The 260,476-nt window shown below is 44.2% G+C and overlaps 13 protein-coding genes and 1 long non-coding RNA gene across 23 annotated transcripts in view; 5 read left to right on the forward strand and 9 right to left on the reverse strand.

Annotated features, from left to right (window-relative positions):
- Positions 1-22,167, forward strand: part of apbb1ip (amyloid beta (A4) precursor protein-binding, family B, member 1 interacting protein) — a 22,713-nt gene extending 546 nt beyond the window's left edge. Inside the window, exons 2-14 of the mRNA XM_079755085.1 lie at positions 7,199-7,258; positions 8,575-8,662; positions 9,407-9,699; positions 10,879-10,956; positions 12,165-12,324; positions 14,474-14,595; positions 15,174-15,248; positions 15,619-15,762; positions 16,702-16,812; positions 18,845-18,943; positions 19,503-19,632; positions 19,779-19,840; positions 20,187-22,167. Of these exons, the coding sequence (XP_079611211.1) occupies positions 7,199-7,258; positions 8,575-8,662; positions 9,407-9,699; positions 10,879-10,956; positions 12,165-12,324; positions 14,474-14,595; positions 15,174-15,248; positions 15,619-15,762; positions 16,702-16,812; positions 18,845-18,943; positions 19,503-19,632; positions 19,779-19,840; positions 20,187-21,143 (2,379 nt within the window). The 3' untranslated portion in view covers positions 21,144-22,167. The remainder of the gene's footprint in view (positions 1-7,198; positions 7,259-8,574; positions 8,663-9,406; positions 9,700-10,878; positions 10,957-12,164; positions 12,325-14,473; positions 14,596-15,173; positions 15,249-15,618; positions 15,763-16,701; positions 16,813-18,844; positions 18,944-19,502; positions 19,633-19,778; positions 19,841-20,186) is intronic.
- A 6,543-nt stretch (positions 22,168-28,710) lies between these two features.
- Positions 28,711-38,412, reverse strand: LOC307088446 (cell adhesion molecule CEACAM5-like). Its single transcript, XM_079754341.1, has 14 exons — positions 38,331-38,412; positions 38,076-38,178; positions 35,250-35,630; positions 34,858-35,076; positions 33,770-34,036; positions 33,206-33,472; positions 32,799-33,065; positions 32,392-32,658; positions 31,947-32,207; positions 31,503-31,757; positions 31,299-31,389; positions 31,164-31,221; positions 29,581-29,816; positions 28,711-29,471 (listed from the first exon to the last, which is right to left on the reverse strand). Exons 2-14 carry the CDS (start codon positions 38,128-38,130, stop codon positions 29,411-29,413), a joined length of 2,685 nt encoding a protein of 894 aa, XP_079610467.1. The 5' UTR covers positions 38,131-38,178; positions 38,331-38,412; the 3' UTR covers positions 28,711-29,410.
- Positions 35,929-60,962, reverse strand: LOC307088447 (cell adhesion molecule CEACAM5-like). Its single transcript, XM_079754342.1, has 11 exons — positions 60,901-60,962; positions 59,410-59,808; positions 59,017-59,235; positions 58,613-58,879; positions 58,215-58,469; positions 58,003-58,096; positions 57,866-57,926; positions 46,948-47,180; positions 46,076-46,840; positions 44,305-45,968; positions 35,929-35,989 (listed from the first exon to the last, which is right to left on the reverse strand). Exons 2-9 carry the CDS (start codon positions 59,738-59,740, stop codon positions 46,792-46,794), a joined length of 1,509 nt encoding a protein of 502 aa, XP_079610468.1. The 5' UTR covers positions 59,741-59,808; positions 60,901-60,962; the 3' UTR covers positions 35,929-35,989; positions 44,305-45,968; positions 46,076-46,791.
- An 18,142-nt stretch (positions 60,963-79,104) lies between these two features.
- On the reverse strand, positions 79,105-85,722 carry LOC307088456 (B-cell receptor CD22-like). 2 transcript variants are annotated; one of them, XM_079754352.1, is made up of 12 exons: positions 85,594-85,722; positions 85,020-85,286; positions 84,613-84,879; positions 84,206-84,472; positions 83,799-84,065; positions 83,348-83,614; positions 82,932-83,192; positions 82,488-82,742; positions 82,276-82,366; positions 82,138-82,198; positions 80,444-80,679; positions 79,105-80,335 (listed from the first exon to the last, which is right to left on the reverse strand). In XM_079754352.1, the coding sequence occupies exons 1-12, from the start codon at positions 85,712-85,714 to the stop codon at positions 80,263-80,265; spliced, it is 2,433 nt and encodes an 810-aa protein (XP_079610478.1). In that variant the 5' UTR covers positions 85,715-85,722; the 3' UTR covers positions 79,105-80,262. The 2 variants fall into 2 exon arrangements, 1 of the variants encoding a protein (XP_079610478.1); XR_013812562.1 differs by lacking the exons at positions 79,105-80,335; positions 80,444-80,679 and adding an exon at positions 81,956-82,009 and having other exon boundaries at positions 82,138-82,366.
- Positions 85,723-90,094: 4,372 nt separating this feature from the next.
- Positions 90,095-92,838, reverse strand: LOC307088457. Its single transcript, XR_013812563.1, has 3 exons — positions 92,455-92,838; positions 92,258-92,359; positions 90,095-90,274 (listed from the first exon to the last, which is right to left on the reverse strand). It is a non-coding gene; the product is annotated as an uncharacterized lncRNA (long non-coding RNA).
- A 197-nt stretch (positions 92,839-93,035) lies between these two features.
- Positions 93,036-108,866, reverse strand: LOC307088840 (protein adenylyltransferase SelO-like). Of its 3 annotated transcripts, XM_079754850.1 has the most exons (20): positions 108,478-108,866; positions 108,259-108,377; positions 107,843-107,971; positions 107,600-107,664; positions 107,450-107,506; positions 107,093-107,191; positions 106,807-106,874; positions 106,585-106,672; positions 106,423-106,492; positions 106,028-106,100; positions 105,863-105,946; positions 105,295-105,424; positions 104,831-104,875; positions 104,648-104,729; positions 103,914-104,006; positions 103,661-103,740; positions 103,504-103,547; positions 102,138-102,217; positions 101,807-101,911; positions 93,036-95,131 (listed from the first exon to the last, which is right to left on the reverse strand). In XM_079754850.1, exons 1-20 carry the CDS (start codon positions 108,695-108,697, stop codon positions 94,889-94,891), a joined length of 1,974 nt encoding a protein of 657 aa, XP_079610976.1. In that variant the 5' UTR covers positions 108,698-108,866; the 3' UTR covers positions 93,036-94,888. The 3 variants fall into 3 exon arrangements, with proteins under 3 accessions (XP_079610976.1, XP_079610977.1, XP_079610978.1); XM_079754851.1 differs by lacking the exon at positions 103,914-104,006; XM_079754852.1 differs by lacking the exons at positions 107,843-107,971; positions 108,259-108,377; positions 108,478-108,866 and having other exon boundaries at positions 107,093-107,261; positions 107,600-107,663.
- Positions 108,867-120,261: 11,395 nt separating this feature from the next.
- pdss1 (prenyl (decaprenyl) diphosphate synthase, subunit 1) lies at positions 120,262-129,551 on the forward strand. The gene is made up of 11 exons (XM_079754917.1): positions 120,262-120,414; positions 121,129-121,175; positions 121,294-121,426; positions 121,831-121,961; positions 122,817-122,961; positions 123,688-123,799; positions 124,744-124,853; positions 124,961-125,041; positions 125,866-125,979; positions 126,579-126,659; positions 128,452-129,551. The coding sequence occupies exons 1-11, from the start codon at positions 120,280-120,282 to the stop codon at positions 128,590-128,592; spliced, it is 1,230 nt and encodes a 409-aa protein (XP_079611043.1). The 5' UTR covers positions 120,262-120,279; the 3' UTR covers positions 128,593-129,551.
- A 1,633-nt stretch (positions 129,552-131,184) lies between these two features.
- Positions 131,185-171,756, reverse strand: abi1a (abl-interactor 1a). 5 transcript variants are annotated; one of them, XM_079754912.1, is made up of 11 exons: positions 171,510-171,756; positions 161,877-162,044; positions 148,979-149,155; positions 143,725-143,831; positions 142,806-142,946; positions 140,206-140,297; positions 138,997-139,125; positions 136,403-136,762; positions 134,660-134,746; positions 133,559-133,744; positions 131,185-131,809 (listed from the first exon to the last, which is right to left on the reverse strand). In XM_079754912.1, the coding sequence occupies exons 1-11, from the start codon at positions 171,624-171,626 to the stop codon at positions 131,634-131,636; spliced, it is 1,740 nt and encodes a 579-aa protein (XP_079611038.1). In that variant the 5' UTR covers positions 171,627-171,756; the 3' UTR covers positions 131,185-131,633. The 5 variants fall into 5 exon arrangements, with proteins under 5 accessions (XP_079611038.1, XP_079611040.1, XP_079611039.1 ...); XM_079754914.1 differs by lacking the exon at positions 138,997-139,125; XM_079754913.1 differs by lacking the exon at positions 134,660-134,746.
- Positions 171,757-172,159: 403 nt separating this feature from the next.
- Positions 172,160-181,444, forward strand: acbd5a (acyl-CoA binding domain containing 5a). 2 transcript variants are annotated; one of them, XM_079754941.1, is made up of 13 exons: positions 172,160-172,265; positions 172,579-172,699; positions 173,147-173,267; positions 173,813-173,885; positions 174,214-174,331; positions 175,335-175,565; positions 175,806-175,976; positions 177,570-177,661; positions 177,982-178,210; positions 178,896-179,104; positions 179,502-179,561; positions 179,748-179,892; positions 180,019-181,444. In XM_079754941.1, the coding sequence occupies exons 2-13, from the start codon at positions 172,609-172,611 to the stop codon at positions 180,159-180,161; spliced, it is 1,683 nt and encodes a 560-aa protein (XP_079611067.1). In that variant the 5' UTR covers positions 172,160-172,265; positions 172,579-172,608; the 3' UTR covers positions 180,162-181,444. The 2 variants fall into 2 exon arrangements, with proteins under 2 accessions (XP_079611067.1, XP_079611068.1); XM_079754942.1 differs by having other exon boundaries at positions 179,783-179,892; positions 180,019-180,170.
- Positions 181,445-182,181: 737 nt separating this feature from the next.
- On the reverse strand, positions 182,182-192,480 carry mastl (microtubule associated serine/threonine kinase-like). Of its 2 annotated transcripts, XM_079754703.1 has the most exons (13): positions 192,260-192,480; positions 189,721-189,858; positions 189,483-189,622; positions 189,283-189,371; positions 189,082-189,188; positions 188,637-188,799; positions 187,879-188,027; positions 186,426-187,379; positions 185,964-186,105; positions 185,607-185,627; positions 184,780-184,893; positions 184,355-184,456; positions 182,182-183,199 (listed from the first exon to the last, which is right to left on the reverse strand). In XM_079754703.1, exons 1-13 carry the CDS (start codon positions 192,440-192,442, stop codon positions 183,042-183,044), a joined length of 2,460 nt encoding a protein of 819 aa, XP_079610829.1. In that variant the 5' UTR covers positions 192,443-192,480; the 3' UTR covers positions 182,182-183,041. The 2 variants fall into 2 exon arrangements, with proteins under 2 accessions (XP_079610829.1, XP_079610830.1); XM_079754704.1 differs by lacking the exon at positions 185,607-185,627.
- Positions 192,481-192,935: 455 nt separating this feature from the next.
- On the forward strand, positions 192,936-205,955 carry LOC307088392 (ATP-dependent zinc metalloprotease YME1L1-like). Its single transcript, XM_079754257.1, has 18 exons — positions 192,936-193,111; positions 193,943-194,074; positions 194,463-194,631; positions 195,312-195,404; positions 195,824-195,933; positions 196,616-196,766; positions 197,744-197,827; positions 198,193-198,366; positions 200,758-200,910; positions 201,393-201,525; positions 201,821-201,883; positions 202,033-202,145; positions 203,107-203,262; positions 203,653-203,804; positions 204,143-204,269; positions 204,630-204,703; positions 204,796-204,882; positions 204,996-205,955. Exons 1-18 carry the CDS (start codon positions 193,088-193,090, stop codon positions 205,134-205,136), a joined length of 2,136 nt encoding a protein of 711 aa, XP_079610383.1. The 5' UTR covers positions 192,936-193,087; the 3' UTR covers positions 205,137-205,955.
- Positions 205,956-206,736: 781 nt separating this feature from the next.
- pks1 (polyketide synthase 1) lies at positions 206,737-214,045 on the forward strand (the record flags this gene model as incomplete). Its single annotated transcript, XM_079754602.1, has 7 exons — positions 206,737-206,785; positions 206,872-207,025; positions 207,235-207,395; positions 207,504-207,707; positions 208,079-208,260; positions 208,556-212,515; positions 212,750-214,045. 7 exons carry the CDS (start codon positions 206,737-206,739, stop codon positions 214,043-214,045), a joined length of 6,006 nt encoding a protein of 2,001 aa, XP_079610728.1.
- Positions 214,046-217,181: 3,136 nt separating this feature from the next.
- Positions 217,182-226,603, reverse strand: LOC307088652 (phthioceranic/hydroxyphthioceranic acid synthase-like; the record flags this gene model as incomplete). Its single annotated transcript, XM_079754603.1, has 6 exons — positions 217,182-222,740; positions 223,426-223,607; positions 224,436-224,642; positions 225,102-225,262; positions 225,897-226,050; positions 226,552-226,603. 6 exons carry the CDS (start codon positions 226,601-226,603, stop codon positions 217,182-217,184), a joined length of 6,315 nt encoding a protein of 2,104 aa, XP_079610729.1.
- Positions 226,604-227,585: 982 nt separating this feature from the next.
- On the reverse strand, positions 227,586-234,758 carry rdh12l (retinol dehydrogenase 12, like). The gene is made up of 7 exons (XM_079754693.1): positions 234,608-234,758; positions 234,235-234,347; positions 233,025-233,180; positions 232,511-232,615; positions 232,095-232,304; positions 230,753-230,945; positions 227,586-230,480 (listed from the first exon to the last, which is right to left on the reverse strand). The coding sequence occupies exons 1-7, from the start codon at positions 234,619-234,621 to the stop codon at positions 230,378-230,380; spliced, it is 894 nt and encodes a 297-aa protein (XP_079610819.1). The 5' UTR covers positions 234,622-234,758; the 3' UTR covers positions 227,586-230,377.
- Positions 234,759-260,476: the final 25,718 nt, after the last annotated feature.

Here is a 260,476-nt window from a genome sequence, read left to right on the forward strand (position 1 = left end):
TGAAATTTAAGTGAAAGGATAAGTTGACACCAATTTTTGACAGCTTACAAAATGTAAATATATGTATTCTGATGTAATTGAATAGTGTTTCCAGTGTGTGTGTGTGTGTGTGTGTGTGTGTGTGAGTGTGTGTGTGTGTGTGTGTGTGTGTGTGTGTGTGTGTGTGTGTGTGTGTGTGTGTGTGTGTGGATTTACATGTGTGTGTGGATTTACATGTGTGAGGCAAACATATTTCTTTACGGAAATGTTCAAGAGCGAGGTGCACATGTCTTTTGGTGTAGCCTTCTTCTAATACTAAGCAATCCGCCAAAAGATTTGACTTTTTGAATGTTCAGTGACATGGAGAGTTAGCTAGTTTCAGCTTTCTTGGCAAGCATTGCAGAGTTGCAATAATCTTTTGATATACATTCTTTTTTTTTGGCTTTTGTTGGTCCTCAACTGTGCAGAAAGCCACAGAGTTTAAGTTTTAACCTAAGGAATGAGTTCAATGGAATTGTTGTGGTCTCTCTTAGATTACCAGGAAACACACCACAGTTTCATTATGTCAACCAGTATATTTTGGAAAATCCTCAATTCCCTGAAATGAGGGTCTGGTACATCCGCAGCTTGTAGTAAAGGTTGGGTGGGGGGACGGCATGGGAGGTGGTTAACTGCAGAGAAAGAGTATGTTGTGTCAGTTGCTTCCTTTACCGTTAGCCCATCTGATTGTGTGGTGGGGCCACAGTGGGACACGCCAATTCCAACCAATACATCCTGTTCCGCCTCAGTCAAGTCTTGATATTTATGAAATATAAACTCATAAGCTAACAGATCCAAAATGGAAGCATTGTTGATTCTATATGAACTGGAATGTACTGAAGAAGATAACATCCGGATATAAAAGTGTTCTACATGATACTCACTGGTTTCTGATTGAGAGTGTTCTAAGAAACAGAGCTGGACATGTTTTCCAATATTTTTCCTGGTTCTCCTTTTTTTTGAGTTGCCTGAGAATAACATGCATCACAGCATTAAAAAAACTATTTAAATATATACTTCCTCTTTTAAATACATTTGTGTTGTGTGCTCTATTTACCATTTTCGTCTCGCCATCCCTCCAAGTGGATTTCTGTGGCTGTGATGCCATATTACAGAAGTTTTAAGGGGTTTAGCCAAACGAACTCCATGATATATTTTCAAGTCACAATAACACTATCATGATTAAAACCATCTATTATTGGTCACACTGATGGAGTCGTTTTTCTGTGGTAATGAACCAAGCAATTTTTTGGTCCAACCATTACATTTTTACTTTTGGAAAACAATAAACAACTTTTAATTTCACATTTTTTCCTTTGAGAATAATCAATAACATAATGTTTAATCCAGATTTGTTCTGCCTTTTCTGCAGGAAACTAAGTTGATCCTGCTGATCTTCCTGTGCGTCTCACCTTTACACAGGCCATCCTAACGTAATTGATTTGGTCGCTTCTCGTGGCAAGCATATCCAATGATCAGAGAGAGGGACGATCAGGGGGCAGCACAGGAGTTATGGCTGCTCTTTGATACATTATTAGTCATGGTGGTCCGCCTGCACACCACACGAGAACCCCAGAGAAAGGGTAGTGGCCTACTTGTGTTCATCTTCATCATCCTCTTTTAAAATGTCCAACAAAAATATGTAATAGCATTGGGTAGGATAGGGTGTTCATCTCCCAGATGCAAGGGTCTGGATTTGATCCCCAATGTCCAAAACAACTTTACTGTCCTTATTAAAAGTAAGCATAGTGGGTGCCTTCTGTAAAATCCCAACATATACCATGGTGTTTGGGAACCCGTGGCTTCTTGTTCCAATGAAGAGATTGTTTTTCATGTATGTCTTTCTGTTTACCAAATAGAAAGAGCAAGAGAGAGAGAGAGAGAGAGAGAGAGAGAGAGAGAGAGAGAGAGAGAGAGAGAGAGAGAGAGAGAGAGAGAGAGAGAGAGAGAGAGAGAGATCTAATTTAAAAAATGTTCCATTACAATATGACTAATCACATTAATAAGTTTCGTCTCTTCTCCTTTTGGCAAGCAACATAGAAGAAAAAGGCTGTTTGCTCTGAAGGTTGCACATTTCATAATTCCCCTTTCTTGATTTCAACACAGCACAGGACAGGAAGCTTCCTGTGACCACTTCCTCCTTTTGCCGAACAACACCAGTTGTGGTTGGGGGAGGGGTTTCAACCAAATTCAAAGCATCGTAAAGTTCAATTTGGAACTTTGTTCACATGTAAAGAGTGACATTGTATGACAGTACAAGACAATAAATAAGAGCATGTTAAAGCAGTCTGAATTATCCAAGTCAGATCTAAAACGTAGGGCTGAGCCCGTATATTAAAATATTCAGATATTTTTAAATAAAAAATGTAACAAGGCTTTGTTACATTTTCTCTGAAAATCCTAGTGATAAGGATAATAATAATATATATGTTAGGGCGCTAGACATCAGAGAACACTCCCCATGAACGCTTCAGTTGAGGTAATGTTGGCCATCATCAGAATGGCCAAATAGGGGATGATCGACCTACCATAGTTTGTTTTGTCGTTGGATATTCAAACATTATTTGAATATTCTGGTAGCACTTTGACAGCTACAATCGAGAAAACAAAAGCAAGTTCTATAAGGGTTTTAATAATGACCGTATTTAGCAGGAGGTGGATGGAGCTCATCGAACCATCCAGGCAGGACTGATAATGGACTCAATCATCAGTGTTGTCCACCATTGTCTGTGGTCAATGGTGGTCCCCAGATATTGATATGCCTCCACCTGCCCAGTGTTCTGGTCATTCAATTCCAGTGGTGGGAGGGCGGGCTGAACGTGCCGGATGGCAATTAACACCTTGGTCTTAACGGTGTTGAAGTCTGGGTAATTACCCCTGGACTGATCTGAGAGTCTTTCGATCATGGCTTTGAGTCGCCCCGCTGAGTTGATGGGGTCCTGAATCAAATTACAGTGTTGTCTGAGGATCAGATGTTTGTCATCCCCATATTTGGTGTGTTAGATGTCTATGAGAGTTTTCATTTGATCACCTTTATCGGAAAATGAAATTCCTTAGCCACAACGGCATCATATCATATTACAAAATAAAGCACAAAAATTGTGGTCTGCTGGTGGTCATATCAAAGTAAGGGAGCTGTTCCGTCTCTGGTGAACGCGGGCTACTTCAATCACCAATGGCAATATTCTTAGCCAATCAGAGCCAATCACTGGTATAGGAACTAACCCTAGTTGACTTCTGATCAGCACTTTGATTTTAGCTGTTTTCGTTGCTTTAGCTGTAATGAGGTAAACTATTTGGTCAAAAAACAGAGCTTGGTCAACCAATATGAAAAGTCTTTCACCATAGAAGCGAACTTAAAACTAGTGCAACAATTTCGCAAGCGTTTTGTGACAGAGCCATTAATAGCTTGTGCTGCTCCAATGGTATCCTGACTCGTAAACTCCTGCTCACTCAGAATGCAACTCAGTGGGAGCTGTTCCGTCAGATATTATTTAAACAAACACACCCACACACACATCACTCACACACACACGGTCATAATGCAAACAAACATAACCCAAAACATACATCCAACACATCACCACAGGCTATGTTGCTAGATGTTAAATAGTGTTCTACCATACACCTTAACAGTATAAAACTATCCCTGGAACAGAATTAGTCAGAATCATATTCATAAAAAGTTAATTAGACGTGATTGGTGATCAAGACCACAACCAATCAGAGACATTTATAGATTTTAACAAAGTGTGAATGAACTCTCCTTCCATCCACAGTCAGGGTTATTAAAGGAGACATATTATGGTGTTTTCCCAACAAGTAAACATCGTTTTTGAGTTCCAGAAAACATGTTTTTGAAGCTGTTTGCTGGAAATAGCTTTTAGAAAAAAAAATCTTGCCTACCGCTATTCCCCTCTGTTTCAGTCTCTTCAGAATGTGGTTTCTGGTGTCTGTAGCTTTAATGCAAATGAGCTGCTGCCCATTGACCAATGAGCTGTCAGACTGAACCACAGCATGGAAGAGAAGCGATTGCTGCCACTTGCGGACTCCTGGAGCTCTATATCTATATAATATAATATAGTATAATATAATATAATATAATATAATATAATATAATATAATATAATATAATATAATAATATTATTATACATGGGTATTTATATAATATTATATCTTATTTCACGGCCAAAAGCTATATACGCCTCGGATGATATTATGAATCATAAAGACTGCGTCGGACGTCTCTGGTACTTCCATAACAAGTATAGACTCGTAGTGGGGGATATCTCGGCCATGGTTGAGAAGAATTTGGGGAAAGGAACTTTCGCTTTGCTTCTCTGGAGTCCATAAACCGCGACATGGAGGAGAAAGGGATTGTACTCCGGGAGCTGAGCTGCCGGACTGCCGCCGAGCTCCCTGCGCCGGACGTGCCAGCTTCGGCGGCAGCTCAGCTCCCGGAGTACACACGCCAGAGCAGCCGGAAAGCTTCGGCGGCAGTTCAGCTTCTGCTGGACTGCCGTACTGCCCTTCGGCGGCGGCCGGATGGCTTTGACGGCAGTCCGGTGGGGAGGGCTCGGCGGCAGTCCGGCAGTTCAGATCCGGGATTACAATCCCTTTCTCCTCCATGTCTCCTCCTCCGGCAGCTCCGGCGGGGGGAGCTTGGCGGCAGTCCGGCTGAGAGAGGGATTGTACTCCCGGAGCTGAGCTGCCGGGCTGCCGCCGAGTTCCCCCCGCCTGAGCTGCTCGTCCGCTGGTCAACAAAATCTTAGCTATGCTCTGATTGGAGGGAAGTGGGGAAGTGGGAGGTAATATTCAAGTGTGCTCCCTTTCTACGTAGCAGGGGGCGCCAAAACTGACTCGCTCGTTTGGTAACTGTAGGCGGGATACTTTCAGAAATGCGTATCTCACTCAACAAATCATGTACAGACTTTTTTCAAAATTTGTATGCGTGTGGCAGCACCAGAGACCCATAACAACACCCCAAATCCCAGGAAAAGTGTTGTTTTCATAATATTTCCCCACAGTGGCTTTTTGGTGCATGATGTTCCAGTCTGACAATAACAGATGAACACAGTAGAATGCAGAGATGGTTAATAAACACAACATTTGGAAGAAGACCCAAAGCCAAACAAAGTTGGCAGAGGTGTAGACATGGCTTATGTTTCTGGTTTCGGATATCGGTAGATTTTTCTTTTTAAACTATTCATAACGTGGTTGTCCTGAATAGATTTTAAATATTTATGGTAATTTAGGGTAAATCAATATCATATATGGTTAGGTTTCTGATTGGATTGTTATATTTTGTCATTTGTCAGACATTCTCTGTGTGACTTGCAGAAAAGAAGCATGATATTGAATACCGTGGAAACTGTCTCAGCCAAGTCTTCATACGAGTTCTGACTTGTTTCTCATCATATTGGTGGCCACAAAGTTCTTCGATAAAGCCTGGTTGCTGCTGAATGTGAATTAGTTTAAGCTAATCTATCAGCGTATTGCTAGCTTGAACTGGATGTACTTCGGGGGGAAAACACAAATAGCCAATCACAATAAACCTTCCTTGCTGATCGTGTGTCTGCGCAGGGAGTTTAACCGTATCCACTGAATGCATTGAACAATGTTGAGTAGTCGTGATGCTTGGATATTTCTGGGCCTTAGAGGAACTGCGAGACTGAACACGCCAGGAAGAAGCCTCTAGTACAGCATGTTGCACCATTCCCTCCCTCAATCTGTAGAGTTGGAGCAGCAGCATGTAGCCGCGGGCTAGCCTTTACTTCTGCAAACATCTGATCCTCAGATAATACCTCACGGCCGAAAGAACATAATTACTTGCTGTTATCTGTTTTGTTGAGTGGTCCAGCTTGTGTTTTGATTAATAAAAAAACACATTGGTAACACTTCACCGTTAATTTAAATAAGTTAAAGCAGGATTAAGCATTAGCTTACAATAAACTTAACAGTTCATTAACAGTAAACTAATGACTAAACCTAACCCATTAATGTGTATTTCTGTATTAATTAACGTTAATTCATGGTTTATTATTTAAACCTGAATGCAAAGTGTTACACAAACATTTTGAACGAGAAAGCCTATTGTCTTTTATATTTTCTAGTATAGGCCTATTAAAGTATATCATTTACCAGAATATTAAAGTATTGAATCTTATTGCTTAGCTTATTCAATATACATAATTATTCTCATACTACACATGCTACATAAGCCCATGCTACACAAGTGGATGTGGTGGTGGTTTTATGTGTTTATGCTAAGTATGTAGTTGTGGTTGTATGGGTATGCAGTGGTTGTATGGGTATATACTAAGTGTGTGTGTGTGTGTGTGTGTGTGTGTGTGTGTGTGTGTGTGTGTGTGTGTGTGTGTTGTTGTAGTATGTGTCTAAACTAAGTGCCTGTGTTGTTGTTGTATGTATCCATACCAAGTGTGTGTGGTGTTGTTGTATGTGTCTATAATAAGTGTGGGGTGTTGTTGTTGTATGTGTCTATACTAAGTGTGTGTGAGTGGTGTTGTTGTATGTGTCTCTACTAAGTGTGTGTGTGTGGTGTTGTTGTATTTGTCTCTACTAAGTGTGTGTGAGTGGTGTTGTTGTATGTGTCTCTACTAAGTGTGTGTGTGTGGTGTTGTTGTATGTGTCTCTAATAAGTGTGTGTGTGTGGTGTTGTTGTATGTGTCTCTACTAAGTGTGTGTGTGTGTGTTGTGTTGTTGTATGTGTCTCTACTAAGTGTGTGTGTGTGGTGTTGTTGTATGTGTCTCTACTAAGTGTGTGTGCGTGTGTTGTGTTGTTGTATGTGTCTATAATAAGTGTGGGGTGTTGTTGTTGTATGTGTATATACTAACTGTGTGTGGCGTTGTTGTATGTGTCTATACTAAGTGTGTGTGGTGTTGTTGTATGTGTCTCTACTAAGTGTGTGTGTGTGGTGTTGTTGTATGTGTCTCTACTAAGTGTGTGTGTGTGGTGTTGTTGTATGTGTCTCTACTAAGTGTGTGTGTGTTGTGTTGTTGTATGTGTCTCTACTAAGTGTGTGTGTGTGGTGTTGTTGTATGTGTCTCTACTAAGTGTGTGTGAGTGGTGTTGTTGTATGTGTCTCTACTAAGTGTGTGTGTGTGGTGTTGTTGTATGTGTCTCTACTAAGTGTGTTGGTTTCTGGTTTCTGTTCTCAGATGGATGACATTGACGCCATGTTCAGCGACCTGCTGGGGGAGATGGACCTCCTCACTCAGGTGAGCCAAGTCTCGCTAACTTTATTCAAACAACACCTTAATACAATAGCGATCGAAAGGAATCAATAGACCCCTGTTTGCTAAATATAAGCCCTTCATAGGACAAGACAAAAAACAAGACCAAAACCCACTATGATGTGAAAGAAACCTTGAGAAGGAGATTTAAGCGAAAGCTAACTCCAGGGCTGGTTGGAGGGCGACAGGTGCCCTGTGAAATTAAAGAATAGCAAATAGCAATAGTTGTTAAATAATTATAAATTGGTGTGACACTGTACCGATGAGTCAGTGGGCCACTGAAGCACTGAAAAATGACCTAAAACAAAGGCAGGGAATATTTTTTAAATGTCAGGAAAATGTGTTTCATTCTGAAAGCAAGCTTGGGCCATGTGAAATCAATTGATGTATTTTACAACAAAGTTCACCGACAGCTTATAAAAATAGTTAAACATTTGTCTTTTTTTTTATGGCAGCTGTGTCTTTGACCCTCATCTGTTGTCTTTTTTGGCTGTTGTCGTGTGTATTTTTCTCACCAGAAAGCAATAGATTCAAACTCCACCTCTAATTTAAAGGCCATTTTTGGGACGTTTGTTTAAAATCGACAGACTTTTAGTCAGATATCTAATGGGACCTAATTTGCATATCAAGAGAGCCTGTCGGGGGGTCCCAGACCCACACATTTAGCTGTTTCACACATCAATTCAATTAACATCTCAAACCAACGTCCGTGCCTAATGACCGGGAAAAAACATGTTTTCTATAACATCTCCCCCTTCCCCTTCTTCGAAAATGGTATTTCTAGTGGTTAGGATGGACGACAACCACTATAAAGCCGCCCATTCATCAGAGACACGCTCTAACATGGCTGGCGTGACCGCAACATTAGGGGGAATCCTCTATGTGGTCATTCTCCAACCATAAATTCCCCTCTCTTTTAAGAAAACTGCTCAAATATATATTCACCGGAAAGACTCCCTAGTCGAAGCCTGACACTTTACCCCCACTCCTGAGAAAATAACGTCCTCTTTGAAGTTGTTCTCCCACCAGCCAGTCGTGTTAAATCGTTTCCATGTTGCCGGGCAGACATATTTATTGAACACAGTCCACTCGTGTAGCATACTGAAAGCCAGATTCCATGTAAACATCACAACACTCCATACATAATAAATGGGTACCAGTCTTTTATACTAGATTATGCTGTGGATCGTACCACCTGGGAAACCCCTGGGGCCCGTCTCTGCAAATGTTTTGATTCTTTCTTTTCTTACAGAGAAGTGGTATTCTGATGAATCATTGTTTCTCTCTCTATCTCTTTTCAGAGTCTCGGGGTGGAGAATGAACCCCCAAGTGCCATCACCAGTCCGCCCGAAGAAGTGAACCTCTCCCCAGGCTTCACAGACCTGAATGGTGACCCACTGTCTATTCTTATCAAGAAAAACTATAAACTATATCAAGAGACTTGATATAGTTTATAGTTTTTATTCACATACATATCTATGTTGGGTTTTTAGCCAAACATATCCTAAAATGCTATGGCAAGGGTAGCTACAAGGCTATGTTTATCGCATCTTAGCAGCAGCTACAAAGGCAGGGCTACGTTTCACAAATGACTGAAAAGATTACAGTAATTAGAATCACAGAAAAAACGGGCCTGACGTATAAAGGCTGAAGGGGTTCTTTTCATTTGAGTATAAACTCAGCTACTGTTGGGGCTCTGGATTAACATCAAGATTCCGATGTCTTTTGCTAATTTACCAGGCATTGCTTACGTATGTTAGGTACCAACTGGGTGGAGTCGTCTATGGTGAGACCTAGGTATCAATACTGGCTCCATCAGTGAGTTAGCAATGTTTAAGATTAAGAGGCTGATAAATACTCACACTGAAACTGTTATTCTTTGTTTAAAGGGTCACTTTTTTACCTACCAGGTTTAATGTTGATTAGCCATTAGAAACCGTTTCAGATTCTACCCATTAGTGACCTCAGCCTACAAAGGTTGATCTATCCATCAAAACTCCCACTTGCGTTGTGACCATGGCGTCCATTTTGAAATGGATCAAAATAGCTCATAAACAAAATTCCTGGTGGTAACATTTGGGCCCTTCAATTTGAATGTTCTAAACAATAAACTTTTATGCTTCATTCCGCCAGAGTCTCTCCATGAACTGGAGGACAGTGACTTGAACGTGCTCATGGCCGACTTAATGGCCGACCTAAACGCCACCGAGCTGAAGCTTGCCGTCGACATAGAGAACCTGAAGGTTCCCCCGTCGTCCTCTGCTAGCCAGCCGCCACCGTTGACCCTCCCACCTGCGCCCCAGGGCCTGAGCTCCTACGACGCCAGCAACCTCCCTTCCCCCGTCTCATTGCAAGGCGACGTCGGCACCCCTTCCCCTTCTCACCCGTCCCCACTGCCCCCACCGCAGCATGCCAAGCCCTCCATGGTGAGTGGATAACGGGACGGAGGTGACGTTGATGCTGATTTAGAATATGTTTAAGATGTAAGTTACAGAGTGTGTCACGCTGTAGTTTAAGTTTTGTCTACAGTAAGACACTGTACAGCTTGTTTTGTACAGTGATCTACTTATGACAAGGCAAGGGTCATCCTGACGTAGTAAAAAGAAAACTGGTAGTAGTATCACAAGAAGTAGTTATAAAACATGCTGTGTAACAGTGTTCGCTGACAGTGTTTTCATTTTTGACACCTAAAGAGGTGATTAATTGAGTACCATATTCTAATGAGGTAAGTTATCAATAAGAAGTAAATAACAAGCGACAGCAGCAGTAGAATTCGCAGCGGTAGCCATGGTAACATGACTCAAATACATGTCAAAGGTTGCCCGTTCAGTTTGTCACGGTTTCATTAACTATTAACCAACAGAGTCAACAGAGACGGGCCACACCTTAGGATCCAATGTCAACTTTAAAGTGTTCCTTAATTTAAAATTGAAAATTTGTGGTTCCTACCAAATAAATAACAACCAACATACAAACACAAACCAAAACAGTTAAAATGCTAAATCTCTTGCCAAAGTTTCATTACAGAGCAATACTGCTCTTCTAAGACCCCGCAAGCTCCTTTAGAATTTTGGAGCAGGATAAAGACGGGTTGTCTGCCTCGGTCTCATCGAAGGAGCGGAAGAAAAAGCCAGTCTGGTGGGGATCAAACGTGAGGCGCTTCGGGATAGGAAGCAGAAAGAGAGTCAATGGCGAGCCGGTGGTGTGATGACACGTGGACGCGTCGGGGAATCGACCCGCTAAAGAGCTTATTGCTTTAGCAGCCCTTGTGACCTCACCGTGCGAGACAAAAACACCAGCTGCTCCGGGCGAGAACTCAGTGGGCCGTTGCAAAACCGATGGTTCGATTCTCCAACTCCTATGGACACCTCCTATAGAAAAAGTGCTCCAAGCATACCAACTGTGACACACAAGCTGGTTATCGAATTTCCTCGACACTGGGCTGGAATATGATAAGCATCGGATTTTAACTTCCAATTAGGAAGGGATGTGTGTATAACTGTTAATAGAATGGTTTGTGTATCACAACTTGGGATAACTGACCAACTGATGGTTCGTAATAAATAATTACATGTAATGACATGCCTATGATTGTTTTCCTTCAGGAGGAGATCGAGGCTCAGATGAAAGCAGACAAAATCAAGATGGCCCTGGAGAAATTAAAGGAGGCCAAAGTGAAAAAGGTAAGTCGAGTCAAAACGGTCCACTGTATGGTCTACACACGAAGGCTATGAACCCAACCCATCACACCCTCTGGAAAGATCTGAGAACATCTGCCTGAGGAGAAGAACATGGCAGAGCAGCCTCTGTCTTGTTCCCATCTCAACGGCCAATAATCCAAATAAAAGATGCCTGCTTTTATGGTGGATTGCGTTTGCCCAGCCTTGTAAGGTGATCCCAGGGGAGGAAATACGAACAGCTGCTCATCTTCAAAGCAAGTGCATCAAGCTACACATGTGGTTAATAATCAATTAAAGTGTAAGTTCATACCAGCTCTAGAAGTTATTTTTAACACCTAACTTATCATAGCTCAAGGCTTAAGACACCTCAAACTGTCACGGATCATCGATATGTTCAAAATGTGATTCGATCTGTGAAGCAAACAGAGGCAGAAGGGGGTTTTAACAGGAAACTGGTATGAGTGTACGAGCACTCTCATGGCCAAATGTGTTAAAAGGTTTCATATTTTTTGCAAAGGAGAAAGGTTTCTACTTCAACAGAGCTGTGAGCCTTGAAATGTGAGATAGTAATGTGGGGTTGCAGACATATTTACAACCGAAATCCACACATCTCGAATACCTAATCCCCCCCTATGAGGAGCTGAAGGCATATGACTAGATGATTGATATGGAAAAAGCTTTAAACCAGATGCCAACTGTCTCACAGAAAAAAGTCAAGACATGCTAACATATTATTTGAAACATCCAAATCCCTGACTGCGATACCCATCTCAAAAAAAGGCATTTTTATCACATGATGTGAGAGTGGAACTGATCTTGTGGATTAACAGTGGATATGTTTCCAGACGACGGGAAGTGCACGTAAGCCAATGTGGAAGACGTTATTCATGGCGGAAAATGACCTCAGCCATAGCTTGGACAAAATAGATTAAATGAGGACAGAAGTTTGACTAGAATAGAAATTCAAAGTTGGATGAAATGGACCAAAATGTGTGGCATTTGTGGCTTTCTTCGTAGCTAGGTAGCTAACAGTAAGGATTGTATTGGTAGTATGACCTATTTGTTTATCTTAGGAAATTATAAATCATAGTTGGAAAACGACAATCGGGAAGTGCAAAAACGATAAACCAATAAAACATCTGAATTAAACTACACTAACATAAAATCCAAGCTAGGCTAAGCTTAAACGGAAACAAACTTTGTCTTGGCAGTTGGTGGTGAAAGTGCTGATCAATGATGGAAGTTCTAAAACTCTGATGGTGGATGAGAGGCAGAACGTGCGCGATGTTCTGGACAACCTGTTCGAGAAGACACACTGTGACTGCAACGTTGACTGGAGCCTGTACGAGACCAACCCGGACCTGAACCTGGGTGAGTTACTGGGACATATCGCTACAAGATGATTGAAAATGTTTTTTCTATGATTTAGTGTGTGGTCAAAAGCACCAACCCTTGCTGTATTTAACTTGATTAATTCAGGGATATCTAATAGTTGGAATTTTTCTTTTTCATTCTTGCATATACATAAACAATCAGTACATCCAATACACAATTGGTGTGATTTTGGGGTGATGTGTTATGTATATACGTTTTTTGTATCTGGAATTTGTCAACACACTCATGCATACTCTTTCTCTGCTTCCCCTCCATGCGCACATGCACACACACACACACACACACACATACACACACACACACACACACACGCACACACACACACACACACACACACAAACACACACACACACGCACACATACACACACACACACACACACACGCACATGCACACGCACACAAGATGATGGACTATGTTTTTATCGGCCCGATGACAGGCCTGCTACAGCACGCTCACAATGAACCATTGATCGAACCTCTCTCTCTCTCTCTCTCTCTCTCTTTCTCTCTTTCCCTCTTTCTCGCTCATTTTCCTGCTCCATCGCTCCCATTCTCCATCGCTCATTTTCTCATTCTGTCTTTCCCAAACACACACACACACACACACACACACACACACGCACACACACACACACACACACACGCAGCGGGCAGGTGGCTTTCATTGTCTGTATGGGATCCTGGGAGGGAGGGAGGGATTCAATGTAATAAGGCATTTATGGACCCAACGAGGCAATGGCAGAGGAAATGGTTGTTGTCATCATTTGCTCTGTGCTATTTTTAAACCAAATGACACCCTGAAGAGAGCTTCTGGCTCGTGGTCTTAGGGACTAATTCCCTGTTGTAGTCACACTGGTACAACCACCTAACTCTCCGCTATCTCAGACACAACGCCTGTGGGAAGCAGAAGTACAACTCGAATGACCAACTCACCAGCTGGCCCAGTTTCTTCTTACTGATGTTAAAACGTAGAATTAGACTGACTATCTGTTCCAAACTTGAACTCATGCTAACCCTTTGCTTTTCGTTAAAATGCATGTAAATATGCCAATGCATGTCTTCAGTGGTATATTTACCTTTAACCATATACTTTCATTATACATTTCTCTTTAGATTGTCTATCAACTGGCCATTGTGTATGATAGACGCTTTGCCTTAACTATAGCCTTGCCTTGCCTGACATCGCCACACACACGACAAACCAGGGCTGGGTTCCAGTACTTAGCTGTTGCCACGTTAGAGAGAGAGAGAGAGAGAGAGAGAGAGAGAGAGAGAGAGAGAGCGTAAGCGAGAGAGAGCGTAAGCGAGAGAGAGAGAGAGAGGCATATACGGCGTCCATGTGTGAAACATCCCCAGAGCCTGCACCATATGGTCCGTGTAGTTCAAAAGGCTCACAGGGCTAATAACTCGCGGCAGGGGCGAAGTCACACCAGCGTTTTAACGACATTTATAGTCGCGCTATTATATGGATCCCTGGGAACACTTTTGTTGATACCTGGTCTTTGGGGCGGTCTGTAAACTGTAATTGTGAACCACGTAGCCAAAGGCTTAAATAGGCGGCTGCGTTCAAGAGCCACCTAGCACAATAGTCCTCTCAATGTTGCATTTGATACTATTTATAGTTGTTTTTTTTACGTTGTATGACATTGAGTTTACAACTCTTTATGGTCAATATAGTTAGGTTGTCAAGGATGAGTACATAGGCATCAGTTTTATTGGCCAAATTTGGTCTACACGTGCAAGTAATAAACGCAATATGAAAGAAGAAGTGTTTGTGATTTGAATAAGTGCAGATGCTGGTGAGGGGAAGATGTAGAATCCCTGCCAACATCGCAGCAGAAATGTGATCTTGCCGTTGATAATAAATAGAATCCTTGATTTTTGTTACAGGTTGTGCTCTGTTGACTTGGCGAGATAATAAAGCCCAGGTTCTAAAATTATGCTACTTTGAATAAATACAATGTTGATTTTTCAAGTATTTTTTACTTTTCCATTGCCAAAGGTCTCGGAAACTTCCGCAGGGTTCCAAAGTTATTTTGGCAGCCGGTTTATCTCTGTGATAAGGAAGTAGATGAAAAAGATCTGTTTTCCGATTCCTTATTATATATTTTTTCCATTTGTCAGAACGTGGATTTGAGGACCATGAAAACCTGGTGGAGCCTCTGTCGGGTTGGACCAGGGACAGCGAGAATAAGCTCCACTTTGATGAGAGGGAGGACAAATACGAAGTCTTCAAAAACCCTCAGGTGAGCGTGCTGCAAGTGGCTTCATCATTAAATGAAAAAAATGTAAATGTCTCACTGCACCGCCTCACACAAAGGCCAGGCTCTTTGTATATGAATGTTGAACTTTACAATACGGGATACTGACACATTGTTCTGCGATTCCAAAATTAAAATTGGAGGGGTAAATACAGAGAACAATAAGTCTCACGCAGGGTTAAGGGGATTTAACTTAAAATTGCGTGTTCAATAGTTTGAAAAAAGTACTAGAGGGTTTTGTTTAAAAGTTCAAGGCGCGATGTTCATGTGAAGTCAACACATCTATAACACATTTATTTAAACCCCCTGCCACATCTGACTGTTGCATTGCTCATGTCTGTATTATTGGATGTCCCGGGCTGTGCGATGTATAACCCCTTGTATCATCACTGTTACATATCAAAGAAAATGGCCGCCGCTGAGGGACGGTGTCTTGTTTGTAAATAGAGCAGTCTGCTCTATAACCGCTGTATTCTTGGCAGGCACAAAGGGGGAGTCTCAAAGCGTGTATGGAAATCACCATTTTAAAACTTCTTTTTAATTCCTCTGTGTTTTTACTCCAGAACTATTATCTGTGGAAGAAGGACAAGCAGACACTGAAGGACATGAGAGACAAAGACAAAGAGTTGCTGATAGAGGTAATTAACACACACACACACACACACACACACACACACACACACACACACACACACACACACACACACACAGAAACACAGATACACACATATTAATGACAGACAGATACAAAACATGCACAAAATTAACAACAGGCACATATCCTCTCTCTAACACACAAATATACACAACAACACACACAACAGTCATTCCCAAACATAAACACACACACAGACACACACACACACGAACACACACACACACACACACACACACACACACACACACACACACACACACACACACACACAACACATACACACACACACACACACACACACACACACACATAACGTGTGACATCTGACCTCTCCATCTCTCCTGCCCCAGGAGAACTTCTGTGGGACATCCATAAAGGTGCCCGACCTGGAGGGGGCGCTGTACCTGCGTGAGGATGGCAAGAAGTCCTGGAAGCAAAAACTCTTCCTCCTCAGAGCGTCCGGGATTTACTACGCCCCCAAGGGAAAGAGCAAGGTCAGAGGTCACCAGAGGTCACCAGAGGTCAATTCTGACCCAAGACCATACAATAAAAATGACCTAGTTCATCATTGTATCAAACTTTGTCACTCGCGAACTCTCGCCAACATCCTCATATGCCGTTGCACTATTACCTTTTAAATTGGCATTGCTCGCAATGTTTTGATGTGTTTGAAACGTTGAATTACTTAAAACTTAATACATACACAATATATACTTATTATACATTCATGGCATTAATTATTATATTACTATTACCATTACTATAATTATTATTATTATTATAATTATTATTTGTCAAGTTCAGACATACATTCAGACATTTACTAACAAGTAATTTAGCAGAACCTGCAAGCTAGGCTGAGAAAAACCAAAGCATACAATCACAATTGGAGTAGCAACAAAAAAAGGTTCAAGCCGCACAACCGAGATTGAACACCACAACTCGACCGAGTGAAGTGAAGCGTAATGAATCAGAAAAATGTCATACCTTAAAGAAAGGACCAGGGGGCTTTTATTTTGTCATACGACCACGAAGGCCCTGGTCTGTAGTTTCTCTTTAATAAACTCCTCCACTGTTTCCCCAACCCTGTTGAACATGAGCTGTGCTGTCTCATAGCTGCCAGCTGGCTGTATACGGTCGGTTCACTTAACTCCCTATCTAAAATCTCCCCTCACGCTTTTACTCTGAAACCAGCCATTCATAAAGGTACAACACACCAGGTTCAGGTACCACCACCACCACACACTCTGTCTCTTCAGACGTCAGATCGGATGACTGCCGGTCAAGGACTGGCTGTAAAGTGGAGGCTGGCTGCATCTTTCAAAGGCGTGTTGTAACTTTAAAGGGGTGGTCGATACTCATGGAGTCTGACCCAATGTCGCAAACGTCTTAAGATGTGTGTGTAACGTGACTCTCTCCCCCCCCACTGCCAGACCTCCCGTGACCTGGTGTGTTTTGTGCAGTTTGACAACGTCAACGTGTACTACGCTAAGGACCTGAAGAGCAAATACAAGGCCCCCACAGACTACTGCTTTGTTCTTAAGGTGAGGAGAGTATTCCTGGATGTGTACGAGAGGCTTGTGTGTTCCATTCCCAGAACAGGTACCTGGGATCCAACCCTCAATGTCCCCAGCCCAGACCAGGGTGCCCTTTCCCCTGAGAGCTTCCCCGGAGAGATTAAACAATGTCTCCTATACCTTATCTGGCTGGACAGGATAGTGCAGTAGCTCAGGTGTTCAATCCCAAGCCGAAAAGGTACTGGGTTCAATCCCCAAAGTCTGTAGTCTACATGGAGCCATCCAGGTCCAGCTCCTGACAATTACCTCTGTGGTAATGATTGAAAAGTGTAGTTTTCTTTATTATTAAACATTAACAAATGTCAAATATATCTGAAAGTATCCTAATCTTAGAACTGTAGGCTAACATCTGAAGAGTCACATGACACTGTCCACACAGAGTGAATCTCAGAGACAGTAAAACACAACAGTAGCTTCCTCATGGCCGTGACGTATGCAACATTTACCATAACATTTTCTTAAGCAACAAAGTAGTCTATTTTCGTTCGTTCAATCAATTTCTTACATGGTTTAGTTATGGAAAACAATGTCGCACCATTTTAGTTCTGTGTCTGCGGCCGGGGACACAGCAGCTGTCTAACGAGCATGATATTTGAGGAAGTGAGAAAAGTTTAGTCCTTGTTTTTATTTATATCTTTGTAGGCCTCTGATCGCTCACCGTTTTTTGGTGTCGACTGCTGAAAGCTCAGCAAACGCAATTTGACGAGGTGCTAGAGAAAATTAAAGGCAGAGAGAGAGAGAGAGAGAGAGAGAGAGAGAGAGAGAGAGAGAGAGAGAGAGAGAGAGAGAGAGAGAGCTAGCCCACATCAAGGTAAAGATTGGGAGAGAGAAAGACACTGAGAGTCAGAAAGAGAGACAGAGAGAGGTAGAGGATGGCTTCCTGACAGTTGAAAAGGGCCCAGGGTCCCAGTGATCTGGTTCCTGGCCCCTGAGAGTCTAAGCAGTGTCTCCAATACAATACAGTGACTGTATAGGGGGTTCGACTCCCAGTGGAAACGTTCTGGGTTCAATAGCCTTCCTGTAGGAATCCTTGATGAAGATGCCAAACCCAGACCTGCACCTTAATGACCTGTGCCTGAATTCACTGGAAGCCTCTTTGGATTAAATCAAATGCTAAAAAACAGTCAGTGACAAGTTGTAGCTACCACTCCACTATACAAGCACTTTGTAACGTTGTGTTCGATAAGGTAATATATGAATAAAGCCTTCCTTCGTATACGAAGACAAGAGTGTTTCACCAGGCTTCCCCAAAATGCATAGATTTGTTAAAATCACCTACCAAGCATTATGTGGACTGGGTTTGAAAAGAGCAGGGATGAAGGACAAATAAGTACAAAAGCTAAATCCCTTTAATTACTACATTAACTATTTAAAATAAATGACTCCATTATAACTACATGAACCTCTTTTATTTTGGGGAGTCTTTATGAGTTAGTCATTACTGGCTTCTCGATCTGCAAAGAAGAATGTCTGAATTGCACCACATCAAGTCCACTACAGATGTAGCATAAAACACACATCTTGAACTGATTCAGGGGCCCCTTCCCAAACTTTCAAACTATAGGACTTTAGACCTCTCCTGCCGCCTGGAGGTAGGAGAGGGTAGGTGATTCCTGACACCTACCTGCTCATCAATGCCATCATGCATCTGAACCATTCTCACTATGAAATCAGGTGCATTTTATTTGTACCGGATATCCCATTATCCCAGGTACAGTCTCAAAGGCTTTACAAGCCTTCAATATATGATAAGCCCCTAAGCCCTAAGGACAAGGTAATTCATTTCCAAGGAAGAAACCTTGTGGAGGAACACAGGAAGACGGAGCCCTCCTTCAAGGGAAGAGACAGACAAAATGGTGGCACAAAAAGATAAAATGAGTGGGGTGGAGTAAAGTAAAAATGAAATTGAGTTGTTAGAAAATAAACAATTTGTAATGTCCATGTAGGTCATCTTAGATAAAGCTCAATATGAAATAATACTGTTTGTTTGTGTTTGTAGCATCCTCAAATCCAGAAGGACTCTCAGTACATCAAGTACCTGTGCTGTGATGACCCCTGGACCATGAATTTGTGGGTGACCGGGATCCGGATAGCTAAGGTAAGCTCAGCCACAGAACGCTGATGAGTTATTTAGCTAAATCTGCCCTTCCGGTACAGGCACTGGATGCTAAGAAGCTACAGCTAGCCTAGCTGTGCCCATCAAAGCACACAAGAACCACAAATGGAGCAGGTAATGAAGCAAAGCAGACATCTCATACTGGATCTTATTTTTCATCCACAATGCATAGATCTTTGCTTTTGAAGAATCTTGGTTGAATTGACTCCATTATTGCAAACCGTTTGCACATGGGTCGCCATGATCGGAAGTTTGATTGTCAGAAAGTGCATCTGTTCATAGAGTATAAAGGTGGACTGTTCCTTCAAATCATTACAGTCATTACAAAAACAATATCTAACCCTGTGGTCCTCTAATGGGAATATAATTTAATCCCAATGAACACCAATGTCTCAGTGAACGCATGCACATCTCACTACACTCTGATAATTAGTGCTTAGCACGTCTATGCAGAATCCATATAGCTTGGACCATTATGAGGCCTTTCATCCCTTTTGATTCACATTTAATCAAATATTGTCCCTGTCTCCTGGCTTCCTAGTACGGTGCCGCTTTCTATGACAACTACAAGACCGCCGTGAAGAAGACGTCTTCGGGCTCCACTTGGGCCAACCGCCTCACCTCTTCCACGAGCTCCTCCTCCTTTCCCGCGCCCTCACCCTCCCTCAGTGGTAGCCCACATCCATCTCTGCCTAAGTTATTGAGCTTTTTACATCCTGTTTATTTTACTAACTTACTTTCCCCCCCCATCTCTCTTTCCATCTTCATCTCAACTCTCCTTCTCTTTTCTGTCTGACTCTCTCTTTACTATTTCAAGCTAAACATGCTAGCCAGGCTAACGGACATGCTACCAAACCACAACCAGGTCCTGTGTCTCAGGTAAGAACAGACAGGGCTAACAACTAGCAAACTCTGTTTTGCTGCTCTTTAAAGCACAATACTGTTCAATACTGTCAAACCATCGTAGCCTTGTCTCCTGGCTTCACTTAGACGTCCTTCACCAATTTATAGAATGCCATTGATAGAGCCAAACGCTCTTCAGCAGAATTGGTCCAAAGAAATAATTTTGTTAAATGATGTTGGTCGCAGATATTTTAGTTCTGATGGTTTGATCACCAAGGCCAGTATTGTGCTTTAAAGAGTAGCTATGGGCTGAAAGAGAGTGAAGCAACATTGCCCCCTCTTGTGACACAGGGGGTCAAATTAAACCACTCTCTTCTACTAGGACATGGGGATGGATGCTCCACCTCCACCCCCGCCTCCTCCTCCACCTCCACCATCTTCTGGCACCTTCCCCCCTCCTCCCCCTCTTCAGACCAGCTCCCTCCCCCCTCCTCCCCCTCTTCAGACCAGCTCCCTCCCCCCTCCTCCCCCTCTTCAGACCAGCTCCCTCCCCCCTCCTCCCCCTCTTCAGACCAGCTCCCTCCCCCCTCCTCCCCCTCTTCAGACCAGCTCCCTCCCCCCTCCTCCCCCTCTTCAGACCAGCTCCCTCCCCCCTCCTCCCCCACTGACACACAGCTCCCTCCCCCCTCCTCCCCCACTGACACACAGCTCCCTCCCCCCTCCTCCCCCACTGACACACAGCTCCCTCCCCCCTCCTCCCCCACTGACACACAGCTCCCTCCCCCCACGTCTTCCCCCCCAGACCAGATTACCCCCCAAGCCCGCGTGTCGGGGCAAGCAGCCTCCGGGCCCCCTGCCCTACCAGCTCCCCCCTCCGCCTACCGTGGACAGCCTGCCTCCCCCTCCCCCAATCCCCGACGACGCCACCGAGGCCCCGCCCGACTTCTTGCCCCCCCCTCCCCCGATGACCTCAGGCCCGGCCTCGGCCCCGGTCCGCCCGGCCGCGGTCGCCCCTCCGCCCAGGGCTAGCTTCCGGGGCGGCAGCAGAAACCAGAGTCTGCCCCCCCCACCTCCAGACCCTGAGTTCCTCCCACCCCCACCCCCAGCAATCAACATCTCTTCTGGAGGAGGAGGTGGGGTGCCACCTTCTCCTTTCCCTCCCCCACCTCCTCCTCCCTCCGACCCCTTGGTGAGGAAGACCGCCCCCCCTCCCCCCAGGAGGACTACTCCCGTGCCGGCCGGAAGAGGAGGAGGAGGAGGAGGAGGAGGAGGTGGTGAGGAAGGCAACTTCATGTCTGAACTGATGAAGGCCATGAATAAGAAGCGAGGAGAAGACTGAGGAGGAGACTCAGAACGCTCCGACTTACAGTCACTGTCTCAAGGAAACTAAATCCACCTTCTCGTCATGGCAGAGGCCGTGTTGATGAACTGTTGTTGAACATGAATACTACTGTCGTGCTACGATCAAAGCTCAATACAGTGTTTGGAATCGATCGCCAATCTGCCATTTTATTGGTGTGAACACACGATTCAATTTTTTTTTTTAAGTATATCGATATATCTTTACTGTACGGAATGATACTTTACAAACAAAAATAGAAATGTCTGATGGAAATCCTGCATTCTGTCATCCAAATCCTGCATTCTGTTGATTTAAAAAACGTTCAAGTAAATATGTTACATAAAGAAATAATCAGTGATCAGATATAAAGAGGGAGGGGAGGTCAGGAAGTCAAACTTCATGAGGGCATCCAGTGAAGCTGAATCCATCATGTGGTTCTGTGGAGGGAGACCAAGCACAGAACATTAAGTTCAACTAATCTGTCTCGTCTATTATGGGAGGAATTTTGTGGGGGAAATAAGCGGGAGGTTATATATATTTTTAAATATTTGTTGGTGTAGTATTTGTTCAATTTGGACTATTGGAATGTATCTAGATCAGAAAAGAAAGGTTTTTTTGTGCGTCTATGAAATAATGGATATTATTTTGAATCCTTCAAATTTAAATTTGATCTATTAAAACATAATACTGCCATGAAACATTATCAGTGTAAACTGTCATAATATAGGCAGAGTATTGTAAATAGCGTAAAATATCCATGTTTCTGTTATACCTTGGATCAAGTTAGATTTTAACAGAAACATGTCCATGTGTTGTTAAATAAATAAAAATATTATACTTCATGAAATTGCAGAATGCTGTGGAAATACCTTCAGGCATCCTTTATTCTGCATTTCAATTGCTTTATTAGACGTAATCATGCATTACTTCCTGTCTCCATGGAAACCATAAATGGACCGCTGATGTGCACATGATATATTAACGCATGATATGTGACAAGCTGGATTGTCACAATGCAGGAAAGTATTCAATAATATCTGCAGGCTACTTTGATGTTATCGTTCTATTTTCAATTACTAACATAAAACATATTGCATCAATTAAAGGCCCATTCACACCCCACGGTAAATACGGATAGGAATCCTTTCGTCCGGTCCCGGAGGTTGTTTCGTCAGTGGGTCCGTCGCCTCTGAGCTTACGAATCCGGAGTGCTCCGGGAGAAACGGAGCAATACCAACGGAAATCAGGGCGGCAGTATAGAGTCAGAAGTCCAACCATTCGCGAAAATAGAGAGTAGTATAATATGTCATATGTATATATATATATATATATATATATATATATATATATATATATATATATATATATATATATATTGTATTTAACGTTTTATACTTATATTATATGTAGCCCTGTACAAAAACCATAAGTTACAGAGCATAAAAAATAGTTAACAGTATAATAAAATGCTGTGTTAAATGTTCATAAATAAATAGAGTTCATAATAATAAAATGGGTTAAAATGTGTGCGGGTTAAAAGCATAAATATAATACGTTTAATAAAACTATTTACAGTTAAAAGATAAATTAATATAAAGGTCTTTAAGTTATCAAGTCTAAAATATTTGTGAATTCAGGATATAAAAGAGAGGAAGAAGCCGTGTTTATGTTTAACTTAACCTGTTGCCTGTCACACGTAAATCATTTAATTTCTGTTTTGTTTTTGGTTGTATTAAAACCTCACAAGCCAATCCGAATAAAGTCTCACAGTGTAACGGGCGGGACTAGTGCAGCAGGTTAGTGTGGGGAGTAGCACATGTAGAGAAAGAAACCTGACCTGACCTGAGAGCTAAGAGGAGGCATCGTAGTGTGGGAAGCAGTTAAGTTTTATCGTGAGGTCGACTACTCGTGGTCCTGATTTAAACTTCTTTGTGACCTGCAAAAGGTGAATACGATGTGTATGCCTCCATTGTGCTATATCTAACTGTTATAGTAACGAAGAGTACTGGATGTGTAACGCGGTTAGCGACGTGCTAGTTAGCGGTAGCATTCTGTGCTAATGTGCCCGCATATCGTAGTTTTGTAATGTAACTTAAGTTAACGCAAAGCTAATGCTAGTTCGATATGAAATAGTGTTTGATATTGTGGCTCATCGGATAATATGCTTAAAGGAGCTGGACGTTGGAGAGAGAGGGGTTTCCAGCAGATGGCCCTGCTGTTTCTGTGTTTTCTTCCTTGTGACTTCGCCACCGCCATTGCCCGCGTGTGTTTGGATTGCCACCGCCATTGCCATTATCTTCGTGAGAATATCATCCCCCAATCCCTTTCTGCCCCTACTAATTACACCCTGGATTTCGTGAGTACTGACCTACACATGCACGTGCTTTTATTTTGAGCTCAACGCTGAGTGAAGCGGCCAGTACAGTTTTTAGGCCCCACCGCACACAAGCTTCAAATAACAGGCCTGCAACGGGTTAACCTCATTTAAAGTGTGTTGTTAATTTGATTGTGTGTGGTACATTGAGTTTGCATTGTTGTAAATTGGAGAATCCCGTGCATCTGATTTTATTTGTTTCTTTTCCTAAAATACATTCAACTAGTATTTCATTTTGTGAATAAATATGTGAATGAATACTTTTACATTTAAAATACAGTTGTGGTGGTCATTTATTAAAATTATCTAACAGTAATATATGAATCAAAGTTGTAGTTTCCTACAACGAGCCCAGGCCCAGTCTTATTGTATTAACCACTCTAGATTTATTATTTAACTACATGGGACAAGGGTTACATATACTATATACCTGACCATTTTATTGTTCACCTGCTTGGGCAATGAGTTGTAACTGGTCATTTAAAAATGGCACAACATTTTGAGGAGAGAATCTGCGGGTTGGTGAGGGGTGTCACATGCCGCCGCCTCCTAGGCCTACACTTTTTGCACTTTTTTTTTTGCAGATTTCAGATGACACAAAGCAACATTATCTCCTCTACAGATGCCATGTTTGCGAATGTCGATGCTGGACAGTCACTGCCCTCTAGAGGATGTATTACGTAAGATCCATAACAACGCTGAAACCGGAGGGAGGTATGAAGGGTAGTCCCGGAGACAACGTTTGGTACAGACGGACGAATTTCGTCCTGATCTGGAGGTATGAATCGGCCTATAGTCTACAAAAGGAACCATTTCACAAATGTATTAAATGTATTAAAAAATGTGTGTCTTATGTTCTTCTTAAATCCTCATTCACCCCCGAGATATGCAATATCTCTCATTTTTCCACTCAAATATAGAAATCATCCACAACCAGCTTGCCACCTCCTCTGCCACAAGCCTTGACTCAGAACCTCCACTTCCTTCAACCCCTGACCACCGGCTTTCCATCTTCTCACCCATAACCACAGCAGTGGTTATGGGTTACAACTTCTCACTTTGCATCGATGGTCACTCTTTCACTTCTCCCCCCTGGTCAGAAACCTCGGCATCATCATGGACCCCACGCTCTCCCTTAAGTCACACATAAACAGCGTCAGAAAAACATCCTTCTTCCACCTCCGCAACATTGCACGCCTTCGACCCACTCTTTCATCCTCAGCTGTCGAAGCACTAATCCATGCCTTCGTCACTTGCAGACTCGACTATTGCAATAGCATTCTGTGTTTCCCATGGCACCGTGTATATAAGGCGGCGCATACCGCCGCTCATCCTCCACGCTATACTTTCAGCATTTGGAGGGTACAGCAGGTGGGGAAACTACACGGCTACGCCTACAGTCATAGAACTAGAGTCATAATGTCATAACTATCATTCTATTTTGTAGGCTACGCCGTCTAGGCTTCGCCTTATGAGATGGGTCTGAATCATTTACAAGTTGGTCTCAACCCTTTGAGGTGGCAGTGCAGGCTAGGAGTTCAACTAATAAGGAACTGCCTACAGTGATATCCTCCGTCCTCCCTACCCGCCTAGCAGATGTTGCATTTCTGTATTGGGACAGCTTTCCTCCTTCGACCCAGGGGGACTATGATTCAGTAAAAGAGAAACTCATGGACGTTTTTGGACTGGTATACTCCCTGCCATTCTTCCAGACACATGTGAATGCTCTACCTCGTAAACCAGGTGAAAGTTTAGATGTGTACGGTGCAGACATCACTCGTCTTGTACTAGAAGCCTTTCCCAACTATGACCACAATGCCCTAGACGGTGAAAAATTTCGCCACTTTGTTGCTGGCTTGGAACCAATTCTTCAGTCAAAAGTCCATGAGATGGGTGCTGGGGATCTTGAGGGAGCCCTGCGTATAGCCAGTCACTGTGAGAGAGCACGTGCAGCGCTCCAACTGACAACTGTAGGGTCTCCTCAATCTTCAGAGCAGGTAGCTATGCTTCGTCCTAAACCTACTGATGACAAGCTTCTGCATGCAGTTGAGCAGCTGACTCTTACTGTCAACTGCTTAAAAAGTGAGGTACACCTGTTACGAGAGAAACACAGTTACCTGGCTCTGCATGTAGACTCCAAACCTGAAAGGTTTTCATCCAACGATGCTCGATACAGTGCATGCAGTGTCTCTCCACAACCCTACCATAACAGCCAACACCGCAGAGACTATTACTTACCTGAGCAGCATCATGGTCGTGATCCAGAGTCCTGCTATGAACACAGCCCCAGAATGATTCCCCCAAGTTAACGCCTGACAAGAATGACTCACAACCTGATGATTATGTCTCTTCTACAATCTTGGCTATTGTTGAGGGCATTGAAGTGTGCACTTTAATTGACTCTGGTTCTACTGTCTCCATTGTGAGCGATGATTTTTGTAACTCTCACCCAGCATTGAGAAAAAGCCCAATGACACCCTCCTCTCTGCCAGCTCGCTCAGTCAATGGACAGTGCCTGGACATTTTAGGCAGGTTAACGATTGGGATCAAACTTGGATATCAGGTATGGCAACAGGACTTGTTGCCAGCCAGTCAGTCTTGGTTTCGATTTTCTGCGGAAATATCATGCCCTCCTTGACATCAAAAACAAAATGCTGCAACTTTGGGACATGAAAATTCCTCTCTTGCCCAAAGGACATGAATTGGCCGCCTGCTGTAATGTGTCTGTTAGTGCCCACTAAGATTCCAGCTATGAGTGAAACCCTCAGCCCAGCCTGTGTATCAGCAGCTACAGGTCATTAGCTGGAAAGTTAAAGGACAGAAACCACCATACTGGCGCATGAAAGAACACACACTTGCCGAGAAGGCACTTTGGCACGAGTTCCACAGACTTGCCTTTCACAATGGTGTACTCTGCTGTACAGTTTTCAACCCATCCACAAAATCAGTGCTCCATCAAATGATTGCCCCTCATGCTTTAAAAGAGACTATTCTGCAGATGCTGCATGGAAATCCAGTAACTGGTCATCTATCTGCTGATATTCCTGAAACATGCTCAGCAACTGTGCTACTGGCCCTTTATGTCACGTGACATCAGGATGTGGTGCAAGAAATGTACTCCATGTGACGCAAGACAGAGTCCCACACCTCATCAGAGAGCTCCAATGAAAACAATTGTTGCTACTGAGCCATTCCAAAAGGTCGCAGCTGACATACTTGAGCTCCCCATCACAAGTCGTGGGAACAGGTATGTGCTTGTTGTCCAAGATTATTTCTCCAAGTATGTCAACCTCTATGCCATGCCAAACCACTAACCATAACAGTTGCAAAATGTCTGTTTGAAAACTTCATCTGTGGACATGGCATCCCGGAAATGCTTCACGCTGATCAGGGACGTCAGTTTGAGTCTGACCTGGTGAAACATCTGTGTGAACTGCTGGGCGCGCAGAAAACACAAACCAGCCCATATCATCATTAGTGTGACGGCATGATTGAGAGGTTCAACAGGACACTTATTGATCAGTTAGCCAAGACACTTCTTCAACAACCTGGTGAATGGGATGACTGCCTCTACCACGTTGCTTTTTACAATACCAACCCTCATTCTACAACAGGTTTCACACCATTCTTCCTCACACATGGTCATGAAGCCAGGATGCCTGCCAACATGCTGTTACCTAACAACACACCATCTTCGTCTACTACAGGTTCTCCTACTGGCTATGTTGCACATTTGACGCAGAAACTTCAGTCCGCTTTCAGTTCAGCTGCATGGAACAGAGATTTTGCCCACAATCAGCAGAAACGACAGTATGACAAGAGTGTTAAACACACTCCCTATGTTCCTTGAGACCTTGTCTGATTAAATGACCCCACCACAGCAAAACAAAAACTTGCTCCTCAATGGAAAGGCCCCTTTGAAATATTAGAGTGCCTTGGATCTGATGTGGATTCTCCTGGAGTGACATACAGGATTCACTACCTCCTGGATCAGTCTGATAAGTCCCAGATTGTCCACTACAACCGTCTCAGACCCTACCAGGCTCCTGTGCCAGATCTTGGACATAAGACGCTTACATATGGCTCTTTGCAGCCTCAACTCCCTCGTTTGACTGCATTGTCAGGTGCTTTGATCTTCGAAGTTGGCAGCCACGAAGAGCTACAACTTATCTGGCTACAGCAGTACTCCCTCATTAGCCCCTCCTACTGGCCATCCACAACCCCGACCACAGCTTCAATCCCACTCTCCCCTGACTCAGTCTTGGTCTGCCCGCCCCTCTGGCCCAGTACGTCAGTCTGACACTGTCCCCTCTTCCACTCCTCAAGGTTCTGGTTATTCACTACGCCCTAGGGAACGTCTAGCTAGATCTCCCAGATTCCTTAGGGACTATGTTCTGAAGTGACACAGTTGCTTTATTGTTGTTGTTTACAGTTCCCTGTTTGCTTATTTATTTGATGTGAAACGGGGACATTTCTTTAGTAGGTGGGGGAGGAAATGTAAGGTTTATTCATATTTGAAAGTTGTAGAAGAAGTTAATATAATTTATATTTGAGTTAATTTAATGTAGTCAGTTAATCATTTACATATTTATGTTACACAATTATTATTTACATTATCTACATGTTTACACGTTTAACACAGTCAGGATATTCTGTTGAATCTGCCTCTCTGATTCCCTCACGTTTACCTCAGTCTAAGTTCTAGCTTCTGATTAGTTAGTTCAGTCACGTGAGGGGTCCGAACAAGGAAGTGGAGTTGCTGCGAGTTGTGAAGAAAAGTAAAGTACCGCTTGATAAAGTCATCCGTCTCCATCCTGCTGTTTATTCTCATAAAGAGTGATCCACCACCACATACCGAACCCTAAAGTTACACAAGCATGGATGGGCTCATTGTGGAACTGGGGAGTGGTTTCATCATGGATATATAATGTGGCTCAGCCAACTTTGTGTTTGTTTTTATGTTGGATTATGTTAGATATATTTACATTGCTTTGCAAAAAGCACCAAAATAGTACATGTATTTTATTGTAACAATGGCTGTCCTACTTCCACAACCTTTGCATTCGCCAAAAGTCACAATTTAATATAAATCAAGAACATCAATAACTTTGATTTCAAACATTAAAAGAGCAATAACTTTAGACACATGCTCTAAGCAAAAGGAATTTATTCAGATTCAGTTGAGCAATGTTCTGTTTGGGTCCCACAAAGAGTTGGTGTACATTTTTGTTTGATTAAAATGTGAAAAAAGATAATGAACAGGGGCAATCCTCTGTAAATATAATATTTTTTTAGTGCAGCCAGGAGACGACAAGGATGGTTAGCTAACTAACCCAGACAGGTATTGTCCCTTAAGATCTCTCCTCACAGGTGCAGTACATCCTGGTAAACAGCAGGTGGTACCGTTTAAGACATCCCCTCACAGAAGCAGTACATTCTGGTAACCAGCAGCTGGTATCGTTAAGACAAACCCTCTCAGGTGCAGTACATCCTGGTAACCAGCAGGTGGTAGCGATGAAGCAGAGCTATATCCAACAGAGCAAGAGGCCTTAGATAAGATGTGGCCTCGCTGGGGCCATCACAAGTAGAACATAAACAATCTAGTAAATAAGTCAAATAAAATCAAGATTCATCAGATCATGTATCAGTCCAGGTAATTAAGCACCATAGGATATGCAGATGAACAGATGAAAATGAGCTTTTTGCTTACTCTGGCACATTTACATTTTGAGTGTAAACTAAAAATGTCAATTGATGTGCATTTTCCCTTTTAAAAAAACAAATAACAAAATAAATGCAGCAAGCATATTGTCCTGTTCAACTAAATGGATGAGACACTACCTAGACCAACTATTTAAATCCTGCTGCCACAACTGGTTCAATCTCTGGGTTATATTTTGATGGTGCTGTACAACACTGAGATTTCTGCCGCCTCTGTCTGGTCACTCTCTCTGAAAAAAAGAAAGAAATTTAGTCACCTTGTAAAGCAGATCCATTGGGTTGATAAAGTTCCAAAATGTAGATTATATTTCCTCTTTAGAAATACCAAGAGAAGCTTACCCAGGGACAGCGTTGGGTCTCTTAATGTTGACCACAGAGTAAAAGACTGCATCTGCCTGGTCTGATTGGGCACGAGAGCCAACCCAACAGCGAGGCACTTCCGGGTTCTCTGAGCGAGAGGTGTGGATGCTGGCATAGTGATGTTCATCCTGCTCTTCTATTGGTTCTCTCTGTGCTGCAGGAGCCAATTGATTGGTCAGAGCTGAGACGTTTCCATACACAGGAACAGGAAGTGGCTATCGGGGAGTGAGGAAAGAAGAGATAATTTAGAAAACACTTTACACTTCCTGGAAACAGTCATCTAGAGACCCTTGGTGGTGAATAGTGGTCTCACCATGCAGGCTGCTGTAGGCCTCACTAACTTACTGCAAGCTTTCCTCTATCCGTTCAGCTCCTAAAACATTTTTTAAGTCTGTACAACATCTTGATTTGCTTCTTTAAAACAAATTTAGACATCTGTACTTAAATTCACCAATCTTCTCATTCTGTTCGCTGGCAGAAGTCTCCCAAGATCCCAGTTTTTCCTCTCACCCTTTGTGATCTCACCCTAGATCTCACCCTAGATCCCTCCCTAGATTAACAGCTTTTAGCATACATGACAAGTCGTGACTCTTAAATCCAAGTCTCAGATGGAGGACTGTTGAGGATTGTATTTATTTTTAAACTGTTAGATGCGGTTTTACCTCATGCTGTTTTTCGCCTCGCTGCCAGAGCCCTGTCTCTGACCCCACTGCTAGTTGAAGACACCTTTTCCCTGCCAGACACCAGTCTCTATCCCTCAACTACACTTGATGAGCTGATCAAACAATTTATGTGTATTCGCCTTCATCCTGTTTTCATCCTCCTCCCTACTAGACCTCTGTCTCCCACCCCAAATATCCCTTCCCCTGTCTCAAAGCACAACATCTTTATCTTCAGCTTTGGCATAGCTATGTTTTGGATAGAAATGATACTTCATCAACAGCGTTGGCTCCTCATTCAGTTGATAAATCACAGAACACTGATTGAACTTTACAACGACCAAAGAGGTTGTTGGAGTTTTCAAATTTGTAGAATCGCCCAGTAAGGTACAGTCTCTTGTGAAATCATTTTGACGGCAGCGATCAGTTTCTTAATGGTTAATTCATGAGGTTTTCTAACATTAATATGAGTTCCCATAGCCTGCCTATGGTTCCCCAGTATCTAGAAATGGCGTTAGGTGTAAAACGAACACTAGCTATCCTGCTCTGCCTTTGAAAAAACAAAGCTCAGGCGCTGATTTGCCCCACGGCGGCGCCCCGCGGTGCCGCCCTGCTGGTGGCCCCTTGCTGGTGGTGCCTCGCGGCAGTGGGCAGCAGGCAGCGGGCAGCAGGCAGCGGGCAGCGGGCAGCGGGCAGCGGGGCTCCGGCGGGAAACAATCACCGGCAACAATCACGGAAAACAATCCCTTTCTCCTCCATGTGGCGGTTCAGTCTACTACGGATTGATGTGGAAGTGGGAGAACCAGAGACGTTGGAGAACCCGACGCAGTCGTTTGAGATTCATAATCCATTGTCTGTCTTAGTAAAAGATGGGTTAGTAATAAATGGCTTCCTGTGTCTCACCTCCACGGTATCTGGCCTTCCTCCCTGTCCACATGCTTTACTGGAGGCCCTCTTTCTTCTGGAGAAGAGGACAAAGAGATGAGAAGCACCAGGAGAAGTGAAGGAATGTGAAACAAGAAAGATAGAATATCTCACCTCATCCAGAGGAAGACGAGGAGGAGTATGGTGGCCAGTAGGACAACAATGGTTCCAGCTACCATTGCTGAATGTGATGATGATGAAATCACTGGAACATAGTCAAACATTGATTTCAAACACTGATGGCAAAATGCAACATAAATAGGCAAATGTTTAACTGTGTGCCTCCGACTATTTAAAAGGTTTAAAATGAGAAATTACCTTTAATTATCAAAAAGGTGGAGTTTTGATGTCCGATTGCATTATGTGCTTGGCAGTAATAGTTTCCCCCAAGCACAGATGTGATATTAGTAATGGTGTAGTTCTGTCCTAATTCTTTCACTGAGTCTTCACGGATCTTAAACCAGGTGTAGTTAGCTGCTGGGTTGGCATCACTGCTGCAGCTCAGAGTCACTGAACTGCCCTCCTCTATTTCACCAGAGGGACTCACGGTCACTGAGGGGGTCTTTGGAGCATCTGTCATGAACACAAAATAACATTATCAATCCTTAAGTTGTGAAACCTTGTTTAGCAACAACTGCAGTGCCATTATGATAAGGGAGTCATAGTTGTTTACAGGCAATCAGTTATACATGAATACCAGCTCTACATTTTAAAGACAAGATATACCAAGTTTTGTACATATTAATCAGATTTTCAACTCACATGTAACATTTAAGAATATCGAGTTAGAGCTCAGATGTCCGTATTTGTTCTCTGCGTGACAGCGGTACGTTCCTCTGTCTTCAGGGCGGACTGAGGGCAAGGTATGAGGTTGACTTGGTCCCCAGAGCAGAGGTTGGTTGTTCTTGAACCAGGTGTAGTTAGCTGCTGGGTTGGCATCACTGCTGCAGCTCAGAGTCACTGAACTGCCCTCCTTTATTTCACCAAAGGGACTCACGGTCACTGTGGGGGTCTTTGGAGCGTCTGTCATGAACAAAAAAGCTCACGTCTTGAGACACAAAGAAACATATAAAAACAGTATAAGAGATCTTACATTTATATTCATGACAGTGTTAATGATAATGAAAATCACAAAGTGGAGAAGTTTGGGTTAATCATAAATGTTGAAATATTTGAGCTCATTTTATTGTGTATTTTGTTTACTCACATTTAACATCAATAGACTTGGTGACAGATTTTTTCCTTAGTTCATTCCGAGCGTCACAGCGATATTGTCCAGAGTCCGAAGATCGGATGGATCTAAAGTTGAGCTGGGGTCCCTGGTTCACGTACCTGGAGGAACCGTCTATATCAACCTTGTACCAGGTGTACTTAGCTGCTGGGTTGGCATCACTTCTGCAGCTCAGAGTCACTGAACTGCCCTCCTTTATTTCACCAGAAGAACTCGATAACACAGATGTGAGTTTAGGCCCATCTGGAGACACATAGAAACATGTAAAAACACCATTTATATTCGTGACAGTAATAATGAAATGAATATCACATTGTGGCAAAGTTTGGGTTATTAATTAATGGTAACACAGTTAAGGTCATTTTGTGTTATGTTTTACTCACATTTGACATCAATAGAGTTGTAGACATATTCTTTCCCCAGCTCATTCTGAGCGTCACAGCGATATTGTCCAGAGTCCGAAGATCGGATGGATCTAAAGATGAGCTGTGGTCCCTGGTTCACGTACCTGGAGGAACCATCTCTATCAACTTTGTACCAGGTGTACTTAGCTGCTGGGTTGGCATCACTGCTGCAGCTCAGAGTCACTGAACTGCCCTCCTTTATTTCACCAGAAGGACTCGATAACACAGATGTGAGTTTAGGCCCATCTGGAGACACATAGAAACATGTAAAAACACCATTTATATTCGTGACAGTAATAATGAAATGAATATCACATTGCGGCAAAGTTTGGGTTATTAATTAATGGTAACACAGTTAAGGTCATTTTGTGTTATGTTTTACTCACATTTGACGTCAATAGAGTTGTAGACATATTCTTTCCCTAGCTCATTCTGAGCGTCACAGCGATATTGTCCAGAGTCCGAAGATCGGATGGATCTAAAGATGAGCTGTGGTCCCTGGTTCACGTACCTGGAGGAACCATCTCTATCAACTTTGTACCAGGTGTAGGTAGCTGCTGGTTTGGCATCACTGCTGCAGCTCAGAGTCACTGATCTGCCCTCCTTTATTTCACCAGAGGGACTCACGGTCATTGAGGGGGTCTTTGGAGCGTCTGTTATGAATACAAAATCATCAATATTCTTCCTGAAGTTATGAAACCGTGTTTAGCATTAAGTAAAATGCCAGTATGTTACAGAATATTTTTTATACAAATAAAACACTACTACATATCTACTGCCCATCTGGAGACACATAGAAACATTTACAACAGCATGTACAATTATATTCATGACAATATTAATGATAATAAAAATGTTCATGGATTTATTACAAAATTAACTTAATGTGGACAAGATTCAAATATTTATTTTATAACATCTGTAATATGTTAAATATACGTTTTACTCACATTTCATGGTTATATAGATGAACTCAGATTTTGTCCTTAGCTCAGTCTGAGCTAGACAGTAGTATTGTCCAGAGTCTGCAGACTGGATGTAGCTAAAAATGAGCTGTGGTCCCTGGTTCATGGGTCTAGAATAACGATCTGTATCAACCTTGTACCAGGTGTAGTTAGCTGCTGGGTTGGCATCACTGCTGCAGCTCAGAGTCACTGAACTGCCCTCCTTTATTTCACCAGAGGGACTCACGGTCACTGAGGGGGTCTTTGGAGGGTCTGTTAATAGTTACATTTCATTAATTATCATCATTAATCATTAATACCAGCAGATTGAGTCCTTCTAACGATAAAGCGAGGAATGCATGTATGTTTGTATGTATGTGCGTGTGTGTGTGTGTGTGTGTGTGTGTGTGTGTGTGTGTGTGTGTGCGCGTGCGTGCGTGCGTGCGTGCGTATGTATGTATGTATGTATGTATGTATGTATGTTTGTCTGTGTCTGTGTGTGTGTGTGTGTGTGTATGTATGTATGAATGTATGCAATGTCTGTATGTGTGTGTGTTTACGAATGTATGGATGGATGTCCTCTGTATATCTCTAGGACCGTTCATCTGCTATGCTTCATGCTTGTGGTGAGTATTCCTGAGAGTTGAGGAAGTGCAGTGTTGTCTTATTTGGACACAGGACACGTTCAATATTAACACACTTTGAACTAAACTGTGCAGCAGCAGGGCGGGGCTTCAGGACTGCAGTTCAGCAGTTCACTTGGTCACGGTACTTGGATGCTGGATGCACAACCATTATATTAGTCTAACAATAACTAGAAGTGTCTCTTTATGTCTGCATGTCCTTTATCAACTTCTCACGTGGTCGGTGTGTTACTGTGAACACAGGAAGTGCCGTGTCGAGTGTGAAGTATTTTAAATGAGCAACTCTCGAGGAAGCTTCAAGCAGCAATACAGGTACAATACAATACAATACCATTCTGAACAGGTCCGTTTTGAACGGAGTCTGCACTGGTTCATGGCAACATGTAGCTCTGTACCCTAAAGGGTCCATTACATCTGGAATCATGTCTGTGTACTATTGAGGGGACTTACACACTAAAGGAGAGCGGAGAAGTTCGTATCCTTCAACAGCACATGAATAGCTCTCTTCAGACTGAATGTCGACCCTGTAGTTCACTCCCTGTCCTACATTCTGTCCATTCCTGAACCAGATGTAGGGAGGGTCACCAGCTAGACCACACATACTGTGACACTCCAGGTCTGCCCAGGTAGGACTGGTAGGGTAAGGAAAGGACACCTTCACCTGGAGGTCTGGTTCAGAGAACAAATTACACACAATTATTCTAAATAAAAAAGATAACATTTAAACCTTCTCGAACCCACACACACACACACACAAAAATAACCACACACACACACACACACAAAAATAACCACACACAAACACACACACACACACACACACTAGACTCATCATAGTTTACCTGTTACAGATAACGTCACTCCAGGGTCCCCAGTATATTCCCCACCTGGTTGGTTTGTTGTGAACCTAAACTTGTAGACAGCAGAGTCACTCTGTTCCAGGTCTTTGATTCTCAGGGAACATGTTCCATGACATCTGGACCTGGTACAGCTGACCGCTCCACAGCTGGATTCAACACGACTTGTGTAGTCTGTATCGTGTTTCAGATCAACTGGCTGATAGTTGTCTCCTTTAGTAAACCACGTTGCATTTACTGTGGTCGGGCGGTACTGTACGTTTTCAGGGTATTCATAAGTGCAGCTGATGTCAACCATTGCTCCTATTAAAGCGCAGACATTACTAGACGAGTAAGTAACTATCCAGTCATCATTACCCTGAAGCGCTGTGAAAAAACAAACACATCTCATTGAGAATGAACAAGACACAGAGGTTCACCTGATGAACAGATCAGAAGATACATGAAGAGATGGAGGCTGGTGGGTGGAGATGGAAACTACAGATACATGCTGACCACTGAGCTGTGAGAGGAACGTTCCAGAACATCATGTGACACTAACAGCTTAGCCACGGGAGGTATCAGGTTCAACCCCCCCCCCCCCGAATTTATTACACCACACTAACTGATTAAAGGTCCCCTGGCATGAAAATCTAACTTTTTGAGGTTTTCTAACATTAATGAGTTCCCCTAGCCTGCCTATCGTCCGCCAGTGGCTAAAACTTGTGTTCGGTGTAAAACGAGCACTAGGTATGCTAATCACCTTTGGAAAAAATGGAAGCTCAGGCTCGCTGATTTGGAATTTGGCCAGAGAATTTGGCCCGCCAATGAGACAATGAACGATAGTTCATTGAACGATAGTTCATAAAGTCGCTCATATTTTGGGCGAACGAGAACTGAACGAACTGTATTACTGCCTGATGAACGTTACTGTGAACTCATTCATTCTGGTGTCTGTGAACGGCACGCTCACTTGGTCTAACTTCGTTCAATATGGGGGTTATTTGTTTATCAACACGGCGGATGCGCGCGCAGATCGCCGTGTTGTTTGACCGGTTGTCTGATGTTGTTTGTCCGTGTTGTTTGATGGTAATCTCTGTGGTTAATTTGCAGTTGTGGTGTTGCCAGCTTACTGTTACATTGAACTGTAATCAGAAAACGCGGTTATATGCTATAGACCCTATAGTATCTGTCGTATAAAGGCCGGAGGAATCTCAAATTATAAATATGTACGCTTAATTTTTAAAGTATAGACCGGCGCGATTCCCATTGAAACGAATGGCGCAGTGATTATTCTTCAAAACGAGAGCTGTGAAATTGTGGAAAATGAATTAAACTGCAATCAGACAACGTGATTTTATGCTATAGACCCTAGAGTATCTGTGGTATAAAGGCTGAGACGAATTTCGAATTATAAATATGGACAATCCATAATGTTAGCTGTCTGGCTCATAGCTCAGCGGACTAGAATACCTCATAGAATCATTGCTTGTTGGCCGGAAACGGAAAGGGGGGCTGTTCACGTTTGGTTGTAGTCTTTTCGCTTGGTTCTCCGTCTCCTCAGAATGGCTAGAACCGAGAGAAAAGACAACAACCAAACGTGAACACCCCCCCCCTTTCCGTTTCTGGCCAACGAGCAATGAGTCTTCCAACAGAAATCAATGGGATTTACAAAATGCGCTAAATGTGCAATAAAACATGATAGAAACTGTATTTCGCTACGATACTTGATTCAACCACTCTATTTCATCCTAGAAAAACGACAAAGGGGGCTCAATGTTTAAAATACTGGAAAAAACGAATAGCTCACAGCAACATATTGAAAAAAAGAGACTATGAACTAGTTCATTGTTTGGAACTGTGAACTTAGTTCAAAATTTTGAATTACGAACGTTTAACTGAACTAGTTCATTTTAAAATTTGTGAACTGAACTTTGACCTAGTTCACGTAGAAAGTGAACTTTCCCAACACTGCCGACGCAGCCTTTTCTCATTCGTCTGGAGGCGCACACAGCTTTTGGCCATGATAATATGTAGTACATGATATAGATATACAGTATATGATATTATTTAGATATAGAGCTCCAGGACTGTAACGCAATTGTTGTACACTTCTTTGTTATTTAGATAACCGTTCTGCAGTTGGTGTTATGGCGCCTAACACGTCGGACTCTCGTCTGTGGTATTTCCACAACAAGACTCGTAGTGGGGGTTATCTCAGCCATGGTTGAGAAGGAATTGGGGGAAAGGAACTTTGGCTTTTACTCCCTGAAGTAACTGAACCACGACATGGAGAGAAAGGGATTGTCTCCTGCTTGAGCCCCGCTTCCCACTCCCCGCTGCCCGCTGCCGAGGGACCAACGCCTCGGCGCTGCCTGCTGCCTGCTGCCGAGGCTGTGGTTCCTCGGCAGCGAAGAGTGGGGCTCAAGCGGGAAACAATCCCTTTCTCCCCCATGTTGTGGGTCAGTCTACTTCAGATTGATGTGGACGTGGAAGAACCAGAGACGTCGGAGAACACGACGCAGTCGTCCGAGATTATATAGATTTATATGTATAATATGATATTATTTAGATATAGAGCTTCAAGACTCCCGCCGGAGCACCCGGAGTGTTCTAGAATATTACAGAACACGGCCAAAGGCTGTGTGCATCTCGATACATCCACTGTAAACAGAGTTTAACCATACGTTCTAGAGGGTGATTCTTTAATGTAATATTTACTATTCTTCTATCTTCATCATGCTGTGGTTTCACCCTCTCCTCGTTCCAGTTGCTTGGTCGTCTTGTCATTGAAACAGTTCAACTAAATGTTAACAATTTAAATGAACCAACCTGGTACTGAAAGAAGAAATGCTAGAAATCCTCTTGCTGCTGATCTTAAATCCATAGTGAGGCCTCTCCTCTCTCACTCTGTTGTTCTGGGAGGTATTTGAACCTAGAAAATAAAACTTAAAGCTAGAAAATAAAATAAAATAGCTCATACTATGAGAAATACATCTGTTTTTAACACTTTTTAAAATGATGTATTACTCTAGGAATTACATTTGTTAAGCATTGAAATTAAGTTAAGAAAATAAAAATTCTTACTGTAGAGCAGAAAGCTGGTCTGACATCTAGTCTGCTGTTCCAGTTCATCATGCAGTTAGCTGAACAGACACCACAAATATTGAAAGACTTTCTTCCTCTTCACACCATGATTTGCAGAAAAAGGAACAGAAGCCTGGGAACTACCGTGTCTGGTAACCCTTCCTTTTACAGTCCCCTAATTAGGAACTACAGCTTAAGTACTAAGAAAAACCTCCACTATTACCCATCAACTCAACTGAGGACCGTGTAGTTGTAACTGTTTTAGGATGGTAATAACTCGGTTGGTAATAAGATATAATTGTGTACTTCCCAGGAAAGTAGGCAACAAATTCGTAGAAACAACTCTTCTAGTACCCATCAATTCAAGTTACAATTGTAGTTATCCAAGGTTTATGTTGGTAACAGCCCAGGTTTAATTATGTACTATCTAGAAATTAACATAGTACTTTCCAATAAAATACTATTTCTTATTTAGTTATTGTTCATAGCTACACCCATTTATAAAAGGTTTATTCGATTTACGTCAGAAACTACTGAATTGTTTTTATTTAAGTTGAAAAATTACAGCAATACTTACCTGGTAACAACCGCTGCAGGAACAGTTTTCCTCTAGTGTCATGGTACATCTTCTTAACAACTGGTTAAGAAGCCTTATTTGTTTCAATGGTATTAACATGTCCTTACCATAACCTTATATGTTCTGCAACATTACTAAGTAAAACATGACAATTTACCCCGTAAGTAAGCTGAAACTGTACTGTAAAAGGAAGCCTTGTTTGTTTCCATGGTATTACAGACTCTTACCATATCATTTGTAATAGATTATTCTCTTTTCCATGCAATCAACACAAACTTGTACCATAACCTTTTATAAATGGGTGTAGCTATGAACAAATTTAATTTCTAGATAGTACATAATTAAACCTGGGCTGTAACCAACATAAACCTTGGTTAACTACAATTGTAACTTGAATTGATGGGTACTAGAAGAGTTGTTTCTAAGAATTGGTTGCCTTCTTTCCTGGGAAGTACACAATCCTTATGCACACACAGTGAGGCAGCTGAACACACACACACTCACACTCTCACACATTTTAAATTCTTTATTTATGTCCGCAGTTCATAATAAGTGTACATAGGAACGTAAATGTTACAGATACAAAACATTGTTCAGGCATGATCCAGCAATGTGTGTCTGATGACAACAACACCTTCACCTATGGAGGATATTGAGCAGTATTAGGCAAGTTGTTTTGCCCTTGCTTTTGTAAAGTCAAATATCCTGAGACCCCTAATGACAAGCCTATGCACGTGGCCCAGGCTGCCAAAGATAAAAACCAGGAATTGACATTTGTAGCCAAGGCCCGATATTTTTTGTACAAGAGGGTGATATTAGACCAGCTTTGTTAAAGTAAGCCACCTCTAGACTCAAATCAAAACAGCATCCTACTTCCAGAATGAACACTTTTCTAATGTTCTCATCAATGATCATAATATCAGGCCTGGTGGCATTTATATTAGAGAACACAGACGTTTCTGCCAAGCACCTGGAAAACATGCATTGACACTGTTGGTGGTAAAATACAAAAGGATGGTAAAATATCTGATATAATGTCCTCAAACCTATCATGCCTGGATACATAAAGACCTTTGTAAAAATGGCAGCAGTTTAATATGTGTGACATGGATTCGATAATGTGATGTAAACAGAATGGTGAGTAGGAACGAGGGTACCAGATTGACAGGTTTAACTTTGTTGGGAATCCCTTAAGCCTCGCTTTGACTGTGAAAATGTGTATGTCTTCATCAATGGAAAATTTGTGAAAAATGGTATGTGAAATGGAGTGGTCTGCACAAAGGATACAGGCTAGCTTTCCTTGGAGGTTGAGTCCCCTCCAATGTCTCTGACGCTGCTGATGTTTGATGGACAGCAGAGACGCGCGGCTGTTTCCAGTTGGAGCTGAGCACCGCAGATCGTCTTCCAGTGCTGTTGCGGTCACAGTGATGTTTTTATCCTTAATCATTATTTCATAAGGTGTAATGTGTGTGGTATCGACTCCAGACCGCAGCAAGTGAACACCAGTCCAGTTGCAGAGATTGTTGAGATCAGGCCAGTCAGATCTAACCCAAAACCGGCGGCATGAGTGTCCAGTTTGCCGTTTGCTTTCTTACGGAAGCCTAGAAAGCTGGGTTCCAGATAAAGGAGCTTTTGTACACGTCTTTAATTATATCTCTGTACACTTGGGGCAGGTGTATTTCCTCCAGAGCCCTTATCATGATCTTCCGCGGGAGAGTTCCGAGCGCGTCGCAGAAGCCAAAAAAACGTAATCGAATTTTGCACTCTCATGTTTGAAATCATCTATAGCCGTTTTTAACCTTGGTTAAACCTTGGTTAACTACAATTGTAACTTGAATTGATGGGTACTAGAAGAGTTGTTTCTAAGAATTGGTTGCCTTCTTTCCTGGGAAGTACACAATCCTTATGCACACACAGTGAGGCAGCTGAACACACACACACTCACACTCTCACACATTTTAAATTCTTTATTTATGTCCGCAGTTCATAATAAGTGTACATAGGAACGTAAATGTTACAGATACAAAACATTGTTCAGGCATGATCCAGCAATGTGTGTCTGATGACAACAACACCTTCACCTATGGAGGATATTGAGCAGTATTAGGCAAGTTGTTTTGCCCTTGCTTTTGTAAAGTCAAATATCCTGAGACCCCTAATGACAAGCCTATGCACGTGGCCCAGGCTGCCAAAGATAAAAACCAGGAATTGACATTTGTAGCCAAGGCCCGATATTTTTTGTACAAGAGGGTGATATTAGACCAGCTTTGTTAAAGTAAGCCACCTCTAGACTCAAATCAAAACAGCATCCTACTTCCAGAATGAACACTTTTCTAATGTTCTCATCAATGATCATAATATCAGGCCTGGTGGCATTTATATTAGAGAACACAGACGTTTCTGCCAAGCACCTGGAAAACATGCATTGACACTGTTGGTGGTAAAATACAAAAGGATGGTAAAATATCTGATATAATGTCCTCAAACCTATCATGCCTGGATACATAAAGACCTTTGTAAAAATGGCAGCAGTTTAATATGTGTGACATGGATTCGATAATGTGATGTAAACAGAATGGTGAGTAGGAACGAGGGTACCAGATTGACAGGTTCAACTTTGTTGGGAATCCCTTAAGCCTCGCTTTGACTGTGAAAATGTGTATGTCTTCATCAATGGAAAATTTGTGAAAAATGGTATGTGAAATGGAGTGGTCTGCACAAAGGATACAGGCTAGCTTTCCTTGGAGGTTGAGTCCCCTCCAATGTCTCTGACGCTGCTGATGTTTGATGGACAGCAGAGACGCGCGGCTGTTTCCAGTTGGAGCTGAGCACCGCAGATCGTCTTCCAGTGCTGTTGCGGTCACAGTGATGTTTTTATCCTTAATCATTATTTCATAAGGTATAACGTGTGTGGTATCGACTCCAGACCGCAGCAAGTGAACACCAGTCCAGTTGCAGAGATTGTTGAGATCAGGCCAGTCAGATCTAACCCAAAACCGGCGGCATGAGTGTCCAGTTTGCCGTTTGCTTTCTTACGGAAGCCTAGAAAGCTGGGTTCCAGATAAAGGAGCTTTTGTACACGTCTTTAATTATATCTCTGTACACTTGGGGCAGGTGTATTTCCTCCAGAGCCCTTATCATGATCTTCCGCGGGAGAGTTCCGAGCGCGTCGCAGAAGCCAAAAAAACGTAATCGAATTTTGCACTCTCATGTTTGAAATCATCTATAGCCGTTTTTAAACAAAACACATGTTCATTCATCCCTTGCCTCTCTATATAGGCCTTTTGCTTATTGGACAAGATGTTTGCATCCACCAGCCAGGGAAGGATACGTTCATCAATCTCTCCCTCCCTCCACATTAAAAAAAACCCCACTGAAAATACCTCCAGAAGAGCAGGAGCATGAGTGCTTTCCGAATCAGTTATGATATTGTTGGGAAGAAATCAGATACATTTTAACAAAACACCAAGTCATTTCCAGCATTGAATTTTGATCAAGTTGGTTGAGTATGAAAAATATAAACAAAAAGTTGGGCTTATTTTTATCTGATTTTTATCTTTCAATACTCATTTGTTCTATGAATCGTTATTTACTTGATTACTAAAAGTTGCATGAAAGATCCCTTATCTTACTAAACAGACATTTTTCCACAGTGATATTGGGACCTGAGTAGAACAATTTGTGTTGCTCTTAATCACAGTTACATTCTCAAAGGGCTTCACAGGCCCACATTATAGGATTCTAAATACTGGCTAAACCTTTTGAAAACTCATATCTAAACATCTACTTAATGTAGAAGTGTGTGTTATGACTAGACCTTCCTCAGGAGAACGTGACAATAGATGGAGTCAACACATTAAAAGTAGTCATTATTTAAAAACAGTTGAAATCAAAAAATATCAGAATGAGGCATGAAAAACATTTTTTTTGTTAATGTAAGCATCACGTAAGGTCAAGGTCAAAGTGATGCTCACTGAGAGGTTTAAAATGAAAGACCTGGGGAAATTAAACAGTTTTCTAGGGATGGATTTTAAACAGTCAGAGGATCAAGTCACAATGTCACAACACAGGTATGTGAACAAAATCCTCTCCAGATTTTGGATGCAGGATTGTAAGGCCAGAGAGACCCCATGCGAGTCAAAACTCGAATACACAGCAATTGCTGTCAAAATGGAAGATCCAAGGATCTATCGAGAGGCAGTGGGAAGTTTGATCTATTTGGCTACTTGCACTAGACCAGAATTAAGTTATGTGGTCAGTAAACGTTCCCAGCAATTTGCTGAACCAAGTGAAGAGCATTGGAACACTGCAAAGCACGTGTTCAGGTATCTTAAAGGTACAATAGACCGTGGGTTATGTTTTAAAAAGGATGACACAGGTGAACTTGGTCTAATAGTCCACAGTGATGCTGACTGGGCATCTGAGGTCACAGACAGACGTAGCACCACAGGGTACTGTGCCAGTTTAAGTGAGAAAAGTGCACTCATTTCATGGAAGAGTCGAAAGCAACCAACAGTTGCACTGTCTACCTGCGAGGCAGAATACATGGCCTTAGCGTCAGCCATACAGGAGTGTATGTATTTGCAACAAGGGTATTGATTACTCAAGGGTATTGATAAGTGTCAGTATGCACAAAACAAGGTTTACGATGACAACCAAGGAGCTATTGCACTAGCTAGAAATCCAGTAAACCGACAAAGGTGCAAACATATTGATATCAAATATCATTTCATACGTGAAACTGAATAGTGGGAGAATATGTTTGGATTATTGTCCTACTGACAACATGATTGCTGACTTGATGGCAAAACCAGCCACTAAGCTACAGCTGAAAAAGTTTGCTCAGTATTTGTTTGGCACTTAGAGTGCAAGAAAAGCATATAGTGTGCCAAAATGTGTTTTTGTTGTTTTATTTTCTATCAAAAATAATGTACTACAATAAGCTAAGAGCGAGTGGGGGTGTTAAGTGTAGTACTATTGTACGCCTTTACTCATCGTGTCCATTAGAGGGCAGTGTTGAACTTACCTCTGTGTTACCTGACACCTACACTACCTGTTCCGGTGTCTGAGTTTATTACATGTGACGATGTCGAGGAGAGTGGCAGCACAGCTGCGTTACTCCCGCCTGTCGATACAATAAATATGCCTACAAGGCTAAAGGTAAAATGTGTCTGATGAGAGTTCGTTTACATCTCCACCGCAACGCACTAAGCTCATCAAGCAATAAAGAGCTGTAGGTAGCTTTCGCCAGAGAGCATGACTTTCTAGTAGGTTCAACTGTCGCAAAAAACCCGTTAATAACATGCAAATTAACTGATTAACGACCGCCCACAGACTTTGAGCGACCAAGCCAGCCAGCGACCACAGTGACTGAAAGCAGCCAGACGAGCGACCAACACGGCGACTGTTGGGAAAAACGGTCTGTCTAGTTACTGGACCAGATGAAATGAGACGGAGAGGTAATAAAGTCTATCGGCACGAGGACCTTGGATTTATTAAGTAAAGTGGCAACGGTTATACAGAGTCATAAGCGTGAGAAATCGAATATGTCTAAGTCCCTAATCAGCGCTGATGGTTCGTCCGGAGCTTCGCCTCCGTGGAAGGTCTGCTTCGGAAGAAGGTGAAGAGTCTCAGAGTGATACAGTCTTATGCTGTATCTCCTCGTGATGAGGTGTGTGCGTTTGAGATGTGTGTGGTTCTGTGTGTTTTTACTTGACCTTGGTTCCCAGGCACTAGTGTATGCATGTATATCTTCTTGTGTTCCTCCTTACGGGGGAGAGCTTCAGAGCATCACCCGTTGTGGTCCTCCCGTCCTTGAGGATGACTGGTGCATTGTCTGAGTGTCTACCATCTGCCGGGAGGAGATATGGGGCCCTGGCTCTGGCCCTGACCTGACTATATTCTCATGTATGTGTTATGTGTTAAAAGTTGATTATATTATAAGGTGACTGCCATGTGATGTGCTCATTAAGCTAGGGTAGGAGTTAGCTATATTTATAATGTACATGTGATGTGCTCAGCAGGTTATTTTGCCCAACACGACCAATGCGGCCTACGTCGCAACGCATGTCGTTGGCCACTCAGAGAGCTCGTCCCTACTGCGGAAAAGGGCGACGGGCTGCCTTGTTATTCTGTGCATGTAAATGTAATCTTTCGAAATAAAATTGTTTCAAAAGTATTTGGCGTATCATCACATTGCATCACAATATGCCAGATGGGATACAGAATAGCAATCCTAAAGGAATCCCATTTTGCTGCAGTATGGTTCAATGTTGCCGCTGTCAATGCATTTCTCAAACCTGGCTAAGATCTGGCTACTTGCTTTCAGGTCATCTGGTAAATTCATCAATTATTTTAATGTGATATACCATGGAATGATATTTTTGTACCTGTACACAGGATTGATGTAACTATCCCTTGTGCCATAATCCAAAGTGAGCTTTCACATAGAGGCCTAATTCAGAAATTAGAATGATAATGCATTCCTGAAAATGAATAACAGAAATCTGTCATAAATCTACAGCAGCAAAACACAGGCAGCAACATTGCCCACTGAACGAGTGATAGAATAGAGTGCCGCAGGAATGAGTCCTAAAACCCAGATATCTGTTAGCATGTTGGCACGTCCGGTTCCCTCGTCTCGTAGTCAACAGGTTTTTTTTAATGGGTTTTTTGGTTAGATGGCTGAAATAAGGTCTGTGGTTAACACCAGTTTAAGAGATTTACACGTTTTGTTCTACGACATAAAATACATCAGTAAATACCCCACTCGTGAATTTTGAAGCTTTTACGTGTCTTAAAAAACTTCTGGTGATTGCGTTTACGCTTCAAAAATCATAAAAGTAGTGTTTATTGGTAAAGATTATCTTGCTGAATAAAACGTGAGTATCATAAACTTGTGTTTGCCACAAAGCTTATTTTCTGCAATAATCCAAAATCCAATGGAAAAACCCGTTGGCTTGTTGTCAAGGGAACCTAGGGCAAAGCTCACTTCCGGGTTCCCAGGGCGACGCTCACTTCTGCGTTGGCCAACATACGACATCCCTCCACAACTCTATATCCTGTAAAAACACATGTTCAAGTTGAATGGTAATGCATGAATTTAGTCTTTATTCTGCCATAGTATTTATTGAAAAGTTAAAAAAGGGGGGGGGGGGGGGGGACATACAAGTCTTTTTGGCCATGGATCCTGAATTGTTCCGGAGAATTTCAGCACCTCGGACAACAGCGCAGGGTTGCCAGGTCCTGCAAAAAACGTCCTGCCCACATACTGTTGAAAATCCACCCAAATGTCCTAGAAGCAGCCCAAATAAAAAGATGTTCCATTTTGGCCAATGTTTTGAAAGTAATAATATTTGAGGGAACCTTTTCTTCAATTTTTTTGTTGTTGTAGCAGCGAAATGCATTGTGTGTGTGTGTGTGTGTGTGTGTGTGTGTGTGTGTGTCTGTGTGTGTGTCCACTGCCCCACCCCACCCATCCTCTGGTGTTCAATAGTTTTGACTGAGTTTTCATAAAGATTATACAATACATATTACACCCAAACTGTTTCTGTGGTGGGTTTTGAAAGTACCAGATATACTGTAGGTATAACATGCTATTTTACATTGAAATGCGACGTAATCCAGTGTTCACGAAAACGTACACTGTCAACGTATGCTTTTGGCGACTGGGTTGGTGGAACATACACAATCAAGTCAAATAAGTCAAATCAATTCAACAGTCATCAGATCATTTATGAGCAGTGGTGGCAAGTATTCCGTCCAGGTAATTAAGCGCCATAGGATGCAGCCAGCGTATTGTGCTGTTAAACTAAATGGATGAGACTATCTACCTAGTTCCACTAATTAAATATTGCTGCAACAACTGGTTCAATATCTGAGGTATTATTTGATGGTGCTGTAGAACTCTGGGGTTTCTGCCTGGTGACTTTCTCTGAAAAGAAGACAGAACTTCAGTCACCCTGTGAAACAGATCCATTATGTCGATAAAGTCCCAAAACATAGTCTATTTCTTCTTTAGATATACCAAGAGAAGCTTACCCAGGGAAAGCGTTGACCCTTTGAATGTTGACCAGAGAGTAAAAGGAAACATCCTTGCCTGATTGGCCACCGGAGCCAGCCATCCAGCAAGACACTTCCTGTTCCTCGGACACAGAGGTGTCGATGATGGCATAGTGATGGTCATCCTGCTCTTCTGTTGGTTCTCTCTGTGCTACAGTGTCTAAGCGATTGGTCAGAGCTGAGACGTTGTCATACACAGGAACAGGAAGTAGCTAATGGGGAGTGAGAACAGAAGAGTAAATTAGGTTTACAAATACTTGACACTTCCTTAAGACAGTCCTGAAGGTCATGTGCTTCTGGTTCATTTAGAGACACTTGGTTGTGACTACTGGTCCCATCATGCAGGCTGCTGTAGGCCTCACTTCAAGACCTTCCTGCAAGGTTTCCTCCAACTGTTGAGCTCCTAAAACTGTTATGTTTTAACAACATTCATTTGCCTCTTTACAACTAAATAAGACATCAGTATTTCTAGATGTCAGCAAAGCTCTCACCCTTTTAGCAAACATTGTTTGCTAAAAGTTACGCCATTGTCAAGTGGTGATTCATAAATCCCAAACTGATAAGGAATTCAGTTGAAGTTTTGCTTCAAAGATGAACACATCAAACATAGTGTATGGTGCCATGTCAAAACAGCCACTGAGAAAGCATACAAACAAAACTGATGATCATGGACCACTGTTTGGGTTTGGTATGAATGTTTTTGGGTCAGGTTACAAAACATTGAATTCCCGGAACTGCCGCTCTACTCCAGCTGGTGTCCATTGGTCACATCAGCGTTGGCCGCACTCAGCGCGATGGGAAACACCTGCGACGGAGGGGGAGGAACAGTCACGGGACCTCAGTGTGAGTCGTTTAAAGAGTCTTTTGCAAAACGTGAGTCTATGCAGAAGAGAGGACGCAACCTATTGATTCTCGGCCACGGTGGAGAAGGAATTGGGGGAAGCACATTTGGCTTTGACTCTATAAAGTTAAGATTGAACCGCGACTTCAGATCGATGTGGTAGGGACCAGAGTCGTCTGAGAATCTGATTCAGTTGTTTATTCGTAATATCATCCGGAGGCACACATTTTTTGACGTGATATTATATAATATATGTCTATATATTACATTCAGTGTTGGGGAGTAACGGAATACATGTACCGCCGTTACGTATTCAGAATGCAAATTATAACTAACTGTATTCCGTTAGTTACAATTTAAATAGTTGGTATTTAGAATACTGTGGCGAGCAGCACGGGAAGGTTGGTTGCCCAGGTTGAACCAATTATGCAGTTCCGTGCCCCATACACCACACGACTACAGACTGCCTTTATTGAACGACCACCAACGTAACAGAAACACGGGACACCTGACCAACACACACAACACTCTCACTGATGGTCCCGATCACACTACACATCACACAACAATGGAACAACACACAATTAACACAACCAATAAATACTCCAAACCCATTAACCCCACTTAACCCTAACAACAGAATAACTTAACAAAAGCCCTTTTGTCAACTGACAACCCCAATTCCCAGAATCCCCCCGCGGCCCCGGAACATGGCGCCCACACGCGTGGGCGCCACAATACAGTTACATTGTTGAAATCAATGGATTACATGACGATACTTCTGTTTCACAAGTTTATTCGTGCTTTCACACCAACACTATTTAGTGCGCACTGAACGAGTTTGGTCCCGTTCGGTACGTTTGCGTTGGTATGAATGCAACCACCTCACTTCGATGCGCACCAAATCAGCCGACCGAGACCTCCCTGAACAGCTGGTCTCGGTTCGCTTCCAAACGAACCCTGGAGCGGTTCGCTTGAGATGTGAAAGCGAACGCACCTCGGTCCGATCCAGTTCTAAAAAGCATACGCCTCTTTGGACGTAACAGGCACCCGCTCAGCCGCGCGCATTATGGGAATTATTGATTGATTAGCGGTAACTCCAAGACTAGCAGCACATTGTCGGACCGTCGGGTGAAAATGAGTCGTGGCTCAACTTGGAGTCAAGAGAAGACGGAATGTGTATTGGATATTTGGACAGACACCCACATAAAACGCATGCTGGAAAACACACAAACATATTACGATGCATTTAACACATTCAGCACCAGGATGAGGGAGAAGGAGTTCGAACGGTCCGCAACTGTATGAAACAAATGAATATCACAACGAGTGCAGCCCACTGGATATCCATTATTTACTTTCACAGACGCTTTTCCCCCACTTTTTATCTTTACCCCGCCCCAGACCACTTTTGTCCAATGATTGAACGATCTATTTCTCTCTCTTTATATTAAGGTGATTTTTTAGGCAACACCTATGCACTTAGCTCAGTGAAAAAAAATGTAAGATGTAATAAATATCTTTATAATAAATACCTTTATAGTCTTTGTTCCTCTACAGCAAATTATAAATTATAGTGCACTTTCAGGGTGACTTGGGCCTAACACATTCAGCCAGTTTGAAAAGAACACACCAGAATAGGCCTGTTTAGTAAGCAGGATTTGATGCCGCATTCCTACACTTATAAAATGCAATTCAATGTGGAAGTAATCCAAGTATTCAGAATACAATACTCAAATTGAGGGATGTAACGGAATAGGTTACAAATTATGTTTTTTGGCATGTATTCTGCAACTGGATACATTTTAAAGGTATCCTTCCCAACACTGATTATATTATATCATTTAGATATAAAGCTCCAGGTCTCCCGCCGGAGCTCCCGGAGTGTTCTAGAATATCTTATAGAACACGGCCAAAAGCTGTGTGCGCCTCCGGATGGTATTGTAACGACCACCTCACGTGGTGCAGCGTTGAATAAACAGTCGATGTCCGGCTTACAATCCTGCTCTTTATTTGATAAATCCACAGTTTATCTCCGATCACTGTTGGCCGTGACCACTTGTACTTCTAGCCGTAACACAGGTCTCACTACCACCACCCCCCGCTTCCGGACCCTCCCTCACGTTGTCCCCCCCCATTCTTGGGAGACAATCCCTTATTAACCCCCACTAATAACATTAGTGCATAACCCAACACATGAGAACATTTGCATTGCTGCTGAACGCATAATAACCGAACCACATTAACCCAGCTCGTTACACAGCTCCCCCCCAACAAAGCCCCTCGTCCCGAGGGACTACACAAAGTCTCTGAAACGGGCCGGCCGACGTCCCTGTCTCCGCGGCCGCGTGGGGGACGCAGGCGCTTCTGCCGGGTGGTTGGGGCAACGCCCCTGTGCAGTGAAAGGTAACTGTGGTGGGAAGGGGGAAGGAGGGATGTGAACAGGGGGTTTAGTCACTGTCTCTGGGGAGGTATGTGCAGGGGAAATGGGACTTCGATAGGGCTCGTGTGCCCCTGTGTAGCCGCGTGCAGCGGCTGCGCCGTCGCCCCTCCGGGCGGACACCTGGGACTCCGAGCTTGGGGAAGGGAGAGAATCCCCTCTGTACGGGGCCAACCTGTCTCTGTGGAGCGCAACCTTCTTTCTCCTTCCTTGCAGCTGGACCCGGTACACTACTTCACCCAGCCGCTCCACCACCTGACAAGGCCCCTCCCAATGACAGTCCAACTTGGGGCACCGTCCCTTCTTCCTGTGGGGGCGATACACCCACACCAGCTCTCCAGCTTGGAAGTGTCTTCCCTTCGACCTTATGTCGTAGTTCCTTTTTTGTTTCATGCCCGCTTTCTCCAGCTGGTCTCGGGCAAAGACATGGGCGGACTCCATCCGATCCTGGAGTCTCCTGGCATACTCTCTCCCTGGAGGAACAGCAGGGGTGTCAGGGGGCTTGCCAAAGGTCATCTCCACTGGCGTTCGTATCTCCCGCCCCAACATGAGGAGGGCAGGCGTGCATGAGGTGGACTCCTGAACAGCGGACCTGTAGGCCATGAGGACGAAGGGCAAGTGCGTGTCCCAGTCCCGTTGATGTTCCGCTGTGAGGATTGCCAGCTGCTTTCCTAGGGTCCTATTGAACCTCTCGACGAGACCATCGCTCTGGGGGTGCAAGGCTGTGGTCCGGGTCTTATGCATGCCCATGCGCTCACACATGGCGGTGAAGACCCGTGACTCAAAGTTCCTCCCTTGGTCACTATGGATGGTTTCTGCCACCCCGAACCTGCTGAACATGCCCTCTACCAGAGCGTCAACCACCGTCTCTGCTTCCTGATCTGGTATTGCGTACGCCTCAGGCCATTTTGTAAAATAGTCCATGGCGACCAAAACATACCGGTTGCCTGCGTCCGTGCGGGGGAATGGGCCCATGCCGTCCACAGCTACTCTTTCCATGGGAGCCCCCACCGCCTGTTGTTGTAGTTGCGCGCGGGACTGATCTGGGGGTCCTTTGTAGGCCGCGCAAAGGTCGCAGCGGCGGCAAAAGTCCTCTACGTCCCTTCTGACCCGCCCCCAGTAAAACCCCTGACGAAGCCGGCGGAGTGTTTTTGCTACTCCGAAGTGCCCCGCTCCTCAGTCCCATGGGATGCTCTCAGCACAGCGTCTCTCAGTGAACTGGGGACTATCACCTGCCACCTTTCTTCTCCCGTAGCAGGTTCCTTCCAGGCTCTCTGCAGCACTCCATCCCTCACTCTCAGCGCCTCAAACATAATCCACATGCCTTTCGATGCAGTGGAGCTCCCAGTCACCTCCTCCCAGGGTGGTCTCTTTCCTGCCTCAACCCACTGTCGCACCGGTTGTATGTCCATGTCCTGCTCCTGTTGTGTCTGCCACTCGGCCGCGTCAACCATCTGCATTCCGCGGCAGACTGGTCCGGCCCCCTCGTGCATAGGGCATGTCTCCTCCTCGATACGGATCTCTCTCTCACGCGCTTCTCTCCGCTCACAGTACTGGCACCCTCCCAGTGCGCAGGGGCGGCGGGACAAGGCATCGGCGTTGGCGTGGCTGGCTCCGGCCCTGTGTACCACTGTGAAGACATAGGACTGCAGCGTTTCAATCCAGCGTGCAACTTGGCCTTCTGGTTCTCTGAAGGACATCAGCCACTGCAGTGCCGAATGATCTGTCCTGACAGTGAAGGGCCGGCCACCGAGGTAGTACTTGAAGTGCTTAATTGCCGCCACCATGGCGAGGAGCTCTCGGCGTGTGACGCAGTAGCGGCGCTCAGCCTTGTTGAAGGTTTTGCTGAAATACGCCACCACTCTCTCCCCCTCTGGCCCCGCCTGAGCCAGCACTGCACCCATTCCCAAGTCGCTGGCATCCGTGTCCAGAGTAAACTGCAACCCAGGGTCCGGGGGGTGAGGACAGGGGCCTCAGTCAGTGCCTTCTGGAGGGAGTTGAAGGCTTGTTGGCACTGTGGCGTCCAGGTGAAGTCCCTGTCCTTCTGCAGCAGGTGGTGCAGTGGGGCAGCTATGCAGGAGAAACCTCGCACAAACTTTCTGTAATATGAGGCCAGGCCGAGGAAGCTCTTCAGCTGTCGTTGGTCAGTTGGTGTCGGCCAGTCTCTCACTGCATGCACTTTCTCCTCCAGTGTGCTGATGCCTTCTCCCCCCAGTCTGTGACCCAAAAACTCCACCTCCTTCCTCATGAAGCTGCAATTATTCGGGTGTAATTTTAGGCCCGCCGCCGCCACTCTCTGCAGCACCAGCCTCAGCGATTCCAGGGCCGTTTGGAAGGAGCTCCCATGGGCCAGGATGTCGTCCAAATACACCAGACATCTCTGACGGGGGATGCCAGCCAGCACCCTGTCCATGAGTCTCTCGAAGGTGGCTGGGGCGTTGCACAGGCCAAAACTGAGGACCCGGAACTGCCACAACCCCCTGTCCGTACAGAAGGCAGTCTTTGGTCTTGCTTCAGGGCTGAGGGGCACCTGCCAGTATCCACTTCGCAGGTCTAGTGAAGAGAACCAGGAAGAGCCAGACACCAAGTCCAATGACTCATCGATCCTGGGTAATGGATATGAGTCCTTTTTTGTCACACTGTTCAGCGGTCTGTAGTCCACGCAGAATCTCATCTTGGTGCTCCTCTTTTTCGACACCATCACCACTCCCGAGGCCCAGGGGCTGTCCGACGGTTCAATAATGCCATCTCTTTGCATCTCTTCAACCGCTCTGTCTGCAGCCTCACGGTGAGCCATGGGGAGACGCCGGGGACGCGTCTTGATCGGCCGTGCATCCCCAGTGTCTATTTCGTGCTGAACCAGGTGTGTCAGGCCCACTTCATTGTCTGTTAGTGCAAAAATGTCCATAAAGTCCGATAACACCTTCCACAGCTCCTCCTGCTGCCATTGCCCCAATTGGCCACAGTTCTGTCTCCATATCCCTCTCACCGCCGACAACCTGTCCGTTTCCCCCACCGTAGTTGACTGGGCTGGGGAAGATGATTCGGCATGTGCAGAGGGGGGCTGACCGTTGCTGGGGGCATGGGGCACTAGTGGCAGGAAGCTGCTAACAGGGGGGGTATTTCTCTCTACTGGGGTTTTTGTGTCATGGCAGTGTGTCTCCATGGCTGTCCTGACCAGGGGGTGTGGCTTTGGGGACTGGGTGGGCGGTATCAGCTTAACACTGGGGCCCCCGGGAAATGTCAATGTGTTCTTCCCCAGGTCCAGCAGACAGCGCGCAGCCCTCAAAAAGTCCAGCCCCAGTATGCAGGGGTCCTGCACCTGCGCCACCCATACAGTGAAATCCACTGACAGACCTCCCACATTCAACGTCACCCTCCCCTTACCAAGCATAGGGGCCAACTCACCAGTCACTGTCCTCAGCTGCACTGTAGTCTGCCTCAACTGTGTCCCTGCCGGAACTACATCTGGCCTCATCAGTGTTGCTGTGGAGCCCGTGTCCACAAGGGCTGTACGTGGGGCCCCGTGTATGGTGACGGGAACATGGCAGAAATTCCCCGAATGAGTCCAACCCACCACCATCGTGGATTCTGTGTTATCGTCTGCTTCAGGGGGGAGTGGAGCCCCTCTCCCCCGTCTGTGTTGTTGGGCCCCTCTATCCTTTGTGGCAACAGCATGGGACACCATGCCCGGGGTCCGTACTGTCCCATCTATACGGGCCCCGGGCCGTTTCCCTGGTCTTTGGAATGCTTGGAGCACTGTCTGAGGAGGTGGCCAGGTTGTCCGCATCCCCAGCAGACCAGGGGGCGTTGGAGATGTTGTGTGGCACTTTGCGGCGAATGCATGGAGACAGCCCGTATTAATTCGGTAATTTCAGCCACCCGTGCAAGCTTTACTTCGGCTGCATCAGTGCATGCAGCGGTTCTCACTGTAGGACCACTCTCCTCAGGGCTGCCTCCCATGGTCCCGCCCCCCACAATCTCCCTCTCCAGAGCCAGTTCCAGAGCCTCTTGTATGGAGCGGGGATGGGCGAGCTGGGTCTGAATGCGCAGCTCCCTGGGGTTTATGGCTTGGACGAACTGGTCCCTGGCAAGCTCCGTCTGTATTTCCGGGGGCATGTGGGCATAAGCCCTCCTGGCTAGAGTTTCAATGTCATTAGCTAGCACACGGAGGGGCTCCCCAGGCTGCCGGCGCCTGATGGAAAGTTCAGAGCGTAGGAGACCGGGCTGTTCGCAACGTCCAAAACGCCTCTGCAGAGCCCCAACAAGAGCCTCATAATTATTTCGTTCCTCTGGGCTGAGCAGTAACAGGCATGCCAGTGCGTCGTCCGTAAGGCATAACGCTAGCTGTAGCGCTTTATCATCCTCCGACCAGCCTGCAGCTTGTGACAACAGTTCGAATTGGGCATGAAACGCCTGCCAGTCTGCCTTACCGGAGTACTTTGGTGTTTTACACGGGGCCCGGGAAGTATAGGCACCACCCCTCTGACACGCAGGCTGTGCACTCCCACCGCTGTCATGCTCTGGAGGAGCCGACGTGCCTGCGACCGAGCCTCCGCAATATCCTCTGCTCCGTCGGGGGTCGGTGGAGCCCATTCCCGTGTCGCATGCCATGCGCCTCGCCGTCTCCCTCAAGCGGGCCCTGGTCTCCGCAGCGCGCTCAAACTCCGCCGCCAGACCCCCCGCAAGGGCATAACCGTAGCTCCCCGCCTCCTCCTTAACTTTCGGCCGCGCTCCGCGCCCGTGTGCCATGTCCGTTGGCGGTACAAACAGCAGCACCCCGAGGTGGGTCCGCAAGACGCTAGGATAACGGCGAACACTGGAGAAGAACCAGTCCGTCGTTTTACTTCTGACACCAGTGTAACGACCACCTCACGTGGTGCAGCGTTGAATAAACAGTCGATGTCCGGCTTACAATCCTGCTATTTATTTGATAAATCCACAGTTTATCTCCGATCACTGTTGGCCGTGACCACTTGTACTTCTAGCCGTAACACAGGTCTCACTACCACCACCCCCCGCTTCCGGACCCTCCCTCACGTTGTCCCCCCCCATTCTCGCGAGACAATCCCTTATTAACCCCCACTAATAACATTAGTGCATAACCCAACACATGAGAACATTTGCATTGCTGCTGAACGCATAATAACCGAACCACATTAACCCAGCTCGTTACAGTATTATGAATAAACGACTGCGTCTCTGGTACTAAGTCATTGGTTCTTTAGCGCTCGTTTGATCTACCGGTCACATGGTAACGTCAAAATCCATACCGTAGCGCAAATTCACGCCGGTGTGCTCTCTATTCCGTTTAAACCATAAACCCCTAAGTACAACCCACTGGCACCGATCTGTAATAGGTCTGTAGGGTCAGTGGGTCCCAGCCCCTATAGGCGGGTTTGAAAATGAGGAATTAGTAGGTGAGTTTCAGGTCAAGCATGCATTGCATTAGGCGACTTTCAGATCGTCTGCAATTGCGCGCATGCATGCACGAGACTTGAGAACATCCGACGGAACTAGTCAGAAATAAGTCAAGTTCCCACAACGTCAAGTCGGACACAGGTAAACTTCTCGTTGGTTGAACAAGCATAGTTTGGGAGAGGGCACGCCTCTTTCAAAAGGAGATTCGTCATTTCTCACGTGGGAAATTCAACGTGGTAATTCCATCCAACCAGCGCAAAGTTTTGATATGTTGAGGGGAGTGTCATATGTCCGCACTTATTCGAGAGCATGCCCAGAAAAGCTGTTTTCCTGAAACTACCGCGAGTTTTGAAAGCCTGGTGACTCATCGCATCGGAAGTTATCACAGGTATTTCTGACGTATTTGATCCCAGAATGCACTCTGACGCATGGCAAACGAAGCCGCATGCCTCATCAAAAACAAGCCTATAGCCTCGCATAACATAATGCATTCTGGGATCAAAACGTCAGAAATGCTGGTAATAACTTCCCAATGCGACATGTCTGTTATGGTTCTTCATGACCGGGTGACTCGACATACATGACGGATATCCATGGGCTTGTCTTTAACTCCAAGAACGTTACTTTATTACCACACGTGTAGCCTGCATTACATGTAGTGCACCCAAGCCCCGGAGCTACACCGCATCACACCAAACGTATCACTCCGCATACACATCACTAACATCAACATGACAGTATAAGTGTGCGGCACTATATACTACAATGTCACATGACTAAACTCGCGGGAGCTCCTTCCGTCTGCATTTCTGTGCATATGGTCTCAAATATATGCGGCTATAAGACACTCCCCTCAACATATCAAAACGTTGCCCTGGTTGGTTGGAATTACCACGTGGAATTTCCCAAGTGAAAAAATGACGTAAATCCTTTCAAGGAGGCGTGCCCTCTCCCAAACTATGCTTGTTCAACCTACGAGAAGTGCACATATGTCCGACTTGACGTGATCGGAACTTGACGTGTTTCTGAATAGTTCCGGTGGATGTTCTCAAGTCTGGTGCATGCTGCGCGCAAATGCAGACGATCTGAAACAAGCCTATCGCTTGTAGTTTTTTAGAGCCCCCCCCCTTACACTTCCTGATGTAAAAATTTTAATTTTGCGTCATTTAAAGCAGGAAGTGTTAGAGGTAGATTGGGATCTCTCCCGTCTCAGGGGAAAATGTACTCCGGGAGCCGGGGCGCACATGGACACCTTGCGCACCTGGGGCGGTGGGCGGCTGCAGTGCAGTGCCCGGGGTTTCAGTTACCTTGCTCAAGGGCACCTCATCCGTGGATGAGGACGTAGGAGGGTGCTGCACAACTGCTCACCCTATCCTTTTTTTTGCCTACTGGTTGGGATGCAAACTGGCCACCCTCCGATTACAGATCCAGCTCCTTAACCAGTAGGCCACGGATAACCCCCCTAATGCTTGTTGTATCTTGTATGATCCATGAAGGTTTATAATGATTCTAATCTTGTATCTTGAAAGTTTTATATATAAATATTGAACACATTATGCAGTTCTTTCCCGGTTCCAGCTTCACTATCAGGATTTTATGGGTGGAGAAAAATTAGCAAGTGATCCCGAACGTTAACAACACAATATTTTGCCCTTAACAGAACCGTGTTGGCTCCCAGACAGGTTGATTAACGTAAACAACTGATTGAAGTACACATAAACAACTACCAGAGAGCTTATTGGAATTTTCACATGTATGAAAATCACCTGGTAAAATACCCTATTTTCCTTTGAAAACATTAGGATCGCCGAATAAGAAAGTCTCTTCATGTGAAATCATTATGACTGCGGCAATCAGTATTTTCCCACTTCTAACAGTCATTCTGTTTGGAGGTATATAGCACACTCCTACAGGTTGGGAGGTCAATAGCACATTCCTACTAAAATGGGCTTTGTTTAAGCTGCAAAATGTTGACATAAGTTATTTCCATTTCAGAATGTTCCAAATCGAGGACAAGGGTTGAAGTTCGGACTGTTCTTAATGAAAGTTAGACACAAGGATGTACAGTCTCTCCTAGCCACAGGGCTAGAGTTATAGAGAAGGAAACTTACTAAGGAAACAACTAGAAGTCTGTCATTTCCACCGGGTGTCTTAGTAAAGGATGGGTTGGTAATAAATGGCTTCCAGTGTCTCACCTCCTCCACGGTATCTGGCCTTCCTCCCTGTCCACATGCTTTACTGGAGGCCCTCTTTCTTCTGGAGAAGAGAACAGAGAGATGAAGAAGCAACAGCAGAAGTAAAGGAACTGAAAAATAGAAAGAGGATATCGCACCTCATCCAGAAGAAGACGAGGAGGAGTATGGTGGCCAGTAGGACAACAATGGTTGTTACAACAACTGTTGCTGTCTGTGATGATGAGGATGTCACTGAAACATAGTCATATGATTTTCAATACTGACAACAAACTCTAATATAAGTAGGAAAATGTTTCACTGGGTGCCTTTGACTGTCAGGGAGGTGTGTGTATTTAAAATAAATAATTACTTTGAATTAATAAAAAGGTGGAGTTATGATGTCCGATTGCATTGTGTGCTTGGCAGTAATAGTTTCCTCCATGCTCAGATGTGATATAAGTGATAGTGTAGGTTTGTCCTGTTTCCTTCACTGAGACTTCATGTTCCTTGAACCAGGTGTAGTTGGCTGCTGGGTTGGCATCACTGCTGCAGCTCAGAGTCACTGAACTGCCCTCCTCTATTTCACCAGAAGGACTTGAACTAACAGAAGTGTTTTTAGGCCCATCTGGAGACAGTATTAATAATAATGTAAATTACAAAGTGGAGAAGTTTTTGAGTACATTGCACAATGAATTTACTGATAATTTATGTTGCCAAGTCATACATTTTAATATCTTTAGTATGATGTACAATAATGGTTGCACTCACATTTCATGTGAATAGTGATCCAGATAGATGCTTGCCTTAGCTCAGTCTGAACTAGACAGTAGTATTGTCCAGAGTCTGACGTCAGGATCTGTGTAAAGACAAGCTTTGGTCCCTGGTTCAAGTTTGTGGGGGAAAGACCTTTTAAAACCTTGAACCAGGTGTAGTTAGCTGCTGGGTTGACATCACTGCTGCAGCTCAGAGTCACTGAACTGCCCTCCTCTATTTCACCAGAGGGACTCACGGTCACTGAGGGGGTCTTTGGAGCGTCTGTTAACAGTTACATTTTATTAATTATATAAAATACCAGCAGATTGGTCAATTCATAGTAAATCTACATGTAGTTCTTTACCCTAAAAGATCCATTACATTTGGTATCATGTCAGTGTAGTGTGTAGCTGACTTACAAACTAATGGAGAGCGGATATTTTCGTATCCTTTAACAGCACATGAATAGCTCTCTTCAGACTGAATGTAGGCCCTGTATTTCACCCCCTTTCTTCCCTTCCTGCCATTCCAGAACCAGATGTAGGGAGGGTCACCAGCTAGGCTACACATACTGTGACACTCCAGCTCTGTCCAGGTAGGATGAGTAGCGGAAGGAAAGGACACCTTCACCTGGAGGTCTGGGTCAGAGAACACGTTACAAAAAATAATTAAGATATAACAACACACTCCCACACGTACACATACTTGTTCTCACTCATGCACGCACGCACACACACACACACACACACACACACACACACACACACACACACACACACACACACACACACACTGGACTCATCATAGTTTACCTGTTAAAGATAACGTCACTCCAGGGTCACCAGTATATTCCCCACCTGGTTGGTTTGTTAGACAGCCTAAACAGCCTACAAGCCTAAACTTGTAGACAGCAGAGTCACTCCGTCTCAGGTCTTTGATTCTCAGGGAACATGTTCTATTACATCTGGACCCGGTACAGTTGACCGCTCCACAGCTGGATTCAACACGACCTGTATAGTCTGTATCTTCTTCCAGATCAACAGGCTGATAGTTGTCTCCTTTAGTAAACCACGTTGCATTTACTGTGGTCGGGCGGTACTGTACGTTTTCAGGGTATTCATAAGTGCAGCTGATGTCAACCATTGCTCCTATTAAAGCGCAGACATTACTAGACGAGTAAGTAACTGTCCAGTCATCATTACCCTGAAGCACTGTGAAAAAACAAACACATCTCATTGAGTATGAACAAGACACAGAGGTTCACCTGATGAACAGATCAGAAGATACATAAAGAGATGGAGGCTGGTGGGTGGAGATGGAAACTACAGATACATGCTGACCACTGAGCTGTGAGAGGAACGTTCCAGAACATCATGTGACACCAGAAGAATAACCAGGAGGGGAGTCAAGTTCAACCCCCACCCCTCTGAAATTCTGAATTTATTACACTACACTAACTGAACAACATACATTAACAGTTAATGAATTATGGTAGTGTAGGCTGTGTTTAGTCTCTGTAGTCCTGTCCCTTTTAGTCTAAGTGCTTCTGTTGGAGCAATGTGACCATAAGCTTTGTAATTACTTAGATGTGGAGACAATGAATGTAGATTAGAGGAGGTGAGGAGAGGAGCCAAGGAGAGGAAGTGGGAATAGTGGCAAGAAGAAAGGAGGAGGAGAGGAGAGGAGAAAAATAGGGAGCAGAAAAGGAGAGGAGAGAAGACAAGGGGAGGAGAGCAGGAGAGAGGCGAGGAGATGGCATGCAGTGTATAAAGTATTGTTATCTTAAAACCACTGCTTTCACTACAAGAGGCTGTATACAACCTGCAGTGAAGTGGTATTTTCAATGACTGATGAACCCTAAATTAAATATATACAGTGGACCGTTAGTGGACCGTATTCTAGGGGTCTGTTTAACCAAACACAGCGTTCTAGAGGGTGATTCTTTAATGCTATATTTACTATTCTTCTATCTTCAACATGCTGTGGTTTCACCCTCTCCTCGTTCCAGTTGCTTCGTTGATATGTTATTGAAAATATTCAACGAAATGTTCACAATGTAAATTAACCAACCTGGTACTGACAGAAGGAAAGCTAGAAATGCTCTTGCTGCTGATCTTAAATTCATAGCGAGTCCTCTCCTCTCTCTCTGTTGTTCTGGGAGATATTTAAACACGCCTGAAGGTAGAAAATAAAACAAAAAAGTTCATACTAGGAGAAATATAACACTCTTTCAAATTATATTTTACTCTATGAATTACATTTGTCAAGCATTGAATTAAAGTTAAGAAAATACAACTTCTTACCGTAGAGTCTGTGGTTCCAGTTCACACAGTTAGCTGAACAGAAGCCAAAAACATTGCAAGACTTCCTACCTCTTTACACCATGATTGGCAGAAAAAGGAACCGAAGCCTACAATACAAAGTGTCTTCTTGTTTTATCTTCTGCTTTTTTATTATTTTTCAATTAATCTTCTGGCCTGCTGATCCTTACGCACACACAAGGAGGCAACTGAACATACACACACTCACACTCTCACACATTTTAACTTCTTTATTTATGTCCGCAATTCATAATAAGTATACATAAGGACAAAAATGTTACAGATACTAAACATTGCTCAGGCATGATTCAGCAATGTGGGTCTGATGACAGTTCAAACAGCAGATCATGGATACACACAACAACCTCTCCTCCAAATGTGGCAACTTCCCAAAATGGAGGATATTGAGCAGTATTTGGCAAGTTCTTTTGCCCTTGCTTTTGTAAAGCCAACTATCCTGAAACCCCTAAAGACAAGCCTATGCACGTGGCCCAGGCTGCAAAGATAAGTACCAGAAATGTACATTTGTAGCCATGGCTAGATATTTGTTGTACAAGAGGGTGATATTTGACTAGCTTTGTTAAGTAAGCCTCCTCTAGACTTGAATCACAACAGCATCCTTCTTCCAGAAAGTCACAGACTTTTCTGCAAAGAAGTTAACTGACTAGGGGACTACTGTATTCGTTACTTAGGAATAAATGATGAACGACTGGGGCCCTAACTGGGGCCCTAAGTGACAGTTATACAGTAACTACTGAGGAGTTACTGGTAAACAGACTAGGGGACTGCTGTATTCATTACTGAGTGACAGTTATACAGTAACTACTGAGGAGTTACTGTTAAACAGACTAGGGAATACTGTATTAATTAATCATTCTGTCAATTAGCAAACTGACCGATTGATTATGACAGCAACATAAATTTCCTGGGATTTCACAATAAGTTATTAAAATAACAGGGCCAAGACGGGATGATTGTCATATTTTAATAAAGATATTCAGAATATATACACAATACATTCATTAATATTCACATTTAAAGTTTATTATGTGGCAGCAATGTTTAAAGTTGTTGCATTTGTAATGTTAAATCTTTATAGCAATTGTCCACCACTGCAGGGAACGTTTAAACCCTTGGTTTCAAGCGCTGTTGAGGGCTGGCTTGGGTCCCACACTGGATCGACTGGTAGAGCTGGATCTAACTGATGATGAGTTGCTACTGATTCGCGAACCATTCATTCACCAGTAGTGAAGCTTTTTGAATCATTCGTTCACCATTCGTTAAGCTTTATGAATCATTTTTTTTACCAGTAGTGAATCTTTTTGTGTACCATCATGTAAAGTCATGCATCATACTGAGTTGTTACTCTTTCGCAAAACATTTGTTCACTGGTGGTTACGTTTTTTGAATCATTCGTTCACCAGTAGTTAAGCTTTTTGAACCATTCGTTCACCATTCGTTTACCAGTAGTGAAGCACTTTAGTTACAAAACACCAAACCACTGTTGATGAAAGGCATATTAAAATTAAACAAAAACAAAGGCTTAACTTTCGAACAATGCATTTCTCACAAACAGGCACTGAACCCTGAATAAATTACACATACGAAAGAGCTGTCTACATCAACAAAAATAAATTTAAATGTTACTGATGGTGTTTTGATAAAACACATGACAGTTTTATGGCAAGTGACCAAAATGCAGACTGCTTCAACCTCTACAATTTTCAATAAGTGGCGAATGCATGTACCTATTAAAGAAAGGACAGCGGATTACAAAATAGCCCCAATTCATTCCTATGAAAACTGCTCAATTGCACAGGGCAAGATTTGCTTCCGCATCATGGGAGCCAGCCACGCTCTAGTGCATGACGTGCCGGATGCAGAAATATTCTCGTTGTCTAGCATTGTTAGCATTGTAGCATCATAAGCATAAGTGATAAAAAGTCAACATAGTGCCTAAAAACCATCGACGTCATTCATGTTAGGTAAAAGAAAAAACCTTGGACACGAGAAGTTAACGGAGCCCTGCACTGAGCCCTCTCGGATGCCGGGCCGAAACAACATGTGTTTCACTACGACTCCTTTCAGATGCCCATCCCTCCTTCTCCTGCAAATAATAAATAAATGAAATGGCTAATAAAACGCTTGAGGTGGTGTTTTGAAAAGAGAAAACTTACATTTTATTAGTACATGGTATAAAGATAATTATGAGCCTTTGATTGATATCCAGACATATTTTGCGGAGACACATTCCTGTTCCCCACTTGTATTGGAGTGAACAGAGATATCTACTTCTGGGCCCCTTGAATCGAGGGACCCGTCCACAGCCCGCTTAAACAGCTGCAGTACCAGGCTTGGCCGCTGAGCACTGGTGGATTGCGGAAGTATGCACTGTTCCTTGGGGCTTGGGCGAATGTCATGCAGCAATCTGCCTAGGGGAGCATCTTTGTGGTCATTGGCCAACCAATGAGGCCACCCGATCAATGAAAGATGGCTCATAAGTGTCCTCTCTGTGCAGTTTCCCCGCAGTCTCCACACCTGGGATTTGTAGGCTGACCAAGCCCTGACCAGGTATCTCCAAATCTCCCCATCCATACTGCATTGCGATGCTAAAGACCAGCTCTACCGGACTAGACTGCCTCAACAGGTCAAAGTTAGCAGCCGGTTTGATATTCGCCAGATATTTGGTTTTGATTTTCCACGCAATCTGATTCATTAACACAATTGCACTACATTACTGGTGTAGTATGTTTAGGACAATGTATCAAGAAAAATCACAATGATATGTTGTTGCTATCAATGTCTGTGAGAGAATAGCACTTTAACGTATGTAACGGATGGTATCTGTTTAACACCCACAGACTGGTGGCATAGACTTCACCATGGAAATGTTTCAGGAAAGAAATCACACAAAAAATCTATAAAAGTACATTTTGTCATTCTGATTGTTGTGATAGTTGCCAATGTGGGCTATTACTTACTACAGGTAACACTTTGCTGATATATTGCATTATAGTTAAGCAATTAATAGTTTAAAATATAGTTTAATATTGGTGATTGTTATATGTTAGTGAATATTTTCAGATTCAGATTCAGCTTTATTGGCCAGGTTTGCAACAAACAAAGAATTTGACTTTGGCTAACCCTTTGCTAAATAACGTGCAAGGCAGTTCAGTGCAATGGCAATATATTAACAACAATATTGGAATTAAAAAAATTAAATATACATGAGGTAGATGCAGAACAGTTTTGATAGCCCTTGTTCAGTGAAAGGGTGGGGGCTATTTCTGAGCATTCAACAGAGTGACTGCTTGGGGAAAGAAGCTGACTTTGTGTTGGCTGGTTTTGGCAACCAATGCCCTGTATCGCCTACCAGAGGGAAGGAGGTTGAACATTTTGTGAACAGGATGTGAGGGATCTAGGGCGATTTTTGCTGCCCTTTTCCTGACCCTGGACTGGTACAGGTCCTCGATGGTGGGAAGGTCAGCTGCAATGATTCTCTCCACAGCCCGTATTGTCCGTTGCAGTCTGGCCCTGTCCCGTTTGGTGGCTGACCCAAACCATACAGTGATCGAGGTGCAGATGACGGACTGAATGATGGCTGAGTAGAAGGTACTCAGCAGCTCTTTAGGCAGATTAATCTTCCTTAGTTGTCGCAGGAAGTATAAACTCTGCTGGGCCTTTTTCTGGACAGAGTAAATGTGGGGACACCATTTTAGGTCCTGTGAAATGGTTGTACCCAGGAACCTAAAGGAATCGACAGTGGACACTGTCGTTCTGGGGGGGGGGGGGGGGGGGGGACATCTCCGAAATTCCACTGTCATCTCCACAGTCTTCTTGTGGTTTAACACCAGGTGGTGCTGACCAGCTGTACCATAAGCAGACTAATCACCATCCTGGATCAAACCAATGATGGTGGTGTCATCTGCAAACTTCAGGAGTTTTACGGACGAGTTCTTTGAAGTGCAGTCATTAGTGTAGATGGAGAAGAGCAGCGGGGAGAGGACCCACCCCTGTGGGGCGCCAGTGCTGATGGACCGGGTTTTGGATGAGATGCTCCCCAGTCTGACATGCTGCTGCCTGTCAATCAGGAAGCTGATGATCCACTGACAGGTGGTGACAGGCACCTCAAACTGGGTGAGCTTCTGATGTAGGATTTCGGGAACGATGGTGTTGGATGCCGAGCTGAAGTCCACAAACAGGATCCTGGCATACGTCCCTGGGTAGTCGAGGAGGTGCAGTATGTATTGCAGTCCCATGTTGACAGCATCATCCGCCGACCTGTTTGCCCTGTAGGCAAACTGCGGGGGGTCCAGCAGGGGTCCTATAATGTCCTTCGGGTCGCTCAACACCAGTCTTTCAAAGGATTTCATGACCGCAGACGTCAGGGCGACAGTCCTGTAGTCATTTAGTCCTGATGGTGGAGCATTTAAAGCAGGAGGGCACTTCACACAGCTCGTAGGACCAGTTAAAGATCCGCGTGAAGATGGGCGCCAGCTGTTCAGCACAGACTTGCAGACAAGAGGGGGACACACCATCAGGTCCTGGAGCCTTACTGATCTTCTGCTTCTGCAAGACCCGGCACACATCCTTCTCGCGGATAGTTAGCGCAGGTGGGGGGAGGGGGTTGGGTGATGAGGGAAAACCTTTAGTGCATGAGGGGTGTGATAATGGGTGCTTTTCAAACCTGCAGTAAATGTCATTCAGGTCGTCTGCCGGCCTGGGATTTCCTGCAGGGTTGGGGGATGGTTCTCTTGTATTTAAACTATTAATTGCATCCTGATTAACTATAAAGCAATATATATTTTGGTGATTTCTTTCCTGAAACAATTCAATGGTAAAGTCTATGCCACAAATCTGTGGGTGTAATTTGTAGACGGTCCCTTAAACAGATGGCAGCCGGAACATAGGTCAAAGGGCTGTTCTCGCACAGACATCGATAGCAACAACATGTCGTTGGGATTTTTCTCGATACGGTGTCCTGAACATACTACAGCTTACATAGCCTGTACCTTCCCGTCCTATTAACTGTATTCATGGCTATTCCTTTCAATATGATCAAACACAACGGCCAGAGGACCAGCATCCTTTCTTAACCATGCAAACAAAATAATCTTTGAGTTTCAGCCTACAAATCTCAGGTGTGGATACTGCGGGGAAACTGCACAGAAAGGACACTAATGAGCCATCACCCATTCATCTAGTGGACTCATTGGTTGGTGAATGACCACAAAGATGCTCCCCTAGGCAGATTGCTGCATGACAATTGCCACTTATTCAAATTGTAGAGGTTGAAGCAGTCTGCATTTTGGTCACTTGCCATAAAACTGTCATGTGTTTTATCAAAACACCCTCAGTAACATTTAAATTGAGTTTGGTTGATGTAGACAGCTCTTTTGTTTGTGTAATTTTTTTCAGTGTTCAGTGCCTGTTTGTGCGAAATGCATCGTTTGAAGGTTAAGCCTCTGTTTTTGATATGTTTGATATGTATTTTAGTATGCCTTTCATCAACAGTGGTTTGGGGTTTTATAACTAAACTGTGGAAAGTGCTTCACTACTGGTAAACGACTGGTGGACGAACGGTTCAAAAAGCTTAACGACTGGTGAACGAATGGTTTACGAAAGAGTGACAACTCAGTGTGATGCATGGCTTTATATGAATGTGAACAAAAAAATCACTATTGGTAAACAAATTATTAAAAAAGCTTAGCTACTGGTGAACAATATTTGGCCCTGTAAAAAGGCCAAATATTGTGATCGCTGCTGTAGACAGTATCTGGTGACCCGTGACGTGTTAAATGGGAAGTGTGGCGACACCCCTGGCCATGCATGTGTAACGGGTACCACAGCGGCGGCACCGTGCTAACAGATAATACTCCTGAAAATCAGGAAAAAAGGATGAAACAGGGCAACGGCTTCTTCATTCGTTGGAAGTCTCTGTGGTTATCTTTATTTCACAATTCCTTTCAGGAATTGCATTTGTTTTATAAATCATCTTTAGGTTAAATGTAGAATATATATTCACATTAGAATGAGTTCCAATTACAATTGTCATACAAAACCCATAGCAATGTATTTTATACAGGATTAACACATAAATCATAGTCTAATTAATCAAATAGCAAATCTGAATACATTTTATTTTAAGACCAGGATGTGACATATGTCTTTATAATCAGCACCAGTGGTTAATTTGAGCCGGATCCTGCCAGAACAAGATCCGGCACCTCTTAATTTTGGCCTCCCTGTGTTCCGGTACTTATTTGGGCAGATCCGGTACCTCTCATGAAAAAAATAAAAAATAAAAACATGTTTAAAATGAAACAATAATATGCATATATTAATTTACAGAACGAATTCCAAGAATTTCATGTTGTCTGTTAAGATTTAACGTCATTTGAATGAGTCAGATCTGTTGACCACTGAAAACCTGGGCCAACAAACCACGCCTGACACTTGAAATTCGCCGCATCTGAGAAGCAAGCAGAGGAAAAAACGGTTACCATGCATGACCACATGCGTGTGAGCCACGCACAAGTTAATATCAATTATAAATATCACAGAGCAGGATTGTGAACGTTTACAATATTTAATGTCCATTTAAAATAGGATATTGACCCTACGCGCCTCCTCCATGCAACGGAATTTGTTTAAGATATAAAACCATTGAATTTAACATTAAAACAGATATTCTCGTTATTAAATAAATATTTGGAAACGAAAATTCATGTTTCCCGCAGTGTGCCTATCTGGTATTGAGCGGGTCTGCAGGATCGCACTCTGCACAACCCAGTCGGTAAAAAAGTCACTGTCACGCACGACTCCGTAATCAACGCTTTCCAAGCATCGGTGGTGATGGCAACTTTCTCCGCTAAGGACAGGATCTCACGGAGGGAGTCTGCTGCTTCGCTGTACATTTTCTCCAGCCGCACAGTCATAGTTTGGTGACATGGCACTGTCTAATGGCTCGAGAAATGCAATCAGATCACGGAAGACTAACACGTCACGTCTCTGGCAAAGGCTGCCGTGTTTAAAATAGCATGCATGTGCATCAGTTATATTCTCAATTGAATTTACAGAGTAATTCCTGCAAAGTATTTAGGTTAACTATATAGGAGACTATATAGGCGTGCCATCACGATGGTGGCCCTCCATCGTGATGTCAGTCTGCCATCACGACTGACGATGACATCGTCCATCGGTACAACACTAGTAGGCAGTGTATTTTTTGTTTTGTTCCATTACCGCTGTCATGTGCGGAGGCATTAACCGTGACTACCGTGTAGATTTCATTAATAGAACAAGTCCTTTATTTCCGGACACATGGATATGACGTCACAGGTATAGCAGTACGGTGGCCCATACATTCATATATCACTACATTTCCCCCTTTTAAGTCATTGAGATATCCCATGCATTACCCAAACAGAACAGGCATAATTTCCCATAACGGGGTCACATAGAACTAGGATTTTGGGGTAGACTGCCCGCCATCCACAGCAACGTAGGGATTATTCTGCCCTCAAAAGTTGCTGTCCCTATTGCTCTGAAAAAGTCCACGGGTTTCCGACTTCGGCAACAGCCATACAGTCCAAATCCATTTCGTAACTCAAAAGTGCATTTTTTTCTTTTTTTTTTTTTTTAAAACTGTATGTCGGCATGAGAACAGTCAAAATCTCAACAATAACATTTCAATAACATTTCGCCTTAACTCAACAATAACATTTCAATAACATTTCAACTTAACATAACCAATCCCTGCTTTAATTTGAAGTGTATCATAAGTGTATTAAAGCAGGCCTAAGAGTTAAGTGTCCCTATACCTGTAAGGAAGTCTGACCTCCCGACCTCTGGAAGTCACCTGTACCCCCCCAGGCGGTGTATGCGGGGATGCATGCCCCACGGCTCGGTCTGGTGACATCTGGTCTGGTGGCTTGTCGCTGAGGGCAGGACTGGCCGCAGGAGAAGACCCGCTTGGCAGTGGTGTAGGTCTCTCAGCCCGCAGCTGCTGTTCTTCAGACGAATCTGCAGACCCCGGCAAGGCCTGTAGGTGTCTCCGGTTGCGACGCAGCACTGCACCGCTGTCCATCTTCACCAGGTACGACCGGGGCTCTTTGCACCGGCCAACGACTGTAGCAGGAGTTTTCCACCCCTTATCACCATCAATCTTGACTCTGACGTCCTGGCCCTGATGAAGTGGTGGAAGTGGACATGCAGAGTGGCGGCGGTCGTAGTAGAACCGGTAGGACGACTTTGTCTGTGTGTCTTTTTCCTGAACCCGTTGTCTGTCAACAGGTGCAGGCTGTAGCTTCTCTTCCAACATAGGAAGTGTAGTCCTGATGCGTCTCCCAGTCATGAGCTGAGCTGGGCTCACACCGGTTACTGCACTAGGGGTAGCTCTGTAACACAACAGAGCCAGATGTGGATCAGGCTGCTTCAGGATGTGCTTGGCCGTCTGAACAGCCCGTTCTGCTGCACCGTTCGCCTGGGGGTAGTGAGGGCTAGTTGTAGTATGGGCAAAACCATACTTCTCACTAAAGTCTTTGAACTCCCCAGATGTGAACTGTGGGCCGTTGTCACTCACCAGTTCAAGTGGTATCCCCCATCTCACGAACATGGCTTTGAGCCTGTTGATGACTTGTATGGTGGACGTTGAAGAGAGGTGAGCTATTTCAAGGTCCCTTGAGTAATAGTCCGTCACCACGAGGTAACTCTTCTTTTCCAGTTCGCAGAGGTCTGCTGCAATACGCTGCCATGGGCCCTCTGGTAGGGCTGTGGTGAGTAGTGGCTCACGTCGCTGAGTGGGTCTGTTTTCAACGCAGAATCGGCATGCTGAGACTTTCCGTGTTATCTCACCACTGATGCGTGGCCACCACACTGACATCCTGGCTCGCGCACGGCACCTTCTCAGGCCCTGATGGCCTCCATGAATGTGCTCCAGTATGGCAGATCTCAGCGCAACAGGGATAACGATCCTATCCTGATAGAGCACCAGCCCATCTGTTTCGGAGAGATGAGCCCTAGCAGAAAAATAAGGCTGTAGAGATGGTAGCATCCGTGACTTGGGTGGCCACCCATTTCTGATAAAGGCTATGATCTGCAGCAGCTCACCGTCCTGTCGAGTAGCTGTGCGGATCTCGCTGAGACTTTGTGATGAGACTGGAGCATTGGCAATGACTGATTCCACGTAGGCCTGTACCTCGTGCTCCAGCTCTCCATCACTCACCTCAGACAAGGGCTGTCTGGAGAGCGTGTTGGCGACGACTAACTGTTTCCCTGGAATGTGCTCGGCCACCACATTAAAACGAAGAAGGCGCATGAGAAGCCTCTGACACCTAGGAGGAGCTTTGTCCAGGTCGTAGGTATTGATAAGCGGCACAAGAGGTTTGTGGTCTGTGTGCACGTGAAAACTGTCCATACCTTGTACGTAGCGTGCAAACCTCTCGCAGCCCCACACACACGCCAGGCACTCCTTTTCAATTTGTGAGTACCTTTTCTCGGCCTCCGACAGTGTACAAGAACAGAATGCCACTGGCTTCCACTCGCCGCCATGTTCCTGCATTAACGCAGCCCCTAAGCCGTAGCTGCTCGCGTCTGCACTGACGACAGTCTTCCTGTTAGCTTCGTAGTATGCCAGAGCAGGGGCTGACACAAGCATGGCTTTGACAGTCTCAAACGCTCTTTCCTGTGCCTCACTCCAGACCCAGTCGTTTTCCTTCTTCAGCAGATCAGTGATCGGATGCAGTTTGGTGGAGAGATCAGGCAGAAATCTCCCAACATAGTTGATGAGGCCCAGGACCTGACGCAGTTCCTCAACACTTGTTGGACTGGCCATTTGGGTGACTGCCTTCACCTTGCTGGGGTCCGGCCTCAGGCCATCCGCACTGATGAGGTGTCCGAAGAACTGAACTTCTGACTTGCCAAAGTTGCATTTGGCCCTGTTCAATTTCAGTCCACTGTCTTTGACAGTCTTCAAAACTGCATTCAGACTACGGTCATGCTCCTCGGTCGTAGCTCCATACACCAGAATGTCGTCCATGACTATGACTTCCCCCTCGTGGTCCTTAAGCAAAGTGGACATCTGTCTTTGAAAAATTTCTGGGGCTGACGTTATCCCGAATGGGAGTCTACGGAAACAGAACCTGCCAATGGGAGTAATGAACGTTGTCAGCTTGCGGCTATTCTCCTCCAACGGGATTTGCCAAAATCCGCATGAAGCGTCGAGAGTGGAGAATATCTTCGCTCCAGCCAGCTTTGGAGCGATGTCTTCAAGTGTTGGTAAAATGTACCTCTCACGCTTTACTGCCTTGTTCAGGCGTTTTAGGTCTACGCACACTCTTACTTCTTTGTTTTTCTTTTCGACAGGGACCATCGGGGCACACCAATCCGTGGGGTCCGTGACCTCCTCGATTATGCCCAGGGACAGCATGCGTCGTAATTCAGCCTCGACTTTTGGCAGGAGAGGAAACGGGATACGGCGCGGCGTTGTCAGGGTGTAGGGCTCTGCATCCGGCTTCAATTCAATCTTCACAGGGTCACACTTGAACAGGCCGATGTCCCCAAACACACCCTCTAGCAGATCTGATGCAACAGCATTGACTCTCATCACCAGGCCCATTCTCTTAGCGACACTGCGTCCCAGTAGATTATGTGAGTACGGCCCCCTTATAACAGTCACCCAGTACTTGTAACGCTGTCCCTTGTATGGACTTGTGGCAAGGAATCTGCCCACACATTGCACTTCACCCCCTGGGCTGGTAACGAGTGGTTTTGGCCCAGTCATGACCAATCGTGGGCGCCGCGCTAGCCTATTGAAAGCAGTCTGTGACATTACTGTGATGTCTGCACCAGTGTCTATTTTAAATTCAACAGGACTGCCATTTACACGCAATTCTACCAGCCACTCATTTTCGGAGTCAGGCTGCTCAATCACGTCTGTTGTCGCCTCCATTACAGCATCAACGAAAAATGCATCTTCACTGTACTCCTCCATACAGTCAGACGTGACATTGACTTCTTTTAGTGATTTACTTTGACAGACGGCCTCGAAGTGCCCTAATTTGTTGCATTTCCTGCATCTCTTATCTTTAGCTGGGCAGGGGCGTGCGTTCCCATGCCGACCATTGCAACGTGAGCAGGCAAACCGCCTTGACTCACCCCTGTCGTCTTTTCTCTGCCACTGCGGTCTATCCTTCGCGCCATTTCTTCCATTGGATTGCCATCTTCCTTATCTCATAGCATCCACTGCACAGTCACTGTCAGCACGCAAGCTCACGTTTTGCTGTTTTATTTGCTCACTCTGACGAGTTATTTGAATCGCTTTCTCAAGCGACAGTTCTGGCTCCAACTGTAACTTTTCTGAAACTCCCGTGTCGGAGATGCCAATCACAATCCTATCCCTGATTTGCTCGTCCTTGGTCACTCCGAACTCACAGTACTGCGCTAGCTCGTACAGGCTTCTGATAAAAGCTTCAACAGGCTCACCGGGCTTTTGGACCCGCTTATGAAAGCATGCCCGTTCGTGTATTACGTTTCTCTTCGGCACAAAATGCTCGTGAAACTTCTTTATCACAATGCCATAATCATGCTCAGGGCTTACTTCGTCATCATCGGCTTCGCTCCAGTCAAACACAAACGAATCGTATATAGCCTCCGCCTCACTTCCCATAGCATAGAGAAGCGTTTTCACCTGCACTACACCACTGTCCCGGTCTAGTTTCGTTGCCACTCGATAGCGATCAAAACGTCGGCGCCACATCGGCCACTCAGCCGGACGGGTGAAATCAAACTTTTCTGGAGGTCCCAACTTCGCCATTGTCACTTAAAAAAAATCGTAAATATCCCACTTATGACACCATGTCATGTGCGGAGGCATTAACCGTGACTAACGTGTAGATTTCATTAATAGAACAAGTCCTTTATTTCCGGACACATGGATATGACGTCACAGGTATAGCAGTACGGTGGCCCATACATTCATATATCACTACAACCGCTAACCCTCGTACTATGTCTCCGGATCCACCTCCCCTCTGCGTACCGGGACCTCCCACTGTACAAATTAAGCACCGATCAGCAATAATTTACCATATTTACTGTATCAAATGCTTATATCTACTATTGCTTATACATATGCAACATTAACCATTTACCGTCTTAACATAAACACATACGGTACAACCAGGTCCGCTGCTGGCCATTTCGGTGCCCTACGCGAGCGGGGGGGGGAGCCTCTTTTTATATATTAGGTAAAAACATATAATTGCCGGAATTTAGTGATAGGTTATGCAATTAAGAAAAAACAAAGGTGGGCCTCTTCACAACTAATTTATCTATTTTTTTAATTCAATAATGTAATAATTATTTTTATTTTTTTTACAAACCATAAATTTTGGTGCCCCCCCCCCGCAGGTACTTGGTGCCCTACGCACTCTGCGTATAGGGAGCGGCGGGCCTGGGTACAACACATCTTTACGTTAACTTAAAGGGTTTTATGAATGAACCGCGCTAACATTAACACGTCTATGCAAATATATACGAACAAAGCGTGTGAACACGTGTGCGCCACGACAGCACTTAACATTTCCATATCAGGATAAAAAACCTAGACAAAACCACATTGTCATCACCAACTAATTGGCCAGAATAGTTAGTTAACGTTCTCATGTGGTTTTATTCTATTGAGTGTTGTTTATCACATTACCAACCTGAAAATCAGGAAAAAAGGATGAAACAGGGCAACAGCTTCTTCATTCGTTGGAAGTCTCTGGGGTTAGGAGAAAGCTTTCAAATAACGCACAGGAAATCGCTACCGTAAGCCTGCCCCCTGCTGGTATGGAGCAAGTAAAACAAGTCCATATTACCAAGGAAATCAACCTTCTGAAATGCACAAACCCTACATGTAACTTCAGCAACCCTTGTTACTTACAGTGCAACACTAAAGTATAATACGATTCACAAAAACAAAGATAACATTTTTGTGGACGTCACACATGTAGCGTTGCAAACTGTTTTCACTGTGGTGAAGTGAAACGCAGTGGTATAGAGCATGAATGCTACATCCAGCCACACATGCGTGTACGGAAACGTACACGTAAGCGCCGCGGTCACCGCTGCTGATCGCTGCCACTCTAATCAATGAAACCATCCCCACCGGGCGCGCTGCGGAACGTCTCAGCAGCGTCCCAGGAGCGGCACGCCGCGCCGCAGCGCTATCATTCCGTAGCACTTCTATTTTTGACGTGAGCCGATGCTGAACCGCGTCAATTTCAACAGAGCAGATCGAGCCGGGCAGGAAGTGAAAAAGTAAAAGCCGTAGAGCATCCGGTCAATTTTCAAAATAAAACACAATACTCAGCTCATGTAGCCTATTACAACTTCACATCAAAATACGTCATGACTGGTGGCACCAGGTCAGCAGTCAATCAATCAAAGGTCTCAGAGGGTCGGCAACATGGACGACGAGAGACTGATTGTCGAAGTGGAGCAACATAAAATATTTATTAAATAAATCATCCTTTTTATAAGGACAATGTCAGAAAGGACAAAGCCTGGCATGTAATTGCATTAGTTTTGGGAGTGGAAGGTGAGTACATTAGGTTTAGGATTATCGCATGATCTCGTGATCTTGCGTGATTACAGCAGGCTCGCAAGGCAGCGCTACGCTGCCGTTACGCGCCCGGTGGAAATGGACGCAGGGCAGAGTTCACAGCAGTTCCGCGGCGCGTACGTCCCCGGTGGAAATCAGGCAGATATACTGCTGAAAATGAGCTGGATAAAGCCATTGAGTCAGTGTTTTACAGACCCGATACTGACCTGTATGAAAAAGCCACAAAGTACGGAGCTGTTTTACAGCGTTATCTAGCCCTGGTCAAGCAAGGACGCCATGAGCAAGGGGAGATAACTCTGTCACCTTCTGATGTATGTATTGTATTAAAAGGAGAAACTATTAAGGGATCACATATGTATGATTTGTTACAGAACGTTACTGCCCCCTTCCACGTTTTAGATTCTGCCAGACCACCGGGCTGGATTGCTCTTCTGAAATCTTTAGCCAGTAATAAATGTACCCTCAACATCTATTCCTAGTAAACGACTCAGACAAACTGTTGACATGTATAAGTACATGCCAACAGCGGTTAGTGATAATGCATCTGAGGCCGTATCTGTCTCATCGGTATCTGGAAAAAGGAGCAGTGTTAAAACACTGCCCGTCTGAGAAGAGGTAGATGATTGCACGGTAAGGCTCCCAGAAAAGAAGCATTGAGTGCAATTCTCTGACCCACAGCTGTGAGCTCTATAGTATTCATATTGCATTAACTTTTCAGTAATAGTCCAGTAATACCTGACGTATGTTTGATATTTCTATAACAGAATCATGAACTGCATAACATATTAAATTGACCGTTGTAGCCAAAGCTGTTCTGAATCGTGCTTCTAGCCTTACGTTCCCTGTTTTGACGAGCGATATGTGTTGTCCACAACCTTCATCTGCTTCAAGGTTGAAACAAAACAATGCATAACCATCCCCAAATTCATCGCCATTAAGGGCTATGTCTCTATCTTTTAGCTGCCAACCTGTAGCCTGAATGAGAAGAAAATATTCTCTGGTATACAGGCCGTTTCTAAAATCAGGTTGAAAGGGTTTAGCGGGGTAAGCTTTGCCATCGCAGTAAAGTGATAAAAATTCAATACTGAAATGCTGGAATCTGAATGGATTCCAAACATAACTCCCCGTGAATGCTTCGTTATTCACAAAACCTATATAACCATCTTGGGTATTTGTCCTAGAAACAGTTCACAAGTTCACCTTGTGAACTTGTGAACTGACCAACTGCCATCTGGTCTGTGACCAACTGCCATCTGGTCTGTGGTTCCAGTTCATCATACACTTTTGTTCATTTGACCAAAACAAAACAAAAAGGACTTCCTCTTAACGCAGCAGTTAACCTGAAGCCTGGTCACTGCCTGGAACATATGATCACCTTTTAGACCACAATGAATGGTACCTAGTTCCATCATATTTTATCTTTTGCTATATTATTCTTTTTTTTATTCATAATTTCTCCTTCTGCTTCTTCCTCGCACGCACACACACACGCACAAACAAGCACTCACACACACACACACACATACTATAGTTTGTCAAAGTTTCCCCTGTGGCTTACCTCTCATGCTATACTCAGGATGTGGGGCAGCACAGCTCTAGAGAGAACATCAAGCACTGTGATCTCCAGATAACTTTTCTTTGTAAACAAGTTTTCACGTACATGATTTCCATCAGTTGTCATTCATAAAGTAAAGCAACCCTTTATCAAAACCGAAAACACGGAAGATCCAACTAAAGTAAATCCGTAGGCTTTCCTCTCACCAGAAGCTGGACCTTCAATACCCACATACCAGGACTAGGTCCATACTTTACCACATCAATGCAATTACTCTTGGAGGAGGCAGATTAATAAGGGTTTCTTAACTGTGGCACACTGGAAAGATACTGAAAAGATGACCATAGATTGACCACAACTCCAGAGAGAAGAACACTAATGTGTTCACTAGGAAAATTATGATAAATCAGAACTCTAGAGAGAAGAATGTGTTCACTAGGGATTACAGATGGTGCCTTGGCGACATCATGTGGTGGTTCCTAACAAATCCCTTTAAACGTGTTGTCTCTCCAAAACAACCCATTGCAAAGTCAAATGAAAGATGAGATCTCCTTTCTATCACATTAACATGATCTATTTTGCCTTAGTCAAGGCCAAAGAGAGATTTGGTTAACTTTCTCATCCATCTCAATTGTCACTCCTGAGAAATAACCATAGTTCAGTCTCGCAAGGATCTTCGTAAGTTCTCTACATTTTATTACAGGTATTTCATGGCTAGAGTCTCTCAAATTTGTCTCAATACAATACCAATATTGCTGGATGCACTGGCTCAATTATACAAATCAAATGTAATGTACCAGATATATAGTTTATATGGTTATCAACTATGAACAACTTACAGAACCTTTAGTCAATTTCACAAAGAATTCATGTAACTTCATGTACCACATGGATCACCATTGAGTACATGCCTAAAACCTCTCAAGTGTTTTGGAAATGAGCTGCAACAAAAAGGCCAGGCATAGATGTCATGTTAAAGAAAACAGCTTTGCCCAATACATTCTCAAGGGCAACCACGATTTTGTGGACAGAGGTTTCAAATAGGGGCACAACATGAAAACATGTGTCATATGTTACAGTATTGGGAAGAAAAAATTGCACTTGCAAATACATTAAACGCCAGGTTTGCACCATATTACTCAGAGGTAAAGAAAAACTCAATCTGTTTTAGAATGAATGCGCTGACCAGCATGTTTTTCCATTGCAGAGGTGTACTGCCTCCCATTAGAGTTCACTTAATGCTCTCAATAGGTTTGTGATCGCCAAAAGCACTAGCTCCATGTATCTTTGTTTTAATTGTCATCGTTAAAAATATGCTTCAATTTATTTTTTATTTTCATTTTATAAGATGCTGTGTACATACATCTATTGATGCCTCTGGACACATCGTCAGTGATGTGCCTGGAATCATCAGACGTTTCGGGTCTTTGAACATAATATGCCCTCCTCCATGTGACCGAGCCAGGTCTGATCAGACCCCAGCTTGTGTTCAGATGGCTAGCTAGCTACCATGACTCCATGGCTCTCCTCTTTTGAGCCACAGCCATCTTGGGGGCCTCTCTGCCCCATCGGAGGTACTGTGGATGGCTCTCCTCATTCTCTCTCCCCCTTGATGCCCAAACAGCTGAAGGCTCTGGCCAGGGAACGGGCTGCAAAACCCCTGCATCCAACGTCCACTGGGAGTCACCTTGCTCTCCAACGAGCCTGCTGACAGACAGAGGGACCAGTCCCGCATTCTTGGATAGCTTCCTCTCCAAAGGCTTCTTCCAGGCGGTCTTCCCTTGGGATGATCAGCTCTAGCAGCACTACTTGCTTGCTGGACTCAGACACAAGGACAATGTCTGGTCGCAGGGTGGTGACTGCAATGTGGCTGGGGAACTTCAGCTGATGCTCAAGATCCACCAACAGCTGCCAGTCTTTTGCAGAGGTTAGGATTCATGCACATGTTCTTCCGGCAAGGGTTTACTGCTCCCCAGCTCTGACAAAGGTGATGGTTTTCTTGGAGGTTCGGAACCGTTTTGCCAACACAAGTCCTTAGCTGATGACTTCAGCGATGGTCTTAAGAACTTGATCATGCCTCCAGCGGTACCGTCCATCTCCAAGTGCCATGGTGCAGCAGCTGAGGATTTGTTCAAGGGTTCCTCGCTTGGAGCACAACGGGCATGCTGGTGTCTCGGCTAAGCCCCATGTGTGCAGGTTTGTTGGGCTTGGAAGCATATACTGCCTGAATGAGGAATTTAATGCGGTGAGGTTCGGCTTTCCACAGGTCAGCCCAGGTTACTTTCCCATCAACCGCGTTTTCTCGTCTTGTCCAAGCTCCCTGTTGCTTCATTCCGTATGTGTTTGTTATTTTCCTGTATTTTGTTCTGCTTATTTGACTTTCTGTGCGCTGTGTAATTTATGATTTTATGTAAAGATAATGTCATGATTTATGTTATACTGTGTTTGTTCATCTGCATAGTTTTCAAGGTAAAGTTGGAGGAAAAGTCTTCAATAAAACATGTTGCAAGGAAACCAATTGTGTTTGCCCAGTGCTTTAGAGAGATTTATAATTGTACTCCACTCCCGTCTCCTGGTCATCAGGAAATCTAGTAAAAGCCACCATGGTGGCCTGCACTAACAGACGTTGCTTTATACAGTAAGTTATTTAATTCTTAATTGGTTCTCATTAATCTCTCTTGTGTAGGCTTCTAATATATAGCCTCAGTTGAATATTTAAGAGTAATGACTCAGATAAGGAGGAGACATCGGACATACAATAATGAGTTCTCTTGCTGGGCTCATACCTCTCCGATTGGTCTCATGAGTCTCAGACTCGTCTCAAGTTCTTCTCTTTACTATAAGACATGAATGACATCAGAGGAAGACAATGTTGAGATCTCCTCGTTTTATACTACTTCTCAAATATTGATATAATAATTCATATCTCAATTCAACCTCCTGTGTCTTAAAAAAGTATACTTACTTGTCTCTTTTTCATCTCTTTATTGCTCCTCAGGGAATACATACTGTCTGAGACTATTGAAAACGTAAACATCTACTTAATATAATGGTGTGGTACGACTACCTCAGGCAAGTTCAGACAAATAAAAGATCCCATTTAAAGCACAGAGAAGTAGAAAACAGCATTGTAGGCCTACACAAGACTACCCAACATATCTCCTATTTACAGCCACATATACCCCAACATCAGTTTGGGTCTCACTTTGTATGGTTGAACATTTCTTTGTTATTAAAATATGGAAAGCTATAGACAGAGGCAATTCTATGTAAAATAATGTTTAAGTGCAGCCAGGAGATGGCTAAGATGGTAAGCTAACCAACCCAGGCAGGTATTGTCCCTTAAAGGGTAATTCCGGTGTAAAATGGATTTGGGATATGTTTTGTATGATAACGAATTGAAACGTTCGTTTTGGAGCACAAAAAACGTATACAGACACTTTCTTCAGTTGGCTGTTTTTAGCCGATTCTATCAAAACGCTATAAACTGGGAATGATGGGGGCACTGGTTATGGTAAAAACTAACTCGCTATTTTAAACCACTTAAAAGGCTAAAAGTAGCCCGACACTTCTTTGGTAGTATAAAAAGGGTCTTAACATATAAAACAATGCATTGAGAACTTTGTAAGTGTACAGATTGTTTATTAAAAAAGAAGTGTCATGCTACTTTTAGCCTTTTAAGTGGTTTAAAATAGCGATTTAGTTTTTACCATAACCAGTGCCCCCATCATTCCAAGTTTATAGCGTTTTGATAGAATCGGCTAAAAACAGCCAACTGAAGAAAGCGTCTACATGCGGTTTTTGTGCTCCAAAACGAACGTTTCAAATCGCTATCATACAAAACATATCCCAAATCCATTTTACACCGGAATTACCCTTTAAGACCGCCCCTCACAGGTGCGGTACATCTTGATAACCAGCAGGTGGTAGCGATGAAGCAGAGCTATTTCCTCAAGAGGCCCTGGATAACATGTGGCCTCGCTGGGGCCATCACAAGTGGAACATACACAATCAAGTAAATAAGTCAAATAAATCAGATCATGAATGAGCTGTAGTGGCAAGTATTAATTCCATGTAATTAATTTCCATAGGACATGCAGCCAGCGTATTGTCCTGTTAAACTAAATGGATGAGACCCTCTACCTAGTACCACTATTTAAATCCTGCTGCCACAACTGTTTCAATATCTGGGGTGTTTTTTGACGGTGCTGTACAACTCTAAGGTTTCTGCCGCCTCTGTCTGGTCACTCTCTCTGAAAAGGAGACAGAACTTCAGTCACACTGTGAAACAGACCAATTGGTTTGATAAAGTCTGAAAACAAGAGTCTATTTCCTCTTTAGAAATACTAAGAGAAGCTTACCCAGGGACAGCTTTTGGTCTCTTAATGTTGACCACAGAATAAAAGACAGCATCTGCTTGGTCTGATTGGACATTAGAGCCAACCCAACAGCGAGGAACTTCCTGGTTCTCTGAGCGAGAGGTGTGGATGCTGGCATAGTGAAGGTCATCCTGCTCTTCTATTGGTTCTCTCTGTGCTGCAGGAGCCAATTGATTGGTAAGAGCTGAGACGTTTTCATACAGAGGACATGGTAGTGGCTATCGGGAGTAAGGACAGAAGAATTCATTTAGAAAACAGTTTACACTTCATGAAGACAGTCCTGAAGGTCTTGCTTTTCTGGTTCATCTAGAAACCATTAGTGGTGACTAGTGGTCCCATCAAAAAGGCTGCTGTAAGCCTCACTCACTTACTGCAAGCTTTTCAACATCTGTTGAGCTCCTAAAACAATTATCTCTGAACAACATCTTAATTTGAAAGAAAAACTAGACGTCAGTCCTCCATTCACCAATCTTCCCATTCTGCTCACTGGCAGAAATCTCCCCAGATCTCATCCTCGATCTCACCCTTTCAGCAAACATGACTTTGTAAAGTTGTGACTCTTAAATCCGAGACTGATTGTTCTATGTCATGTCCTTGTCAATGAATGTATATTTCTGAGCAACACTTTGGTGTGTCCAAGACAAATTTCCAAATGGGGACATTAAAGTATCTATTCTGTAATGAATTAGCAAGATTAACACTTTTATTTAATGAATGAATTGGATTGGGGATACTTAGAAGTCTCAAATGGATGAATATTGAGGATTGTGTTAATTGTTAGATATGGTTTTACCTCTTGCTGTTTTTCCCCTCGCTGCCAGAGCCCTGTCTCTGACCCCACTGCTAGTTCATGACACCTTTTCCCTGCCAGACACCAGTCTCTATGCCTCAACTACACTTGATGAGCTGATCAAACAATTTATGTGCATTCGCCTTCATCCTGTTTTCATCCTCCTCCCTACTAGACCTCTGTCTCCCACCCCAAATATCCCTTCCCCTGTCTCAAAGCCCAACATCTTTATCTTCAGCTTTGGCATAGCTATGTTTTGGATAGAAATGATACTTCATCAACAGCGTTGGCTCCTCATTCAGTTGATAAATCACAGAAAACTGATTGAACTTCACGACCAAAGAGGTTGTTGGAGTTTTCAAATTTGTAGAATCGCCCAGTAAGGTACAGTCTCTTGTGAAATCATTTTGACGGCAACGATCAGTTTCTTAATGGTTAATTCATGAGGTTTTCTAACATTAATATGAGTTCCCATAGCCTGCCTATGGTTCCCCAGTAGCTAGAAATGGCGTTAGGTGTAAAACGAACACTAGCTATCCTGCTCTGCCTTTGAAAAAACAAAGCTCAGAGGCGCTGATTTTCTGCCCACTGCCAAGGCAGTGGGCAGGGGGCGGCGCCGCCCTGCTGGTGGCCCCCTGCTGGTGGTGCCTCGCGGCAGCGGGCAGCGGGCAGCGGGCAGCGGGGCTCCGGCGGGAAACAATCACCGGCATCAATCACGGAAAACAATCCCTTTCTCCTCCATGTGGCGGTTCAGTCTACTACGGATTGATGTGGAAGTGGGAGAACCAGAGACGTTGGAGAACCCGACGCAGTCGTTTGAGATTCATAATCCATTGTCTGTCTTAGTAAAAGATGGGTTAGTAATAAATGGCTTCCTGTGTCTCACCTCCTCCACGGTATCTGGCCTTCCTCCCTGTCCACATGCTTTACTGAAGGCACTCTTTCTTCTGGGGAAGAGAACAAAGAGATAAGAAGCACCAGGAGAAGTGAAGAAATGTGAAACAAGAAAGAGAGAATATCTCACCTCATCCAGAGGAAGACGAGGATGAGTATGGTGGCCAGTAGGACAACAATGGTTGTTCCAGCTACCATTGCTGAATGTGATGATGATGTCACTGGAACATAGCCAAACATTGATTTCAAACACTGATGGCAAAATGCAACATAAATAGGCAAATGTTTAACTGTGTGCCTCCGACTATTTAAAAGGTGTGTTTATTTAAAATTAGAAATTACCTTTAATTATCAAAAAGGTGGAGTTTTGATGTCCAATTGCATTATGTGCTTGGCAGTAATAGTTTCCCCCAAGCACAGATGGGATATTAGTAATGGTGTAGTTCTGTCCTAATTCTTTCACTGAGTCTTCACGGATCTTAAACCAGGTGTAGTTAGCTGCTGGGTTGGCATCACTGCTGCAGCTCAGAGTCACTGAACTGCCCTCCTCTATTTCACCAGAGGGACTCACGGTCACTGAGGGGGTCTTTGGAGCATCTGTCATGAACACAAAATAACATTATCAATCCTTAAGTTGTGAAACCTTGTTTAGCAACAACTGCAGTGCCAGTATGATAAGGGAGTCATAGTTGTTTACAGGCAATCAGTTATACATGAATACCAGCTCTACATTTTAAAGACAAGATATACCAAGTTTTGTACATATTAATCAGATTTTCAACTCACATGTAACATTTAAGAATATCGAGTTAGAGCTCAGATGTCCGTATTTGTTCTCTGCGTGACAGCGGTACGTTCCTCTGTCTTCAGGGCGGACTGAGGGGAAGGTATGAGGTTGACTTGGTTCCCAGAGCAGAGGTTGGTTGTTCTTGAACCAGGTGTAGTTAGCTGCTGGGTTGGCATCACTGCTGCAGCTCAGAGTCACTGAACTGCCCTCCTTTATTTCACCAGAGGGACTTGATAACAAAGATGTGTGTTTAGGCCCATCTGGAGACACATAGAAACATGTAAAAACAGCATGTTTATCTATGTTCATGAGAGCAATATTGATGAAGGAAAATCAAAATTGTGGCAAGGTTTGGTTTTAATAATTAATGTTGATAGGTTTAAGTTAATTTTATTAAGTATTGTGTTTTACTCACATTTTACATTAAGAGAGATGGAGAAAGATTTATCCCCTAGCTTATTCTGAGCGTCACATCGATATTGTCCAGAGTCCGAAGATCGGATGGGTCTAAAGACGAGCTGCGGTCCCTGGTTCATCTTTCTGGAGGAACGACCTGTATTAACCTTGAACCAGGTGTACTTAGCTGCTGGGTTGGCATCACTGCTGCAGATCAGAGTCACTGAACTGCCCTCCACTATTTCACCAAAGGGACTCACGGTCACTGTGGGAGTCTTTGGAGCGTCTGTCATGAACAAAAAAGCTCACGTCTTGAGACACAAAGAAACATGTAAAAACAGTATAAGAGATCTTACATTTATATTCATGACAGTGTTAATGATAATGAAAATCACAAAGTGGAGAAGTTTGGGTTAATCATAAATGTTGAAATATTTGAGCTCATTTTATTGTGTATTTTGTTTACTCACATTTAACATCAATAGACTTGGTGACAGATTTTTTCCTTAGTTCATTCCGAGCGTCACAGCGATATTGTCCAGAGTCCGAAGATCGGATGGATCTAAAGTTGAGCTGGGGTCCCTGGTTCACGTACCTGGAGGAACCATCTCTATCAACTTTGTACCAGGTGTAGGTAGCTGCTGGGTTAGCATCACTGCTGCAGCTCAGAGTCACTGAACTGCCCTCCTTTATTTCACCAGAAGGACTCGATAACACAGATGTGAGTTTAGGCCCATCTGGAGACACATAGAAACATGTAAAAACACCATTTATATTCGTGACAGTAATAATGAAATGAATATCACATTGCGGCAAAGTTTGGGTTATTAATTAATGGTAACACAGTTAAGGTCATTTTGTGTTATGTTTTACTCACATTTGACGTCAATAGAGGTGTAGACATATTCTTTCCCCAGCTCATTCTGAGCGTCACAGCGATATTGTCCATAGTCTGAAGATCGGATGGATCTAAAGTTGAGCTGGGGTCCCTGGTTCACGTACCTGGAGGAACCATCTCTATCAACTTTGTACCAGGTGTAGGTAGCTGCTGGGTTAGCATCACTGCTGCAGCTCAGAGTCACTGAACTGCCCTCCTTTATTTCACCAGAAGGACTCGATAACACAGATGTGAGTTTAGGCCCATCTGGAGACACATAGAAACATGTAAAAACACCATTTATATTCGTGACAGTAATAATGAAATGAATATCACATTGCGGCAAAGTTTGGGTTATTAATTAATGGTAACACAGTTAAGGTCATTTTGTGTTATGTTTTACTCACATTTGACGTCAATAGAGGTGTAGACATATTCTTTCCCCAGCTCATTCTGAGCGTCACAGCGATATTGTCCATAGTCTGAAGATCGGATGGATCTAAAGTTGAGCTGGGGTCCCTGGTTCACGTACCTGGAGGAACCATCTCTATCAACTTTGTACCAGGTGTAGGTAGCTGCTGGGTTAGCATCACTGCTGCAGCTCAGAGTCACTGAACTGCCCTCCTTTATTTCACCAGAAGGACTCGATAACACAGATGTGAGTTTAGGCCCATCTGGAGACACATAGAAACATGTAAAAACACCATTTATATTCGTGACAGTAATAATGAAATGAATATCACATTGCGGCAAAGTTTGGGTTATTAATTAATGGTAACACAGTTAAGGTCATTTTGTGTTATGTTTTACTCACATTTGACGTCAATAGAGGTGTAGACATATTCTTTCCCCAGCTCATTCTGAGCGTCACAGCGATATTGTCCATAGTCTGAAGATCGGATGGATCTAAAGTTGAGCTGGGGTCCCTGGTTCACGTACCTGGAGGAACCATCTCTATCAACTTTGTACCAGGTGTAGGTAGCTGCTGGTTTGGCATCACTGCTGCAGCTCAGAGTCACTGATCTGCCCTCCTTTATTTCACCAGAGGGACTCACGGTCATTGAGGGGGTCTTTGGAGCGTCTGTTATGAATACAAAATCATCAATATTCTTCCTGAAGTTATGAAACCGTGTTTAGCATTAAGTAAAATGCCAGTATGTTACAGAATATTTTTTATACAAATAAAACACTACTACATATCTACTGCCCATCTGGAGACACATAGAAACATTTACAACAGCATGTACAATTATATTCATGACAGTATTAATGATAATAAAAATGTTCATGGATTTATTACAAAATTAACTTAAAGAGGACTAATGTGGACAAGATTCAAATATTTATTTTATAACATCTGTAATATATTAAATATATGTTTTACTCACATATCACGGTTAAATAGATGAACTCAGATTTTGTCCTTAGCTCAGTCTGAGCTAGACAGTAGTATTGTCCAGAGTCTGCAGACTGGATGTAGCTAAAAATGAGCTGTGGTCCCTGGTTCATGGGTCTAGAATAACGATCTGTATAAACCTTGTGCCAGGTGTAGTTAGCTGCTGGGTTGGCATCACTGCTGCAGCTCAGAGTCACTGAACTGCCCTCCTTTATTTCACCAGAGGGACTCACGGTCACTGAGGGGGTCTTTGGAGCATCTGTTAATAGTTACATTTCATTAATTATCATCATTAATCATTAATACCAGCAGATCGAGTCCTTCTAACGATAAAGCGAGGAATGCATGTATGTTTGTATGTGTGTGTGTGTGTGTGTGTGTGTGTGTGTGTGTGTGTGTGTGTGTGTGCGTGCGTATGTATGTATGTATGTATGTTTGTCTGTGTCTGTGTGTGTGTATGTATGTATGAATGTATGCAATGTCTGTATGTGTGTGTGTTTACGGATGTATGGATGGATGTCCTCTGTATATCTCTAGGACCGTTCATCTGCTATGCTTCATGCTTGTGGTGAGTATTCCTGAGAGTTGAGGAAGTGCAGTGTTGTCTTATTTGGACACAGGACACGTTCAATATTAACACACTTTGAACTAAACTGTGCAGCAGCAGGGCGGGGCTTCAGGACTGCAGTTCAGCAGTTCACTTGGTCACGGTACTTGGATGCTGGATGCACAACCATTATATTAGTCTAACAATAACTAGAAGTGTCTCTTTATGTCTGCATGTCCTTTATCAACTTCTCACGTGGTCGGTGTGTTACTGTGAACACAGGAAGTGCCGTGTCGAGTGTGAAGTATTTTAAATGAGCAACTCTCGAGGAAGCTTCAAGCAGCAATACAGGTACAATACAATACAATACCGTTCTGAACAGGTCCGTTTTGAACAGAGTCTGCACTGGTTCATGGCAACATGTAGCTCTGTACCCTAAAGGGTCCATTACATCTGGTATCATGTCTGTGTACTATTGAGGGGACTTACACACTAAAGGAGAGCGGAGACGTTCGTATCCTTCAACAGCACATGAATAGCTCTCTTCAGACTGAATGTCGACCTTGTAGTTCACTCGCTGTCCTACATTCTGTCCATTCCTGAACCAGATGTAGGGAGGGTCACCAGCTAGACCACACATACTGTGACACTCCAGGTCTGCCCAGGTAGGACGGGTAGGGTAAGGAAAGGAAGCCTTCACCTCGAGGTCTGGTTCAGAGAACAAATTACACACAATTATTCTAAATAAAAAAGATAACATTTAAACCTTCTCGAACCCACACACACACACACAAAAATAACCACACACACACACAAAAATAACCACACACACACACACACTAGACTCATCATAGTTTACCTGTTACAGATAACGTCACTCCAGGGTCCCCAGTATATTCCCCACCTGGTTGGTTTGTTGTGAACCTAAACTTGTAGACAGCAGAGTCACTCTGTTCCAGGTCTTTGATTATCAGGGAACATGTTCTATTACATCTGGACCTGGTACAGCTGACCGCTCCACAGCTGGATTCAACACGACTTGTGTAGTCTGTATCGTGTTTCAGATCAACTGGCTGATAGTTGTCTCCTTTAGTAAACCACGTTGCATTTACTGTGGTCGGGCGGTACTGTACGTTTTCAGGGTATTCATAAGTGCAGCTGATGTCAACCATTGCTCCTATTAAAGCGCAGACATTACTAGACGAGTAAGTAACTGTCCAGTCATCATTACCCTGAAGCACTGTGAAAAAACAAACACATCTCATTGAGAATGAACAAGACACAGAGGTTCACCTGATGAACAGATCAGAAGATACACAAAGAGATGGAGGCTGGTGGGTGGAGATGGAAACTACAGATACATGCTGACCACTGAGCTGTGAGAGGAACGTTCCAGAACATCATGTGACACTAACAGCTTAGCCACGGGAGGTATCAGGTTCAACCCCCCCCCCCCTGCGATGCAGAATTTATTACACCACACTAACTGATTAAAGGTCCCGTGGCATGGAAATCTCACTTTTTGAGGTTTTCTAACATTGATATGAGTTCCCCTAGCCTGCCTATAGTATCAAAGTGGCTAAAACTTGAGTTTGGTGTAAAACGAGCACTAGCTATCCCTCTCGCCTTTGAAAAATGGAAGCTCAGGCGCGCTGATTTGGAATGTGGCCCCATATGTCGTCAAAAGGGGCCAAGTTACCTCCCCTTTCTCTGCCTTGCCTGCCCTGAGAATTTGGCTCGCCAATGAGACAATGAGCTACGACCTTGCGAGCGCCACATGTGTGTGTGCGATTACACAAACTGTAACGCAAGAGTTGTACACTTGTTATTTGGATAACCGTTCTACTGTTGGTGTTATGGCGCATAACACGTCGGTTCTTTGATGTCTGTGGTATTTCCACAACGAGACTGTAGTTGCGGTTATCTCAGCCATGGTTGAGAAGGAATTGGGGGAATTGAACTTTGGCATTGACTCCCTGAAGTAACTGAACCACGACATGGAGAGAAAGGGATTGTCTCCTGCTTGCCCGCTGTCCGCTCCCGAGGGACCAACACCTCGGCGCTGCCCGCTGCCGAGGCGTTGGTTCCTCGGCAGCGAGAAGTGGGGCTCAAGCGGGATCGCAGGCAACAATCCCTTTCTCCTCCAGGTCGTGGTTCAGTCTACTTCAGATTGATGTGGACGTGGAAGAACCAGACACGTCGGAGAACCCGACGCAGTCGTTTGAGAATCAAAAAATCGTCAGGAGGTGCACACAGCTTTTTGCCGTGATAATATATATATTATATGATATAGATATCTATGTATAATATGATATTATTTAGATAAAGAGCTCAAGGAATCCCCCCGGAGCACCCGGAGTGTTCTAGAACATTTACAGAACACGGCCATAGACTGTGTGCGCCTCGCCATTGTGATACATCCACTGTAAACAGAGCGTGTGGTACCGTGGCCGCAAGCTGCTCAGGGCCACACCCCCACCCTCCTTCTTGACCCGCCTCTCATTTGCATTGAAGCTTAAGACAGTGAAACGGCGCGTTTGGGGAAAGCTCATTGTGCGACTGGCTCGTAGTTGCTGTAATTCTGCACCACGGCTGAATTTCGGGAACATCTTCAAATACTGTGTAAGGGGCCCGCTAATATCTCAATTGAAGCATCCATAAAGTAGCATGCCATGGGACCTTTAACACACACTAACAGTTAATGAATATTGGTAGTGTAGGGTACTAGGCTGTGTTTAGTGTCCCTATAGTCTATGTGCTTCTGTTAGGGCAATGTGACTAAAAGCTTTGCAATTACTTAGATGTGAAGACAAGGAATGTAGAGGAGAGGAGGTGAGGAGAGGAGCAAAGGAGAGTTAGTGGGAATAGTGGCGAGGAGACAAGGTAAGGCCAGAAGAAGAATGGAGACAAGGCAATTAGAGGAATAGAGATAAGGAGGTGGAGAGAAGAGGAGAAAATAGAGGAGCGGAGACAAGGAAAGGAGAGAAGACAAGGAGAGGAGAGAAGGAGAGGAGAGAAGACAAGGAGAGGAGAGCAGGAGAGAGGAGAGCGGCGAGGAGGTGGAACGCAGCGTCTACCATATCACTGAATCATAATTCTAACATTAAAGCAGATTCCATGTCCTAATCCTCATTTATAGAATAAATTGGAGGAAAGCAGATTTTGAATTATTTTAAGTATAAAAGTAACTAAATGAACCCTTTGATTAAATAAATACTCCAGGATTGACTAGCAACCACCAATATCAAATGAGTGTTGTTCTCATAAAACCATCACTTTCGCTACAAGATGCTGCACACAACCTGTCGCAAAGTGGCATTTTACAATGACTGAACTATATAAAGTGGACAGTCCTCCATTCCAAACACAGCGTTCTAGACGGTGATTCTTTAATGTTCCATTTACTATTATTCTAACCTTGTTTGGTTTCAACCTCTCATTGTTCCAGTTGCTTGATTGTCATGTTACTGAAAGTTAAAATGTTCACAATGTAAATTAACCAACCTGGCACTGACAGAAGGAAAGCCAGAAATCCTCTTGCTGCTGATCTTAAATTCATAGTGAGTCCTCTCCTCTCTCACTCTGTTGTTCTGGGAGATATTTTAAAAAAACCTCTATGAATTACATTCAATAACAATATAAATAAAAGTTAAAAGTTACTTTAGGAAGGAGGAAGCTGATCTGACCTTTAGCCTGTGGTGCCAGTTCATGCAATGATCTCAACAGAAACCAAACAGCATTGAAAGACTTCCTTCCTCTTCCGACCATGATTCGCAGGAAGAACAGAAGCCTGGTAACTACTGGGCGTATCAAATAATCACATTTTTAGACCACAATGAACGGTACAAAGATTCTTCATGTTTGATCTTCTGCTTTTTTATAATATTGTTATTATTCTTGTATCCTTCTGCTCCTTACTCACACATACGCAGGCAGGCAGGTAATACTTTCTCCTTTATTTTCACAAAGACAATTTGTATCATCAGACCATCATACAGCAAAGCAGAGAGGTGTGGATGATGGCACAGTGATGGTCATCCTGCTCTTCTATTGGTTCTCTCTGTACTGCAGGAGCCAAGTGATTGGTCAGAGCTGGGATGTTTTCATACACAGGAACAGGAAGTAGCTGATGGGGAGTGAGGACAGAAGAGAACATTTAGAAAACACTTCCTGAATGCAGTCCTGGAGGTCATGTGTTTCTGGTTCATCAAGAGACCCTTGGTGGTGGCTAGTGGTCCCACCATGCAGGCTGCTGAAGGCCTCACTTGAAGTCCTTACTGCAACGTTTCCTCCAACTGTTGGGCTTTTGTCCTTTAACAACATCTTCATTTGCTTCTTTAAAACCAGATTAGACATCAATCATTTCCATCATCTCATTCTGCACACTGGCAGAAGTAACTCGAGATAATAGTTGTTCCTGCAGATCTCACCCTAGCTCTCATCCTGAATCTCAAACTTTTCACAACCAAACTTTTTCCACAAACAAACTTTGTCAAGTTTCTTTTCTCAGATGACCCCACCATAACAAAGTGTCAGGTGTCCTGCCAACTCTGCCCCAGAGAAAGCATACAAACAAGACTGATGATCACAAAGCACTGGTTAGGTAGACTGTGGACAGATAGTCTGGTCTTCCTGTGCTGTCTTGCTGTACTGGTCAAAACTCTCAATGATAGAGTGACCAGTAGATCCAGAGCTAAAAGTAAATTCTGAGACAAAACTAAGCCACAGTATTGAAGAAAGTGTTGATGTGATGAACCAACTTTGTTATGTTGTGACACATATTGCCATCAGAGTTTGAACTGACATTTATCAATTTTTACTTGATTTGTTGAATAGATGAGGCCATCTACCACACTTTCCATCGTTTTTTGGGCTGAGAAAAATGTTGATTAACTGCATCTTCATAGGTGTTAGTTCATCAAGCACCTATAAATAATGGTCTTCAAAGATAGCCAACGATATATCAAGACTATCATAATCTAATAAACCAGTTCAATCCTTATCACTTGATGTGTGATTAAATCACTCTTTTGGGGAAGTCCTCATGGAACACATTATGCAGTTGTTATTTTGTTCCAGTGCTCTTTCAGGATTTCAAGTTTGCAAAAAGATTACCATGTGATTTCTAATGCCAATGTTAAAAATAATATATTTTGTCTTTCTCCGACATAATTATCAAAACTAGAAATCTATAGTATAAAATTTGCCAAGTAAGAATAACTCTCTTCCAGTAAATATCCATGGATCCTGGATTCATTTAGATATAGTACATTTTTTATTTATTTATTTGAATCAAAAGTAAGATTGGGTTAAGTTAAAGATCATAATTTCATAATGTGCCATTACAACAGGTCATGTCATTTATTGAATTATCGTTAGCATCCAGCAAACAGTTAATGAACTATGGTAGTTTAGGCTGCTAGGCTGTGTTTAGTCTCTGTAGGCCTCTGCCCTATAGTCTATGTGCTTATTTTGTGGCAATGTGACTATACGTTTTTTAATTACTTAGATGTGGAGACAAGGAATGTAGAGGAGAGGAGGCGAGGAAAGGAGAGGAGACAAGGGTAGGATTGGACACTAGGGAAGGAAAGAAGGATATAAGAGTTGTGGTGAGGAGAATTCCAATATTGAATTCCAAGATTGATATTCCATGTCTAAATCGTCGTTAATAGACTAAATGGGGGACAAACAGTAACTTTTAACATTTATATTATTCAAAAGTCAAAAAATACCTAAATGAACATGTTTGCCTAATAACAAGGAAATGGCCATCAAATTCCAAAAGCAAATATATATATTCTGAAAGATAATTCCCACAGTATTTTGATCTAAAACCAAGTAAAGTACTTTCACTGCAAGAGGCTGTATACAACTTGCAGTGAAGTGGCATTTTTCAATGACTAATGAACCATAACTGAAGTATATGAATTGGACCGTTCTCTATTCTCGTGGTCTGTTTAACCAAACACAGCGGGTGATTCCTTAATGTTCTGTTTACTATAATTCTATCTCCAACATGCTGTGGTTTCACCCTCTCCTCGTTCCAGTTGCTTGGTTGTCATGTTATTGAAAATGCTCAACTAAATGATCCCAATGTAAATAAACCTACCTGGTACTGACAGAAGGAAAGCTAGAAATCCTCTTGCTGCTGACATTAGTCATAGTGTGTCCTCTCTCTCACTCTGTTATTCTGGGAGATATTTAAACACAGCTGCAGGAAAACAATGAAAAAGTTAATGCAAAGAAAATCTATGAAAGACATGTGTTAAGAATTGAAATAAAGGCTAAGAAAATATAACCACTTACGATAGAAGGCGTGGCTGGTTTGACATCTGGTCTGCAGTTTCAGTTCATCATACACTTGTGTTCAGTTTGACAGAAAACAAAAAGACTTCTTCTTCACGCAGCAGAGTTAACCTGAAGCCTGGTAACTAATGGGCCTAGAACATATGATTACCTGTTAGACCACAATGAACAGGACCTTCATGTTTTATCTTTTGCTATGTTAATGTATTTTTTATACATCTTCTCTCCTTCTGCTTCTCCCTCGTGCACACACACACACACACACACACACACACACACACACACACACACACACACACACACACACACACACACAACATAGTTATTGTTTCACCTTTAGTCAAGTCAGTTACTTGTGTGGCTTACATCTCATGCTATCCCAAGGATGTGGGACACCACAGCTCTAGACAGAACATCACCCACTCTGTTCACCAGTGAAATTTTTTGATCAACAATAGTTTCAACATACATTATTCAAACAGAAGACATTAATACATAGAGCACCCCTCCTCCCTCCATCCCACCCCATTCATCAGGGTAAACAAAACAAAGACATAACTAAAGCTGAAAACACATAAAAACCAACCAAAGAGTGCCTTCCAAATTAGTTGGCCTTCCTCTCACCACATGGGTTAGCTTCTCTAGTGCTAGGCTGGATGAGTTTCAACACCCACATACCAGGACTAGTTCCGTCCAAACTCAACCCGATCAATGCAATTACTCTTGGAGGTGACACATTAATAAAGGTTTGGTTTTGGCTTGCTGAAAAGATAATGAAAAGATGAACTCAGATTAAACCCTTCTCTAGAGAAGAACACTCATGTGTTCACTAGTGATTACAGATGGTTCCTTGGATACATCATGCTGATGGTTCCTAACAAATCACTTTAAATGTATGGTCCCTCCCAGAAATAACCAAGGTTCAGTCTCACAGTGATCCATCTGACTTCTCCATTTCCTTACAGGTGTCTCAGCTATAAGAACATTTTGAGAAGCACAAGCTCTCAAATTAGTTTGAATATGACACAAACGTTTGGATAAACTGCCTCAATTTTGTCTCAGTTAATCACATACAAATATCAGTGCCACTTTAACATAATCTTATATGATACGCCTAAAGGTGAACAATTCATGCAATTGTGATGTACCAGATATATGGTTTGTGTGTAACGGGTGTTGAACTGCGTTGTGTTCTGGCGAATGCGTTGGAAGGGTGGAAGGACGGCTGGACAACAATGGAGGGTTTCTCATTTATTGGAATCTGGATGAGCCAAAGAAAATCATGTCACCGCATGTAAACCGTCATAGCCAGGACCACATTCCCGCCTCCACTCAGATAGCCAACCGCATTCTCACAATATATAATAACATAAAAATAAACAAGATAGCATAATGAATGCGATTTGACTGCACTCCAACAAACATAAACATAACCAGCATAGATAATATACACAACACAGATAAAACATTCATACCTGGATGAGCCAAAGAAAATCATGTCACCGCATGTAAACCGTCATAGCCAGGACCACATTCCCGCCTAGCAAACAAACAAACGGATACTCTGACGCACATATATACAATAAACTCTCAAAAGTTACATTTGCAAAGCCTTATCTGTTATAACGGTGCTGTAGCATGTTCATATATAACATTCACATTATCTACAAAACGATTTATATGCTTAAAATGTGACGACAAATACATCAACATACCTCCACTCAGACAGCCAACCGAATTCTGAGCTTGGCGCTGCATATACGTCACTAAAACACGAACTTTTCTTAAAGCGACAGTACAGGTATTGAAAACACATTGACATAGGGGTTGGAACAGGTTACAAAAGGGACCTTGAACATAGCTTAAACACATATTTACTTCTTACTAATCAGAATTTGGTGACATTTCAACATAACTAAAACATGTTGTTTCACCCTGGTTACATATGCACATCTATTACATACTTAACAGTTTTTAAGTTTGTTTTGGAAATGAGCTGCAAAAACAAAGCCAGGAATAGATGTCATGTGAAAGGCCATGGGGTGACCAGCATGTTGAAGTAAACTTAATGCTCTCACTAGGTTAGTTCTCAAAAAATCATTGTTTTCCTGAAAGAAAAGATGGTCATGATTCAACTGTGAGTAAGTCAGTTATGGCATTAACAGGGAAGATTTGTATTTATTCATTTTAAACGTGGAGATAAAAGTGCTTTACAGTTGGGTGAAGTCTTAAACTGATTGTTGAGTGTGGATTCTTCTAAGTCTTGCTCCTGTTTGCTTCGCATTCAGTTGCACATTTAATAGGTGCCTTATAATGACTAATAGAGAGCCAATATGCTACTAATATGCATGCCAATAAGCAACTAGTCAATGGTTAATGTGGTTCCTTAATATATAGTGTTAGGGTGGTTTAAGTTTTTTATGTTTTGCTTAATTCACTTATATTGTCCTTTTTTCCGGCATTGCGAGAGTTTGCACCCTGTTAAGATGGTGACGGTGCCACCCTTTGAATGGCTGCCGGTAGCGCATGACTGGAAGAAGGCAGGCCAGCAGATACCACCATTGACCGCTCCGTCTGTGATCTCGATCGGCGCTCCGTCTGTGAACACTCTGTTGACGAACTCCGTTTGGGCCTGTGAAGCCTGCTGCAGCCTTTGCCTTTGGACTTTAAAGATGAACTGAAATTTGAAGTTGAGTTGATATTACAGATGTATTGTCTGCCTTCTCATTGGTACAATAACTAAAAATGGCTGAACTTGCTAAAAGGGATAAAATTGTACGGTGAAAGTGTTGTTTATGTTACGGGGCGCCGCCATGTTGGATTTGAACAATCAGCTATGTCACTGGTATGGTAACCTACTCCTACTCTGTGGCTCTAGCAGCCATAGCAGGTAATGAGTCAGACTCTGAGGCTTGCTGAAATGGCTGCGGAAAAGCAAACAACCAGGTATACAGGAGGATCATACTGCATAGCCCCTGGCTGCAGTAATGAATTATATAGGGCCAAGGCAGCTGGGGTAATCATACATTTCCACAGGCTATCTTTGAATAGGAAACCAGCCCGTAATACATGGCTGGCAGCCTTAAAACTGGCTAACCCTCCGATAGCCCCTGTCATGTTAACCTCCACAAGCTAGCACTCCGACCATCAAGTGTATAAACTATTACTCCGACGATATCACACATCTATGTTTCCAAGCTGCTAATTAAACCACGGCGGGTCTGTAAACAGAAGTTCCACGTATGTTTCTTTCTACTCACCCTGATGTTCGCCAACTAGCCGATTGCTGATGCAGAGGGAGTAACAATCGATGAAGTAGTTTCATAGTAAGATGTATCTGTGCAATATCCATCTGCGCAATATCCATCAACATCCACCAGAAAGTAAACCTCCAACATTCACCTAAAGTAAACGTGACACTCGTGAATCCGCCTCGCATCTATGCTCATCCACGGGTGTATCTCCCAAAGTGAATCTAACATGTCTTTCAGGCCCCTTCCATACGGAGCAGATTTTTTTGTGAAACCATGTCTTTAATAACCATGTTATTAGACAGATAATAAACCATGTTCTTTAATAGGTCCATGGTCCCAGGGTGGTTTCAAAAAAACTGGACCAATGCGGTTTCGTGTTAGGATTCGTGTGGACGCCTGAAGCGACAAAAATAAAGAAATAAAGAGAGAGAGCCAGCCTACACAGGGAGAGAGAGAGAGAGAGCTAGCCCACATAAAGATAGGGAGACAGAGAGACACTGAGAGGCAGAGAGAGAGACAGAGAGAGGTAGAGGATGGCTTCCTGACGGCTGGAAATCGCCCAGGATCCCAGACATCTGGTTGCTGGCCCCTGAGAGTCTGAGCAGTGTCTCCAATTCAATACAGTATCTGTATAGGGGGTTAGACTCCCATTTGAAACGTTCTGAGTTCAATAGCCTTCATGTAGGCATCCTTGATCAGGATGCCAAACCCAAACCTGCACCTTAAAGACCTGTGTCTGAATACACTGGAGGCCGCTTTGGATGAAAGCAAATGCTAAATGACAAACGTGAGTAGTTAATTTGTGCACCTTGCACATGTTTCAGCGATCAAACCAACGCTTGGGAGAATCTATTTGGGGAAATGAGCGACAGGTACTATTTTATATTTGTTGTTGAAGTATTTGAATGTATCTGCATCAGCAACGAAAGAAATAATGAAGTACTCCATATTTCTATGAAACCTTGGATCCAGTTAGATTTCATCAGAAAACATGATCTGTTCATGCGTTTTAATAAATTATAAAAAATAAAACAAACATTTTAGGCTTTGGAAAAACCTTCAGACATCAATAATTTTTAATTTAAATTTCTTCCTTAGACGCAATCAGGCATTTCTTACTGTCTCCATGGTCAATTGACTACTTATTGGCAGACATTGATATGTACACAGGACATGATACAGGATATATGAACACATGATATGGGACAGAAATCTGGTGGCAAAAATCCTGAGGTGAACTCGACACATCATGACACAAGAAACAGACATTCACACGGTGTAGGAAAGTGTAAAATAATATCTGCAGGCTGATTTGATGGTGACGATGTAGTGCCGGAGGAAAAGGAGGACGTAGGCAGCGTAATAATAACCGTTTTAATCCAAAAACGACAGAGCAGAACAATCACTCGCAGCGCATGGCTAGAACTCGTGCAACCGCATAACCCGTCCCCCTAGACCCCCGTGACTCATAGCCAGTTCCCTCCAACTCGATCAGTAAGAGGGGAACACGAACCCATAATGTAGTCACTACACCAGCCCCCCCAGTGTTCACCTCAATATTCAAAATCCCCGCGGCAAGGAGGGCGTATGGCCCGGCCCCTACGACTGTAGGCAAAGTCAGGAGGTGCGGGAGGAGGTGTGACATCGTCCATCACATCCTCTTGTTGTGCGGGGCGGGGGGCAGTGTCGACCCGAGGGCCGCAAGCTGTGGGGGCTTGTAGGGGTTGGAGGGGGGAACGGCCACGGCGTGGCAGGGGGGGTAGGACGGGGGGGCGGCCCCTGAGCGGTGGCAGAGCCAAGTCCGGGGGCAGTTCAAGGTCCAAGTGAGCCGGTTTGAGGCGATCAACAGACACACACGCAGGCGTACCCCCCATATCAACCATGAAGCTCTTGGCTCCTGCCTCGATGACACGGAAGGGTCCGTCATAGGGAGGTCGTAGTGGAGCCCTGTGGCCGTCGTGGCGGATGAAAACGTAACCCGCAGACTGCAGCTCTGGGGGCACCCGCGAAGCAGGGACGCCATGCCGCGTGGTCGGGACCGGGGCGAAGGCCCTGGCGCCGTCCAGCAGGGAGGCGCGCTGAGTGGAGGCGGACCAGGGCTCCGTCGGCTTGGGGATGAAGTCACCAGGGACCCGCTGCGGCTGTCCGAACACCAGCTCAGCCGACGATGACCGGAGGTCCTCCTTGGGCGCCGTCCTGAGCCCCAGCATGACCCACGGCAGTTTGTCGAGCCAGTTGCTGTCCGTGAGGCTGGCCCGAAGGGCGGCCTTCATGGAGCGATGAAAGCGCTCCACAAGTCCATTAGCCTGTGGGTGGTAGGCGGTAGTGCGGTGGAGCCTGACCCCCAGATTCTCTGCCACCGCCGCCCACAGCCCCGAAGTAAACTGCGGGCCGCGGTCAGAGGAGAGGTCAGCAGGAGTGCCGTAGCGGGAGACCCACACCGCGATGAACGCCCGGGCCAGGTCGGGGGCTGTCGTTGAGGAGAGTGGGACTGCTTCCGGCCAGCGGGTCGTCCTGTCCACCATGGTAAAGAGGTAGGTGAAGCCGTGCGAGGGGGGCAGGGGTCCCACCAGGTCCACGTTGACATGGTCGAACCTCCGCTCGGGCACCGCGAACTGTTCCAGGGGGGCCTTGACATGGCGATGCACCTTGGCGCGTTGACAGGCAGTGCAAGTGTCGACCCAGGACCTCACATCCCTCTTGAGCCCGTGCCAGACGAACTTCTCTGACACCAGCCGTGAGGACGGTTTCCTACCCGGGTGAGATAAGCTGTGCACCGCCTCGAAGACGGGGCGTCTCCAGTTGGCGGGGACTACTGGCCTTGGCTGACCCATGGAAACGTCGCACAGGAGCTTGGCCCCTGTGTTACTGAAGAGCACCTCCTCCAGGCGCAGCCCTGTGTTCGACGACTTTAGAGCTTGGACGGAGGGGTCGGCAGCCTGATCCACAGCCATGCGGAAGTAGTCCAAGTTCAGCTGGACCGCACCGACCACCGCCCTGGAGAGACAATCGGCGACCACGTTGGACTTCCCAGCCACGTGCTGGATGTCTGTGGTGAACTCGGAGATGTAGGAGAGTTGGCGCTGCTGGCGGTCGGACCAAGGCTCCGTGGTTTTGGACATGGCGTGTGTGAGCGGCTTGTGGTCCACGTAGGCCGTAAACTCACGGCCTTCCAGCAAAAAACGGAAGTGTCTGACCGCGAGCCACAACCCGAGGAGCTCCCTGTCGAAGGTGCTGTACTTGCGCTCTCTGGGAGACAGCTGGCGGCTGAAGAATGCGAGTGGCTGCCAGGCATCCCCAACCCACTGCTCGTACACCGCCCCCACGGCAAAGTCTGATGCGTCCGAGGTGAGAGCAGTGGGCGCAGAGGGTGAGGGGTGGGCCAACATGGCCGCGCGGGCCAGGGCCGCCTTGGCGTCCTGGAAGGCCTTGACACGTTCGGCCGTCCAGTCGACCAGTTGTTTCAGAGCCTTGCCCTTCTGGGCCTCGTACAGTGGGTGCAGGATGTGAGCTATGTGGCGGAGGAAGCGATAGTAGAAAGTCACCATCCCGATGAACCCCTTGAGCTCGCTGTGCAGGGGCGTGGGAAGGCTGCAACAGCTTCTACCTTCGAGGGTAGGGGGGTCACACCCTCCGCGGAGACCTGATGCCCGAGAAAGTCAAGGGTGTGTCGTCCGAACTCACACTTCGCCGGATTGACAATCAGCCCATGTTGGCTGAGTCGCGTGAAGAGGGTCCGGAGGTGGGACAGGTGCTCCTCTTCTGTGGTGCTCGCGACGAGGATGTCATCCAAGTAAACGAAGAGGAAGGGCAGGTCCTGGAGCACCGAGTGCATGAGGCGTTGGAAGGTCTGCGCCGCGTTCCTCAGGCCGAAGGGCATCCGCAGAAACTCGAAGAGACCGAAGGGGGTGACGACGGCTGTTTTAGGGACGTCCTCTGGGTGCACCGGCACCTGATGGTACCCCCGTACCAGGTCCACCTTGGAGAAGAAGCGTTTGCCCACCAGGGGCTGTTCGAGCGTCGAACAATGCCCACCTGCTCCATGTGCGCGAACTCCGCCCTGGCGACGGACAGCTTCTCCGGGTTGAGGCGCCTGGCCCTGGCGTGGAGGGGAGGCCCATTGGTCTCGATGTGGTGCTCCACACCATGCTTCACCGTGGGAGCGGAGAAGGTGGGCTTAGTGAGGTCAGGGAATTCGGCGAGCAGCCGAAGGTACTGGTCGCTGTCGGCGAGCGTGTTGGACAACCCGCTGTAGATCGCCTCCCCCTGCGTACAGGCGAAGGAAGCGAAAGTCTGCGAGTTGACCAGGCGCCTGTTCCCCACGTCCACCAACAGGTTGTGGGCGCACAGAAAATCAGCGCCCAGGAGGGGAAACGTGACAGCAGCGACGACAAAATCCCAGGTAAAGCGTTGTCCACCGAAGCAAACATCCACCGCTCTAGTGCCATAGGAACGGATAGGCGTGCCGTCCGCACCCACCAACTGCGGACCGTGCTCCCCCTTCGCCACCTCCGATCCCCCTGACGGAATGATGCTCCATTGGGCACCCGTGTCACAAAGGAATCTGCGACCGGAAATGGTGTCTTTTATGAAGAGCAGCCTGTTGGTGACACCAGCGCTCAGGGCTACTACCGAACGCCGGCCCTGCCGTTTCCCGCCGGTCCAAAGGAGCAGGGCGAGCGGCATCGTTTGGCCTTGGCGCCAAAAGTGGCGTGGTAGAAACAATGGCCCGCAGCGTTACCCTGCTGGCCCGAGGGTCTGGCGTCGTCCTTCGCTCTCCTGCGACGGTCCGGCGGTGGAGCAGCCGCGGGAGCCAGCAGGTCCGGGGACCGTTGAGGCATGGCCAAGACGAACCGGTCTGCCTCCCTGGCCAGGGCGCGGGGTCCAACGATGGTGGTGTTAGCAAGCGCCATCCTGACCTGAGCTGGCAGTGCGCGCATAAACAGCTCCGTGAAGAGGATCATGGGGTCTTCTGTACCGAGCAGGTTAAGCATCCTCTCCATACATGCAGAGGGCCTCTCGTCTCCCAAGTCCGACATGTCAAACAAGCGGCGCACCCTCTCTGTGGTGGACAGCTCAAATGTCTCCAGGAGCAGGGCCTTGAGGCGCTCATACTTGTTTGTCGCCGGGGGGGCGGACAGAAACCCCACCACACGCGCTGCGGTGGAGCTGCCTAACATAGCCACAGCATGGTTGTACCGGTCGTCGTCGTCGGTAACGTCGCTTTTGTAGAAATGTGCCTCTACTATAGTGAACCATGCAGCAGGCGTTGAGTCCCAGAACTCTGGCAGCTTAAGAGTGGGAGTGCGCACGACCTGCGTCACCCTGACAGGAGACGGTGATGTCTGCCGCTGTGAACGTCTTCCTCGGGCGGACATGTTGCAGAATTGCAGTGTTCGCTTGTGCGGTTTTTGTAAACGAATAAATAACAAAAACGAACGTCGGGTTCACCAATGTAGTGCCGGAGGAAAAGGAGGACGTAGGCAGCGTAATAATAACCGTTTTAATCCAAAAACGACAGAGCAGAACAATCACTCGCAGCGCATGGCAAGAACTCGTGCAACCGCATAACCCGTCCCCCTAGACCCCCGTGACTCATAGCCAGTTCCCTCCCACTCGATCAGTAAGAGGGGAACACAAACCCATAATGTAGTCACTACACCGTTTTATTTTTGTTGTTCATCAAATCGAACATATAACGTATGGTATCAATATAGTCCACATAAAGATCCATTTCGCAAATTAATTAAGAATTCACTGCTTTATGTTCTCCTTAAATGTACCCACTTATTCCCTGTGGGTGCTATGCTACGTTGCATGTTAGGGTACTTAGCATGCTAGCTAGCAGAGAGATTCGGACACAGAGCCTCTGATGCTCAGCCTACCCTGGGGAAGTAACGGATGAAAATATCCAAGTTCTCTGTCTTTCTGTCCAACAGGAGATAAAAGGGAGGAAATGCTGAGCTCTCAGGTGGCTCTGACCTTGAAGTTTGAGGTCAGCTGACATTTTCTGAACCTAAAACTCGTAGTTTCAGACACACAGATCTGTGTGTCTGAAACAATGACAGATGTTCTTCCAATCAGGAAGAGCAGCTGACCTTTATCCTCCGCCCCCACAGCGGAGGCCGCGCTGCATAGCCTGTCTCCTCTGCAGCGTCTTGCGCACTGAAGGGGTTCCCCAGAACATCATGTAACAGCACCACCTGGTGGTCAGAAGTGGAAACACACTACATAGAATCATGTCATGCAAGATGGTAAAAACTGAAATGATGAAGATGAAGGTTTAATCTTGATACAAAAAAACACATGAAAACATGAGAATGTATCATCTTAATGTAGTCATTCATGCCTATTTGTTTAACAATATTGATGAATTCAGATCACAGACAGAACTGTATGGTCCAGAAGCTTCTGAAGCGTTTTACAAACCTCTGAAAAGTCGTTGGTCTCTGCCTTCCTGGTGGCCGACTCAGCCATCCAGTTCCTCAGGACGTACCTGGGGTTCACACCTGTGGATACATTCACAGCACTTTAGAAGGGGTGACCTCGAATCTTGGCGATTCAAAACTTTGATAGAAAGACATCTTTCTTTAATAGTCGAGACGCCTAAACTGTTGCCGGGTGACAGTGGGACATTCCATTTGGGAGTTGGGGGTTTTCAATGAGTGATACAACAGCTCGGCTTCTACAAGGAAAAGCCTTGAAGTTATGCAATGTTTTCTTTGTGGGGCTGGCATATTGATTAGGTCTTCTGTGTGCAATATGTTTAGACAACGCAAAATTATTGAGCACTATTGAGCCGCAAAAATGTGTATCTCATGTTAATCCATGATCAGTGGATGATGGGTCTGGCCTGATCAATCAGATTAGGGGGGGTGGGGGTGGCGGTACATGCGGTATCCTAACGGGGGGGATACTTGTATTTAACTTTTTTGGTAAAAGAAAATCAATAGTATAATGTTCCAATATAAATAAAATAATAATAGTCCTTCAACCAATCAGACCAACGATCACTTCGATCGCAACAATCGCTTCCCTGTCGTCATTGTGTTAAACCAGCCAATAGCGCGCCAGGGGGAAAATACAGCTTGGTGATTGGCTCCAGTAAAAGCGGATCGGAAACGGAAAGAAATGTATTGCTCTCCGGCCCCTGCTACAGAGCGAATTCAAATCGCCGCAGAACGGGCTGGGAGTACCCAGTCTAACACGTAGCCTATCTCTACTATAACCGCATTTCATATTAATCGCATCGTTTGCTGCGTGACCAACATTATCTATGCTGACTTAGGGTGCGGGATGTTCAATATTAATAACGTGTTCATAAGGGCTAACATTATCTTTTCTGAGTTAACAATAATTGTGGGCAGGTGTTTTTGAGCACAGTATATCATAGTAAACCGGTCACCGACCGTCTTCTCTGTGCCAAATATCCCGCTGCTTCGGGTTTCCCTTTGATAGGCGTGCTGAGAGGAGTGGGCGAATCAGCAGTTTATAAGTGTAGTCTGCCACTGGGATGAATGCGCGCTTGCCTCTGTGTGAGCGTGTTCGTGTGCGAATGCTTGTGTGAACGAGAATGTCAGGGAGAAAGAGTGCTATGAGGAGATGAATGGACAGAACGATATTTATACTTAAAAATAAAAAAGTAAAAAAAAAGAAGCGGAATCAATTCGTGGCGCTCGGTGTTGATTTTGTGGCGCTGCGCCACACATTGGTCAATGTATGGGAAACACTGCCGTTTCTTGAAAAATAGTGCCGCTTTAAGTTGGGCAGATATCGGGGGATTTGATGAACTTACTCTTCATCCGGTGCCGTCGATCCTCGTCATCATCACCTCCCTGTCTGGAAAGACAGACCAAACGTCAAATCACAGAAAGTACAATCTAGACCAGCTAAACAATACGTTGGAGGAAGAGATGCACTGTTGAGAAGAGACATGACGTTGCCTTGCTCACCTGGCCAGCCTGAGCAGGTAAATCCTCGACCAATCAGAGAAAAGCTGGTGGGACGACAGGTCATGAAGAGCCCACGTCTCCTACAGAGAGAGAGAGAAGGCATCAAAATCCCTGCTCACACAGTAATGGCAATATGGCAAGTTTAACAAAAATAATGCAACATTTTGACTTGCGTTATATGTTAATAAGGTCTGGAGAGACAGACAGACAGATTAGGAGAGAAACAGGTAAGCGTGAGAACGTGAATGAGGACCTGAGTGAAGCCACCGCGGTGAAGCTGCTGCACTGACGCCTCGCTGAGCTGTCTGAAGGTCATGGTGAAGTCTGACCCTGTGTCCTCCATCATCTACCTCGCAGCCAGGAGATACACACAAGCAGCCAATCAGAGAGTAGATATTCACACAGCCAATCAGAGAGCAGATATACACACAGCCAATCAGAGAGCAGATATACACACAGCCAATCAGAGAGCAGATATACACACAGCCAATCAGAGAGCAGATATACACACAGCCAATCAGAGAGCAGATATACACACAAGCAGCCAATTAGAGAGGAGAGAGACAACTAATGATATAATTAATATTATACTTACACATAACCAATGGTGGTTATACATACACACACACACACACATCTGCTGTTCCCGTATAAACCAGTTCCTTATATGAACGACAAATCCCCTTAACCTCAACAGACTAGATACCAGTGGTTCTCATAGTATATTTACTAATGTACCACCTTTCAGATATTTTTTCAGTAAAGTAACCCTTTCACCGGCACAAAACCGTTTGTGGACGGAAATATGAAAACAGTTTAGGTTGTGCTTTACGTAGCTTCTATTCAGATTCAACTTATCAAAGTACCTCAAGGGCTACACATACCACTATATTAGAAACGCTGGCCTAGACTACACTCTGGTGCTGCTGCGATGGTCTGGTTCTGTCTGCTCAATACGTTCTAATCTTCTTGCTTGTAGAGTCTTACCTTAAGGAGGAAGGCTATAAGATTCCCGTCCTCCTCTTCCTCACCCAGTAGCCCCAGCTTGGCCTTGAAGAGCTGGTGAAATCTGAAACCAAATAACATCATATATAGGACAAAGAACCACCGTCTACAGTTGGAATATCAAGAGCCCAACAAGAAAGCGATCAACACAATATGTATTCATACCTCATCTGGTAAAGTCCAGCGTAGCCCTTTAACACGGCTGCAGCCCTGGGGGGAAACACAGACCTCTAGTTAGACCCTTACGCCTCGTGCCCACTGCACCGTCCGTCAAAGGACGTCGGAAGGCGTGGCTGACGGATGGGGGAGCTTTCCAGGGTCATCAGAGCCCGAGTAGTGTCACAGTGCTTACATTTGCATACGCGATCTGATTGGATGATGGATCTGTCGCTGCCGAAAAAGTTGAACATTTTTCAACTTTTTGACGGCGCCGACGGATCCAACGGAACGGACGGATCCACAATGCATTGCGCGTCCATCCCCATTCGAAGTCAATGGGGATCCGTCAACGGACGGATGCAGTGGGCACGAGGCGTTACACACTCAAAGGCCAACGGCCACACTGGTCTATCTACTGGTATAAGAGAGGGCTGCTTTACGTTACACCATGAGGACCGTGTTGTACGTACCGCTGCTGCTGGCTGGGGGTGAGGACGGGCTGCAGGGAATCTAGAAGCTTCTCCAGGTTGAACAGACCAACGTCAGCCTGCGCTCCGATGCTGTAGCGGCCCTCGTTGTCTGAGGTGTTGGGGACAAAATCTGTGGACACAAATTATTCTATGATATGGCTGAAGGCCAAAAGGAACAGAATGGGAAACAGGTAGATTAGGATCTTTTAGGATCTTAACTTTTTTAAGTTCATGAAATATTCAACCACTATTAACGATTACTATTAATTGTATTAATAATAAGTATTCTTTACTAACTATCGGAACTAAAATAAAAAAGTCACAACCGTTTCTTTCTCTTTCATCTCATCTTTGCAAAGAACCTAAAGCACCCACGGCAATTTCCCCTTTCTAGTGTAAAGCTATTCTACTAGATACAACACAGTGTATCACATTTTAAAGGATTAAAAGTTACCAAAAATATATGAGAAATTCGGGAACCGATACAAGATGTCTGAGATGGTGAACTACATGGTAAACAGGTGACCATTTTGGAGCCAGCTAGGAAAAGCTGAATGTTTGTATTTACTGGGGTCGTAGGACTCCATGAAGCCAAAAGGTCCGTAGTCGATGGTGATGGAGAGCAGGCTGAAGTTGTCTGTGTTGCAGACCCCTGGTGGACAAACGGGGTGTTACAGGAGGTCAGGGATGAAGAACTTCATGATGAAGTACTTTGTGAAGTACAGGCACTCACCATGTGCAAAGCCGACAGCCATCCACTGGGCGATCAGGTGAGCTGTTTCCCTGACAACCGTAGAATAAAATACCTTTGATGAGGGAAATATATTTAGTTTGAGTTGTCGCTAAGCAAGACACCTTACCATAACTACTCCCAACGAGCTGGCTGTCACATGGCATGGTGGAATCCGCTGACAGTGTGTGAATTTGTGTATGAACCGTTGTAAGTTGCTTTTGATAAAAGCGTCTGCTAAATGCCCTAAACGTAAATGTAAATATGGGGGGTTATATTTCTTTGTCCGTTTCATATGGAAGTGCTTCAGAATTTTTGTCATACAATCAAATAGTTACAGGACTGTACATACAATTATTATTATATTAATCCTAACGTATTTGAAGTCTATTTCTCACCAAATATTTAGCTGGGTCCTCTGTAGCAATGGCAGGGAAATTATTTTCAATGATGAAATTTAACAATTTCCTGAGGGAAGCAAAGAAAAATAAGCAGTTATTACAAGCCTTGACATGTGAACATAGTTGACCTTTCACCTTACTGATAGCTGAAATCCTGACCTGAGCAGATCTAGTTCCCCACCTCGGGTCAAGACCTCCAGGGATCCGATGCGGAACCAGGACCTGGCTAGTCTGAGGACTACAGCTCCTGAAGACCACAATACAAAACACCTCTCAGCACGATGGACAAACACGCAGAAACTTCCAAACCTCTGCTTCAAGATAGCTACGCATCTGCATGTAAGTGTAAACAATTCAATCTTTTGGGACCTTGAACTGTACCTCTCTCTTTCCTCACGTTTCCGTCATAGAACTGATCTCTCCAAACCGACTCCTCGCTCACCACCAGGCTACCAAGACACAAGAACACAAGAAGATATGGCATTCATACGACTCAATCCTTTTTCTTGCTATGAAAGGAAGTCTAAATTTACAAATAACATGTGACTTAGTATAAGAATTATCATTATAAACTATATTATGGATTTGATTATTCTCTGTGCGTAACGAGAATACAAAACAACGGTAGTTAGCAGCCAGAGTAATGGATCCAGAGCTGTCCTCCTACCTGGCCGCTCTGCTGGTGGCAATGCCCAGCGCCTGCATGGCTTCACTGCACAGGAACTCTCTGACGGACGAACGCACCACCGCACGGCCATCTCCAGCCCTGCGACGACGTGAAACCATGAGGGATTACGTCACGCCCAGTAAGCCCTGACCAAGCGGCACTTCTTACTCTGTAAAGAGTGGGGGAGAGGCCGAATGTGTCCTTTAAACAATGTGTGGGACAGGGGACATGCTCAAAGGGCCCCGTGACAAGATATCTTATATATATTTAAAAATATGTAAACGAAAACCCAAAGATGAGACAAGTTCATAAGGTGAATAAATTGACGTGGCTCTCCATCCAGAAACACAGCACTACCTTGAATATGGCGTTCTGCCGGAGCCTTTGAGCTGTAGTTCCCATCTTTCACCTTTTCTGTAAAACAATGCATTTTAAATCATTTTTATTATTATATGACTGTTATTATTGAACTGTGTGTTGGCTTCTTTCTTGTGAAGCAGGACCCACCTGTTGGTATACTGGCCAAGCAGGTGAGCTCTCCCATCTCCTAACTGACCGGACCAGTAGCCAAACTAGGGAGAGATTCACATTCAGGAAACTTTATTGTTAACCAAGTTGTCGTCGGCCTCGTTCACATTAAATAGTTCAATACAATATCCAGTTGCGGACAAAACATGTTGAGAAAAGTGATGAATAATGTGTTTGAGTGCAGTATGTTTCATTTGTGTTTTTTTCACCAATGGGTCTAACCTGGTGTCCTCCGTATCGGTGTGCCAAGGGAATCGAACCAGGTATGAGTTGAGCACCGCTGACGTAGTGCAGGAAGGCCTCTGTCTGGGTGACTCTGATGTCCAAATCCAAGATATCCTCAATGACGCTCTGCACATAAGAAATAACCACAAAATCAGGATGATTTGAATAATTGTACAGGTAGGTCGTTGACTGTGTTGTGTATAAACAGGATTCTGAATACACTATCAATCACTGAACTAATTTACATACCCACAAAATACAATTGAATAGAGACTCAATTGAATAATATATTTTACATCAACATCACCACATTGTAAATTCTCAAGAAGGACCTTGTGTATTGATCACAGATTTCTATGAAATACGTTTGGTAACTATGCACTTACTATGCAATAACAACCCTTTTGACGCACCTTGGAGACTGCGGCCAATGTGACGGGAGCTCTGAGAGGAGCGGGGAGCGACCTGGAGAACACGCAGTTCTTCACAGTGCGGACGTAGTCGCCATCCACCTCGTCCATTGGGAACGATTCTGCAGAGACAATGGGACATTGCATATACGTGTCGTTTCTCTGAACTTGTTTTTCTGCATTGTGTATGCGTCACATGAAGAAAGGATGTATTATTGTTACCTATCAACTTCCGACAGGACACTTTGAAGAGGTCCATGCTGTGATTCGTGGTGTTTGTGACATTGGACGTTTGAGAATAAGCCCGATGAATTTTGGTTTGGTCATCGTGACTGTGGCACTCGTGTTCACCTTGGCAATAGCCCGGTTGATTCACAGCTTCTTGCAAAAAATGTTGTCCTCTCACATAAACTGCACACAGCCACACATATACGGTCCACATTGGCACAAGACATCCAGAAGTAACGCGTTCCAGGCGTTAGTATGTCTAGTCAAACAATAGGGTATGCTATCTTAAACAATAGAGGCCAGTTTACATCTAAACTATTGCAACTTCTATCACCATATAGGCTACTTCAACATAAACATCGAAGACCATCAATTTTGTAGACTTCCGTGTTTCGCCATCTCATGTCATAGATATATATGTAACTACCTAGGTAAAGTTAGTTTTATATTCGACTTTCGGCATTTGTCGTAAGTGGATTGGCTCATGATGAAACTGGGGGAGTGGTTTCTCCATGTACAAAAACAATCTGGCTCCGCCCACATTGTTTATATTTTTATGTTGGATTAATTATTTTGTTAATGATATCTGTTAAATATATTCACATTGTTTTGCAAAAGAACCAAAGTAGTGCATGTATATTATTGTAGCAATGGTTGTCCTACTTCCACAAGCATTTGTCTATACTCAATTTAATAGAAATCCAGAGCAATCAATAATTTTGATTTTAAAATTTAATAGCGCAATAACTTTAGACACATGCATCAAGCAAGAGCAATTTATTCAGATTAAGTTGAGCAAGGTTCTGTTTGTGTCTCACAAAGGGTTGGTGTACATTTGTTTTATTAAAATGTTTAAAGTTATTCAACAGGGGGAAATTCTCTGTGAAATACAATAATGCTTTAGTGAAGCCAGGACAGCTTGGATGGTTAGCCTACCAACCCAGACAGGTGTTGTCCGTTAAAGATCCCATGGCATGAAAATTTCACTTTCTGGAGGTTTTCTAACATTAATATGAGTTCCCCTAGCCTACCTATGCTCCCCCAGTAGCTAGAAACTTTGTTGGGTGTAAAACGAGCACTAGGCATTTTGCTCCACCTTTGAAAAAACGAAGCCCAGACACTTCGTTTTGGAATTTTCCCCGAATGTCGTCATTAGGGGAGATGCCACCTCCCCTTTCTCTACCTTGCCAGCCCAGAGAATTTGGCCCGCCAATGAGATACGACCGTGCAAGCGCCACGTGTGTGTGTGTGCGCGTGTGTGCGTGTGTGCGTGCGTGCGTGCGTGCGTGCGTGCGTGCGTGTGTGTTTACACACACACACTGTAACGCGAGTGTTCTACACTTCGCTATTTGGATAACCGTTCTGCTGTTGGTGTTATGGTGCATAACACGTCTGACTCGTTTCTGGTATTATCACAACGTGACCCGTAGTGGGGGTTATCTCAGCCATGGTTGAGAAGGAATTGGGGGAAAATAACTTTGGCTTTGACTCTCTGAAGCACATGAACCACGACATGGAGGAGAAAGGGATTGTTGCCCGCAAATGTCTCCCGCTTCAGCCCCGCTTCCCTCTGCCGAGGGACCCCCGCCTCGGCGCTGCAGGAGGCGGTGGTGCCTAAGCGTTGTGTACTCCCGAGGCGGTGGTCCCTCGGCGGCGAGGTTCCGGCGGTCAACAATCACGACCGCGGTCAACAATCACGGGCAACAATCCCTTTCTCCTCCATGTCGTGGTTCAGTCTACTTCAGATTGATGTAGACGTGGAAGAACCAGAGACGTCGGAGAACCCGACGCAGTCATTTGAGATTCATAATATCTTCTGCAGGCTCACACAGCTTTTGGCCTATTATATCTATGTATAATATGATGAATATGTATAATATAATATACATATTCATATAATATTTACACAACATGGCCAAAGGCTCTGTGCGCCTCGCCATTGCGATACATCCACTGTAAACAGAGCGCATGGTACCATGGCCGCAATCTGCTCAGGGCCACACCCCCCGCTCCTCCTTGACCCGCCTCTCTGCTCCTCATTTGCATTAAAGCTACAGACACCGAAACGGCTCGTTTGGGGAAAGCTCAATGTGGGACTGGCTCGTAGTGGCTGTAATATCTGCACCACGGCTGAATTTCGGGAACGTCTTCAAATGCTGTATTTGGGGCCCACTAATATCTGTATTAAAGCATCCATGAAGTAGCATGCCATGGGACCTTTAAGAACTCTCCTCACAGGTGCAGTACATCCTGGAAACCAGCAGGTGGTAGCGATGAAGCAGAGCTACATTGCCCAGAGCGAGGCTTCGCTGGGGCCATCACAAGTGGAACATACACAATCAGGTAAATAAGTCAAATAATACAAGATTAATCAGATCATGTATAAGCAGTGGTGGCAAGTATTCAGTACAGGTAAGTAAGTGTCCTTGTCCCATTTAAATTAAATGGAAACACTTTATCTAGTTCCACTATTTAGATCCCACTGGTTAAATCTCTGGGTTGTTTTTTTGACAGTGATGTACATCTGAGGTTTCTGCCACCTCTTTCTGGTCACTTTCTCTGAAAAGAAGGAGAAAGCGACCGGAAGAACAAGAAGTACTTCAGTGACCCTGTAAAGCAGAACCATTGGATTGAGGAAGACCCAAAATGCTGAGTCTATTTCCTCTTTAGAAATACCAAGGGAAGCTTACCCAGGGACACCGTTGGGTCTCTTAATGTTGAACATAGGGTGGAATGGCATAGTGAAGGTCATCCTTCTCTTCTATTGGTTCTCTCTCTGGTGCAGGAGCCAAGTTATTGGTCAGAGCTAAGACCTATTCATAAACAGAAACAGGAGGTGGCTATCGGGAGTAGAGAACATTCCCGATAGCCAGAACACAGGACAGAAGAGAACATTTAGAAAATAAATTTCCACTTCCTGAAGACAGTCCTGAAGGTCATGTGTTTCTGTATCATTAAGAGACCCTTGGTGGTGACGAGTGGTCCCACAATGCCGGCTCCTCTAGGCCTCACTTCGAGTCCTCCCTGCAAGGTTACCTCCAACGGTTTAACTCCTAAAACCATTGTAGCCTTGAAAAATATATTAATTTGCAAATAATTTATTATATAAAACAAAATGAACCATCAGTACTTCCATCCACCAATCATCTCTTTCTGCCCACTGGTAGATGTTTCACCAGATCCCAGTTTGTCTACTAAATCTCACCCTAGGTCTCACCCTAGATCTCACCCTTTTAGCAAACGTCAATTTGTCATGTCATGACTTTTAAATCCGTGACTGATAATGAATTCAACTGAAGATTCTATACCCAGATGAACACACCATAACATGTCAGGTGCCATGGCAACACTGCCACAGAGAAAGCATACAAACAATACTGATGATCATGGACCATTTGTTAGGTTTGGTTTGATTTCAGGTCATCACGGAGATTAGCGCTGAAAGTATATCACATCATATATGTCATTGGCCTATGTCAAATATAAAACAGGGCCAAGAATAGAACCCTGGGGGATCCAACAAGTCACCTCTCTGGCATCTGATACTATCTTTATTACCTTGCACACCGTCATCCTAAACAACCCAAACAACAACAAAAGTTGATCAACTTGTTGGAGTTTTCAGCTTCGAAAAGAAATTCTGTTTGGGAGGTAAATAGCACATTCCCACTAAAACGGGCTTTGTATTAAGCAGTAAAATGTCAACATAAGTTATCTCCAGTTAAGAATCTTCTAAATCGGGCAGAGGGTTGAACTTCAGACATTTCTTTATGAAACTAGACACAAATGTACAGTCTGTCCTAGCAACTGAGCTAGAGCAACAGAGAAGGACCCTTACTAAGGTAACAACTAGAAGTCTCCTGTGGGGTCTTGTGTACGGGCCTCAGGGCATTTCCACCGTGTGTCTTAGTAAAGGATGGGTTAGTAATAAATGGCTTCCTGTGTCTCACCTCCTCCACGGTATCTGGCCTTCCTCCCTGTCCACATGCTTTACTGGAGGCCCTCTTTCTTCTGGAGAAGAGAACAGAGAGATGAAGAAGCACCAGGAGAATTTAAGGATTGGAAAACGATAAAGAGAGAGAACATCTTACCTCATCCAGAGGTAGGCGAGAAGGAGTAGTATGGTGGCCAGTAAGAAACCAATGGTTGTTACAGCTACCATTGCTCTCTGTGATGATGATGTCACTGGAACATAGTCATATGATTTCAAGCACCTCACTGCAACATTAGTTGGCCAATGTTTAACTGTTCGTCTGTGACTGTGTGGAAGGTGTGTGCTTCTTTTAAATTAACAATTACCTTTAATGAACAAAAAGGTGGAATCATGACGTCCGATTGCATTATGAGCTTGGCAGTAATAGTTTCCTCCAAGCTCAGATGTGATATTCGTGATGGTGTGGTTCTGCCCTGATTTTCTGACTGAGCCATGATCCTTGAACCAGGTGTAGTTAGCTGCTGGGTTAGCATCACTGCTGCAGCTCAGAGTCAATGAACTGCCCTCCTCTATTTCACCAGAGGGACTCATGGTCACTGAGGGGGTCTTTGGAGCGTCTGTAATGAACATAAATGATCAATATCCATCCAAAAGATATAAAACTGTGTAAAGAATGCAACTACAATATCAGTATGATAAAGAACACTGCTTATGCTAATAAATACTACTAATTAATGAGTAATAGTGTTTTACAGTGATACAGCAATAAATGAATACCAGCTTAATATTTGAAAGAAACCAGATGTAGAAAAGTTGTTTTCAAAGAAGACAGATTTTCAACTCACACTTGACATCCATGAATATCGAGTTTGAGCCCAGTTGTCCATATTTGTTCTCTGCATGACAGCGGTACGTTCCTCTGTCTTCAGGGCGGACTGAGGGGAAGGTATGAGGTTGACTTGGTTCCCAGAGCAGAGGTTGGTTGTCCTTGAACCAGGTGTAGTTAGCTGCTGGGTTGGCATCACTGCTGCAGCTCAGAGTCACTGAACTGCCCTCCTTTATTTCACCAGAGGGACTTGATAACAATGATGCGTGTTTAGGCACATCTGCAGACAAATAGAAACATGTAAAACAGCATTTACATTTATATTCATGAGAGTATTAAAGATAAAGACAATCAAAAAGTGGAGACGTTTTTGGGTATATTGCATAACTAATTTACTGATAAATAATGTGGACAAGATTAATTTACTTATTCTGAACATGTCACGGCTTGGTACACAGGAAACTAGGGTGACTCAAGTGCGAAGCAAAAACAAGATTAGTGTAAGGTATTTATTCCTCATTAATAAAGTTCCAAAAGCTCAGAAGATCCAAAACACAAAACACAAAGTCCAAGTAATCCAAAAGGCAAAAACACAAAAAAACTCAGTCCAACAATCCAAAAGGGCAAAAACACAATCAAAGTAAAACCAAAGGGTAATCCAAAACTCAGAATATGGGAACAGTCCAGGGTCAAACAACAAGAAGTCCAAAACGTAGAGTTCAAGACCAAGGTCTACTCACATGGGTTCAGTGAAGACTCAACAGAGACAAAGTGAAAGAACCAGGCTTAAGTACTGTGAGACAAACACGGCGGAACCAATCACATGACTAATTAACAGGGCCAGGTGAGTCTGCTTAACAATCGACATTAGGTGGAAACAACACAGAGAACAGAAAGACAGAATTGGCGCCATCTAGTGGTCTAAGACACAATAGTCCAACATTATGACAGAACATCTGTAATATGATGTAAAATATGTGTTTTACTCACATGTCACCATTATATTGATCAACTCAGATGTTGTCCTTAGCACAGTCTGAACTAGACAGTAGTATCGTCCAGAGTCTGAAGACAGGATGCTTCTAAAGACGAGCTGTGGTCCCTGGTTCACCTCTCTGGAGGAATGATCTGTAATTACCCTCAACCAGGAGTAGGTAGCTGCTGGGTTGGCATCACTGCTGCAGCTCAGAGTCACTGAACTGCCCTCCTCTATTTCACCAGAGGGACTCACGGTCACTGAACTGAGGGGGTCTTTGGAGCGTCTGTTAACAGTTACATTTCATTAATTATATAAAATACCGGCAGTTGGGTGCATCTAACAATAAATGTTTGTAGGCTATGTACATATATATGTATGTATTATGATATGTATGTATGTATGTACTGTATGTACTGTATATTTGTGTGTATGTATGTCCTCTGTATATCTCTAGGGCCGTTCATCTGATCTACTTCACGCTTGGCGTGCATATTGCTGAGGAAGTGCAGTGTTGTCTTATTTGGACACAGGACACGTTCAATATTAACACACTTTGAACTAAACTGTGCAGCAGCAGGGCGGGGCTTCAGGACTGCAGTTCAGCAGTTCACTTGGTCACGGTACTTGGATGCTGGATACACAACCGTTATATTAGTCTAACAATAATTAGAAGAGTCTCTGTATTGCTGCATGTATTTTCTGTTCATTCAAATCAACACACGTGTATTAGTGGGAATACAATGTGTGGTGTCTGTAATGTTTTTTAAAGGAGCAAAGCTCGAAAAAGCTGCAACACTCAATACAGGGGGACAAGCAATCTGCCCTTTCTGATTGCTTGTTCATAGTAACATGTAGCTCTGTACCCTGAAAGGTATATTACATCTGGTATCATATCACTGCAATGTGGAGTTGACTTACACACTAAAGGAGAGCGGAGATCGTATCCTTTAACAGCACATGAATAGTTGTTTCCAGACTGACTGTAGTCCTTGTAGTTCACTCCCTGTCCTACATTTTGTCCATTCTTGAACCAGATGTAGAGAGGGTCACCAGCTAGACCACACGTTTTGAGACAATTCAGCTTTGCATAGGTAGGATCGGCAGTGTAAGGAAAGTACAGCTTCACCTGGAGATCTGGGTGTGAGAACAAATTACACACAAATTAGTGTAAATAATTAAGATAACATAACACACACACACAGAAAAAAAAGACTCCATGGAAAATCGTAAAAGAGGCATCGTAGACATTGAGACTCACCGAGACTCATCGTAGACATTGAGACTCACACAAAATGGACGCTATAGGACAGTGATCATGATTTGTCTCAGTATCAGAATAACAACAATGGGTCGAATAGCAATGGCTGGTGGGATGGCCATGAGGTAGGTCTGTATATGCAGTGTAAGCTTGTCCAGGCCCTGCAAGTCAGGATGTAGGCTATGAATCTGAATGAATAGTAGGTAAATAGGTAGTGGCCATCCCCAAAATGCCCCAGAATACAGGAAATCAAATCTATTAAATTCAATTTTTTTTATGGGGGGGGGGGACCCCAGACCCCCTGTCTATTACTGTGCCCAACCAACATTTTTGATCACCAGCCGCCACTGGTACTGACAGGCTCAAAGGGCTGCAGCCGCTGCCGTGTCGGAGGCTAAGCGGCAGGTGTGGTAGAAGTTCCAGTAGCGCCGAGATCGTTTATTGGCCTGTGGCATATTAAGATAAGACAACCCAAACACACCCAGAAATGTACACACACACACACACACATCTTCTTACACACGCACACAAACCGACACACAGACACACACACATACACACACGCAAACACACACACACACACTGGACTCATCATAGTTTACCTGTTACAGATAACGTGACTCCAGGGTCCCCAGTATATTGCCTGGCGTGTCTTGTTGTGAACCTAAACTTGTAGACAGCAGAGTCACTCTGTCTCAGGTCTTTGATTCTCAGGGTACATGTTCCATGACATCTCTGATGAACACAATGGATCTCTCTACAGATGTATTCAACACGACCTGTATAGTTTGTATCGATTTCAAGATCAACTGGCTGAGACTTGTCTCCTTTAGTAAACCAGTGAATTGACTGTTGCTTCTTCGTACTGTATGTCATCAGCGTATTCATAAGTTGACCTGATGTCAACCGTTGCTCCTCTTAAAGCGCAGACATTACTAGATGAGTAAGTAACTGTCCCGTCACTATTACCATGAAGTGCTGTGAAAAAACAAACACATCTCATTGAGAATGAACAAGACACAGAGGTTCACCTGATGAACAGATCAGAAGATACACAAAGAGATGGAGGCTGGTGGGTGGAGATGGAAACTACAGATACATGCTGACCACTGAGCTGTGAGAGGAACGTTTCAGAACACGTGACACTAAAGGAGTAGCCAGGGGAGGTATAGAGTTCAAAACCCCCTGAAATATAAAATAGTAATTATTTTTATTTGAAGCGAAAACAAGATTGGGTTGTTAAGTTAAAAAAATATTTTTCGCAATTGCAACAGGATATGCCATTAATTGAAATCAAGCCTGAAAAAAAGAAACGTCACTATGCGGGAACATTAATTGTTACATTGATCCATGCAGTAATAAGCCTCGATAATGAAACTATAGGCCTCGGCCCTATAGTCCATGTTCTTGTTTTGTGGTAATGTCTAAATGTAATTAGTTAGATGTGAAGACAAGGAGTGAAGAGGAGAGGAGGTGAGCAGAGGAGACAAGGATAGGATTGGAGAGAAGGAGAGGAAAGAAGGATATAGGAATAGTGGTGAGGAGACAAGGTAAGGAGGGGAGAAGAGTGGAGACAAGGAGGAGGAGATGAGACAAATAGAGGAGAGCAGATAGGGAAACGAGAGGAGAGGAGGTAAGGAGAGGAGAGCAGGAGAGGAGAGTGGAGAGAGGACAGGAGAGGGCATGCAGTGTCTACCATATCACTGAATCAGAATTCCAACATTGCAGTAGAAGATTGATATTCCATGTCTAAATCATCATTAATGGAATAAATGGGGGGAAAACTGTAGCTTTTGACATTTATCTTTTCTCAAAGTCTAAAAGAAACTAAATTAACCCTTTGATTAAGTAAATAGTTCAAGGTTTGCCTAGCAACCAGTATTGCATATTGTGATGTAAAAACCAGTACAATACATTCACTATAAGAGGCTGTATACAACTTGCAGTGAAGTAATGAACCATATAAAGTGGACCGTTCTCTATTTGTGGTCTGTTTAACCAAACACAGTGTTCTAGAGGGTGATTCTTTAAAGTTATATTTACTATTCTTCTATCTTCATCATGCTGTGGTTTCAACCTCTCCTCGTTCCAGGTGCTTGGTTGTCATGTTATTGAAACAGTTCAACTAAATGTTAACAATGTATCAACCAATCAACCAACCTGGTACTGACAGAAGGAAAGCTAGAAATCCTCTTGCTGCTGATCTTAAATTCATAGTGAGTCCTCTCCTCTCTCAATCTGTTGTTCTGGGCAGATATTTAAACACACCTGCAGGTCAAAAACACAATTAAAAAGGTAGTACAGGGAAAACTCTATGAATTACATGTGTTAAGCATTGGAATACATGTAGAGGAGGATGCTGGTCTGACATTTAGTCTGTGGTTCCAGTTCATCATGCAGTTTGCTGAATTGCTGACACCAAAACATATTGAAAGACCTCCTTCCTCATCCCACCATGATGAGCAGAAGAACAGAAACCTGCAAACTTTTGGGCCTATCATAGAATTTTCCTTGTGTCTTGTTTTATAATCTGCTATTTTTTATTATCATTTTATTAATCTTCTGTCCTTCTACTCCTTACTCACACACACAGGCAGGCAAACACACACACATACACACACACACACACGCACGCACGCACGCACGCACGCACACACGCATGCACACACACACACACACACACACACACACACACAGACAGGTCCTCTTAAGGAAGCTCATTAAAGTTGGGACTGTTTTGTCTTGTCCACCATTCCTTAGAGGTTTTTGTTTAATTCTCCATAAAAAAATTGAACTGCCTCTTCCTGTCTCTGTCAGACAGCCAAGTATGGGGTGCCGATTGTAAAAATTTGGTTACAATTCTTTAGCTGAAACATTTTCAACATTTAGCTCACTTTCCTCACATTAAAAAAAAAATATATAAATGCTAAATGTAAAATCTAAATGTTATATCTAAATCATAAATTTATATCTAAATGTTAAGTGTTAAATCTAAATGTTATGTCTAAATCTAAATCTTAAATCTATATCTAAATGTTAAATGTTGAATCTAAATTTTATATCTAAATCTAAATCTTAAATGTATATCTAAATCTTAAATGTTTAATCTAAATCTTAAATTTATATATAAATGTGTCGCCAAGTGTAAAGCTAAATATTTTGAAAATATTCAAATCCCCAAGGAAACCACGCCCACTGCAGTAGCTTCAAATCGGGCAGCAAGATCGCATGGCCCCGCCCCCCTCCCCCGCTCCCACCCCCCACGAAGACGCTGTGAAAGGTGAAAGCAAAGAGGACTTTGGTGAAAGGCAGGCATGGCCGGTTCTCCAGGAGTCGGAGAAATTGAGCGGGCGGTTATTGCAGGCGGGCTGCACTCCATGGTGTAACTCTCCCTTGCGCCATGTACAATTAATGTCCATCTTATCAGTTTATGGTTTCCGTCTATGAGCCATATAAAGCTTGGACAAAGCACAGTGTATACTCGCCTTAGTACAGTTGTTGTACTCCTGGACTCAACACCAGCACCATCAACCCGTTGAACGGAGTCTCTGAGACGACGTCGCTGCACCACAATGTTCCTGGCACGCAAATGTCCATTAAGCATAACTTCTCCTACATGTGGATGTTCTGCTTTTATCTCACATATAGTTGCATCCAACTCCTCATCAGAAATGTTAAGAAATTTTGTGTGTTTTATATCACATCGTCTTCGTGTGGGGTGGGTGCGGGGAAGGGGGGCGGGGCCATGCGCCCGATTCGAAGCCACTGCAGTGGGCGTGGTTTCCTTGGGGATTTGAATATTTTTCTAAATATTTAGCTTAACACATGGCGACACATTTAGATATAAATTTAAAATTTAGATTTAGATATTACATTTAGATTTAACATTTAACATAAATTTAAGATTTAGATTTAGATATAACATTTAGTTTTAACATTCAACATTTAGATATAAATTTAAGATTTAGATTTACATATAAAATTTATATATAAATTTAAGATTTATATTTATATTTAACATTTATATTTATATATAAAATTTAGATTCAGATATAACATTTATATATAATTATTAACATGGATTTTTTACATTTGAACATATAGTTGACAATTACATATAACGTGTTGTTTTACATGAATTTCTTTCTCAAATGTGAGGAAAATGCGCTAAATGTGAGGAAAGTGAGGAAAATGTTGAAAATGTATCAACTAAAAAAAATTAACCAAATTTTTACAATCGGCACCCCATAGCCATGAGGAGCCGGGATTGAACCAGCTAAATTGGAACTTACTTTATTCAGAAAAAAAAGGTTATGAATGGAGGCTAGGTATTAGAAGAAGAATTTGGCTTTGATTTGTTCTGTCCATGTAGAATATTTCAATGGTGATTAAAATGTGTATTCAATTGTGACTTATTTTATGGAGACAACCAATGTTGTCGAAGTAGGATAGACATTGCCTAAATAATATTCTATATACGCCTGTTTTATTATTATTTTGCAATACAGTGCAAATATATGTAACCCATCTTAAAAGTAATATTTCAACAATAGTTAATATAAAAAAATGTCAACATAAAAATGAAAAATGTGGGCGGAGCTAAACATTAATTGTTGATAATTTATCTCTCCCAGTTCCATAGTTATCCCATCCACGCTTGTGCCAAACGCCTAATATCAAACGAATATCGAATATGAAACGAACTTCACCTCGGTATTTCACGTCACACGAACGCCACCTGTTTCCTGTTCCTGTGTGCATTTCATAGCCTCTCCGCCTTGTTATGTGTAGTGTGAAACATGGCGGTTCCGTGGCGGCACTGTTGGAGATGGAGCATAACAAACTGCACCAAGACACGGTTATTCAACTATGCGGTGTTCTCCACGCTGTCTTCCCGGGGGCCGGGTCCCATCGCCGGCGGAGCGCAGCAGGAGGTAAGGTTACCCCGCGGAGACCTGAGTTGGGAGGGGAGGACTGCGGTATAGCATGTGCCTGTCCGCCCCGCAAGAAGGTCATAGTGTCTTCGCAACTGTCAGTTGGGATGTCAATGGAACGTTGTCATTGATAGTCCCTTGAGACAGATTGGTGTTTATACGCTTGCCTTTACGCAGGACGAGACGTGCTTTTGTATGGAATGGGTCGTGTCTGTATTGAGTGTTCAGGTCCACTTGGAGGTTTATTATAAGCTCTTGACATTGCATTACAACTGCACTAAGCCATAACCGCCTCCTCCTTAGTTGTCGGCCATTACAATAATGTAGATATACACTAATGCAAGGACGGATAGGTATATATTATTGTTACATTGTTGTTTTAAGATTGTTTTATTGTTTAGTCATTGTGCATTGTACACCTAATATATTAGTCGTGACTGGAGTCCATTTAACCAATCTAAACACTACTGACTTGAGGTTAGAATGTCTTTCTGCTTGGGATAAGTGAGGGTACATTGAAAAAAAAAGCCTCTTGGGATATATTTTACGAGTTACATAATATATAAGTTATGAGGTCGTATTCACAAGTTGTAGAATATTTATAACATTGTAAAGTTAACATTACAGTTGTAATAACCACTGCTGACTGTGTGTGTATGTGTGTGTGTGTGTGTGTGTGTGTGTGTGTGTGTGTGTGTGTGTGTGTGTTTACAGGTGCTTCCATCAACACAACCAGTGAACTTTAAGGATACATTTCCCAGGTATGTTATCAGCTCCACGCCCAAAACCATTAAAGACACAGTGCACTCTTTGTACCAGTTAGCCTTTATCATCATCATCATCTTCATAATAATAAACATATAATTTTCTTTTCATCAGGCACAAACCGAGGCAGCTGTGGCCTGCGTCTCAGTTGCGCTGTTGTAAAAAGATCCACAGTGACACCAAACTGAAGGACCCCTTCTCGCTCGCCCAGAAAGACCTCGCACATTTATATGACGACATCAAAAAGGTATTGCTATGTGACCTGTTTTTAGGGTTCTAGTAAACCCCGACAGCCTGTTCAATCACCACACCCAAGCCCTCAACACAGCTTAACAGAAGTTCACTCTTACTACAATAATGTGTCATGATGCAGTGAATGAGTGAAAAGAAAAATAATGTCATAACGTAGTGAGTGACGAAAAGTAAAATAATGTCATAACATAGTGAATGAGTGAATGGTAAGACACTGTCATAGCGTGGTGAATGAGTGAAAGTAAGATACTGTCATAAAGTGGTGAATAAGTGAAAGGTAAGATGCTGTCATAAGATTGTGAATGAGTGAAAGGTAAGATACTGTCATAAGGTGGTGAATGAGTGAAAGGTAAGATGCTATCATAAGGTGGTGGGTGTATAAGTGTCTTTGCCTGTCAGGAGCTGTATGTGTCCGGGGCGGAGCTCAGGTCTCTGTGTGACTACTACTTCGACGGTCAAGGGAAAGCCTTCCGGCCCATGATAGTGGTGCTGATGGCTCGAGCCCTCAACATCCACAGCAACAGCAAGGGGTGAGACGTCAGACCGCATGCGCCTGAATTAAGGGGCGATTTACCAGACTGAATTTGTGTTAGTATTTGCATAACCCTTAATTATAACGGGGACTTTAAGCTGACACGGTAGTAATACAATGACGATGTGATCACGCACTGCATCTCTGAAAAGTATATTATACTCAAATGGAACTTCTGGTCGTTTAAACTATATTTGCGGGTCGTACGCACAATTAGTCTCAAAGGGCTTCACAGGCCAACATTAGAGGACTCATTCAACCTAGTTAAAAAGATGGATGACAATTAAAAAAAAAACGTTAAGTTAGCTAACTAGTCTACTCCTTATTTGTGATCAAATATGAGCGGGTGAGCAGATCAAAAGACATAAATGGCATAAGACGTTTTTTAGAGCTAACCCTTTGCGGGAGTCCTTTACCTACACTGCACTTTACCTACAAAATTAGTGACACAATATTATATTGCATTACATTTAGCAAATGCCTTTGACCAAAGTGAGTAACAAGGGAGGCTGAGAACATGATCAAAGTTGGAGAAACTATGAAAATATTTAAAGCAGTTTGACATTATTGTCATCATTATACTTTAAAAAGTGGTACTTATTATAGAGGTATTAAAATTTTCCCTTTTCGCTTCCTGTTTGACATCCTGTATGGCTGTTTATAAAATATAGAATATATATTTTAAAATATAGATGTGAAAGCTGAGTCTCTTGAATAACAGTACTTCCATTGTATATACCCTAATGATGATAATAATTGATTGTTATTATGAATATTATCATTATTATATAACATATTGTGTGACGCTACCCCCGGGTTAATTGGCTCCCTGACCTATTGACCTTTGACCCAGCACTGACTTGCTGCCGGGCCAGCGTTCGGTGGCCATGATCTCGGAGATGATCCACACGGCCAGCCTGGTGCACGACGATGTCATCGACGGGTCGGACCAGCGCCGTGGCAAGAGCACCATCAACGACATGTGGGGCGAGCGCAAGGTACGCCGTCCCAACCCAGCCCCGGGAAGTGGGACGTTTTGAACTGGGACGTTTAAAACACACCGTCGAACAACTAACAAGCTGAAAGTCGTTCAGTGTCAAGGTTTCACTGACGAAAAGTGCAGGGGTTCTCAAAGTTTTGACAGCTGAGGGCCAATTTAGGAACCCAGAATTTGACTGAGGGCCGCCAAAGGAAAAAGAATCAGGCGGGAAACGCCATCAGCATCCCAGTGGTGAAAAACAACATTGCACCGTGGACCCCTGGGAGTGAGGTCTAAATCACGAAACTGAAACAAAGTAATGAACAGTCGGATTACAACTAACAAATGTAAAAGGATTAAATTGAAAGCTAGCGAGAGCCGACTTTTCGCTTTATATTTATTTAATTTTGTTTAAATTGATATTGATATAATTAAAAAAAAAAAAAAAATTCTCACTTTGAGAACCAATGAACTAGTGTATCATATTTAGTAATTTATCACTTAAGTCCAAAGTGGCTAACAGCAAGAGACGGGTTTTCAAAGTGTCCAAATCCAAAGTGGCTACCGAGACGGGTTTTAAAGGGTCAGGAAGCATCTTGATCAAGGTGGTCTGCGGACGTCGGGGAATCGAACTCGGCACCCCCCCCCCCCCCCCCCCCCCCCCCCCCCCCCCCTAACTGTGCGACCGTCCAGACGGATGAGCGGGCGGTGCTGTGAGCTTCTCGTTCCTCCTCCTTTTCCGCAGGCCATCCTGGCGGGAGACTTCATCCTATCGGCGGCCTCCATGGCGCTGGCTCGCATCGGGAACACGACGGTGCTGTCGGTGCTGTCGCAGGTCATAGAGGACCTGGTGAGAGGTACGTCCCCTTCCCCTGGGGACACTGAGCCCGCCTGCAGCCATTCCTCCTCCTCCTCCTCCCCTGACCATGTCTGTGTCAAGCCAAGCTCTAGCCATTGAGAAAGACCCCACTAATGACAGCCAGTGATGAAAGCAGTTGCATGTGTTTGATGCCCCAGAAAAATACAAAACACAAAAGATATTGATATTATTATTGTAGTAAATAATCTCTTAATGATTGCAATGAGATGATCTTTTTTTTTTACAGCACTTTTCTTATTACTCAAAGACGCTTTACTAAAAGGAATACAGACAGTACAGACAAACAAACAAAAGGCAAATAAACAACACTACAACAATAGACCACACATTAAGAGAGAGGGTGGAAGACGGCGGAGGATTATTTGTCAGATGTTGTAGGTGGTCCTGAAAATATGGGATTTAAGTTGACTTGAATGAAAGGAGTGTATCTTCGGATGGCCAGAGGGAGGGAATTCTGGAGGGTAGATAGACGGTGGTTTAATGTAGTTGAACTCACTGCAACATTTGCTGGAAGTGCCTGATTGCCTAATTTCCACAACAGATACACCGTTACCCAATCACGACTACCACACGTTTACTCTTCAAAATAAAAGCCACAGAGAAAGCATTAAGCTGCTTGCACACCGCCGCGCGGCAACCGCCCTGATAAACGACGGTGTGAAAGGGCCAGGCGTCTTTAAAAGCGGCTGCTGCTGCTGCCGCCAAAAGTTTCAACACGGCGAAAGCTGAGCGGTAGGGCAAAATCTGTGCGCGTTCACGTGGGCGGCAACCACTTCCTGGTCTACAGCCGCTTTTGTAACCGCCTCCCCTCTGCCGCCCTTCCCTCATTGAAATGAATGGAGGCAGCGAGTTGCCGCGCGGCGGCGTGAAAGCGGCTTTACTCTTTTCCGTCTCACCCGGCGGTCATTCTTCCCTCCCCAGGGGAGTTCATGCAGATGGGCTCCAAGGAGAACGAGAACGAGCGCTTCAAGCACTACCTGGACAAGACCTTCAAGAAGACGGCCAGCCTCATCGCCAACAGCTGTCGAGCAGTATGTACGTTCAGTACGCACCTTCCCCCACTGGGGCCGGCTCCCCGCGACACGCCCTGCTCACCGTCCTCCCTCTGTCTGTCTGTCTGTCTCTCTGTTATTAAAAGGTGTCCATCCTGGTGAACTCTGACCCGGAAGTGCATGAGATAGCGTTCCAGTACGGCAAGAACGTGGGCATCGCGTTCCAGGTGCGTGCTGACCTCTCGCTTCGTGTTTGTTTTTTTTTTATTTTTTTTTATTAAAAACATTGGATAAAATTACGCTAATGTTAATAACTGTTGATTCTTATTGTTATTATTGATTTGTAATGGTGTTCTTACTTTCAGTTTTGTGGTGTTTTTTAAATGCTTTGATTGTACTGGGATGTAAAATGGAACAATGTGATCTAAATATTAAGTATTGGGATTATTATTTTTTTGTTCTCGAATTGGTTAGTCACATTTCTAATGGGTGAGATAGTTTAGGAAAGGGACAGGAGAAAAGTAGCCTGGCTATACCCATGCTGCCTTGCGCGCGATTTCATAGAGATAGGGAACCAATCACAGAACGGGGAGGGATGGCAAGACGATGACAACGTCTTTGCGACACACCCATCGTCTTCTTCCTCATCGAATTTCTGTCGCTCTACATACGTCATCTGGTATAATTGATACGGTTGGCTATGAGCTACGTACAGACTCATATGATAGAGATTCGTAGCGCCCAATAAATGGCTCCGGGCAATCGTAAACCACGCCTCAAATACGAGAAAATGAATGTGTGGTTCCCAGACCTCTTCTCAATGTACATTACCCAGGCTAGGAGAAAAGATGGATAAGATCGCAAACAGAATCTAAGCCAGATCTCTCTCTCTCTCTCTCTCTCTCTCTCTCTCTCTCTCTCTCTCTCTCTCTCTCTCTCTCTCTCTCTCTCTCTCTCTCTCTCTCTCTCTCTCTCTCTCTCTCTCTCTCTCTCTCTCTCTCTCTCTCTCTCTCTCTCTCTCCTCTTCTCTCCCCCCCCCCCCCCCCCCCAGCTGGTGGACGATGTGCTGGACTTCACGGCGTGCGCCGCTCACCTGGGGAAGCCGTCGGCGGCCGACCTCAAGCTAGGCCTCGCCACGGGCCCCGTGCTCTTCGCCTGCCAACAGGTGAGGCGCCGGGCGCACGCCTTCACACGCCACCGCCACCCGGCTGATGTAGGATGGCGGCCTGATTTAGGACCACGTCACAACAGGAGACCTTACACGACTCACTGTTAAAAAAATATGTAACATATAATTTAAGGTGACATATTACTACCGGGTTTGAGGGTGATTAGCCGTTACAAGCCGTTTTGAAAATCGGCCTCTTCTGACATTACAAGTGGGCGTGTCCTCCTTAATGTATGACGGATAGATGAGCAACGTTTGCTACAGTCGACTGGGTAGGCCGGACGACTGATCTATCAGCACACATCTAGGTGGACACGCCCACTTGTGATGTCAGAAGAGGCAGATTTTCCACATCTGTTAGAAAATCTGCCAACAGATGACAGCTAATGACACTCACACCTGGTGGTATAACGTCACCTTTAACTACAATAAAACCTACAATATTCTGACAGGAAGCGTCCAATTAGCTACGTGTGTCTGCTAGTCCTGCTTGATAGTATTCCATATCTCTAGTCTCGAGTGAGTGATGCCGCACTCCATGTTTGTAGCCCTGACGGTCTCCAAGCCTTACCACACGATCTGACTGTCTGTTCCAGTTCCCTGAGCTCCACTCTATGATCATGAGGCGCTTCTCCTCCCACGGAGACGTGGAACGGGCCTGGCAGTACGTCCTCGAGGTGAGACCCTTCCCCTGCAGAGAACCTGCATATATACTTTATATATTATATTACAGAGCGATGGCATGGACAGCACCAGCTAACCAGCCAGTCACTGCGTCCCTGTGTATTGGTATCCAAGATGGCGCACCCCTGAGTGCGACATCACGGAGCTCCTCATAGTCAAGTTGCGTCTTTTATGTTTTACACGCTTTTTAGTGCCGACTATGGCAACCAAACAGTTCCTAAACATCACATACGACCGGGCGAAATTACTGATACTGAGTGAGCGCAGTAGTTCTGGCCTGTTCGACCCGAGTACGTTGAGCGATTACCCGGAGCTGCTCATCGCATCGCCATGCCAACCACCGGTAGGCAGCTCTCCTACTCACAACGGCCCAAAGCGGAGACGCGGTAGACGGGGAGGAGTGCAGTGAAGGCTCGGCGTTTGGCCAGCTGAGGGAGGCTTACTCTCCCGATCATACTGTTCCCCGAACGTCCAGTCTTTGGAAAACAAAATGGATGAGCTTCATGTAAGGATATCCACGCAGAAGGACATCCAGGATTGCACCTTGTTGTGTTTCTGCGAGACATGGCTGGGGGAAAAGTCACCTGACGAGGCCGTGACACTGGACGGATATACGGTCCTCAGGGGGGACCGGAGCGCTAGGGATAGCGGTAAAACCCGGGGAGGTGGGACGGCCATCTATCTCAAACAATCCTGGTGCACGGACTGCAGGATTATTTCCAAATCCTGTTCGGAAACGTGGAATATCTGACGGTAAGGCTAAGGCCGTTTTTATTTACCCAGAGAACCGCAATGCATAATTGTGTGCGCTGTGTACATCCCCCCCCCCCCCCCCCCCCCTGCCAAGGAGGAGGCTGCACTTAAAGAACTGCACGGCTCGATCAGTGAGCATGACAACTCTTACCCTGATGCTGCTGTCATCATTCTGGGAGACTTCAACCACTGTAACCTCCGGAAATATATTCCGAAACTGACTTTCCCCATCAGAGGAAACAAAACACTGGATCAATGCTATAGCAACATTAAAAATGCATTTTTTTCGCTGCACCTTTACCACATTTCTGCAAATCTGACCACCTAGCAATAATACTAAGGCCTGCATACATAAAAAGGCTCAAGGCGAGACCAGTCACAATTAAAACTGTTAACACCTGGACTGACAGGTGAGCCTGCAGGCCACAGACTGGAACATCTTCGGAGATGCCACAGACAACATCCACGACTACACGGAGACTGTGAGCGACTACATCAGCTGGGGCACGTCTATATGTGCCCCCCCAAGATCTGTGCGTGTGTTCCCTAACCAAAAACCTTGGTTTAATGGGGACATAAAACGAAACATCAGAATTAGACGGGAGGCCTTCAAGTCAGGAGATCAATTCCAGGAGAGGAATATAAGAGAGCCCGGTATCCCTCTACCTGAACAACACGCGCAGCATGTGGAAGGGAATCCAGGCAGCTACAAATTACAGGACTAGCATGACGACCCCAGACACCCGAGATGCCACCCTCCCAGACAGCCTTAACAATTTTTTAAAACTTTTTATATTTTTTTATTACTATTTATTGTGCTGCTCTCTCTCTCTCTCGATCTCTCTCTTTGTATTAATACTGTAATTGACTTGGGAAGCCCTGCACAAGAATTCCTGTTTGCACTGTTTGAACCTTTGATTATATTACAGAGCGATGGACAGCACCGGCTAACCAGCCAGTCACTGCGTCACTGTGTATTATGTTACAGAGCGATGGACAACAGCAACCAGTCACTGCGTATTATGTTTACAGAGCGATGGCGTGGAGCAGACCAGCTATCTGGCGAGGCACTACTGCGACGAGGCCGTCCGCCAGGTGAGCAGGCTCCGCCCCTCTCCGGAGCGCGACGCCCTCATCAGGCTCACCGAGATGGTGCTGACCCGGGACAAGTGACCCCGGGTGACCTCTGGTCCCCGGACGACCCCTCCCTGGCCCCGCCCCCTTCAGGCAGCTGCTGATAGGACAACTCAACTCAACTCAAGCCAAGCCCAGGCCCCTGTTGGGGCAACTGTTGTTCGCCGGACTCCTTGTCGTGGCGTCGGTGCTACTCTGAACTGACCAATCCCGGAGTGCCGCAGTGATGACATCATGGCAGGGAGTGCCAGGAATTAACTGAAAGAAACGCAGAGTGGGGGTCTGTCGTTTAACTTTGCTGTCTTAACTGTCTCCGCCCAAACAAATCGAACAGTATGCCAAAAGTCCTATATGATAATATAAATATATTTATTAAAATAAGTGGTTTACACTCCTGTGTGTTACAGTTGAAGAATTGGAGAATCCCAAATATTACGAATTTGAGTCTTTTAGATGCAGCGGAATTAACCAATTTGAGCGAATCCGAGTCCACCGCACTGAACAACACTAAACTCTGACGTCACGTTTCGGTGTGTATTGCGTACTGCAACTACCTATCTTGTCACTCTATTAAACACGGCTAGTGCTAGTCACGGCTCGGGGCGTAGTCTGTCTGAATCGATTCCACAAGCGTTGGAAGGGTGCCATTGTCGTGTGTTTACGTGATGGTCAACACACTCCAGGTACAGAAGTTATTCAAATATCCATACCGGAATTTCCCCAAAACCCTCTAGATTGGCTAAATAGTGCAAATGCATAAGGGTAGAAAGTGAAAACAATCAAGCCCAATGGGAAGACTTTGACTTAACCTGGAGTTTTTCCACCGTCCTCACCGTTATAGGCTGACATTTGTGTGAACTTATGTGTATATCCAAACTGTTGTGAGAATGCCAGTGTTTCTGTATAAAGAAGTGCTCTTTAACAGCTAAGGCCTTAACATCCACCAATGACCGTGTACTCTCATTAAAGAGACATGCTTTTTAAAATTCCAGTCTCCGTTTCTTTGGGATGGCCAGGGACCACAGCAGGGCATATTGTACATATAATGGTTTATTATAAAAGACTGTACATTAAGTTTTCAATGAACACATTATATATACAATGTAGGGGCAGAGATGTTGGACCCATTAAGTTTTCTAGCCATGAATCTGAACTTCTGTGTACATCCTCGTTTCAAATTAGACCAAACTTTTAATGCATTCCCCATGGAAACAAAAAGATGCTCAATGTTTGCAACCACGTTTTTTTCTGTAGTTTATTTCCCATGATGCATTGCAAATGGTAGGGTATTAAGATCGTTTTTTTGGGGGGGTTCAGGTCAGATTAAGGATCTGGGGAAATGCAAGGCATCATGGGAGAAATCACCCAATCAGGCCATTATGTTGCACCCTCTGGTGAGGTAAAGGGTGATGCGTTAATCATACACTAGAATAATCTATATCTTGACAATTCAAAGCTGAAAGATCAATTCAATCACTCACAACCCTTTCCTCATAATCACCGATTCAGATTTCCTTTTTTTGCTAGGCGAGGGCTGGCAGTGATTGGCAAGTCATCTCAAACTGAAACGAAACCCGGGGAAGACAGGAAACGCCTAGTTTTTCCCCGGAGACATTGTTCAATAGGCCATGACATTTTGACTGCTCCACATATTTTATAGAAGTAAAAAGTTATAAACAATGCGTCTGAAATTGAAAGCCATAATCAAGATGTGAAACTGAAATGTTCAAATTCTGAACCAAACGAAAATCAGCATTTTAAAAACCGGAGCCCTGAAAAAGTTCTTATTAAAAATTCTAAATCATTCAGTGATTTGGACAGTACAACAAATTAAACAATGCAATAAAAACAAATCAATTTGTATATATTGACAACATAAACGGTAATACATTTCATAAATTCTATATTGCATGCTTTCACACCATAATGTGAATTTCTTGTGTAATTTGCCTTCAGGATATATAATTGTCCATACATACCTAGACAAGATTTATTGGTTGGTATTGAGATTAGTATTGTGGTTGTTTAGATTAGCATAATCCAAGACAGCCATCGTTGATGGGCAGGCAGTGAATTAACCATTACATACAGAAACCCCTTCTGTATTTACAATTAGAGAACTACTAAATTAAGAGCGCATTCAGAGTTTTGCCGCATTCGACACAACCCTGAGTCACAGCCATTCTGTATGATTTGCATACATAAATAAGCGTATGTAAATCCGTCGGCTCGCCTTTTCAAGTCAATATGTTATCTTTTTTTGTTAATCTTTTATTCACAGCCCTTAATTAAAATTAAAAAAACGTGTCTGAGCTCGCTTTACCCATATGTTGACTTGGCTTACTGGACCGACCAATAAATCCCATAATGGCGGGAAACATGACCCAAGTTCATCATCCAAGTAGCCGTCAGGAATCTGTAGTACATTTAAGAAGTGTCGTAAAAGTCTGCTGTTCTGGAGCTTGGTTTCAACGATCGGTCTTGGTATTCCCAGACCTCCAGAGACTGAACTAGAGTATCCGATCCATCGTACAGTTCCAAGACTTTGCAATCTTTCCCTGTTTATACGTTCCAACAAATCCCTCCTCTCCCCTCCCCGGTATGCAAACCGCAAAATAAACTATATCGATAAACATTTTTTATTTATTTATTTGCAAACATATTTGTTAAGGGGGCAATAACATTGTGATATCAAAAAGAAAAGCAGTTAAACGTTGTGCCTACGTATACGTTAGGATGGGGGGCGGTTGGGGTTTGACCTGGCGGCAGTGGTCTCTCAGAGTTTAGACCAGGATCGCGGTATCAATAAATACGCCGCCACCACGCATTGGCCCTGCTAGCATCGCTAACTGAAGTTGACAAGCTAGCATTGCTAACTGGCCTCGGCTAGCTAGCGTCGCTTACTAGCCTTGGCTAGCTAGCGTCGCAAACTGGCCTCGGCTAGCTAGCGTCGCAAACTGGCCTCGGCTAGCTAGCGTCTCTAACTGGCCTCGGCTAACTGGCGTCAACTAGCTAACATCGCTGACTGTCAGTGGCAAGCTTGCGTCACAAGGTGGCGTCTTTTAGCTAGCGCGGCTAGCTCAGTCGGCGTAGTGCATGATGGACTCCACGTAATTCCCGGGGAAGAGGCCGGTGACGCTGCCGGACACACCCTCGTACCAGCCATCGTCGTTCTTCTTGATGATGTAGATGATGGCGCCCTCCATGAAGGACAGCTCGTCATCCTTGTCCTTGGAGTAGTCGTAGATGGCCACCACTGGGGAGGGGAATCATCCGGTTATAGACCAGGAGGTAGGACTAAATGAATAGAACTGGTGTGGTAGAAGATGTAAATCGGGATTTGTAAAGGTATTCAAAGCACACCAATAGGACGCACTAGAACACGCCAACAGCAGAATCATTTTTTAATGTTCTATACAAAGTGGAACTTTGTTTTCGTCTCCACCTTTTCAATGTATTTGTCTCAGTTATTGAGTTAATGAGTCAGTCTTTTTTATTGAGTTAATGAGTCAGTCCGTTTACTCGTCAGTTATTTAGTGAGTGAGATAACTTTTGAGTAAATCAGGTAGTCAGTCAGTTAGTCTCTACCTTTTTTGGTTTAGTTCTTTTTTGTGTTATTGCGTTAACGAGCCCATCCGGTAGTCAGTGAGTCAGTCTGTCAGGTAGTCAGTCCATCAATCAGTGAGTCAGTCTGTCAGGTAGTCAGTGAGTCAGTCTGTCAGTGAGTCAGTGAGTCAGTCTGTCAGTGAGTCAGTGAGTCAGTCTGTCAGGTGGTCAGTGAGTCAGTCTGTCAGGTGGTCAGTGAGTCAGTCTGTCAGGTAGTCAGTGAGTCAGTCTGTCAGGTAGTCAGTGAGTCAGTCTGTCAGGTAGTCAGTCCATCAATCAGTGAGTCAGTCTGTCAGGTAGTCAGTCTGTCAGTGAGTCAGTGAGTCAGTCTGTCAGGTGGTCAGTGAGTCAGTCTGTCAGGTAGTCAGTGAGTCAGTCTGTCAGGTAGTCAGTGAGTCAGTCTGTCAGGTAGTCAGTCCATCAATCAGTGAGTCAGTCTGTCAGGTAGTCAGTCTGTCAGTGAGTCAGTGAGTCAGTCTGTCAGTGAGTCAGTGAGTCAGTCTGTCAGGTGGTCAGTGAGTCAGTCTGTCAGGTGGTCAGTGAGTCAGTGAGTCAGTCTGTCAGGTGGTCAGTGAGTCAGTCTGTCAGGTGGTCAGTGAGTCAGTCTGTCAGGTGGTCAGTGAGTCAGTGAGTCAGGTGGTCAGTGAGTCAGTCTGTCAGGTAGTCAGTCTGTCAGTGAGTCAGTGAGTCAGTCTGTCAGTGAGTCAGTGAGTCAGTCTGTCAGGTGGTCAGTGAGTCAGTCTGTCAGGTGGTCAGTGAGTCAGTCTGTCAGGTGGTCAGTGAGTCAGGTGGTCAGTGAGTCAGTGAGTCAGTCTGTCAGGTGGTCAGTGAGTCAGTCTGTCAGGTGGTCAGTGAGTCAGTCTGTCAGGTGGTCAGTGAGTCAGTGAGTCAGTCTGTCAGGTGGTCAGTGAGTCAGTGACTCAGTCTGTCAGGGAGTCAGTCTGTCAGGGAGTCAGTCTGTCAGGGAGTCAGTCTGTCAGGTGGTCAGTGAGTCAGTCTGTCAGGTGGTCAGTGAGTCAGTCTGTCAGTGAGTCAGTCTGTCAGGTGGTCAGTGAGTCAGTGAGTCAGTCTGTCAGGTGGTCAGTGAGTCAGTGAGTCAGGTGGTCAGTGAGTCAGTGAGTCAGTCTGTCAGGTGGTCAGTGAGTCAGTCTGTCAGGTGGTCAGTGAGTCAGTGAGTCAGTCTGTCAGGTGGTCAGTGAGTCAGTGAGTCAGTCTGTCAGGTGGTCAGTGAGTCAGTGACTCAGTCTGTCAGGGAGTCAGTCTGTCAGGGAGTCAGTCTGTCAGGGAGTCAGTCTGTCAGGTGGTCAGTGAGTCAGTCTGTCAGGTGGTCAGTGAGTCAGTCTGTCAGTGAGTCAGTCTGTCAGTGACTCAGTGAGTCAGCCTGTCAGTTAACCCCCACCTTTCTCGATGTAGTTCTTGGGGGCCCAGTTGGGGTCCCCGTCGGCGTAGGGGTCGCTGTAGTGGACCACCGCCGCCTCCTCCTCCTCGTAGTCCACGGGGGGAGGGGGAGGCGGCGGGGGCGAGTCGTCGAACATCGCCATGCTGTCGGGCGGCGGCGGAGGCGGGGGGGTGGGCGAATCCGCGACTGGAACGAAGACAGTGAGGACAGTGAGGGTCCGCAGTGAACGACGTACGGGTCGGAGGCGAGGGGGAGGCGGAGGGATCTGGGGTATGGCAGTGATTGGGTTGACCCCTTCCACCAGGAGGTGCTTGGTCGGGCAGTCATGCCATGCAAGTTGTTGGGATCATGCATATATCAGAAGCATACTATTATTGGTAAAGGGACATGCAAAAGGCCCAGGTGACTCATGCGGCTCAGAATATACACACATGCACACACACCCACACAAAATATATATATTTTTTTTTTCTCATATCGCTTAAAGTTACTGATATGCTTTAGCATCAAAGCATCCGTAGCAACTCCACAATATTGGTGTTTGGTCGTTTAAGTGCCATCTACGATTCCATTCTTCTTATCTTTATTCTTTGTACCTGGTGGAAGTATGTTTCCTTACCTTACGAGAGTTTTGTACTTTGTTAATGCATTATAATTAAAAATATATATAATGCTGTGGGAAAACTGCACTAAATTAATGCAACTTTTCCAACCAATAGAAAGTGATACCCGAGTGATATTACAATCCTGACCAGCAGAGGGCGGCAGCTTGCCCAATCCCTTCCATCCTCATGTGGCCAATCTGGGAAAACCTTGCCTCAATACAAAACACTCTAAGATGCCTTTCTAGTCAATCAGTTGGAATACTGAAGGACAGAAGGACTTTCATCACACATTAAAACCACTTGAGGGGTCACAAACAATACATGGAACTGAATAAAAACAGTGAAGCTACGTTGAAACTCGACTTCGACTTCTTTAGATCGGGACCAACTATCTACACAGCGGCGGAGAGGAAGAAGGGAGGACCACTTTGCATGCAGGGGGAAGAGCGCTACAGGTGAGGACAGGTGAGGTACAGGTGAAGGGGGCGTGACTTACTGCTCTCCTGCATCCTGGCCACAAAGCCAGTGAGTGGAATCTGAGGTGTCAGCTGTGGCATGGGAGGCGGAGGAGGGGCGATAGACACTGAGGCATCGCACACAGACAGAGAAGAGAGAGAGAGGAATCACGATGTATTGAAGAGAGAGAGACCACGATGTATTGAAGAGAGATGAAGAGAGAGATAGATATAATTAAGAAAAAGGGAAGAACAAAAAAGAGAAAGTGGATCAATTACAGAGAAATTAAAGATGAGCACAGTTATAAAGAGGTGTGCACACCACTCACAAGCAGATAATATCATCTGTGTTCGTGGTCTCATCTGTGTGAGTTTGTGGATTTGTGGCACAGCCCGGACAGTGTGACATAGTGCACGTGAGTGAACAGATCAGGGGGGTTGCATGTGACGCACCATAGGCCACAGCCCTGGGCAGAGATCAGACCGATAGCGGCTATGCACTTCTCAGCCTCAGGTCAATCTGAAGGTAAATGGATGGCTGGCCCTGGCCACCAGAGGGAGCTGTTTCAACAACGTTTCTACAGCGTTTCTACAGCTCTTCATTGCGACTTTTCTTCACAACTCTCAACTTTAGCTTTAAGAGGACTTTTGAACTCCCCTTACGGTCTTGCAAAACTGTGTTCTTTACAAACTAACAAAGTGCTTGATCGGTCAGGTTTTTCAAATGCCAAGAGACCATCAATCTAACTTTTAAATTCCGGTGTGAAAAACTGGACTTGGCACAGTGTATTAGGCCTACAGTAAAGTTAAACTTCCTCAAAGTGTCCTAGTTTGAGACCAGGTTAAGCTTTACCTTTTAGAGAAGTAGTCCCTGCCCAACACTGGCAGAGGGGAGCACAGGTCTGTGGTCCTTCTCAAGGTTTCTTCCTTGATAATTAGTTTTTACTCTTCCTAGAGTTCTTATAGCTCAGGGCTGTCGTATAAATGGTGCCGTTGAAGCCCTTTGAGACTGACCTTGTGATAAAACAACTGTTCAAATAGCCATCGTGCCTGGCAAGTGCTCAGTGTACAAAGTCCAGACTTAAAAGGACGAGTTAAACCGTTTTGCCGTGGATAACACTCCTTTCTTGAACATGATTATGAGTGTGTACTGTGCCACGGTGAAGTCAGCGAGCTGGTTTTTCAAATGCCAGAGCGTATTGACCGCTGATCGTCTGGGTGCTATCTACAGGAGAATCCAAGGGCATGGGTTTGTCAATACTGAAGACATCCCGGGACTAGATAAAGGAGAAACCATGAGCTGCTCTTTGAGAGGGAGCAGGGGAGTCGATACTTCCTCCTTGAAACCCAAGCCCCAGACCATCGGGGCCAGCTGACTTGGGCCTGACACAGCACAGATGACCTTTTAAGTCAAGGTCTTATGGCTTTGAGGAGTTAACTGTGTTGGATTTGCCTGTTTCAAAAAGAAACTAACAAAGACAAACTAATCGCCAGTATAAACCACAGGGACATCGCTGTTTTATCATTGGGTGGCAAATAACAACACAGAACTGTTGATTGCAGTAACCCGTGTTCAACAGGGGTTGTCCCGGCAGTTGGCTTTAAAACATTTTTAGCGTTGCACTTAGATACGGGTTTGTCGTAACACAGTTTAAACCTGTATCTATGACAACCGGTTAGCCAACACGACTAGCTTGCAAACTCGAGGGTAACCAGTTAGCCAACACAACACAGCTAACAAACTAAAGATGGCCACGGCAAAATGGCGAGTGGGGGGGTCTTACTTGAGTTCAGCCCATAACCAGGGGTGCCTCCGTTAATGTGTGGCATTTGCTGTTGCTGCATCTGCGCCATCTGCTGCAGCTGTAGCTGCTGCTGTTGAATCTGTAGCTGCTGCTGCTGCTGTAGCTGCTGCTGCTGTTGTAGCTGTTGCTGCTGGAGCTGCTGTTGCTGGAGCTGCTGCTGCTGCTGCTGCTGCTGCAGGGAGAACTGGGAGGTGGTGGAGGGCGCGCGGCGGTAGGTTCCCGTGGCCGAAACCATGGAGACGGAAGAGGAGGTGGAGGAGTTGTGGCGCGAGATCTGCCGCGAGATGGTCCCGAACTGAGACATTGGGACGGGGCCCAGGCCTGGCCCAGGAATCACGGCTGCAGGGGCCCGCAAAGAAAGGAAGAAGAGGAGGAGGAAGAGGAGGAGCAGGAGGAACAGGGAGACAGGACGGAGGGGAGGCCAGAAGGTGGAGGAAGGGGGAGACAGGAGGAGGAGGAAGGGGGCAACAGGAAGAGGAGAAGAAGGAGCAGGGTTTAGATGGCAAAGGAGGGAAAAGAGTGAGAGAGAGAGAGAGAGAGAGAGAGAGAGAGAGAGAGAGAGTGAGAGAGAGAGACAGAGAGGAGAATGAGCGACAAGCACATAAATATAAAGCAATAATTCTATGTTATTGATGACTGGAACATTGATCTGATTCAGCAATATGAGAGAGAGAAGCAACCTGGTTAGAGTAACATAGGAATGGAGCAATTAGCAAATGACAGGAGAATACAACGAAGGATCAGAAAGAAAGAGGAGAAGAAGAGTAGAGAACCGTAGTACTGCTGGCTACTGGCTGATGGACGGCCCATGATTCTGACTCTGCACTACAAACATGGAGTACGGTGGTATTCAGGACTTCCGTTCATTATGTAGTTCAGAGACATTTAAGACAACAAACATGGAGTGCAGCTGCACTCAATGTAGCCTACAACTTTGGAGGAAAATCAAGCAGCACCACAAGACTGTTCGTGTGTGCACTACGATTGATGTTAACAAAAGCGCAGAGAGACACAGCTAGAGAGAAAGAGGGATACTGACAAACAGGGAGGGACAATATGAAAGAGAGAGCTGAACTTCCTGTTGACATTCCTGAAGGACGGAGGTCTCCCAGGAGATTACGAGCTTCCCTTAGAGGAACCAGGCCTTCAAAAACAACCCACTCGCCCAAGCAGCACTAATGACCACAGAGGGTCTCTGGGGATCAACCTCTACTCCTCACACGTTCCAAGAGATAAGTGTAGCATTTTCAAGAACCTCCTCATAAACAGAGGGTCGTGAACACTGCAGATTAAAGATGAAACAGCAATTCAGAGATCCTCTCACCACTGACATGCAATATATTAATAACTAGTACAGAATCCCTAATTGTGATTCTAGCTTTATGAGGAAAACAGCTAGCAAGATACAGGTTTCTCTCTGAGTTTTTGGCTGGATATCAACAGTGCAGTGGCCCACACTGATTCACACCATTTCTCATTAAGCAGCTGCATTAATGCAAAGCACATTCACAAAGAATTTCACTACAGGTAAATAGGGAGCAGGTAGGGGTTAGGGACATCTTGCCCAAGGATGCATTAAGTTAGGCTACAGAAATTGGGGATTGACACCCATTCCTTTATGGCACCCAGACCACTAGGCTATTTTGCCCTCACAAACTTCCTCCAGATCTTATTCCACCTTCTTGGTTCTGAACCTTAGCAGGTGGATGGAACTGAAGGAGGAATCCCATATTCAACCCTGATAGGGTTTAGAATCCAAGATGGCTGCTCTGTGAAAAAGACCCATGCAGATGAACCATGACACCCTGTCCAACCAGAAGTCTTAATCCCACATCTGGAACGGGGAACTGAGACTCTTGAAGCTCCTTTGGGAACGTTCAGATTCCAGATGTTATCAGAACAACTGCATGCTTTTTCTTCTGCGTATTTACAGCCATGCCTGCAGTATTGGATCAACGCTTTAATTAGGCTAAATAAACTCATTAAGTTTAGTCAAGTATAAAATAAACAATTGAGCATACAAAAAAAACCCAGGGGGTTTAGCAATGTACACAATATACCAAAATAAGGAAGCATGGCATGAGGTTCATATGCTGATTTCAATTCAAGGTTTTGTTTTCTTTTGGTAAATATTATAATTCCGGTCCTTGAAGATTAAAGGTAAGATACTTGGTAGATCTTAAGGAAGATCTGACCAGAGTAAGAAAAATACCACGACCATTATCATCATCATCATCATCATCAGCATCTTCATGAACATCACGTCAAGTAGATTCAATTATTCAGATCCGTTTATCTTCACCAGATTTGAATGTTAGTTCGGTGAATCAGATTGTGATTCAAATCCTCTAATTTGTAGGAAAAACTGAAAACACTTTGGAGAAATCGATAATCATTAATTAATTCATGTTCCAGCCTTACCACCCATGAGTTCAGTGAGCAATGATTAAAAAACACAACAACACCACCACCAGCTTCACCACCAAAGTGATATCAACCCCGCCCGACTGAGGCGTGAGGGGGGTGACGAAGGATCTGTGGCGGGCGGAGGCGGAGGCTGAAGGGGGTCTCACCTAGGGGTGGAGGAGGAGGTGGGTTGGCTAGCCCCGACATGGGGGGTGCCGGCAGGAGGGATGGAGGAGGAGGAGGAGGAGGAGGAGGAGGTGGGGGAGGGGCTCCAAGGGGAGGGAACAAGAGCTGGACTGAAGCCAGACAGTCAGAGTGGAGATATTAGACCATGTGATGTCACATTCTAGAAAATGCAGCTCCCAACTGAAATCATATTATACAGCTAGATCTGGAATCATACTATACAGCTAGATCTGGAATCATACTATACAGCTGGAGCTCTACAAACAGCTAGAGCTGCAACCGTACCGAGCGGCTAGAGCCGTAATCATACTACACAGCTAGAGCCGTAATCATACTACACAGCTAGAGCCGTAATCATACTACACAGCTAGAGCCGTAATCATACTACACAGCTAGAGCCGTAATCACACTATACAGTTAGATCACAAATGATACTATACAGTTAGAGCAGAAATTATATTATGCGATTCAACTACCAGCCACAAGGGGGCTACAATGGGACTTCCTTCCTACTCCCCTCCCAGACCTACTTCCATTAGAAGGGTAGGAGGGAGTAGAGTGTGTGTCGGGGGTCTTCTTCAACGCTCTTATGTAACATTCCACTACTATATTCAAGTGTGTGTGTGTGTCAGCCGCCTCTCTGGTTGGTGTTCAAATGCTGTTGCCATGGTAACGGCCTAGTAGTATTTAGTCGGTGAGATGAGGTGAAAAACATCTGAAGGGACTGGTGATGGATCGGTTATAGTCTACTTATAAAATAAAATATTATATAATAAGGAAAACACCAAGTGATTACATTTCAGTGGTCTCTCTTTGCCTCTCTCCACCCCGCTCTCCCTCTCTCTCTCTCCACCCCGCTCTCCCTCTCTCTCCCCGACCTATTTACATTATGGTGAACGAGTTGCGTTCAGGATCACAAGGGTGGCTCATAATCCCTGTCCACCACACAGGCTTTATGTACCACTGCGCTAACACCTTGTAAAACAATAGCTGTCATATCACACATGTGTTTAACCACTGATTCAAGTGTAACACATTATTATTATCATTATTACACTTATTATAAATACATAAGTCAATTTGCAAGGGTAAAGGAAAGGCTAAATTGTTTGTTAGAAGTATTCCAAACCAGTTATCATCTAACTCTAATTAGCCTAGCGTAGTGTAGCATGGCCGAGCTTAGCTCTCACCTGGTCCAGAGTTGGGGATGGAGGGCGTTGGCACGGCGATGGGCAGGCTGCTGCCGCTGTTCTCTCTGCTGCTGCTGCCGCCACTGCTCCCGCTGCAGGGCGAGAGAGTTAGGGGAGAACAGGGAAAAGAGAGAGGGAAAGACAGCCTGGTTATTTGCTTTCCATTGTATTTTTCACTTGATGTGGCAATGTAAACGTTGATTACCCATGAAACTGATTAGACAATATGAGAGAGTAATAGAGAGTAAGAGAGAGTGAGAGAGAGACAGACAGAAAGTAAGAGTAAGAGATAGCGCTAGAGAGAGGGAGAGAGAGACAGACAGATAGATGATCAATGGGGTTCATTGCAGAGACTGTTAGCGGTGCTAATGCTACAGCACTAATGCTATTGCTCCAGTTGGCACTGCATTACCACCATCTCCTGTATTCTATAGGGCTGATCTCAGGCCACTTTAAGGAGGAGTGGCACAGAAGAAACAAAATTGAAATCTTCTAGAACTGAAATAAGTCAAGGGAAAGCCCAATCTGAAACATCACCGCCGACCCCTAGGGCAGAAAGTACTACAGCTTCACCAAAATTGACCTCTCTCTCGCCCCCCTTCTCGATCCCTCAGCCTTCCTCTGTGCACGCCCCCCACCTCCCCCAGATACGTCTTTTGCATCCCTGATATAAACTGATCCCTTCCCCTTTTCATCCTCTTCCCCCCCCCCCCCACTCTCCTCTCAGTAAAGGAATCCTTCCTGTGAAGTCATCGCACACCTCCTCCCCCCGCACCCCATTAACCCTGTCTCTCTTGATTCTCTCTGTTTGAGTGAACACACACACACACACAGAGAGAGAGAGAGAGAGAGAGAGAGAGAGAGAGAGAGAGAGAGAGAGAGAGAGAGAGAGAGAGAGAGAGAGAGAGAGAGAGAGAGAGAGAGAGAGAGAGAGAGAGAGAGAGAGAGAGAGAGAGAGAGAGAGAGAGAGAGAGAGAGAGAGAGAGAGAGAGAGAGAGAGAGAGAGAGAGAGAGAGAGAGAGAGAGAGAGAGAGAGAGAGAGAGAGAGAGAGAGAGAGAGAGAGAGAGAGAGAGAGAGAGAGAGAGATGCCCCCCCCCCCCCCCCAGGGGATATCTCCTCTCAACCTGTGATCCATGTCACTCGTAGCCTGGGGCCTGAGGGGCTATAGGGTGGGGCTGACGAGAACAGGAGGGAGGGGTTACTCTGGGTCAATGTGGGGACACTCATCCCCACATTGAAGGAGAGAGAGGGAGGTGGAGAGATTCAACCACTTTTCCTGCAGTCATCTGCTTATTTGCATTCCTCTCTCACACTCTCCATCCCTCACTACATGGTCTATGATCCTCTGACCCACTGCGGCCAATCACACCGCTTTGTGTTGGGCCGAGGGGAAACGCCCTGCTCGTACAGAGTGGGTGAGTTGCCTTGCTTACATCAAGGGCTGAAGATTGGGCCTTGAGATTCGACTCTGAGCGATTGACTCTTTAACAACTTACCAAAATAAAGATTTTTGGGGGTGACAGCTTTGATTTTTGTATACCTTCACGTACTCAAAACACATCATGTTGAGCGATTATTTTATCAATGATGTATTTTGCCTAATAAAAGCCACTAACTGAAATTAACATTTGGTCTCTGGTTCCAATCCAAGACGATGGCTTGCCAGAATCACCATAACAATTATTTTATATGCATAGTAGATGGGAGAGGGGGAGAAAAAACAGGGAAAATGAAAAGTGATGTAATATTTATAGCCATTGGGAGTCAGCATTATAAGCCTTTTTAGCTAATGAGAAGAAGTCCGCTTCCTCATAACTCTGAATTAAAGAGTGCGTCATTTGCCATTTCTTTCCCCACACAAAACAGAAAGAAAACTAGCGTCCCGAGGGACTTGATGCTGGCGTCGACTGGTTTTAGATTTGCAAACGGTACTTTATATCATAAGCTTTTAGCATTATTACCATCTGCTGAGTGATTGCGGCTTGGCTCAGAACCCTCCTCGACCACATTTGGTTCAGGTTTTTAAGTTGAATGAAACGATGAGACTCAAAGTGTACATCCTAGGATGGATAATCTCAGAGCTCTGCTTCTGCACACATTGATGCTAGTAAACCCGCTGCTTTGAGTGTGTGTGTATTTGTTAGAATAGACCAGAGGAGCAGGTTGAATTCTAATTGTACTTGAATGCTAATGCAGGGCACAAAGGGTGGCAGAAAGCGCTACTTCCTCTGGTACTGGTGTGATGAGAATACCAGAGTGTTAGTGGAAGGGTAGGTTTGCACGCCTCCACTTGAGTGTTGTACATCAGCTACAAGCTTTGGAAGGCCTGTGATGGGTCCCACGCAGCTATTAAAACATGTGCTTTTTGGGGAAGTGTGAACATGTGCGAACATGGGGGGCATTTTTAAAGAAAAGAAAAAGACTGTGTGTGACAAAACTCGATCCACAATAGGTTGTGTACCTGTTTGCATACTGCCCCTGATGGCGAGAGGGTTTCCCTGTCATTAACAGCAAGCACACTATCCTCGCGGGGGTAGTTTCTCACTGCCGGCGCCCGTGTTTGCGGTTCCTAGTGGAAGAAGGGAGTGACTGCAGGTACCTGTGCGTGCGTTGCCTCTGGTTGACGGAGGCCGTGCGGCCGGGGCTGTTCTGGTGGCTGAGCCGCGCGGGGCTGGTCATATAGTCGTTGGGCACCGTTGGCGGTTTCACCGGCTCCAGGGTCTTGTAGGACGTGTTGCGCCTGTCAGCAAAACATCGACCATAAGGTTGTTCAGGTGTGATTAAAACGGGTGAATTACTTAAAACCTTCCCTAATTAACACTGGGTTTAATTTAAAGTGATTCAATTCAATTTTATTCTTATAGCCCTTAAACACCATTACAGTCTCAAAGGGCTTAACAGGCCAAAACGTTATGCACCCACATGACCCAAGCCCCCAAAAGGGAAAGAAAGGGACCTTTTTGAGGCAGGTCATCTTCGGAGTCAAGTGGTCAGGGTGTTGGACTCCCAGCCGTAACACATTGGGTTTGCTCCCTAAAGTTTCAAGCAGGATGTCCATCCTGACCCCTACCTGATATGCATCTAGATATTACAGGAAATATAAGTGTCTCCATTCTGTGGATGGTTCAATCCAAAGCGTCCTAAAACACCATGAGTGCATACATTGCATACTACTCCTGACCGGCCGCAGTGGGAATCAAACCCCAAGGCCGTGGGTTGGGGTTCCACAGGCTAAAGGAATCTGCGTGATTTTTTAAACTGATTCATCATTTACTGGAAAGTTAGACTGCAATGCGGTTAACTGACAGTTTGCCGTTAGCATGACTCATGATATTTCACTTGGTGTGGACATTGGAGGGTCAGGTTTTTGCTTTGGCAGTGGTAATTTATAACCACTGCCATATCAGGTGATCCTATTGGCTCAATTTCCAACCAATAGGCAAAAAGCATCCGAATAATGAGATTTTGTTTCAACTGATAGTTTAGATATTCCAACGGCGTCGGTGGTTGGAACTTACCCCAAGGTGCCCCGCCCTGCCATGGGCGGGCTCGGGGGCTTCTGCGTCGGGGGATTGGTCCTCGACAGAGTTCCGCCACCTCTGATTGGCTGATTGTTTCCATGTTGCTGAGGGGGTATAAATGGAACACAGAACCAGTGAGTTGATGCTCAATTGTTAAGTGCTAAACAACAGGAAGAATTAAGTGTGATATTCAACAGATGTTTTGGTCTTCCCAGATAGGCTATGTGTTAATAAAGCCATATCCTGAAACTGTGAAAAGTCCTTGCCCGCTAGCAATTGCCTGAAGCAATTAGCACATCACATGGGATTGAACTTTGTTTACTATGTGTTTACTGTTCAACACAATCCCCAGGCTAATATCGGAAAAGGGATTTCTAAAAGTAAATATGTTGTGGTGGCCTAGAAAGCACACACACACAGTCCAAGTAAACTCAGAGTACTTCAATTATGCATTAAAAACAAAAAGTCTCTATGAATGCAAATGTTTTTTTGAACTCATTAAGAGAACCATAGCTTATCTGAGAGACCGTTATGGACAGAAGATAAACATATCAATATACAGACAACCAAAAAAGACAAACATAACAAACATAAATATAACATCAATAGAGGGACAGACATCCAAAACATGTAAAGGGTGACAGATTCACAGGGATTGTTAAAGCTTAAATTACAACTATTTGGTAGGATTTTAGACTACAAGGATCAGGAGGAGGTGACACAAAAACTACAAGATCCACACTTACAGGGAGGATTGCTATAGGAGGGTGGTGGGAAGGTTGTGGGTTGGGTTGGGGTGGGGTACTATGATACAATAGGTCATGTGACCTAGCCGGCTTACCTTGGCTTTTAGCCACTTAGCGTGGGCGAGCAACAAAAACAAGGGAGAGAGACACACACATAAAAAGGGCATGTCAAAATGGAAGTGTCAGAGGATAAGTTAAATAAGGACAGAGACAGATTGAACATGAGATAGGGAAAGCAAGAGAGAGAGAGGGACAGCTGGAGAGAGAGACTGCAAGAGACGGACGAAGACAGAGAGAGAGCCATAGAGAGACTGACCAGGACAGAGAGTGATAGAAAGACAGAGAAGAGCGAGAGAGACAGAGACAGAGACAGAGAGAGAGAGAGAGAGAGTCAAAGGACCACATTTACACTGTGTGAACACAGAGCAAGACTCCGGCAGGTCAGTGTTTACAAGTTAAACAGCAAGGTAGTTCCCTTGGCAACAGTCTGACCACACCCACCCACCCACGCCCAGAGCCACACACTGTTGAGAAATAGACAGTACGCATCACTGGTCTCTGGGCGGGATAACCATCCTTCAGAAGGGTATTAAAATAAATCTTAACTTTCCTGGTCTCTGGAACTGTCTAGCACCTAGCATCTTGGCTTTGTTTAAAAAAATAGAAGAAAAAAAGAAAAGGTAAGCTGCCATATTTGTTGTTTCTGGGTGTGAAAGCCTGGTTCTGTTCATCGCGTCGTACTACTTTGGCAGGAATAGGACTGGAAAGTGACCGTTATCAGAATCACAGAGCGAGAGTAGAGCTTTGACCTCTAACATGAGGGACACCCACTCAGAGACCAACAGCTCATCAATAATATAGTCCCTGTTAAGAGAAAGTACTGTAGTACAGAGTCCTGTAGTATGACCACACAGACTACACTAGACACCAGCACTACACTAGTAAAAATACTAGTTTGTAACACTTTCTTATAAACTTGGCACATAACATTAAGTATTAGCATGTTATAGGTGGTCAAACTAAGGTAAACTATGGTGCATAAATCAAGATCGATGATTATTTTGATTGCATTTGGCTATTGTAAAAAGAGCTTGTTCACTTGCTGCTATACGAACAAAGAGCAACCATTGATTTCATTGTACTCAATTTATTAGTTTAGCTTCAAACGAATTGGACAAACCAGCCTTATTAAGATCAACATAAAGCTTAACGTTCCTAAATATCAACTGTAGATGCATCTTTAATTCAACAATGTATTATCTGTGAGTAGATGTCAGTCTTTGGTTATAAAACAGATTTCACAGAGAGTGGGGGCTGGCTCTTGTCCTTTCAGGAGCCTATGAGCTCAGATTTATCAGATTTAGACACAATTCAATTTGCAATCTAGGCCGGGACACGGTGTCCTCAGTCTGTTGCCTCGGCTCCTCTCACCAGAAACCTATGGCACAGCTGGTGTGGTGCAGGAAACACATCTACCAACAGCAGCTCTTAGATGTAGACGTGAGTTCGTTATCAGCTCTGGAAGGCTTCGTTCTCCAAACATCACAAGAATATCTCTAGTGCTGGTGGTGATATTTTATTTTTCAAGCAAATGGTGTCAACAGTTCGATATGTATATTATTCCTAAAACCAAAACAAATAAATGGATAAATATCATTGCAACTGGCCTTTTAAGAAATAATAAGTATGTAAAAGATGATGTCAACCCATTGCCTCATAGTATGCATGTACGGCAAGCATGCAGGGGCCGAACGCCTTGGTGAATCCACAGGGCGTGCCTGAGCCCAGTCCATCTGTATGTGTTTAATTCTGGCATCAGTAGGAGTCAACGGAGGAGCCCGTCCCATTTACCAGAGGCTGGGGTCTTAATGAGCAGGAATCGCCTTCATTAAGCCCCTCTTTAAGACTCTTATAATACCAGAGGCCTTGTCTCTCGTCTGTAGCATGGACACCAACCTCAGCAGCGTGAATACAGCGCTGATGCTCAATAATGCAAGCATGTGCATTGTAGCTTGGCTGCGTTTCTGCATTCCACGCTTTCATTTTTTGCGCGTACTCACACAAACACACACACTTTGTTCAGATGAATGATGCATGTACGTTCAATGTATTGCACTTTTACAGAGTTGCACGCACACGTGCAAACACACTAACCGAGAGAGCAGTATATGTTGTGTGAAGTGGAAACCAATGAAACGTTTTAGGCAAATCAACCCAGCCACGCAGGTGATGCGAGTTTCACAGTTAAACAACGCCCATATATAAGATTTGAATGGCCATTTACCACAGGTTAATTATGACAAAGTCAAGCATGAACTGAGGGTGTACTATGAATTAATATGAACTATTGATGTCGAGTATCGATTTCATCCCTTAATTGTGATGATCCACTGCCGTGTGCGTGCGTGCGTGCGTGCATCGGCCCACTGATGCATCATTCATTCGCTAGCGAGGCTATATTGAACATCCATGCAGGCGTTGGCAGATTAAATCCAGGGGGATTACATTCCCACAGAACGTACGCAGGAATCCCATTATCCCGACAATAGATTGTGTCAGAGGGATGCGATACATCTGTAATCGGACAGGGACATGTACTATGGGACATGCTATGCATGATGTCATCACATTCCATAGTTACGTAATTCCTTGGATGCTGTGGAACTGCACTATTGTTACTGTTGTGCTTGTATTGTTATCGCAAGATCAGTATTCTATGTATTCTGTAATATGGCTACAATGATTTATATCGATTTAAACATTAACATATTCAACTTTGAGATAAAGTCGCACGATAAAAATTGTAAATAATAATTTTTCTCCCTTTTTTTAATTTATAAAATAATGATTCATACTTGTATTAACAAGTCGCCTACGCTCCAATGTCTTTGTCCGTCATGTCAAGATAGATGACACATTAACTTAACAACAATTATCACCACCAGAAAGTTAAGTGCAATTAACCTAGCCATGTCAGGTTATATCAAATAAAATAGAAAATGTTTGAGAAAAATACATAATAAATTTCGGACTAGAAATTAGAGGTCTCTGGGTCATACCTTCCTTCCAACAGCTAGCATTACAAAGTTCAGCCGCAGCAGTGAATAGAGAATGCCCTTAATGCTGCTACATCAATGGTTCTATTAGTCCTTAATGGCTGTCCCCTAATCCGATCTGCCGGACAGTGGCCGTTGATTGGCTGATTGATAAGTGAAGACGGAACCCTTGGGGCAAGTCAGAAGGTATGGGGAGTGGCCGTGAAAGTGTTCCGGCCAATTGGATGCAATGCTGTTAACAGTGTTCCCATGGCGACCTCAATTACCACTAGCTTGTGTAGCCTAACATCAGTTTAAATCTTTAGCTAGTTTTGGAGTTTTATTACTAAAAGTTTGGTAGTTTTATTACTTAATGTCAAATTCGTTTGGTCATTTTATTACTACTGGTAAATGTTGAGATAAAACATTAAGCTTTACAGGATTTGCTATTGGCATCTGGTTGTTCAGTTGGACCAGTACAAAGTTACCACTTGCCCCTACCGGTTTCAACAGAACCAGAGGATGTGATTATGAGGGCAGGGTCGGGCATGAGTTCCTTTTAAAAACATCTCACTCCTCTGCTCCCTTCACACTGTCCCCATAGCACCCAGAATAGAGACGTTTAGAGAGAGGGTATGATGTAATGCCGTCACAGAGCTACACACTGATCGCACTCCCCCCAGGGGTAGAGAGACAAAGATCTCAGGTTGAAGGGAGGAAGAGAAGGGAGATGGAGAGATGGGTAGAGCAAGAGAGAGAGCGAGAGAGAGAGATGGGTAGAGCGAGAGAGAGCAAGATGGGTAGAGCGAGAGAGAGAGATGGGTAGAGCGAGAGAGAGAGATGGGTAGAGCGAGAGAGAGCAAGATGGGTAGAGCGAGAGAGAGAGATGGGTAGAGCGAGAGAGAGAGATGGGTAGAGCGAGAGAGAGCGAGATGGGTAGAGTGAGAGAAAGCGAGAGAGAGACAAAAAGAGCTAAAGAAAGAGAGAACCAAAAAGACATCAAGGTGGAGAGAGGGGGAGAGAAAGGGAGAGGATGGTCCCTGGAGGGAGATAGAGCCTGTGTGGGTAGACGGGGACATTAAGAAATAACACCGGAAAGAACCCGTGTCTCAGTCGGTGGGAGCGCAAATACAGAATGACATAGCGTTTAAGAGCACCTTGAATCCCGCGGGAAAGGGCCAAAACAAGGCCAACCGAAGTTCAATATGAAAACGGCTAACAGAACCTCCATGTAAAGGATGCTCACAGGACTTTAATACGAACCAGGCTCACAGAATACTGACAGAACTACGTCGAACATGACTTCAATATGAAAACCGGTTACAGAACTTCAATATAAAAACGGCTAGCATAAACTTGATTTAAAAACAGCTCACATAAACTCGATATAAAAAGGGGCTCACCAAACTTCACATTTGAAAGCCAACAGAACATAGGACTGCGGAGAAGCCCCCTCTCTCGTCTCCTTACCTTGACCCCGTGGCCCACGTCGTCCAGCACGTTGTAGTCGATGGGCTTGCGGATGTAGCGCACGGGCCGCTCGATGTTGGCCGGCGCGATGATCTTGTGGGTGCGCGCCGTGTTCTTATTGGTGGTCAGGATGCCGATCTCTCGCCGGGCCACCTTCTCCTTGTGGATGTCCACCGTCTGTCAGGGGAACACCGTAGACGTTGAGATTCACAAAAAACTCACTTGCATGGAAACATTATAAACTCGCATTCAAGCATCAAAACACACAATATCCACTCACTCACATTAAAACATACAATATCTGCTCATATTAAAAACCCACAAAACACTAGGGCTGTCCCCGACTCTGAATTTTCTGAGTCGAATCAGATCTGCCTTTTCAGTCCAGAGATTCGACTATTCGGCGGCCGTGCGGGGCAGGTCTTTTGGGGGTTTAAAAAATGAGTTCTTTCTATTAACACTCTGTTTTGGTAGGCTATAGGCCTTTTATATATGCTTGGGCGTTGCGCTCATTACGTTCTCACCTGAACAGTTTTCTGTCAATCAAACTCGTCGGAATTGTAGCCAACTTATTCCTGTCGGGTTTTAATTAGGCTCCTGCCCATAATGCGGTCCGATAATGAACACGGGGCTCATGTATAGGCTAGTGGATAATCACAGAGCTGTGTCGCCACACTGACTGCACTCCTAGAGAAAATGTAGCATTAATGTAAGGGGAGACAGCTGCTTCCCTCTGCGAGATTCTGTCAAACAAATTACAATGAATCAATCACCACAGTGACATGGACAGTGTCTACATGAAGCCTCTTTTTATTATTATCATTAGAGCTATTAATGCACACCACTCACTGACGAAAAAAAAAAAAGTATATATATATAAAGGACGACGGCGGGAAACCCAACTGGTGATTCGAATCATCGACTTTCAGGGGACAGCCCTACAAAACACACTGATCAGCAGACATAAGCAGACTAAAGTTCAATGTTTAGTGAAGGAAAACACTTTGTTTAAAACGTTAACAGAAGTGGGGATGAAGGAGTGTCATGTAAGTGTTCTTTTTTTTTTGCAAGGGGATTTTCTGTCCTACGGGAAAAGGGCTCCATGATAGTCAGTGAAGAGGACGTGGATAACAGCAACTATTTACTATTCAATCACAGTGAATTCAGATACATTTCATTAGGAAGGGGATTATGGCATCTTGCTAAAGGTGGCCTTTACAGGTTAGGCTGCAGGTAGTGGAGATCGAACCCAGAATCGTCGCACACCAGAAGCCACTAATGCACCTGGGCCCCCCTGCAGGGATGCTGGCTAGCACGTCATGCTACAGCTGGAGGGCAGAACAGAATAACGTGGCTGTGCTTTTGATTACAAGGGTCTTAATGTTACTGGTAAGATCATGGTGCGAACCAGAGGCTGCGCTGTGAGGATCGCGGGTTGGTTATTACGTGCTAAGCTGCCCCCATTCATTAGGATTTGTTAGGATTTATAGAAATATACACACTTTGGCTACATAGTGTATGCGAGGAACACAGACCTACTAGAAGGCATTCAATGGCTAAACATGTTCTGCACTCTTTCTGCTTTTCAAATGCATCCACACCACTCATTCTCCAGGTCATGCTCTCATTCAACAGATTAAGAATCATTAGTTATACACCACATTAAAACGAGAGAGAGGAAGAGAGGCCAACCAAAGCATTTAGTCATTTTATCCACAGCAACCTTTTAACAGTTTGGACCCAGGAGCATTTGGGCTCGGAGTGGAACCCCCTTACAGCGAGACTATCCTGCCTCCCTCTTACATAACAGATGACAGAGTTTGTATGCTCCAGGGTTCATGCCCGGTTCCCAGCTGTCAGAGAAGCCCTGTGCAGCCTCACTTGTTGCCAACACTTATTCTCCTCCCTGGGAATTCAACCCCAGACTCCAGGGCCAAAAACAAATGTCTTTAGAGAGAAAGAAAGCGAGTAGGGCATTTTGCTTAATGAAACTACTCTTGGGAAACGGCCAAATGCCACACACACACACACACACATTGGCAGTGTGTGTGCATCTGTGTGTGTGTGCTTTAGAGGACAGGGCAGACCTCCTCCCCTAGCTGGTATCAGAGGAGGTCTGGAATATCTACCCCCCTCCCCCCCCCCTTCAACGTCTCCTTAAGAGAGCAGCCAAGTCCAGTTCATAAAGAAGAAGGAGCGAGTTCCTCCTCCAAGCAGGGAAGAAGCCAACAGAGGATTCTATTCATACTGCGGAGATCTGGACCGCCAGGGATACTGGTCCTTTAGTGAACCCCACTGTACTCTTCCCTGTTCTCTGGTGGCTTATGTACTTATTCAGCTCAGATACTCTTCTACTATGTACTCTTTCAAACAGTGATGTCATATCTCTTTTGTACTGTACTCCCTTATAGTGTGTGCTCTCTTCTATAAGATACCGTCATCCTTTTTCTCAGCAATGTACTGTCCACTCACTACACTCATATCTCTTAGAGGCTACCGTCTTCTCTTATATGTACTATGCTATTTGCAGACTTCTCTCTTATGTACTGTACATGTACAGAAAATAACTATTCTTCTCTGAGAGCCAATGGTAGCCTTATGTATGCGTGCAGTGTGTTCCAGATGTATTGTACACACACTTAAGTTGTGTAAATACTTCATGCAGAATTGAGAAACAAATGACGCAAGAGGAGAGATATGTACATGAGATCCATCTTGCAATATTTATATACTTTTTGGAAGATGAATGGTCACCATATACAAATGCATTAAAGATCATACAAATGTAATAGCAATGTGTATTCTTTCTTATGGTATATACTAGATGTATTTTTCAAAACTTGAGAAAAAGGCAAGTGTTCCTAAACTATACTGCACACAAAACATGTAAAAAGAATTATGCCAATCGACTGCTTAAACCATTGAAGAGCTTTCTCCTTCAGTACACTGCTGAGCCTGTGATCTCCTTCAGCTTGGCCGCCAGAATCCTACTGTGCCTTTCTTCAGAATAAGAAGGGACTCAACCGAAAAAAATAGACAAAACCCTTCTATAGGATTACAAAGCGTCCTTTGTATCTTAACGTTTTTTATTAAAAAGTTCATTTTAAATGATTGATTAAAAAGCTACCATTAGATGGCACTCTTTCTGAAACTGATTCAAGATGTAACGCAGGACCTGCTAATTATTAATAAACCGATATCTAGGCCAACCTATATCAAAATGTATTCTATGTAATGTATCTGATACAAAGCTTTGCTCAAAGTGAAGAAGTTGATGGGAGTCACACTTTAGTAAAAGTCTGGAGAACAAAATATTCGATTTGGTTGTTTTGCCATAAAGCTTCTTGTCGTTGTCCTATCTTTTAAGTGACGCTATGCAGTGCTTCATGACTGCTGTGTGACCCACTTAAGGCCACAATTGTTTGGAAAGAGGCAGCAATAATTTCTGTTGACAGCTGTTTCCTTCTCCATTCGGTGCAGATTTTCCCTCAAAAAAATAGGACCGTTAATTACCTCATCACCACACATTGGGGAATTACACTCTTGAGCAAAACACTGTTCTGTGACGTAATGTGCAAGATCATGTATTTATGTGACACAAATGCATTTAGAAATCTAATCTTTTTGGACTGTTAAAGTTAAACCATCCGTCTACATTCAATATCAAAGTCTTTCTCAATCCATCAATAAATATAGCACACATCTACCAGCAACCAAGATAATGTATCTTATTCAGAGGCTCGCCTTACACTTCTAAGAGATGGTCTCAGAAGCTTTGAACAGCTTAGCGGCCTTATATGGACACTGACCTTTTATACTGGTTATGGTGGTTGTACAATAGTGGCAGTGTGGAAGTGGGCACTTTCAGAACCGCATTTAAAAACAGAGACGTCTATTAACCAGGGCAACAAAGGGCATCTTTACAAAACAGGAGAGAGCTGACACAGATGCACTGAAGCTCAGGTTGGGTCAAGGTGTCCCCGCTCTGGCAGACCGCTCTCCTTATCAGAGAGCACCACCCATCCCAGCTGGCCAAAAAAGGGAAGTGAGAAGGCAACCTTGGCCTTGGGGGTTGGGGTTACCTTCCTGTTCAATTGTTCCGAAAGCATGACATGAAGTAGGTTCCTTGTTTAGCAAACCCTCACACTGCGTGCAGTTTGACCCCGCCAGTAACGATGGCCTATCCCATCACTAGTGACCAGTATACATTGGAGTTCGACTCCTAGCTGAAAGGTTCTCTGTTGGATCCCCAAGGAACCCTGACGAAGATAGTCCAACCCCTGTCCATCTCTTTAACAACCTGTCTCAGCTTTCACTGTTCATTTAAATAAAGGCGTTTGGATTCCTAGAGATACTCAGCACTAGGGATCGACAAATATGGATTTCTAGGGCCGATACCGATTTTTTTTCATCAGCCTTAGCCGATAACTGATACGTTGATACCGATTTTCTTGAGCCGATATTTGGAGCCGATACTACCCTGGAAATCCAGAGTTCCCGCGAGAGCACAATTTGAATTTGCTCAGCGAGTCACTCTGGGAACAAGCAATATACTTGTGTATATTCTGGGCCTCCCCTGGCCCAGAACATTAATCAATCACATCGATGTATCACTATAGGCGGGCCAAAAGCGTTGCTGTTTTAACGACCGGATACGGCAAGAGTCACATCTATTGGTTAGCTCCACTGGTCTGGATAGGTCCCCCCTTGTATTCTTCTGATATTTTCGAATGCATGCTTGGTGCCGCCCCTCGAGTTGGGCTATTTTAATTACTAGTTGCCAGACCCTACAGCTTTCTAGATGTGGGTCTGGATTTCCAGGCTAAGCCTCCCTCAATTTCCATCATAAAAATGACGCTATGATAACAAATGTTACGAAAAAAAATCGTCCGATACGATACACGTAAAAACGCAAATATCGGCCGATTATATCGGCCGACCGATATATCGGTCAATCACTACTCAGCACTATCAAGTTGTGCACGTGCACTCGTTCAGCATGTAATAGTTACTTCGAATTTACTTCAACAAGTTAGGCTCTCAGTCTCACTTGAAAGGCTTTGGATAAAAGCTCCTGCTGAAATATATGCAACGCCATTTCCTAAACAACTGGCTTTAGTGCTTTCAAATGTTTACCTGTTTAATTAGACCTGTCCCAAAACAAACAGATTCCAAAGATTATTTGGAAATACTTAAGGCTATTAGCTGGGAGGTGCAGGCCCGCCCTCCTCACAAGCAGAGCTGCTACTCTACTGCATGAAAACAGATGGAAGTGACATCACAACTGGCCTTTATCCACCTCTACACGACTATTCTGTATCATCTCTTCCGAGATTTCACTGGCGGCAACATTCCTACAGGAAAAAACTAGCTGAATAGTCTATTGTTTACTCGTCACTTAAATAACGTCCCAGACAGTGAACTGAGTAGCATGCCCAAACTAGGCAAAATCTTTTTCTGTAATACCCTGTCTTTAAATGGAAATGACATTTAGTGAGAAAAGCCATTCCAGACCAACAGGCCTCAAGTCTTCTCAGCTCTACTTGTCTCTGAGCACTGACTACATAACAGGCAGCCACTTTCAAGTCAAGTCTCGCTGGATTGGCTGGGTTCAGCTTCCGCGGACTGGTTTTTAAACGTTCAGCGTGTTTAGTCGATTCAGCTGGCAGAGGGTTTGACACTCTGCTTGGGTCTGAGCCTGGGAACAGGGCTCTAGTAGTGCCAGCCATACTTTCAAGTGGATATCCACATTCACGCTGAACGACTGTCAGCCGTATGCCTTCTGAACGCCCTGGTCTCTTCCCAGAAAACACTGTGAGCCGGAACCCGGATCCATCTGTTGAGGTATAAGGGTTGTATTTCTGGAGCCAAACTCTTTTCTGGATAGGCTTACTGCGTGTTCTCCCCCCATTTTGACCGCCTCCGTAACCTTTAAATGTGGCTGAGGGTTGACATCCAGAGAGTTGGGCAATTCCTCAATAAACGGTACCTATAATGATAGGATAAAAGCTATCTTAGCGGTAGCATGAATCAGATTTTTTTTTTTTTGGAAAAAAGGCTGCATGAATACAAATTGACAGATCTATTCTCTTTGGCCACGTGTACACACACACACACGCACACACACACACACACACACACACACACACACACAGTTGTTTTATAATATTTCCAGATACATTTTCTCATGTCCAAGTCAAAAACAAATGGAGGATCTAGGTCACACCTGGAACTGCATGTTGCTTCCTCCTCATCACCCCCTTTCCCCATCCTCCTCCACAACCACATACTCGAGAAAGGAGGAACCTTTCTCGAGTAAGGTTTCTGGCCTGCCTTCTACAATATAGGGATGGGCGTGGGTCAACACGGGTGTCACCATGACGATGGAATTCTTTCCGCCTTGCAAGCACCAAGCAGAGAGGAGAGAAAATATTTAAAGAACCTCTTATGGACTATGACCCACCTGGCCCACAATGGAAAAAATACAATTGGGAAGTGGGATGCAAGTGGGAGTTGCAGGATGCTGAGTGCTGGCAGAATGGTGCAATGTTAGAGAGTTTGAGAATCAGATGATCATACTGATACCAGAGAGAATTTAAAATCGTATTTAAAATTTGTAGTTTTTAATTTATTGGCTTGCATCTTTCAGATGCCCAGCCTGAATGGTCTGATTAAACACTTCAAAAAAGATCAGCACATAAAGAAGATATGTGTGACCATTTTACGAATACAGAATCAATCAATATACACAAAGGAATCCCACCCAGTCCTATAGTCAGAACATCCCTGTGTCCTCATTCCAAAACAATAAACTTTCAATAAACAGAAAATAGATATGTATTGCGGTTGGCGTTCTGTTGCTACTACAATGACCCTTCGTGGCCCCTTCTTCTCTTTGCCATGTTTGCGATGGGGGGGGATCAGGGGCAGGAGGTTAGAGGTCAGCGAGAGATGGAAGATCTAGGGAGTCACCCATTTACAGAAGAACGTGCAACACGGCACGGATGAGTTATATGTCTGCAGTAAACCAGGTATTGTCAAATGGCTCTGCAAAGAATTTCAAATCCTTGAGTGTACTCAGTTTGACTTCTTCTCCCTCCAGACTTAGATACAAAAGTCTTAAGCAGAATTTCAAAAAGCCCCCCCGACTTTGATATGGAATGTAGACTGATGGTTTAACTTTACCACTCCAAACTCAAAACTGGCAAAGTGGCACCACACACACAGCAACCGGCATACAGACGCAACCCACCCATGCACACATGGTAGTGTAGGCGTTGTCAGGTTGGGCTGAAGATTGTGTGAGATAAACGATGGAATAATACTCGACTAAGTCTGTAATAGTGATGCAAGTACATTGGTATTTCAGGTTCACAAATACTTTTCAGGTGCATGGTCATAGCAACTTAAAAGCACAAATGATATGTCGAAGGCAGATGTTTCACAAGCCAATGGCAAAAATAACTCTTGATTCACAAAATACCTTTCTACATGCATAATATGGAGCATGTGTGTGTAAACAAATGTGAAATAGTTAATGATAGGGCTTAACCCCAGAAGACTTATATTTAGGGCGAAAGAGAGGGATCGGAGAAAGGAACAGAAAACAAGAAATAGAGAGCGAAGCAGATAGAAAAGAAAGAAAGAAAGAAAGAGAGAACGGAGCCCAGATGTTCCAGTCTTCTGGCAGAGAGACTGAGGGTTGCTATGTTACACAGAGAGATCACAGTACAAAAGCCCTGATTCCAATGCACTCAGTCCAAGAGACCCATCTCCTCTAAACTGTTTTCCCTGGCCGGATTCATACTACTGGCCTCCTTGTACACCAGGAATTCCCTTTATCGTCCAATGAGAGCCCTCCAGGAGTTCTGGTTGGAGGTCAAGGTCATAAGGACGCTGGGAGCCAAGATAAGCAGTGTGCGGGTACTAGGCGCATGGTTCACGTTTGTTCTGCAAGGATTAAGACGAGGGCCACAAAGCATGCATATGTTAACCAGATCTGATCTTTGAATCTGCCGGGAATCACAACATCATGGCTTCCAATTTCAAAATTATTATTCGCAATCTACAATTTTTAGTTGACAACATACTCCTGATGTGCAACGTTTACGTCTATACTTGACATTTACATTACGATATATGAGTGACTGCAACCCATTATTGGCTAATTATTTGGACACTCAACTGGATTTTCGCTCTTTTCCCCTATGAGGATTTGGGCTTGGAACCAGCGAACATGCAGTCACAATCTCTCAGCTGGAAACTCCTGGGCCAGCCGGCACTCCTCCCACCACATGCTGTGTTGTAGTCGTAATCATTCTGGCGAGGCAGTCCCAGCAACCGTCAGTGCCAACGTGGCCCCCTCGGTGAAGACCAAGTGCCTCTCTGTTCTGCCCACTAGGGTCTCAACGCAGTGTGGCGGTCAGCACATCCAAGGTTCTGTCGTCTGTGAAGAGACACTACTCCGAGGACACATGGGGATGCCAGCCAATGGAAACTGGACAGTTTATCTGCCAATTTTTTGCTCAAACTGGACAGTTAACAGAAACCTTTTCCCACCAGGCTCCTCCTGGGACGGTAATTGTTGCCTGACACCAGCAGTTTGAGCCAAGACGGCGGGTCAAGAGAGCCCTTCTCTTATCTGGCGCCACTTCTGATTTCGCCTTATCCCCCCCGCCCCCCCTCTGAGCATTGAGTTGGATCCAGAAGCTATCATCAGATCAGAACTGAAGAGAATTGCAGAAGAGAACGTCTTTCTCAACGATGACCGAAAAAAATCCTCAAGGTTTGTTTATAGCAATGTAAAGTAGCATGCAAAGTAGTATGCAAATCAAGCAATGCCGCATGCAGGCACAGACCCAGGCGAAACCCTAGGGAAGACTTTCATGATCATAATGGCTGCCACAGGTTTCTGTAGTCTAAGAGGTGATACTATTTTGTTACTATTTAGTGATTTAGCAGATACTTTTATCAAAAGGGACTTTAGATACATTTTGTTGCGGAGGAGGTAGGGGTTAGGCATGTCGCTCAAGGCCGCATTGGTACCAAGCCAAGTAGTAGCCCAGTAAACCTGGAAGGAAGAACCCACTTCTCTTCTTTACCTATTAACACTCAAAAACGTGCAACATAACTGAAGGAAGATACAGCTTTAATTCTGCTTGATATTGCCCTAAAGTGTGCAATAACAATTGATAACAATGGTTAGCCCGGCTAGCCATTGTCACTGCCAGCCATTAGCAGGCATGTGGTTAATCCCAACCATTCCCTGGGCTTTAAACAGCAGAGAACAGATACAGGGCAGAAAAGGGCTAAACTCAAGCTATTCTATCATGAGACGGAATGAGTCATATTAACCGCTTATCGTGAGGAACCCCACAACACTGTACAGCCATTGGTCGGCTGTCAGGGACAGCAGAAGAAAAGTGTCATAATTGGACATTATTACTTTGTTAGGGAGAAAGGAATGTTCTAGTAATGGCGTTGATTAAGCGTTTTTTTTGTACAGCAGAGTAAACTAGCAAAGAACGACAACAAAGTTACAAACATTTATAATGCTCCATTGTAAACAGATTCTGGAAATGCCTTCAGCTGGAATGTCTTGCTTAAAAGCACTGTATGGCAATGCATGGCAATAGTTTCCAGTCTATTTTAATAAAATGTTATGAAGTGACCAAATTCTATATATTTTAAAATAAGAATGTTAATAGTAAGACTTTTTAAAAAGGGTGAAATAAGGGCCTAGTGGTTAGACAAAAAAAGAAACCCAACACCACAAGTGAACAAACTCACACCCTCTCCATATTTATGTGTGCGACATGATTAGTTGCACATGCAATGGCAGAGGGAGCCAAGAAATACATGCAATCAACATCATGAGCTAATGTCGGGTAGACGCAGGCTAGCATTAGCAGTGAAGAGAACCAGACATGACGATACTTTTATCCTTAAAAGCATCACAAAGATTCCCTCATAAGTGATCGGTGACTCCAGGGCTGGGTCCCTTCTGGAATCAACACTGGCAAAAACAATGGGTGATCTTTGAACAATACGCCCTAACCTCCAACCTGCTCCTTAATGACCTGTAAGCCACTTTAAGTGTCTGCTAAATGACTAAAATAGCAAACTGTGGAAATTACCAGGGATTCACACACACACACACACACACACACACACTTTCCCATCTGGACCGTTGCCATGGCTCCTCCACAGGAGGTCGAGGGGTCACAGTTGCTGCACGCATCCCAGAGAAACACCGTTGAGCTTCCTCAGGTAGGCGCAGGAGGACTTACACTGGGGCTGGGCCAGACGCATAAGTGTATTATGAATTAAATTACTACAGTGCATCATCAAATTAGACATCAATGTAAATTGTGAACTTCCCATAATATTATCATCGATTTTATTACCCGATTTTCTTAGACATACATCTATGATCAACGACCGCCTGTGTTGCCAAGGTGATGCAGAGAGTATAAGCAGAACAATAACACCAGCACTAGACTGACCACATCCCCAGTCTTAACATGTCAACAACAAACATTAAATTACCGCATACTTCATAAGTACTAGGTGAGATCAACAAGCAGTATGCTATTGAGTCAATGAGTTTCATCGAGGGTTAGACTATTTGAAAAGGTGTCTACAGCTTTCAGAGTTATGGGAAGTCGGGAGTTTATGGACTAAATAATCAAATTATATTCTTATCCATTATTAATATTTTATAATATGATCTACTTGTTATTCAGATGGCCTTTTTTTGGACCCCCATCATTATTATTCCTCCTGTGTGGCTGTTTAAAGCAATCATGCTATTACTGTTTACTACCATTTAGTCTTTTAGTTATTCTATTAGACAATGATGACAAACAAATACTCAGAAGGATTTGTTGCCCAACACAGCAGGAAATGAAAGCCCTTAGCTAAGCATTACTGAATGCTTCCTGTTGGCCTCTAGAACCTCCTGTAGTGAGAAGAGACCTTCGTTTTTCTGCCATTTAGTCATTTAGCAGGGCCCTTATCCAGAGCGACTTAGAGGTATAGTTTTAGCAGTATGTCATTAAGGATCAGGTAGAGGGTAGAAGGCATCTTGGATGGACAGCGGACATTGGGGACCGAACCCAGAACCTTTCGGACAGAGAGTCCGAACATCTTAACCACCATCTTAACCCTATCCTGCCCCAGAAAAACTATTTAGCATTTTAGAAGCTGCATCTTTTTTTTTGTTAGATATAATTAGCAGGCAGGGGTTCTAGCATCTTGCTCCGGTATTTGCATTGTAGGGACAGCTGAAGTGTGGTGAACCCAGAACCCTCTGGGAAGGGACACACACACAGCCCAACCACTGGAGTACACAGTCCTACCAGTATGAACACAGGAAAGCTTAAGTACAGTGACTACAGTACGGTCCGACCTTTACGCCAGTCTGTCGCTTAGCTCTGCCAAGTCACCGCACCCTGCCTAGCCCTACTGCGTATATGCCCATCCCTGGTGGCCTGCAGGGTTGCCATGGAAACCTCAGTGACCTAGGTCTGGCTTCTGTTACCATTATTTGGTAAAGATCTGTGGTCTGTCGCGTTGCTGGCTCTCCCTCCCACTCCCTCTCTCCCTCCCTCCACTGGCTTGTCTCCAATGCTATACAGGAGTGTTTTTTCTTTTTATTTGTCAATGTTGTAAAGGATCATTTGACAATGCGTTCAAATATTTTCTTTCTTTATGTTATTCATATTTCATACTTCAGTAATACAATTAAGCTTTGGAAGGCTAACCCAGGGCCCACGTTCAACAGAACTACATTCTCTCCTGTGACTGGGATGACTCTGCCCAGCCCTGAAGAATTCCAGGTATTCTCGGAAACAGCTGTCAGGAAAACCAAACAAACGTGACGTACTACAAACAAAAAGCTCACTGCAATGCTGCTCACTACAACGCCATGTCCTAGCGTGTCCGTGGCTTAGGGAGATACATAGGGTGCTACAGCTGTGTGCCAATATACAGTCTGGCGGCCAACATGAAGAGCTAAGCTAGTAGCGCTCACATGGCTTAGGAGCCATGGTTTCATCAAAGTGATTGGTGCCGTGATTGGATAAGAGGCTTGATTTACCTGCTTTTTCTAGCCAGGGCTTGGTGCCAGGTGCTCATGGTAAAGACACACCCTAACGGACGGGTACAGGTCTGCAGTTCCGTCTTGTCAGGTCGAGTTCAGCTACAATACCGGTATCCACCTTATTTTCAGCCAATTGTCTACAACATGTTAACTGTCTGTGTAATGGTGTATCTTTTTGCAGCCGTTTCTAGCTAGTTGACCTGTTTTACATCACATATCAAATCATGAATTATGATAAACTACTGATCCTACTGAAACTCTGAAATTGGCTCAATTCGACCAAGGGAAAAAGTTTTTATTTAACAGCACAGAAATACAGAAATTTAATCTGTATGAATATTTATCGGTTTCCTCATAGATCAATATTACTTGCAATCCAAGAGTAAATTAACCAACTGAACTTGTGATTCTCAGGGTTTAAAACCAACAAAACAAATACAATTACCAGGAAACTCTTTTGGTGAACTGGAAACGGAAGCGTCCTGTTTTGTGTGAAATGCATATATAAATATATATATATATATGTATGTTCATCTCTCAGTCTCTGTGTATATACAGTTTATGGATGTCTACAACAGATGGACCGAAATAAATAAACACGGTTGTGCATTTTCACTGTGTAGAGTGATGAGGTCAGTAGTTACTCATCTCTGTAATATGCACTAGCTAAACGCTCTGCCCTGCTGTAGTAAACATACGCACGCACGCGCACAGAGTCAATTTCTGCTTGAAACACACACACACATGTTGGTTCACACACAGATCGTCAGATCATCAGCTCCGTTGTGCCCTGACCTGGGAGATGTGGTTGATGGAAGACTCCATGCGGCGCAGCTGAGATGCCTGGATGTCCAGTAGCTGCAGCACGTTGTTGGCCAGGGCGTTGATCTGGTAGGCCACGCTGGCCAGGGACTGGGTGGTGTACGCCTTGGTCTCCTCCAGGGCCTTGTGTTTGTCCTGGGCCTGGGGGACAGACAACGGAGGTCTTTGGGTTTCACATGCTTTGACCATGGGCACACACGTTTTATCATGACAAAATTGACCATTGGAACTGCTATTTATGAGAGCAGGGGGAGAGGAGGAGATTATACGATGGAGACAGGGAGGAGTGGAAGAAAGGGCGAGAGATGGTAGAGAGGCAGAGAGGAGGGAGAGAGAGACAGCGAAAGAGCGAGAGAGGACAGAGAGACCCACAGAAAGGCATTGACAGGAGAGATGAAGAGAGCAGATGCAAAAAAAAAAGGGAAAGGTATAAGGTGTACAGTATAATATAAATATGTATCATGCATACATAATGAATGCCAGATGACTTTATGAATAAACAATGACTATCTGCCTCTTCTTTTCCTTAGGGTTTCAGGAGGTGGAACCCAGACCCTGAGCTGGTATAGTGGACACAAAACGTTACTACATTTGCACACACATACCCACAACATGATAGCGAGCCTCTGACTTGTTTACCCTGTGGGCAGCAGCAGAAGGGGCGGTGTGTGAAACACGGGGAAAACAGAAATAAAGCAAAAAAGAAACAAAGATGGGACGAAAGAATGAAAATACCAAGTAAAGAAGAAATAAAGGATGTAAAAACTGGAGATGGTCAAATGAAAGGGATAAAAGGAGTGCTCAATTATTGTAGATCGGGTTTTACAGTGTGAAGTGAATAGCTGTGTGTGTGTACATTCGTGTGCGCACTGGAGCATTTCTAATCTAAAAACCACCCACTTGGCTAGATTCCTGTGACCTGGGCAGGGCAGTTAGCAGCTTGTCTGTTTAGTGCCTGCTTCACACAGGTTGCATCTCAATGTGCCAAATCTTGCAGTAGCAATGAGATAAGCAGATGTGTAACAAAACAACACACTACAGGAAGCACACTTTACTCCAGAGGGCTGTAGCCCGGTTATACATCTGCTAAAAGTGTGTAGCAGCACATACCACACTCTCTCTCCACTAACACTATCACTGGGGAGTCCTGCAGTAATGTACGGGGAAAATTGTTATCTGTCACCAGCATTCTGAGGGGTTTTTGAGGTAGCTTTAAAATTAAGCTAGTTTTTCATTCCATTCACCTTTTGAATAAAAGTAGCAAATATAAAAGTAATATTATTATTCACCTTTTGAATAAAGCATGCAGACAAAAATCTTTATATTTCACTTAATGTTGTTTTAGGGGAAATCTCCCCCTAAACAACATTAACATGTCCCATTGAATAAGACCTGAATCAGCCTTTAGAGTGTATCTGGATTTGAATGATGTTCAAAGAAATAACCCACACATGCTGGTGTTCGAAGCATCCTTTTTTTTCTACTGCTGTTACGCTGCAACAGTCGCTCTCTAAAATCAATACCAGAAACAGCTAACCATTCTGCCAATACTGCAACCACCATTAACAACCACAGGCAATAAACCCACACAGAAACTGCTCACTCGGACACACCGACCTCTTGATAATGTTTAGATAATAGGCCAGCGTAGTGTAGGTGCTAGGCTGTTTTAGTCCCAGCTGAAAGGTGTGGGGTTCCCATCCCCGACGTCCACGGGCTGCCTGTATGCATCCTTCGGTAGAGATGCAGAGTAGCCATTAACTGCTGCTTACATGTCTTAAATTCAGTGTTTGATACATTGGATAAAAGCATCTGCTTAATGACAAAAACTAATACAAAAATTGATTAGCTTATACATATAAGCTTCATCAATAGAGGGATTATCAGTCTACGTCACTGTACGTCACTCGCCGCTCTACGCGCATGTCGTTGGCAGAAAGAGAGCGACAAGAGCCGCAATCATGTCTCGTTGTGCGGTTGGTTGCACAAACCCTTTTAATAAGACTGATTATCCCATTTATTCTACTTCTTGCTTGCCAATATAATAAAACAATTCAAATACTTTAATAATTATGCTTTTTCTTATTCGTATTGCATGCTTATTACATGTAGGCCTATACTCTGTTTGAGTTCATCTCCCTCAAAAAGTAGTCCCCTTTAATTACGATCGATCAAACATGTTTTAGACACCTCGAAGGGCATCCCACTTATGGGGGATGCCCATATCCCACTTATACCATAGTTACTTACCAAAGAAAAGAAATTAAGATCATTCATTTATATTTTCAAGTGTTTTACAATCCAAATATAACGTTTTTCACATAAATAGGACGGGCCATAGCTACGACTTGGCAACGGGAGGTATTCTAGTCCGCTGAGCTATGAGCCAGAGAGCTAACGTTATGGATTGTACATATTTATAATTCGAAATTCGTCCCAGCCTTTATACCAGATACTATAGGGTCTATAGCATATAACCGCGTTTTCTGATTACAGTTGAATGTAACAGTAAAATTGCCAATTAACACCGCAACTGCAAATTAACCACACCGAGATAACCATGGCAACCGATCAAACAAATGTTCGTTTTGCCATCATTCTGCTCGCATCCGCCGTGTTGATGAACAAATAATCCCCCTATAGCTTGGATATGGAGGAGAGTGCAAAATATTTCAAAGTCAGATACAAAAGAAAGAAAAGGGTAGTTAAGTTGAAGATATAGGGAATGTGAGGTAAGACAAGGGCGGGCGACATCTTGTGAGAAAGAACCACCAGACCAACAGGGGTAGAAACATAAGCTGCATGGCACGTTCACCACGGTGTGATGTCAACATCATATTCCCCGTTTCCTTTTTTTCTTATAAGATTATTCCACATGTACGGAATTGAAAATGTACACTTTTCTACAACAACTCGTTTACATGTATATGCAAAATAAATAGATGGGAGGAATGTATTGTTAGTAACTGAAGACTCAGTCTAACCCGATACACCGACATTGCAACACGCATGGTCACATTCTTCTACTCATTTGTCTCCCCGGCAGTAAATAGTTCAGACCAAACAAGATCTGGTCACATGATCCGTGGTCATGATATTAGGGTCAGAACTACCGGTCAATACTGCCCAGCTCAAGGGCTTCTTTTACTTTGAAGCCTCAGTTAAAAGATCAGTAATAGATCCAGTTGGGACCTGATATTAGAAACCATGGGTTTTTCCCATGCAAAACCAAGTCAATAAAGTCGTAGGTTCTTCGGGCAGGAGGGTAAACAAGCGTGTCGTAGTGTAGCAGAGGAGCTAAAGAGCCAGGGATCTCAGCGGGTTCCCAGGGAGCTGTAACCCTCCTGGGGCATTTCCTCTCATATTTCTCAACTGTAGCAATGACTGGAGGAAGGGGAGGAGGAGAAGGAGGAGGAGAAGGAGGAAGAGGAGGTAGAGGGGGAGGAGGCGGACATGAGCAGCTGAAGAGTTGTCAACAGCTCACTCGTCATTGGTTAAAAAACAATGAATCCACAGATTTAGTTATGCATGTCTAAAGGGAAAATGTGTATACAGAATTATAAAAGCAATAGTGGTTGACCAAGGCAGCACCGCAAATTCATAAAACTATGAACTGCCCAGTGTGAACCAACTCTCACCACACACATCTGACCCCCCCCCTAGAGAGATGACACTTGAGAAGTTGCGGATCACAGGGTTTGAACCTCCTCCACCAGATACAGACAGAGAGAGAGAGAGAGAGAGAGAGAGAGAGAGAGACTGCTCAGAGATCAGGAGACAACACACGGCCAGACAGCCTCCCACGTCTCAGCTGGTCTCTCCAGTCAGAAGCTTCTTAGAGTACAGGCAGGACACCGACTGAATGAGTAGGCGAAGTCCTGGAAACAAACTACACATGCTCCCAACTCCAAAACCAGGATTCATAGCGGATATAGGATAGCACAACGAGAACGAATATCATAGCAGGAAACATTGAGGTCCGGTTCACCTGGTTTCAGAATATTTTGATACTTAGCCGGGGGAAGTCTAGTGGGTAGGATGTCCCCCTCCCAGTCAAAAAGGTACTGTTTTTTTTTTATTTCTTATGTCTGCAGCCTAACATGGAGAACATTTATTTTAGAGCTTACCCTGCTCCTAACTTGCCCTCTGCTAAATTAAAGTCCACTATGATACAATTGGATCGGAGTTTAAAGAGAAATACTGGCAAAGCCGCGACAATACAGTGTTGCTACCGTTAGCCCAACTGACAGGTGGCTGTTAGTGCTCCCACTTGTCCAGGAGGGAAACAAGCTGGGAAGACAAAAGAATGTGAGGAATCTCCAACCGTTATCCCCAAGTGTTGTTCACACTTCAGTCAGCAAGCAAAATACACACATAGGAATGGAAAGACCCATGAACGCAAACTAACAGTCCATAAAAGAAACATTCAAAAGGTTTCCAATCCAAATTAAATCAGCTTTCCTCAAAAGATGGACAGAGATCCATGTGGAACCTTTCCACATGGATCTGACCTTTGATCATATCCATATGTAGCAGGATACAGGACAGTGTGGAGATTTTCTTTGATGACTTGATGGAGCATTGACATAAACCCGGCAACCCTACAGACCACATTGTATTTGTTACCCTGTATTCCGCACCCTGCACGTAGTGTACAGTAAATAACAGAATAGTGCACACAAGACACTTTGCTTCGTGTCGGTTATCGAGCAGTTATCACCCAAGGATCGACTGGGATGAGATAAGCAGGACTTAAGGGCAGCCACTACAAGCTGCTGTTGGACATCTTGACACTGATTGGACGAAAAGGAAGGGGGGGGGGGGGGGGGGAGTAGGAGAATCCACAAGAGACCGGGAGGACAGGATCGATCCATTCCGAGCATGTTCTTGTGTCTGTATGTTTTTTCTCAAAACAGCATATAGTTGGTGCTAGCCCACCATACAGTAGTATACATCCTACCATTGAAATCGCACAGTAACAGTGCAATGTTTTAGTGAATCAAAGGCAAATACAGTGTGGTGGTTTACCTGACAATTGGTTCATTTATTTGTAATGCCCTACCTATATTGTACATGGCACTATTAAAGAGATTATTATTATTATACTTTATTCATAGCGTTTGAATTTGTATAAATAACTGTGTGGATGATTATTAAAGTCATTATGTGTAATATTAAGCCCCTCAGAGATTGTAGGAGGGAGACTTTCAGAATTCAAAAAAACTCAAGAGCAGTGTTCTGTCTGCTCTAACTGGCTGTGCCACTGTGGGACGCAACCCAGCGTAGCTTGGCTGGCTGGCTGGGTGTGGTGTCAGTGAGAGGGGTTTTGGGAGTGTCCATAGTAAGATTATTGTAATCAGAGACGTACGGCCGTCCCAGCATTTTTCATATTTCCGCTTATCAGCAATAGGGTGTGATGTAGTTTATAACATTATTATAATCACTTTCAACTAAAATATACGTTCAGGTGATTCCAATGGGCTAAATTTCTCACATTGTGACTTGAATTTCTTGGTGTGTCAAGAGTGTAGCGATGTGTAATCTGGGAAAATAGTCCAGATTAATTCTGGATTACACTAAAGTGAAAGAAACAATGAGATATACACTGTGGAAATATTTAAAGATTGTACAGTTGGCACATTGGCTAGCACACAAAAGCACTTCCTTACCAACGGCTGATTCAACAGAACCCAACCAGGAAGTCCCTGTCACAAGATGGACATGACAATTAAAATACCAGCATTATTAATACTAGGATTTTAATAATTCCCTTTCTTGTTGTTGTCCCCCCCCCCCCCCTTTAGCATCCAAAAAACTGTGTGTAAAACAGCATGAAGAAGTATCTTGATATGTCAAATGGGTCAATGGGACACAATGCACGGTTTCTTCCTCCTTAGCATGAAGCCTGAACACTAGGGGGAGGGGAGCTTTAAAAGGAAGCCCAACGGCTAAATTTAACTGAATCTAGTTGTATGACCCATTTACAGAGCGGAATCTGACCAGTTTACCTTTGCAGCACTTTGAAGTAAAATAGGTCTTGAAAAAAGAAAGTGTTTACCAATAGCTGTCCTGTTAATGCACCCCCACATTTCTGTGTCCTATATTCTGAATAGCATTCAGGCCGACTCTATGGATCGAACCAAAACCAACTACGGGTGGACAGCAGGTGGTAGAATACATGAATGAACTGCGGCATTGAGAAACCAGGCCGCTGGTCTTCGTGAAAAAGGGAGGGAAAAAATAGAAAGACAGAAAAATGGGACTCTAATCCCGAGAGACATACAGGAAGCGTGAAAATGAAGAAAATTTGGAAAAGTGATTCATTTATCAACGTTCGGAGCCCTGGCTCTCTCCCAGGGAACACTAGGTAAGGCATGAGCCATGTGACCTGGATATAACCAGTTCACTCCATTTCCTCCTTTTGACTCCAACACCTTGGTACACACAACAATCCCTACAGGTGCAGCAGAGACACCTGTATCGCATGAAACTACCCTACTAGGAAATGGACCAAATCGAAAATAGCTTCACCTCCAGCAGACTTTAGACACCGGCCTAGTACTCTTATTGTCGTTTGAAAAACGTTTTGAACGTGTTGCTTGAAGGTTCCATTAGGGATTTCTGACTTGATACGTATTGTGTGTTAGCAGCTGGATAATGACCTCACCCTTTTGTTCTCCCCCCACCCCTTCTCAAATGTCCCTCTAAAGCAGGATTGCAAAAAAGCATCAACCGACACACACACACACACACACACACACACACACACACACACACACACACACTTTCAGAATACTTCAGACAGAAGTAAACAGCAGACCCAATGTCAAAGTGAACCAAGGTGTGCGTCAACTACTGAAACCTGGACATGGCATGCTGTTGAGATTGTGTACCATGCACCAAATGCCCTGCCATGCAATGCTACACAATGTGTGCATTAATTTAGGTTCTGCCTCTCTGCCTCTATTTGGATAAGGGATGAGCTGCTTCTGCATCATTGAGGTCTACACAGCAGGTGGCCGTATTCGCCCAAAGATGACGGTTGCCGCGGCATATGGTCCGTGTCTCTCCCTGGCAGCATGGCAGCAGGCTGGGGAAATGGCCCAGGGGGCCTGCACTTGTCACAGGTGTCTCAGGTGCAGAACAAAGAGCTCAGCGACGGAGGGCAGGGAGGTTCAAGGACGAGCGCGGCAGATGAATATCTTGAACCAGTTCTGTTGACACCTCGGTGTGCCGATATAGTCTTCGCGAAAAGGCTTAATGCTTAGTGGATCCTCACTCTACTCCACACATTGTGTATGTAGACACATCCTACATATTATTAAATTGCAAATACAGCCCTGAACCCCTGCTGTGACACACTGATTTTCCACATCATAGAAACAGCATATTCTTCTTACATTAAAAAGGTGGAAATAGCTGTTTATCACATTTAAATCCCATTCTAATTTCAGATTGAGCTCTCTTTTCTAAAGGCTGATAAGAGAGAAATGTACACCATTGAAAGACAATGTCAATTCTGTACCAACATCTGTCTTAAAATGTTCTCACACACACAGTCAACAACATCCACAACTTGAAAATAATTTATATAAATCTGACCAATTCGTCACTGTACTGTTAACAGTCTGGCAGTCATGCCAGATAGAGAGAGAGACAACGAGAGGTAGAGATCAATATAGAGAAAACGAAAAATAGAGGGAGAAGCAAGAGAATTGAAGACAGGCTGAGACATGTGGGCCTATCCCTGTGAATGATTCACTGTGTGTGTGTGTGTGTGTGTGTGTGTGTGTGTGTGTGTGTGTGTGTGTGTGTGTGTGTGTGTGTGTGTGTGTGTGTGTGTGTGTGTGTGTGTCATCTGAAAGATGGAAAGACTGAACCAAGTGAGTAAAGAGTCTGCCACACTTCATGGCCCTCAAAATCCTATAATATTACTCTACACCATTCACCGTTATTTAACTAACCATAAACGTTAAAGAATAAAAACATGTATTTTGATGTATTTTTATATATTTAGTTTCATAAGCATTCATATCAAAACAAAACCTAAAATATGGTGGTAGTTCTCAAGTTGATTTTACATATTATAACCCGTTATAATTTGGGAGTTTGATCATATCAACTAAATACTTCATACGTTTCATTGTATTGGACTAACCAATATTATACAACGCCAGAAGAGGCTTGTGAAATTTGTACAGTAACCTATAAAGCAATGTCTTAAGTCATTAATCAACCCACAGCAGGCTAAATTTGTAGCATTATGATACAACAGAAGGCATACATGCCTATCTTTACAGCACATATAACGCAGCCAATTGGATGTGGCCACAGGCCAAGTCTGTTTTTCAAAGGTTTCAACTCCTTTGAAGGCCGTTTCTCTGTCTGTGGTAATTAACAAGGGTCTCTTTAAATGGCCTTTTATTGGTGAGATGGATAATCAGAAACCTAAATACTGACAAGAAACCAAATTGCCCCTAAAAACTAAATTATAGGGAGTCCTCCGGGACTGCATCGTGGATGGGCACACCCTCCTCGGCTGTTAGGGCTTTCCTTCTGTGGCCTTCTGTGTTCCGTTTCCTCGTCAATGTCGGTCACACTGTCTCTTCATTTTCAGGATCTTGTCCAATTCACAGGTTTAAGTTGTTGCCTTTATTCCGCTTTTAGTCAAGCCCACAAAGTCAGATAAAAGTTAACCACTATTCACATACTTGACTCGATGAGAAAAAAATAACCTCCAACCATCAAACAGACGTAGTTATGGCAGAGTGCTAAACCTAATTCGGCAAATTATATGCATACAGTTATAGGCCTGTAGATACATAGATATATCTAGACTGTGTGCGACGTTGTCGAACAACTCAGATGGCCGTCAACAGGCACATACAAGAAGTACTGCAAACCAAAAACATGACCAAACTACTGAATATGAACTATGTCTAATTTGTATCTCAATAACTACTCAGGAAGTCAAGTAACGTTACATCCCACTCCTGAGTCTGACTAATATAAGTAACGTTAGCTTGATTCAATTCAAACATTCAGCAGTCGTCAGCATTATATTAGGCCAAACGGGGAGCAGTCTGCACTCGCTTTCGTGTATCAATAAAGCACAGGTTTAAAACCACCGACCACCGACTCAAACACCGGAGCCCCCGGTCTCCATGTCGGTGTGCAGCGGGGTTAAGTTCGGACCGTTCAGAAGTAGACGACACACCCTCTGTGTAAACTACCCAAGAGAAATCATTGATTTAGCTGATCTACTACTCTGGTGAGCAGGCGTGGATGTTTCCTGCGGCACACAGCAACGTGTACTTATAGATATGAGTCACTATGAATACGAAACCTTACAGATATTAGACTGAGAGATTCTAGATATGAGACTGAGACAGAGACATTATTGATATGGGACAGAGAAATTATAGATATGAGACATTGAAGACATTGAGTCGCTTCTATGCAGCGGGCAGATTTCGCATCCACGCCCGGGGATCTTTATATACATATCCTGTCCCCGGACACATTCCATGGGTTTCAAAACGACAGGGAGGCGGGGGAAGCACTAGGAGACATGCTCGGGTGTTCCCTGGTGTTGTGTCTTCCTACCTGGACATAGTTGTTCTCGCAGTAGTCAGCTACTCTGGTCAGGTTCTGGTAACTCTCCACAAGCGCACGTTTACCGGCGGGAATCTCTTCCTCTAACAGCATTTGTAGCTCTGCCATTTTACATCTCTCCTCCGCAGAGCTTCCCAGGGCTAGCTTTATCCCCCTTTTAGATTGAAAACCACCAGCAGCGCTTGCTTGACAAACTCCGTCGCTATTGTGGGATTGGAGCTGCTCTCGGCTCGGCGTAACCCCCCATCTGGGAGAGAAAAGTAGCACACAACGAGACACTTTGAACTCGGGCCGAGGGGCATGCCGGGTAACGTAGTGAAACGGAGCGAGATATCCGGTTGTAACGGTTTTCTAAATAGACGAGTAATTTTATCACCGGCCTATTTTCTTTGCAAATTTAAAATCAATACTTAACATGAAGTTCAAATATCAACAATATTGCCTTAGTTTGCCGTGATTTTCTCATATTTATAAGTTATACTTGTGTTATACACTTTCAGAATTACCAGTCGATTCCGTTTGGCTGACCGTGCTTTCTAACTACACTTCCCTGCAGTGCCTGTCCACGTAAGGCATTCTGGGATGTGTAGGAACTATCCTCTTAATGTGGTTGCAAAGTTCCCGTCAAGATTGTCGAGAACTACAACTCCCTGAGCGTACAGTGCCTGTCATTACTTAGCTGTTTATGGCGTCTGTTTGTAGGCGTTATAGATCTCCCCGCTGATATATAGCCTTGATTTCTTCATGGTAAGTCAACTAATGTTACTAGCTATTTTGCTGCGAAGCGTCGATTAGTCTGTATTGTATTTGGTGTACATGAATTTATTAGAACTGGGTCAGCACACCGACACAGCCTCCTACTGGTGCTGTCCTCAAAACACTAGGCTTTGTGATTTTCTTTCCATAACATGGAGACTTTAAGACGCGACGGCTTCCCAAACGATTTCCATATCTGGCGTCTTATTACTGTAATCAATATCTTTATCCGGCTGTGCCAAATCCACTGATCACGCATGCGTGTATCTGCCCCTAAACCGCTGCCTGTTTCTCGACCCCGAAGGTTGTTTTATTTTGATTGTCTGGCTTCGTCATGGAGTGCGTCAGCATGGAGACTGGAAATCCACTGACACTGCTGCGCTTCGAGGCAGCCGTGAAAGTGATCAAGAGTTTACCTCCGGACGGTAAGGACGACCTACATACTGTATTCACTGTCATCAGAACAGCAGTGTCGGTGCTGTTCACGTACAGTCGGTATCCGTAGCTCCTACTCGAGGAGAGACAGGTGGGCTGGGGACTGAAGAATGATACATTTATAGACTCACACAGACGCATATAGGTTGGTGAACCTCAGAAGTAGTTTCCAGAGTTGGTACACCTCTGTTGCAAACAGATTGTTAAATGGGCGATGTAATTGCCCCTAACCCATATACAAGCATTGCACTTGTCACTCTTAAGGCTGTACTTTTGGCAGAACACCTTCCCCATTAAACCCATCAATGTCTACATGACATATCTATGTTATATATTAAGTGTAAGTAACTGGCACATTGTTGTAAACCACACTCAGAATGTTGACATGTCTCAAGAGTCAGTGCAATACATAATCCAATACATTTTTTTGTACCCAGGTTCTTTTCAGCCGTCAAACGACATGATGCTCAAATTCTACAGCTATTACAAGCAGGCCACGCTAGGCCCATGCACAATCCTGCGGCCTGGCTTCTGGGATGCTGTGGGCAAAGCAAAATGGTACATGGTTCCTTGGATCATACAAAGTTCCCTATTTCTCGCCGCTGTCTTATCACCCTGTTTATAAACTGAGAGAGAGAGAGAGAGAGAGAGAAGGATCTTTGGACCTGGGCAGTGAATGATACCGCAGGGAATGCAACCTCCTACCTACATAGCCGCATGGGGGGTTTCATGTGTCTGTGGGACACAGTGGAAATAATGCTCCAATATATAAACTGTTGGAAGCTGTTCTTGATGTTTATGGGATGTTTATTTATTTGCACACCCCCTCTGAGCGTATCCAAGGGCTCTTTGACCCACCACGGTTTGGACCTTAAATAACCTCACTAAACTAACACCACAGAACTGAGTTGACCCTTGGTTCCGACCTTAAATAACCTCACTAAACTAACAACAGTGAAATCACCCTAACTCTAAACTGAAGTTGAAAAGTTTTATTTGAAGTCGACCATTAATAAATTGAAAAGCAAAGTAGAAAAAGAGCGTTGTGTCTCTCCAAACTCATTATAAATGTGTTATGTAACTTGTGTTTTTGTGCCTTTTAGGGATGCTTGGAATTCCCTTGGGGACATGGCAAAGGAAGAGGCAATGGCGGCCTATGTGAATGAGATGAAGCTGGTAACTATTTGTCGCTATTCTTTCTCCCTCTTTCGGTCTCATTCTGTGTCTTTGTCAGTCAGTAAATGTCCTCATCAATAAACTATTGCTAAGCAACCAATTGATTTCAAGTAAAATATGAAGACAATACATGCCTGTATATTTTATAACGCTGAATTGTGCGTTGGATTATAACAGGGAGTTTGTCAAGTGTACTGGTGCACAGTAACGTGTTCATCACACCTCGCTCCTGAAGCACGTCGTCTGGCGATGTGGAGTGCACACATGGGCTAAGCCTCAGTCGGAGACGTATTGATCGATCGATTACTGATGCGCCATTGATCCGCAGATCCTGGAGGGAATGCCGATCACGGACGAGGTGGAGGAGCTGCTGAAGGTGATGGGTCCGTTCTACGAGCTGGTGGACGAGAAGAAGAGGATAACGCAGATATCCGACCTGAGCAGCGGTAAGGCGCTCCCCCTCGCCTCCTACCGCATGGGGTTTTCTGCTTGTCTTTTGTCGATTCACCGTCCTTATCTTGTCCGTCTGTTGAGTTTTAATCCTCCTCTTTCATCACACGCTCAGCCCGTTTGACACGGTTTGCTAGGCAGCTTGAAGGCAAGTACATCGCTGTGTGTCGACCCCCCCCCGATCTACTGCCGTGTGGTGCTATCATTTAGTGACGTGCAATTGATCCCTCCATCCCCTAGAACCCTGTAGTGCGTACGGTAGGAACATAGGGGAGAATGAGAGACGTTTGTCTGTTGTATTTGTGCTCAGATGTCAGCAAGACCTCATCCCATATATAGATAGTCACAATGTAAAACGCATTGTTTACCTAGTTATTGAGCCAATATCATAGGGTATAACGTGAGCGTCTATGGTATGAAGGTGAAGCTGTTTGTTTGCTCCTTGTAGAGTCCCACCACATCCAAATGCAGCAATGTTGTCAACTAGTGTCGTCCATCTTGCCATCATAAAATAGACCTAGTAACTGTAATAGACTTGGGTAATGTAGGCTTCCATCGTTGTCCAAAGAATGTGCGGTCACTGTTTTACGCTAGCTGTAGGATGTCTGAATAAATATGTTTTGCAATTCAGTCGAGTGGGTGCAAACACGCAAGGCATCAACCTTGCTCTACCAGTTGAGCTAGACAGGGACACTAACCCCTAACCCTGGAAGCGGTCATGCCTTGCTCTACCAGTTGTACTAGAGATATAATATAACCCCAACCCTGGCAGTGGTCATGGCTTGCTCTACCAGTTGAGCTAGACAGGGAATCAAACCCCCCAACTGTGGCAGTGGTCAGGCCTTGCTCAAACAGTTGAGCTAGACAGGGAATTGAACCCCTAACCCTAGCAGTGTTGATGCCTTGCTCTACCCGTTGAGCTAGACAGTGACTTAAACCCCAGACCCCGGCAGTGGTATTTGCCTGCTCTCTGTACTGACCAGGGGTTTGTGGTCGCAGGCTTCGGGACGATGCTGTCTTCGAGACCGTCGAAGTGTGTCACCAAGAGCATCATCAGGAACATGGAGCTGAACGGCTCTCTGGAGGGCCGGCCCACCAGAACCAGAACCGAGCTCCTGGCCGGGGAACCTGCAGAGGAAGAGGAGGAGGACGATGATGATGATGATGAGGACGAAGATGAGGAGGAGGAGGAGGAGGCAGAAGAGGTGGAGACACACAAGGTCAAAAAAGGTAATGAAGACCAATCAACTTCTAACTTATTGTCTGTCATTTTTTTGCTGTTGTGTTTTGGCCCCACTAGGGAAAATGAACTGTTTTAAGGTTGGCCATGTTCAAATTGATGGATCGGTCCCTCTCTTAAACAATAGTGAGGTTGGCGCAGTTCTTGTATTCGCTCACGCGCCAATGTGAAAAGGAAGATTAAAGTAAGTGTGGACTACTATTGCTGACCATTCACAATTTGGATTACAGACCATAACTCCAATAAAAATGCTTCGTCGAGGAGAAGCAAGGGTCACCTGACCAATGGAAAGATGGCTAATGGTGGTCCCCACCTGACCAACAGACCTCAACCCAAGGCTACTCTGAACGGCCATGACGGCCCCCAGGACACAGCTCACGTCAATGGACACTCTCACACAGGTCAGAAACACCGCCATTTTGGATGTTCAGTGGATCAGTGTTCGAGTTCGACTTTCATTGTTTTTAATGGTTAACGTGTCGGTTCTGAGACCTGGTGTACCGATATTTCTGTTGATTATTTCCATATTTTCATAGCTTAATTTCTTGTCAAATCGTACTGTTCACTGTTTATTAGTCTATTACTAAAACTAACGTTTAGTAGATGCTTTATATCCAATTTGAATTCGGTGAATTGAGACACAGGTCGTTAAGGAGCAGGAGGGGGTTAGGGGTCATTTGCTCCAGGATGCCGACAGGTTAGGCGGTGGACACTGGGGTATTGAACCCAGAACCTTCTGGCTGTGAGTCACACACCCTAGCTTTTACACTATCCTTCCCACTTGTCATACTCAGCTCCTATTTTCGCCATGCGAGACGATTGAAGGTCTTGTTGCCTAACAAAATTCGAATTCGATATTCAGAATTTGTGAATATCTAGATTCAAGTTAGTTGTAAGAAAAGCAGCAAGAATCCGGAATGACCAGTAATGATGCTTCACCCCATTCTCCTCCATTGGGAAACCAACTGGAGGTATAGCGAATCACTTTGGAACATGAGTAAGAGGGCTTTTTAAAACATTTAAAATTGATGTCCAGAGCTCTGCTACATTATTTGATTTTGTTCAATCGAGTGTGTGATCAGTCCCCAAGCTTGGTTAAATCAAGGATTTCCAGCTACTTTGTTTAGATAGATTTAACCCAGGACTAGAAAGACACATAGGTACGACAGTGTTTACCATCTCACATGACTTCTGCATGTCACCATATGAAGGGGCGCACTAAAGTGGCTTGGTTCAGTGAGGCAGGTTATTCTTAAACTCTTAATTGTTTCCACTCATTTTTAGCCACTAAACCTGGGAGAATGTCCTCAGTCTCTATTTCAAGCCTTTGGAGACTGACTTGTGAGTCGACTCCACTACATAACAACGGCCTTTTAGAATGATGGAAAGGCGTGCTGGTTCATGGTTCATGTTTAGCCACTGAATCTGGGCACATTGTCCAAAGTGAGCAGTGAGTGTGTACTACTGATTCAACGGTAGTATAGCCCTACTCCCAGCATGTCTACGAAGCGCATTAAAATGGTTTCCAAACAGGTTGTCCCCTAGATTACCCCCTGGCCTCCATTGTCCAGGTGTTCTCTCTTTCCCCATGTGACCGTGGTAATCTCCTAATCTTAATCCTTGGTGAGCCTCAGACCCTTTTTCCTTAGGGAAACACATTGTGCTCCGAACAACCAGATAGTCCAAACTCCCCGTTTACTGCGGTAGGCCAACCTGGCAGGCCAAAACACACCGGTTCTCTTGATGATCCCACGGAGCATTTTAGATTCAGTCCTCGGTAGATGAAGGGGAAGAGGATTGCGACGGGGGCGAGATAGTCCAATGGCTCGGGTGTTCAATTCCCACCCAAAAGGACCCGGGTTCGATCCCTACCGCCCTCCGCCTCCGAGTAAATATCCTTGAGCGAGATGGAGATGTCTAACCCCCATCTTCGCCTCACTGTGTGAACGTGCGCCTGATGGGTTTTGTTGTGTTTTTTTCTTCCCCTGCTTCAGACCCCAGTGAGGAGCAGTCCGGTCTAAGTCCGGCCAATGACTCCGACAGCGAGGTCTACTGTGACTCTGTGGACCAGTTTGGTCAGGAAGAGGCAAGACACACACACACACACACACACACACACACACACACACACACACACACACACACACACACACACACACACACACACACACACACACACACACACAGACACAGACACGAACACACGGAGTATACAACAAGGAATTAAGTACACTGATGAATGACAAACGAACACAGTTATACATTATAGGCCGATGACAGTTTTCAAATAGAGCAGTCCAGTAGAACCACTTTGCTCTCCCTTTGTTAGGCTTCAGATGAATGAGGTGTTTGTCCCATCAGGTCTCCTGGCCGGGTTCTGAGACACTCCCCTCTCTGCGTCCCCAGGGCTCCGAGAGGAACCACAGCCCGCAGGACCTGGACGAAGACGAGGGCCAGGGCTCTCTCTCCCCCACGCCAGAGGAGGAGACCCACACACACCCGCCGGGGGAGCTGCCGGGGCCCGAGGAGGGGGTGCAGCGCGGGGGGGAGGAGGGGGAGGCCAGCGGGGGCAGCTCCCAGAGACAGAGTCGCAGCGGGGACACGGCAGGGAGGTCCCAGGTCAGAGGAGGGAGAGGTAAGAGACGCTCTGAACCAGGGAATACAGCTGCTTCTGGCTGCCTTTATACCCGCTAGCCCGGTAACTATTCCCTGTTGGACATCACGATACTTTTAAACCAGGAATTAATAACTGACTATTCTGGACTTTCTCACCTTTACGGTTACTATTTCCCCCTTATCAATGATGGATGTCTACCCACCGAGTAACTATTCACTCTTAACCAGGCAATAATAACTGCCTTACCTGTCCATTACTTTACCCTTATTACACTGCTTTGTTAAATACTCGATTCTGATTGGTCAATGACAGCACTCTACGGTCTTCTGTTTTTGTACTGCAGACTGCTGCTATGTGTGACAGTGGTTAAAGGTTCAGGGTGATGTAAGACCTCCCCGCTTCGCCCCCTCAGGGTTTATATCACAACAATGACTGGCGCGCTTTACATTATCCCGTACTTAACCAGTAAGTCGTCCATTTGCCAGTGTGTGTGTCATCTAAATGGATCCACAGGGAATCAACACCACAGACGCACGTCAAGCCTCTCATTTCCCTCCAACAGGGAAATGGATGCGAGCCGCGAAGTTGCGAGGCCAAACAAAACTCCAATGCAGCTCTGACCTAGCACGGTATCCAGATACAACCAATCAGACCACTTCTGCCTCTGCCAACACGCTTCCTGTTATTGCTGTCCCTTCACCAGGCTCCCGCCCACCCGGGGGCTCGGCTTCGGAGCGGCTGGCGACGGGCGGCTGGCAGGGGGAGGAGGGGGACGGGGAACGGTGGGCGGGCGCCGGGACCCCCGCCGGGAGCCTCAACGAGCAGATCGTGGTGGCCCTGGGACGGCTGCAGGAGGACATGCAGAGCGTCCTGCAGAGACTGCACACACTGGAGGCCCTCAGCGCAACGCAGGTTAGAGGAGCGACACGGGTTAGAGGAGCGACACGGGTTAGAGGAGCGACACGGGTTAGAGGAGCGCCACGGGTTAGAGGAGCGACACGGGTTAGAGGAGCGACACGGGTTAGAGGAGCGACACGGGTTAGAGGAGCACCACGGGTTAGAGGAGCGACACGGGTTAGAGGAGCGACACGGGTTAGAGGAGCGACACGGGTTAGAGGAGCGACACGGGTTAGAGGAGCGACACGGGTTAGAGGAGCGACACGGGTCGGTGGAGCACCACGGGTCGGTAGAGCACCACGGGTCAGTAGCGCGACACGGTTGGATGCTCTGCATCTTTGTATAGCTTGCTTGTAGCGGCTAAGAAATTCTTTATCTCTAATTTTGCTCATCTATTACCCGCTTGCTGCAGGCGAGGTCGATGGCGATGTCTCCTACGTTCGGGTCACCCAGAGTGAACAAGTCAAGCAAGGTACAGTGAATTGGCACCATCAGCATCATCGTATTACGTCCCCGGCTTCTAAGCCGACATTACCTGCAGAAATATAAGCATTAGAGAAAAATGAGGTCATGAATAAATGACTATATACAAGTATCTATAAAACAGATATGTTTGGGGGAACCTGGCATTTAATTTGTACTCCCACTGTGTTATTAGCTTGTGATGATATCCTCCTCGTGTCGATCCACCAGACCCCGTCCTGGTGGCCTTTCGACGTCTCCCCCGGCACGGTGGCGTTCGCGGTGGTCTGGCCCTTCGTGGTACAGTGGCTTCTCCGCCTGTACCTCCAGCGAAGGAGAAGGTAACGCATTAAAAGGTCCCCATTTCAACACCCACACTTAACACTACCACAGTGTTTTAACGATCACCCCTAGTTCTGGAACCAGTTAAGGCATCCGCCATTTTGTTTGTTTTTAAACACCTTTAGAAGAATCGACTGAAGCGGTTTGGACCGGAACCCCCATGGTGATGGCACGGACCGCCACATTTGACCCGAGAATCCTTTTTGCCGTGTTGGTTTGGGTAGCTAACAGCTGTTCCCCCCCCCTCCCCCACTACTACAGTCAGTAGCTTTTGCACTAGGAGTATGGCACCAAACGACAATAGACGAGTAGAAAAAGGGCGAGCAAGAGGAAGAGGAAGTCTCCTGGGCTAAATGTGGAATCGAAGATAGATGAATGTATTGAGGGCGACTGAAGGCCTGAGTTTTGTGTTTTCAAGAAGAAGGATTTGTATAGAAAGACTATTTTCTTTGAGAAGGAAGGAAACCCTGAGAGGAGAGGATTACGGTTCAACAAGAAGAAAATCAACGGTTTAAATCATTCAAACTAGTCCATGCGATGACTGCTTTAGTGTTTTTTCACAGTGCTTCTGTATTTATGTTTGACCATGGGCATCATCTTTTAATTATTCATAATTCTGTATAACGCATTGTTTGTCAAACCTGTTTGTCATTAGTTGCCCGGATAATGCTGCTACATGTTCTGATAATTGTTTTGAGGCAATGAGGGTCAAATGTGAAGATAATAAATAGTTAATCGACTCAAATAATTAATAAAATAAGGCTCAATAAAAAGGCTCAATAGTTTGTGTAACTATTAAGTATAATGGCTTAAAGTACATCTCAAGTTTGTGTATTACACCTGATCATTTATTGTAATCCATATCCATCCACTGTTTTACTCACTGATCATAATTTGCATACATTATATTGATTTAATTGTTTTCCAAATGGAAAAAGTGCCTCAACATCATAAGGTACGCTTAGCACTTGTGTAGCAAAAATAAAATGTAAAAGGTTGTTGAAGCACACCTGCTTAGTCCCGGACCAAAATTACAAATTTGTGAGTTACGCTGGACTTAATAATGTCATAATGAAGTTATTAATTGGTTTTGAGTGATTTCACCTGAATTTTTTGTCTTTAACCAAGTAGCCTTTCTTATTCTGTAGCTACATGCTATAGCACCCATCACTGGGGTTCCTGTAGCTATTGTGGTTTGTGAACTAATTTAAATGTTTAATGTGAAGATATCATTGTATAAATAGACAATGTTAAGTTTATTTCCAATGGTTATAGTTATAATATTGCTTATACTGCGTGTGTCAATGTTAGCAAGCAGTGAGAACGTGTGTATGCATTGTATACATAACTGTTATAATTAAAATGCAACATTTTAAATTGCATTGTGTTAATATAGAATGTATATCAGATGTAGCAAGAGCTTTGAATATACAGTATATAATCTTTACAGAGAATTGTTTTATCAAATAATAAAAGTCTACCTTTTTACTGAAATCAACTAAGGCTTTCTCTATATTTCTGCCTTCCAATGGAGGAGTTTGCATGTTTATCGATAAGGGGCTGCGAATAAAAGATTGTGTATTTTGAGACATGCAGGCCTGTCAATTATTTCCCCAAATTCCACCAAACATGTTACCAATTGCATGATTACCAACAATTTGTTTTTATACAAATAACGTGACGACAATATTTCAAACTAGAGTTACGAGCAAAGATATTTTAGTTAACAGCCAATAGTAAAAGCTATACTCTGTTAGGAAACATTAAATATAAAATGTTTGGGCAGTACTACTTGCTTTGTGCAGAATTTTTATCTTGGAAATAAGGTCCAATGACATGCCACCAAGTGTGAGGGTGATTAGCCGTTACAAGCCGTTTTGAAAATCTGCCTTTTATGACATCATAAGTGGGCGTGTCCACCTAGATGTTTGACAGATGAGCAACGGCTTGTATCGGCTAATCAAACTCACACCTGGTGGCATGTCATGGGACCTTTAATACTTCAGTCTGAGATTCAGTTTATACGGAAGAGGATAAGGGCCCCATGTGATTATTTTTTTGCCGTTCTGTTTAAACTCAGAATTATGGGTAGGCTACCTGAAAAAGGTCAGTGAGAGTCACTTTGTGACATACAGGATGGAAGCCACACACCGACAACAGAAATTGACTTTTTTTTTGTCCGAATTCTGAGATGAAAGTTTAAACTGTTTCTGTATTAAAAGTTTTTTTATTGATTTGCAAGATGTAAATCAAGCATTATTATAATAACAACTAAACCAGAAAAAATCCATGATACAAACATCCATTTTATTTGTCATTGTCACTTTGAGAAACATAAAACTTTATGAGCAGCTACAGCGGTACATTCGGTGACCATTACTAAAGAAAAACAATTTCCTTCATAAACTAAATCTTTTAAAACACGATATAAGAAAACACGTTTCTTTTAAAAATGAAGAAGTGCATGGGTACTATTTAACATGAATATATTAATGATTTCCTTATTTTTTACAAGCTGCTTATTAACATTATTGATGTTGAAGAGGAGACCGCTTATGAACCATTATAAACACATATCGTTAGACAACTGTTATGTTAAAAACGAGGGCAACTGGTTAACAGTAAGAAGCAATACATTATCATGAAGCCATAAACACTAGAGACTAAGAACCATCCAATCGTTTGGTAAAAAAAAAAAAATTAAGACAAATATAGTCTCCTGTTCCAAGTCTTTTCGACCTACATTTATACCTAGTGAAACTGTTGCTAAAACCTTTTAAAACTACAGAATCAGTCAATACACACACACACACACACACACACACACACACACACACACACACATCAGCCTCCCTCACCACCCAAGGATAATCAAATGCTAAAATTAAATCGCCTCTGCCAGTAAAACCCAAAAGGATCCAAGGTGCGATGGTCCCTATAGGCTAAACCCGGACACGGCCAGGTGTGGTGGTCTCTAGAGGCTGACCCCAGGTGTGCTGGTCTCTAGAGGCTGACCCCAGGTGTGCTGGTCTCTAGAGGCTGACCCCAGGTGTGCTGGTCTCTAGAGGCTGAACCCAGGTGTGCTGGTCTCTAAAGGCTGACCCCAGGTGTGCTGGTCTCTAAAGGCTGACCCCAGGTGCGGGGGTCTCTAGAGGCTGAACCCAGACACGACGAGGTGCTGGACCTGGTTCCTCGCCTCAAAGTAGGACGTGTCCGTGTCGTTCTCCGGCTGGGGGACAAAGGCCATGGCCTGGTTCTGGATGTCGTCCCAGTCCTGGCCCTCGAACAACGGGTGGCCGCTCAGCTCTGACGGTTCAAATGACAAAACAGGACGTGAAAAGGCCTTTTCTCTCAGAGCAAGGTGAAGCAGCTTTGAGTTTGCATGAACCCCGTATCTGGATCCCATTTCTGGGACCTCTCAGGTGTGCCTGAACAGCCTGATACACTTTTACTCTCTCCAATTCTTAATCCTACATTTGTTATGGAAGAGTGTTCTGGGTGGTGGCTAGGGTGTTCTGGGTCATTACTAGGGTGTTCTGAGCGGCTGGTAGGACGGTCTGGGAGGTTTCTATGGTGTTGTATGTGGTATTCTATGCAGGGTTTCAGTCAATTAGCATTTACTGGCAAATGGCCGACTAGAAAGTCGATTTACCGGTAAATATAATTCTTCACGGCCATCTTGTTCCGGTACCTTTTTATTTAATTTATATATGCGTTGGTGCGTTGCTTACTGAATGCATGGACCTACTATTGCCCTCTTTTATTATAATGCATGCGTGTACACCTGTATGAAATATGGCCTTTCAATTTCACATTCGGCTAAGTAGGCCAAAGAAAAGGCTAGCAGAAACCCTCACTCTAGGGTATTTAAGGTGGTTATTTAAGGTGGAGTATTCTATGTTGTTTAAGGGGATGTCAAAAAGGTTTTAGGTGGTTGCTAAGGGGTTTCAGGTGGTTGCTAAGGGGTTTAAGTTGGTTACTTGGATGTTTAAGGTAGTTTCCATGGTGTTCTAGGTGGTTGCTAGGGTGTTCTTGCTTTAAAAGTCGAATCATTTAAAAAGTATAAATAGTAAGTTTGGAGTCATTGTATAGATTGTAAGGTAGTTCGTAAAAAAGAAGGATTTGAGTCCGTATGTTTGGGAAGATTATTAATAGTCCAGCGAGAGAATGGTTATTATTTGAACAGCCGTTAAGTTGTAAACTCATCAAAATAACTAAACATAAGATTTCAATGCTTGCGTGTATGGGGAGAACATGTAAAGTTGTCCCTTGCAAAAGAGTATCAACACCATTGTTCAGAAATCTGAGATGAGCGATCACTGCGAGGAGCTCAAACTTTAGTAAAATAGCTCTATGTGGTCGAAATATTGTCTAAGAGGGGCCAGTTTATAGACTTGGAGGTCAAATGCTGTACATTCATAGCAGGAGAACACAGAAAACTGCAGAGCTACCCAATCTCACCCTGGAGGCCGGCTCGCTTGGTCACGTCCATGGTCAGCAGGATCTCGATGGCGTTCCTGGCGTTCCCAGACAGCTCCTCCTCTCCCTCTGGCCACGGGATGTCTGGCGGGGGGGACATTAAAAAAAAAAACATTCAAATGTATCAATTATTAGACTTGATTGTTTATATATGCAAATGTTTTCATGTGGCCGTTCAATTTTACATTCGGCCGGTAAATAACATTTTTATTAGCCATGTTGGCCAGCCAAAGAAATGGCTATCTGAGAACATAAATCTATGGTATTGTGGGTGGTTCATAGGTAGAAATAAATGAATGCAAATTATAGTAATATTATCTTGAGCAGAGCGTTGACTCAAAGAAAGAACCAGAATCAGACCGCTATCTGCTGAAGGGACGTAGGAGGGAGGGGAAACCCCCACTGACCTCGGTTGAGGATGTTCTGGAAGACAAGCTGCGGCGTCTCGTCGTTGAAGGGGGGCACGCCCGTGAGGAACTCAAACAGGCACACCCCCAGGGCCCACCAGTCCACCATGAAGTCTAGAGGAGGACGGACGGACGGTCAGGAATGGCCTGTGAGATGCACTCTTCAGGCATTCTGGTTAGGAGTGTGCTTTTTACTTCACAGCAGCGGTGGGTGAGCGAGGGACTATAACGAGGTTAGATAACTGGACGAGCGAGGATCCAATTTCAAAGCATCCCAAGCCAACTGCACCAGTGGGGTGCATGAATGAACATTCATTCTTTTGAAAACAGTTGTTCAAATGAGGTTATAAACTGCTAAACCCTGCTTTTTCATTCCAAGTTAGTTAAAATAACTTATTCTATTGAATTATATTTAATTAAAAATATATATTTTATGGAAACGTATGGCAGCAGGCAATTTAAATAACAGAATATGCGTGAGACATCTAGGCAAAAACAAACAGCATAGCAAATCACATCTTTTAAGACAAGACCCCGATTGTGTCCATCTTAAAAGCCCAGCTGATCTTTTGACAGCATGTGACCCCGCAACACATCGCTATCAACCAGGTTAGTGTCAATCACAAAGGCCCCCCTTTGCCTCATTATGGAGACTGCCACACACTAAAAAGATCCCCATCTCCTGTTAGAAGTCCAGCTGAACAAGGTTTAAGCACCAAACCAAAATCAGCAAAAGCCAGGCAGCCATTTTGCCTCATCCCTATTAGTGGGTCGGGGGGGAAGCGTGAAGCAGCAAGGTTTTCATTTGTCTTTTTAATAAAACTCACCACAACAACCGTATCCTGAAACTACAAACAGAAGACCCGTCATAAAATGCTATACCACGTCGATCTCCTGACATAAAACATACAGTACTTCATGTACATTGTTTCAAATGCGGCACTTGTTTCAAGCGCAGTATGCAATCGCATACTGCACACCTGTCTTGTTGATAGTTGTTCAATGTATATCAAGAACTAAAATGCTAATTTGCTCTTGTATGCCATTCATATTCCTTCATGTAGCAGTGCAGCACCACTAATTTCTCGTATGCCGAGCCCTTGTTGGTTCACTTGCTAATGCTTGACTCATGAACAGATCCTTCAGATATCCAGCGTGTTTTCTTCACATCTTGTAACCCTTACCGTGCGGTTTGCCCAGCAGGAGTTCCGGGGCCAGATAGTCTGGGGTGCCCAGTATCTGGGCCCCCAGGGCCGGCACGGGGCCCCGGCGAACACTCTTGGGGGTCCTGAAGGGGGTGTGGGACGGCGTCATGGGCTGGGGCGTCTGGCTCACCGAGAGAAACCAGAGAAAAAACACGCAAAGTTTAAATTATTAAAACATGGGAGGAACATGACATGACGATTTAAAACTATGCCAATTCTTTTTTTTATTAATGGTTAAAATGGATATTTCCTTGATATATGAGCTTCGAACCCCCAATACCGGTGACTTGTGGATTAGCAGCGAGCCCCATAAGTATGCATCATTACTATGCATCACTAGCATCCACCATGACGATTATCTTTAGCATGTACAGTACTACTATGATTAGCATTACACGTCATCCTCATCATCATCATCATCCTCCTCATCCTCCGCCCCACCTGATAGCGGGAGCCGTTGGAGCTGTGCGTCCTCTGGACGGGCGTGACGCCGCCCGTGACGAAGGGCGCCATGGAGGACGTGTCCATGGACTCCACCGAGTGGCTGGAGAAGTTGGAGCGGCTGATGGAGCTGCAGTAGCTGCGGAACGCCACCCCGGGCCGGGGCTTCAGGAAGCACAGCGACTGGGCGGCCGGAGGGGGGGGGGTGGTCGCGCCCGCGGGCGACTGGAGCTCCCCCCGGCGGAACAGGTTGCAGCCCAGCGCGGGCCTCTGCGGGGTGGGCTCCGTCGAGGCCTCCCGGTCCCCAGAGCGCTCCGCGCCCGGGGACGGCGTGCGGCGGCTGGACGCCTCCGACGCGGGGCTCTCGCCGACGAGCGCGGAGCCCTCGTTCAGGGAGCCGTCCGAGTCCAGGCACAGGTTGCGGCAGAGGTCCTGGTCGGAGGTAAAGCTGGAGTCCTCCGGCCCCGGGGCCAGGAACACCTCCTCCGCGGGGTCGTGCAGCTCGCAGAAGAGGTTCTTGGTGACGCTGAGCGGGCTGGAGATGCAGGGGGAAGCCCTGAAGTCCTCCAGGCAGACGGTGGAGAACGCCCCGGTGAGCCCCGAGGGCCTCTCCTCGGGGGGGATCTGGAAGGCGCGCTGGTAGGCCGTGTTGGCCCGCTTGGCCTGGATCTCCGCCGCCGCCTCGGGGCTCTTCTCCACGTCCGAGAACGTCCTCTTCCCGGGCGCCAGGCTGGCCGCCTGACCGTCCGTCCCAGGCCGGGGGTCGTTCCCCTGGGGCACGGTGGTGGGGTGTGCGGGCGGTCCGCAGGCCGCCTCGGCTGAAAACCTGAACTTATCGGACGAGGTCAGTTCGAGGCCCCGGTCTGCATCAGGACGGACGGACTCTGTCTTTATCGGCCGGGTGCCGGAAGGCGTCTCGCCCACGGCCATGTTGCTTACAGGTTTGTTTTCTTTCTGAGGATCAACAATGCTGAGCATCAATGCACCACATACCCCCTGATTATGAACATGGAATAGTGTTACTGATATTTCACACCCTTTGGGTCACCAAGTTAGATTTCAATGCGTATATTGCTTCTCTAATGCGATAAAAAAAATATGATAGTGTTGCAGGTGATCAGGCCCCAGGAAGGTGAAATGGTTGGAAAGTCCTTACCCTGGCTATGTCTACTACGTTAGGCCTGTCCCTGTCAACACGTTTGACTAATGGCCAGGGTGTAGCTGGTGTGTTTGACTCCAAGACAAAACTCGGACCATGCAGGTTTTGACCGATGAGAAATCTCATGTATTTGAACACAAAGTTGAACACAAAGTCATTTTTGAAAAAACGTTCTTACTTAGACCAAAAGTCCAAGTAATTGTTTTACATTTGAACGGTGTTCTCCCTAAAATGTACAGCCCATAATATGGTGGAGACCACTCAGTTAATGGCAGCATGTGGTGGAGCACCGACCTCCTCACACTCCCACAGCGGGCTGCCCTCGCCCTCCGACTCGGTGTTGCTGACGGCGCTCATGGTCTCGAACCTCCGCCGGGTCGTCAGCAGGGTGGGGGTCAGGTTCTTGCCCAGGGACCGCGGGCTGAAAATGCTCTTCATGGCCGCTGCGGGAGGCAAGATAGCGTTAGCTGGCCCTGACATAACGTGGGCATGAAACGGTGCACCTAGTGTGTAGTAAAGATGCATGATTGTCCTTTGTTTTATTGTAGTTTGTTTTATCTTTGTTTTTTGATTGTTACTTGTATTATTGTTGTTTGTTTTATCTTTTTTTTTAGCACTTTGGTCAACTACTGTTGTTTTTTTAAATGTGCTTTACAAATAAATTTACATTTTATTTGATACCCACCATGTCTGCACCCTTGAGCAAGAAGCCCTAACCCTACTCCTCAATGGCTGCAGTTCATGTGTCTCAATTCAGTGTAAGTTCCGTTGGACTGGTCTATGATAGATTAATTATGAATCAGACACATTACAATTGAATATCTTGTATGATGATGATTCGGTTAGAGACGACCCTTGCACATCACATGTTGACAGAGCAGGACGGGAGAAGCTTTGAGGGCGGGTCCGAGAGACCTCATGGGAGCCAATAAGGAACAGCGTTACTGAATTTCAAATGAGCCGAGCGAAACAGACACACCTCGGCTTTCAGTGTAAGAGGGACGGGTCGATCCAGTGGGACAGATCGTAGGAGGACCTACACTGCGACGTACCGCGTTTCTGGGAGGAGCCACCAGGCCCGAACGTGCGATTCTTCTTCCTCTTGACCTGCAGCGAGCACGGGGACTGCTGCCTTCGCTCGGCGCGGTCACATGACATGGGGCTGGGCACCGCGGACGTGCTACACCTGCGCCGGTTCTCCGCTTCTGGTGTGTTCTGGTGGAGCGAGGGGATGGTTTGTAAACACAGGCCGGGACTGAGCTGCTATCCTTCAAATACAAAATATGGCATACAATTTTCTTTTGTCATACAGTCTTAAGTTGGATTTCCCAGCCAGGAGATTGATTAAGTATCCTCTTATCGTGGGAGGTATTTTGCCAGTCAAAAGCTAATCCCTTGTTGTTCCAGCAGTATGCCAAACTCTGAAAGTAAGTGTTGGGCCCTGCAAACATACACTTACAGATGTGTGTGTGACAAAAAGACCTTTGTGTTACTTACAAATCCTAGAGAGCTGATTAAGGAGAGGACCTGGCCAGGGGTTCGAGAGTAGTGTTTATCAGGCTTGGCCAGGGAAGGGGTGTTCAGGATGTCCGACAGATTCAGCTCTGTCACAGAAAACAAGGGCCAGCATGAATGGTACTGTAACTACATAACATGTCCATCAGCAGGTTTCTGGTGCCACAAGATAGGCTTCTGTACCTCTATCCAGCTTAACTTTAGAAAGACCAAAGTCTGTCAGTTTGATGTGTCCTTCGTTGGAGATCAGCATATTGTCAGGTTTCAGGTCCCTACAAACAGTGTGTTCCAGATCAGATCCATACATTCAGAAGAACAGCAGGAGGAACAAACAAGACACTTCTGGTTACCGCCGCCAAAGATTCTGTGAACAATCCACCCACCTGTGTATTATACTGTGACGGTGCAGGTAGTCCAACGCAAGTGATACTTCTATAATGTATTTCACAGCCATATCCTGGTCAAAATAACCATAGATCTGGAGGAGAGACTTAACGTCGCCACCAATGAGATATTCCATTACCTGCAAATTAAAGCATTGAAATATCATGATAAATTAACACCTTGTAGAAAGAGACTATTGCAGAACATAGTGAGAAAACATGAATCTGCAAATGTTACCAGAAAGACTTTGGTGGCCGTTTGAAGGCAGTAGTACAGGTGGACCACAAAGGGACTTTTGCAGATGGCCAGGGCATCCCTCTCTCCCTTCATCTGGCCCGTCATGTTCTTATCCACCATGTGGGCTTTCTTCATCACCTAGTAGTCAAATTCAGATTATTTTGTTAATTGCAGAGTAAAATGTTTCTGTTTCTGCTGGTCTTACGCAACTCAAAATATTGGAAATATAAGTGTTGTTCAAGTAAACTGTACGGATAGAGAGATAGAGATATATATATATATATATATATATATATATATATATATATATATATATATATATATATATATATATATATATATATATATATATATATATATATATATATATGCACACACACACAGACATATATATTGTTGCAGGCCAGTGGGTGTGGGGTTTCCACACCACCAAAGTGGAATGATAAAAACACAGAACACAGAGAGCCGGTCCAACTCAGGATGGTTTATTCACTGCGTAAACAAAACCACCAGGGTGGGGGAAACAGGGTAATCCCCAATCCGTAGTTCTCTCTGTAGCTTGCTAGCCCTAGCTCCGGCTTGTGGTAGCCTGCTCTTTCAGAGCAGCCAGCACAGCCAGCACTCCAGCTTAATGGCCTTAAGGCCTGCCTCGTTAATTGGAGGAAGTCCATGGCTTGGGGGTGGAGCCAGCAGGTTGCATGACCTACCACTCCCCTCACTGCAGTCTGCCACACACACACACACACACACACACACACACACACACACACACACACACACACACACACACACACACACACACACACACACACACACACACACACACACACACACACACACACACACACACACACACACACACACAAATATAAATGGGCTCAGAGAAATTGCACATACAAGAAAATGCAAATGCAATGTGTTGCATGCAAGGAGACATAAATGGAGACTGGTTTGGGAACTGGTTGGCTAATCTCCCCCAAATGAAAGTTTTCTCTTTACTCCCTTACTCAGTTCACTCCCTCTTTCTAATTTCCCACTGTGTGTGTAATTTAACCAGTGGAATTAAAACATTGCTGTAGCGCCCTTTACTGCTCTACCGCCCACCAGGTGCTCTCTGGGGATTCTGGGAGGAATTTTAATCTCCTAGCCAACATCCCTGAAGAGGGCCCCCTGCTGCTATTTCTCTGTGATTTCCACATCCTGACATGTCTAAATCTCAACCGTTGTTTATATCTTCTTTCGCTCTCTCCCCCCTACACATTGAAAGCTGGTAACCAACTCAGCCTAATATAAACCAGGAACTGCACTACCAACGACCTAAGTTTCTGTATCTCCACTTTACATCTCAGACCACTTCTTATCTTACTCTCTCAACCTCCCAAACCTTCGCCATCAGCTCTCCCCTCACCGGACTCCTTCTCACTCATGCCTCCCTACTCGGCCACGGACATTCTTCTCTCTTTTTTGCCCTCGTCTCTGGACACTCACCTATCAGCGGGCTCGCCCGACCCCTCTGGCGCCTTGGTTGTCAGACTCAGTGCATGCTAAAAGAACCTCACTACGGGCAGCTGAAAGAGTGTGGTGCGAATCCAAGCGCCCTGACAACCTTCTTGCCTACCAATCACTTTGCGTTTTTTTGGCCTCCTATCTGCTGCTACAAGTTCATTCTGTCATCTAAAATGCAATCTTCCGTCTCTAATCCCCTAAAAAAATCTTCCCATCTTCTCCAACAACCTGTCACTCCCCCACCTACCTAATAGTGTTTTTTGTTTGAAAGATAGATACTCCTCATTTCATCACCCACCTGTGGTCAACTCCCTTTTCACCTCCCTCTCCCAAAGAGGTCTCACTTCCCACCGCCCAACAACCTGCCCTCTGGACCCTATCCCATCTCACCATTGTCTATTGCTCCTGACACCCTTCCTACCCTTACCCATCTCATGGACACATCTTGGACTACTGCTTGCTTTCCTACTGCCCTTAAAGCAGCAAGATTGAACCTTCTTTTAAAGAAATCACACACGTGACACACCCCATCTGATGTGTAGAATTACAGACATGTCTCAATTCTACCATGTATCTCTAAATACCCATGCAAAGTACATGCAGCTTAACCAACCCTCTGCATACCTCCACTAGAACAATCTTCTGGACCCTTCCTAGTCTGGATTTAAGGCCGGTCACTTACACTTCTAGAGATTTTTGACAACTGAGACCCTACCCATCTTCCTTCGCAGGTTGAAAACGAATCTGTTCAGACTGCATCTTGGTGAATGACGAACAATTAATTTGAAAATAATAAATGTCTCATTGTCTTGTCTCTTATTTAAGCATATGTATTTCATGATTATTTTACGCAATCACGTTGACCTTCCAGTTTTTTTGGTGAATATCTTCATTGCTGAATGCACTTAAGTCGCTGAGGAGAGAGGACAAAAGTACTGTGTATACAAAAACACAATTAAGACAACGTATGCACAAAAGCGTCTAACATAATACATAGGTAGAAACCTGAATACTGGTTGATAAACCACGTTACCTTGATGGCATACAGCTGAGCATTTGGCCTGCATTTTTTCCGTGCAAGGTACACCTTTCCAAAGGCTCCCCGGCTGATGGGCTTCAGGATCATGAAGTCCTCGATGGAAGCTGGCTTCCGTGGATCACATGGCTTTACAATTGAGTTGGATTCATCTTTAGGGTGCTTCTCTTTTGCGTCCATGTTGTTATTTTTAAGTTCTGTATAATAAGAAAAGGCGGTATGCCTCGCTCGGCTTCATGTGGAAAAACACGTCCAAACAAGTCGGGTTTGTTTTGAAATTTTGAAATCCGCACTTCTGCCGTGGGTCCTGAGAGGCGGGGTTCGACGCACTGCCTGTGCCAAAGCAGAGGCTTTTGAACCTAAATTAAGCGATTCTGGATAATAATTTATGATACAATCAACTTGAAAATATTCTGTACAATATTCAACTATATATATATTTTTAAAAATATATAATATGTTCAGGCAGTAAAATAGTCCTTTATACAACTTATGTCCTTAAAATATTTATATTCTTACTTGGAATAGAACAAAAATGAAATGTATTACTACTACAAAAAAATTGTACAGCAAAATATATTTCAAACGCAACGTTTGTATACAAATTTTAATCTGAATTACGCCAGATGACCCGGTAGTGATACCCGCTTGCGTCAATTTGTAGGCTCTTTGACCTTAACGAAGAAGCCCTTTTAATCGACACTGGAAAGTTGTGTAATAAAAACAAGGCGAACCAAAGGACCTTCACCTGGGACATAGTCCTGTGTCCGGAGGGCTTTGTTCTCATACCATAACCATCAACATCCACCGTGTTGCGGAGGAACCATGTTTTCGATTTCGCCACAACAGGTAATGCTAACAGCTAGTTAGCCGGCCGGCTTGACAGCTATCTAGATGCACACATATCTTTATCTGTAATAATACATTCGCTTTACAACCAAACAATAGTTCCATTGATTGTATACATGTCTGTATTTTCACGTTTTACATTCAACTTTAGCGTTGCTTTGGATGGGAGCGCTTTATAGCTTTGTTCATATTTGTAGCTTGATCTATTACGTCACGCATACCTCGCGTTACATAGCGTCAGTCACCTACAGCGTGTCGCTACTACTGCCTCATACCTTACGTTAAATGAACAGTGGGTTACATAGCGTCAGTCACCTACAGCGTGTCGCCACTACTGCCTCATATTGCTATATTGACTGGGGAAACATAGACATACCTCACGTTACATGAACAGAGCGTTACATAGCGTCAGTCACCTACAGCATGTTGATACTACCTCGTATTGCTCTATTGACTTGTGAAACCTAGACATGCCTCACGTTACATGAACAGAGCGTTACATAGCGTCAGTCACCTACAGCGTGTTAATACTACTACCTCATATTGCTCTATTGACTGGTGAAACCTAGACATGCCTCACGTTACATGAACAGAGCGTTACATAGCGTCAGTCACCTACAGCATGTTGCTACCACTCCCTCCTATTGCTCTATTGACTTGTGAAACCTAGACATACCCTCACATTGCTCTATTAACTGTTGAAACCTAGACATACCTCGCCTGCCCTGCTGTCCTTAAAAGACCTCATAGCAGTTCCATGAATGGAAGATGGTGTGTACATTTATCATATCCTCTGCCATTACATGCATATTTCAATACCCCTCTCCCCAGATGATATTGCCCCTGAGCCAGCTCGCCAATGCGATCCATTCCCTGAAGAGTGCGGCTAGTTCGGCGGTCACAGCGTCTGTGCAGAACCTGCAGAGTGTCCCAGCTCCGGAGAATGACCTCCTGCCGAGAGATGTAAGTGGACAGCATGTAAACAGTGACTATTACATTCCAAAACTCCTGGTATGCCAAGCCAAGCTTCCTAAACAAACTGTCAATAGCCGAGGCAGGACCGTTATACTATCCATATTGTGTTGGACTCTGGATGGCTCAGTTGGCTGATAATTGAACATTTGTTTTCATGAGCATTTAGTTTATTGTAGTGGAGAGGTGCAATGTTTTCTGCTGGCCAGACTGTACTAGGTGCTAATGCATATTGATCTACTTGGTGAAGATGGGCGCGTAAAATACATTGCTAGTTGGGTCAAAAATTTTCCCGTAATTTACGTGTGGGTGATGGGTGGTGATTTAATATAACAAGGTATCGTAGTACTTAGTATTGTGTGTCTGTGTCTCTCTCCAGCCCAGTGTGAGCCTGAGGGATGTGGGTCTGTCTGAGTTCGGGGCTGGTCAGCTGGAGGAGCTGGTCAGCAGGTTACTGCCCTGCCTGGGGCCGTTGGAGGCCCCCTCCTGCTCTTCCCCATGGAGGACCTCTCACGCTTCCGCCAAATCCTTCTTCCACAACAAGCACGGTGAGTACCAGGCCGCTTGGTTGGATTGCATCTCGAGAGGTGTGTGTTCTTAACCCATGGTTCTGACCTCTGGAAACTGTGATACTTTTTTAGTACAGTGATTCCGTTCAAGCTTTATAATGAGCGATGTTGTATATGAAATGCAACATACACCTTGACCATACACGATAAGCCTGAGACGCTTAACCCTCACTCGGACATCAAAATAAATCGCTGCTCAGATGGAGCTTCACCATCCAAACACACCATAGCAGTGTACTATAGTTGTCCAAACATCAAATCCACAGTGAAAGAGCTCAAAACATCGGCTCATCAATACATTCTGTGGCATCAATTATAAGTGCTGGAGAAGCTTAACCATCCCTCGGACGGTACAGTCCACAGCAACCCAGACAAGCTCTACATGTCCACAAACACCTCAGTGTCTCTTTATGGTGACGTTGAAGATTATACTAATAGGCACTTTGACGCTATGAGAAGAATGCATGGATGGGAGCAGAGTGGAATATTCAAACTGTATGGTGGAGACTGGCAAAAACATACGATTTCACTCCTGGATTTTACATTCTCCTGGATCAAAAGCGATGTGCTTTGAGTGGCCATAGTTTCCAGTAAAGAGCTGTATGGAGGCGGCCTGCGATGATGATGATGATGATGTTGTTGTTGTTGTTGTCCTAAAGGGTTTACTCAGAGAACGGCTGGCTCGGCGGTATTCCACAGACAACAGCACAGCCCTCTGCAGTCACTCTGCACACAGCTGGAGTATTTACCAGGTAGCAGTACAAACATTTAGTCCCATTGTCATTGTACTGGATTTGTTTTGGACAGCACTCAAATTATTAGTCCTTGTTTGTTTGTATATATGTATATACTGTGTGTGTGTGTGTGTGTGTGTGTGTGTGTGTGTGTGTGTGTGTGTGTGTGTGTGTGTGTGTGTGTGTGTGTGTTTGTTATAATTATAAGCATTATGTGTTTGTGATACACAGCAGAACAATCAACCACCAAGCCCACAGGTGCCCTTGAGCAAGATGCCTAATCCAGCTATTACCTTAGTGACGTGTGTCTGAGAGAAACTCAGTCTGGATGACTTTGGATGAAGAGGTTTACTAAATGGCCGATAAGTAATGGTAACTAGGATCGTCATGCCAGCTGTTTTTAACCCTTATCCTCCTGCCTCCGGTCTGTCCCACAGCAGGCGTCCAGAGTCGTGGGTTCAAGACCCTGAAGTCGAGCACCAGGCGGAGGGACCCCGCCTACCAGGCCCCGACAGAGCCGGAGAGCTACACCCCAGCCTTCATGAAGGTGAGGGTCCCTAGTTCAGTTCAGTTCAGTTAATCTGTTTTTTTTATCAGTTTAGTTTTGTCATGGTTACAGGATAATAACAAACTGTCGTTTTTCGTTGTCCACCCATTTATACATCATTTAAATCTCCATGAATCCATCCCCCATTAAATTACACATAATAACTCCCCATAAACACCTCATAGCCTCCCCAAAAATACCCCATAGACTCCCCCCCCGTTTAGAGTCCTGCAGGGACTCGACACACGCATAGTCTGGGATTACTGCCATGGGAGGAGTTGCTTTGGTTTGTGCTTGTTGAATTAAGTGCTGAGGTAGGGGTCGAACGAGAGAAGGTTTCCCAGCTAAAATACTTTTCTTTCAATTTCATCTTCTCTGGAAAAGTAGTTTTCTAAATCAGACACAAGCATGCATCTTGTAAGCTTTTTTCTTTTTTCTTACATGGCAGGATGGCTATACAACAGAGTGTAGGCGTAGTTCTGGGCTCTATTGTCCCCAAAGCTTTTGGAACAATTTGATACAATATTTGTTGAAGTTTTGTATGAACAAAGTTATTGTTTGTACAAGTAGGCCGGTCAACTTGAAAAACAATAAAAGACCAGACCCCTGTAGGCAGGCATTAACATGCTACGTTAACAGCATGTGAATAGCAAGCTCATAGCGGGAACTCTGTGTCCTCCAGAGTCTCCTGGGCAGAGAGAAGGGCACGGAGGCCCAGACTTTGGACCAGCTGATGAAGCAGAAGAACCTCCCTGAGGCCCAGCAGGAGGCCTTTAAGACGGGCTTCACCGAGGGCTTCATGAAGTCCCAGGCCTACTCCCAGAGGACTCCAGGTACTGGAGACCTCTCTGTCTCTATCTCTCTGTCTGTCTCTGTCTCTCTGTCTGTCTCTGTCTGTCTCTATCACTGTCTCTGTCTCTCTGTCTGTCTCTGTCTCTCTGTATGTCTCTGTCTCTCTGTCTGTCTCTGTCTCTGTCTGTCTGTCTGTCTGTCTCTGTCTGTCTCTGTCTCTCTGTCTGTCTCTGTCTGTCTCTGTCCCTGTCTGTCTCTGTCTCTCTGTCTGTCGCTGTCTCTCTGTCTCTGTCCCTCTGTCTGTCTCTCTGTCTGTCTCTGTCTCTCTGTCTCTCTCTCTGGCTCTCTCTGTCTGTCTCTGTCCCTCTGTCTGTCTCTGTCTCTCTGTCTGTTTCTCTCTCTCTGTCTGTCTCTGTCTGTCTCTGTCTCTCTGTCTGTCTGTCTCTCTGTCTGTCTCTCTCTCTGACTCTCTCTCTAGCTCTGTCTGTCTCTGTCTGTCTGTCTCTGTCTGTCTGTCTCTGTTCTCTGTCTGTCTCTGTGTCTCTGTCTCTCTGTCTCTCTGTCTGTCTCTGTCTCTGTCTCTCTGTCTGTCTCTGTCCCTCTGTCTGTCTCTGTCTGTCTCTGTCTCTCTGTCTGTCTCTCTCTCTGGCTCTCTGTCTTTTGTGTGTGTTAAACACAGGTCTATATTTTTTCTTTATTTCTTTCCCAACTTAGTTTAAAGCCGGTTGCCTTAATAAAGATATTGGAGCAGATCACATTTTTATTAATTAATTGATTGGCAATAGTTGAAACACAATTGCTTACCTTTTTTTAAACGGACAAAAAAATAAATATATTCCATGTATTATTTTTAAGTGATTTACGGGATGATGTAAGAGATGTATTCATCCCATGCAACAGGTGCTGAGCACTGGAATAAGCAGTGATAAAATGTGCAGTTGCTCTACGTCTCCACTAGGCAGCGGTAGTGGGTTGTGGGTCTGTCCTAAGTTCCTCACTGTGTGCTTGTGTGCTCCAGAATCGGTGCGGCGGACCCGGTTGATCTTGTTGGTGCTGCTGGGGGCGGGCCTGTACGGTCTGTTCAGGTCGCCCTTCCTCTCCGGTAAACACTCCTTTTCTGATACAGGTTTTGGTTCAGCCTTCATTCATTTCTAGGATTAAGAAATGATTCAACACTCATCTAACACGCATATTATTATTTTTTTGACTGAATTGTGTTTTTAAAGAGTAAAATCCTTAGTTCTGTGGATCACGGAGGTGATTAGTCCCATTCCTTACAGTTTGCATACATTTTCCTTTCTCTTTAAAGGCATTGGTAATGTTTGTTATGGGTTTTAATTAAGAACTATCTGACTAAAGAGATGACCGGTTATGCAAGAACAATTTTGTTCGTGTGCGTCTGTGTTCATATGGCGGGAGGTCTGTGTTCCCACTGCTTAAAGCACTACCGTGTGGATTGGTTCACAGTGAGGTTCCGAGCCACCTCGGGCCTGGACTCGGCCGTGGACCCGGTCCAGATGAAGAACGTGACCTTTGACCACGTGAAGGGCGTGGATGAGGCCAAGAACGAGCTGCAGGATGTCGTGGAGTTCCTCAGGAACCCCCAGAAGTTCACCGTTCTGGGGGGCAAGCTGCCCAAAGGTAGGAGCCCCCAGAAGGGCACCGCGCTGGGGGGAGGCAAGCGGCCCATAGTTAGGGGAGAGGAGATTTGAATGCTGACTTCAAATACCACCCAGCCCCTCCGCTAACATACAACTGCAACAAAGACAATGCTGCATGCCACCAAGGGGACTTTTACTGGACTCTTCCCGACATGCAGTATGATGATGATGTTGGAAAACCGGTCAATTGTATAGTTTGTATAGACAACAATACATGGCCTGGTGCTATATGTTGATATGAAGGAGTCCAATCACTCTGACCTGGGCCTGGCGAGGCTGCTTAAATCAGCCATCCTCCAAACACACTCCACACACCCCCGACACCAAATTGAGGCTGGGGACCCTCATGTGTATGTCCTCAGAGTCACACATTATATTGAGTATATGTATATGTATCTTCCACGCGTTGCTCCGTGGTTCGTCTGGTGTGCGACCTGCCTTGCAATTCATAATACATACCAGCGTAAATTACTCATATTTTATATTAGCAATGTGCGATCAGTGGTGCATACATCCATTGTCTACTCAAACCAGACAATATATCCCATATAACATTATTTGAAAACAACGAGAAAAATGCAGAAAACGGAACACAGTGAAATCCTATGTCCAAAATAAATGGACTGATGTTTTTTGCTTTTGTTCCTGATGTCGCCACTAAAACAAATGAACGCGCCTAACACATACAGTGGGGCAAAAAAGTATTTAGTCAGCCACCAATTGTGCAAGTTCTCCCACTTAAAAAGACGAGAGAGGCCTGTAATTTTCATCATAGGTAAACCTCAGCTATGAGAGACAAAATGAAAAAAAAAAATCCAGAAAATCACATTGTCTGATTTTTTTAAGAATTTAATTGCAAATTATGGTGGAAAATAAGTATTTGGTCACCTACAAACCAGCAAGATTTCTGGCTGTCACAGACCTGTAACTTCTTCTTTAAGAGGCTCCTCTGTCCTCCACTTGTTACCTGTATTAATGGCACCTGTTTGAACTCCTTATCAGTATAAAAGACACCTGTCCACAACCTCAAACAGTCACACTCCAAACTCCTCTATGACCAAGACCAAAGAGCTGTCAAAGGACACCAGAAACACAATTGTAGACCTGCACCAGGCTGGGAAGTCTGAATCTGCAATAGGTAAGCAGCTTGGTGTGAAGAAATCAACTGTGGGAGCAATTATTAGGAAATGGAATGCATACAAGACCACTGATAATCTCCCTCGATCTGGGGCTCCACGCAAGATCTCACCCTGTGGGGTCAAAATGATCACAAGAACGGTGAACAAAAATCCCAGAACCACGAGGGGGGACCTAGTGAATGACCTCCAGAGAGCTGGGACCAAAGTAACAAAGGCTACCATCACTAACACACTACGCCGCCAGGGACTCAAATCCTGCAGTGCCAGACGTGTCCCCCTGCTAAAGCCAGTGCATGTACGGGCCCGTTTGAAGTTTCCTAGAGAGCATCTGGATGATCCAGAACAGGATTGGGAGAATGTCATATGGTCAGATGAAACCAAAATATAACTTTTTGGTAAAAACTCAACTCGTCGTGTTTGGAGGAGAAAGAATGCTGAGTTGCATCCAAAGAACACCATACCTACAGTGAAGCATGGGGGTGGAAACATCATGCTTTGGGGCTGTTTTTCTGCCAAGGGGCCAGGACGTCTGATCTGTGTGACGGAAAGAATGAATGGGGCCATGTATCGTGAGATTTTGAATGAAAACCTTCCATCAGCAAGGGCACTGAAGATGAAACGTGGCTGGGTCTTTCAGCATGACAATGACCCCAAACACACCGCCCGGGCAACGAAGGAGTGGCTTCTTAAGAAGCATTTCAAGGTCCTGGAGTGGCCTAGCCAGTCTCCAGATCTCAACCCCATAGAAAATCTTTGGAGGGAGTTGAAAGTCTGTGTTGCCCAGCAAAGGCCCAAAAACATCACTGCTCTAGAGGAGATCTGCATGGAGGAATAGGCCAAAATACCAGCAGCAGTGTGTGAAAACCTTGTAAAGACTTACAGAAAACGTTTGACCTCTGTCATTGCCAACAAAGGGCATGTAGCAAAGTATTGAGATGACCTTTTGTTATTGACCAAATACTTATTTTCCACCATAATTTGCAACTAAATTCTTTAAAAATCAGACAATGTGATTTTCTAGATTTTTTTATTTTTATTTTGTCTCTCATAGCTGAGGTATACCTATGATGAAAATTACAGGCCTCTCTCATCTTTTTAAGTGGGAGAACTTGCACAATTGGTGGCTGACTAAATACTTTTTTGCCCCACTGTATGTGTGGAGTCCATTCCCCCCCCCTATGGGTCTGCCTGTGATGAGGTCCCCGGGGACTAACTGTGGCCCCTGTCCTCAGGCATCCTGCTGGTGGGGCCCCCGGGCACCGGGAAGACCCTGTTGGCGCGCGCCGTGGCCGGGGAGGCCGACGTCCCCTTCTACTACGCCTCGGGGTCGGAGTTCGACGAGATGTTTGTGGGCGTGGGCGCCAGCCGCATCAGGAACCTCTTCAGTGAGTTCAGCACCCTGTTCTGTTTGAAAGACAATGAATACGTTGGTACTTTCCTTGTTCAACAGATTAGTAGTTTGTACTGTTTCTTTGACGTTTTAGTAATTTAGCACACACATTTATCTAAAGACGCTTGGCCAGATGGTAAGGCAACCTTGCTCGAGACGTCTACAGGTAGATTGCTGGCTTGGCTTCGAACCCAGAACCTTTCGGCCCTATATTGAACATGTCTACTTGGTTCCGGTCAGGCCGGTTCCACATTCGATTGTGTCTACCTGATGCTGTGCTATCATGTTGCTATGCAATTTCAATGCTATGCGACCATCTCCGTGCTCTGTGGCTATCTTTAAGACCTACTATCTTGATGCTAAGGAGGCAATGTCTTTGCTATGTGGCTATCTTTATGCTATGCTATCTCATGCTATTGGAGCCTGAGCAGGGATGCAATCTGATAGTAACCACGCTGATGTCCTTGTTCTCTGCAGAGGAGGCAAAGGCAAGCGCCCCGTGTGTGATCTTCATCGATGAGCTGGACAGTGTGGGGGGGAAGAGGATTGAGTCCCCCATGCACCCCTACTCCAGACAGACCATCAACCAGCTGCTGGCTGAGATGGACGGGTAGGTCCTCACACTGTCTCACAGACTCTGACATTCTCCACACATAATAATAATAATAATAATAATAATATCGAGACATTTTATTTATAACACACTTAACATCAACTCAATGACCCCAAAGTGCTAGAGACACATGGTATCATATGGTCCTCAGACGGTCTCATTTGGTCTACTGATAGTTAATGTGCATTGCATTTAAAAATGTTCTATGTATTTATCTATGAAAAATGTAGAACTTTTATTAAATAATATATGTAATAATATCCCATCTAATCTCCGATGTTTTTCTTTCCAGGTTCAAACCAAACGAAGGAGTCATTGTTATCGGTGCTACAAATTTTGCAGAAGCTTTGGATAGGTATGGTTTGATTTTATGCTTCCTTTATAAAGTATGATTTAAATATATCATATACTGTTCATTTGCATTGCAGTGGATCTCCATGTTGATGCTAAAATGGGAGGTATTTTGTAATACCCTAACTTTATTGTAACCTTTTTGTGTGACAGTGCTCTGGTGAGGCCCGGGCGCTTCGACATGCAGGTCACCGTCCCCCGACCCGATGTCAAAGGTCGCACGGAGATCCTCAACTGGTATCTGTCCAAGATCAAGGTGGACCCTGGTAGGCCTCACCGCTAGTTAGCTTAGCTCCTAAACACATGGCAGTGCTGACTATCACGAGTCAAACTCGTGACATAGAAAATAAGTCTGCTGGTCCTCCTAGTTTAGTTTTTGTAACAGGAATTTTAAGTACAAATGGTAAGGGACGTTAAGCTTCTGGAGTTTCTTTGTACAAATATTAATTTTTGACTTATTTTATTAACAGTTCATGTGTTGTTGTTTAATGTTTAATTAAAAAAAGTAAAGATTGATTTACCCTGATAGGAAAAAGCCACAAAGGCAAGCCAATGAGAACGCCTGTCTCTAAGTGTAGAAGCCTCCAGCATGTTCTCGCGAGTCTTATCCCTCGGATCTAAAACTTCTGTCCTTCCTCCTCCGGAGTTAAAGACCGGAACTGTCCTCCATCACTGCCCCAACAAACTGCTCCAACATCTCTTTGTCTTCTGCTCCCTTCCTCCCTCCCTCCCCTCCTCTCCTCCCCCCACCCTCTTATCTCCCTTTCATCCTCCCTCCTCTCCCCAACCCTCTTCGTTCCCCTTCCTCCTCCTGCCCTCTCTCCTCTCTCCTCTCCTCTACCCTCTTCTCTCCCCCTTCCTCCTCCTCCTGCCCTCTTTCCTCTCCCTCACCCTCTTGTCTCCCCTTCCTCCTCCTCCTGCCCTCTCTCCTCTTCTCTCCCCCTTCCTCCTCCTCCTGCCCTCTCTCCTCTCCCCTACCCTCTTCTCTCCCCCTTCCTCCTCCTCCTGCCCTCTTTCCTCTCCCCTTCCTCCTCCTCCTGCCCTCTCTCCTCTCCCCTACCCTCTTCTCTCCTCCTCCTGCCCTCTCTCCTCTCCCCTACCCTCTTCTCTCCTCCTGCCCTCTCTCCTCTTCTCTCCCCCTTCCTCCTCCTCCTGCCCTCTTTCCTCTCCCTCACCCTCTTGTCTCCCCTTCCTCCTCCTCGCCCCTCCTCCCTCCCATCCCCCCAGCGGTAGAGGCGGGGATCATAGCGCGCGGCACGGTGGGCTTCACGGGGGCGGAGCTGGAGAACCTGGTGAACCAGGCGGCGCTGAAGGCCGCCGTGGACCTGAAGGAGCGCGTCACCATGAGGGAGCTGGAGTTCGCCAAGGACAAGATCCTCATGGGTGAGGAGGACGCACACAGACGCAGGGACGTACGCACAACGGCACACACACAAACGCGTTTGCAGGTGCACCCACACGCACACCATGTACGCAGACTTACGCATACGCGTACGAAGGCGCAGACGCACGCACCCACACACATGCAGGAGCGAATGCACGCACGCACGCACGCACACAGGCGCAGACACATGCACAAACACCCTCTGTGGGGCCCAAAAAGATGTAAATGTTTTGTATTCAAATAATTAGCTTATGTTGGAATATTTAGAATAGTATTCTGTGTAAGGTTATACAAAAAGTCTTCATGATCTACATGTTCGTTAAATGACCTCAATAAAAGATAAAGTCCATCTTCAAAGACGGTGAACTCGTATCCTCTTCCTGGCCCAGGTCCGGAGAGGCGCAGCGTGGACATCGACAAGAAGAACAAGGAGATCACGGCCTACCACGAGTCGGGGCACGCCGTCGTGGCGTACTACACCAAGGACGCCATGCCCATCAACAAGGCCACCATCATGCCCCGCGGACCCACCCTCGGACACGTACGGCCACTTCCTGTTCCCCGCCTCTCACCTGGGGTTGACGGATAGTAGAAAGCCAACACGCATACACACACCACACCACTTCTCAGAGCAACGTCCTTCTCAACATGTGATATAAGTGGCTAATAGGTGCCCAATGAGCAGGGATTCTGTGAAGTAATGGGGAGGCGGGAATAATTAATTAATGTAAGAATCCCCCCAAAAAAATCCAAAAATATATTTTTTTATGTTTTAATAATTTTTTATCTATTTGTCTTGATTTAACCTTTGTGTGTTAACAGTATTGCAATTAATTAAATCATTTTTAATCCAAAATCCTGCCTCTCTCACCCTGCCAGGTGTCCATGCTGCCGGAGAACGACCGGTGGAGCGAGACGCGGGCCCAGCTCCTGGCCCAGATGGACGTCAGCATGGGGGGCCGCGTGGCCGAGGAGCTCATCTTCGGAGACGAGTACATCACCACGGGTACGCCGCACTGTGTCGTTAGCCCGTTTAGATGCCCAGCTCCACAGTGGCTAGCAGGCCAGGGACACCTCTTTTGGTTGGTCTGCAGCCTCACCCGTAGGCATCCTGGCGCAGGACGCCCTAGCCCCTACCTGTCCCTTCATGACTTGTACTTGACCCACTCGAAGTCGCTTTCGCTTTGATTACTAATAGCGAATTCATGATACAGATTTGTCAGTATATATTTTATTTTCCTCCTTCTTGCATCTTGTGCAGCTATCCAAAGCATGTTTAACCCGTGTGTGTGTGTGTGTGTGTGTGTGTGTGTGTGTGTGTGTGTGTGTGTGTGTGTGTGTGTGTGTGTGTGTGTGTGTGTTCCAGGTGCTTCCAGTGACTTTGACGGCGCCACCAAAATAGCCAAGATGATGGTGACCCGCTTTGGGATGAGTAACAAGGTGAGCGGAGCTCTGTGTGTCAGACAGGAATGGGGGGGGGTTGATGTGTTAATGTAACTTAAGAGACTAAACCTCCGCCTGTGGTCCTTCAGCTGGGGGTCATGACCTACAACGACCTGACCAAGCAGAGCCCTGAGACCCAGGCCGCCGTGGAACAGGAAGTGCGCGTCCTTCTGAAGGTGGGCCTACCGTTCGGTGGTTGCCATGGTTATGGCGGACCCCGCTGCCAGCACTGAGGCAATATGAAGAGTCGTAACACATGAATAAATCTCTGTCTTCTCTTGGCCTCCAGGACTCGTACGAGAGGGCCAGGACCCTCCTGAAGACCTACAGCCAGGAGCACGAGAACCTGGCGGGGGCGCTGCTCCGCCACGAGACCCTCGACGCCAAGGAGATCCGGCTGGTCCTGGAGGGAAAGGTGCTGGAGCACTGAACCCCCCCCAACACACACACTGTTTCCTTGTATGGAATCATCCCCTGTGCTACATGGTCTTTAGTCAGTTTTTTTATTTTATTTCTATTTCTGTTGTCGGAGATAACCTAACAGATTATTATTATTATTATCATGTTTTATTCTGGAACTTTGATTAAAGTGGGCCCTCATTTTACCACCAGGTGTGATGTTGGTTCGTCATTACAAGCAATTTTGAAATCTACCCAGCATCTCTTTGGGTGGACACGCCCACATGTGATGTCTCTAGTGGATGGATTCTGAAACGGCTCGTAATGATCAGCCATTGATGAACCTTACAGCTGGTGGTCCAATGGGCGTCCTTTAATGGCAACTTGGAAGACGAACACTTGTTTTGGTTAACAACTGAAATTGTCAGTTATGTGTAAACCTTAAACAATTTACATTATGTTAATATATAGACTGTAAACCAATGTTATCTTGCCAGTCCAATGATTGTCGACATGCCACCATATTTTTAGAAGTTAAAGAACGTGTTTTACCAAATAGCTGCAGCAAAAATTTGACTCTACTTGTCACCTTCATATTTTAGTTAGTGTTTTATTTTCCTCGGTTCAGCAGCATCTGCTGTGTTATTCGATTGTCCTTTGTATTTATACGTGCCCAAAGTGTGTCTTTTATTTTTCTCCTTCTTGCATCGTGTGCAGCTACCCAAAGCTGGTTGGGAAGGGGTGTATATACTGTACCTGCGTGGATAGGAATCGGCCCTGTGCTTGTTTTTGTCTCCTAAAATAGGAAACAAGGTGCTGTGTCGAATATCAATAAAGGTTTTTAAACATGCATTGAAAGTCATGTAATTTGTATGATGTCATTGTGTCAAGATGACTTCCTCTTCCTGCAGGTCATTCATAATGTGAAGACGATATCCATGCACATTCACAACCGGCGAACAACTAACCTTCCCTTAAGAAGAAATTCCAACAGAAACCACTAGGACCTGTCTTGACTGAGCTATGCACCTTTCCTGCAAGGAACTTAAAAGGAATCTTTTAATTCCCTTTTTGTCTTTTAATCTCTACATTTTCCAGAACTTTAAAGCAATTGCAGAATAATTATATTGTTTTTATGTTTAATTTTTTATTGCAGAGTAACCTTATACCTGAAGATGGAGATTTACATTTAAAGTAAGTTGCGTACATAACTTCATAAGTTTTGAATAAGTGTCAGCTCCGTTAAGGATTTGTAGAACCTTGGTAAGCAGCCTTATATACATTGTTTCATGAAACGTAATGATCAGAAACAGGGTTAGAATAACGTGGGAAAGGAAGAGGATAATTAAAGCCTTTCTCTCCGCCCCGACAGCGACACGACAAACCCTGCATTATCTCCTTGTACCAAACCAGCCATTTAACCTCCAATTAGTGTATTAAGTTCCTAATGAAGATCTGACAAGATCTCTATTGTTGCTGCGCCTTCAGGCGGTCTGTAGTTTGAGATGGATACAAGCCACAGAGAATATAAAGAGGTGGTACGAAGGCAGGATAACTAGAGCAGACAGGCAGTGAACCATTCTGAGAACGGGTTGCTGTCAGGTCCAACTGAAACACAACTCGATGACAAAATGGAGGAGGAAATTGCTGTGGTTGGCATCGGATGCAACTTCCCTGGCGGTGAGTGAAGTAATACTTATTGTTTCAAGTGTATATGTAGTCTGAAAGCATGAACCTAACTCTTAACTATGCTTTTTGTGTTTTAGGGGAAGGACTGGACACTTTCTGGAAGGTTCTTCTGGAGGGGAGGAACTGTGTGATGGATATACCAGAAGAGAGGTTTGACACTACGGGCTGGTTCTCTCCTGACGGTACCAGACCTGGTCGCACACAGACCACCAGAGCCGCTCTCATTGACGGGTAAGAAAATACATTAAAGCCGTATTAACTTTTCCCTATTTTATGATTTAGTCTGCGATTTTATCCCAAGAGACCTGGAGTTGAAGGTTCGTAGAGATACGTCAAGTAAACATCAAGTCCAAAGCAGAATACACGTCTCACCATAAATGAATGTTGTTTTTATTAATAATGTTAGTATCTGTCTATTGATACACATTGATCTCCTTCAGGTTCAATGAGTTTGACCACCGGTTCTTTGGCCTGGCCGAAGCCGAGGCCGACTGCATGGACCCCCAGCAGAAGCTGCTGCTCCAGTGTGCCTTCAGGGCCTTAGAAGACTCTGGAACGCCCCTGGAGACGGCCCGCGGAAGCAGGACCGGCGTCTATATAGGTTAGCAGTGAACCCGATGTACTGTGAAACATGTACCTTAGGGGGGGCGGGTGTAACGTGACCCAGATGCTAATCGGCGCCGTGTGTATATAAACTATATTGTTACAGGGCTTATGAATAGGGACTACGAGACCATCGTCAACAACGACGCCGACGCCGTTAACCATTACAGCGCCACGGGGGCGGCCATGAGCATCGCCGCCAACAGGATCTCCTTCACCTTTGACCTCACGGGGCCGTCCTTCGCCATCGACAGCGCCTGCTCCTCCTCGCTGGTGGCGCTGCATACAGCATGCCAGGGCATACGGCAAGGTGAAGGATCGATTCAGTCAACCCCCTGTTTGAGGATATACATCCCCTTTAAAATGGAGGTATTTGCCAGAGCTTCACATTGAAATCCCATCTTTCACTTAATAATATAACTGCGTCCTTGGTTAATTTAATACTGGTTATTACTACCATTGAATGACTATTTAGTCACTCAGAAGAAGCTATTATCCAAAGCTACTTCCAGTGAATTCAGATACATGTACTTAAGGAGCAGGCAGGGGCTGGGCATCTTGCTCACCTTGCTGCCTATGGGTCGACTTTCAGCTCCCTATGTTTTGTCTTTGAGTTAATCACCCTGGTCACTACACCATCCTCACCTCACGTCAATGACCTGTTCTCCATCCGTCCTCCAGGAGACTGTGAGATGGCCCTGTGTGGAGGGGTCAGCTGTATCATCGAGCCACGCATGTTTGTGGCACTCAGCAAGGCCAAGATGATCTCACCGGGCGGTATCAGCAAGCCGTTCTCCAGCAGAGCAGACGGCTACGGCAGAGGAGAGGGCTGTGGAGTGGTCCTGCTGAAGCCCCTTAAAGATGTGAGAATGTTATTATATGTTGAAAGATCTATTAAGAAACATTGATTGCTAAAAAATCACACTGGTAGAATAAGCAGTTTTGCTGACTTTTTCTTTCCAATGTTTCCAACTAGCTGTGGCCTTCTTGCAGTAATAATATTTTTTAAAAGGGTTGCTGTTTGTATTCATCTATTTCTTACTGTTACTGAAATTCACTGTAAGTCACTTTGGAAGTTTCTGCTAAAATATTAGTAGTAAACTAATATTGAACAAATATGACTCTTTAATGCTTTGTCTGTTGATTTTCTCTATCTAGGCTCTGAGAGACTTCAACAATATTTGGGGCATCATCAGCAAAACTGCAGTAAACCAAGATGGCCGCTCTGTCACTCCCATCACTAAACCCTCGATGAGTCAACAAGAGGAGCTTCTGCGCAGGATCTACTCCCAGTCTGACCTGGCGATGGTCCAGTACATAGAGGCCCACGGCACCGGGACCCCGGCCGGAGACCCCACAGAGGCGGGCAGCATCTCCAACGCCATCGCAAAAGCCAAACCTTCCGGCTCAGAGACGCTTCGCATCGGTTCAGTAAAGAGCAACATCGGACACACAGAATCAGCCGCGGGAGTGGCAGGTCTCATCAAGGTCCTCCTGATGATGAAGCATGAAACCATTGTCCCGTCCGTGTTCTACTCCGAGGACAGCGGCAGTGTGGACGCAGCCGCGCTAAACATAAAGATCCCCACAGAGCCAGAGAGGTGGGAGTCCAGTGGACCATCGGTGAGAGTGGCTGGGATCAACAGCTTTGGGTTTGGAGGCACCAACGCCCATGCAATTGTAAAAGACTACAGACAAACCTGGATCCCAAAGTCCATAAATATACATGGTAAAGAGCCCTTTGTGATTTCTGCAGCCTCTGATAAATCACTTATGCTGACCATTGCAGATGTTTCCCGGAGGCTTTCCAGAGATCGTTCGATTGACCTGAATTCCCTATTATATACCTCAGCCTGCAGGAGAAGTCATTATAAACACAAATACAGGAAGGTCTTCCTAGTGTCCTCAATTCTGGATTTAGAGCAACAACTTGCATCTGCACAGAACAAGAAGGCTTACTCCACCAAGCCGGACACACGAGTGGTGTTTGTGTTTTGTGGTAATGGAATCACATACCGGGGAATGTGCAAGCAGCTCTTGGAAGAGGAGCCGAAGTTCAGAGAGAAGGTCAGAGAAGTTGAAAAACTCTTCCTGAGTTTCAAAAAAATCAACATCAACCAAAAGATAACAGATGACGATGACAACGATGATTTCACAAAACCTGATGTAATCCAACCACTGCTCTTTGCTGTTCAAGTTGGCATTGGCAGTCTTCTGAAACATTGGGGCATCAAGGCTGACGTGGTGCTTGGACACTCTGTCGGAGAGGTTGCTGCAGCTCACTATGCAGGGCTCCTTACTCTGGAAGAGGCTGTGAAAGTGGTGCACTACCGATCCTCTCTCCAGAGCAGAGTCACCGGAGGCAAAATGCTTGTCATCAGTAATCTGGCTGTTGCCAAAGTCTTGGAGATCCTCCCAGCCTACTCTGGGAAGGTTTGTATTGCAGCTTTCAACAGTCCTCTGTCCTGCACTCTGTCGGGCAATGCAGATGCCATTATGGCTCTCCACAAGAGGCTGGAAGCCATGGTAACAGACACAAACCTCTTCCTCCATATCTTGGATGTCCAAGCTGCATACCATAGTCACATGATGGACCCCATTCTAGATGACATTGAGCAAAACATAAACCGTCTGGCTGTAGGACATATGGACTGTGAGCTTTACTCCACTGTGACTGGAGACAAGTGTTCGGATGGAGATTTTACCACAGGCCGCTACTGGGTAAAGAACATAAGGGAGCCGGTTTTATTTGAACAAACCCTGAAAGCTTTGACCAGAAACACACAACAAGCGAGAAGGCAGCTGGTCTTTGTGGAGATTGGACCTCGCAGAGCTCTGCAGAGGAACATTCTAGAGACTCTCGGAGAGGACACTATGGTCCTTACATCAGTTCAGCCACAGAGAGCTTCTGAGTCCATGTGGTCCACAGTGTCCAGACTATTCGAACTGGGTCTTCATGTCGACTGGCATCAGTTTTATAGTGGTAGAGAGACATTTCCCACAGAGTTTCCAGTATACCAGTTCGATAACTTGAAGAAAGAGTTACACTTTAAAGCCAGAAGAAAAGAAAATGAATCAACCATATTTTCTCACCATCTCTTTGTATCCGAAACACTCCAGGGAGATAACAGAGAGTACAAGTTCAACATCTCCTCTGAGACTTCCCCTTATCTTTGGCAACATAAGAACAATGGTGTTGCCATCGCACCAGGATCACTATATGTTGAGCTCGCTTTTGCCTCAATAATGGAAAGTCTGAGCAAGGCAAAGATACCAAGCACAAAACTTCTTGTTAGTTTATCTTTTAACAATCTACTTGCGCTAAACTCTAACTTGCAACCAATCCAAGTAACTCTGGAGCATCGGAAGAATGAGGGTACATTTCGTGTAGTGTCTTCTTCAGCAACACATGCATCAGGCACATATCACATGACATCCAGCCAGCTGCTGCTAGAAGAACAAACCATTAACCCTGGAGTCATTCGGCAAAGGTGTAAATCAGTCATCGACAGAGAAGAGATCTACTCGCTTCTTTCTCAAGCCGGGTTTGAGTATGGTTTTGTGTTTAGACAGCTCGAAGAAGTGCATTTTGGAACCCAGTCCAAGGAAGCAGTGACAACTGTTTGGGTTCCTGATGAGATTGCGTCACAGCTGCAGCAGTTCTTCCTCCATCCAGTGGTGTTGGACTATTTCCTCCAAATGACAGCAGTAGTAGCAACCAAAGGCGAATCTCCCAGGCAGGGATTCCCCACGACTGTGGGTTGCATCGCCATATCAGCGCCACTTCAGCAGGAAATGCTCATCTACTTAAGAGCCACTCAAGAAACCCAAGACTTCATTGAAGTATGTGGTTGCTTTGCGCGTAAAGATGGGGCAGTGCTGGTGGAACTTAAGGACGTGAGGATTTCCTTTTTGAGCGATGGGGCCGATGTTGTGGAGACCTTGTTCTTCCAAAACAAAATCATCTCGACTACTGAAGAGCTTGACTTGAATCGTCAAAAGAAGGCTCTGGTATTTGAAGACCACTTAGGGGTTGCTAAAGCTCTAAGTCCATATCTACATCCTGAATCAACCTTCATTACCAACAAAGGGCAGTGGTTATCAAACAAGCTTCAGTACCTTGTTCTTCGCTCACAGAACACTGAAGACGATTTAGAGGAGGTTTTATTCATGTGTGGAGCTCAGGATGTCAGTCATCTTTCCCCTGAGAATGTATCGTCCTCCTTGGTGAGCTGCTGTGAGCTGTTCCGAGAGGTGGTTCTTGCCTTAAAGGAAAGAAAACGCCCTTGCACGGTCCGGGTCATAACCTATAGAGCTGCAGAAAAAACCGTGGACCACATCAGTCCCGGCTTTGTACTCTCTGGCATGTTGAGAGCGTGTGCTGCTGAGGTCACAGAGCTCTCCTTCCAGCTAGTTGACCTGGCGTCTCTGTCCGGTGAAGACATTCAAACCCTGGTGCACGTCATAAACACCTGCAGACACCAGGAGGTCCTGATCAGCCAGGGTCATGCTTCTTTTACAAGAATAGCAAGATCTCCCATAAGTGATGCCACATTCACATGTGCTGTACCTCCAAGGCACTTTGTCCTGATGACAGCTGATCCTTATCGAATGCTAAACTTGTCTGCCATGCCTACCGAGGCTCTAACCAGTCCAGTCCAAGATAGGTCAGTGGAGGTCCAGCTCACCAAAGTATGCACACATTCATCTGATTACTTCCCTGTAAGCACTTTTCATCTAGACTTTGGCGAGACAATGTATTGGAACAAGCACACCTCCCAAAATCATACACTTCTTGCTTTGGATTTCAGCGGCATTGTGACCGCAACAGGGAGTCGGGTAGACAAGCTGAAAGTGGGAGACCACGTAGCATGTTGCTATCCGGTGGGCGCCACGTCCAAGGTAGTCATACCCGAAGCAGCGTGCTATGACACGGAGACACTCGGATTCCTGAGGGAGACACCCTGCTTGTCCTACTTTGTTCTGGCCTGGGAGGTCTTGGAAATAATTGCGCCCCTTGGTAAACACCAGACGAGGTTGGCCATCATCTCCTCCAAACCAGCCTCCAGTTTGCTGGAGGTTTTGGTTTGGACGGCTAACAGGGCGGGGTGGCGCATTGTCTGTAGGCCACAGTTCACAAGTGACCTGCTGAAAAGCGATCGCTGCGATGCATTTGTATTCCTGCCACCTTATAACCAGTCTTGGTGTGGAATTTGTAAAACAGGGGCGAATTTGGAGAGCCATATGATCTTTGTGTGTAACGATCAAATGTCTTCAGCATTAGAAAACATCTTCTCATGGGAAAGTGAAGACACTCATGTGTACAAACTAAATGTTTCCCATGTGTTGCAGCGTTCCAATCTCAAACGACAGAAAAGGAAGATATTTCACTGGCTACTCTCTCTAGGCTTGAATAACATGGATCTTAAAAGGACCACATTTCAGTTATCAGGGACACAAGATAGTCAGACCGGTGAAGATGTTGAGTCCTACTTCACGACTGGCACCATTCAGGAGGTGGCTTTGGACCATGGTGGCCCAATGTCACAGGACTGTCCCTTGTCTGTTATTCCTTTTCTTACAAAACCAGACCCTCTCTTTAAGAAAAACGGAATCTACATCGTCACCGGAGGACTCTCCGGCTTGGGACTGGAGACGGTCAAATTCATCGCCCATCAGGGCGGAGGTTGTATCATAACTCTATCCAGAAGAAACAACTCCAGTGAAATGCAAACAGAAATGGAAACCCTCCAGAAGAGATGTGGCATGACTGTCATGAGCATCCAATGTGATGTTTCTCTTTCTACACAGGTAGAGGAAGCTATCACAACTATTGTTCAGAGTTTTCCTGCATGGTCGATCAAAGGAGTATTCCACAGTGCAGCTGTTCTGCACGATGCTCTAATTGAAAACCTGGACCAATCCCTCTTTCGAAAAGTGTTCAGGCCAAAAGTGAATGGAGTCCTCAACCTTCACTATGCTACACTACATAACAAACTTGACTACTTTGTGTGTTACTCTTCCATATCCTCCTTCATCGGCAACGCCTCGCAGTGCAACTACTCAGCTGCAAACTCCTTCCTGGACATGTTCTGTCATTATCGGAGAAACCTGGGACTGGCAGGGCAGTCCATCAACTGGGGACCATTGAACCTGGGACTCCTCTTGAACAAAGACCACTTCCAACGGTTCCTGGAGACCAAGGGGATGAAGATTATGGATGTCATGGAGGTTCACAAATCTCTGGAGAAGTGTCTCCAGATTAATTACCCACAGCAGGTGGTCTGCAAGTTCAACTTCAGCACTCTAAGAGGCCACGTTCTCTCCCAGAACTCTTCCCTGAGAGAACGCCTGGCAGATCTGTTGGAGTTTGAACCGACCGACGACCTGCCCATTGAGCCAAGGCTTCAACCTTTGTCTTTGTTACACAAGAATTTGAGGAACATGCTGAGCAAGATTAGCAATGTTTTCACGGATGAGTTGGACGATGATGTGACTCTGAGTTCTCTGGGCATCGACTCTATGCTGGCCATGACTCTGCAGAACCAGCTGTTCCAAGATACAGGTGTGACCATTCCTCTCGTGAGAATACTGGATCCCAAAAGCACACTGACGACACTGATAACCATTTTGAGTAATGGTGCATAGGAAAGAGGAATCAAATGAGTACCAACCAATCCAGAGTGCTTATCCTAAGTGACTTGCAGTGAAATATTTAAGAAACATGTCTTTAAGAAGCAGGTAGGGGTTAGCTTCTGGCTTAGGGATCACTACTGGTAAACTGGACATTTGCATCAAACCTAGCAACTTTTGACTTGGAATGAATTGCCCTAACCCTAACCTTTTGAATAAGCAGAAATGATTGGTTATTTGTACTGATTTGTATATGTATTGTGTTATGATTTAAATCTTTGATAAAAGTCCTGTTTATTGTATTGCTTTGTATACTTGTCAATTAGATGTTGTTATATTGATTATTTTGGTAAGCTACAGTAATTCTAGTGTTGTGTAGAGTGCTTGAAGACATGTACTGAAACTACTGATTCTGGCCCACTTTTTATTAGCATATGATGCTGCTATGCTAGTGTTTTTGTTTGTGATTTATTCACACAGCCATGATCATAGCCTTTTCGTAAATCAGAATTAAATAATATTACTATTGTGTTTGGCAGGAGTTGGTCCTCATTGATAAAATAAAAGAAGAGTTTTATAAAAAAAAATAAAAGTCTCGTAATCTCTCTCTCCCTCAATGGCTCGCTCTCCTCCTGATGTCTCTCCCTATTTTTTTTTCTCTCTCTCGCTCTCTTCATATCTGCCTCTCTCTCTTTCTATCTCCCTCTCTCTCTCTCTCTATATCGCCCTCTCTCTCTCTCACTTTCTATCTCCCTCTCTCCCCCGCCTTTCCTGATTAGAAGACAAGACATTTTATTGACTTGGCTATTAATGTTGAATAATTCCCTCTCTCTCTCACCCTCGCCTTTCCTGATAAGAAAATTAGAAGACATTTTATTGACTTGGCTTTTAATGTTGAATAATTCCCTCTCTCTCTCCCTCACCTTTCCTGATTAGAAGATTAGAAGATAATTTATTGACTTGGCTATTAATGTTGAATAATTCCAGTAACAACAGCATGACAATAATTGAATATTGCCTTATCATTGAAGGGACCCAAACAAGGTTGTTATGTTCAAAACTGTGTCAAAGCGTGTTTTCAACTAACTATGTTCTACGCTGTTCATTTTAGTTTATATGAATGGTATTGGTGTGAAAGACACCATTTTAAAACTATATGCAATATAGTGAGTAGCCAAGATAATTAAAAAGAAAATACTAAATGTGCTTTTTGTTGGCACCGATGGTGTAAAAACACTGCTTGTACCATTGTTCCTAATATTCTATTTCAAAATGGCCCCACCATCCCCCTTCCCCCTATACATTGATTGGATTGTCAGAAAGTCAAGATCTCTTTCAATTGAGCACTTGCTGTTCTTCGGGAGCCAAGACGCTATAATATTGAACAGACGATGCCTGAAAAAGATAACATGTAGGTCTATATCACTGTGGCCTAGGTGGGATGCTGGAGGCACATTGCAATGGCTTTAGATTGAAATGTAAAGAGCCTTTCATCCACTATTAGACATGCTCCATGGTGCATGCACTTCTGTCATCACCTTACCCCCCCCCGTCTCTCTTTTCCCCCCATACACTCCATTGGTCTCTACCCCCCCCCCCGTCTCTCTTTTCCCCCCATACACTCCATTGGCCTCTACCCCTCTCTCTCCGCCCCTTTCTCTCCATCCCTCGCTTTCCCTTTCCCACGCCCTCCGCCTGTCCCTCGCTCTCTCTGATTGTGATAATTTGATTGATGGTCGATGCTGACTTGACCATCAACACACATTTTGTGATTTCTATTAATAATCTTATTGGTCTAAGAATAAATGATTGTGTTAAGATACACAAAATGTTTTGGAAAAATAAATGTCTTGGACCAAAATCAACAAGCAAGCACAAAAATCTATGACAGACTTTATGGTTAAATGTTCTATTTTTTACCTTTGACAAAGTCAAGTGGTAGATTATACAGGAAAAAATATTTTTTATTTGAGAACAGTTCTTCATTGAGCCATAAATCTGTTGCAGAAAGTGTAACAGCAATATGGCTTTGAAGCAAGTGGAGGGCTTTTACACGACTGTGTGGTGTGGAAATATACATATGTGGCATTGAAATATAATATTCTTATATTCATAGTGATGATAAAAAAAAGAAAATTGTACTCCGATCATAATAATAACATTTTTATTAGATATTTGATCACATTTTAATATAAACCATGTCTGTTATCATAAAAACACCTGTGTTATCAACCTTGAAACACTTTTTTCTTTCAAGAAAAATAGCATCATCAGATTTATGATGTTATTTTGTCAACATCATAAATCTGATTACGGAAAACTATTGATGATGGCACTGATTGCATGGCAATGGTTAGTCAAGGTTGTTTCCTTCCAGACTAATAAACCAGATAATTGTAATAATAATAAATGCCTGCTGAAGGTTCCCACCACTCATGCTCATGCTACTGGGATAATAGGGTTGTCCTCCTTCAGACTGGGAGCTTGATTCAAAAATAGTGCAGTGAAAAATAACCGGGAAACAAGAACAGAAAATTAATATACAGAGCATCTGTCAATGAAGCTTTAATAAATGTATCCAACACATACATTTAAATATAAATAAACTTTAGAACGTTTACAAACAGCCGACATGGCATAATGGAATAAATTATGTTTAGCAGTTTACTCATCTTCAAATGAAATCCAATACACTTTAAACAAAATTACAATAGAAAAATAGCAACTCTTTAAGACTGTGTTCTTTTTGATAACAATAACTAGAACAATGTCTTTGCAAAATACTGTACACATTATCCTGGCTGTATTGTTAAATATTTGCAAGTTGTGTACCCCTCAACAGTGACAAATCATTTCTGACAATTACCATGAAGCAGAATTTGGTCAATATTAAAAAAATTGTGACATCAGTACCTTTAGCATTTGCACTCATCAGATAGAACACCAAAGGAGACATTACAAAATAACACTTGTCTTAGAGTCAAAATAATAAAGTCAAATTTCTATAATAATATAAAATAAAATAATTCTAAATGGACTACATTAATATCCTGAAAACATAATTTTATTTCTCTAGAACTGGGATACCAAATATGTAAACATAGTAAGATTAACTTGTTCCGCGCCTCTGCACTATCTACAATTTACTTATTTAGAATTTTGTGGAGTTATCGTCTATGTCCTCAATACGAGGAGAACCGTCCTCGCCTGATGTCTGACCTCCTGTCTCCTCCTCGTTCAGGATATCTGCCACTGTTGAAATGGTAGAATTGGGATCCAACAGTTTAACAAGGGGCACATTTACACCTCTCTCCTGAAAGATGAGATTTTGCAAAGTCATAGCCTGCATTGAGTCAATGCCCAGAGATGAGAGAGGGAGGTCATCTGTCAACTCGCTCAGGTCAATCCCGATAGTCTCGCTGATTAGAGATTTGACATATTCTTTTGGAGGGACTGGGCCTTTTTGGTTTGACTGGGATTCCTCGACTTTCGACTTTTGAAAAGCCTCTTCTACAAGTGCGGACATGCGCATCGTCAAAGCAACATTCTGTGAGAGGATATTGTACCGGATGTTTTTGAAGTGAAACCTGCATACAGCTTGTTGAGGTCTGTTCAGGACCAGGCACTGCTCCAAACTTCTGTGCACCTCGGGCACCTCCAACACCATCATCCCTTTGGCCTCCAAGAATCTTTGAAAGTGTTCCTTGTTCAGAAGCAATCCAAGGTTCATCGCTCCCCAGTTGATTGACTGACCAGGGAGACCTTGCTTCCGTCTGTATTGGCAGAATGTGTCTAGGAAGGTGTTGGCAGCCGCATAGTTTGTTTGCGATGCATTTCCTAGGAAAGACGATATGGAAGAGTAGCACACAAAGTAGTCCAAATGGCAGTGAAGCGTAGCATGGTGCAGATTCAAAGCACCGTTCACTTTGGGTTTCAGGACCTTTTCGTAGAGGGATCGGTTCAGAGTCTCAATCAGCCCATCGTGTAAGACAACTGCACTGTGGAACACTCCTCTGATTGGACAGCCTGGAAACCTTAGTCCAATTGCACCGATAGCCCTTTTTACATGCTCAGAGATAGACACGTCGCACTCCATGGTGGTGATACATGTGCCACATTGTTTCTCTAGGCTGTTGAGCTCTTCCTGTACTTCTGTAGTAGGTTTGCTCCGGGAGAAGATTACAACATAGCCTCCGCCTCTTTGTGAGATGAACTTGACAGTTTCCAAGCCAAGCCCAGACAGACCACCTGCCACTACGTAGATTGACCTCTTTCTGAAAAGCAGTTTTTTTGTTTGCACCAAAGGGATTTCGGAAAGAGTGCCCTTGAGATCTTTTGCCAATGCAACCACCGCTAAAGAGCTTGTGGTGAAGTAGGAGTCCACGCTCATGGGTAGGACATTGACGTTTTTGAAAGTCACACTCTGAAAGGTAAAGCTCTCGAAACCAAATGCTTTCCGGTCAAACTTCATGGATTTAAGCCAATGCTGTATATGTGGCGTCTGTGCACTCAAATTTCCCTTTTGAATAATTGTTGGCATTTGAATGATTTGCACATGGACACGCTCCTTGACAATTTGAGACGCTTCTTGAGCTAGTAAACACTTGGATTGAGACTCACAGATGACGACAACATTGCAAACTCCGGGAATATTGCCACTTTTAATGATGACTGACTCATCAAATGGCGGCAGAATGATACAAGCATCCACTTGGCTCACATCCACTAAGGATCCATTGGACTGTGTGCCAACTATAACGGTAAACCCTGATTTGTAAGATGTGAGGGCCAAAACTTTGACCAGAGCAGAGTCACGAGCAGAAGAAATTATTGCGAGGCGATGTTTGGCTCTGGGCAAGGCTTTATGTATGATCTCCCATGCTAGCACAAAGTACGAAACGCAGGGTATCTTGCATAGGAATGGGAACCTTTTCGTTTTGTAGCACACCTCCTCCGGAACTGTGATCTCAGTGGCCGCAACTACAGGATAACAGGAGACAACATGGTCGCCAACCTTCAGCTTCTTTACGTTCTTCCCAACCTCTGTTACAGTACCACTAAAATCCAGAGCGATCAACTTGTGATTCTGAGATGTGTGCTTGTTCCAGTAGATGGTGTGGCCAAATTTAAAGTGTGAATCAGTTTGAGGAAAGTAATCAGATGAATGAACGCATATCTTACTGAGGTTAATTTTAACTGATGTCTCGTTGATTGGTAGATCCTCACATGTGTCATAAGGAATGGCATACAGGCTAGTTAGTGCGTAAGCATCATCTGTGTTTAGCACACAAGGCTCAGACAATGGAGGGCAGCAACTGTCCTCTGATCTGTCAACCACTTGAACAGGGGTACGTACAATCGAAGGCTTCAAAATTGCCCCACCTTCTACCAACAACTCTGGATAACTCCTGCAGGGATAGGACTTCAACACCTGGCCTAGGGCTGCAATGTCTTCGACAGAAGTTGAATTTATATCAATCAGCTGAAAGGAGAGATTTGGGATCTCTGCAGCGAAAGACCTCGTCATGCCCGAGATGGAAAAGCCTGCACTGATGTAGTCTACCGTGATGTCAGATGAGCGGTAAGTTATTGCACGGATTGAGTGTGAAAACTGAATCTGCTTCAGCTCAAGCACTACTTGTCGGAAGATCTCACAGCAATCCACCAGATTTTTGAGGACCTTGTCTGGTGCCAATGAGGTCAGGTCTTCTTTACCCCACAGAAACAATACCTCATCAAAGTTATTCTCAATATCGGTGATCTTTAGGTTTGCCAACAGAGTAGGGAAACCGTCATATAGAATATCACTTGAGTGTGAGAGAGAAATGTATCTAGATCCGGGGTCAATGTGTTGTTGTAAGCCTTTGGATATCCCTAAGCTGTCACAGAAAACCAGTGCCTTGGGCGGTGGAGAGGACAGGATTTCTTCAGAGACTACATTGTAGACATTGTGGTAAAAATACTCCTCAACCACATGGGAGGAACTCCCCAGGTATTTGATCATCACATGCTTAACCTCAACCAACACCCTACCATCTTCGTCAGTGATGCATCCACACACTTCAAAGTCATCAACGCCCACAGCAGTCGCCCTGAGATATACGACCATCTCATCCTGCAGAGGTTCAAACACAGTCAGACTCCCTATTTTGGCAGGAAACCCTGGCCTGCCAGCAAATGCATGTGCCACTGTTACCGGCAGGAGCTGCATCAGGAGATCAAGTATAACGGGATGTATGCAGTACTCATGCAACTGCGACTTCAATTCTTCCGGTACTGTGATATGTGAGTAAGCCTCCATTAATTCTTCTCCATAATGTACATCGCCTTTATTGTGGAAGACATCCCCGTACTGAAAGCCGCCTTGTGACAGATATCTGTAGAATTCTTCACAACTTACTACAGAATTGCATCTTTTGTAAATGGAAGTTAAGGAGATCAGTGGCTTTAAACCTGCCTGCTTGCTTAATACTGTTCCTGATGCGTAAACAGCAGCTGAGGAGAATACAGTGAAACTAGTTTCATTCTCTGCAGACTCTAATTGTACTTTCATTTCTGGTGCCTTCTGGGCCAAAACAAACGGACTTTGGAAGTTGACACTTAGCTGAACTGAGTTGAGAGGAACTTTTGGTTTGGCACTCGCCATGAAAGCAGACAGTCCCAGCTCTGCATAGAAAGAGCCTGGGATTATGGGTATGCCATTGTGTTTATGTTCTTGCAGGTAAAAGGATGTGTCAGACCATAAATTGCAGCTGAACACATTGCCTTCGTTGCCAGTTTGACAGAGGATGGGGTGATTGCTTGGTGTGTTTTTCTGCGCTGCTCCAATGATCACATCCCTCTCAGAGCAATCAAACTTGTACCTTGGGAAAGACAATGGGGTTGTTTCACAACCTCTATAATGCTGGTCCCAGTCTACATGAACTCCGACTTCAAAAAGCTTAGAAGGAACACTGAGCATTGTCTCATGGTCCTTTTCTGGCAGGACAGAGGCAAGCACAGAGGTGTTGTTTCCCAGTGTTTCTTGGATGTTTCTTTGCAAGGCCCTCCTTGGACCAATCTCAACACACACTACGTTCTTTTTCCCTTTCGCTGCTGAGCTTACAGTGTGATGAAAATACACCGGGTCACGGATGTTTCTAGCCCAGTATTCTCCTGTGCTGAAATCAGGATGCGCCATCTCCTTGCCTGTCACAGTAGAGAACAACTCTGTCTCAAGTTTGTTCACGCACAAAGAGCCAATGCTCTCACTAAGATCAGACAATATCGGGTCCATCATGTAGCTGTGGTATGCAGCAGGGACATCCAGTATGCGCAGGAAGAGATTTTGACCATTGGCTGAGGCCTTGAGCTCATCGTGGATGCTTACTATCGCTCCTGCATCCCCTGAGAGAGTGCAGGATTGGAGGCTGTTGAAGGCTGCGATGCAAACTTTGTTAGCATACGGTTGAAGAATATCCTCAACACCTGATACTTCCATGTTACTGATAACAAGCATCTTCCCTCCTGTTACCCTGCATTGGTAATTACTACGAGTGTAGATCACTTTAGCTGCTTCAGATAGGGAAAGCAGACCGGAACAATGTGCAGCAGCAACCTCACCCACAGAATGTCCCAGAACGGCATCGGGCTTGACCCCCCAGTGCCGGAGAAGAGTGAATATGCCAACCTGAATGGCAAAGAGAAGAGGCTGGACTACATCTGGTTTGGAAAAGTCACTACTCTCCACCTCACTCTCAAGGTAGTCCATGATGTCCAGTGTTTTGTTGCTGAACATGAGAAAATGTTCCCCAATCTCTTGGATTTTGTCCCTGAACACAGCCTCGTGTTCCAGAAGCTGTCTGCACATGCCGTGGTAGGTGACTCCATTGCCACAGAATACAAACACCAACCGTGGATCAGAGTAGGAAGGGGAGGTCTTTTTAGTGAGCGTGGATTGGAGCTGGTCTTTCAGATCCTCTAAGGACGAGGTTAAGAGGGCCTTCCTGTATTTATGTTTCATATGGCTCCTCCTACAAGCCGACGTATAGACGAGACATTCAAGATCAATCTCACTCTGAGCACTGATCTGTTCGAGGGTGTCTTCAATCATCCATGAAAGGGATTTTAATGAATTGGCAGACATGACAAAATATTTGCTTACCATCATCGCCTTACAGGTTTTTGTGGAGTGAAGCTTCTTGTGTTGTTTAACAATTGCATGGGCATTGGTTCCCCCAAACCCAAAGTTGTTAACACCAGCTAGTCGTACTCCAGAGCTCTTCCAAGTCTCCGGCTTCGTAGGGATCTTTATGTTGAGTGCAGCTGCGTCCACACTGCCGCTGTTCTCGGAGTAGAACACGGATGGGACGATGGTTTCATGCTTCATCATCAGGAGGACCTTGATGAGACCTGCTACTCCCGCGGCTGATTCCGTGTGTCCGATGTTGCTCTTTACTGAACCGATGCGAAGCGTCTCTGAGCCGGAAGGTTTGGCTTTTGCGATGGCGTTTGAGATGCTGCCCGCCTCTGTGGGGTCTCCGGCCGGGGTCCCAGTGCCGTGGGCCTCTATGTACTGGACCATCGCCAGGTCGGACTGGGAGTAGATCCTGCGCAGAAGCTCCTCTTGTTGGCTCATCGAGGGTTTAGTGATGGGAGTGACGGAGCGGCCATCTTGGTTTACTGCAGTTTTGCTGATGATGCCCCAAATATTGTCATGGTCTGCCAAAGCCTGTTCAAAATAGAATTCATTGGTTATGATTAATAGCATATTTTCTATAATCTGCAATATTAAACATAGTAATTGGGTTGTTATTAAAAGTACATTAATTCATTAAAGTTATCAACTTAACTTGCACAAAGTAAAACAAAGTAAGTGGCAGGGGATGTGACATCCCCTGCATTTAAAATGTTTAATACCTACAAACAAGTTCATTTTGAGTGGTTATTTACAAGCAGTGATTCAAACTGTACTTTGATGCTTTGACAATAATCATGTGGCCCTTGAGCATAGTTTCCCTTTATCATCCTATGGATAGTAAATACCAATTTTATCCTCTTTATTGCATTGTCTGTAATTTTAATCGGATGCATGCTAATGATTTACTCCTCCATGTGTTTCTTTTTTACGTTTTTATTTATGGTTTATATGGTAAAGGTCTCCTCGAAAGATCCTCTAATGTTGGAGTTTAAAGTCATAGAACTTATAAACAATGCAAAAAGGAAGCAATTTTGCGAGAAAATAACTTGAGAGAAATAATTTAAACCCTGGCTAAACTTTAGGTCTCATATTTGTGTTTTGTTGCTGAACCTCCAACGTCGGCACCACCTAAACTGTCTTGACTGGCGCAGTGAAAGACATCGGCCGCCTCAAAAGACTTTGAGAGGTAATGTCACTGAGGGTTCAAGGTGGGTACCTTCTTCAGCGGCTTGAGCAGCACCACTCCGCAGCCCTCTCCCCGCCCGTAGCCGTCGGCCCGGCTGGAGAATGCCTTGCTGGTGCCTTCGGGGGAGATCATCTTGGCCTTGCTCAGAGCCACAAACACCCTGGGCTCGAAGATGCAGCTCACCCCCCCGCACAGGGCCATCTCACAGTCTCCTGGGGACAGAGGAGAGAGCCGGTGTCAAAGGTTTCTGGAGGAAATGGTAAGTGAAAATCGTGCCACTCTCTCGCTCGCTCCCTGAGTCAATTACATTTATCTTATCATCCGTATTTATCTCTTTGTCTCTATCCCTCTTGTTCCCTCTCTAGGTTGATATGTCTCCCTCTCCCTGTCTGTCTCTTTCTCTCTCCATCTCTAAAATATCAAAAGATGAAATGTAAACTTGAAACCTATAGAGATCCTCAGACAACTAATTTGTCTAACAGCTTCTAACCATTTAGATTTAGATTAAGGGCATTAAGCAGACGCTTTTATCCAAATCGACTTACAATATGTACATTATGTCAGAAGAAACTGGTTATCTCTATTAGGAAGACATGGCCCATACAGACCTTGTACCCACACACAGTGCATTTCAGCACCGACACACTGTTCATAGGACCACCACAGACCTTGTACACACACACACAGTGCATTTCAGCACCGACACACTGTTCATAGGACCACCACAGACCTTGTACACACACACACAGTGCATTTCAGCACCGACACACTGTTCAGAGGACCACCACAGACCTTGTACACACACACACAGTGCATTTCAGCACCGACACACTGTTCATAGGACCACCACAGACCTTGTACACACACACACAGTGCATTTCAGCACCGACACACTGTTCAGAGGACCACCACAGACCTTGTACACACACACACAGTGCATTTCAGCACCGACCCACTGTTCAGAGGACCACCCCAGACCTTGTACACACACACACAGTGCATTTCAGCACCGACACACTGTTCAGAGGACCACCACAGACCTTGTTTGATGGCCTGACAGGCCAGGTGCAGAGCGACCAGTGAGGAGGAGCAGGCACAGTCGATGGACAGCGAGGGCCCGGTCAGGTTGAAGATGTAGGACACCCGGTTGGCTGCGATGCTCATGGCCAGGCCCGTGCCCGTCCAATGGTTGATCACGCTGGGGTGCATGTGTGCGGCAGACTGCTCGTAGTCCCTGTTCATCAGTCCTGGGGGGGGGGAGACACATAGACAGACAGAGAGGCGAGGGAGAGCGAGGATACCACTGTTAATAGCAAGACGGCCTGGAGGTGGTGAACATGGTGAACCCCTGCCTTCTCTTTCAGATACCGGCAAGAATTATGGGAATTACACAAGGATTGAGCCCCATAACTCTATCGTTTTTATACTTTAAGATTCATGATGAATTCAATTCAAGTTATTTATGAAAGTTGTCATCAAAAGATAATACAAGGTTACGTTTTGTCACCCTTTACACTTTCAGACATACAGGAGTAGCCGAAGAGTTAAACTCAATTCATCATTAAAGCATGTTCACAAATATCAAACCATTCTGAAGGCACACAGGTGTTACGTTTTCATACAGGTCAAAGGTTTCCCTGAAAGCACATGCATGTATTCAGGTCTTTCCTTCTATTACATCTGATTCATGTCTTCCTTTATCTCACCAAAGAATACTCCGGTCCTGGAGCCGCTGGCCTTCTCCATGGGCAGCCCGGCGTTCTCCAGGGCCCGGTGCACACACTGGAGCAGCTGCTTCTGCTGGGGATCCATCTGCTCCACCTCGCTGTCGCTGATACCGAAGAGCTTGTGGTCAAACTCATTGAACCTGGAGAGACCCGGAGCCCCAAAGAAAGCTGGTTAGGTCAGTTATGAGACAGCGATGGATGTATGTTCAGTGTGTATCTGCCATTTAGTGGATGCTTTTATCCTTTCACTATCATAAGTGCCGTGTTTATGGTATGTTTGTGGTTCCCAGTGGGGACTGTTTCTGATCCTGGTGATGTTAATGCCATTTGATAGAAAAGGAGTCAACTGTCTCGGTCTGTGTGTTGATGCCCTACTCAGTTGAGCAGTTGAGCTTGAGAGGACCACAATAATAAATGCTAAGACACAGATGGCTTGTTGTTTAATGGCATATTGATACGAAATAATAAAAAGTTATTCACCGATGTCACTGTGTTTTGTTTCCCGTATTAGTTTGTAGGTAGCACCAATGTTATATTATAAAGACAATATAAGATGTTCTTCATTAATCCAAAACAAGACTGGAATTTATGGATAAAGTTATTTACTATATTGAAATCGACCACTTCTTTCAAGGTCTGTGTTTTACTTACTAAGATATTGGTTCAATTTACAATACTTTGTGTATCAATCTTTTTGATGGTTGAATATGTATTCTTGAGGCTTGGTGTCAATGCCCTTCAGACTGGTTAAGGCAATACAGAACGAGAACATACCCTTCGATGAGAGCGGCTTTCGCTGCCCGTGATTTCCCGGCTTTGTTGTCGTCCTTGTCGTACCAGTCAGCCACATCAAACCTCTCCTTGGGGATGGGCACAGAACAGTTCCGTCCCTCCAGCAGAACTTTCCAGAAGTTCTCCAAGCCCTCTCCTGTTATTTATAATAAACAGTTTACTGCAACTGATCAGTTATGCATTCATGTATTTGATTGGCCTGTGCAAGCTGAATGGAAGGGATGTTCTTGAATAAACCTTTATTTATCAAAAAAAAAAATCTCAAAGGCGTAATTTTGCAACTATCAACTATCTTCATAAACATAACTGATTATTGTTTTGAATATTGTTTGATTAGTATTGTTTTGCTATACCTACTTCTTCCTTGTTAGTACAATCAATGATGAATGAATAAATAAGTGTGAATGGATGGTGACCATCACCACCATAGGAGAAATATGCATGTTATTGCAGAGCAAGGCAAAAATAAAATCACAGTGGGTTTCAGGGAAATTGTGGCCACATTTCTGAACTATTTAGCCTGATTCTGAGTTCATCGCCATCAAAAAGTGCATTTAAAGTTTTACTACACAAGTTTACCTCAATGCAACAATCAAACAGTGGTATTGCTCAAACAAAATAACTCAAAACTATTTACCCCCTGGGAAATTGCATCCAATTCCCACCACAGCAATTCCATCTTCCTCCATGGCTGCGGTGCATCACTCACATTTACCAAACAAAACAGGCCTATCGTGTAAATACATTGAAAACTTTACTCCAATAACTAACACTTTGTTGAAATCAAAGACAAAAACAAATTCTGTCCCTTCACAGACCAAAGTGTTCCAAGGCACTTCTCATCCCCACTGCTAGTGGTCTCACCATCTGCTGCACCGCGCTTACTTAAGGGTGCATTTTGGTTATTAAACATTAATGATTGACCACAACCGTGGTCATGGAGATGAAGAGAAGCACAGTTCTCCTTTATGGGGGGCTCACAAATGATAAGATAAAGTTGAATAAAGAAATTGGTTATCTAAGTAAACAGGGTCTTTTAAAGCAGAGCTTATCTGCCCTCTCTAAGGAGAGGTGGAAAAAAGTGCATCGACTTTGAATTGTGTTTATTGTACTTGATACTTAAACTGTCACACTAAGAGTGTGAAGTCCTTTATCTGAGGTTAACAACCTATCGATATATGTTGTATATTAGTTAATGGAATATGAATAATCTGTCCCCGTTGAAAAAGATACAATGAATTTATTTTAAGCAGCATTCTTCATGTAATTTCTTATAAAATTCAGATAAAATGTGTCACGATTTTGCAGGTGGCATCGGTACAACACGCTCATAATTAATCCATTCAACCCAACCATATGGAGTTCATCCGTAAATGAGCATGTGTTAATGATAAATAGAATGTAAATAAAGTCTCATTTAAGAATTGCAAGCATTGGCCAAGTGTTATCTGCATTTTAAAGCTTTCATAATAAAGAGTCAAAACATTTGCAAATATTGAAAGATGATCAGAACAAGGTCAAGGTCACATGGAAGATATAAGTCCTCACGGGATTAATTCAAGAAAGTAAAAGTTGATAATAACAGTTGAAACTGATATTAAAGGTATTCCCTTTGACATTTCTGAGAACTTTATTGATAAAAACAATCATGTACTTCCTTCTGACTTGGTTGTAGAACACAAGTTTATTTATATAGCGCCATTCAAAGTGCTTTACAAAGGAAATCACATGTTAAAACAAAAGGACAATCATTAAGAGTAGAATAAAATAAAAAGAGAAAGAATAAAATGGAAATATATAATAAAAAAGCTGAAAAGTTTAAATAAAAGATACAAAAAATATATACGATGGTAATAGAATAAATGTATTGCACACATACATTGTTAATTGAAAAACTGCAGCAAACAGTTTTTTTGAGCCCTGATTTAAAGGAATACTGTTGAGGCAGACCTCACATTTTCTGGAATCTTGTTTTAGGTCTGTGGTGCATAGAAACTAAAAGCTGCTCATTATGCTTGATTTGAACCCTGGGATCAGTGTGCAATCCCGTCCCTGATGAACAGAGCGCTCTATGCTCTTAAGGTGAATATATTGTGGGCATTAAAGTTTACGTTTGACTTTTTTTTGCAGCAATGATAAGAGATCCAATACAAGTGTTAATGTTTAACTCTTTCCTCTCTGGCTCCACAAATAATAGTGGCCCATCCAGACATTGACGTGCTTAATACAGTTGATGAGTGTAACAATCAGACCAGATTGACCTGTTGATAAATAAATGTACATTTCAGTAGTATATGCATATTTGTGGTAGGCTATATTGATTGTTTTTAAAAAATTGGAAAAGTGGGTGCTTATAAATGTTGAACAGAAGTAGCCCAATCATTTATCGGTAGGGAACCCAACATGCTACTTTTCTTTTTTTCTTAAAGTTATGCAGATTAAAAAAAAATCATTTTTAAGCCACATTTTACAATTCTTGAACAGTTATTGTTAATTGCAGAACATGAGGCAGATTTCAAGAGCAAGATATCCAAAAGATGCAAACTTTCCAAAAAAGTATCTTCCCTAAATGTTAAGCATTTTTAAACAGGGACACTACTCATCCTATCTTACCTACTCTGGTTGTTCTCTATGATTAAATCATTCATTATAAGTGGTTTGCCTGCTTAAGACATAAAAAGGCTAAAGATTTCTTAAGGTTTAGTGCAGTGGTTTTCAAACTGTGAGGCGCGCCTCCCCTGGGGGGCGCCAGAGTTCTTCAGGGGGGGCGCGACCTGAGAAAAAATAAACCAAAAAAAGTATCAGAAAAAAAACGCGAAGACCCAAAGTCAAAAGCTGTGTTCGAAATCGTTCCCTATTCACTCACTCACTATTCCCTATATAGTGTTTATGATATAGTGCACTATATAGGGAGCGAACAAACGAGAATTCGGACGCTACGCTGAACATTTCTAAACGTAATTTGCGTCAGTGAATGCGCCGGGTATTTGTGTGACGCAGACAGATGCGCCAACATCATGTAAACAAACCGGGCACCCACGAGGAAAGCTGGAGGTTGTATTGATGTTGAGTGTAACATTTCCTTGATCAAGTTTTCTTTTATTATTAATTTTGAATGTTACATTTTCTATTTTAAATCCCAAATAAATTGTTGACATTTCTAAACGAAAGCCGGAGACTCCATCATTAAATGTATACTTTTTCGCAGTTATTCAGCTTCTTCTCCGGAAAAACCCGACTGCATTGTATTTTGGTATACGGGAGTAACATGTAGGGAACATCGTATGTTCACTCAAATTTTGGGTATTTTAAGTCCACTATATAGTGAATGAAATTTACCACTGAGAATTCGAACACCAGAACAAAATGGCGAGCACCCTATGTAGTGCACTATATGGGGAACGATTTCGAACACCGCTAAAGACGCAAACTCATTGCTCCCACTAAAGTAGAGGTGAGCTAAAAAGGAGGCTAAACTGGCAGTTTACAGATTCAGCTGTTCAAATGTATTTTAAAAAAGTTAAGCAGAAACATGATTAGATGATGTAAAATGTGTTAAGAAATGTGTTTAAAAACGCACAAAGATCATTAGAATGTCTCAAATATGTTTAAAATGTTTCAAAAATATCTTTGTTTCAAAATATCTTTAAAATGTCTAAAAAATATGATCAGAGATATTTAAAATGTGTAAAATATGATCAGAGATGTTTAAGATATGATCAGAGATGTTTAAAATGTGTAAAATAATTAAAAGATCTTTCAAAACACAGGGATTTAGAACTTTTTTTTGGGGGGGGGCTCAGCTGAAATTTGTTCTCTGAGGGGGGGCTCACTCTCATTCTTTGAAAACCCCTGGTTTAGTGCACTAAACACATTATCCATGTCGTCTTGGACATGATGAGGAACATGAATTAGATTTGCCAGGTTTACTGAAGATCTATTACTGGTCCAAACATGAACCTTTGAGGAAGGATGACAAGAACCAGATCCTAACCTGTTTGTGGGGCCCTCCAGAGTGCTGTCTGAATTGAGACAGGAATCCTGGTCTCTTAGCAGCTAAGCACAACTAGTGTAATCTTGGTGCTTGCTATCATGTGTAAATGTTAAATGGTGAGTGTTGTGGGATTTTAGACCATTTTATGCAGAGATGGAGATTTCTTCTATACTGTCTAAACATGACAAATGGATAGGCTAAATAGGGTGTGCTACACAGCTTATATAAATATTAAGAGGCTAGCCATAAAAATGTTTCTTAACAGACGTGAAAAACTAAATTGGTTTGACAAGACAAAGTTAAAATTTCCCAATAAATTTAAATCAGAAGAAAAATACTATTTATTTTATATAGATATACATGAATATATATAGTGTGACATTTAAAAAAACAGTAACAGATTGATTGAGTGCTAAGGAAAGGCGTTGAGATTGTGTTTGGCTACTCCCCAGGGCTGGTGGAGGGAGCTTCAGTCCCAGGACACGGAGAGCAGCTGACAGCTCATCTCCCACAGCCTCTTGGCTGACTCATCACTCTGCCCCTCGGTGGAGCAGCTGGCCAGGGCACAGTCACTGTGGAAAGGAACACAGTTGGGGTTTGAGTGGTTAGTCTTTTTTAAAATGGTTTAAAGGGTCCATATTGTAACCCCAGCTGTGGTGTTGATTATCTATTACAGGCTGTTTCAATTCCTAACCGATAGTGGAGGTTGGAGTGCCACCCATGTGACATGTTTGATAGATGGATAGTTCAGCGACCCTGTGGATTGCACCTCCATCCATCATACATCTCGGTGGACACGCCCAGTTATGTCACAAAAGGGATCCCCTATCACAAAGGTGTTCACCTGTAGTATCCACCACTCTGGCCCTCCAGGGCCGGCTCCACGGCGCAGTAGATGGAGGTCTGGGCCCCCTGGACAGAGGTCTTGGTGAAGGGGCTCACTATCTTCATGATGGTCTGCTGGGGCCCGTTCAGGTGGCGCCACAGCTCCGTCTGCACCACCCCTGGGTGTAGCGAGTAGGCTGTCACTCCGGTCCCTGGGAGATAACGTTAGGGCTTTAACATCTCTTTGAGCACCCTTGTTCCTGGAGTTAAACTGCAGCGGCAGCACCCCCTGTGGCCACAGAGGGTAGTGCAACGGCTGCCAAGATATTAAAAGGTGACATTATACCACCAAGTGTGAGGGTGATAAGCCATTAAAGGGTGTGGAAAGCCATGAAAATCTGCCTCTTTTTTTTCAAAACGGCTTGTTACGGCTAATCACACTCACACCTGGTGGTATATTATGTCACCTTTAAGCATAGGTAAATGGTAATAATAATCATTGTTCAACTTTACTTGTGATTTATCACCATTAATCCTAACCAAAACATACATCTTAAGCAGTGTTACGCCCCACGTCTAGTTGAGTGTGACGAAAACTAGACGTGGGGCATAACAGTGGGGCTAACAAACTAGCCCCACGTCTAGTTTGTTAGCCCTACTGGGGCTAACAAACCACCCTTGACCCCAAATATCAAAGGACACCTTTCACAAAAACCCAACCAGTGGGATTTATTTACATAAACATATGAAAAGGACATGACATTAAGATATACAACAAAGTCCAAAACATAAAGACAAGACAAATCACAGAGAGGTGGCACGACCAGCCAGCAGTCCCATGACCAAAAGCATTCCCATGGGAAGGGGAATCTGTCGCTTTTAACTCCGGTCTTGACGAGCGGTCCAGGTGCTCCTAATCAGCTCCACTGATGCAGCACACCTGAGCATGGGCTGAGACATGCCAACAGAACAGGGACAAACACAGAAAGCAAGCCCCCTTCTGAGGCTTAAGTGTGCACGTTTAACTTGATTGTGCCCCTGCACCACCCAAAGACCACTGCACTGCCACTGCAAGGCCAGTGGGGTGTAGAGGGGCGTAACAAGCAGTTTATGGAAGGGCTGGTTAGAAACAAAGCTTATTAAATGTTTCACACTAATAATGTATTCTATTTTTATCATTTATGCAGCACTAAAAATAAGACATTTTCTGCGTGCCTCACATAAAACGTAGTCAACGAAACAGTACAATAAGTGACAAATACTATAGACAAAAGAGAAGAAGAAAGTAGAGAACGAAGACATTTAAAACTAAGAATAAAGCTGATCAAAATCAAAAATAGTTCCAGTTAGTTCCGGCTGACCTTCTAGCTTCTTGGCCAGCGAGCGCGTGAACAGGACGTTGGCCAGCTTGCTCTGTTGGTAGGCGGTCTTCTTGTCGTAGCTCTTCTCACTGTTCAGGTCATCGAAGTTCATGGCTCCCCAGGCGTGGGCCATAGACGACACGTTGATGATCCGGGCCGGCGCTGAGCGCTTGATCAGGTCGATCAGCAGGTGGGTCAACAGGAAGGGACCTAGCAGAAACGGTAACAAAATAAAAGTTGCAATTTAAATATATTTTAATTGCATATTAAAGTATTATAAAATACAAATACTGCTTTCTATCAAAACACCCTCAGTATTTACATAGCATGATGGTTATGGTTACATGTTTGAAAAAAAGGGTGAACCAATGCAAAGAAAGCACAGTTATTATGCAACATCAAGGGTTGGTTCCTACCAAAGTGGTTGACTCCGATTTGCAATTCAAATCCGTCCGCTGTCTTCCCGTATGGAATGGCCATGATGCCAGCGTTGTTGATGAGGATGTTGAGCTTGGACTCGCCTGCGTTAACACATTCATAGATCCGGCATCAATCAATCAATCAATCAACGACTCAATCGCATCTTTAAACGTACCATATTCGTTTATCTTTCTAGTGTTTTGATCTACAGTGGGATCTCGAGTGTATAATGATGAAATTAATCATCCTTCATTTTATTGCTTGTTATTGTGTTGTTGAGTGGGTGTGTACACTTATGGATAAATGTGAGGCATATTACAGCATTTTCAGTGACCACCACTTTTAAAAATCAACCCTTTAGTGACATAATGCATGGGAGTGTCCGCCCAGATGCATGATGGGTAGATCAGCCCACCAGTTGGTACAGTCCACTTAGTAGGCTAAGTGGACTTACAATGAGTAGCTACTCTTATTGTAAATGAAGAAGCTAACCTTGTGACCAGTCCATACCTTGGTTGACAGCTTCGGCAAACTCTCTGATCGACTTGGTGTCTGATAGATCCAGTTTCATGTACACCACGTTGGTGTTCTGGGAGCAGTCCACCACCTCCTTCACGGCCGCCTCGCCCCTCTCTCTGTCCCTGCATGCCATGATGATCCGGGCCCCTGCACAACATTAAGGTGAGTAGGTTGGTTAAAAGGACCCCCATTTTACCACCAGGATCCAGGCTGGGGTCTCTTCTATTCAGTTCACGGGTGACATCATAGGTGGGAGTGTCCCCTCCCTGCTGGAATGAACCAACATGACTCATCAACAACAACCACACCTGATGGCGAATTATGGGCCCCTGAACAAAGACACATACATGTCTGTTCACACATATAGGAATGGACACTGCATTGACTGCTTGGACCCGTTATTTTTAATACGTCAACATCACAGCCATATTGGAGATCATAAACCCTTTAAATAACCCGTCCTTTGGAGGAGACGTAAAACCGAGGTCCTGACTCACTGAGGTCATAAAAGATCCCAGGGCACTTATCGCAAAGAGTAGGGGTTTCCCCGGTGTCCTGGCCCAACCAGGCTCATTCAATCCGGCCCCCTAATCATCCTCATGTATAATTGTCTGACTCATTAATTCCCTCACTCTCCACCTCAAGCTGGTGTGTGGTGAGCGTTCTGGCGCAGATTGGCTGCCGTGCATCACCCAAGTGGGTGCTACACACTGGTGGTGGTTAGTGAGGTCCCCCCATCACTGTAAAGCGTCTTTGAGTGTCTAGAAAAGTGCTATATAAATTCAATCCATTATTATTATTATTAATAATAATAAAAAATACATATTAATTTCAGTCAAGAAAAGTAAACGTTATAGATCTTTTCATCAACAAAAAACGTTTACTCTCGTTCCTTCCTCGTTGACAGGCCGGCCGATATGTGCGTAAACAGCGCCCTCTAGATGAGGCACAGGTGATCTACTGCAGAACCGGCTATTATTACATGATTGTGGCAACAGAATTTAACTATTATATCAAGCTGATCATTATTTTATAGATCGATTAATGGATATAAGCCTGTGATTCGTGGTTCTAAACAGAAGTCCCCTTACCCTAACCATTCCTACCCACTGGCACTTGTATTTTAAAAGCTTGTTGTGATCTAATGCTGGGTGAAATCCTCACTGGCAGTCTCTTAAATGGGATTATATGGAGTACTTGCCTCTCTTGGCCAGGTCAATGGCTGTCTCCTTGCCTATGCCGGTGTTCGCCCCCGTGATGACCACCGTCTTCTCCTCTAGCCTCGCGGTGGAGGTCCACGGTCGGAAGAAGTTTCTGAGACATGCGTCGCAACCGGTTAAACTTGTGTAATCAATATGGCAGTGAAATATGATAACCCCCCGTCATTTAAACACACCTTAAAATAATATGAAAAAATATATATGTATACTAATTCATCCAAATAAACACAGCTAATTAGTTAACTTTAAAACATTACATTACATTGCATTACACTACAGAAGTGTCAAATCCATCAGGATAAGAATAGCTGACTTATAGACTCGTCTAAGTTGTATTAGTTGGAGATTCCTTACCTAAATTTTTGCATCTTGAGTGAATATCAAAACTCAGCCAAATGACAGTGTTTTGATCACTAATATGTAAGTTAGTCAGGTAATATTTCACTTCTGGTACAAAGGTGAGGCGAGGCGTCACTGCTGGAGTCAGGATGCGATGCTTTGCGGAAATGCGTCTTCTGCTACTTCTGCTTCTTTGTTGTTTTTTTACTACAAAATTAATGCTACGTTACCGCCGCCTACTGTTCACAGAGATGAAGGGCTGGACTCGCTTATATTTACTTATATATATTTATATATTTACAAAAATATATATATTGTGTCAGAATGGGAATGTTATACGTCCGCCCCTCACCTCTTGACCTTTCCTTTCACCTCTTGTATCTTGTTTGCCAAACACAACATGACCCATCAGTCGGCATACGTCAGTGCAGAAATAAATACGTTCGTAGTATATTCCCTATTATTAAATGAACAGGATTATGAATGGTGCTTTATAGACAACCAAGCAGATAAACCGAAAATTAGTGACAATACCAGACTGTTGTGATCCAACAATGTCAATAAATATACTGTACATATTTAAGGCACAATCTAAATTTGAAGACTCGATGTAGTTTTATTTCATCAACTACTTATTCGTTGTGGATGAAAAATGTATCCGCGTTTACAACTTTTCAACCTATGCGTTCGGCGCGCCTCGCATTTACGTTTTCCCTCCACCAGTAGGCGTAATTGTTCTTTGTATAATTATAACCAGTTTTTTTCAAATGCTTGAACAAATTTTGCAAAACTTGGCTCATTGTGTCAGAACTCAACACACAAGCAAATAAGACACAACACTGAGAAATATGCCATTCACATCTACGTCAAATTTAAACTCTTCTATCGAAACCTAACAATCCTTTGTCAAAATATCACTCTTCTGAAAAAACGATACGCATTTGTTTCATATGAATACACTTTCAGATCAGCAGCAGCACACTAGTCTACTTTATATAAAACACTGCAGTCTTCCATATTCACTGTTTTTATTCAGTTCCACAGAAGGCACGTTTTCACAACAAGCAAAAAATCAAATACCCAATACTGTACATTGCAGACAGTACTTTACAGTGCAATAAGTTCAGTTTAAGCAAAAATAAACCAAAAATACACCACTGTACTGTAAACACAGGAAAACAAGGCAATTGGGGGTGGGTGGACTTATGGATCCTCGCCTTGTGTGCCGAATGCATCCATGGATTGACCTTACCTCAATGTCTCCGCAGGCCTGTTCCATTGCCTGCAGAAGAGGCATGCGGGCATGTGGTTGGCGGTCATATACACGCCATCTTTGAGCCGAAAAAAAACCTTCTATAGATATTAGAAATGGCGAGTATACGACTTCAAATTGTTTATGGTTGGTATACCAGTTCCAGCTCTGATCTGTCCTGTTCAGCTGCATCATGAAGTGCATCTTGAAATGTGATGATATGTTGGGTATTGTAGGGACCTATTTTTGCATGATCGTGCAGCTACCCTCGAAGGCTTATGGAGGCACACAGTGATATATTTCCCCCGCGCTGCCCCGGGATGTGCACAATTGACCTTTGGCCTTTTTGTAGCTGGCTAGGTGTTCAGTTTTGAACACCTAGGTGTTCAGTTGATAGGTGATAGGTTGATAGGTGTTCAGTTGATAGGTGATAGGTTGATAGGTGTTCAGTTTTGTAGGTAAGCGTTTTCAGGTGTGTATTTAAGTATTTTCCATTACCCAATGTGTTTTGTATTTTGAATAGATGTGTTTTCCAAATGGTACACTGAGATTTCGTTTTTGAACTAAGTGTCTTATGTATGAAATAGTGTGTTGCAGAAAGGAGCAAGTATGTTGCAAAATTGCAACAAAAGTGCAAAGCAGTGCTTTTGTTTAAGGTATGGTTACATGTGTTTAAGGTACAAAAACTTCAAGTTGTGTTACTTTGGTCTAAGCATGTGTCTATAGTGTTCAAGCAATTGTCAAAAACTGTAAATAAAAACCTCCCGTTTGGCATAAAGGTGACATTGTATGACATGGTATTGACATAGCATATATATGCCATATATATGCTATACAAGACTATATCTGACATGTTATTGACATACCATGTAAGACCATGCTAATGGAAAATACATCCTCTATATAAATCACACCAATATCATTTAACATTAATTATTTATCACAGTTATATTACAAATCAGTATTAGGCTCCACGGAACAAGCTCCCATTTGCCCACTCCCAGACTTAAGAGTCATAGAGATTGTGAAGTGTTCAGACTTTCAGCAACCAGGAATGTTTTTCACCATCAGCTGATTGTGTGCAATAAGATACTTCCTTCTTCCTGAATCTCATAGTTTCGTCACAAATAACTCTGTGTCTGTGTATGTGCCTGTCTGTCTGTTTCCGATTCAGAATCGGAGTTTATTTTGTTACATCTTATTGTACAAATATACAAGAGTAAAATTGTTAGGCTTAGTTCCTCAACAGTCACATAGACGCAACAAACAGTGTGTGATTATATCTGTGTGTGTGTGTGTGTTGTGTGTGTGTGCGTGTGCGTGTGCGTGTGCGTGTGTGTGTGTGTGTGTGTGTGTGCGTGTGTGTAGACACAGGGACAAGGGAACGGTAGGCATCCCTGTGAGGACACAGTGGGGCATGTGTTTATTTATTTATATATTAATAATTACTATTGTCCTGATTAGGGGGACTGCAGGATGTCCTGTCTGAGGATGCTCTCCCGAGACTGAATCACCTTTCCTGACTCCTGATTGCATTGTTCTCTCCCTCCTCATGTTTGGTTAAGGCCTGGAGGACAGTGGATGTTTTTGAGGTTGGGTCGGCTGATTGGCCGCTGACCTGGTTTAGAGTGTGTCTCTATCAAGGTCAATATCGTCTTACAAAGGACGACTATGGACTCTGTAGAGGTAGCGTGTTTGAAGTGTAATCTGAGTGCCAGAGGTACACGCGTTAGCGTTTGTTCTGTGACCTCTCTATGTGTTTGTTACCAAAGATACGCTGTGCATTTCTATGTTTGTTTCTTTACTGTGTGTGTTTGTGTATTTGTGTGTGTGTGTATGTGTGTGTATGAGTGTGTGGGCGTGCATGTATGTGTGTTTGTGTGTCTGCGTGTATGTGTCCGTGTGTGTGTGTGTGTGTGTGCGCTTGTGCACAGTTGTGTACATTCACTGCTTTGTTTGTCCTCATTGAATAAAGGCTTGGCCTTTGGGTCTGAATCCGTCAGCAATAACAGTTTACTCAGAGGAATTGGCTGTCCAGAGAGAAAACAATAGTGAGAAGAATATGCCCCACACTCTGAATAAACCATGAGGGATATCCATTAGTAACAGAAAACTAATCTCAATAGGACTCTGGTAATTGAGACACGTATTTTTGTGTATTTAACTAACTGAAAAAACAGATAGGACATACATGCACGCAAGGCAAAGGAGAGCTAGGTTAAATCAGATTTTAATGAATTTCTGGTAAGTATATGGATCATTGGTTGTGATGCACGATCACACACACACACACATGCACAAACATACACACACATGCGCACGCACGCACACAGACACACAGGCACACACACACAGACACACACACACAGACACACACACACACACACACACACACACACACACACCCGAACATACACGTTAATCAAAAAAGTATTTTCAATAAAGGTATGTTTACATTGCACTTCAACTTAACAGACAGTTATGCTTATAGAAATCTAAAAATGTGTAAAAACTTTTAACACATTTTTAGCCTCTAGATGGCGGTAGGACAGAACACAACATTAAATCAATTCAATCTTTTCATCCTGTACCATTCCTTAGGCTTATGTTTGGTTGTACCTTTTGGTTGTACCTGTTTCAACTATCAACAGATTGTATAGATCGTAAATATTTTGAATTTAGTTTACACGTCTCTTTGAATTCTAAACCTAACGGCTCGAGGCAACAAAAATAAAAAAACAGGGTCAAATGTTATGGTCTGACACAATTAGCATGACTTTCATTTGCCCTTTTAACTCCGGTCAGCCATGTGCCATTAAAGGTAGCGGAGCAGGTAACTCGTGTTTACATTACAAGACTGACGCCAGCGCCGTGGCCCCTGAAGCTTGCCACGCACAGGCACACACTGCTAGCCGCAAAGTTCAGCCAACTCTATTGAGTTTTTCAGAATTTGGGTTCTGTTAAATAAAATAAGTAACAAATATGTTAAATAAAAGTTGCAGGGTCCTACTACTGTGAAGCAATCAATACGGTTCAAGGCTGAATCTCGTTCGTCAAGTTATTCTTTAAATGATAAATAGGGGCAAAGGTTTTGTTGATGTCCATTTGTGAGCCATAGCCTAATTGCGCCCCCTAAATCAAATGGTCACTCACCAGTTGGCTAAATTAGGTTGCCTAGTTTCAAAATAAAAACCATTGTGAAGGTCAAGAGGTCACACCTCTTCTCATCCAGAATAACATCCAGTGGGCGACAGTAGCCTCTTGATAACAGGTAATTCCTGTCCACTCCGCCCCCACCACACTTATTAAGGCGGTGCTTCATCTCTGGCCCTTACTTCTACACCCCTACCTGCACCAACGTCTGGGTCCCCCATGTATATTATTTTCTTCCACATGGTCACTGCCGGCTCCATTAGGGGTACTTCAAAGAGCCTTTATGCCCAGTAACCTAAACATTCCCATTCCACTGCCCTGACTCTCACCCTGATCCTTCCTCTCCACGGATCGCACAATCTCCCACGTCTAATGGTATTTTTCTTATTTTTTCCCCTTTCGTAAACTGCTGCACTACTTCCTTGAAGATATCCATCTGAACCTTCATAATTGCGTGCTACACCCCCACCCCCACCGCCAGTAGTCTTGTTACGCATGAATATCATGGGGCCTTCATCTTGTACAGGGACGTTGAATGATCTTCTGAGTGCAAACATTAAACCGTGCCACATGGGCGACACTGATAACACAGCAAACAGGCCTGTTCCCAACATAGGCTCAGAGCAGCTGTAACAGCTGTAAAAGTAATGGACAAAATGTAACAGTGGTTGACATGTCAGGGATAAGGAGTTAGCTGTGCATTATCAATGTATCCTCGTGATGTGGCTACTTTCTGTAGAGATCTAGAATTTGACACAAAATATAAATAGCAAAGATCTTTTTCACATTATTTTAATTGCTTGTGAAAAAAATACCATCTGTTAGATTCTACGGTTGGAGATTATGATCAGATCTGCATCCATAGCAATGCTTTGCTGTTCATATGTGTCTAAGAAATAAGAGCCCGTAGAATGCTGTATTTGACCAATCAAAATCGAGTATTCAATAAAAATGTGACAGAATGCAACAATATGCCTTGTTGACAATTACAACAACTAGTTAACGAAATCTAATAACAGTTGACAGAATATGACAATAGTTGACAGAATGAGGCAGTTTTTGACATAATGTAAACGTAGTTGACAGAATATGAAAGTCCTCGACAGAATGTTACGATAGTAGACAGAATGTACCTAGCTATCAGAATGTAACAGTAGTCGACCAAACTCTGTGCAAACAGGACTGTCTTGTGGAATTGCCATGAGAAAGCTAACTTTTGCAGCAGAGTTAATGAACAGGACCGGAAAGTTTGGATAGAGTACCTCCCTACGGCCCCAAAGAGGCCCCTTGTTATCAGACAAATAGTCCTTTCAAAAACAGGACCCCAAAAGAAGGAAATGTGTGCATTACATAACTGCTACCCCTTTACCCCAGGCTCCAGAATGTACACGTAAGCGTAAAGGCATATGTCTGCTTAATCTACACCTTCTGGGGAGCATTTGTGCTTCACTTCAGCCGTTACATTTGTGGAAATTAGAGTTATAAATATTTAGAAATTTGCTTGATTTTGATCTGTTAAAAAGAAATAAAAAGGGTTTATCCGATAGGGTCTGAAGATGGGAGAGGATGTAATGCTGCATCTCAACCGCAGCATTTAAAGTTAGGGTTACACAGCATGCAGGTTGAAGCACTGTTTGAGTTTATAGATGTGAATACACGCCAAGTAGATTGAACCAGTGTAAGAGTTTATAGTTATTATCACACGCCAAGCAGATTAAACCAGTGTTAGAGTTTATAGTTATTATCACACGCCAAGCAGTTTGAACCAGTGATAGAGTTAGTTATTCTTACACGCAGAGCAGTTTGAAGCACTGTTTGAGTTTATAGTTATTATCACACGCCAAGCAGTTTGAACCAGTGTTAGAGTTTATAGTTCTGATTACTGTCCAAGCAGTTTGAAGCATTGTAAAAGTTTAAAGTTAGGAATACATCTCATTTTGGTACTATCAAACTAAATTGATTCAGGGGAAATGTGCAGTTTAAATAATACATTTGCCGGTCAACTATAGAAGGCTTTCATCTGAGGTTAAATACATTCCAAGCCCCCATCTTGGTGCTTTTTTACAATTGGTTGCTGTGTTTTTGGTAAAGAAGTTCCAAGATCTCAGGCTTGAACCTTCTAAGGCCATCAGTTAACACACATTTAGTTCCTGGAATCAGAAACAATCTAGGTTAGTTTCTGGGTAGGAGGTCAGAGGCTTCCAGCAAACTGACCTCAAGAAACGCAATCCTAATCCAATTGTACTGATGAGTAAGGCAAACACACACACTCATGCATACACACACACACACACACACACACACACACACACACACACACACACACACACACACACACACACACACACAACACACAACACACAACACACACACACACACAAATGAGGATTCTCCTTAAGTTCCCTTCAGATAGTTCTGCTTTCTGAGCTCTTACCAGGTCACTCCCATGGCTCACACCACATGACCAGTGTGAGTGGCGTCTTTTGAACAACCATGTCCCAGATTGCCACCCTTATAGCATGTCCTCCACCTACCCTCGTCTCCTTTTCTCCAGCACCACCTGCTCTTCGTTCCAAACGCACAGTCGGAGTCTTTTGTCTTTCATCTTGGACGTGACCATTTGTCTTGCACTGGACCAGAACACTCACCTTTAGTCTTACAGCTGACGCTTTGATCCAATGTCCCAGAGAACAATAAAAGCATCACATAGAAATAGGAGTAGCTACGGAAAATCCCAGTGCCTCACAAGCTGGTTTCAAATAGCAACTGGACCCAATTCAGAGTAGCAGTAGGAATCAGAAAGTTGTTTGTATCAGTGGTAATGCAAAGGAACACAGGATTGACAACCTGGCATTCTGCTTCTGTGGCAACAGCAGTTCAATAGCCAGCACTGCGGTGTCACCAGTGAGCTATGGGGATGTTAGGCTGTGTTGGCTCTGCAAGGTCAGCAGTCTTTGGTCATTAAGATCCTGCGATCGAACTACAAGGAGAAACACACACTTACAGTACAAGGCTATATATAGATTAGGTCAACCTCAAAGAGCCTTTGAGGTTATGCAACAGAACAACAGTCTTTCCCAGACAGGGGTTGACCATTTACTGGTGATTGAAGTCAATGGTGCTGCCACAAAGTCATGCTTGTTGATTTTACAGTTCTGTGTTAATGGGTAATCTAAAAAAGAAAAGAAAAAACAGAGCAGATTGAGCTCAAAGTTGATCATTAGAGTGTACCACCAATGAACAGACTATCCCTTAACTTGGATCATTAAGATCTGGTGAAACAACTAACAGAAATGTGGGATTTACTAGCTAACAGCTTGACCTGATTACCATCGAAATATGTTTTTATGATTTATATATTGTATTATTTTTCTTTATTGCATTCCTAAGCGTATATAACTCATAGTGAGATACTATCTGAAGGTCAATTGAGACATATCCTCCTCCAAGCGATTCTGCCAGATTCCCACAGTTTGTAAACTGTGTCAACCGTCGCTAGCGGCATGCTAACGCCATGCTAACGCCATGCTAACGCCAGCAGGGGAAACCGCTAACGAGTTCTCCATCGCCCACCACAGTTCGTACAGAATGTTCCGGGCCTCATATGTAAACCTTCCTAACCCACTGGCCCCTTAGTACTCTTCAGTCCTGGCACGGGATGTCATCACATTATGACATGATAGTCATGCCGCTGCCGGTCGGCCCTGTGGAGATCAGGTGCAGCCGGGCAAAGGCCTGCGATAACCTGATCCTGAACAGACTGCCGCTGTAATTCATCACACTGATCATCACACTCACTGGCCTAGCCAAATCACACAGGGCGTGCCGTGTTATATATATATAGCTAGGGCTCTGCATGTGTTGTTACATATGATATGTTTATTTTCTACCCTAATGGGTTCCAGCATAGTGACACTTCGGGGGGCAGAGCAGCTGGAGAGTGGCTGCCGGTGGTCTCGTGAATGTATGTGTGCGAATGAGTTAAAGTCTTTGTTATTGAGTGAGTGTGTCTGTGAATGAATTTAATGTCTGTAAATGAGTGATTTAAATAGCGTATGTCTACAAGTGAATCAAAGTGAATATGAGACGTAACATGTTAAGTGCTTTAACTCAAATTATATTCGTTTTCGTACATTTCATTTGCCAGGAAGTGTGCGTGTTAAGCACAGTTGGATTTCAGGAAAGACCAGTCAGACCCCAGTGTTACCAGCAGAGCTTTCTACTGTGTTCAATCCAGAGTCCCTCAGTCTGTATTGGTCTTGTCTTTTAGCTATAATTAGTTTACTGGTTTGTTATGGAGCTGGATCTGTGTATAACCGCCTGGATGGTTATTATCAGGTTAACTGGGCTGCAGCAGAGTCCAAACATACGGTTGAATTTGCACATTATGACTCTGCTACCGTTTTAAAACCCCTCAATCGTTGCCTGGTACAAAAATGACATTGGAGTTATGCGGTTTAATTCCTGCAATTACATCCGTCCTACATTGAACATTCATACTTACAATTCAAAGAGTTACAGACAATTAAGAAACAAACTAGAGAAAACACAAAGAGGCAGACAGATGGTTGAGTTGTGTGAATGAGTGCATTAAGATTTGACAGATGAGTGAATGACGCTCATTCCTCCTCAAGCAGAACCAAGATTCCCTCTGTCCTCCTGTGACCAACAGGCTTATCAGCAGATAAAGACCAAATCAAAACCAGGGCTGTACCAACAGGCGGAGGGATTAGACATTGGACTTTATATTACTTCAGTGTACATCTGTTCCAGAGGCCCTAAGACCAGATGCTAGTGTAAACCATGACTAAAGCCTTGTTCATTCACCTCAGGGTTCAGAAACACATTGTCAAGCGACAAATATTCACGTCTTTTAAAAGGCCCATTTTGTTTATCCATCACTGCCAAAAAAATGCTGAACGTCTAACTCATATACTTGATGTGTTTTGTTGTGTTTCTTTGGTATGTTTTGGCTTGAATATAACTCATTTATCACAACGCCACATCCACATATACAATGAGTCATTTGGAGTTCGCCTTATCCTAATCAACTTTGGTTAAATCATAAACTTTGCTGATATCAATATCTGTGAAGTCTGTGAGGAAGATGGAAGGTATTTACTGTTTAATAACTTGGCTCTGAGAAATACTTTTATTAGTATTTTGCAGTTTGTTGTCTCATGAGGGGAAGTGTTGTGATTAGATGAAGGCTGGACAAGTGGGACCTTCACAGCACTGTGTACACTCTGCATGTGAAACGCATTTGTGAGCAGGGCTCCTGCTCTGCGCCTATAAATCATGTTGGCGTGTATGTGAACCTGCCATGTGTGAGAGCACTGCCCTTTGCTATGTGTGAAAGAACTGCTGGCTATTGCTCCAGGAAACCCTTTCCTAATATTGCTCCCATCCCCCATCCCCGCCATTGCCCTGGGGGGTGGGGGTGGGGGGTGTATTGCGTTTCTGGGTACCTATCAACTGAAGGTATTTCACTAGGGTCCAACTGCAGCCACTGCAGACCTCAGCACCAATTTAATATCATAATATGTATAACACCCTTGGTTGGAATACTATTAGTAATTAACTCTATTGACATTTAGCCGGTGGGGGCGTCTTGTCCAACGACAGCTAACGATAGACTGAGGATATATGGGTTTAAAACATATTTTTGTCCGAACTAGTGTCCAAACTTTACCTGTACTGTAACTTTAAACTGCATTAGCTGTCGGCAATGCAGCAGCTCTGCAGTGGGGGCCAGGTGAGGCGTACTGCACCACCGCATAGCATAGACCCCGCTCACCTCAGATACAGAGAGACAGGAGGCTCAAGGTCCCGGAGGTCAGGGTGACAGACAGCAGTATGGAGACGGATGCCTGAAAGAGGGGCACAGAGAAGGGGAGAAAGGGGTGTGGAGAGGAGGGGGGGGAGGGGTGTGGAGAGGGGGGGAGGGGCATAGAGAAGGAGGAGAGAGGGGTGTGGAGAAGGGGAGAGAGGGGTGTGGAAAGGGGGGAGAGAGGGGTGTGGAAAGGGGGGAGAGAGGGGTGTGGAGAAGGGGGAGACAGAGTATAAGTAAACCGAACGCAGTATAGAAGTAAAGGAAGAGAGAGAGGGGATCAGGGAGGGGGGTGGGAGGACAGTACGCAGCATGAGGAAGGATGCTTGAGACGTGAGAGGGAGGAAGGGAGGTAAGAGAGAGAAGGTCAGAGGAGAAGAGAGACAGAGGGGAAGATGGGAGAGAGAGAGGGGAGAAAGAGAAAGAGGGATAGCTTAAACCTGGATAGAGTGCCCGTCTGTCATGCTCTGCAAGTGGAGTGGCAGGACCTTTATGCTGCCCTTCATTCACATACACAAAGACAGAGACTATCAGAGAGAGAGACCATCAGAGAGAGAGAGATTGAGAGGGGGAGGGAGGGAGGGAGGGAGGGAGGGAGGAAGGAGGGAGGGACAGACAGAGAGAGTGTTCATATGCATGTGAATGAGAGAGTAGCACAGCAGCTCTGACTGGACACTTGGTGGAAAAGAGGAGAAAGCTGCCAGCTGCCAGCTCTTCATATTCTGTCAATGTCTTCAGTTCTGGATCTCGACACGCAGAATCAGGGCCCATTCTCAGCCACCAAATCCTCACTTAAGTCTGCGACAGAAAGTTATGAAATCATTTATGGTGGTATGTTTTTGTACTTTTAAGGACAACATTCTAATGTATAACAATCATCTAAAATACTTGCACACATTCTTACCGCAGCACTAATTCTTACGACCTCGTACAAGATTTAAATGTGCAGTGCTTGCAGTTAAATACAGTTGAGGTTGGAATGTAAATGCACATTTTATTTGCATTTACAAGATGCGTAACCAGCACGCGTGATGTTTGAGAGTTTAATTTCAGAGGTCTTTTGGTAAACTTCGCTCATCTCAAACAGCTTTTTACCTTTACACTATTTTTTTTTAAATTTTGTATAACCTTTGTTTACCCAAGTGAGTAAAGGAGTAAAGTGAGTAAAGTAAAGGTGAGTTTCAAAATTTTTCCAAAAGCAGCCTGGACGAGAAAGCAGCAAACTAAACATGGCAAGTGTTTTTCTCCTCTAATTGCATGCTTTTTATGTGCTTGTTTCGATCCCCCCTCTTTGTAATGTAGTGCTGTTAGAAGCACAGAGTCCCAGCGATCAATGTTGCATCATGCTGATGCCCTTAGCCTGTAGACAGTCATTGATTCTGGAGCCCGGCCTGGAAAAGTACTATTTTTACGATTCGTCTTTTTTTCCCCCCTGCTTGTTTGCACAAATCAAACTTTCCGTCTCAGACTATTCAACCACGCGAGCCACCGACCCCGTCTCTTCAGTGCTCGTACACTAGCCGCAGAGAAGTGAAAACGACACTGCACGGCCATGGCGGTATCACATCTTTTTGTCGTTGCTATGACAACCGTTTTGGCGGCGATGAGGGGAGGGGTGGGATATGTCTGCTCCGTTTTGACACAAAAGATTCTTTATAATGGTGGCAAGATAGACAAAGAGGAGGAAAGAGAGGGGGAGAGAAAGAGTGGGGGGAGTTATGGGAGGGGGGGTGAGGGGGAGAGATGCAGTGCATAAGCCGAGGCTTGGATGGGAGAGAAAGAGAGATATATATATATATAGAGAGAGAGAGAGAGAGAGAGAGAGAGAGAGAGAGAGAGAGAGAGAGAGAGAGAGAGAGAGAGAGAGAGAGAGAGAGAGAGAGACAAAGGCTTAAAGAGAATAAATGAGCATTGGAGAGGAGAGAGATAGAGGTGGGAGATATATTGACTGAGAGAGGTGGGTGAGGTATAGAATGAGAAGAGGGAGGGAAAACAGAGAGAGAGAGAGAGGAGAGAGGGAGTGAGGAGATTAAGTGAGGACAGAAGGAGAGAGAGAGGACGTACAGAGGGGCTGTTAGCGCGTTGGGATGAATGTTAAAATCCCTTCATCGCTCCTCTTTGTAACTCCTTTTTGTCTACTGGTCGCCATTTGGCAGGCACACTGGGACCCACTAATGAGCTGGAGCAGAGCGTTCCATGGCTACTGGGAATGCTGGTAATGAGAAGGGATGATCGTGAATACTCGTTTTGCACGTCAGTATTTGATGGCTGAATGTGTTTAAATGGGTTGATAGATAGGGGCGACTAGAACGAGTAATGTGTGGAAGGTCTTTGATAACATTGATGAGTTGAACGTTCACTAACAGTTGAATCATAACTAGTCATCTAAGAGTTTGATGGCCAATCATTTGTGCGTTTATGAAAAGAAAAAAACGCTGAGGTAGACAAAAATTAGAAATCATCTTGTTTGCCCTAGATATTTGAATGTTTGAAAAAAATGTGTGCGTTTGTGTTTGCATATGTGTTCTGTGTGTGTTTCTTTGTGTGTGCCCGTGCAACCCCAGCCATCCAATCATCTCTCCTTCACCGTAACAGATAGACAATCACCATGGCGATCTGTCCTGGTTTCCATGCCAACGAGATGCAGGGCTGCTTCCCCCCTGGCATCAGAAAGATTTCTGACCTGGAATTGGCAAATAGCACTGGCAGACAAACACACGCCACCCCCCCTCCCCCCCCCCACACACACACACGCACACAAGCACATACACACACACACACACACACACACACACATTTTGGCAGTCTGATGCTTTCTTGTTATTTAATCTGGAAAGCCAAAGAATCAGTGAATCATCTTCATACTTTGTGCTGATTAATCAGGATATATGTGGCTATTAATGTATTTAATAATAAAAAAATACAGAAAATAAAAACAATTATTCAATTTACAATATTGAAATACATTTACATTGACATTTACCAGAAACCTTTATCCAAAGCAACATACAATAAGTACATTTGTCAGAAATACATGTTGCATGATTAATAAAAAATAAATAAAAATCAAGTCACATAACAGCCAATAGGCTGCCCGCCATGTGTGCTCTGGCAGGTCGTTCTACAGCAGGCTGGCTCTGATGGAAAAGCCAGCATCACCTCAGGTCTCTGGAACTCAAACAGGGCCTCGCCTGACACTCCATGGCTGAACATTGGGCAGGGAAACTTTATATTTAGTTTCCATTTCTAAAACTGCTGCCCTATTTATCCATCGACTGAAATTGTGTGTCTGACTGACAATTTCTGACAAGCACATTTTCTTCAGTACGATAGAAAAAATACAGTTTGAGGAGTGGGAAGAAAAATTATTTTGCAAACGCTGCTTATATTTTCAGAGGGGGGGGGGGGGGGGGCAGGTGGGGTTGGATCGGATTAGGAAGCATTTCCGGGTTTGTTTGCGGTACGGTCGCATTGGCGAAGCTTAGCCTGATCTTCATTAATCAACCTGACCCCCATACTTAACACAGATGTATTAAAAAATCCTCTTTAAACCGAACGGGAACAAATTGGAATTGGACGGTAATAAAAGTGCATAACTTTAAATCTCGTCCTGTGTCCTAACCCTTCCACCCAAACCACGCAGGCAAGGCTAGCTCTATGCCTGCCATTATACCTAAGGTGTGAGCCCTAGGGTATGCGTGTGTTTGACCTTTGAACCCCTGTGAGGGAGCGACGTTTGGCTTCAGTCGGCTGGTGTAGGCCCAGGTGGGGTAGGTGTTCTCAACCATCACCCCTGGTCAACATGGAATTAAGATGAAATGAGAAAAGAAAAGATAAAATTGTTATGAGTCCCTGATGGGAAATTAAGGTGTCACTGCAATGCATAATATAGGATAGTGGTAAGAATTATTTTATACTACCCATAAAAATTGTTTTACTATATACCGACTGCAAGTACTGCAAGAAAGAATTCTGTGCAAACGGACAATAAAGTATTATCTTATCTTAATTGAGCCGTTGGGACTGTGAGCCTTGGTTTGGTGAAATGCAGATAGCCAGCTATGCTAATCGGTGCATTGTGCTTGATACAAGACTCTGGATTTGGCTAAGGCGCTTAGAGATGTGTTATATATAGAGGTAATGGGATTTGCGCTCTCCGGGAAACCGCCTTGGTACTGGAGCAGGAGAAGACTTGATTCACCCCACCCTTTGTCATGGTGGTTATCCTACAGTTTCATTTATTTCTGTGTACTGATTGGGATTCACAGGCAAAAACGGTCCCCTCAATTTGTGGCTGATGTAGCTGTGCAGCTTATGTAGCTTATGTTGCTTACGTAACTAATGTGGCTAGTGTCGGTTCTAAATGTTGCTTATGTAGCCAGTGTGGCTTATTGATCAAATGTGTCTAATGCAGCTAGTGTGGCTCATTTAAATCATGTGGCCAATGTAACTTATATTTCTCATGTGACTATTCTACAGATGCAAAGTGTTCATGGTGATATAATAAAATAATAAATAATCCTAAAGCAGGATGAATGCAGACCTTTGTTGCCCCTTAAGCACCTTAGCCAAATTACTGATGGTTTGAGGAAGTGCTGCAGTAAATCCAACAAGCTCCAGTGTGTTGTGATGCTAAATATTAGCCTGTGAAACAAAACCTTTGGTAAGCGCGGTGTCAGGACAAATGTCCCCTATTTACCGTGCGTGTTGCACTGTCATCTCAATTTGAAATACGGAGACTTCATTTATAGCACAACTTTGAGGGACGTCTCGGGACATTTGTCAATGTGTTAAGATTGGCATTAACACAATATATTAAAAGGGAGCGTAATAGAAATTGACAAAATTGAATAGAGAATAAGATGATGGGTAATGTACGGTCAAATAGAACTGACAGTACAGAACGGAAAAAAATAGATTCAACAATATGGAAAATAGTCTAATCCTGTTCAGAAACTTCACAAAGATCAGCATTATGCTGCTGGGCTGTGAGCGATTGTCCGAAGTACTGCATGTTAACAGACATTAGACATATGCCACATACACATGGGGCTTTAACAACAGTGTCCGATAACCGCGTCTCCTAAATGTCCGACTGGTTATCCGACCAATCTATAATGGCAGGCTGGTTGCATAACTGCAAACATTCCTCACGCAGTCGCTGGGGAGTTTGCATGATTGCAATCAGATGGACGATTAGCTGGCTTGTTTTCACTGCAAACCCGCAAGGGATCTTCCTGTTTGGTTTCCCAACACAGAGAGGACTCGGAGGAGCCTATCGGTGGGTTCAATCACACTGTCAACCTCAGGTCAGATGAGCATTATTAGGACTTCATAGCCAACAGTGTGCTGATTGGAAATCATCATGATCTTCATAATCAGCGATAGTATCATCATCATGAGCATCTCTTTAGATATAGAGAGAAACAAAAGTGAGAGACATAGAGACAGATTAGATGACAAACAGAGGGATGGAGCATCAGAGAGAGTGTGAATGATTGTTGGGGGAGGCAAGTGTGTGGGAGCAAAGAGAGAGAGAGAGAGAGAGAGAGAGAGGGAGAGAGAGGGAGAGAGAGAGAGGGAGAGAGAGAGGGAGAGAGAGGGAGAGAGAGAGGTAGAGACAGAGACTGCGTATCTATCTGGCTTTATGCTGTACCAGTAATTCAGGAGCATTCGCTTTTCGGCTTTACACACATACGCACATGCATGCACACACGCACACACGCACACACACACACACACACGTCTGCACACACACACACACACACAAGCACACACACACACACACACACACACACACAAACACACGCACACACACACACACACACGCACACACACACACACACACAAACGCACGCACACACACACACACACACACACACACACACACACACACACACACACACACACACACACACACACACACACACACACACAGATACACTGCATCCAATCCAGTGGTGAGGCTTGGGTCCAACTCCCCTCTGACTGTTTGTCATATTTATTGTAAATCTGACCTTGATCCAACCCTATTATCTGAAATGTCATGGTTGGCTTAACATCAAAATAAAAGCTTGTAATTAATTGCTTTTATCCAATATCATGTATCTCAGTTTTGTGCCCATTTGGATGTTGTCCCTTCTCCCTCATCAGAACATCTGCAAGCTACATGCACAGACTGCCTGTCTGACACAATCAATGTAAAATACACAGCACCCAACTGGAGAATTGAGGTCAATGAATTGGTTCAGATTCAGGAATGGGGTTAGCTACTGCCGGGGTTGGTATTAGCAAGGGTTAGCATTAGCTTGGGTAAGGATTAGCTGGGGTTAGGGTTAGCATCAGCTGGGCTCAATAGTGGGATGAAACAAAGAGCTATACAACATATATCACTCAGCTGTCCACTCCGAACAGGAATGTAATCAGCTTTCTGATTATATAATTATAACACGTGTCTTCATTTCATCATTCATTATCAATATCAACAATAGCATCATCATCATGAGCATCCTCACTAAATATAGAGAGACACAGAGAGCTAGAGAGCGAGAGACAGAGAGTAAGAGATAGAGCGAGAAACAAAGAGGGAGACGGAGGGAAAAAAAGAGATGGAGTGTGAGAGAAAGTGGATGCTTGTGTGCGGGAGGAAAGAAAGACAGAGAGAGAGAGAGCGAGAGAGAGACGGAGAGAGTGTATCCCTCTGGCTATGCAGCCAATCACTCAGGAGCATTCGCTTTTTTGCTTGACATGCATGTCTATAGGCACACATGCACACACACACACACACACACACACACACACACACACACACACACACACACACACACACACACACACACACACACACACACACGTACACACACTCACTCACAACGCATCCAATCAAGTGGTGAGTCCATGGGTCCCGCTCCCCTCTGGCCATTTATCATATTTACTTGGAAGGTGTCATCTCCGGTTGCCGGCTTGAGACCGTGGGCCTGCAGCGGACATCTTGGATCTCACCTTTCTGCAAGGCTGCACAAACGCGATGTGCAGTTCCATTCGAGGTCCTGCCTGCAGCCAGCCTTCACGGGGCCTGGTACACAGCAGTGTGTGTTCACCAAATGGAGGCCGAACTGAGGTGTGTGCAGCACAGTGCTCTTAGTTTGCGTGCATGCGTAGAGCCTTGTACAAACTACTGAATGCGTACCATTCTGTTATTACACTAGGTAAACAACTGATTTGTTTGCCCTCCCACCACATTCGTTTGACCGATGCATTTATTTAGTAAACGCTTTTTGTAAATCGTTTAAATGAGCTTATTGCTCCATATGTGTGTTGTGAGAAATGTCATTATGCAACATTGATTCGGGTTCTGGAAATAAATAATAATAACTAAATAAATGATACATTTAGAAATAGAAAATGATAAATCCTGGAAAGGAAAAGGTCGACCATTGGTTGGATACAGAGTTTCTGTTGCAGAACCCATGTATGAAGCAGTACTATACATTAGAGAAAACCCCAGCACGATGGGTCCTCTTTAACCAATGTATTTATTGTGTTAGTTAACTATTTTGGTAGAGGTTGTACACAATAACTTCCTGCAGTAGGATCTTTTTCACACAACACCATAATACAACCTTCTGAAAGGCTTTCAAATGTACTTCCAAACGGTCTGCATCAAAACAGCATTTCTGTCCTCTGGGTCCGTTTCAAACTAACGCTGATCTTACCGTACCAAAATGCAATCCTTTTTCCCCTGGGGTTAAGGGATTAACATTGGAGAGAGAATTAGTAGTACTATTGTGCATTTGAACTGCACAGTACTTCTATGAGTTTAGTAAGCAGGCTATTTGAGGGCAAGAATTAGAATTAATATCTGGGTCTATTCGAATGGCCATGACTAGTATTATATTAGTTTAATTGTTTTTTCTAGCCATGTGTTTCAATGGCCAATTTCAATGATGGTATTTTTCAACGGAGACCAGTGTTACATAATGAATCATATAATCAGCAGTGCAGTGCGTGAGCTTCATCAGTTGGTTTGTTATCAGATGACAGTGCAGTAGTGTCAGGGCTGAGATTACACTGCAAGGGGCCAAGTAAAGGATCCCCACCCTGGAAGACCCTGAAACCCCAGGACCCTCTACTTCTAAACTACCACTCTGAATACTCTCTGCTGCTGCGCTACACACTCTGTCCTTTATGCCATTATTTTGCAGTCAATTCTTCTCATCAATCTTTCTCTTGACTTGTGCATTACCGTTTTCTGGAATTGTTTCATGATGTACTCTAATATGTATTGGTTATTAATATATATATTTAGATTTAAATGCACTTCCAACTGTTATGCAACAATTTCATTAACAAATTGTAATAGTTTTATATACCAATTAATATACAACAACTATGACGCAATATAAAATATTAGTTCATGGTGGAATCTTATAAGTTGCAATAATACATACTTTAAATGTATGTCCTGTGCTATGATGTAACCTTACGCAGTCTTAAATTGATTACATTTGACTTACGGAACAGATGTAACTAATGTTACTGAACTATGTAATCTAACATTTAACATGTTCCAACAAGAGGCGAGTGCAACTGTCCCTCATAAAGCGCTACAATTGTATCTTATAACAAGTTTGTTATGACCGTAGATGTTGGAGACCAAAATAAAAGACCAAAATAAAAGTCTGCTTATACAACTTCCCTTTTATGGCTGTGTTTGCAGAAGTCTCGCTCTTTATCCTTTTATTTCTTCACAAACTCATTCATCAGTGAATGCCCCGCATCGTATTTGCAGCCAGTCATTTCCCTGTCTGTTGAACTGTGGTTCTGTGTCATGCTTAAAAACAGCGACAACACAATGACACATAATAACACAAGCTCAATTCATGCCGTCAGAGTGAATAGTGTGCTGTCCCTTCGTTAGTACAATCAATATATTCAATCAATATATTCAATCAATATATTCAATCAATACGGGAAGCCCAAAGCACACAGCAGCGTCAGGGCCGACACAAAAGGCCTATCTCTGCCTCCAAGATAAGAGTCCTATTTGAAGGGAGGGTAAAACACAGCCACCACTCGTGCTCTCGGTGCTTTGCTCCGTTAAAACAATATGAGTCCAGTTCTTGTTTGAGTTGCATTACAAATATGAGGCCAAATGTTGTAGCATTGAGTATCCACTGAACAATGATCTACTGTTGGAAGGTGAGTTCATGGGAAAGGTCCCGAGAGCGCTGTTTGTTTGGGATGTCATGAACAACGTCTGTGCTGGGATGTTCGGAGAACAACTGTTTTATGAGGAACATTTACTTCCTCAAAGGGTTTCCCACGCAGCCAGACCAAGCTGGAATGATGAAAGGAAGTAGTTTTTATTAAATTGAAGATATATATAAACCCAATAAAGTGTTTTGACCTTAAGTTAGATTTAGGGATGTGATAAGGCAATGGGAATGAATCAACCTTTAATCTCTCCAGCCCAATGTTGGCCCAACAGTGTTCTCCAATGAACGGAAGGAGAGAGTAAAAACCCTCATATTTTCTAATATTTAGATCAAATATTGTCCAGCTATGTTAATACAATTGCATGAATCAATGTCCATCTATATGTCTTAATGTCCTAAAACCTTTTGTATTGGATTTATTAAGCGTCTCTTTAAATGCAGACCCTTGAAACCGTACCATTGATATCAATCTGCATACATTCACTATTTAGCTTGCTCCTTTTTTGACCTTTTGTTCTAGATGTCGAGATCAGTAGAACTTTGATCTTGCTTAGCGAACACGACTATGGACTAGAGAGTAGCGTTACGGTTAACCTGGGAACCGCTCATAGAGACATTCCTAAAAGGAACACCTTGATGAAGAACCTGTATGTTGTGTGACACCTTATCTTCCTACTGTTCCATGTCCACAACCCCTTGCTTCCAGAATCTCAAGAAAGGCATCGCTTATTTACACTAGCTTGCGTTATCCTAGAGAGTGGATCTTTCTTTCTACGCCCTTGTTTACTTCTAAACTATTTCCTTTCTTTATGAGCATGGCGCCAGACTTTTTGAAAAAAGAGAGCTAAAGGAATTATTTTGCAAGATAGAGATTTATTTTGAATTACTTTGTGAGATAGGTTTATTTATAATTCTGTAGTGAGATAGAGCTTTATTTAGAATTATTTAACAAGATAGGGTTTTATTTTCAGTTCTCCATCTGATTATCATTTCTTTTTCCGCATTGAGTACTCAACAGTTGAAATAGACTATTATTTATTGTTGAAGCAATGTATATGCTATTGTCTTATCATCGTCACAATGTCATCATGTAGGCTTATTGCATTTTACATTGTGTTGTCTTGTGTAGCTGAATGAGTCTGTAAAAAATAATTTACATATTTTTTTTGCTTGATTTTCAATAACGATTTAGTAGAGTTCAGAAATTATGTTCCTCTAATTGAAAAACAAAAAAAACAACCATAAATGATCTGCACAGACATCTGCTGATAAAGAACAAAACATAGGTGTTTGTACATTATTTATAATGTACACCATATATATATATATAGAGAGAGAGAGAGTGAGATCGAGAGAGAGAGAGAGAGCGAGAGAGAGAGAGAGGGAGAGAGAGACATCACTGGGATGACATCAGTATTTACTTGCAATTAAAACATATTATTCAAATGCTCAAGTACCGTGTATGAAATAGAACATTAAAATCTCCTTACATTATATAAACACCTTATTATAGGTCACTCTCGACTGCATGCTTTTAATTTGACACACGCAAATATTCAACATGCTATCAAACAAAGGCAGCATGCTGATTAAAGTGTAATGATAACTGTGCTAATACAAGTCACGGGCAGCCCCAAAGGAAACCTTTAATGTGTAATCGCAGTCAAACAAGCACAGCCTTTATTACAGATAGTATTGATAGTCCTTATTCCAGGAGCAGATAAGCAACGATAATGCTATGATGATCGTACAGAAGCAGATATGTAGTATGTAGTACACTCAAACTTCCTACCCGATTCCCTTCTCTACGTGCTCATTTACTGTTTTCTCACACAGTTATATATTTGAATATCAATATTGATCACTATTTGAAACATAACACAGTTTGCTACCAGGGGCCACTTCCAGGTCTAATGAAGGGCCCTTTTTTCAAAGGCATGGGCCATTTCAGGTGGGGTTTTCCAATCTAATCAAACAGTGCAATCAGTGTCATCCAGACTATGGAAAGATGCAACATTAACTTGTTACATTAGCAGACATGCTACATTAGCATACATGCAAAGTTAGCCCACCATCAATATTATTCTACATGCAACATTAGCATACATGCCACATTTGCACACATGCAAAGTTAGCCCACCATAAATATTAGTCTACACGCAAATACAGCCTACATGCTACATAAGCCTACATGCAAAGCTAGCCTACATGCAAGCACCTTAGGAAACATGCAGCCTAAACATGCTGCAACCTCGGCATACATGCAAGGCTCACAGCATGCAACATGACACAGCCAGAAGCGCTGGCACATCACTGAGTTTCCACACAGCTCTCACACAGCTGTTGTGGCATGTAAGAGTTCTTTAAAAAGCACACCTTCCCGTCCTAAGCAGCGTACCATTGTGGAGCGGAGATCTCCAAGTCTCCGGTCCGCTCGGTAACCTGAGAGAGCTGACCTCGTCCTGTTCCACAGGAAACCCGAAGCCACATAGGGGTAGCCAGCATACCTCCTGCAGGAACACAGGGAACCCTGACACACATATGGTAACGCGCACACACACACACACGCACGCACGCACGCACGCACGCACGCACGCACGCACACACACACACACACACACACACACACACACACACACACACACACACACACACACACACACACACACATAGTGCACACACGCATGCTGCACACACACAGAAACACACATACTGCACACAGACACACAGACATACTGCACACACGCACACACACACACACACACACACACACACACATTCTGCGCACATTCCCATCTATACATATCCTGTACAGACCAATACATACAGTAACAAGTATACAAGACAAGTATATACGCAGACATGCATGCATTCACACACGCACACAGACACAAACACACACACGCAAACACACACACACACACACACACACGCACACACACACACACACAAACACACATACACACACGCACACAGCAGACACACGTTCACATTTAGTTAGTGTAAATTTGTCATGAGTCAATAAGTAACTGTCTTTGTGTAGTCATGCATATACAACTGCCTCATAGTCTCAAAGTCATTTTGTGTGGTTTGGGACTTAGGGCCTGGAAGGGGACAGTTGCTGGCGGTGGAGGAGGTAGTGACGATTGTGTAGGGCTGGAGGTGGTGGTGTGTATGCCGGGTAGGGCTCTGCCGTGTTGTGGGGGTGGGCAGTAAGCGGGGTACTTGGTGGTGGGTACGGCGATAGTGATCGTTTTCTGAGGGCGGTGTGGGATAGAGGCGGTGGTGGTGTGAGTGGGTTGGTGGTGGGAGTGGTGGCAGTGTGGGAAACAGGAGGTGGTAGTCCTGGTTTTCTGAGGGTGGGGTGTTGCTGGTTGCGGTGGTGGTGTTGGTACAGCTGTTTGATAGAGGCGCAGGTAGTCGATGTTTTCTGAGAGTGGGGTGGTGGTGGGAGTGGCGGTAGTGTGTGAAAGAGTTGGTGGTAGTCGTGGGTTTCTGTGGGTGGGGCGGTGGTATTGGGGATGCAGATGTTTGATAGAGGTGGTGGTAGAGTGGATTTGGTGAAGGTTGGTGAGGTGGTGGTGGTGTTGGAGTCTGGGTAACAGTGGTGATGGCCACATTGGTCTACGGCAGGGGTCTTCAACGTTTTCCAGGCCAAGGACCCCCAAACTGATGGAGAGACGGAGTGGGGACCCCCTTATATATTGTTTAAAATTGTGTTTTATATTAAACTGGTCCTATAGTGCCATGTATAAATGTACCTTGTTATTTTGCATTCAATACTAAGATATTCAAATAATACATATATTCATGTTTTTAAACATGAATATATGTGCAAGGTACAGTGAGTAGGGTGGCCATGCCACTGCCATTCATAAACATAACATAACATAAACTGATACCTGCCAAGATCAACAATGTCTGCCAATTGCATGTAATCATGCATAAAAGCTATTCAAACTGACATTTTTAAAACATAAATGTGAAAAACGAAAATTTGTGATGTGTGTAAGTGTCTTTCTTAACACTCCGCAAGTAGTCCGTTGACTTATCAACCCCAGCGTGTCCGGTTGCTAAGCGACGTCAACGTCTTTGGCGGACTATTTCTCTGCTGATTGCTTATTTTCCCGATAATGACTGGCATTCTGTATATTATCCCTTAGATAACAGCACTCTCTCTCTCCCAACAGTCTTGGCTGCGCACTCTCATCCAAATACGTATTGTTTGCGGCGGAGGAGGGGGTAGATATAAAGACTGGACGAGAAACTGACGTCGCTGTGCTGTCCTTCTTCTTAATTGAAGGAGCAGGCTGAGAAAAGCTCTCTCCTGCTGGGCTTTCATTAAAATCAAATACATAAAAATGTCGCAGCCAGTCCAAATGTGTCAGGTGTGCGCGAGAGACATACGAACGTACGCTTACCACTTTTGTAAATGTGGTAGGCGTAAAAGTGTCCATGTAAACAAGGCTAGTGTGTTGGATTCATGTTAATGTGTATTTAAAGACATTTCGATTTGTGGAAAAAATTACGGGGGGAATATAAAAAAAAAGTCTTATCAACCAAAACCTTCGCGACCCCCCTTGCAGTACCTCTGTGGACCCCCTAAGGGTCACGGACCCCCTGTTGAAGACCTCTGGTCTACGGTGTACAGTTCCTGGTGGGTGCAGGGTTGTAATGAATGGTTGATGGTGGCCTGGGAGCAGGGTGGGCTCAGCTGGGCGTGGTGGTAGTAGTGGGAGGGTGATATGGCAGTAGGACAGCCTCTAGGTACGTGAACTAGAAAAGGGGTTCCTCTGGGTTGACAGAAGAACATATGTGGGCCTCTAAACGCAGCACGCCCTGGTGCTATCAGGACCCACACCCCTCACACACACACACACACACCCTCCTTCAGAGCCTCATCAGCCCTTATCAGCCAGCAGTTCAGTCTTTAGCTTGAAGCTGAACTCTGAATGCATGTAAAGGTCAAATATTTCATGGGAAGCTAGCTAGACTGCTAGATGCTAAAAGCACTAATAAAGGATGGTCCAAATTTCAGTTTTATCAGTATTATCAGTCTCATTATATTTGTATTGTTATATGGTCATGTTGTTTTGTAGTTAAACTATAATTAGGCTCGATTTATGATGGTGGACGTTTACAACATGAGCTTTGAGTTTAAATCCGATCTTGTGTACAATAAATACTGTAGTGCTGTATTACAAGATTACATTTCAAGAGAATGGCGTCCCAAAATGGTGACACATTGGGACAACAGATAGTGTAGGGTAGGGGGTAGGGTGTTAGAATCCCAGCCGATAGGGAGGCCGACTGGGTTTCATCCCCAAACTTCCAGTCTACCTGTAGCCTTCCTAAATCAAGATACCCTACAACTATCCGCTCCTTATCTGAATTCACTTGGACTTTGGATAAAAGCCTCTGCTAATAATATAGTGATTGTTAGATATATTGTTACTGTCCAAACACCAGCCCTAGATATATATAATGCCCATTGGCACACCCTTCCTATGTGGCTTTTCTAGTCTCCTCCACAACCAGGACACAGGGGGAAGAAACCGGTTTATTGTAGAGCTAGAAGGACAATGATACTCAGTGATCCATGCCGCCATGTAGCAGATCTCCCCACGTATGGTGATGGATGGTTTCACCTCTGCACATTGATTGCTCAATGCACAACACATGGGCAACAATGTGCAGCCTCACCTGGCCCCAGAGTCCAATCAGTCTGACTCGGCCAGGTGAAGCTGCTTATACAGTCGTCGTAAACAGACACTCCATGTATACACAGAGGGCATTCACCCCAGAGGAGATTGAATCTAATCTGGTACCTTTGTTTCCAGTGCAATGATGATAAAAACATAACAATCAAATCTTCTAAATGCTGTATCTCTATAGCATTAAATTGAAACAGTTGTAGCTTAGTGCACCACTTTGCTATTATTTTACTCTCTATCCCCTTAAGGTTAGAGATCTAAGCTTTTACCTCTTAGATGTAGCTTATTGCTTTGACTGCAGGCTGCTTTTTATTATTTTTTATTTGTTGTTTTGTGTGTGTGTTTGTGTGTGTGTGTGTGTGTGTGTGTGTGAAAAATAACTAACTGCTATTAAATATTAACAAATGTTAAATCTCGTATTTCATGTAGTCTGAAAGATATCTGATACCTGCATATTCTGCCAGAAGCAACGGCTACTATGATATATATAACTTTATTGGTAATCATTGATATAGAATCCAAGGTGATATTATAGCCAAATTCGATTTATTCGATTTTATGCATAAATAAACATCATGAAGAGAATCAAAACATTAATCCGTCATGTATTTCACATTATACTGGAGATTTTTTTTTAATATATGCTGATTCATATCACACCAATGCAATTTCTGTGATGGTTTCTGTGATGGTAAATTAAATTGGGGTGAATAATGG

The sequence above is a fragment of the Pollachius pollachius genome (genome assembly GCF_949987615.1).
Source record: "Pollachius pollachius genome assembly, chromosome: 17".
NCBI lineage: Eukaryota > Metazoa > Chordata > Actinopteri > Gadiformes > Gadidae > Pollachius > Pollachius pollachius.

Bases quoted from the DNA above. Each gene is read 5' to 3' on its own strand.
- LOC307088840 (XM_079754850.1), bottom strand. From the start codon at position 108,697: ATGTGGACCGTATATGTGTGGCTGTGTGCAGTTTATGTGAGAGGACAA. The intron at 108,378-108,477 runs GTAACAATAATA...TTGTCTCTGCAG, and splicing joins GTCCTGTCGGAAGTTGATAG to AATCGTTCCCAATGGACGAG. The intron at 106,875-107,092 runs GTAGGAGGACAG...GTGTCTTGGTAG, and splicing joins GCCACCAGCAGAGCGGCCAG to CCTGGTGGTGAGCGAGGAGT.
- pdss1 (XM_079754917.1), top strand. From the start codon at position 120,280: ATGGCGGTTCCGTGGCGGCACTGTTGGAGATGGAGCATAACAAACTGC. The intron at 120,415-121,128 runs GTAAGGTTACCC...GTGTGTTTACAG, and splicing joins CCGGCGGAGCGCAGCAGGAG to GTGCTTCCATCAACACAACC. The intron at 122,962-123,687 runs GTACGCCGTCCC...CCTTTTCCGCAG, and splicing joins ACATGTGGGGCGAGCGCAAG to GCCATCCTGGCGGGAGACTT.
- LOC307088456 (XM_079754352.1), bottom strand. From the start codon at position 85,714: ATGAACCAGGGACCACAGCTCATTTTTAGCTACATCCAGTCTGCAGAC. The intron at 83,615-83,798 runs GTGAGTAAACAA...TGTTCATGACAG, and splicing joins CAAGTCTATTGATGTTAAAT to ACGCTCCAAAGACTCCCACA. The intron at 82,199-82,275 runs GTGAGATATTCT...TCTCTTCCCCAG, and splicing joins CTCGTCTTCCTCTGGATGAG to AAGAAAGAGTGCCTTCAGTA.
- LOC307088447 (XM_079754342.1), bottom strand. From the start codon at position 59,740: ATGGTTGACATCAGCTGCACTTATGAATACCCTGAAAACGTACAGTAC. The intron at 59,236-59,409 runs GTAAACTATGAT...TCTCTGACCCAG, and splicing joins AGTGACGTTATCTTTAACAG to ACCTCCAGGTGAAGGTGTCC. The intron at 47,181-57,865 runs GTGAGACACTGG...ACTCCCCATTAG, and splicing joins GGCCAGATACCGTGGAGGAG to CTACTTCCTGTTCCTGTGTA.
- abi1a (XM_079754912.1), bottom strand. From the start codon at position 171,626: ATGGCAGAGCTACAAATGCTGTTAGAGGAAGAGATTCCCGCCGGTAAA. The intron at 162,045-171,509 runs GTAGGAAGACAC...TCTGTCCCCCAG, and splicing joins GCGAGAACAACTATGTCCAG to GCCCAGGACAAACACAAGGC. The intron at 142,947-143,724 runs GTAAGTTCCAAC...TTTTGCTGACAG, and splicing joins GCAGGGCGGGGCACCTTGGG to GCGCAACACGTCCTACAAGA.
- rdh12l (XM_079754693.1), bottom strand. The intron at 232,616-233,024 runs GTATGGACTGGT...GTGTTAACGCAG, and splicing joins TGCCGAAGCTGTCAACCAAG to GCGAGTCCAAGCTCAACATC. The intron at 230,946-232,094 runs GTCAGCCGGAAC...GTTATCTCCCAG, and splicing joins GCTGGCCAAGAAGCTAGAAG to GGACCGGAGTGACAGCCTAC.
- LOC307088446 (XM_079754341.1), bottom strand. From the start codon at position 38,130: ATGGATTTAAGATCAGCAGCAAGAGGATTTCTAGCATTTCTTCTTTCA. The intron at 32,208-32,391 runs GTGAGTAAACAA...TGTTCATGACAG, and splicing joins CAAGTCTATTGATGTTAAAT to ACGCTCCAAAGACCCCCACA. The intron at 29,472-29,580 runs GTAAGCTTCTCT...TCTTTTTTTCAG, and splicing joins AGACCCAACGCTGTCCCTGG to AGAGAGTGACCAGACAGAGG.
- LOC307088392 (XM_079754257.1), top strand. From the start codon at position 193,088: ATGTTTTCGATTTCGCCACAACAG. The intron at 200,911-201,392 runs GTGAGTTCAGCA...TGTTCTCTGCAG, and splicing joins CCGCATCAGGAACCTCTTCA to AGGAGGCAAAGGCAAGCGCC. The intron at 204,883-204,995 runs GTGGGCCTACCG...CTTGGCCTCCAG, and splicing joins AAGTGCGCGTCCTTCTGAAG to GACTCGTACGAGAGGGCCAG.
- acbd5a (XM_079754941.1), top strand. From the start codon at position 172,609: ATGGAGTGCGTCAGCATGGAGACTGGAAATCCACTGACACTGCTGCGC. The intron at 174,332-175,334 runs GTAAGGCGCTCC...TTGTGGTCGCAG, and splicing joins GATATCCGACCTGAGCAGCG to GCTTCGGGACGATGCTGTCT. The intron at 179,893-180,018 runs GTAACGCATTAA...AAACACCTTTAG, and splicing joins TACCTCCAGCGAAGGAGAAG to AAGAATCGACTGAAGCGGTT.
- mastl (XM_079754703.1), bottom strand. From the start codon at position 192,442: ATGGACGCAAAAGAGAAGCACCCTAAAGATGAATCCAACTCAATTGTA. The intron at 184,894-185,606 runs GTGAGTTTTATT...GTCCTCCTCTAG, and splicing joins TTCAGGATACGGTTGTTGTG to ACTTCATGGTGGACTGGTGG. The intron at 184,457-184,779 runs GTCAGTGGGGGT...CCCCCCCGCCAG, and splicing joins CCAGAACATCCTCAACCGAG to ACATCCCGTGGCCAGAGGGA.